This window comes from Antechinus flavipes, chromosome 6 (assembly GCF_016432865.1).
Source record: "Antechinus flavipes isolate AdamAnt ecotype Samford, QLD, Australia chromosome 6, AdamAnt_v2, whole genome shotgun sequence".
NCBI classification, from domain to species: Eukaryota; Metazoa; Chordata; class Mammalia; order Dasyuromorphia; family Dasyuridae; genus Antechinus; species Antechinus flavipes.
The window spans coordinates 180,728,393-181,016,750 of record NC_067403.1 but is presented as its reverse complement, the minus strand read 5'-3'; the positions used below and the strand labels follow the sequence as shown (position 1 = coordinate 181,016,750).

Sequence of the window (288,358 nt, the reverse complement as noted above, 5' to 3'; positions counted from 1 at the left end):
CCCTTTCAACTGAGTAATTGGGGGTTCCACTGAGGAGCTTGTCTTTCATATACTCTCCCACTCTATTTCATATATTTATCTTCATTTAGTTTGTAACCTCTTCAAGTCTACCTTTTGTCAAAGAGAATAGCCATTGTGAGTTCTTCACATGATTGAATCCCAAGTTTGGGTGCCTACCATCATCTGGTGCCTTTATCATCCACATCATTTTGGTACAAAACTGACATACATCATTTCTGCTATTTTAACAATTTGTTCTAACACTACCTTCTGCCCATTTTAAGAACTATACTCTTATTTCTATCCTTATCTTTAAAAAAAAGGATATTTTTTGGCTGTATATTATATTCATTTCTGAACAGATCTCTCCCCCAATCCTTTTAACAAAGATTTAAAAGGAAAGAAAGACAGGACAATTCAGCAAAACCAAACATTTTATCTGCATCTCAACCAACCCAACTGCATCTCAAGTATATGAAATACTTCATATCAATAGTTCCTACTTCTGTTAAACAGGGAGGGATGTACATTTTTTCAGTTTATTTATCTTAATCACTTTAATTTCATAACATTCAGTTTTACTTTATTGTAAAACTTCCTTCCTTTTTTCCTTCCTTCCTTCCTTCCTTCCTTCCTTCCTTCCTTCCTTCCTTCCTTCCTTCCTTCCTTCCTTCCTTCCTTCCTTCTTTCCTTCCTTCCTTTTATTTTTAAAGATTGCTGTAATCATGCATTTTGTTTCTCTGATTCTGCTTCCTTTTCACCAATGTTGATTCTAATTATTTGCGATCAAAAGAAGAGTTGTCATGAATATTTTGGCACAAAAATGGGACCTTTCTTTTCTCTCTTTGATTGCCTGGGGGAAAATGGGATCTTTGAAGGGAGATCTCTGGATTAAAAGAAATGAATATTTTAGTCCAGTTCTCCCCCCCTCCTCCACCTTTTTTTTTTAAAGCACAATTCCAGATTCTATTCCAGAATTTTTGAACAAAATCCCAGAATGTATTAGCATGCTGGTTTTCCTCCCAAGTATGAACATTTCCATCTTTTCTTATCTTTGCCAATTTGATGACACTTCATACTTATTTTAATAGCTATTTATTATTAGTGATTTGGAACTACATTTAATATGGCTTGTAACTCTTCTCTTGAAAACCACTTATATCCTTTGTTCAATTAGAAATTGGAGAACGACTATTTTAGTTATTTGTCATAATTTTGTATGTTTTTCAGATATCAGATCTTTATCTGTAAATATTTTATGCAGATTATTTTTTCTCAGTGGGCAGTTGTCCTTATTATGCTAGTTATATTAATTTTTAGGCAAAAACTTTTTAATTTCATGTAACCAAAATTACCTGTTTTATCTCTTGAAATCTCCTCTATCTTTTGTTTATTTAAGAATTGTTTTCTAAATATAGTTATAAAAGAGTCATATATAATGGGAAAACTGGCCAATGAAAGCCCAATCCTTAGAAGATGCTCAGACTTTCTCTTTCTACCTAACATATGAAATTTGAGTAGCCAGTTTCCAGTCATGAATGACTTAGAGGCTATGTTTTGATGAGCAGTTTTACAGATGAGAGGACTAATGAAGGAGCTGGGATTGAATTCACATACAAAGAAGCCAATATGTACTGGGATGGGATAGGGAGAGGTTGTGCTTCTTCTGATGACTGATGGAGGATGGGATGAGCAAATAGCAGAAGTCCTATATTCCACATGGCTGCCAAGTGATCATTGGTTGTATGACACTTTTATTTCTTTTGTCTCTATAGTGTTTTTTCCCCCACCTAATCTTAATCAAATGAGTATTTTGAGATGGATGTATCTTGGTGATTAGTAATCTTAGAAGATCAAAGCTATCTCTAGTTCCACCCACAACCATAGTTCTAGAACTAGAGACAGCAATAGCTGAAGTCAGTGGGGAAACATTCCTAAAGATCAGCCTACTTGATTCAGGCAAGTAAAGATTGACCAAATAGCTGAGATGCCAAAGGAGTTAGCCTAAGTGAGAAAGATAGCAATTCATCCATCAGCTATGCCACAGTTAGAAATAAAATTTGAGAAACCTTTAGAAAAGGAGAAAAGGAGTTCCAGGTCCAGGAGGAACACGTTGGCCACATAAATTCCATGTGTAGATTTTGGGTTTCAAGTTTGAATATACTTTCCCCAGGCAATGAGCATGTACTTCAAAAAAAGTTTATTTTCAGTTTGGCAGATTTAAAAAAAATATTTTTTTTGTCCTCATTATTTCTTTTTAGTAGTTATCCCTGTGTAGAAATTAATTGATTCAGCTGTTTTCTAAGGATTCAATTTCCTAGTCTAATGGGAGTCAGTTATATGAATCCTAAGGGTATGACACAAATAGCCATTTTCTTCCACAAAACTGTAATATTTTATTTAATTGTACTTTACATTTAACAAAATAACATTCAAGTTATATTATATATTTTGAGCTTATTGTGACATATGGTATAAGATGCTGGTTCAAATATATTTTTGACAAATTGCTTTAGATGCTTATCAGCAGTTGTTATAAAATAGAGCGTCCTTTTCCAAAAGTTTCTTTCCTGAGATTTATTAAATAGTAAGTTGCTGGATTTTATTCCTTATTGTTCTTGCATGTTTATTGAGCTATATTTCTATTTTTTAAAACAATATCATATCATACCAATAATTAATGCCTTACAATATAATTTGAGATCTGGAAGTTATATTACCCCTTTATTCCTGCTTGCTTTTTTTTTTTTTTTTGGCATTCTAGATATTTTTCCCTTCCAAATTAATTTTATTATTTTATCTTGTTTTACATGGCAAAAGCTTGTTAGTTTGATTATATTACCATTACATCTATTATATTAGTACAGTTCAACCATGAGTAAGACATTTGCATCCACTTATTTAATGCCTTCTTTGATTAGTGTGTTATATCATATTTATGTAAGTCTTGAATGTGTTTGGGTAAATTAACTACATTATATCTTATGTACTTAGTAGTTATTTTGACTTTCTTCATTCTGTGTTGCTCTGTAGAAATAGTGGTTTTGAAATTTTATTTTGCATCCTGCTATGTTAGTAAATTATTTCCATTCGTTTCTTTGTTGATTCCTTAGAGTTTTCTAAGTAAACTATCCAAATAGGGATATTCTTAATCTTCTCTCAATATTGATAACTTTAACCATATTTTTTATATTATTGTTCTCACTGATAATTCTTGAACTATGTCAAATAACAGTCAGGAAAAGAGGCATGTTTCCCTTTCTTCTTTATTTTTTAGGAAAACTTTTAATATTTTCCATTAAAAAATGGTAACATGTATGGAATATTATTGTTCTGTAAGAAATGACCAGCAGGATGAATACAGAGAGGACTGGTGAGACTTACATGCACTGATGCTAAGTGAAATGAGCAGAACCAGGAAATCATTATATACCTCAGCAACGATACTGGATGAGGATGTATTCTGATGGAAGTGGATTTCTTCGACAAAGAGATCTAATTCAGTTTCAATTGATCAAGGATGGGCAGAAGCAGCTACACCCAAAGAAAGCAGAAAATGAATATAAACTGCTTGCATTTTTGTTTTTCTTCCCAGGTTATTTATACCTTCTGAATCCAATTCTTCCTGTGCAACAAGAGAACTGTTCGGTTCTGCACACATATATTGTATCTAGGATATACTGTAACCTATTTAACATGTACAGGACGGCTTGCTATTTGGGGGAGGGGGTGGAGGGAGGAAAGGGAAAAATCAGAACAGAAGAGAGTGCAAGGGATAATGTTGTAAAAAATTACCCTGGCATGGGTTCTGTCAATAAAAAGTTATTTTTAAAAAATGAAAAAAATTGGTAACATGATTTTAGCTATAGCATTTTCATAATATTAAAGATTGTACCTTCTGTATGTATGCTTTAAATATTTTGGTATAACTATCATTTTTAGTTTGTCAAAGGCTTACAATTATGTAGATTTGTTTACAGTCATAACATAAATAATTAGGTTATCTATTTTCTTAATGTTGAATTATCCTTTCATCATTTATATGAATTAAAATTAATCTTAATAAAAGAAAGAAAAGCTAGGACTTTTGTCACATGTGTTCATTAAGCCCACTTTTCTCTGCTTCTACATGTGTTGCAGATAGTGGGGGAACTCTGGGTAAAGTATAAGACCCATCATCCCAGAGGGAACCTGCTGACAATGTCTGATTTGGCTCCCCATCTCCCCAAGGGCTTTCACCCTTCCTAAGAAGTCAAGGAGGGCATGACCACCTGTGTTCTACTTGAAGCAAGGGATACTTACAGTAAAGAGAGACATTTACATATCAATAGCAGGGTGCTTATAGTTAGTACTTGCACAGTGTGCTATGGTGATGTAATGGTTCTCTAGTTGGCACATGCTCAGTATGCTGTAGTGATGTAATCATACTAAGGTATTTAGGGGCTGCTAGGACTGGAAATAAATAGACTCCATCTTTGATTATCCTTGAGAAGCTCCTGCCTTCTTCACTCCTCCACTAAGAACAAGGACTTGGGCTGGTCCCTAGATCCTCCAGAGAGTTAGTCAGGATGGTATATTTTGGCAGCCCAGCATGGGGGCTATAGAAAGCATAGTATATTTTGGCAACCCAATTTTGGGGCTCTAGAAAGCACACTACATTTTAGCGCCTAAATGTGGGGCCTAGACATGAGGCTCTGGACATGAGGCCCTACACTCAGCAGCTCAACTGACCAATTGGCGAGTTCAGTGAAGAAGTCCCCTCACTGGAAATAGTGTAAGTATAAAAATAGGCAAGTGGGAAGATTAGGTAAGGACTAACCTAGTCATTTTCATTTTTCAGCTGAAATGGGGCAAATACTAAGAGCCTTTCCCACACTGAGGGAAGTATGAAGCATATGGAGATAGGTTAATAGAGAAGCAAAGTTTGTTGATAACTCAGAAGTAGATCACTGGGCTCTTAAATATATTAGAGTGCATGTCTTCTTTGCTTTCTAAGGAAGAAAAATTAGAGCCAGAGATGTGGAAAATAGTGGGAGAGCAACTAATTGAATATTATAAAGCTATGGGTCCTGATTCAATTCCTGAGGAAGCATTTCTTATGTACAATATAATACAATTGGCTTTAAAGAATCCCACAAGTTTTAAAACAAGGAAATATTTTAATGTGGATGGCCAGACAAGGAAGTATGAGGAGAAAAAGCCGGAGGAAGATGGTACTGACAATGGAGCTAGAGCTGCCAGTTGGGTCAAGTTAAGTTTACCTTAAATACCATGCAGATAAGCTTAAAGGAAATGGAGCTTTTCATTTTCACAGCTCAATTTCACTTCCCCCTACACTCAAGCATGTACCCTTAGGGAATTCCTCATCTCCTGATCCTCCTCCCTCAACTCCACCTTTGTGGGAGAGAGGAAGGGTAGTGACACTATCAGCACTGTCCATGAAGCACTTTTGCCCACTCATCCCAATGACGACATGTGTATTAATTGAAGTTAAAGTTAAAGAGGAAGGACAGGATACATCTAATTTGAGAATAGAAGCATACCCTGTAATTGAAGAGTTTAGAACCTGGACAAAACTTGTTGTGGCTTTCTGAGTATAGTGAATTCTGTAGAATACAAGCCCAATGAAATAGGCAACCTGGAGTTAATATAACAGTCATCTTTGACCAACTAGCAGGTGTAGATCCTTATGCAGACACATTAACACAAATTAATTATCCATTGGCAGGGTATGAGCAAATTGCTTCTGCAGCTATCAAAGCATGGGGCACCCTTCCAGGAAGACAAGATAAAGGGGAAGACTTCACAAAAATAGTGCAAAGTCCAAATGAATCATTTGCTGATTTTGTGGGACATCTGGAGACAGTTGTCACATAAACTATTGGTGAAAAGCCCAGAACTATTGAGCTTATATCCCAAAGAAATACTAAAGAAGGGAAAGGATCCTGTATGTGCCAAAATGTTTGTAGCAGCTCTTTTTGTAGTGACTAGAAACTGGAAAATGAATGAATGCCCATCAATTGGAGAATGGCTGGGTAAATTGCAGTATATGAATGTTATGGAATATTATTGTTCTGTAAGAAATGACCAGCAGGATGCATACAGAGAGAGTTGGAGAGACTTACATGAACTGATGCTAAGTAAAAAGAGCAGAACCACGAACTAGATTATATACTTCAACAATGATACTGTATGAGGATGTATTTTGATGGACATGGATATCTTCAACAAAGAGCTCTAACTCAGTTCCAATTGATTATTGATGGACAGAAGCAGCTACACCCAGAGAAGGAACATTGGAAATGAGTGTAAACTGTTTGCATTTTTATTTTTCTTCCCAGGTTATTTTTACCTTCTGAATCCAATTCTCCCTGTGCAACAAGAGAACTGTTTGGTTCTGCACACATATATTGTATCTAGGATATACTATAATATATTTAACATGTATAAGACTGCTTGCCATGTAGGGGAGGGAATGGAAGGAGAGAAGGACAAAGTTGGAACAGAAGAGAGTGCAAGGGATAATATTGTAAAAAATTACCCAGGTATATGTTCTGTCAATAAAAAGTCATTAAAAAACAAATTAGGAGAAATCAATTGTCCTAAGCTTTATGTAAACTTCACAATATTATTATTATAGTATTTTTTGGAAAGTTAGTATGTTAAAATTTTTTTGAATGATATTAATTTTTTCCTGTTACAATTATCCATGTTCAATCATTGTATGTGTGTGTATGTGTGTGTGTGTATGTGTGTTTCATAGCAGAGTATATTTTTGCTATGGATTTCCAAGTGTACATCTTGAAATGATAAATATTCAAATAAAAGACAGCACATTTACAAAAACAAACAAACAAAAAAGAAAATGTAGCAACAGAAATTATGATAAAACAACTTGCTAAAGAGAATGCTTGAGAATTGTAGAAGAATTGTACTAGGACCAAAAAAAGGATGCTCCTTTAGATGAAATCATAAGACGGTGCCACAGTGGACACAAATGCCTTTTATGCCCAGACTATGATGCTGGTTTTTCAAAATCTGAATATGGTAAAAAAAAATGGTCCCTCTTGGAAAGGGACTTTCAGAGACTTGTCAGTGCTTTCAATGTGGTAAACTAGGGCATCTGAAAACTCAATGTTGGCAAAAAGATAAAGTGAAAGAACAGGGTGGGAAAATAAGACCCCAAACCCCATGTCCAAAATGCAACAAGAGCTTCCACTGGGCATCAGAATGCAGAGTGACTCAGCGAAACGGGAAGAAAGGCTCAATTCCAGGGCACCAAGCAGAAAACATTTGGGGCATGATGGCAGCCGCTGTTATACCCAGAGAGTCTTTAAAAGTTCAGTACTCCAATATGATCAGTCAACTGAGAAGCAACCTGATGGGGGAAGGAGGTTGCAATTAAGGAGAATAGAGCTGTATGCTGCTGGGACTACTGAGATCCCCTGGAGAGGTGAAATCGGTCCCTGTCTGGCCTATAGATCCCTTGCCTCCAGGAACAGTAGGCTTGGCCATTTCACCTTCTGAGAGTGTTTTCAAAACAGTGTCTATCCATACACTGATTTGGGAAACCGGAGAATATGTAGCTAATATCCCACTCATTAATATAGGTAGGCAATGTGTGATCTATCATCCAGGAGAAGTAGTAGCATCAGGTCTCCTTATATAACTCCTGATAAACAATTTGATGATATTTAATATCTTTAGATAATCACCAGGTGATGTGGAGAGATCCAGAAAGTGATGAATGAAAGGGACCAGATAGGTTAATTGCTTGGGGGAGAGAGTTTGCTTGTATCTCTACAGATGGAGAAGGAATCAGATGGATGCCAACAAGCCATATTCACCTTGTCCATCAGAGAGAAAAAGAAAAAGAGAAGACCCTTGAAATGAAGGAGAAGACTTAAGAAACTTCTGGTGGTTCCATCTCTGACTACATGTGCCACTGAAAGAGTATGGCTGTTAACCCAATGTTTATAGCAATTGACTCATGAACATCAAAAATTGTTAATGGATGGTGGCAGGACTTCAAAACCTGTAGGAATCATTGGATTCCCTGACATGTGAAGTAATGGACAATAGAATACTTTTGGACTATCTCTTGACTGCTGAAGGGAGTATATGTGTGATTGTTATTTATATACCCTCCTTCTAGGACTCATGGAAATCTTTTATAATACTAGCTTGATTCATATTGTTTGTTACATTACTTCCTGCTTGTGTAATACCTCCCATTCTGATGGATTTATGTATACCTGTTACAACTAAAATAAAAGAAAGAGGGAGATATAGAGGGCCGCAGATAATGGGGGAACTCTGGATAAGGTATAAGACCTTTCAGCCCAGAGGGAGCCTGCTGACAATGTCTGATTTGGCTCCCCACTTCCCTTTGGTGCTCTCACCCTTCCTGAGAAGTCAAGGAGGGCGTAACCACCTGTGTTCTACTTAAAGAGAGGCATTTATATATAAATAGCAGGGTGCTTATAGTTAGTACTTGCTCAGTGTGATGTGATGATATAATGGTTCTCTAGTTGGCACATACTTAGTGTGCTGTAATGATGTAATCATACCAAAGTATTTAAGGTCTGAGAGGACTTGAAATAAGGACACTTCATCTTTGGCCATCAAATGAGGAATGAATACCTGAACACTGAGATTGTGTTCTCAAGACTATGCAAAAGCCAGGTAGAGCAAACACAAAGTTGCTGGAATCATTCTGGGGAATCTTCCCTTTCCCTTCCTGTTCTGCTCTCCTGGGGAAAGAAAGGGGAGAAAAAAATAAGTATGTATTTGCTGTCTACAATGTGCTAGGCATTGTGCTAAGCCCTTTACAAATCTCTTATTTGATATTCACAACAATCCTAGGGAGTTAGCCCCATTTTACAAATGAGGAGACTAAGAAGATAAGTAACTTGGCCAATGTCACATAATTAGTAAATGTCTAAGGCTCTATCCACTGAATAACCTATTTGAGGTGTTTTGTTTGTTTTTTTAGCTGCTGTTTCTTACAACTACCCTTGATCTTATTTTACTCTTATATTTCCACATAAAAACTAGAACCCAGGTCTTTCTGGATCCAAAGCTTGTCCTTCATTTATTATGTTATATTACCTTTTGCCATTGAAAAAGCATACTTACCAATTTTAAAGGTTAAATCTGGATGGAGAAGGTCAAGACATGAGATGCTATCCTCTTCATTCTCACTCACATTCTCATTTTATTGAAAATGAAGTAGCCATATGAACATTATGGAATATTATTGTTCTGTAAGGAATGACCAGCAGGATGAATACAGAGAGGACTGGCGAGACTTATATGAACTGATGCTAAGTGAAATGAGCAGAACCAGGAGATCATTATATACCTCAACAACGATACTCTTTGAGGATGTATTCTGATGGAAGGGGATCTTTTTGATAAAGAGAGCTAATTCAGTTTTAATTGATCAAGGATGGACAGAAGCAGCTACATCCAAAGAAAGAACACTGGGAAATGAATATAAACTGCTTGCATTTTTGTTTTTCTTCCCGGGTTATTTGTACCTTCTGAATCCAATTCTCCCTGTGCAACAAGAGAACTGTTCGGTTCTGCACAAATATATTGTATCTAGGATATACTGTAATCTATTCAACATGTAAAGGACTGCTTGCCATCTAGGGGAGGAGGTGAAAGGAGGGAAGGGAAAAATAGGAACAGAAGTGAGTGCAAGGGATAATGTTGTAAAAAATTACCCTGGCATAGGTTCTGTCAATAAAAAGTTATTTAAAAAAAAAATGAAGTAGCCAACTAAATGGTGACAACTTCTATAAGCCTTGTGGGCCAAAGTCTTCTTATGGTGGCTTCTACGCATACTTAGTAATATATCCCAGTGTTTTAGCTTAGCCATTGCTTTCAGGATAACTGAGGATCCCATGACATTAGGTTGGGTAAGCTTTTTATCTACAAATTCCCTAAATGCAACTAAAAATCAGCATTAGACTATGGAATATTATTGGAATATAAGAAATGATAAGCAGGATGATTTAAAAGAGGCCTGGGGAGACTTGCATGAACTGATGCTAAGTGCAATGAGCAGAACCAAGAGATCAACGTACATGGCAATAGCAAAATTATATGATGATCAGTTCTGATGGACGTGGCTCTCTTCAACAATGAGATGATTCAGACCAGTTCCAATGGTCTTATGAGCAAAAGAGCTACACAGAGAGAGGACTGTGGGGGATTGAATGTGGTTCACAACATAGCATCCTCACTCTTTTTGTTGTTGTTTGCTTGCATTTTATTTTCTTCATCATTTTCTTTTCTGGTTTCATTTGATTTTTCTTGTATAGCAAGATAATTGTATAAATATATATGCATATATTGGATTTAATATATATTTCAACTAGCCATCTAGGGGAGGAGGTAGGAGAAGGGGGGGAACTGGAGCACAAGTTTTTGCAAGGGCTAATGTTGCAGAATTATCCATGCATATGTTTTGAAAAATAAAAAGTTTTAATAAAAAATGTAATGGGGAAATACTTAAAAAAATAAAAAATTACGATAAACTTCAAAAAAAAAAAGATTCAGCTGCCAAGGCTTAAAAAAAAAAGAATCAGTATTAGAAAATAATATGTTTGGAAATCTCTGTTGTAAAATAACTGCTGTAGAGATGAAGTTGTGATATTAGTGATCTGAGATGTAACTCAGTGCACCTTATGCCATTGGAATGGAATTGCATGGAATGGTCTATGTAGAATCTTGCCTAAAGCTTCTCAAGTTATAGGCCTGGCATGTGCAGAGTCAGTCTTTTCAAAATCAAAATCAACATCAAAAGCAATAGGTGTAAAATTTGTTATTAATTAGTTGTTCTTGAATTGTTGTATTTTAGATAATGAGTTATTTGTAAGCAATAGAGTAATTTGTTTAGATTGTTATGTATTGATTATATGATTGATTGTTATGTATGATCATTGCTACTAAATCACTAAAGCATCTCTGGATAAATACATTAAAATGGATTGTGATCGAAGCTCAAAAAAGCTTCAAAATCAGAATCAACTTTAGGAATCTTGGACATTATGTATAGTCATGTTTTAATGGCAATTATGATCAAATTGCCACATGAGAATACTATGGTCAAGAGAACAGTCATGGTATTAAAATAATCCATTTATTCCAGACTTGGAACTAATCCTCAATGAAGGCAAATATTTACCACCAGGTGGTGCTAGTGAACAAGGTAGGCAGAACTGTCAATCATACTAACTAGAGGAGTCTGTCAGTGCACATGTTGGTGGAGTAAGTTATTTACTCCTCCCTTTATGGAGTTCTTAGCTCTTCCTCTTCCTTTCCTTCTTTTTATCTCTGTCTCCCTTTTTCCTTTTCCCTCTTTTTCTCCTTTCCTTCTTCCCTCCCTCTCTCTTTCTCTCTGTCTCTGTTTCTGTCTGTCTCTGTCTCCATCTCTCTTTCTCTGTCTCTATCTCTCTTTCTCTGTCTCTCTGTGTGTCTCTCTGTCTCTCTCTTTCTCTGTCTCTATCTGTGTCTCTGTCTTTTTCTCTCTGTCTCTGTCTTTCTGTTTGTCTCTCTGTCTCTCTGTCTTTGTCTCTGTCTCTGTCTGTCTTTCTTATCTCTGTCTCTCTTTCTCTGTCTCTGTCTCTATCTCTGTCTCTGTCTTTTTCTCTCTGTCTCTCTCTCTGTCTCTGTTTCTCTATGTCTGTCTCTCTTATGTCTGTCTCTCTGTCTTTGTCTCTGTCTCTGTCTGTCTTTCTTATCTCTGTCTCTCTTTCTCTGTCTCTGTCTCTATCTCTGTCTCTGTCTTTTTCTTTCTGTCTCTCTCTCTGTCTCTGTCTCTCTATGTCTGTCTCTCTGTCTTTATCTCTGTCTCTGTCTGTCTTTCTTATCTCTGTCTCTCTCAAGTACATTTTTCTCTCTATTATATATGTGGATCTGGAATTACTCCCCCCCATTATACCCTTCCCTCCTCTAGCAGCTTACAGTGACAGCTCCAACCTGAATTTATAAATTCTTCATAAATTTAGACATTCTTCTCCAAGGGTTTAATCTCTTCCTTCCAATATCTCTAAATATGCAGAATTGGCATGGATTCAATTAGCTACCTGGCATACAATTTAAAATGCTTCACAGGAAATCGCTAAATCCCTGCCCCCCCCAAAGATAACATTAGACCTATTATTACTCCTCCCATTAGACCTCCCCAAAAGATAACAGGTCTAATGCTAGCCCTTGTTCTGTGTTTTTTTTTTTTTTCCCTTCTTTACTCTTATCTGACACTGGCAAATGTTGTGTTGTTTGTCCTTTGTTCTGGAAGAGGTCCAAGGCATCAGGGAGGTGTTACCATGGCATGCAGGTGAATTGGATTTGTGTAAGGGAGAACTGTGCAAAGTCATCAGCCTCATTTTCTCCTCCAGAGCCATCTGGTTCTGGTGGCAAGTTATAGGAAGTAAATGAAGGTAAATAAAAGATAATATGACTCTTTCAGACATACGGGAGCAGGTGCTGTGTGCTATCCTTTCCTGTAGACTCACAGTGGCAGTATGGTGCCCTAACCCTTAGCTATCTCCAATTAGAAAAATTCTGCATTCAGGATAGGGGCTACAGTTATCATTATCAGTGTTCCCTTCTGCTTTTCAGTCAAAGGTCCTCTTCTTGACATAGATCATATCCTCTTCCTCAGGCCATGAGAACTAGAAGCCCCTCCAGATAAAAATTATTACCACTCTGGCTAGGTTTCTTGATGGTCTCTGGGAGACGATTAAAGGAAAAAAAAAAGAAAAATTGTTTACATTCTAAAGTGTGTGTGTGTGTGTGTGGTGTGTGTGTGTGTGTGTGTGTGTGTGTGTTTTGGGGCGTGGATAGAGGGCCTAGACCTGTAATTTTGTTGGAATAGGAAATTCCTGATGAGGAAGTACTCTAGACCCATTCAGGTCAACATTTTCTCTGCTCTTTTAATAGTCTTAGAAAATGGCCTGGAGCACAGAGAGGTTGTGACTTCTGCAAGGTCACATAGCCCATATGTCAGAGGTAGGATATGAAAACAGGTCTTCTGGGTTTTGAGCCTGGCTTTCTTTATATACTGAAGTATGCTGGCAAATGTTTAATAATTAGCTTTTTGGAAGATTTTTAAAAAAAGATTATTTATAACTAAGTTTAATCTGAATTATTTATGTTTTATAATAATAATAATTATACCTTCTTCAATGCTTTCTTAATACTAGACAATTAGTAAAAGAGTAAACTAAATTTTAATTTGTAGTTTTGCCAATTTCCAAAGAATAAATATTCACATTGAAAATTTAACAACTGACTCTCAAAAAAAGGTAACTTTAACATATGCTGATACCATGTTGCCATTTATCACTTTAATTATTTCTTTTTGTCAAGTTTCTTCTTTGCCTTCTTTATTCCCTTAATTTTTCTTTCTTGCTAAATTATTGCAGATTGATTTTCATAAGACATATCCAATAACAATCTTGAAAATAGGATACCCTTGCTAGCTTTCTAAGTGGAAAAGCCTTTTATGCATGTCTCTATTATATATAATGTTGATTCTTGCCTTTGAATAAGTATTTTTAAAAATCATAAATCTACATTTTTGAGTATTGTAATGCATACAGATCTTTTATGTATCTATTAATTTAATCATGATTTTGTATTGTTCTTATTAATATCACATTGAACTAATTTTCCCTAAATATTTCAATATATTTATATTCTTGGCTATTCTGAGCTCCAAGAATGTTCCAATTGGATCATAATGAATCATTTTAAGTATACTGTTCTGTTCTGTTAGCCAGAATTTTTTTTTTTTTTTTTTTTTTTTTTTTTACTATTTTTGCATTGATGTTGATTAAGGATACCTAGCTACAATTTTCTTTTGCTTTGCCAAACTTAAAGGTCAGAATCACATTTGCCTCATAGAAATAATTGGGTAGAATGTCATGAATCTCCATTTTTGAAAATAGTTTCTGTTATTCTTTGTTGATTAATAATATTTGCTCATGAATCTGTCTGGTTTGGTAGTTCCTTATAGAATATCTCATTAATGGCCTGTTTCACTGTTCCTCTCATTGTTGATTTATTTAGATTAACTGTTTCTCATTTTTTGATTGTTTAGGTATTTTATGTTTGTAAAAGTATTCATCTACTTCTTTTCCATTCTCAGTTTGGGAGGCATGTAGTAATATTTAAAGTCTCTAATGGTTTTTGTCTATTTCTTCTACATTTGTTGTAGTATTCCCATTTTATTTACTAATTAGGTTATTTAATTTTTCACCCTTTTCCTTTTGAGAGAATTTGCTATTTGAATATCAGAATCTGAGAACTGGAAGGGAGTTCAGAAGGCATCTAGTCCAACTCATCTATTTAAGCAGTCTTTTTTTAAAAAAAAATTACAGCTTTTGTATTATTTGGTATTTATTTATTTATCATATTGTTTTCTATTTTGTTGATTTCTTCTTTGACTTTAGCATTTTTTTTTTTTTTTGAAATTTTTGGTCTTTACTTTTAGTGCATTAGCATTTTCATTTTCTAATTTATGCAATTTCAACTACAACTCATTTTTTTCTTTTTAAATCGCTTAGTAACATAAATCATAGTTATAGATTTAGATCATTAGTTCATTATCCAGTTTACATACTATAAATTTAGATGTGTTGATATTTTTATCTTAAATAAAATCTTTGCTTCTATATTTTTTTCTTAACTCAGACATTATTAATGTTACTAGGTTATGTTAAGACTTCATATGGCCTACAGAATTTCCCTATAAATGCCTACCCCAACTTTTAGTCTCTCTAGCAACTTGAGTCTTCAGAGAATAATTTAATCCTTTCCCTCCTCAAAGTTCTAGGAATAACTCAAATGGAGTGATTCTTATAGTATTATTGGCTCAAGTCTTTATTTTAACCTGTTTGTCACAATAGCAATTGCCAATTAATATCTCCTCAATATAATAAATATCAGTTATAGTTAATATTTCTCCTATATAATAATATCTAGCATTTATGGAATCTGTTAATATTTGTAATTTACCTTGAAATAATTTTTCATTTTATCTTCACAACAGTGCTAAGAATAAGTACAATTATTATCTGTATAGGTGAGAAAACTGGACAGAGATTAAGTGACATATCCAGAATCACACAGCTAGTAAATATATGAGACAGGATTTAAATTCTTTTCTTTCTTACTCCAAGTAAAATGCTATATCCACTAAGTCATTTATCTACCTTTATCTGTGATTATCTTTATTACTAATTGACCCTGTAATTAATGCCCCAGTGTAATTTTAGCCAATGAACTTAAGTTATTAAGATAAAAGAATATGTATAGAAGAAAATAGTAGGAACAGAAATTACGGAGTACTTTCCCTGGAACACTGGGGATAGATTCTCCCCTTTACCATCTCCATCCCCAAGGAGAATGGGCCCAAATCTAAAGTAGTTCCCATGAAGCACTGGCCCTACCAATTTTGCTTCTGAATACTAAAGTTGATAGATGGGAATGTACCCTTGCTAAGTAGGTCATGCTGTCAAGCGGTTGAGTCACTGCTGGGCTAAGCCAAGAAGGTAGTTCTTTAGCACCATATAGGGGTCTACTTGGGGTATAGATGCTGGCAAATTCTGATATAGTCTTCAGATTGTGGACCTCTTGCTAGTGATTTTTCCAGATCTTTTAAACTTAGGAGATCTTTGACAGATCCATTCTGTCTTCAATATTTTGTCGCCAAGAGCAGGAAAGAATAGATATAACAAAGATTTTTTAAAAAGCATATTCTCCATGTTCTTGACCACATGTTAGCCCACATGTGAAAAGTGGGTCTCTGGAGCTACTTTTCTCTTCTCATCAAGATGCTTACAGCTGACATCAACTCAATCATCAAGAAAGGAAAATTGATTTGATCAGTTAATACAATAAATATGCAAACACTTCTAGCTTAGAAGCCAACCAAATAACAATTATTGTTTGTTTTTGCCATGAGAGGACAAAAAATGATTATAGAATATATGCATATTCATTGGTTTATTAAAAGTATTCTTTAGATAACTTGGCAAAGTCCTGGTGTTTTGCCTTTAGCATTCTGAATTGGCATAGCTGGCACCAATATAGACAATGGGCTAAGAAAAGAACATTAGTTTTGAAGTTAGGTGATCTAGATATGTTCCTCCCACTTGCCCCAGGACAATTTTTTTATTTAAAAGAAAATCCTTTCCTCGGTATTTAAAATCCTTCATGATCTGGTTCTGACTTGCCTTTCTGGATGGATTTTCCATTATTCCCTTTTTTGTACACTAAAAGCCAAGGAAACTGGTATACTTGCTTTTCCTCACATAACACTGCCTTGGAGTTCACTCATCCAATTCACAATATCACTGACTGACTGGTTCTCCAAAAGGATGGTTATTACTGCTCCTATGATTCTAGGGCATAGTCTACAAGCCCTGAGTGCAGCTAATATAACATTCTGTTTCCCTTTGTTGTAGGTATTGATGATGATGATGCAGTTGTTGATAGTTAATGAGCTCTCACCCATATGTTTCCCCTTAACCAGTCAGTTGTCTCAATTCTTTAACCCAAGGTGTTTTCTCATATGGTATATCTAGAAAAGTAGAAAGCATTTTGCCTAAATGTCAGAAACACTCTTTCCTTAGGAGCATACTCTCTCACAAACACAAAGGCCCAAGAGGGAGGAAAATAGGTATGAATTTATGATTTAATAGTTATTGGACACACATAGTAGAGTATATATATGGTTGAGATAATTTAAATACTGGGTGAGGGGGTGTCTTGATGAATTTTCTCCAAAGTCCTCAAAAGTTCAAATTTCTGGCTTATTTTCAATGAGTAGCTGTTTTCTTTCTCTTTCCAAAAAAATAGGGAAAGTATAAGATTAATCTTTTTAAAAATACTGTTAGTTATTATACTTAGTGTCACCAGAAGCTCATATCATTTGATTTTCTTAAAATATTTCTCCTGAAGTTGTTGTCACATTTTGACTAGAGAAAGGAGAAGGCTTTCCTCTCCTTTCAACAAATATTTTCTCTCTCAAAAGTCCCTTCTCTGCTTAAGCCATTCCTTTTTGTCTTAGGGTGATTAGTTTCAGTTCAGTCATCTTCACCCCTTGATACTCCCCTTATTAAGATAGAAAAAAAAGTTTTTCTTTCTAGTCTTTACCTTTTTCTTTCAACTACTCTTTTTTTTTGACCCTCCCAGATCTTTAATTTTTGCTGAAATTTCACTAAATCACAATACACTTTTTTTTGTTCTTTCTTCAAATCTTTGTCCAATTCCAGGAATGTCTTCCTCTTTGCCTAGTTCTTCTATTCAGACGGCTCAAGAACTGTCTCAAGACCTCCCCAGTTCTTAGTGCTCGCCAAATTCCTTTTTTCTTTGTATATATTTTATATTTGGTTGAGAGGCACTAGGCATGTAAATAGCCAGTCTTGTAGTGAAGAATCCCTGAACTCAAGTTTCACCTCTGACATCCTGCCTATGTGACCTTGAGCAAAATCACTAAATCTTTTGACTCTCCAAGCAGTTCTCTAGGAATCTGAGTTGTGAAGTAAGTATAGATCTTCATTGGTAGAATACATTTCACAGTCTTTCTCCCTTCCTAGGTTTAGTATTTACTTATATGTGCACATGGAGCTTCCTCCCATAGAATGTAAATACCTTGAAGTCAGGGACTTTTAAATTTTCATCTCTATAACATTACTGTTTTGCAGTGTACTGGGTACATTTTAGGTGCTTTAGAAAAGTGATTGCTTACATATTTAACATATATAGGACTACTTGCCATCTAGGGGAGGAGGTGGAGGGAGGGAGGGGAAAAATCGGAACAGAAGCGAATGCAAGGGATAATGTTGTTAAAAAAAAATTACCCTTGCATGGGTTCTGTCAATAAAAAGTTATTATAAAAAATTAATTAAAAAAAGAAAAGTGATTGCTTAATGACAAGGAATGAATGGGAATGAATTCTGACTCTACTTGTCAGTGTAACCATAGATTGGCCTCCTAACCACTCTGAGCATCAATTTCTTCAAAATGCTCATACAGGACAAAGTGCTTCAGCATCCCTTCTCCATTCTTTTTTAGAACTATAATCTGTAAGTCACAAACTCCCCCAAGTCAGGGACCAGTGGTATCTGAACTCTATATCTCCTTCAAAGGTCAGTAGCCTGCTCTGCCCAAAGCAGATACTTAATGTTTGTTGAACAGGAATTTTCTTCCAACTTCATGATTCTTCCCTATTTTCTCAGCTGAGGATGACTAAATCTCAAGTTTATTCTGAGAACCAATGTGTAGGATGGAATTTCTATGATGGGGTTAAAATGCTTTTTTCCCCTTGGCTTAAGAATAAAAAAATGCCCAAGAACATTTTTTTCTTTTTTTCTTCCCAAGTTTAATACCTTGAGTTTTTTTTTTTAATACCACAGATATTTTTAAATAGGTACTCTCCTCTAGCCTCTCCTCAATAAACCTTTCCTTGAAATAAAGAAAAGGCAAAGTAACACATCTGAATAAAGGGATTCCCTCTAATAGCCTATGCAGCATTCTGCATCCGGGGTATTTCACCCTTCTAACAAAAGGAGGGATGAATTATTTCCTCACTTCTTCTCTGGAGCCAATATTGGTCATTATAATGGGGTACATCAAATTATATTTCTATTCACAAAATCTAGCAGTTTTGACAAGAACTATCTCCTCATCTAACAAAAATTCCTCTTGCTTTTGGACACTTCAACAAAACAAATTTTCTACCTTCCTCCTTTGATACCCACTATGGTTTTACAACTTGTACATAGTCATATAAACCTCTAGGTAGCAGTATTCTTTCCTTAAAGGAATGTCACACATTGAATCTGGCACAGAATGTGGAGCCAGGAAGACCTGAGTTCAAATTGTTGCTCCAACTCATACTAGCTGTGTGACTGTGGATAAATCATTTAAACTCTATTTGCCCCTCCTCACCAAATGAGATTAAACCTGATGTCCTAGGGTACCCCCCTAGAATCTCTAAAGCAATGTTTCCTTCAAATATTACTTTCCAAATGCTTTGTATATACTTATGTTCATTTAGCTCCTCTTCCATCCTCCAGGCAGACACTAATTTTTTTTTGTCTTGCTTTTTGTTTTGTTTTATTCTGTATCCTCAGCATCCCTTGTATAGTGCTTTGCACATAGCAGGCACTTTGATATTTGCTTAGTCGAATGCAGAAGACACTAGCCTACTAGAAGATTTACTGACTGTGGAGATTTCCTCCAAGCCCTTGAACATCATGAAAATAACATCCCATGTTTCCCTGTTGATGATAATAACTAGCTAACATTTATGTAGTGCTTTAAAATTTATACAATAGGTTTATATTATGTTATCTTGTTTGATCCTTACAACAATCCTTGGAGTAATTATGATTAACCTTCCCCCTACTTCCACCCCTGCCCCCTTTACAGATGAGGAAACCGAGATTGGGAGAGATTCGATGACTTGCCTAGAATCATAATAGATAGTAAGCCTTAAGGCTGGATTTTAATTCATATTTTCCTGACTATAGCCTAGTGTTCTTTGTGTAGTAAAATTCTGTTTATAGAATTTTTTTCTGAGTACTATTGGGAAGAATCTGGTTTGCTGAAAAGCCAGATTATCTCACATTAAGTACTAGGTAAAGACAAATCAGTTGGCAGTGGTGGGATAGGGAGCTGTTCTCTCTAGTAGAAACTGTATCCCATTTGTTTCCAATTGACCTCATGTATTTTTACACCCCAGTAAGTTTCTGCATTCTTCAGAGGAAGCTACAAGATCAGCATTCCAGCTGATAGTAGGCATCCTTGCCCAAGCTGGAAAAGGACATGGGCTAATAGGAGCTGCAACTTTGAGACTATTTGGATTCAGGAACCTGAGATTACTGCTGAGACTTGCTGCTGACTAATTTGATTTCTTTTACAGACTAGCTGGGGACATACCATGACTTTGAAGTAATTGATATTCTCTCTCTCTCTCTCTCTCTCACACACACACACACACACACACACACACACACACACACACACACACACGTGATCAAATACCTCCACAGTGACCACATCAATACCATGTGATTCAAAGAAATGCCTCCATGGTCATTTTGGACATGCCTATGAAAGGAAAATGCACCAGGAAAATGAAATTGATTTTAAAATGTACTTAGGGCTACTACCAGCTAGGAAATATTTTAAGAGGAAAGGACTCAAGAAGGAAAACTGTGATAAACTTGTGCAATTTCCTTCATGATTTTTTTGTTGGATTTAAAAAAGAAGTTTGTATTACACATATGTTGTATCTAGTATATACTGTGACATATTTAACATGTATAGGACTGCTTGGCATCTGGGGGAGGGGGTGGAGGGAGGGAGGGAAAAAGTCGGAACAGAAGTGAATGCAAGGGATAATGTTGTAAATAAATTTTTTTTCAAAATAAAAAAAATATTAAAAAAAAGAAATTTGCATTTTCTTGTCAGCAAAGATAGCTGTGCATTTATTGTGGGGCAAATGTTCTGGAAATCTTGAAGGTACAGGTAAATGAATTCTGATCAGAGAGCTTGGGGATGAGTCAAAGATAAAGGATGGCCATGAGGGAGAAATGAGATCTTGCTCCAGGATCTTAGGAATTAGGACTAGAAAAGACCCTGGTGATCTCTTAATTCAAGTTCTCATTTTACATATGAGTACCCTGGGAGCCAAAGTGGGAGAGGTCTTTTGACTCCAAATTTAGGACTCTTTTCAGCAGACCATTATAAGAAAGGAAAAGATAAGGAGTGAGGAGAAGAAAGGAAGGGACTACATTATGGAGCAATGGAGATCCTTGCTTCAGGTTATTCTTCCGGTGTTTGGACATAGTGGGACATCTCTACCTCTATTTTCCCTTACAAAATCCTATACTTTACCCACAATTCCTCAACCCTCCAATCTCTTGACCCCTATATTCTCTTCTAGGCCACCTCTCTTGAACTTTGCACTATTTCTTCCCCATCCACCATCTTAACCCTTTTCTGAACTAATTTAACTCTATACTATCCTCTTCTCTTGAATTTTAAGCCCTTTTATCATGTTATCAATTACTTGCTGCTAAGCCTCAATTTTGGATTGCTCTCATTTCCTATACATGTTCTTCTCAATGAAGGTGAAGAAAATTATACAACTGTTCTGACTGGGTTCATTACATATTTGTAATATACAATGTCAAATGGGTCCTCATTGCTACTAAGCAATATTATTATACCTCCTTTTTCAGCTCATTATCCTAGTTGCCACAGCAGCTTTTACAAACTTTTCATCCCTCCTCACACCTCTCTTAGCTTCCCCTCCTCCATCCTCTCATCTGAGATTATTGCCTCATATTTTATTGAAAAAAACTGAGGTCATTTCCTATGAGCATCTTGTTCTCCCCTCTTCCTCATCTCCTAGCACTCAAATGCCTTCTGCCATTTTCTCCTCCTTCATTCCTGTCTCATGTGATCAAGTGGCTTAACGCTTTACCAAGGCTAAGCTCTGCCATCTTTCTAGTGATCCCTTTCCAACTTGTTTCCACTAACAGATTGCTCTTGCTGTCCTCCCCATTCTATTACCTTCAGTATCTCCCTGTCAACTGGTTGTTTTCTTGATGCCTACAAACATGCCCATATCTGTCATCTTGAAAAAACTTCACTTTATTCTTCCAATCTTGCTATTATCCTATATTTTTTCTGCCCTTTGTAGTTAAACTTCTTGAAAAGGCTATCTATGTTAGGTGTCTCCCCTTTTTCTCTTCTTAGCTTCTTACAATCTGGCTTTATCATTTCACTGAAACTGCTCTTTCCAAAGTTGCCAAAAATCTCTTAATTGCCTTTCTCAATCCTCATTCTCCTTGACCTTTCTGCAGCCTTCAAAATTTAAACATTCTCTCTCTGATATTCTCTTCTCTTTAGATTTCAGGACCTCTTTCTCCTTGTTCTCCTTCTACCTATCTGATTGTTCTCATTCTTTTTTGTTGGACCTTATTCCAGATCATTATCTCTAACTGTAGCTGTCCTACATTCTGTGTCCTACCCTTCTGACCTGGGCCTTTTTCTCTTCTCCATCTAATGTTCCTAATACTGTTGATCTCATCGTATCCCATGGATTTTTTTTTTTTTACCATCTCTATTCTGATTGTCAAATCTACCTGTCTTCCTCCAACCACTTTGCTGACCTCTAATCTCACAACTCTGTTGACCTTTAATCTCATCTCACATCTCTAATGGTTTTTCAGACTTCAAAATGTATGTCTACTAGACATACTAAACTGAATACCTAGTAGACAACTTAAACTCAGTATATGTAACACTTAACTCATTATCTTTCCTCCAAGCTCTCCTGTCTCTTCTCCCATCTTCCTTATTATAGTAAAGGATAGTACTATCCTTTTAGTCCCTCAGGTTCAGAACTGAGGAATCATCCTATTTTCTTCACTATCTCTCATTTCCTATATCCAAACTATTGATTTTACCTTTGCAACATTTGTTATACATGCCCCATTATCTCTTCTGACATTACCCTTACTCTCATGCAGACCTTTATCATTTCAAGTCTGCACTATTACCATCATAAACTGGAACCATTCCCAATAAAATCAGGAGTGAAACAAGGTTGCCCACTATCACCATTACTATTCAATATTGTGTTAGAAATGCTAGCTTTGGTGCATACCCTTTGATCCAGCAGTGTTACTACTGGGCTTATATCCCAAAGAGATCATAAAGAAGGGAAAGGGATCTGTATATGCATGAATGTTTGTGGCAACTCTCTTTGTAGTAGCCAGAAACTGGAAACTAAATAGATGCCCATCAACTGGAGAATGGCTAAATAAATTGTGGTATATGAATATTATGGAATATTATTGTTCGGTAAGAAATGGCCAACAGGATGATTTCAGAAAGACCTGGAGAGACTTATACAAACTGATGCTGAGTGAAATGAGCAGGGCCAGGAGATCATTATATATTTCAACAACAGTACTAGATGATGACCAATTCTGATGGACCTGGCCATCTTCAGCAATGAGATGAACCAAATCAGTTCCAATGGAGCAGTAATAAACTGAACCAGCTACACCCAGTAAAAGAACTCTGGGAGATGACTAAGAACCATTACATTGAATTCCCAATCCCTATATTTTTGCCCACCTGCATATTGGATTTCCTTCACAGGCTAATTGTACAATGTTTCAGATTCCAATTCTTTTTGTACAGCAAAATAATGGTTTGGTCATGTATACTTATTGTGTATCTAATTTATACTTCAATATATTTAACATCTACAGGTCATTCTGCCATCTGGGGGAGAGAGTGGGGGGAAGGAGGGGAAAAATTGGAACAAGAGATTTGGCAATTGTCAATGCTATAATGTTACCCATACATATAACCTGTAAATAAAAGGCTATTAAAAAAAAAGAAATGCTAACTTTGGCAATAAGAGATGAAAAAGAAATTAAAGGAATTAGAGTACGCCAAATTATTGCTCTTTGCAGACGATATGATGGTATACTTAGAGAACTCTAGAGATTCAACTAAAAAACTTCTAGAAACAATTCACAACTTTAGCAAAGTTGCAGGATACAAAATAAATCCACATAAATCATCAGCATTTTTATGTATCACTAACAAAATTCAACAGCTAGAGATACACAGAGTAATTCAATTTAAAATAACTGTCAATAGCATAAAATATTTAGGAATCTATCTGCCAAAGGAAAGTCAGGAACTAAGTGAGCAAAAGTACAAAACACTTTCCACACAAATAACTAACCAATTGGAAAAATATTAAATGCTCTTGGATAGGCTGAGTGGATATAATAAAGATGACAATATTACCTAAACTAATCTATTTATTTAGTGCTATATCAATCAGACTCCCAAGAAACTATTTTAATGACCTAGAAAAAAATAACAACAAAATTCATCTGGAAGAACAAAAGGTCAAGAATTTCAAGGGAATTAATGAAAAAAAAGCAAATGAAGGTGGTCTACCTGTACCTGATCTGAAACTCTACTATAAATCAGCAGTCACCAAAACCATTTAGTATTGGCTAAGAAATAGACTACTTGATCAGTGGAATTGGTTAGGTTTACAGGACAAAATAGTCAATAACTATAGCAATCTAGTGTTTGACAAACCCAAAGACTCCAACTTTTGGGTTAAGAATTCACTATTTGACAAAAACTGCTGGGAAAATTGGAAACTATTATGGCAGAAACTAGGCATGGACCCACACTTAACACCATACACCAAGATAAGATCAAAATGGGTTCATGATCAAGACATAAATAATTATATTGTAAATAAATTAGAAGAACATAGGATAGTTTACCTTTCAGACTTGTGTTGGAGGAAGGAATTTGTGACCAAAGAAGAAGTAGAGATCATCATTGATAACAAAATAGAAAATTTTGATTATATCAAAGTAAAAAGCTTTTGTACAAACAAAAATAATGCAGACAAGATTAGAAGGGAAGTAATGAACTGGGAAAACATTTTTACAGTTAAAAGTTCTGATAAAAGCTTCATTTCCAAAATATATATAGAATTGACTCTAATTAATAAGAAATCGAGCCATTCTCCAATTGATAAATGGTCAAAGGATATAAATAATTTTCAGATGATGAAATAGAAACTATTCTATTCATATGAAAAGGTGTTCCAAATCATTGTTGATCAAATAAATGCAAATTAAGAAAACTCTGAGATACCACTACATACCTGTCAGATTGGCTAAGATGATAGGAAAAGATAATGATGAATGTTGGAGGGGATGTGGAAAAACTGGGACACTGATGCATTGTTGGTGGAGTTGTGAATGGATCCAACCATTCTGGAGAGCAATTTGGAGCTATACTCAAAAAGTTATCAAACTATGCATACCCTTTGATTCAGAAGTGTTTCTACTGGGTTTATATCCCAAAGAGATATAAAAGAAGGGAAAGGAACCTGTATATGCAAAAATGTTTGTTGTAGCCCTTTTCATAGTGGCTAGAAACTGGAAATTGAATGGATGCCCATCAATTGGAGAATGGCTGAGTAAATTATGGTATATGAATGTTATGGAATATTATTGTTCTGTAAGAAATGACCAACAGGATGAAAACAGAGAGACTTGGAGAAACTTACATGAAGTGATGCTAAATGAAATGAGCAGAACCAGAAGATCATTATACACTTCAACAACAATACTATATGAGGATCAATTCTGATGGAAGTGGCTATTTTTGGCAATGAGAGGATCCAATTCAATTCAAATTGATGAGTGATGAATAGAACCAGCAAAAGAAAACTGGGAAATGAGTGTGGACCACAACATAGCATTCACACTCTCTCTGTTGTTGTTTGCTTGCATTTTTGTTTTTCTTCCCAGATTATTTTTACCTTTCTAAATCTGATTTTTCTTGTGTAACAAGAGAACTGTATCAAAATGTACATATATATTGTATTTAAGATATACTTTAACATGTTTAACATGTATGAGACTGCCTGCCATCTAGGGAAGGGGATGGAGGGAAGAAGGGGAAAAGTTGGAACAGAAATGTTTGCAGAGGTCAATGTTGAAAAATCACCCATGCTTATGTTCTGTCAAAAACCTATAATAATAATAATAATAATAATAAAGATCAAGTGAAATTATAGTGTAAAAGTGATAACTTTATTAAACGAGTGTAAAGGTCTTTTATTAATTCTGAAGCAAAGTAGGGAATTCAGAGTTTACCTATACATCATATTTAATATCATATTAATCATATTTATCATATTTAATAAATTGAATTTTAAAAATATAAACTGTTTTTTCTTAAACATTTTCTTAAAAAAATAAAAGTCTGCACTATTACAATAACCTTCTAGTGGGTTTGCCTGTCTCTATTCTCTCCCCACTCCAGTTCATTCTCCATTCAGCCATCAAAGTGAATTTCTAAAAGTGCAGTAACAATGTCCCCTCACCCCAATATACTCCAATGCCTCCTTATTACCTCCAGAATCAAATGCAGTATGTTTGGTTTAGAATTCAAAGCCCTTCATAATTTGACCCCTTCCTTCCTTTTCATTCTTCTTACACCTTATTCCCTATATACTTGCATACTTTTCAAGTTAGTGACATCTGGCTGTTCCAGATACTTCATCTCTTGACTTCAACCATTTTCTCTGATTGTTCCTCCATGCCTGGAATACTCTCCCTCTTCATCTTCCCCCACTGGTGTCTTTTGCTTCCTTGCTTCTTAAATTTCTTTTACAGGAAACCTTTTCCCATCCCTGTTAATTCTGGTGCTTTTCCCTCTCTTAATTATTTTGTATTCATCCTAAATATAGTTTGCTTTGTGTCTATTTGTTCTCTCCCTCATTGGATTTTGAGTTCCTTGGGTTGGGGAGTGCCTTAGGGAGTGTCCTTTTTGTTTCTTTAGCTTGTAGTATAGTGCCTGGCACATAATAGGTGCTTAATAAATATTTACTGGTTAGTTTCTTTGAAGATGAGGGTATTTACTACTAGGAAAATTTTACAGGTGAAAGGACTAAAGAATCTTGTTTGTCTAACCAGGAAGATAGGGATTTGTGAACTGTTTCCACATAGAGGTCCAAAGTGAATGTGTGCTCTCTGTTAAATAGTTCTACAATGCTTCTTGATTTCCTGGGAGAATATAATGAGAGTGATGGTTGCTGCTTCATATTTTCACCATTTGCCAATGAGAACAATATGCTTTAAGTGTTCCTTTTGTAATGGAGGAAATAAGTAGTTGTTCTATACTTAAAATATATGTGGCTGACTCCGGGAGGAGGGGGGGAAGAAAGGGAGAAAGAGGGAAGTGGAGGGTGGTGGTGCAGGGAGGGGAAGCTAATGTATTCATGGATTCCATTAAGAAGGGTCTAATTTCCAGGAAGATGGAAATGGATTCCCACATTGGACCTTATCTGGGATATTTTCTTCAGATTTGGAGGATGCAATTTAAGAAATTTATTGATAAATTGGAGAACATCAGGGAAGAGCAATCAGGAGAAAGGTGCTCATGCCCATGTTATATGAAGATTAATTACAAGTCCTGAGGATAGTTGTTGTAGAAAAAGGAAGATTGAGTGGGGATGTTATAGCTATGTTTAAATATCTAGAAGGCTGACATGTGGTGAAGAGTCTACATTTGTTCTGCTTGGCTCTAAAGAACAGAACCAGGTGGGTAGAAGTTACAACAAGGCAATTTAGGCTTGAAGTTAGGAAAAAAACTCTTAAACAATTAAGGTTGCTTGGAAGTTAAATGGACTACTTTGAGAAGTGGTGAGTTATTTAATCTTGAAGTCTAAAAAGGCTGGAAAGACCAATTGGTAGGTTATTGATGGTGGAAATTTCTTTGGGGTATTGGATCGGACTCAGGGGTGTCAAAGTCTGCTATACTGGCTCAAAAGAACCAATTGGTAATTTTTCAGGTTGAACATGTACACTTTGGTAATAGCCCATCATTCAAATAATTTCATGAATTGGTTAGATTTAGGAAAGTGATGGAGAAAATGTTAATAATGAAGATCAAACTTAAATATGTGTTTGTTCACTTGTATACTTTTTCTCTTTTGAAAATCAATTATCAAATTTTTACCAATATGCCTCTGTTTGAATGAGATGGTTGCTAAATCTACCTTTTTACTTTTTAGATTCTATGAATCTATGTCATCGACTACTTTTTGTATTGGGAACCATTCCAGAAATATTCCATCTTATTTCCATTTGAGAAGATCATACATATATGCCACCTTAATATTTATTTAAGAGAATTTCTCCAGTATAAGCTGAGGTGGAGTCAGGTATGGAGGAGAGGAGTGCAAGAAAAAGCTTGTATCCTTCTTTTGGGCGTTATATTTTGTATGTCTTCAAGAAACCCAGTTTGCATGAATTTAGGTATGAAGGAGCCTTTTTGTGGAAAGGGGAAACTTTTTGACTTATGAGTGATATACTATCTGTTGTATTTACTCATCTGTAGAGGAATATATGTGAGTTCCTTCAGGGCAGAAACTATCTTGGAATCTTTAATATCCTGATACTTCGCACATAGTAGGCATTCAATAAATTTCAGTTGAATTGAATAATAGAAAAATCACTAGTCAGAAAACTTGGGCTCAAATCTGTCTCTAATAAGGTGGTTTAATTAAATGGTCTGTGAGATCCATTCCAGCTCTGGAGTTATGTTCTAGAAAATATCCACAATTCAGCTTTATGTGTCAACTCTTATCACTGTTACGAACTTCTTTCCCTTTAGTCAAAAACTTACCGAACACATACTTGAAAGAGATAGACATGGGTGTTTAGGCAAGCATTTTTCATTGATGCCACTGCAGAGTTCTGGATAATTTTATACAGCAAGGATAACCAAAGACTCGAAGAGAAGGGGGGTGGGTGGCAACTGCAAGCCAAAGAATTGTTTCAGTGTCATTTGTGCAGTGGAGAGACAGGTTAGAGACAAATACACACCAGCCTCCCTGCAACTCCTCCCTCCTTAGGAAACTGGTGGAAATGGTAACCAGATGGAAATACTGAGCAGATAAGTAGTGGTCCCTAGGAATAAAGCACAATAAACAAATAAATGGTAATCCAAGATGCATGGTGGGGCAAAATGCCCTCATTTCTTCTAAGTAACCAGAGGGAATTGGTCTGCATTCATTTACCTACCAGAAAGAAGCCCTCCCTGAAAACTGCTAAACTGACTTTTGTGGAACTCTTTCAAGCATTTGGTTTGCTAAAATAGAGGAAGATTTAAAAAACAGAGTTCTATCTGAGAGAATTTCAGACTCAGAAATTTCTTGGAACAATGCAAAATGGAGTCAATGACCAAAGTGAGTTTGGAAGTCATCAGATTTTATTTTTCAGTGAAGTCAAAAGGCTACAGCTCAACAAAACCATACAGGTTTTCATAGAAAAACCCACTTCTTTATGAATATTGTTTCTTTTAAATCAAAACTAAACATCATCTTAGAATTTGTTTTTTGTTTTTTGTTTTTGTTTTTTTACTGATAAAAGGAAAGAATGGCCTGATACTTACTTTTTGTTAAAGATCAACCATTGGGTTAAAAGAAAGAGACTTGAGTTTCAAAGTACTTATGCTTGAGTTTGGGAATGGACAAGTCACTTCCATTCTCTGGATTTAAGTTTTCACATCTGTAAACTGAGGAGATTAGATTCAATGTTTCCTTACAACTCTAAGTCTGTCATTCTACTGTCGAGGGAGAGATATGATGACATTATGCAATTGTGCATCGTAGTGTCAAGTAATATTTATTGAGTAACTAATATATCTCTAGAGTTTATTTACCATTAACTTCATGTGGCTTTGCTAGGTCCATTGGCAGACAGCAGAGAAGAGCACAATTCCAATGATTACACATTATTTTAGGAAAAAGACAAGAGCAGGACTGGTACTATTCCTTTTCCCAGAAGACTGCAAGAAAAGACCAGAGCCTTCAGTAGATTTATTGGTTCTTAAACTTTATAGCTTTTATTCTGGCCAAATACATGCATCTAGGTATGCTCTATTTTGCTAAGATCTAGACCTGTTTAGGTTATATAGTATCTTTATATTTCAAGCTTAGCCAGATCTGAAGGTCAATGGAAGATTCCCTTTACTGGGGATGAATTAATTTTGAATCAATGAGGACTATCTTTGTTAAAACCAGGCAGCTGCCTTTTCTGACCAGTCAAAATGAGCTAAGAGGTAGAAGATGTACATACATAAAAGATGTACACTGATAATTAGAATTTGAATACTCTCCCTATCTCATTTAGGCTCACTCTTCCAATCTGCACCAACACTGGTAAGTTAAGTTCCATTGTAATGGTTGCTATGAATTTCAAGGTATTTATTTGATTGACCAGCCCCCTAAAACTTATGTGTAAGACCCCTACCTACCAGTGTACTTTTTCTTTGCAATCAGCCAGTAGACTAAATTCATTAGCAAAGGCATTAACTCAAATAGCAAAGCAAGAATAGCATTTATATAGCATTCCCTACTCCCAATATAAGGGGCAAACTCTCCCATAAGAACACTCAAAGTTCAGAAGGTGGGGAGAATGGTCATGAACTTAAAATACAATATTAGTGAGTAATATCTATAGAAAACATGTGTGGCCAAGGTAAGTCACAACTCTAAGATATCCTCATGATGTTTACTCTCACATGCAGTGTTGACTATGGAAGACATGCTCTACTGCTTAATTGGGCAGCCTTTTCTAAGAGCATAATATCTTGACTCAGGTCAATGCACTGATGACCTGGGTTATCATTAGGCTTGGCCATTACTGCACTGAGCCAGGAAGGCAGCTTTGCTTTTGGCTACTGAGTTGATGGATAATGATGAGCTGTCCTCATTTCCAATGGGGTGCAACTTCCAGAAGGGACAAGGAAAGCTACTCTGCCCCTGGGTAGCTGGTGTCGAGCTTGATCAGACTGGCAGCTCAGCCACTGGGTTTTTTTAGGGTCAAGTGGCTTTGCTGGATAGAATCTCAAAATGCTTCCTTTAGACAAAAGAAATAACAAAAAGATAAGTAAGAAGTCAAAGACTTAAATAGAATTTTCCAAAAGGTAGATATGATAGATATCTGGCAATTATTGAATGGAAATAGAAAAAATATATACTTCTTTCTCAGTTATGCATGATATCTTTGTAAACACTGACCATGTGCTGGGGCAAACCCCTCCCATAAAATACAGAAGAGTAGAAATATTAAATATATTCTTGAGTGATTCATGGTCCAATAAAATTATAATCAATAAGAGGGATTTGAAGAAAGGCTTCCAACATAAATGGAACCTAAATAACATTAAAGAATATAGAAATAATAGGTAATTTCATTAAAGAAAAGAATAATAATGAAACATAATCTTCTCTGCTCTCCTTGTTATCATATAGCACTTGTTTCTCATTCATTTTTGACAGGAATTAATTTCACAAGCTTCTAGGTATTAATTTGAAACAAATTGGGGACTACAGAACCTATTCCTATTAAAAACATTACATAGCATAAGAATAGAGTGAATGTTCTTTAAAATGATAAGCAGTATCTATTGGAAACAATCAGGGACCATTGCACATGCTCTTTTATAACCCACCAAAGAAAATTTATTGGTATTCCATAAGGTCAGGGAACCAATGCAGCATTTTAAAAAGGAAGAAAATACTCTATGTGTTCATAGGGCATGATTCATATTTCTAAAAATACATAATTTCCAAGTTTTCTTATATTTTTTCTTCCAGTAACTCGTGAATTCTAGACTATTTTGATAGTTTGAATAAATAAATACATAAAATAATCTTGAGACCAGTAAAACCCCAAACAAAACCCCAAATTAATCAATGTCCTTGATCAACTTCCTACAAAAATGGTAGGGATTTAACCAATTCATTTACTCTCTGTAGTGAAAATGAACTGTTATTTTTGAAGGTGACAAATTACAGAAATGCCTCACAAATTTCATGTATTAGCCCACAAGTTTTGTCTATGCTTGTAAAACACAGGAACCCTGGAGAATCCACCTTGAATAATAATAAACACTTCTTTGTAAGATGTGTGCTAACCTTTTCTTATTCACTCTTCCCTTAAGCAGAGAATACAAAACATGTCCAGAGTAGCATCAAAAGACAAAGACTTATGAAGCATGAAGCATGAAGATTAGGGGCTTGAATTCCAATTTGACCTTTGACACTTGTAGCTTTGTCATTGTGAATGACTCACTTTGCCTGCCTCAGTTCTTCTGTAAATTCGAGATGACAGTATACCTAAACAATGTACTTCTCAGGGTCTCTCTGAGACTCAGTTGAGATAATAAACATAAGTGCTATTATCATTATTGTGGCCTGAGACTAGATATTGGGAGACTGTGCTCTGGAAGATAGAATAATTTCAGAAAATGATGATGATCAGGTGGTATAGTGAACAGAATGATGAATTGTAGGCCTCAAGTTCAAAGGCAAACAGATGGAGCTCTTTCCAAATATGTGTTGATGATGAGGTCTTAACTTGAACCTTGGCAATCACTCTTGTGTTAAATGTCACAAGTCCTGAAAGCTTTGGGGGCAGGTAGTTATTATTATCTAATTTATATTTATTTATATAATATATATTATATCTAATATAATATATATTATATAAATATGTATTTAAATATGGAAAGATAAAGATCAGACTGGGCCAGACAAAAAATGACAACAGATCCAGGCTTCCCCATTGGTTTACAAGACCAGAACTAGACTGGTTGTCTCCCTACCTACTGGTTTTCTGGAGAGTTGATGCTTTCCCGTTTGCTTTCCCAATGCTTTCCCAAGGCTCCTAAGCACATCTGGTCCTCATTGTCACCTTTGAACAATGTCAGGATCCTCCTGGTTCTGCTGAATTTATAATGTTCTCCCATTTGAATGGTGAAGTGGGTAAATTGTTAAACTTGGAGTCTTGTATCTGGGCTTAAGTCTTAACCAAGTTGTTTAGTTATATGGTTTTGGGCCAAGTCACTTGGGCTCTCTAAGCCTCTAAGTGGCTCTTCAGTGGATAGAACACCAGTACCAGAGGCAGGAGGACTTAAATTCAAATCTAATCTCAGATACTTATAAGCTACGCAAGTCATTTAACTCTGCCTCCGTTTCCTCATCTATAAAATAGACTGAGGAAGAAAATGGCAACATTCTAGTATCTCTGTCAAGAAAAGTCCAAATAGGACCACAAAGTGTTGAGCATGCCTGAAATGACTGAACAAAAGTGAGTGATGATGACCTTTTTAAGGTCTCTTACAGCTTTAAATGTATGATCTAGGTGCTAATTAGAATTTGGAGCAGATAAGGTTTTTTTTAAAGCTTAGTCCAATGTACTTTTACACTAAAGAATGCTTATGTAGACCTTTCCCACAAACCCCAATTAAAATACAATCAACTTTTCGCCTAAACTTTAAGCAAAGGTTACTTAAAGCTCTGAAATGTTTGCTTCTTTGATAGTTGTTAATTAATTGCAGGGTCAGAAGTGGATTTTTATTTTTAACTCTGCATGGCTGATTATAAGATGTTTTTTGTCTTTTAGACCCTACCTTTTATTCTACCCATACAAAACAACAATAATAACAACAAAAGCACCTTTCACTCCTCCCCATTCGCTTTCCTGGATCTTGAAGGATCATCCCTAAGAACAAGTGACCTGATTGGCATCCTTCTTGGAAAGTGATCTTAACCTTAAAATAGAGGCTTGCTCATCATTCTCACATCTGGATTTCATTAATGTCTGGGACAGGATCAAATAGGTTCCAAAAGAAGTCAAGTAAAACTAGGCATGTTAGAGTTGAGTTAGTTAGTTTGGAAAATTGCTCTCCATGTCTTTGAGAAGCTTCTGCCATGTTTGACTTTAGGAAGGAGCTAAGTTTTGTCCTGCTTTCCTTAGTGCTATTTGCAAAATGAAAAAAAAAATGCTAACATGTTTCCATAGATACCTTATTACAGGAAGAATTGTTAGTACCCATTGTAGCATGGGGTACAGTAGAAAGATCAGTCGGAGGACCTGGATCCAAATCCCTTCTGGTTCACTATTTAATCTTTCTGGGCTTTAGCTTCTGCACCTGTCAAAAGGAAAGAGTTGAACTAGATGGCCTCTAACGCCCCCTTTTCTAACTCTAAATTTGTGATCATAGTCTTTCTGTTTAGATTTAGCGAGGAAATGAATTTGTTAGTGCTCTCAAAGGGCAAAAATGAGACTTCACTAGAATTAAATGTTTCCTGTTTGTCATTTATCATTTATCAAAAACAAACAAATAAAAATTGATCCTCCAGTGATTTGCAGAGTCAGCTTACTTTCATGGTTTTTAGATTTAGTTCTTAAATGAATAATAATGTCATATTCACATTGCAATGTTACTTTTGTCTTCATCTCCTTAACATCTAGCACACTGTCTGGCACATAGTAGAGACTTAAGTCATGTTGAATGATTGATATACCATGTAAAGGTTTATTAAGGACTTTCCTCATCTACTACTTCTGAGGTTCATGCTACAGAGTCTTATTTTCCCCATTTTATAGAACAGAGGAAATTGAGGGTCAGAGAAGCATTAGCTTGCTTTTTTAATTTAGCAAACCCAGGTATCTTTACGTCATCCCTAGCATAACACCATATTGCATTTATAACCATTTTAAGAAGTGAATTTTTATTGATGAATTTAGTTTTTATAAAAATAATCATTTTTGAGTACTAATTCCCTGTGCTCTTAGAGATTGAAGGCTCCTTTGCAACAAAGAAACTGAATAAAAATCGCCAGTTCTAAGATCTTGCCTGTCCTTCTATCACCTACCTCTATATTGGCATAAGAGAAATTGCTTCATTAACTGTTTTTTTAGGATTATTTCTCCTCCTTTGCCCTTGCCGTCCCCCCCCCCCCAAGTAACTCAGACTTTGACTAACCATTAGTGAACTTTTCATTTATTTTTGCTCTCATATGGTCATTGTGCCCATCATCCTACCCACTTCATTCTATATCAGTTCATACTAATTTTCCTAAAATTCTTGGAATTCCTTTAATTTGTCTTGGCCATTAAAAAAAATTTCCATAAGTAAAATATTCTATGAGGGGGGAAATGGAGCTTCCACTCACGTGCATAGTTAATGAATGAAGATAGGATCTGAGGATACTTTATGTAGGTGACTGCTCCTTCTCAAATATCAAACTTTCCTTATGTTTCTATAAAATCTGGTGGAACTTAGCCAAGCAGCTGTATTTCCTGAATAACATCATTTCCGGATATTCTTACAAGTAAATCCATCTATCAGTTTGAGAGGGAAAGCAAGATAGTTTTTGAATGATTGCCCAGGCACTCATTGGAGAGAGAGAGAATCCCTCAGGCCCAGTGGGTCTTGAATGTAATCATCTTTTATCCAAAGGAGGGAATTAGCAATGGAACCCTTGAGAAAGGGAGGGACCAGGAAAAAAAATTGGAAAAGATTTGGGAGCTATGTGCTATTAGAAAAACAAATATTTTTGGTGGTAAAAATCAATGAACCATTGGCAGAATTACTTATGCTAGAAAGAAGAAAAATGACAGGAAATTTCTCCTCTCGGGGCATTTAAAACCAAGGTACTAGGAAACAAAATGCATGGAAAAGCTTCCAGAAAATCATCTGGGTAAGCTCCAAGTAACTTTTTCTTCATTTTGAGGTTAAGTGTACTCCTGAGCTCTTGCTGGTATCAAACACAGCGTGATACCTGCTTCTTTGTTTTTTATTTAACTACAATATGACACTCTGTCATAAGATTTAATGTATAGAAAGAACTTTAATCAGTTATAACACTTGTTGAACAGGACACACATGAATCTGACCTTTGTACTTCTAGGTGACATATGCCTGACTAAGTTGAGGAGAATTGGCACATTGAGATTATGAGAATATCTCCTGATTGGTTGCTAATTAGGAAAAGCTGATGACTCAGTGGATATTTAAAAAGAAAATGGCTCTGTTCTTTGAATTTTCTTCCCTTTCGGTTTCAGATCATATTAAATCACTTTTCAAGAGCAGTAGGAGACAGGTGGCTTGCCTTGCCTCCCACCCCATGACCCTTATGTGGCCATGAGCACATGGATTCAAAAAGATATGTGCTGTCTTGACAAACTTAACCCAGGGTCTGGGCTTCCTTTTTTATTTTATTTTTTTCTCAATAGTATTTTATTTTCCCAAATATTTATAAAGATAATTTTTAACATTCTTTTTTTTGTTAAGACATTGTGGTCTAAAACTTTCTCCCTTCCTCCCTTACCTTCCCTCCCCCTCCAAAAAAAAAAGACAACAAACAAGCTGATATATGCTAAACACGCACAATCCTTTTAAACATATTGGACTGCCTCTTTGTAATTTATCCTTTTCTGGTCTTAAGTTAACAACTACCTATGTTGGGATGGATTTGTTCAACTTTGTGAGTTTGAGGCTCAGAGATGCTAGTTATTTTGGGATCAGAAGTAGCAGAGGGAGGAAGTTCTAGCACTTGTATACAGAAGACTAGCACCAACAAGAGGGTTCATCCAAGTGGACCCTGTTTCATTAGAATACGTGTATTAGAAGTTGTTTGGACAGGGGAAAGACAAAGTCAGATGAGGAATATTTAGTTGTGCTACAAAATATTTAATGTTCTGAGGTTTAAATATCATCCTCTTGAGATTGTGTAACTATAGTTATAAGCAAAACATTGAATCCTATTTTAAGTATATTTATGATATGTGTTATGAATCTTTTTCTGTCTTTCATAATTAATTTTGCACAGAGGAGAGAAATACATGTTCCTTACCTGGTACATTCAGTACCCTATTAAAGGAATCCCTAGATCTGAGTCACTAATGCAAAAAGAATAGTACTTATTGGAACGATGTCTATGAGAACTCTCTTCCCATTGTCATTCTGGGGGCCTCTACTCAGAGATCTCTGCACAGTGTGCTACTACTCTTATAGAGCTGTCATGGGTCAGAGAACCTATTATTTGGGCTCTATGAGTTGATCAACTGATTTGTAGAGTGTAGGAGTGAATAAGCAAAATTGGTTTTTAAGAAAAAAACTTTTTTTTTCCATTGTAGGAAGGTAGAATCAAGATGGTAAAATGAGAGAAAGCAGTACAACCACTCTCCCATTTTCTAAACAGATCTAGAAAATGTCCTAAATAGAATCCTGAAAAGGAAATCCAGAGAAAGTCACAGTGAGTCATTTAACTAGCACAGGTTGGCACAGGTTAACATAAAGGGAGGTCTGGGGATACTGGGGACAGGGAGACTGAAAATGGGGTACAGAGAACTCTAACATCCAGGAAGAGAATGTGCACCAGAGCAAGATATGGTCTCATATATGAACAGGACTGCTTCCAGATCCATACTGGGCCATTGTGATAGAGATAGGTGGAAAATGGTGGCTTGATTTCCCATTATTCAGTTCCAGGTCACAGATCCATTGGAGAGTGAGAAGAGCACCTCTGAAAGGGAATGGCATTCCATGGTAGACAGGCCCATGGATCAGGTCTGAAACTTGCAGAGTTCAGACCAGGAAAGCAGCAATCAGACTTTATCTTGGATCAGACCCAGTGGGGAGTACAAAAGCTTCCATATTCAGTCTGTCTCTGAGACCCTGGAATAACATAATACTCCAGCATATAACTTCCCTCCAGAAATGTGGCTGAGCCTGACCCTAAGCATCAAATCGTGTGTGTGTGTGTGTGTGTGTGTGTGTGTGTGAATTAAGATTAAGTGACTTGTCTGGTCCACACAGGTAGTAAATGTCTGAGGCTGGATTTGAACTCAGGGCCAGTACTCTATCCACTGCCCCACCTAGCTATCCCTAGCATCATGTTTTAAGTAGAAAGTTGGCTGGGAGAATGGGGGAAAATATTCCATCTTAATGAGTCATTATGGTAGCAGGAATACTCAAAACACAAATGTAGGAGAAGAGAATGACTCTAAAAATAAGCTCAAATTTCACTCTAATTCTATAAGAGGTAAAGAAAGAATTAAAGAAAGAGGTAAAATGCTTTTAAATGGAATAAGAGATCTTAAGGGATAAAATAGAAAAGAAGTGAGAACTATGAAACAAAGAATTGTAAAGGGAATTAATAGCTTGGTACAAGAGGTACAAAATCTACCCAAGCAACAAACTCTCTGAGAATTTGAATGAGGCAATAGAAGCCGATGTCTCCATGCATCAACAAGAGATGCAAAGTCATTAGGCTGAAAAAAATAAAAGAAATTACATCTCATGCTCAAACAACTGACCTAGAAAATAGATTAAGGAAAAAAGTATTTTAGGATCATTGGACTATCTGAATGTCATGGCTAAAAAAATACCTTGGTATTATATTTCAAGAAATTTTAAGAGAAAACTGTTCAGAACTCTTGGAACCAGAAGGCTATGTATAATGAGAAATAATTCATCTGTCACATCAAGAAAGAAGCTCTGCAATGAAAACTCCCAGAAATATTAGTCAAAATCAAAAGCTGCCATATCATACAAAAAAAAATATTGCAAGCAGTCAGAAAGAAAGACTTCAAGTATTGAGGAGCCACAGTTAGGATTACACACAATTTGGCAGCCACCAGTGTTGGAATATAATATTCTAGAAGACAAAGGACATGAGTTTACAACAGAGAATTATTTACTCAGCATATTTGAATATAATCCTATAATGCATAAAGATGAATCTTAAATGAAATAGAGGACTTTCAAGCATTCCTGATGAAAAGATCAGAGCTGCAGAGAAACTTTGAATTGCAAATACAGGATTGCAGAGAAATATAAAAAGGTAAATATAAATGAACAACCCTAGCTTTCATAAGGGCAATCTGATTAGACAACCTGGGTTATGGTATGTAATTCTGTAATATCTCTGCGATCTTTTTAAAAATGGAAAGAAGGAAGAAAAGCAAGGTGGAGGGAGGGAATTAGGGAGAACTCTCATATAATCACAGTGTACAAATAGACATCTATACAAATAAGGAGGGTGGAGAGTGCCAGCTCTTGAATTTCACTCTTATAGGAACTACTCAAAAGAAGGAAAAATATGCACACATACACACACAGTTGGGTACAGAAAAACATTCCAATATAAGAAAAGAGGTGGAAGGTAGAAATTAGAGGGAAGATAGATGGAGGGAAGCATTAGCTCTAAGTAAAACAAACTAAATGAAAAAAAAGTTTATTCCTCCCACATTATGTGGGTTAGGGGTGCAATTTCTTCCCACAATTTGGAAAATCCATGTAAATATTTTTTTGGCTCTACCTTTGCACCAAAGAAGAAATCTGACTTTTTTCTTTTATGGGTTTTTTACAGTACCTTACTGTAAAATTTGGGTTAAGTATTTGATCACAGGCTCTGTGTCATCTGCTGGTCTTCACACATTGTGTGTAGCGTCTGCAAAACTCCCCAAAATATTCCCATTTAATTTCTTATGCCGATCTGTGAAATATCAAAGCCATGATGGGGGAAGTAACATTGTGGAAGGGATAACTGTATAGTTTTTTCCTGAAGTGGCAAAGAATGGGCATCTGAGGAGGTGATCAGAAATTGGGAAATGCCTGTACAAATTGTGGTATATAAATGAGATCGAATATTATCGTACCAAACTCTTCTCAGCATAATGACCATTCATGATAATGATGAAACATGATCCCCACCCCCTGACTGAGAGGAGAAGGATTCAGTATGTCAGAAAGTTTTTTGGATATAATCAATATATTTCCAATATGGAAATTTGTTTTGTTTGAATATATATGTCAGAAAAGGCTTTTGTTTTTCTTCAGATCTCAATGATGGAGAGGAGAAGCAGGATTGGGGAAAGCAGATCTTGACCTGCAAAAACAAACAACACACATACATACATATATGTGTGTGTATACACACATACACACACATGCACATATATATGCATTATGGTTACATATATAAACATATGTATGCATATTATATATATGTGCATTGTTTGTTTTGAATAGATATGACTATATTTCCCTCTTTCTGTCTTTGTTTCTCTCTGTCCTCTCTTGTCTCTTTCTGTGTCTCTGTCTCTGTCGTTTCCCCCACCACTACTCCCATGTGTGATGTGTGTGTGTGTGTGTGTGTCTTTATGAAATCTTGGGTACTCTGATCAGCACAGTGACCAACCACAATTCTTTAGGACTCATAATAAAACATGCTGCTCATTTCCTGACAAAGAGATAGAAAATGAAGATTGAAATTTTTTTAGAAAGAGCTAATGATGAATTCCATTTTGCTTGACTATACATGCTTATAACAGGGGCTGTGTTTTTCTTGTTTCTTCATTGGGGATAGGATTAGAAAGTGAAGGGGGAAAAATTGATTTTTGTTTGAAAATAAAATAAAATTTAGTTTTTCTTTAAATTGCTGTCATCTACCATGCCTGTGTGCCTAGCCCACGATAGACATTTATTTAATTATAAATTTGGAACTGGAAAAGATTTTAAAAAGTTATCTATCATGATCCTCTCATTTTACAGATAAAGAAACTGAGGCACAGAGAAGTTAAGTGATTTCCTTATAGTTACACAGGAAGTAAGTGCCATATGTGGGATTTTAACCTAAATCTTTCTTATTTCAGGTCCATAGCAGGTGTTTGCTGATTGATTCAAGGATGGCGAGAGATTAAAAAAATAAGTGGATTTTTAGATAGGACATTCTGGGAAAAAACAGCTGTCAAAAAGCATAAATCTCTCCTTTACCTTGACTAGTAATTCTTTGATTATTCTTACTCAATTTAATGCAATAGTAAGCAAATATAGATATTTGAGGTTTGCAAAGAATTTGACAAATATCACTTTGGGAGGTAGATCGTACTAAACCCAATTTACACATACAAAACTGAGGCAGACAGAGGTGGGTTTTGTTTTGTTTGATTTAATGACTTACCAGTGGTCACACTTGGACTGGAATGAAATGCAGATCTTCTTGACTTCAGGACCAGCGCTCTCCTCACTGTGTCACTTAGAGCAAAGCTTCTTAAACCATTGGTCTTGACCCCATAAAGGGTCACATAACTGAATGTGGGGTTCATGAAAAACTTGGCAACAGTAAAAGGCATCAAATATTCCATGAAGATTTCATTCTTCATGTAAAAATAAACATTTCATTAGTATGCAAAATTGCTTTTATCTTTAAAATAATAAAATTATATATATAGCAAAAATTTTTAAAAAGAAATTTCTTATGATTTAGTATCAGTAAATGTTTGATCTATAAACCTATTTTATATACTTATATACCTGGAGTTTTGTAAAAATTCCTCAGGGAAAAAATGGGTCCTTAGTGGCAAAAAATTTAAGAAGCTCTGACTTAGAGGTCTTTTTTTTTTTTCTGGTAATAAAACCTACTAAATAGGGACTAAATTGGGGCTCAGTTTTCTTATTTATTTGAATTTATGGAATTTCCTCTCCTCAAAATTCATTGCTATGGCTTTTGATAATTCATACTTCTAGAGTGCCTTAGAAGCCTATAAAGCATTCCTCTTTCTTTCCCACCTCTTCAGCAACCTAGTGAATTAGGTAATGTAAATATTATTACCTGAATTTTACAGAGAGAGATGGAACTAGATTTCAAACTCTGGTCTTCTGGTCTTAAGTCCAGCATGCCTCCCATGGTTCTCATGGGTCAGTTCCACAACTATAGACATCACTCTTACTGTATGCCTTTTTTTTTTTTTCATGGTGAAAAATCATCAAAAGCTAAGAGAATCTATATTTTAACATCAAATCTAGTCTATCCATTACATTGTTTGATTATTTGTATTTTTATCCTCACCATCCAATACATAACATATGCTTAATACTTGCTTATTAATTGATTGCTTGGGGTACTCTTTTCACTTCCCTTTTGTTCTTGAAGAAGCAGTGTGCTGCTGAGTAGTATGCTGGTCTTGGAGATGGAAAATAGGGTCTAGATCCACCTGGGATGATTCCTTTCTCTGTGACCATTGACAAATATTTTGAGCCTCGGTTTCCTCATCTGTAAAGTGATGATAATGATGGTTATACTTCCTATCTCACAAGACAGAAATGCATAGCTTTTATTAATATTTAAGTAAAGGCTTAAAATACCAGGAAAATTGGAGTTGGGTTCATTGCTCCAAAGCTCGTTTGTTACAACAGCTTGTGTGTGAATGAGTGAATAGCTTGACTTTTACCCATTGGTCAATAAGAGAAAGCATATCTTTTCTCTGATTGTTACTATGGCTGGAAAGACTTCAGAGGTGCTCGGTGTACACAGGTGGCACCTGAGGCCCACAGAGACAAAGTGATTTATCTAGAGTCACACAGGTGATCAGTGATTAGCTGGGGTCCTAGTTCACTCCCTCCTACTCCAAATCCAGAACACTTTTCTTTACTCTTGCTTTGCTCTTTTCAGGTGATGAGATGCAAAGTCTTGCAATGCCGCCTGAAATATGGCAGGGGGAGAAAGGCCTTTTCTTTTTAAACAGATTTAAACTAATGCTTGCATTTGTCATGCACAGCTGGGGAACTGCAGAATGAGCACTGGTCCTGAAAACAAGCTCGTCCCTTTGAAGAACAGCTTCCAGCATCATCCAACTGACACTGCTCTCTCCAAAGTTCCTGACCTCTCCATGGCTAAAGCTGACGGCGTTTTTCCCAGTCCTCATTCTTCCTGACCACTCTGTAGGACTTCAAGCTGTAGGACATCCCTTTCTTCATTCCTTTTTCCTCTGTATTTTTGTAACACTGCTCTGCCAGGTTTTCCTCCTACCTCTCTGGTGACTCCTCAGTCTCCTGCTTGGATTATCTTCCATATTGTGTTCCATGATCATTGTTATTTTCTAAGGCTCTGTTTTGGGTCTTCCTCTCTTCTTTTTGCCTCTTCTTCCTTACTTACCTCCCTTCTCTTTCTGTTTCTATCTCTCCTTCCTTCCCTCCTTCTTTCTCTCTATTTTCCTGAGGCAATTGGGGTTAAATGACTTGCCCAGAGTTACACAGTTTAGGAAGTGTCAAATGAGGCCAATTTGAACTCAGGTCCTCCTGATTTCAAGGCTGGTGCTCTATCTACTACATCAGCTAGTTGCCCCTCCCTCCCTCTTCTAATTGGCCTTCAGGTATTAAATTATCATATCTATGCAAATGATTCTGTTCCTGGATCAGCTACACTTTTTTCTTTCTTTCTTTTTTTTTTTTTTTTTGAACTGTGCTAGCTTTATTTTTTTTTTAAATTGTAATAATAGCTTTTTATTTTCAAAATATATGGCAAAGAGTTTTCAACATTCACCCTGGCAAAATCTTGTGTTCCAAATTTTTCTCCTTCCTCCTAGACAGCAAGTAATCCAATATAGGTTAAACATGTGCAATTCTTCTATACGTATTTCTACATTTACATTGAACCAAATGCTCTTTTTGGGACTTTTCCATTTGATTATCCTATAGACATCTTATGCCCCATTCTCTTTCCAGAGGCAGGTAGAGAATTGGGCCTAGAATCAGGACAAATTGCATTGAAATCTAGACTCAGACACTTGCTAGTTGTGTGACCCTGGGCAAGTCACTTCACTTCTAGCTCAGTTTCCTGAAATATAAAATGAGAATAAAAATGGCAACAACCTTGCAGAGTTGTTGTGAAGGTCAAATGAGACAGTATTTGTAAAGTGCTAAGCCCGGTCGTGGCATACAGTAGGAGCTTAATAAATGCTTATTTTCTTCCTTCCACCTACTTTGATAACTTTGGCATAATTCTCAGGGTCTCACTCTTCCTCACTCTAAATATTTATTGAGTTGGCAATTGTGGAAGATTCCCTCCCCTTTGTATCTTTAGTATCTCTTTTTTTTTTTCCACTCACATATTCAAGATTCTAGTTTATGCCTTTATCACCTCTTATAGGATATTGCAATAATCTCTTAATTGGTCTCTGCAACTCCATTCTTTCTCCTCTCCATTCCATCCTCCACACAGCTGCCAAAGTGATTTCCCTAAAGCATAGTTTTGACATGGTTACATCTCTGCTCCATAGGCTTTGATGACTTCCCATTACCTCTAAAGTTATATACAAACTCTTCTGCTCAGCATTTATTTATTTTTTTAAGCTCGCTGCCTTCTGTCTCTGTATCTGTCTGTCTCTGTCTCTTTTTCTCTTTGTCTCTGTTTCTCTTTGTCTCTCTATGTCTCCATTTCTCTTTGACTTTCTCTATTTCTCTCTCTGTCTTTGTTTATCTCCCTCTCTTCTTCCTCCTTCCTCTATCACTTCCTCTCCTTCCTTTTCTCTATCTAATTCTCTCTCTCCTTCTTTCTTTCCTCTCCTCCTCCTTTTTCTTCCTCTCACTATCCCTCCTTCCCTTTCTCTGTCTTCTTGATCTCTATATATTTTTGTTTGCATCTAGTCTGTCTCTTCCTTTCTTCTTTGTCCCTCGTCTTTTCTTTCTCCTTCCTCCTTTCTTCTCTCTATTTCTCTCTGTTCTTCCTTTCCCCATTTTCTCTCTCTCCCCTATTTCTTTAATTTCCCCTCCTTCCTTCCCTCTCTCTTTCTCTTGCTCTCTCTGTTTGCCCCTGTTTCTATGTCTGTCTGTCTCTGTCTCTTCTGTCTAAGCCAAGGTAAATTTCCCTGTAATGTGTTGTGATTTGGGGTTAGTAGTGCCCTATGAACATGAAGACTGTTCTGAACACTGTTAGCCTCAAACTGGCAGGTGCCCTGGGTAGTCCTTTCATTTGGCCTGTCATGGAATGCAGTTCAGCTATTCCTGGCTCTCTTTTATGAAGCTGGATTTTATGTGGATGAAGGTTTTAAAAACTCAAAGAGTGATTGGGACATAAAAATGTCCCATTTGCCCAGTCCATGGTCCATCGTGTGTATACAGAGTGAAAATACCACAGACCTTTGGCCATGTTTCAAACCCACGCTCTGATGTTTGACTATTCAGGAGTGTGCTTGCTGATTCCTTTTGCAGGGAATAAGGTGACTTTATAGGCAATATTCCAAAGATCAAAAGAAAGAAAGGAAAATGAAACACTTCTTTGAATTTCAAATATCTCAAACCATATAGCGGTCATGGTTGCAAGATGATATACAACCTCCTGCCCAACACATTTTCTCCTCCCTCTCATAAATATATTTTAAGCTGGAGGTGAAGGGTGGGGTCTTTCCTTTCTGCTTGTGGGATTCTGTATGTCCACAGCAGTTGTAAATACAGAAAAATGCTTCTTATTCTTCCTCTTCATATTAGTTTACAATACATTATTTTGATTTAGTAAGATGAGGGATGTGGAGCAATGAGTTGTAATCCCTGTTCCATTCTTTACCAGCTGTGTGACTCTGCACAAAGACTCTCTGAGTCTCACTTTATTCCTCCACAAAATGGGAAAAATACAACTTTCATAAATTTCTTCGTAGCTTTGAATGAGTTGTTACTCTTAATACTCTACTTGAGAGCTCTGTTTATAGGATTATTGATTCAGAGACATCTTGGAGATCATGAGAAAGGCCTTAAGTGAAGAAGCAGAGAAGGAACAGAGACAGAGAGAGAGATTCAGAGACACAAACACAGACAGAGATAGAGAGACAGAAACAAACAGGATATACATACAAAGAGTTAAGAGACAAGGAAAGACAGAGATGGACAGATAGGGATAGACAAAGACAGACAGAGATACAGAAAGAGCAAGAGTGAGACAGAGAGAGGGAAGGAGTATTGAGAGGAAGAGCAAGGAGGAGGCCAGGAAAGAAGGAAGAAAGAGAGACAGAGAGAGAGGAAAGGAGAGGAAGTGAGAGAAAGGGGCAGGCAAAGAGGAAGGGAGAGTAAGACAGAGACACAAACAGACAGAAACAGAGAGAGACAAAGAGAAACATGGTCAAAAAGAGACAGAGAGACAAAAATAGATACACACAGACAAAGAAACAGAGAGAGGAGAAGGAGAGGAAGGGAGAAAGAAAGAGAAAGAGACAGAAACAGAAAGATAGAGAGAGCAAGAGAAAGAAAGCAGAGAGAGAGGGAAGAAGGAAAAGTGAGAGAAAGAGAGGGGAGGAAAGAGATAGAGAGAGACAGAGAAGTAGACAAAGAGAGGGGGAGAAAAGGAAAGAGAGAGGGAGAGAGAGAGAGACAGAGAGGCGGGGAGAAAGAGAGAGGGATGAGGGAGAGAGAGAGGGTGAGAGAAGGCAGCATATGTCAAGCAAGGCAAATTCCCACCACCATCTTGACTATCACCTTCCCTCATACTTGTATGAAAGAAGTATACAACACCCTGAACCCAAAAACCTTAAGAATATCCATGTCCTCCAAACAGGCACCAATAAGGAAAGAAATCATGGTGGAGAAAGGCCTACCTTTCCATTCCTAGGAGCCATACCTGCTTTCTAACTATCGCCAAGAGGCAGATGAGCCCAGGAGTCCAGGGATTGTCATCACCTGTCAAACCACCAGCCCTGTTTCCAATCCAGTCCTATGGAGAAAGGTCCAAACATCTCCATCAATTGCCAATCAACTGCCACTCACAGGGCAGGTAAATCAGCCTAGTGGAGGCATCAGAGGCACCCTGAGGACATTTGGGAAGATACCACAGATGCTATTTCTCCAGGCAAATCATACCCTCACTACATCTCAGACCCTACATCTAAAGCCCTCAGTGATCGTACTGGGCAGCAGCTCCAGGAGGACGTACCCTGGCATTGGCCTCAAGCCACATTTACTGAAGATCCCAAAAATAAGGTTCTTGCCACTGACCTTGGCACTGTCCAATGGTCCCAGACCAGAAACTGTTTTGATTTGACCAGCAGAAATGCCATGAAAGAAAAGACAGCACCATCAGCTTTGCTGCAGTCCCCAGGAGACTTTTCCATCTGACTTGCAGCTGAAGTCTTCCCTGTATGATGTCATGCTTCCTTGGAATGTGAGCTCCTCAAATGTATGGGCTTTCTGCCTTTTCTTTTTGTATCTCTAGTTTTAGCACAGTGCCCCTTCTCCCTCTCTACCCCCCTAGTAAATATTTATAAACTCCTTATGTTCACTCATTCAGTTCCCCCTCTCTTCTTTGGATAGGGGCAGTACAGGAACTGAATAGAGAGCATATTGCCAAGGTCATACACACAGTATATAGTAGAGCCAAGATTTGAATCCACATCCCCGACTCCCAACCTAATTCCTTTTGCTCTGCACTTACGTGTTTGCAAGAAAGGTGCTCTGGGAATCCTGATGTCTCTGGAGACATGAGCTTTTTCTAGAAATATTGTTATTCCTTTAGAACCCTCCATGTAGAGCTGGAAGTGATGTAGGAGACCATCTCATCCAACTCCCTCATTCTGCAGATAAGGAAAGTGAGATTTGAATCCAAATCTTCTGATCCAAAGTCAGTGTTCTTCCCTGTTCCTATGCTGCCTCCCCCTCCCCATACTTAGTGCCATGGCTGACTCTCCCCTTTTTGCCCAGTTTTTGCTGAGAGTGTTCCACAGAAAGTGGAAACTGGAATGGGCGGGCTCTTTCTGGGTATGCATATACAATGGTCTGAGATCCTGGATTTTGATGGATTTCAGGATTACAGTTATTTCCCCCTTTCCATCAGATCAAGAGAGCCCAGGGATTCCGACTATTTTTGTCTCCCTTTTCTATCTCTGTTCCTCCCGCAGCCCTCTATAGTTTTTGTCTTTCCCTCTTCTATTTCTGCCCATTATTTTATATATCTAATTCTCCTTTTTCCTCCCCCTTCTCTCTTTCTTCCTCTCTTCATCTTCCTCCCCCCACCCCGTCTCTCTCTTTCTTTCTCTGTCTCTCTCAGTCTTTCTCTCTCTCTGTGTCTGTGCCTGTCTCTCTGTCTCTGTCTGTCTGTCTCTCCTGTGCTCTCTTTCATGCTCTTTGTCTCTTTCTGTCTCTGTCTTTTTTAAAAATACTTTTTATTTACAAGATATATGCATGGATAATTTTTCAGCATTGACAGCTGCAAAACATTTTGTTCCAATTTTTCTCCTCCTTCCCCCACCCCCTCCCCCAGATGGCAGGTAGATCAATACATGTTAAATATGTTAAAGTATATGTTAAATACAATATATGTATACATGTCCATTCTGTCTCTGTCTTTGTCTCTGTGTGTCTCTCTCTGTCTCTGTCTCTCATTCTCTTTCTGTTTCTCTCATGCTCTCTGTTTCTCTGCTTCTGTCTCTATTTCTTTTTCTGTCTGTCTGTCTGTCTGTCTGTCTGTCTCTCTCTCTCTCTCTCTCTCTCTCTCTCTCTCTCTCTGTCTCTTCTCTCGGTGTCTCTTTGTCTCTGTCTCTGTCTCTCTCTCTCTCATAAACATATTCATGAGCTACAGCCCAGAGGGCGGCAAGCAAGGAGGGACTCAGAGACAGAGCGAGGGAGGGAGAGGAGGAAAGAGGGGAGGGAGAGGAGGGAGGGCGCTCCATGCCTGCCCGCTCAGCTGATCCCTCTTTGGCAACAGCCCCGAAGCCTAAGCCAGAGCACATCTCCCGCGGCACCCACCGGGACTGCTGCGTCTTGTTCTCAGCTCTTCCTGCTACTTGGCCCCCCGAGTGGAGCACCATGGGCACCGGGGAGTTTGTCTGCATCTCCATGACCGGAGGGGCTCCCTGGGGCTTCCGCCTGCACGGTGGCAAGGAGCAGAACCATCCTCTACAAGTGGCCAAGGTAGGCAGTGCCCTGCCCTGCGAAAGAGCAGGGAACAGGCAGGGGAGCCGTGGGAGCCGTGGCCTGGGGCGCAGAAGGAGATGCTTTCCCCGCAGCTCCTGGAGCCTTTGGAGGGTAGATTCCCAGCTCACTGTTGGGCTGGGCTGCGCTGCTCCCATCCGGAGTGCCTAGGATCGCTTGAAACGGTGGCGGGACAGGAGGCATAAACACTGATTTGTGCACAAAAGTATAACCCCACTCGAGTGTGTGTTGGGTTTCGAGCCAATTGAGAATAATGCATTGGCTCCAAGGAAAGACAGGAAAAGATTGATTGGGGTCATCTCCCATCAAGCATCTTGGGAGGGTTTAATATTCGGAGGTTCAGAAGCTCAGTTTAGCTCATTCTTGACCAGGACCAGAACCAGGACAAGGACCAGGACCAGGATCAGGACTAGGACCATCTCGGTCCTGGAAGAAGAAAATGCGAGGAAGCATTGCTGTTGGACACAAACCATTGACTGGGTGACCATGGATCTCTAGGGAGATGCCTGTAGTGGCACCCATCCTTCAGCAGTCAGCCCCAGACCAGTTTGGGGCAGGGGTATAAAGGGTTCTGAGCACAGGATGTCATAATGGTTCTTTCTTTCTTTCTTTCTTTCTTTCTTTCTTTCTTTCTTTCTTTCTTTCTTTCTTTCTTTCTTTCTTTCTTTCTTTCTTTCTTTCTTTCTTTCTTCCTTTCTTATGCTGATAGGTATTGAATACATTAGCAAATAGCCCATTTGTCCAATTACATAGGATAGAACTGCACTAAGACTTATGAGCCACCCTATGTGTAGATGAGATTAAATTATTAATGGAAAGATATTTACAGTAACCCAAAGTTCATTTATGACACTGAAAGTTTCATTTTCAGCTTTTAAAATTTGTATTTGTTTACTCCTTAGATTAGAACATAACCTTGGAGAATTTATTCATGCCCAAGTTAATGTAGCCTTCTTTTGGGATAACCAGGCTTCAGCTATACTAGGACAAAAATTATTAATTGAAAGGTATTTACAGTAACCTAAAGTTCATTTATGATACTGTTTGAAAGTTTCATTTTCAGCTTTTAAAATGTGCATTTGTTTACTCCTTAGAGTAGAATATAGCCTTGGAGAGTTTATTCATGCCCAAGTTAATGTAGCCTTCTTTTGGGATAACCAGGCTTCAGCTATACTAGGACAATAAAAACTAAATTTCTATTTGCAGGGCTTTAAAAGGGTTTAAAAAATAAAATCATTTTATTATAGAAAAGAATGGCCTTCATTATGCATTCTCATTGTCATTGAAATTATTTTTTAACAACCATCAGTATAGGATATATAGCTTTATCTAGTAGATAGCCACTATACTTGGCTATCTCCTCCTCCTTCACTTTACCTTGTAAAAATTGGCAGCAAGAAGAAAATACAGTTGAAAAGGCGGGGGAGATGGCTTTAAGAAATAATGGAGGAATTCTGCCACCTAGTGGAAATTGTAGCAGGACCTCGAGGAAAATAAAGTTTTCACATGTTTGCCCATGTACCATTGTCATATAGTAAAAAAGTTTGATCTGTATTTCAAATGTATGCATATTTATTTATTTGTAAACTGTAATTTGCTTCTATACTTATAATTATGTTTATTATATAAATATTTACATTACATAATTATGTATTCATTATGCATATAGAACAGATATTTTAAAAGGATAAAATAAAGAAAGAAAGTTTTATCCTAGAGGCCACAGAGAGTTATTTGTTGAATCAATGAGGAGTATATTGAGTTGGGGAGTAACTTCATGAGACCGATATGTGAGGAATATAACTTTATAGCTTTATGGAATATGAATGCTAAGAGAAGAGAGACTGGGAACAGGCAAAAACATGAGGAAGCAATAATATATTGGTCAGGAGGGAAGCGATAAGGCCCCATATTAGGGTGGTAACTGTATGAGTCAAGAAAGTAGAACAGATGTGAAAAATCTTAAGGATATAAATGGTAAAACTGGGTGAGGAATTAAGATTGTGGGGTCGGGATGAGTGAGGGGTCAAGAATAACTTCAAGTTTGCCAATCCTAGTGATGATAAAAATGGTGATGATCTTGAAGAGAAAAAAAAAAATGTTTGGAATAGGAGTAGGCTTAGGGGGGAAGATCATGTAATGTGATTCATGATCCAAAGTATCACTCATCCATGTTTGATTATCTCGTATGACTCATTCCATCCCACCAAAAATGAAAAATTTGAAATGGGGATGGTCTTAATCTTTGGCCACTGCCTGCCAAGGAGCTCCTGCCAAAGTCTTGAGGTGATTTGGGAAGGCAGGATATGGAGGGATTTTAGCTGTTAAATTGCTGGTACAAACAAATATGTTCATTATTGTTCAACCATTTAATTGCATTCTGTGCCATCTAGTTATATTAAAATTAGGTAGTTAACCATGTTATAACCAGTCTGAGGGGCTGAAAACTAGGGGAGATACAGAGGGGCCAGCCAAGTGCTAGCCCAGGATAGAAGGTTTGCTGGGGCAGAGGCAGGACAGTGTTGTTGGAGAAAGTTGGAAAATAATGAGTGAAGTTGGAGGTTAAAAGGTGAGGAATTGGGAATGAGTGTCACCTCTTCCCCTAAAGCTCTTGTGGCAGGGTTGGAGTGTTACCCATCTTTCTACTTTCCATCAGATTAGGTCAGTCACATCCCTGTTGGGCCATGCTACAGATGCCTCTCTGTGGTTGGAGGGCTCCACTTTGGAGACTGGACCGCGAGATTTAGAGCTGGAAATGTCTTACAGATTATTGAGTCCAATCATTCCATTTTATAAAAGAGGAAAGGAGCTCAAAGAGGTAAAAGGAATTAGCTGTAGTCACACAGGATGCTAGCTAGTGAATTCGGTCCCAGGATTTCTGACTAAAATACAGCCTTTGATCCCATAGATCATATCATCTCTATTATTTATTTTCCTTTTTTTAGTGAATAATGACACACAGTGATAAAAGATACACTGTGATCCGAGGTTAGTTACAAAAAATTGTTTTTTCAGTGCTTAGAATAAAATCAAGGGTAGGTAGTTTAGGTGCTCTACCTTGCCTTTGCCAGGTGGGGTCACTACTGACCCTTAGCTGCCAATATCCAGTGATTGGTTGGTATAAAGCCATTCTGAGGAGAGTGCACTCTTCACATAGTTGTCCAAAAATGGCACCATGCATGCTGGTTAAGTGGAACAGAGGTGGGAGAAAGCATTGTGGAGAGGGAATCCTGAGGAGAGTCTGTATGCCACTGTAGTGATATCTGGGTGCTTAGAGAAAAATGAGCAACTGATAAAACATCATCCAGGAAAGAAAAAATGCCCTTGGTCACAAACATCCAAAGCAAATGATTACTTGCTTGGGTTTTCCCGATACTTGATTCCAACCTGCAGTTACCCTATGTTACTTTAATGAGTAGATTGAAAGCTAAGGTAACTCAGGCTCTTAGATTGTTAGAAAAGAACAATATATGTCTCTTCTTACCATCTATTTTTATATTTCTAATTTATCATTCCATTCAACTTCTTAAACTTGAACACTAAACTTATTATTTTTCCAAGAAATTTTCATATTTAATTCTTTTATGAACTTATACACACATTGCTCTATAGGTAGTGGAAGACAAAAAATAGATTGCATATTAAACCACAAATCTTTATCACATATTGCTTTTTATTTTAAAAGGATATAAATTACTCATGTAATTTTAAAAACTGCTCTATATTTGCTTTTTCCTGAACTTTTTTGTTTTCTCTGTGTAATTTAAAATTTTTATTTTTTACCCACTATCTCCTTTTTTTCTCCTTCTCCTCCTCCTTCTCCTTTCTCATCTTCTTCTCCTTCCTTCTTCTTCTTCTTCTTCTCTTCTTCTTCTTCTTCTTCTTCTTTCTTCTTTCTTCTTTCTTCTTTTTTCTTCTTCTTCCTCCTCCTCCTCCTTCTTCTTTTTTCTTCTTCTTTTTTCTTCTTTCTTCTTCCTCCTCCTCCTCCTCCTTCTTCTTTTTTCTTCTTTTTTTTTTTCTTTTTCTCCTCCTCCTCCTCCTCCTCCTCCTTCTTCTTCTTTTTTCTTCTTTCTTCTTCCTCCTCCTCCTCCTTCTTCTTTTTTCTTCTTTTTTCTTTTTTTCTTCCTCCTCCTCCTCCTCCTCCTCCTCCTCCTTCTCCTCCTCCTCCTCCTCCTTCTTCTTTTTTCTTCTTCCTTCTTCTTCTTGTTCTTCTTGTTCTTCGTTCTTGTTCTTTTTCTTCTTCTTCTTCTTGTTCTTCTTCTTTTTTTCTTCTTCTTCTTCTTCTTCTTCCTTTTTCCTTCACCATCACTCTATGTCCTTGATCATAACTCCTAAGTTATGATCCTCTGACTGTGACTACATCCTCTTTAATCGGATGGATAACTAGAAAATTAGGAAGACACTTTTTACTCAAGCACCAACTTTTCTTCTATCTTGTCTAAGGGTCCAACCTGTTCTTGGGCTAGACTGCTTTGGCCATCTGGTGAAGCCTGTGCAGCCCTTCTCAGAATTATGTTTGTAAACACATAAAATAAAACACAGAGGATTATAAAGAAAGCTGATTACATTGAAACATAGTTTAAAAATATTTTTTAAAGAACAATTTAATGGATCACAGATTAAGAACCCTGGAAGGACTCATGGTAACTTTTTAGAACCAAGTCCCATTAGGTCTATACTTTACCTAAACAGAGGAAAGAGCGTATGCTACATATAGTCTTTAAGTATAAATCAGCAGTTACTTGCTATATGCTAGGCAGAGTTAGACATTGTGGGTATAAAGACAGTGAATGAAACAGTTCTTACTCAAATGGAACTTATGCTTTAACAATTACTTTAGGGGTGTGTGTGTGTGTGTGTGTGTGTGTGTGTATGTGTTGGGGTTGGGGTCCTCTGAGTTTGGAGCAGAAAGTGATCAAAGCCGTGTAAAATGTGCCAGTCTCCAGGCCATGTGAAATGTGAAATGGAGCTGGTGGTTTCTGATGAATAGCTCATTCGTTGTTGGAGAGTCAAGAAACAAGTCCCTCATTCTCCTTTTGTTCTGGAACTTCAGCAGGCTTCAAAACAGGCTAGTAGAATGGGAGACACTTGACCCAGTAAGTTCTCATTGGGAGCATCAAAAGCAAACATGGGGGTCTGAAATAACCAGTTATAGGGCTCCCTCTCCCTTCTTCTAATTTCTGGGAAGAATATCAATCTCCAGAAAAGTGAACCAGCAGAGAAATTCTTGTCTTTTACCCCTTAATCTGGGTCCCACCCATGAGCCCCTGAAGCCTCACTGTGAATTCTCTCCTGGTGACATCTCAGAGCCTAGTCCCGTGGAGATGTGCTCAGGCAAATATCCCACTCATCTGGTGGCCTCAAGGAGTTGCTGCCAAATCCCCTCTTTTGAGGATCACTCATCCCTGATATTAATATCCATAGAACTTCTCATCAGTCAGTGAGCTCAAGGTCTGTTTATGAAATCCTTTGGATTTGTTTTCAAGAGTAAACTGCAAGAGGCCCAGCCCCCCACCAGCAGACTCTGTGGCTTCTAGGGGCTGTGGTGCTATTTAGGGTCTTTTCAGGCAGTCGATCTGATGGAACATGAGACAGACATACAAACCTACGGTTGTTAAGATTCACAGGATCATAGATATAGGATCACAAATTTAGAGGTGGGCAGAACGTGGGAAGCCATTGAGTGGAGTCTGACAATAGGACTTAGCAGCTGGGATTTCTGAGAGCTTGCTAAATAAGATAAGGCTCTTCAGCTTTGGAAGCTGCTTTCAATCATTAGGTGAATTTCACCAGGCACGGTCCCAAAAATGAGACTTCATCTTGTGGGCACAGACATCCCTGTCAAGGTGGGGCAACATTTTCATTGGAAAACTCTCTTTTTAAGGACTTCTACTTGAATAGAAGAGCTTTCTTTGCACAGAATCTTAATCTTGCTCTTTACAAATGCCTGGGAATAATCTGAATCTGAAGAGTTTAGGGGTCAGTGGCAGCAAGGGGTGTGTATGTAGGCATTTTAACAGTCTAAAAAAGTTATTCACACCCTCCCCCCCCCCCAACAATGCACACACTGAAAGCAGAAAGTTTGTAACTAGTTTATTCCTCATACCTTTTTATATAGGGAATAGGATTCAAGCAGTTTCTCTCCCCCTCCACCAACCCTCCAAAGCTCCCAAGTGTTTATTCTTAAACACAAAAGATGTTTGGCCAGATGATTTTTGAGGTCTGACTCTGCTCCAGAACTATGATCCTATAATCCATCCCCTCTACTTTATAAAAAAAAGATTCTGTGATGTCTTTGTTCACATAAGATTCATCTCTTATCATATGACCATGATTAAAATCTCCTTCATAGTCAAAATCCTCCATCAGAATTGATCAAAGCAATCATTCTATTTAGCAGCATATCTGGTTAACTGAAATTGCATTGAAAAACACTTTCAAAAAGTATTTGTTGATACATTGAAAATTCCATGAAAGCAAATTAAATTTTACCTCCGCTGTATACAGCATAATATGTTAGATATAAAAAAATGAAAAGCTTCCCTCATTTATAAAATGAAAGCACAGGACATGCTCAATTGCCTCAAAGGACCCTTCCAAATGAGAATCTCAGTCCAATCCAGAGACCCTGCCCTCTAAGAGCTTACCTTCTCCTGGGTTTGGACAGATATGATCACAGACAATTATATACAAAAGAATCTCAAGAGGGAGTGGGTGCTAATAATAACTGAGGGGATCGGCATGGCTTGTTGTAGGAGGTGACACCTGAGCTATCTTTTTGGGCAGCCAGGAATTCTAAGAGGCAGAAGGGAGATTAATTATAACCATTCTTTTTAGGAGGCTCCAATAAGTCTAATCCACCATGGGGCTATGTCCTTAACATTCTGAACAACTATATTACTTCCCCAAAGTTATTTGTCCCAAAGGATTTCAATGAGTACATAGGAGACTTAGCATTATCCGCCAGCCGCCTAAGAATTTCAAATAAAGCCAGATCAGGCATCAACTAGGCCTAAGGGGCAGAAAAAAGGCGAGATGGACAATATGATTGGAGGTATTTTTAGGGAATGAGTCACCTTTCCAACCATCCAAAGGATGGCATAAACTTCAGGGTAGACATGCTTTGGGGAAAGAGATGCCTGATTGATTGATTGTGTGTGTGTGTGTGTGTGTGTGTGTGTGTGTGTACTTTATGTAGAACTTTTAAGTACTTTCTGAAAGCAGGTTTCTGTTTTAGAATCCAAACTATACCATTTCAATGTATGTATGTATGTATGATGTACACATTCACATATTCATACATAGATTTGCAAGTGTATTCTAGGATTAGTGTGACATAGTGAAAATAAATCATTAGTTCTAGAGTATCTGGGTGAATCTCAGTTTCCTCATTTCTAAAATGAAGCAGATTGGACCAGATGACCTCTGAAGTCCATCCCAGCTTGAGATCTATAATTTTATCATTCAAACCCTCTACTTAAAAAAAAAAAAAAAGATTCAAGGATGCCTTTTTTTTTTTACACCATAGTCATCTTCTGACCCATGACCACAATTAAACCCTTCCTCACAACAGACAAAGCTAGATCATCAAAACTAATCAAAGGAATGATGCTGGCAGCAGATCCTACATTCATCCTGCTCCTGGAATCTCCCCATCTATCTTTACAGAAGAAATTGTGTTTCATCATCCTTTCTCTGAGACTAAGCTGATTTATTGTGATTAATATGAATTTGGGTACTTTTCAGTGGTATTTCCATTCATATTATTGTAATCATTGTGTGTTCTTGCACCAGCATCCTTCACTCTGCTTCAGTTCACATGAACCTTTTAATATTTCTTTAATTTTTTCTAGTTATCATTTCTTAAGAAATTATAATAGTCTATCAATCCAATTATCAGGATGTGTTCCAGAAAAAAAAAATCTATTTAGAGGAAGGGGAAAGAAGAGAGAGAGGAAAGAGAGAGGAAGGAATTTATTAAGTGCTAACTATGTGTCAAACATTGTGGTAAACACAAGAGATACAAGTAGAAAATCAAGGCAGTCTAGATCTCAGGGAGCTCCCGTTTTCAATAGGGATAGGCTCCATTGAGAAGGCTTCAGGTTCAAATCAAATAGAAAACTGCAAGGTTTTTAAAAAGCAGCAGAAGCAGTAGCAAGGCAGACAAATATTCTTTTTGTTGATTTGGGATCCAGATGCATAGAACCTTCTTCACTTCTTAGGAAAGGATCAATTCTTTGGGAGGCAGAGCCCTGTCCTGCAACAATAGACTCATATGCTCTATAGTCACTTTTTCCCTCTTCCTTTTTTTATATTTTGAGTACTGTCTCCTTGGAATTAATGGCCCCAAAGCTATTCCAGGAGCTATTCTTTCCCAACAACCTTTGCTGGGAGCCTTTTATGAAAGGTCAAACTTGGCCAATACATCGAGAGGACAGCTACCAATACAGTGAAGGGCCCCAAGTTCATATAGTGGGAGGAGCAGTTGAAAGAACTAGGGGTGTTTAGCTTGGCAAAAAGAAACCTCTAAGGCAGAACATTTTCCAATTTTGAAATTATAGAATTCTAGGATTCTTTTCCACAAGCCTCCACAAATCCTCCAGAAAACATACCCAAAGTACCTCTTTCCAGATCTTTTAATATTTAGTGAATGTCAGTGCAAATAGTCAGGCTAGTTGTCTGTTATCCATTACCTCTCAGCCCATTATTTTTGGCCCATATTTTTCCTTATAGATAAATAAAAATGTATTATACATATTTCCTTTATATTTATTCAGCATATACTTATATGAGAAGTTGTATTACCATACAGTGGATAGAGAGTTCACACACAAAAACAGGCAGACCTGGGTTAAAATTCTGCCCATTGGCTGTGTGATCCTGTCACCTTTTAGAAGACCAGAAAACCCTCAAAGATTAAAGATTTCAGAGATTCTGATCTGCCTTGGTAGATGCACTTTATTCAACTAGGAGTTCTTTTTACCAATGAAATTACAGGTTCAGTTCTTATGTGCATGTCTGTCTGTCTGTCAATCTATCTATCCATCTGTCCTGTCTATTTATATTTCTATAGAGGCATAGATCAGTACAAAGATATCAACAGATTTTTCTCTTTTTATTCCCCTTTATGTCTGTCTATCTATGTACCTACTTGCCTATCAAATGCTACTTTGTATATAGATTAGAGAGATATAGGTAGATATATGAATAGAAAGAGCATTTATTAAGCTTTTATTATGTACCAGGTATTGTACCAAAAATGCTACAGCTATAAATAGAAGGAAAAAAGAAAAAGAGTCCCTGCCCTCAAGTAGCTTATATTCTAGGTGGGAAGAAAACACAAAAAAAAAGACCTGAAAAAATAATGGGGGAACTTTGGAAAGGTTCCCAAGCTGGGATCAGGGTAGAGAGGTTTCCTCGGCTGGTCCCTGTTTGAAGAGGGCATGATGGCTTACCTGGATGTTCCCTCAAATGAAAGATCGGAGAGATTCACCAAACTGAGAAAAGGAAGAACCATCCTTTGCACTTGGTAGCCACTGTGTCTCTTATAGGCACTCTTATAGAGTTCTTTAAAGAGTTAATGTTCTCCCCATTATTCTAGACTGTGACCCCTAAAGGTCTGTTTCCCTCAGTTTGGAAGGTTAGTATTTTGGCAACGCTAACAAATGGGGATTGTTACAGACAAACCTCCTCCATTGGAGATCATCAGGGGAAAATTCTGTAACGAGAATGTTTCCAGGCTCCAGGCAGGGGATCCACCTACTCCTTTCAACAAGGATTTGGAACAACAATATTCCAATGAGATGCCTGCTTTTGTATTGCTCATTGTGAATGAGTGACTTGGGAGACTGCCTGTACCCTTACCACTGGGCCAATGGTTATGGGCTCCAGGGGGCATCATGGCTGCAGAAAGCCTGGATGTTTTGTTGCCTTCTCCTTCTGAACATTCCCATTCTTGGTCCCTGAAGAATATGGCACCAGGGTGTGTGTGGGAGCTTCACCATGGAGCAAATTCTTAGCTAGCCCAAGACCAGATGTGAGAATGGCCAGAGGAGAAAGGGCAGGATCTGGGCAGAGGCTGCCATGAGTGACATATAATAATTTTTCTTCCTTTAAGGCCCCTAGAAGCCAGTTCTCCCATGTAGCGCTATATGGTTCTTCCCTTCTCATGCTCCCCAATTGAAAATATTCTCACATTCTTAAGCATTCCTAGAGCACTTTACAACTAGCCTTTCTACCTTATATTCTTGTTCCCCAGTTTACCATAAGCTCCCTCAAGCTAAGTCTTTGCATCCCCTAGCACCTAGCACAGTAGGCTAGGTCCTAGGCCCAGTATTTCATTGGCAAAGGAAACTCCCAGATGAGGAGACATGCTCTCTCCATGAATTGGCACCATCTTGAAATTTACATTCTTAGAGAGTTTTTAGAATGCTGGGAGGGGAAGTGGAATGGCCAGGCATTCAGCCAGTATGTGTCAGAGGCCAGACACAGAACCCCGATCTTGCTAACGCCAAGACCAATTCTATCCACTCTGTCGCATCCAGATTATGGAAGGTGCTTAATAAGTGCTTGTGGAGTTGAATTTTTGTATCATACTCTTCAGCACCGTGGTTAAATGATTTCCAGTCCTCTCAGTGTTGCCTTCTCCAGTAATACCCTTGGTTCTACCAAAAGAAAACTGTTTTTTTTTTTTTTTTTTTTTTTTTGCTTTTGTTTTTTAATCAAGGGGCATATGCTCTGGACTCTTTCTATTGAGATCATGAGAAGGCAGAAGAGAAAGACTCATCTTCCTGAGTTCAACTCTGCCCTCAGATACTTACTAGCCATGGATCTTGCACAAATTATTAGCCTCAAAATGTCTCAGTTTTACCATTATAAAATGGGAATAAAAATAACATCCACCTTCCAGGGTTGTTGTGTGTGTGGAGTGAGGTAATATTTATGGAGTACTTAGCTCCTAGTAGGTGATTAAGAAATGCTTGTTTCCTTCCTTGATGGTTTAAAACTAGCATATTGCTCTCTAGGAAAGCCTTCTTTACTTTTTGCTTCAATGCTAGGTTTTAATGAACAGTTATCTTAAGAGCTATTTAATCACTTATTGGTCATGTGATCATAGATATGGAAGTGCTCAGGTTTCCATTACATGTTATATAGCCTTATAGATTTAGAAATGAAGGGAACTTAGAGTTCATTTAACTCAGCCTCTGATTTTACAGAGAAGAAAACAGAGGTCCAAAGAAGTTAAATGATTACCTAAATAATTACCCAAGTACCTAAATAGCTATATAGAGCCAGAATTCAAAGTCAGGACCTCTTTGAAGCACTGAACCATATTTGTCCACCCTTACCTCATATCCAACATCAGGAGGGTAGTTCTTATGGTACATCCAGTATGGTGGGTATCCATAATGGTGGAGTCTTAGAATCCACAGGAACCTGGGTTCAAATCACAGCTTGGATCCTTCCAAGCTAAGTGACTTTGAGCAAGTCCCTTCAGCTCACTGAGCTTCAGTTTTTTCATCTGTAAAGTGGAGGCAACAATGCCAGTACTACTCACCTCATACATGATGGTGAGAGTCATATGAGACTACATATATAAATAAGGAATATATGAAAGTCAGACAGCACTTAAGTGCTTATTATGTGTCAGGCAGTGTGTTAAGCTCTGGACATATGAAGCAAGCCAAAAATAATTAGTAACAGTAATGGTCCCTTTCCTTAAGGAGCCCATATTCTTATGGAGGAAGACAACATGTAAATAACTAGGTATAGACAATGGAAGTAGAAGATAATTTTAAAAGGAAGGCTCTGGGAGATTGGGCAAGGGTAATGGAGTAAGAACTGATCAGGAAAGGCCTCCTATGGAAAGTGAGATTTAGTTAGAAATGGGAAATATTGGACTAGATAACTGAGAAGCAACATGAAACAATGGGAACAATACTTGTTTTGAACCAGTAAACATGGCTTTGAATCCTATCTCTCTCATTGCTTTAGGCAAATTCCTTAACTTGTAAGGTGAGTGAACAAATTAGGTTATCTCTTAGGTGCTTTACAACTTGAATCCTATGATTCCTAAGTCCTAAAGAAAGAATAATTTCAAATGTCTCTTTTTCCCTTGCCACCAGTTGCTATGATATGTTCTATCTTGAAAATCTTTCCATATTGGTCTATCAAGTCTATAACTCAAATGGTCTTCATGTTTTTCTTCTAGCCCTATAATACCAGAATTGGGATAGTTCTTTAAATTTTGTAAAAATTCTTTCTTATGCACTATCTCATTGCAATTTTATTACTACTCTGGGAAATGGGTTGGACAAGAATCATATCTCCACTTTACAGATAGAAAAACTGAGCAAACTCTAGTTAAAGAATTGAAATCTTTAAAAATATCTTTTCTTTGGAGCTTTCATGTCCTCACTTCCTCTAATTAGCTTAAATGGTTGGGACATAACTGATGTCAGCATCTTATCTTGGTACATTCTTCACAAAAATTCTATCCATTGTCTCCAGATGGCATGAAAATAACCCTGAGCTCTCTCTCGGAATTTGTGCTAGTCGGACACATAATCTGGCATGGCCTAATGAGATAAGAAGGCTTCAAGTCTGGGCCTGGGAACAGAGACCAGGATCCAGTTAGGTGGACACACAAGGAGCTATTATTAAAGTGGCTGTAGCCTCAACCTCAGCTTCAGCCACTGCCACTTTAACTGATGCTAAAGTACACAAGAATGGCAGCTAAGTGGCACTGTGGGTAGAGTGGAGGGAAGCCTGAGCAGAAAGCCCTGAGTTCAAATCCAGCCTCAGACACTTATTAACTGTGTCACCCTGGACAAGTCATCTAATCCTGTTTGCTTCAGTTTCCCCATTTGTCATATGAATTAGAGAAAGAAATGGCAAGCCACTCCAGTATTTTTGCCAAGAAAGCCTCAAATGGAGTCACAAAGAGTAGGATTATTCTGAACAATAACAAAATATGAAAAGGGCTGTGATTTGTGGGTGGAGCTCCCAATATTGATCAAATCTGAGAACTTGGATGATTCAGAAGACCAGAATTTGAATCTTGCCTCTTCCACTGATTGTTTCTGTGATTCTGGGAAAAAATGCTTAATCTCTCAGTGTTCTGGAAAATTTAAAGTTGTAGAGATCAGAATAAGGAGAAGACATTCACTCAGTTGGAGTGTTCCCTAAACCAATGGCATTATAGCTCTAGTCTCTTTGCTGTGCTATTCCTTAGAAGATCCTCAGAACACCAAATGTGTGGTTTTTTAAAAAGAAAAAAAAATGTTGACAAGTGCTAATAAACATCATAAGAGAGTATTATAAATGACTTTCTGAAGTAAAAAGCTCCCCAGAGAAACTCAAGGACACTGTATCTTTTGTATATATTTCAATTACAGGCTCCCTCCCAGGGGGAACATTTTTCAGAATATTATGTTTGTTACCTTCGGCATTTTCTTGGTCTGTCTTATCTCCCATTCTTTTCTTTTTACGAAAATGCAGATCTGGCCAAAGCCACAAAGGAGGAAGCTGGCTTTAAACCACTTCTGACATTTATCAGGGGCTGTCAGATTGAGAGGGAGATAGGACCATTATTCCTGCTCGGGGTCCTTTTGGGTTGGACCTTGGCCTGCTCTGCTGAGATGGAAATCAGATGTTGTTTTAGAGGGGCCTCCTCAAAGCCAAGTGGTTAAGGGAGGACAGAAAAGCTACTCCCTGAAGGATTTTCCAAGAAAGATAGTATGTCTAGGTTATGTAACCAAGTCTTGCTATTCCTCTTCACTGGCCTCTCTGGTGGCTCTCCTCCTCTATTTCTCATGATCCTTTTTTACATCCAGATCCAGAACTTAGCGGGAAATCTTCCTGGATTTGGAGGCATCAAGAGAATGGAAGTTGAATCCTAGTTTTGACCTTCAGTGACCATGGGAAAATCAATCATCCGTTTTGATGGGTAGATCATTGTGTAAGAACAGAACTGTGGACCCCTTAAAGAGCTCTCAGAGTTCGAGTCATTATTCATTTTCTCCCCATCTTAACTCACAGAAATAAACATGTACAAAATCACTGAATTTCAGAGGCACAGGAGACCCCGAAAAATATCTAAGTCTAATCCATAACAGAAAACCTGCAATGGCTAGATTTATAGACAGGAATAATAATAATGATGATAATAGCAACAGTAACTTGAATTATATAGCACTTTAAGGTTTGCAAAATACTTAATAATAGCTTATATAATGCCTGCATGTGCTAAGCTCTTTACAGATATCATCTTGCTTAGTTCTGATAATAATTGGGTACTATTATTATCCTCTTTTGCAGATGAGGAAACAGAGAAGCAGGTAGAGATTAAGTGACTTGCTCAGGGTTACACAGCCAATAAGTGTCCAAGACTGAATTTGAACCCAGAGTCTTCATTTCACTCCATCTCACGCTATGTACTATGGCACCACCTAGCTGCAGAAGTTCAAGTCCCATTGATGTTGGCTTTGTGACCCCTGGATCCCTTAATCTCTTTAAAGTCTCAGTTTCTACATCTGTGAAATTAAAAAGCAAGACTCAGCGGTCTCTAAAATTTCTTTCAGCTCTTGATCAGTGGATTGTCTGGCTGTCAGTGTACTTGCTTCAGCATCTAGGCTCTAACCCTTACAGTAGCTTTGCAGCCATGGACAAATCTCTTAACTAACTTTAGTCTTATTTTTCCCATCTGTAAAATGAGGATAGAAATACATATGACTATCTGGAAACACAGAGGGGGAGGGAGGTTGGAGGAAAGCTTGGTCCAGACTCCTGGGCTAAGTCTGTTGAGGTCTAAAGGGAGGCAGTTGGTGGTGGTAATAGATCACTTGCTTCTATGAGGAAGACACCGCAGACCCTTTAATGCACTATTTTATAATTATTTTATATCTTTCTTGCATTTCTTAAATGCTTATTATGTGCCAGCCAGACACCAAGGGTACAAAAGCACAAATGAAACCATTTCTAACTTCGAGTAGTTTACATTCTGCAGGGAATGGAGAAGGTGATGTAGTATGTATACTGAGGGAGTTAGGGCATAGAGATTGCACTTGTGATTTCATTGGGCAGGGAATTTCTGGAGATGAAAACCCCACCAATGCAGGGTGGGACCTTTCCACCCTCTTATGGTCTTAGAGAGTTTCGTAGAGTGCTAATTAAGCAAGTTACTTTTTCAGAGTAGGGAAGTGACTTACCCTAACATACTGTCATTATATGTCTCAGATAGGACTGGAACCTGTCTATGCTATAATATCTGTTTTTTTTAGATATAAGCCAATACAGTATATCTTTCATGTTAATTCCTATCCAGCTTAGAAATACAATTAACATTTCAGATAACAAAAATGCATTTTAAGAAAATTTTTAATGAAAATGCACTATAGGAAGCTTCTTCTTCTTCTTCTTCTTCTTCTTCTTCTTCTTCTTCTTCTTCTTCTTCTTCTTCTTTTAGATTTGATGGATGATTTCATTGGCATAAGAATATTCCCTACAAATATTAACCAGTATTCCTTAAAGATACCGAAATGTCAAATGGCAAATGACTTGTCCAGGATTAAACAACTAGTAACAATCTATTACAAGGCAGATCTTGAATCTCCATTTTCCTGACCTTCCAGTCTGTCTCTCTTTCTGCTATGCTATGAAATATCTCTAATACAAAATATAGATAAAATTTTTGAGCAAGACACTTTCCTCTGAGCCAGTAAATATTCTTCTTCTAGCTCAGGAAGCTTTGTCTTGGATCTTTTTCTTCTTCATTTCTTGCAGCCTGACCTTGAGAAATATAAAAGGGAATTCTTGTCTAGAATGCCCCAGGTTCCTAATGAATAGCAGTACCAATCACTGACCAACTGTTAGCATTCTAAAGCTGATTTGATGTCCTCCTTGCTGAAAGACCCATATCTGGGTTCCAAATCATTCTATTTCAGGATCAGGTTAGCTCAGGCTATCCCAAATCAGCTCCACAACTGCTTTGTTTATAGGTGTCTTAGCAGGGGAAACTCAAGTATTCCCATGTCTACTAGTATACCAGTCCACAATAACCCCTATGGATAAGGGGATTGTCATTCCCACCAAATGATGAACAGCTCTCATGGACAAGGTAGAAAAAGCCAGTCAGCCTAACAGAAGAATCAGCCTGAAAAATAGGAGGTAGCACACTACCACTGATTCCCTTTAGACCCTAACATTATTAGCCCAGGAACCTGGACCAAGACCCTGGATTGTAGCTTTCCAGCAACATCCTTCCCCCTCAACTCATCTTGTTTTCAGATATCCATCATCCAGAGAATAAGACCTTAGAGACATGTATCCTGGCAAATGCTCTTACAGGTATTTCTGTCCCTACATCCTCAGCTGCTACAGCTCCAAAAGATCCAGAAAGAAGGTTCTCACTACTGAAGCCCTTGGTATTGTCAAGTGGCTCAACATCAGAAAGAAAGATGGCTTTACCAATGGAAATAATATTATGGAAATAACCATCTGCTTTACTTATGTGCGCCAAAGACTTGGGATTTCCAATCTGACTTGCAGTTAAAACCTATATGTGTTGTGTCCCTCAGGTAGAGGGTGAAATCTCTGAAAGAAAGGACCTCTTGGCTTTTCTGTGTGTATCCCCAACACTTAGTACAGTTCTTTGTACATTGTGAGTACTTTAATAATTAAAAATATGATTTAATTCATGCATTCACTGTATTTTTCTACATGTTGTATCTCCCAACTTTCTTTAATCCCCTCCTATGTGAATTCTTTGAGGGGACAGATTATTTTGCAGGTGTATCTCTAGCACTTAGCACAGTGCCTTGTATAAACACTTAATACTTATCAGATTGAGGTTTTCTTTATCTCAGCTTCTTACTATGTTTATCATTTCGGGGGGGGTTTAAAAAGTCAAGGTCATATATCATAAGCTTTAGGAGAGTCCTTAGAAATAATTCCTCTTGCCTCTTAATTTTATGGGTGAGAAAACTGAGTTTTACAGATGAGAAGTGATCTGTGACAATGAGATGGTAACTGGCAGAACTGGGGGTTCTCTTCCCGCTTCCCCATAATGTATTTTATTGGTAACTCCAATGCTACTCTCTTTTTGGAATAATTTTGAGTTTTGCCCTACAGGAAAGAGCTAAGACTGCATGTAAGTGCTTCCTCACTTTCCCAATGGAAAGGAGGGATTTCCATACAAGTCTGAAGTCAATTTAATGTGTAAAATGTTGCATTAGGGTTTTGCCTTTCCTTAGGATTTTGTCTTTCCGAATAGTGGCAATTACCTTTCATCAGTGATGACTCAGTTGTGATACATCCCAACATCTGAAAAATGCCTGGGCCTATGGATTAGACAGAGCTAGAAAAATCATATACAAATGTCCCTTTCACCTCCCATTCAAAGGAAATAATAACATGGCCCATTAGATCATACTTCAAATGAGTGATGAAAGCTTGACTATATCAGTAAACAGAACCACTTTGGGTTTACCCCTTCCTTAATCCAGAGAGTGGGATTTGGAACTATTTGTTTTACCTCAGACTTTGAGAGTTCCTGTCAACAAGGAATGTTGATGACCAAGAAGACTTCAAGAAGTCACCCTAAATGAAATAATTTAGACCAGTGAAGCAGAGAGGCAAACATGGTGGTTGAACATGGTCCCAGTATTTGATTTTTCTCTTCACAGAAATGACCTTATAGATAAGCCTCTCCAAACTAGAAGATAAAAGAATCCGAGGTGACCCCAGTAGGAAGGCCAGGATGGAGCAGAGTCAGGATCAGTTCTTCCTCTCCTGACTTCTAACTACTTAATTCACTCCTCTTTGCCTCTTGCTCTTTCTTCCATCTTGTTTTTCTCATTTATATACCAGCTTTCCTAGTTTTAGCATCAGAGTATCATAGCTCTGGAGCTAGGGATCCCAGAGGCCAATTAGTCCAATGCTCTCATTTTACAAATGAGGAAACTTAGACTCAAGGAGAAGTGATTGCTCAATACCACAGTTTTAGGATAACTAGAAGGGATGCCAGAGGCCCGCTAGTTCATTCATTGTAGATTCTGAACAGATTTGTCCAAGATCACAGGCATCAGTGACAGTATTTAACCACAAATTCTCTGATTTCAGAATTAGAACACTTCTGTCTCAGCCTCTTTTGTTAGCTACCTTTAATGATAGCATCATAATTTTGATGTCGCTGACTTTTTCCAAGTTTTCTTCTTATCAAGTCCACAAGAGTTATGAAGTAACATTAATCCATATTTCAGAGATTCAATTCAATTCAATAAGGTACCTTTCACTGTTCTAGGCTCTAGGGATATAATGACAAATAGGGAATATTTCCTGGCTTTAAGAAACTTCCATTATGTACAAAGAAGGAAACAAAGACACTCACACATATACATGTATACTTGTGTATATATATACATATATATATATAAAACAATTTAAAGTGTTAATAATATTTATTATTATTATTATATATTATATGTTATATATTATTTATTATATATTATAATATATCATAACATAACACATTATAAATATTAATAATTAATGATCATCAAATTAATTAATTAATTAATTGAAATGATTAAAAATAAAGTAGTAGTAATAATAAATAAAAAGTAATATATGATATATATAAATAACACGATAATGTGTTAATAATGAATAGGGGAGGTAAAAAAGAAAGGAATAATATCATAGGGTACATTGTTCCTGAATCCTTTTTGAAGAAATCGATGATTCTAAGTGGTAGTAGAGGGAAAGGAGTGCATTCTGGATAAGGGAGGGAGCAACATATATAAAGCCTGAGGGTAGGAAATAGAATAATATGTAGTGATCAGCTCATATTTTGGCTGCATAAAGGGCAACAATATGAGAAGCCAGCTAATTGCATGGCAAGGCTACAGAGCTGGTTCATCCATGTCTTGGATAGACGCTGCTCATGAGTAATGGGTTGGCTCCACAGCTAGAAGAGAGAAAGTGGGCATGATTGCCTTTGGGAAATTTCACAAGGCTCGGAAGATTCCTGCTCTTCTCTCCATACATCTTTTTTACACCAGTATTGTTCTAATGGTGCTCTGTGCCTGGCAAAACATGTCCATGAAGAAGTCAAGTCGGGGCCAACCAAAGGGCAATGGAAAGGCACATAGTGGGAATAAGCAGCATGCAGCAGATTCCTAGTGAAGAAGAGTCATGAGGCAAAAGGGCCATGAAATGGACAATGCATTTCATTTCTTTTGACTTCATTTTCCTTCTTTGTAGAATGAAGTAAGCATAAGGTTCTCTTCTACCTTTAAGTCTAAACCTAATGATTGGCTTGAATTTGGCTCTGCCTCCAGGAGGGTGACCTTGGAAAAGAAATGTCTTTGTACTTGATTTCTCAAACATAAAAGAATGGGATGGCTTACATAATATCACAAATGCCTTCCAAATATTTTCCCCAATTTTTGAAAAATAAAATTTCTATAGTGAACTCAATGAACATTAACAAATAGAACACAATTCAATATATAAAGAAAAAATGGAGATTGGATAAGAATCTGTGAACTTCTGTTATATATTACTTGTTTTTTTCTCCTCCCCCACCTGCCCCTGTCTAAATAGAGTTGCTTATTTGAGGGTGGTAGTGTATAACTCAAATTTAGCATGTTAATTTCAACGTGCTCAGCTTCTCTGTATTCTCTATAAACTCCTTCCATTTTCTTCTATTCATTTTTAAAATGATACATTGACCCTCTTTTCTTTCTTTCCTTCTTTTTTAATTGTCACTATTACTATTCTCTCTTCTTCCTGCTCTCCCCCACAAAAAAAACAAAGAAAAGGAAAAGCCCTACCTTGAAATAATTAAGTGATTCTGGTTGAGCAAAGGTACACATTGTCTGTGTCTGAACATGTCTGTCTCGTCCTAGCACTGTAGTTCATTACCTCCCTGCCAAGAACTGAGATACATACTTGGTCATCACTTTCCTGGCTATTCCTTTGAAAGCTAAGTCTACTACTCTAGGTCTTATAAAGCTTCAATTTGCCATTTATTAACTATTACTTCAGCCACGAGATTCACCTGTCCATTTCTCCACTGGGAAGTAGAGTCTATTTCTTTATCAGTATAGTGGTGTGTAGATAGTCTAGGTTTGTGTGTAGAAAGGTCAATATGGTGTAGTGAAGAGGGTCCTGGATTTGGAGTCAGTATAGACAAGTTCAAATCTTCCCTTAGTATTTAAAAGCTGTGTTGATTTGGACAAGTTATTCAATCTCTTTGTACCTCTATATATTCATTTGGAGCCATAAGAAAATAATGATCCTATAAGATTAATCAGTTCCTCATTTAACATTTGGGTCCAAATGAGGGAGTTGGTCTCAACTGGTTTAGGTTCTTTTTACCTCTAAATCTATGATTGTGTGGCCCACCATCACCTCCCTACAGAGATATAGTGAGGTTTGGAAGAAGAGAGGAGATGGAGAAAAGTCAAGATGTCCAAGAAAGGCCTCTAACTTAGGCTGCTGCATGATGGAGAAGAAAGTACTTTTTACTAAGGAAGAGGAGGAAGATTCTGTCCTATTCTGAGGAAATGCTGCTGACTCTTTTTGTTCTCATTTATCATTTGTGTACCAAGTTTTAAAGAAAGCATTCAATCTGATGAATAGATTCCTACTTTAGAGGGACATCCCATTAGACTGTGAGCTTTTTTTTCCTTTTTGTTAAATCCAATATATGTATACATATTTATACAATGTCTTGCTGTACAAGAAAAATGTTGTGATCCACACTCAGTTCCCACAGTCCTCTCTCTGGGTGTAGATGGCTCTCTTCATCACAAGATCATTGTAACTGGCCTCAATTGTTGGAAAGAACCATGTCCATCAGAATTGATCATTGTATAATCTTTTTGTTGTCATGTATAATGATCAGACTATGAGCTTGTTGAAGGCAGGATCTATCTTTTTTGCCTTTCTTTGTAGTCCTAGTGCTTAGTGTTTGAGACACAGTAGGGTATAATACCTATCTATTGACTAAATGACATTGTAAATGAAGTCTCATGCCCTAAAGAGTCATGTGTTCTCAGCATGAGACCTTTCCCATTCCAGGTTCACCAGAATTTGTATTAACCACCGCTTACCATTTTTGGCATTTTATTCTGAAATGCTATTTTGCCATGAGAAATCATAAGGAAATATTGAGGCAAGATTTGGGACAAAAAGGGACATTAGAGATCCTTTCTCTTATACAGACAGAGGTAAAGTGATTTGTCCAGAGTTACACTGCCACTAAGTGCCTGAGGCAGCATTCAAACCACATCTTCCTAGGTCTAAATCCATGTTTCAACCTGTAATTTTACACTCCCTCTCAATTCCTCAAAAGAGTGTTATGAGCAACTCTGGGTTTATTTCATGAACCCCATCTGAAGCAAGCTAAGCAGAAAGGGCCCTAAACTTCCTTCTAAAGATATATTAAGCAAAGGTTAAAGTCAGAGGAAAACCTCAGGGAGAGACCTCAGACCTTAGCTCACAAGACCTGTGAGAAACTCTGAGAGAAATTCTGAGATGCTTTCTCATGGGTAGAGTCAGGGGAAGAAGCCAGAATATCAGTTGTCCCTGGACAACATAAATTCAGCACTGAAAAGGCAACAATCAAGAGGGGAGAGGGCTGGGAAGCAGCTTGACTGGAGTGTGGCCATACATAAATGCAAGTGTTTCCTGTTTGAACTGTCTATCTAATTGGTCTTGCTAGAGAGGTAGCTGCCATTGTCCTTTGATCAATCAAACCCTACCAGTTCTCAACCCCATTTAGACTCTTCTACTCCTAAGATGCTGAATGCTGCTGGAAGAAATCACACACCTATGCTGACATATGTTTATTCCAAATTCATCTTTTCTAATCTTAACTTACTCCTTACTGTTAGAGGGCAATCATTTTATTCCACGATTGATTCTTTATTATGAAGCCACCATTGGCTACTCCAAACTTTTTCTTTCCTTCAGCCCCGACCCTATCATTTAGTAAATGACCTTGCCTCTTTACTGAGAAAATTGAAGAATCTGTAGTGTGCTCCTCATCTTCCTCATTCCACATTTTGGAATTTCTCTATATCTTCTCTCATCTTCTCATTTACTTATGTTTTTAAGAAAATGAGAAAAAGGTGACTCTTCTCCTTGTCAAAGTTATCCCTTGTGCCTTTTACCCAATTCCTTCCTTCAAGAGTTCATCTTTATATCTGGCTGTTGGTTTCTCCCTGTTCATTGCATGTGTTTCTAAAGTCTGAATTCTGACTTTGATGCTCATATTGTCTTCCAGCAGGAATTTTTGACCTGTAGACTGTGAACTTTTAAAAAATCAACAATGGCATTTTATTGTAATTTATTTCCTTTATGATCCGGTGTATTTTACTTTGTTCACCTAAAGACATGATTCCTACACAAGGTGTCCATTGATCTTCTTAGGCTGGCACAGGGTTTCCATAGCACAAAAAAGGTTAAGAATCCCTGAGCCAGTAGAAAGAGAAATGAATTTGGAATTAAGGGACCTGGTCTCAAATCTCATCTCTCTCAGTTACTGCCTGTTTGACCTAAAGCCTTCATCTGCCTCAGTATATTCATCTAGAACATGAAAGGGTTGAACTAGATGATCACTTGAAGTCCCCTCTAGTTTTAAATCTATGATTACTGAATCAGCCCAAACTGATATTTTTCTCTGTCTTTCTCTGTCTCTCTTTCTCTCTGTCTCTCTGTCCCTGTCTCTGTCTTTCTGTCCCTATTTCTGTCTTTCTGTCTCTTTCTCTGTCTTTGTCTTTTTCTCTCTGTCTCTCTTCTCTCCTTTTCCTTCTCCCTTCCTTCCTCCCTCATCTCTCTCTCTTTGTCTCACTGTTTCTCTCTCTGTCTTTGTCTCTCTTTCTCTCTGTCTCTGTCTCTCTCTCTCTGCTTCTTTCTGTCTCTGTGTGTTTGTCTGTCTCTGCCTCTCTCTGTGTCTCTGTGTCTGTGTCTGTCTCTCTGGCTCTGTGTCTTCTGTCTCTGTCTTTCTCCTTCTCCTTCTCCCTCTTTCTTTTTCTCTCTTCCTCTCTCTTCTTCTACATCGATATCTCTGCTTGTCTATTCATAGAATACCCACCATGCCTAGAATACAAAGGCAACTCACTCATCTTATATGAACCTCACCTTGCTCATTTTCAAAATGGGAATAACTATAATTAAAGAATCTATTATAATAACCATCAGCAAGCCTAGACCAAGGGTTTCATTACCATTTTGGGGGTCATGGACCTCATAAATGAATCCTATAGACCCATTCTCTGAATTATGCTTTTTATGCATAAATTAAAATACACAGCATGGCAAAGGAAACTGATTATAGTGAAAAGGCAATTCTTACTTATTGAAAGTAACCTACTTAAAATCTTACAAAAATTAGTGTCGAAAATTATTTTTGCATATTACTGGAAAAATAAAATACTATTGGAATAAAATTTAAAAAGAAATCATTTTAATAAAAAGTTGATGGAATGTTGGGTGATCCCAAATACACATGGCACAAAAGTTTTATAGAGGGTATTTCTGGAATTATAGGTCCTTAGTGTCTTAGATCATCAGTATAGATCAGAGAGGGATCTCAGAAACTATCTACTTCAACCCCTTCATTTTGCAGATGAGGAAACTAAGTCTGTTCTCTGAATATGATCCCTGTGTTGGCATAGTGGAAAGAGTTCTAAATCTAGAGGCAAAAGATATAAATTCAAACCTCACCTCTATTATTGTCTGCATGACCTGAGACCAGTTTCTTCTCTGGGCCTCAGTTTCCTTATCTGTAACATAAGGAAGTTGGTATAGATTATCTTTAAAATCCCTTCTATCTCTAATCCTATGATCATTAGCTAAACTCAAATATTTTGTTAGTTTGCTCTTTCCAGGTGGGGATTTTCCAAGTCTGTTCACCTGGAATCTCTGGTTTTGTTTTTGCTGAGGGGAATGCTATGATCCTACTTCCCTTCCTGGAGGCTGCTCCAGATACAAAGTATGACAGGAATTCCTCTCCCTTTGTCTGTACCCACCATGACCTTCCTAGCTGGTGGGGTGTCTCAGTTTTGAACATCTCCTCCAAACTGTATTTTCTCTTCCTTGAGGGAGAACATGTGGGAAAAAATGAAGAAATTTAAACTGTCCATTCTGTCTGTTCTCTTATATATTTTTTTCCCCTTGAACTTGCTTCTAACCTTGGCTTTGGATTGTTTATAACTCAAATTCAAAAGGCAAGTTTTGTATGAGGCATTTCCATTGTTGCAGTGTCCATTTCCTGGACCATCTCTGGCTCAAGGATTTGCAGGCTAATTTGTGAGCTCACTGCGTGGGTGACATCCCATTTTAAGACTGTTCCATCTTTTACCCTTTCTAAGATGGACAGTTTTGAAAACCGGCAAACTCAAGCATCAGGCAAAGAGATACTTTAGGGCTTGTCATGGTTAGTTTGACCAGATGACATCTGTGAACATTTTCAAAATTGTTTCCAAGTTGAACAGATTTCATATAAGACAATTCTTTTTGAACAGTGACAAGGGTAGCTGCCCACGAGCAAAACAATTTATTTCCTGTACCATGCAGCCAACTTTTAATGATTCACAGATTGATTATATTCCCATGCCTGTCTCTCCTTTCAAAGCCTATCTCTTTCCTGACATATACCTCAGCTCCAATAGCTCACAGTGATTTCTCGACCTTGGAACTTCTAGACAACTCACCTGTCACTTAATCCATGCTCCTTTGTGTTAACTTTTCCTATTAAAATATAGGGTCAAGTAATTTAGATTCCAAATGGCTCATTGTGCAGAAGATGGAACTTAGTGCCACAGAGAGGCAAGTGACCTGTTCTAAGTCATGATGATCACAGCTCCTTCATTAGAGTTTCCAGAAGAAAGATATGAATGTCACTTCCAAGTTTGAGTTGTTAGTGACTCCAATAAAAAGGTCTGATGAGACAAGTTGAAATTTGAACCAACTGAAGGAGCAAAAACAGTCTTCAAACTCATGTACCTATTTTGTCTCTAATGAGAATAGAATGCTCAAATCCTAGGATTCTAGAGTTTGAAGGGACTAGAATGATCATCAAGATCAACCTTTGAATTATATTGTAAGCACATAATAGTTTATCCAAGACTATTTTTTCCAGAGGATAGTTCTCCAAATATTTGTTGATGATGATCACAACTCCTCTTGTCAGAGGCAAGAATGAGATCTTCTATTCCTTTATATTTCCTAAAATTAGGCTTATTATAGATATGCCATTCATATTTGGTGAACAAATTTCTCATTTTTCTCTCACCTTCTGGACATTTGAATACTTCTTAGAAGCATATAATCCTGGACCTAGAGATAGAAGAAATCTTGGAAGCCACCTACTCCTGTCCCTTCATTTTACCAGAGAGGAAACTATGGCCTAAAGAGATTAGGTGATTTGCCTAAGTCACAAAATATTGCCACCATCATTAGAAAGTTATCAATCAAGCATTCAATAAAGATTTAATAAGCACCAGGATACAAAGTGCTAAGCATAAGGATGCAAAGAAAGGGAGAAGTTGTCTTGACTAAGACAACCTGTAAGATATTGTTCATGTAAGATATATATAGAGAAAAATGGTAATTTCAGATGTCAGTTTTATTAATTGTGGTGACCCTAATAAAGTTTGCTGGGGCTAGAACCTTCGCCAAGACACAAAGTGCTAAGCATTAGGATACAAAGAAAGGGAGGAAAAAAAAATGATCCCTGTTCTTGAGCAGCAGAAGACAACATATAAGACATTATTCATGTAAGATATATGTAGAGAAAATGTCAATTTCAATTGTCAGTTTTGTTCATTGTGGTGGTCCTAATAAAAATGGTGCTGGGGCTAGAAGTTGAAACTTTGAACAAATTACAATCCTTAAATCATTTATGCATTGTATTTATCTATTCTAGATTTCTGTGGGCACAGTAAATAGAGTAACAAATCTGAAATAAAGAAGACTCCTCTTCCTGAGTTCAACTCTATTGTCAGACACTTACTAGCTATATGACTTTGGGCAAGTCACTTAACCTTGTTTCCTCACTTTCCTCATCTGTTAAATAAGCTGGAGAAGGACATGACAAACCACTCCAGTATCTTTGCCAAGAAAATGCCAAATGGGGTCACAAAAAGTTGGATATAACTGAAAAACGACTGAACACTAAACTGAAACTTGTTTCATTTACTGTAGATAACTCACTCAATAATTACTTACTGGGCATCTATTTTTTTTAAACCCCATGGGCTACAAAGATGAGGAAGACTGGGTCTTGGCCCTTAGGTATTTGGAATCCAATAGGAGATGTAAGACAGTGAGATAAGTAGCGTGAATACAAAATAGATTGTGCTAATTGCAATAAAAGAGGTTTGCATAAAGTAAATGGGGGAGAAGAGGTCAGAGGAAGGAGAAATTACTTCCAGCTGAGGGTATCCTTTGTGGAGAAGGTGGGCACTCTGGAATTTGAAGGAATAGTAGAATCTTAACATTTGATCACTGAAGACATTCACTGGTTTCTCTGGAGTTATTAAAGTGTTTTAAGCAAAGTAGTCTGTGTTAATAGAATGAACACATTCTATGTGGAGAGATATGAATGAACCTTCTTGTTAGTTCTCAGAGTCAGACCAGTAGCATGATGCTTTTTGATGTTCTCCTAAAGGTCAGCTGTAGGTCAGAGACAACAATCATCGCAGCATTTTTTCTTCTTCTTTTGTGCAACAGGCTCATCACTGCTCAAGCAGCTCTAGTGTAAACATTGGGAGTCCCTGGGATTTTCCACTGTGGCCTCTTTGTTGCCAGGATTTTCTCCATTTCATCCTTTTACCAATCTTTGTAGACCCACACATCATAAGCCAAGTGTCCTTGCCCTGTTCCTGCATCCAAAGACAAGACATTTTTCTTTTTGGTCTGCATGGAGTTTGTTTTGCAGAGAAAGTTTCTGGGAAGGTAGGCCATGATATCTCCCAGTGGTGATAATTCTTTAGACATTTTTAAAGAACCTAATATTTGAAAAGTCCTGCGATTCAGAGATGGCCCTGCATTTCTGGAACTTCGGTTCTAGAAGTAGATATAAATATCCATGATACTGAATAGAATGTGAGATGTGCCAAAGAGATAGACAAACAGAATATTCAGACCATCTCTGTGGCTAGATCTTTTCCTAAATGAAAAAAAAAGAGTAATTTTGCAGATGTTTTTAGCATTAGAAGTCCATAATTCTAATATCTAGATCATTTCTGAATTTATTTACCATAGAGAAAAGAAATAGTGTTCTAGGAAATCACTAGAATGATAAAAGAGAGTTAATAAGCTTGCAATCTGGAGGACTTGGGCTACCCTTTAACTTCCTAAAACTACACTGGAGTTTCCCATCTGGCTCCTAAAATTACTTTTCTTCTTTCTGCCTTGAGACATTTTAAGAGCATTTCCTTATTTGGAAAACAGTGAGACCTTGCTGAAATCATTTTACTTTTCCTCCAAAGGGAGCTTAGCCTGAAGTTTGCAGTTATTTGGCCATTTTTTGTCTATGGCAGCAAGTCAAAGACTGGGCATTGCATGCAATCCCTTGCCTAACTACTTTGTGATATTCTGTTTATAATCATCTTTAATCTTTGTTACAACATTCTGGAACAGTTGACATGGCAAAACCAGGTAACAGATTTCCCTTCTAAGTCACACTGCTGGCCTTAATGGGGTTCCAGAACACAGCCATATATCTTTCTAACATTCTTCCTGCTTTTCTCTTGAAATAGGCTAGTTTTGAATGAATTGTTAATAAACAGCCTCCTGTCAAAGGCCCATTAGCCATTTTTGTAGTTAAGAAAGATTAGTCTGATAGCATGTGTGTAGGAAAGATTGGCCCAGGGAGAGAGGAGAGACCAGAACACCTGTTAGTGGGCTCTTGTCAGTGATATTAAGAATCTGGCTTAGGGTGTTGGAAGAGAGAGCAGGGGATAAAACTGTGGAGATGAGTTATTAGTTTTGGTAACTAATTGGAAATGAAAGGAGAGAGAGAAAGAAGAGCCAAAGTTAGTTCCAAGGTCATAAACATGGGTGAATGGTGGCACTGTAGATAGACATAGAAATATCAGAAAGATAAATAGTTTTACTATTTTTTATTTTTCTTAAAGATAAATTCAATCTGGGGGCCATTGCGTTTGAGCTGCTTGGTTGTACTCTTTGGTGAAGATGACTTAAAGACAAGTGGAAAAAGTGTATGCCATTAAAACTCATGCAATCACAAAGTTCATTAGATTACATAATCACAAAGTGAAAAGTAACTTTACAGATCAAAATGTAAGCCTTATGAAATTCATGGCATATTGAGCTTGTTTGGGCCTCAGCTCCTTATCTGTGAAATGAAAGAGTTAGTCTAATTGATTTCTGAGGTCTAGATCTGAAATATTATGATCCTAATAGGGTTTAGGCTGGAAACACAGCTTTGTAAAATTTGGGGGCTGATCTCTTAAGATTCCGCCTAGCTCTGGATCATGATCCTAAATCTCCCTCTAGGAGGAGTACTTAACCTCTTTTGTATTGTAGACTAGTTTGGCAGTCTGGTGAAATCTATGGATATCTTTTAAAAATAATATCTTCAAATAATTAAAGAATATATTAAATTTTAAAATGAAGTTTGTGAAAATCAAGATATAATTTTTTCTGCCTTCCAATCCCCTGACCTCTCTGTAAATTCTAGGTTAAGAACCACTACTTTAGAGACATGGGCCAGATATGTGATTGCATTGCAACTCCATCAATGCAAGTTCTCCTTTTCTCTTCAATTTATAATGTTAGTGCACTTAGAGATCAATGACTTCCCAAAGTACATAGCCACTATATGTTAAAGATCCAGGATTGCATGGCCCCAAGGCCAACTTTTTATTCACTCTGCATCTTTAAATCTCCTTTTTAAAAAATCATGTTCCTGGGAACATGACATTTGTTGGTTGGTGTCTGTCCTTTGTTCTCAAAGAGGACCATGACATCAGAAAAGAGATGTCATGACTTACAAGTGAATTGGATTTAAGTGAGGGAGGGCAGTACAAAGTCACCAACCTCTCTCCTCTAGGTTTGGTGCCAAGATAAAGATTAGGATGACTGGAGATGGCTCCAGATGACATGACATTTAGAAATATTGATAGAACCATTTGACCACAAATGACGCACATTTGCCCAGCCTTTTGTGTAGAAAGCAGTCACAAAAAAATAGAGGAATGGAGAAATAAGAGGCCCAAAGAGGAGATCTACCCAAATCATTGTTTTTGTGACATTCTTGTCAGGTGGTCTTCTAACCTCAACTTGAAAACTTAACAACTTTGGCTATTATTACACAATTCTTCCTTACAGTGAGGCACAATCAACTTTTCTATAATTCCACCTTATTGATTCAAATCTTACCCCTTAGAATGAGTGTATTTTTTGTTGACAATGATCATGTATCATCTTAATCATCTTTCTCATGCTTAATATTCCTAAAGTCTTCACTTGCTTCCTCATGATATCAAGCCTGACAAAATTTGCAGATGGTTTCATCTCTTTGTACATGTTCCTTTTTACAAATGGTTCTCTCAACATGGGAGCTTAGATCTCAACTTAGAATACAATAAGACCTTGTTCTAGGTGTCAATTAAATTTTCCTGGGCCTCAGTTCTCCCAGTTATAAAATGAAAAGGATTTCTATGGACCTTTCTGTGTTAAGTCTCTGATCCAAAGAGGGACTAAGACCAATGACACACATGGTTGACATGGAAGGTTCCTTATTCTGATCTTTCTGGTACTTTACTTTGAGATTTGCTCAGTGAAAAGTGATGTAGAGATAACTTTGCTGACCTTGGAATTTGGAAATTTGAGTCCTGCAGATTTAGTGTCTGATTAGATACTTAATAGCTGTGTGATCCTGGGCAAGTCACCACTGAATGTTTCCCAGAGTCACTTTCTTCATCTTTAAAAAATGATAATCATAATATGTACCTCACAGGACTGTTAGGATGAATGAATAACATGGGTAAAGACCTTAATTATTATCAGTGATTATTATCACATCAGTGAATAGGTGGTATAGTACATAGAATACCAGGCCTAGAATAAAATCTGGATTTGAACACTTAGTAGCTGTGTAACACTCAGCAAGTTACTTAACCCTGTTTGCCTCAGTTTTCTCATCTGTAAAACAAGCTGGAGAAGGAAATATCAAAGCACTCTAGGATCTTTGCCAAGAAAATCTCAAATGGGAGTACAAAGAGTTAGACATGATTGAAAGGACTGAACAACAGCAATTATTTATCAACCATCTACTATTTGCCAGGTGTTGTGCTAGTTGTTGGGAAACAAAATGAAAAAGTCCCTGCCTAGAAGAGCTTCCATTTGATGAAGGGAAAAGACATACATATATACATACATACATATGCAAGACATATTCAAAATAAATACAAAGCAATAGTAATTTATATAGCACTTTAAGGTTTACATGGCACAGTGACCCTGTAAGGTAGATGCTTTTATTATTTGCATTTTACAGCTAAGAAAACTGAGACTGACTAAGGTTAAATGGCATGCCCAATATCATACAAGTATGATATATTCAGGGCTGGATTCAAATTCTTGTCTTCTTGATTTCAAGTTCAGTATTCTTTCCACTAAGCCAGCCATCTTCCTGAGGACAGTGAAGGGTGAAGTGATTCTTCAAATACACCAACTAGCTAGTGGTAGATAATACAAAGCTGAATAAGATACTGCCCAGCACTCAAGATAGTGTTTGCAGATGCTGCTGTTGTTATACTTTAGATTGTTATTTAAAAAGTATCCAGGATAAGAAGTCCTTGAAAATAAAGCCAGAGTTACAAGAGTCACTCATGCTTCTTTGGGGCTCAAAGATTTGCAAGACGCTTTACCCACAAGAGCAGCTAAATGGAGAAGGAGGAGCTCTGGCACCTCCATTACTAAGGCAGAAATGGGAGTTCAGCCAGCTGAACTAGTTCACCTCACATAAGTCATAGACTATTTAGTAACAGTCACCACTTAAACCCAACTCTTTAGATCCTTCAAGGTAGTATACTTTCCACTATATAAGTCTGTCTCAAAACTAAAAAAGTGGATATGGTTTTGGGGTCCCCAAAGTTTTCATGCAAGTTTAAATATTCATAGCTTAAGACTACGTAAAGATTTTAAAGATAGCTTTTTTTAATTTTTGGAAAGCCACTAGGCTTTCCAGTTTTGCTGTTCAAAGAAGTGAAACTGGAACTTTTATTGAGCAGATAGAGCAGCTAAACACATGTGCACATGAAAACACATACACACACACACACACACACACACACACACACACATCCACCACCTAATTCTTAGCTTTGGCCTCTAGGTAGCAAATATAATGGAAGGAATGATTTCAGTTTCACAATTGATGAGTTTTCTAAAATCTTCCAGAGGTATATACATTTCTTTGGTACTTTTTACTAGCTGGGGGATGTGGCAATTCAATTCAATTCAATTCAATAAACATTTATTAAGTGCTTAGTATGTCTCAGGCCCTGTGCTAAGCACAGTGGGTATATATATATATATATATATATATATATATATATAATATATGACTTCCATGAGAAAACTTGGCATAATTTGATAGTGTGATGTTAGAGGGAGCTAGTTTTTGCTTTGATTTCCTTCTTGGTTTCCTCCTTCCCTTTTTAGAGCATTTTGTTTTATATTCTCTTTATTATAATATTATCAAATTATTAAAGCATTTTAGTGACTTACACAGCTAGCAAGTATCTAAGGGGGGATTTGAACTTAAGTCTTGCTGATTACAATCCAGTATTTCTCCGCTATATTACATTGCCTTGGTTATTGCTTTCCAATTATTAAAATATAGCTTTAGCAAAGAATCCTAGAGAGTATCTGGAAGGGGGTTCTGGGAGCTAGTTGAACTCAAGGGAATGTTGTTGCATCAGAATGTGGAGACAGGCTCCCTGGTTCGTGATCGGGGAAAGTTAAGAATAACTGTAGGGAAAGCCTTGCTACACAGTTTCCTAAATTCCCTGAAGACTGGAAGCTTTTATTTTAAACACATATTTCTTTACATAGGACAACAAGTATCCAAAGTGTATCCAGATGTAGTCTGGATGTTTGTAGCAAATGAAATAAATGTACAGTGACTTCTCATTCCACATAGTGAGGGGTGGGTGAGTGTGCACGATCCTTTTATTTAAAATTTGTTCTGCTATGGGACAGTGGGACTAAACATCTCTGCTGAGATCACAGGCTGGGTGGTTCAGTGGGCCAGGCACACATTTAGTTCTCTGTTCTCTGCTTATGGAGAATGTCTTCAAATAGACATGGGGAGAGGTTTATCACTAGAAACAGGTTTATTCCCTTAAAAGGAAGTTGTTTCTTTTTCTTATGCTTCTCTGGAGAATTGGCTCCAAACTGGGAATTGTTATCCCATGACTCACATAACGAGCAGGAGGCCACAAATTGAGCTTGGAGAAGATCGTAATGACACGGACCCCAAAGAACTGACTGTGAAGAGCAGCTTCTAAAAAGGAAACACTCAAACGTGACCAATTGCCTTTTCATTTTCTTCAGTTAGAGATGAAAGTGAAAGATGATGATGGTTATTTTTTTCTGTTTTTAAAAATAGCAGCCCATCAGAGTCCAGGGCCTAGGTTTTTGCTTCGTGTACCTCATCTGGGCAGTATTCCAACAGTCCAAGGAGCAGTTGTTTGAGATAATGCTAACTTCGGCACCAAGGGGTGGGAGAGTCTATGGGTGCCTGACAAACAGCCTGCAGTAAGAGAGCTCTGAGTCTATTTTTAGCCTTTGAGAACTGGCAGGTACAACCACCATCACCAAAGTCCAGCTGAAATGCCTCTGCCAACCAGTCTCCACATCCCGTCAATTGCTATGCAGTAATGTTGCTCCTATCCACCCCCATTGTTGCACTCTCCTAGTCCCGACTCTGGTTCAAATCCTCAGTAACTCTCTTCAACTAGTTAAAGAATCTCTGAACCATTCTTTGCCAGTGTCTTGGTTTTTTTTTTTTCCTAGTTCATCTTCTATACCACTGCCAGAGCATTCTTTTGAATGCATGCTTTTGATAGTTGTGTGACCCTAGGGTCACTTAAGTTCTTGGTGCTTCACTTTCCTCATCTTTTAAAACAAAAAAAGGAGGTTGGATTTGATGGTCTTTAATGCCCTTTTCAGCTCTGAAACTGTGAACTTTTAATCATGTCGATCCTTTTCTTAACAATGCCCACTGCTATTTAAATCCAAATTTCTCCATCTGGTAATTAAAATTATTCATAGTGATTTAAGTTATGAATGCTATGAATGAAGTTATGAAAAGAAGACATTTTTCTTACATAGAATTCTGTGGTGGAAAAATTACAGAACTGATTCCTGGCACTGATGCTCACCTACTATATGATTTGGGGCAAGATACTCCATTCTCTAAGTCTTCATTTTTTCCTCTTTAAAATCAGATAATCTTTTTTTTTATTATAGCTTTTTATTTACAAGATATATGCATGGGTAATTTTTTAGCATTGACAATTGCAAAACCTTTTGTTCCAACTTTTCCCCTCCTTCCTCTCACTCCCTCCCCCAGATGGCAGGTTGACCAATACATGTTAAATATGTTAGAGTATAAGTTAAATATCATATATGAATACATGTCCATACAGTTATTTTGCTGCACAAAAAGAATCAGACTTTGAAATAGTGTACAATTAGCCTGTGAAGGAAATCAAAAATGCAGGTGGACAAAAATAGAGGGATTGGGAATTCTATGTAGTAGTTCATAGTCATCCCCAAGAGTTCTTTCCCTGGGTGTAGCTGGTTCATTTCATTACTGCTCTATTGGAACTGATTTGGTTCATCTCATTGTTGAGGAGGACCATGTCCATCAGAATTGATCATCATATAGTATTGTTGTTGAAGTTTATAATGATCTCCTGGTCCTGCTCATTTCATTCAGCATCAGTCAGTCTCTCCAGGCCTTTCTGAAATCATCGTGCTGGTCATAAAATCAGATGATCTTTAAGGTACCTTCTGTCTCTGAGATCTTTTGTATGTATTACACTTTAATATTCTCTCTCTCTTTCTCTCTCTCTCTCTAAAACATATATATATATATATACACACACACATGAACACATAATCATTATAAATAATTGTTTGATTACATTTTCCCATATAGCACCTAAGTACTTGGTCCCAAAATGACGTATATGTCTTGTCATCTGATTTTCACACTTCATAGGCCCAACTTTTATGTAATTTTCTGAAAAAGCTTCCAAGATATTGCAATGCACAGAAATAGTTCTTGGCATTGATAATCTAGGGAATCACCAGGTACATGCCTTGTCTTGGAGTGCAAGCTCATAGAATGACACAATGCCTTGGAAGAGAGGAAAGTAGCTTATTTCCAAAGGTCTGCTAAAGATGCCAACATTACTAAGCCATTACCAACATCCTTTCCAATTTTGGTGAAATCTGAAAGAAGATATTGATCAAGAACTACAGGACAAGTTTAGGATGAAATTTTCCAGATTAATTAAAAAAAAACTGCAGACAGACTTCTGGGTTTGTATCCCAAAGAGTCTATAAAAGAGGGAAAAGGACCTATATATGCAAAAATGTTTGTAGTGATTTTTTTGTGGTGGCAAGGAATTGGAAATTGAATGGATGCCCATCATTTGGAGAATGGCTGAATGAGTATGATATATGAATGGAATGGAACATTATTGTTCCATAAGAACTTATTGAGCACATGGATTTCAGAAAAGCCTGGAAATATATGAATTGATGCAGAGTGAAATGAACAGAACCAGGAGAACCTTGTACATAGTAACAGCAAGCTTATGTGCTAATCAACTATGATAGACTTAACTTCTCTCAGCAATACAGTGATCCAAAACAATTCCAATAGATTTGGGAGGGAAAAGGCTAATTACATCCCAAGAGAGAACTATGAAGACTAAATATGAATCGAAGGATACTATTTTCACCTTTTTTCTGGCTTGCTTCTTCTTTCTCATGTTTTCTTTTTCTTTTTTGTTCTAATTTTTCCTTCATAACATGACTTACATGGAAATATGTTTAAAATGATTCTATATGTATAACATATCAGATTGCTTTCTGTCTTGAGGAGTGGGAATTTAAAGAAGGGAGAGAAAATTTGGAGCTCAAAATCTTACAAAAATATACGTTGAAAACTATCTTTACATATAAATGGAAAAATAAAATACTATTGAGAAAAAAGTACAGACAAAAACACTCAAGAAAAAGAAAGTAAAAAACAAAAACAAAAACAACAAAAAAGTTACAGGCTGGTATGATTTTGCTGAACTGGAGTTAAAGGTTAGAAATTTTAATGATATGTAGATATGCAAACTGGGAAATGGCATGATGCAGGTGTTGCTAATTCTCTCTACTTGGCAACAGTACAACTCTTTTCTCACTTTTTCCTGGGTTCTTTTGACTTCCTCATTTTTTTTCATATCTATTAAATTTCTGTAGTTCATGCTTATTAGATCCTTTCTTTTATCCATTTCTTCTTTTTTGTCTAATGATAGCTTGTTTGAATAGGTTAGATTATAGATGTTGTGTTTGGACATCATGTCTTCTCTTGTTTATATTGTATCTTAAATAGGGCTGACTTTTCCCTTTGCTGAAACAAATTAGTCATCTGAAGATTCATAGACAGCTGATTCTGAATTGATTCTGACAGTAGTAACTAGCCACTTTCTATATATTAAGATGTAGTTAAGTTCTTTGGGAGAGGGGGTGGAATGTTCAGTGATTATCATATTCATTGCTTGCTCATCTTTCTGTAGAAAGTATTCATAACATATAAATACCATGGGAAAGGTTTCTATATAGTCTACAAACCATTTCTTTTTAAATTATAAATGGTATTTTTTAACTTTTGGGGGTGTGTGTGTGTGTGTGTGTGTGTGTGTGTGTGTGTGTGTGTGTAGTACCATATTCTTTCTACTTGCCTTCATATTGAAGTCATGGAATATTGAGGTATGTGGTATTTATTGATTTTTTTTGGAAAGTTTAGTCAAGTTCTTCACAGCATTATTCTACCTCATTATCCTCTACAACAGATGTTGTGCATGAGTGGAAATTATCATGATATGAAATTCTTTTTGCTTCTGTTCATACTAATCACTGCAAGTCAAGATGGTCAAAGAACACATAGCATAGTCTTTCTATTGCCTTTGGGTAGACAATAAAAATGACTAAGCAAAATATTTCATTTGCCACTCCAAAGTGAACTTTGGAACTACCATGTGAAGAAATCAAGAAAACCAATGTAAGAAATATGTTGGAATGGATTTGGATGTGGATTAATAAAAGCAAAAGCAGAGTTAATATCATCACCCTTGGATCTTCTTTCTCCTTTGTTCACTCACATTAGATGCCATCTTGTTGGTTTTAGCATCTCTGAACACTACCACCTTCTTTCTATTCACACAACTGCTATTCTAATTGAAGCCCTCAGCATCTATTAATTGAGTTTTATCCTCTATCATTTGTCACAAAATTCTTGGAATTTCTACTTTGACATTTCCACCTCGTATGTTGGAATCAACAAAGTGCAGAATTAAAATTATATGAGATCATAAATTTGAGAAATGGAGGAGACATTGGAGGAAGATGTTCAATGCTTTCATTTTATAGGTGAAGAAATCGAGACTTAGGGAAGCTAAGTTACTTGTCTAAGTGTTAGAATCAGAATTTGAACCTGGATGCTAGTGCAGGTAGGTGGCACAATGGATAGAGAATGGAATGGAGTTAGGAAGATTCAACTTTGTAAATTCAAATCTGGTCTCAAACACTTACTAGCCATGTGACTCTGGGCAAGTCACTAAATCCCATTTGTCCCAGTTTTATTACCTGTGAAATTATCTGAGTTGAAGAAAGAAATGACAAACCACTGCAGTATCTCCTCCAAGAAGACCCCCAATGAGGTCACAAAGAGTCAGACATAAGTGAAAATGACTGAACAACAACCACAAAACTCTTGATTCTAGAACTTTTTTTTTTTAGAATTCTTTCCACTCATCATGTTATTCTTTACTTTTGCCTTCTCTATTTTTCCAAAAATAAAGTTATCATTAAGACCAATTAAGAACCCACCAGTTGCTCTGCTTTAGGCAGAGAGTTCTAAAAGGCATACACAAAGAACCCCCCAATCAATAAACAAGCATATATTAAACAACTAATTTATATCAGATACTGTGCTATATGCTAGGGGGCACAAAGACAAATAATCAGATGCTTTTGTGCCATATTTGTGATCAGTTTCCCAAAGCATTCATCTATAGGATTAAATTCATATGCAAAGGATTTTGAGAGAGTAGATTTCCAAGGGTGCAAAGAAAGGCTAGACAAGATCCAAAGGTCTTGTGTTTTGCAGAGGAAATTGGTACAAGAGGGATATGGGGCTCCCAAGGAGGATGTAATAAAGACATAAAGAGAAATTATTCCAGTCTGGTTAACTAGATCAATGTGCCTGCAGAATACTATTATAGACCAACATTGATTTCAAATAAAGATGTACAGAGGATGGAAGCAAGGGAAGGTAGCTGAGGATGACTGAAAATAAGAGGATGGTCTTCTCAGAACAGGCACAGGAGTCCTAAAATTTGGAGATGGATGCTAAGAACTAATGAAAAATATTTGTTCTGTTTTTGAGCTATGTAAAAAGATAGGAACAAGATCAAAGAAGGGATAATAGTTATGGGAACACGTGAGGAGCAGCATGATCTAGAAGACAGAGAACTTAGAACCTAGAGGTCTGGTTCAAGTTCCTGATCTCAGATCAGGGTGGATCAATTAGTAATAAGAATGAACATTTATTTAACACCTTCATGTTTGTGTAGTATTTTACAAATAGTGGCTCATGTTACTACAATCCTAACAGCAAGGGTATGCTGAAGATCTGGAGAGCCAACAGTTAAATTTTCAGTGTTGAGATTTACATCTTGGAAACTGGCAAATCATAGCTTGATTTATTGTTTGTTAATTGTCTAGCCTTAAGACAGTGATGAAGAAAATACTGATAATGCAGATTTCCACTTAAAAGTATGCCATTCATATTTCTTCCTCAGACTGAGATAAACATTTACCAGCATACTCATCCCTGGGAGGTAGGTGCTCTTATAAGCCCAGTTTTACAAATGAGGAAACTAAGGCTGAGAAAGCATAAATTATTACTTTGCCTTTCTATATCTCATGTGTAAAATCAGCTGGATGTATTCAATGATCTTTCAATGTCTTTTTGACCTCAAAATCTGTGGTCCTCTGATCCTAAACAAAGCTGTTTGGAAAGAGATAGTGAGAGGAGTTTTTCCAGAAATTATCCTGACATAAAAACAAAAGGCATCACGTACAACTTTAAAATATACAAATTAAACTAGATTAGAATAGAGTAAATTCATAATCCTAATGGCTGAATGCCACCCACAATTTGTAACTTCCCAAAGCCAGTGTCAAATTAGTTTCTATGAGCAGCTTGCTTTCTCATTAGAGCCATGCTGAGAGATTGTCCCCTGGAAGTTCTCCATCTCCATGCTTGGGGAAATATGTAAAATCTTTCCTGAATCTGTAGGTTCTCAGAGTAAGGGTTTGTCCATGACAAACAAGCTTGCTCTATCTATACATGTCTCTGCACCCCGACACTGGTCTATGCCTTTGGCGAGTATCTCCAACCCACACAACAGCTCTTCCATTTTCATCTTTGACTTGATGACAGATGGAGAGAATCTGATGATTCCATTGATTATAGCTGTGTTGAGGAATTAAATTGCATGACAGTTCAAACTCCTATAGCTGAGGTCAGTGTTAACTGAAGTCTTAAAAAAAAAAAAAGGAGGCCCTTTGTTCTTACATGAGCTGAGTTCATTTTATATGACAACAATGGTGATGTCAGGCCCCTCCTAGTCCATGGCTTCCTTGAGGAGATGCTGTATATGGAAAACCTAGATAAAAGATCACAAAAATCATGGGGATTATAGATATCAGATTCAGATTGGGACATTGAGCTGAATGGGACATTGGAGGCCATCTAATTCATAGGTTTCAAACTCTCCTTGAGCCTACAAAACTCCCAGTATGTCCAGAACCAGATTAAAATAGAATTTGGGAATGTTCAACAAAATAAAAATACAGTATAATGTAGATAATGTTAATTTGTGGTTTTCTAAGCCAATGTGGCCTCAGGGATCCATCTCTATGTGATTTTGACAGCACTGCTTTAGTTCAACCCTCTTATTTTATAGTTGAGGAAACTGAGGTCCAAGGATTTTCTTTTTTTTTTTTCTATTTTAAATTTTTATTTAATAATTACTTTATATTGACAGAATGTCCAATTGACACTGAACTGGTAATAAATAGCAGATGTGAAATTCAAGTTCAGGACCTTAGATGCCAAATTCATGACTTTCTGTAGGAAGGTAACAGCTGAAAGAGCCCAAGTATGCAGAGACTTAATGAGACCTGATTGTTATAAGGGTAAAAAGTAGTCTCCCCACTACTGGGGTAGAGATAATCTCTACCTAAACCCTCTTCTCTAAATGAGATCTGCCTCTCCCACACCTCTCATGTCTAATCTGTCACCACTTCTGCCTCCAAATTTTTACTTCCAGCTGTCACTGCTTTTCCTAATTGCCCTAGATTCCACTCGAATACAGGTCTCCAATCACCACCTGCCTGGACTATTGCAGTAATCTTCTAACTGGTGTTTCTGTCTATTCTCTCATTCCTCTTATCCATCCCTTATTGTATTTTCAGACTAATCGTTGTTACGTCTTGATAGGGTCATGTCATTTCTCAAAAACTTCCAGTGGCTCCCTATGTTGATGAGTTAAGAAACATTTATTAAGTACCTACCGGGTGCAAGGCATTTTTGTACTAAGCACTAGATAGGCACCTTTGCTGCCTGGAATTTAATTCAATTCAATCTATTAAGTGTTTATTATGTATTGGTTACTGGGAAGTCCTGGATCTGTTTGGATCCAAACAATCATTTAACAGATATTTATTAAATCCCTAAAAAGTATCTGCCAAGAATATGCTAGGTGATGGGAATATAGAAAAAAAATTAAGCAACCTGCCTGCAAGAGGTTTATATTCTATGGGAAAATAAAATAATAAATGTTAAATATAGATATAAATAATATCTACTATAAATAAAATATAGATATAAATAATATAAATAAATAAAATACATAGCCTTTGGAGGATTCCGGAAGGGATCTTAAAGGACTGAATAGATCCTTGATGTTTGCAGTTAGAAACGCATGAGAATTCCAGCCATGCAGTTGATCAAAGTCATTATCATTGAGGCCTGGAGAATGGCTTATTGGAATAAAGCTAGTCTTTGTATTCAACTAGGCAGCTAGGCAGCACAATGAAGTTCAAAGTACTGAGTTCAAATCACTTCTTGGCTATATGACCCTGGACAAGTCACTTAACTTCTGTTTGCCTCAGTTTCTTCATCTATAAAATGGGGATGTTGATAATCGTACGTTCCTCCCATGGTTGTTTTGAGGATCACCTAAGATCATATTTATAAAGTGCACTATAAGTGCTGGCTATTTGGGAATCAATGCAATAGAAGACAAGTGGGTGCTGGGTCATAATTCTGAGATTATGACCTATGCAGCCAGCAAAATGATTCAGGTTCTTTTTGAAGACTTATCATATGCTTAATATTTAAGAAATATTTTAATTTAATGATTTCAGGAATGAAAACTTTAGATTCTACAAAACCAATTTTTAAATTTTTATTTTGTCATTTTGTGGATAATAGTAATTGGAGGCAGTGTGGAATGATGGACTCAGGAAGACTTGGATTTGAATCTTGCCTTTGACACATATTGACATGTGACTCAGGACAAATGAAAGGAAGGAAGGAAAGAAGGAAGGAACAAGGAAGCATTTTTGAGTCCCTACTGTGTGCCAGGCACTGTGTTAAATACTGGGGACACAACTACAAGCATAAGTAAAAACTGTCCCTACCACTGAAAATGGGAATGGATGGGAATGAAGGTACCAGTTGAAATGAAGCAAGCCTGTCGAGGCCCCAGGAGGCAGGAGGAGGGGGAGGTTCTTGTGGAGGAATAATAGATCAGGAAGATTTCATAGGGGACAATGCCCCAGGCCCTGAAGAAAGAATGAGAAAGCTGCAGAGGCCTGGTCTGAAGTCCAGGAGACCCTGGATGTGACCCTAGATGTAACCTCTTAATAATTCTCAGTGAAACTCTCTAAGATAGAGATGTTCAGTTTAGGGTCCAAGACTGGTTTTTTTTTTTTTTTAAATTATCTTTCCTGCATTCATCAGTGAGTTAGTGGAGTTCTTGGTAAGATATTTTGTTTCTTACATTTTGATAATTATATCTCAACATATTTAATTTATTTTGTGATCTTATGTATTTTATTTTATATATTTAAGAACTTTATTCTGACAAAGGGGTCAGAAATTTCACCAGATTGCTAGAGGGCCCTGTGACACAGAAAAGAAAGAATTTCTGCTTTAAGACATTAAATTTCAGAGACCTGCAATGGTAGAGAGAGTTCTGAGAATTCTCTGTATCAATGAAATTGTAGGCCTAATTCCTAGACTAATTTTTAAATGTTTTTTTGTTTGTTTTTCATTTTGTCTTCCTTTTTGAATATATCATTCCCAGCCCTCTCCCCACATTGAGTTATCCTTGGTAACAATAGATAAATATAGATAGAGAAATAAAGAGAAGACAGAGAGATAGAAATAGAGATCCATCTATTCATCCATCCATTTATCCATCCATAGGATAGATAAACCAGATGAGTCGATAGATAGCCAGCCAGCCAGATAGATAGCATATAGATAGATGATACAGACAGACACATGAATAATGAACAAAGAAATAAAAAGAATGAAAAAAGCAATAGTTTAGTTAAACTAACCAATAACATATGCATTGACACTTGTGTTACCCACTTTTTTGAAGAATGCAGAGAAGTGTTTTTCCCCTTTTTCTTCATTGGCAATAATCTTGGTCATTTCAATTATATGAGATCAGTTTCTTTTTTGTTGTTTCTATTTCCATTACCATAATCATTGTCTACCATAAAAATTTAACAGACATTTGTTAAGTGCCTACTGTGTGCTAGGTACTGTGCTAGATGCTGGGGATAAAAAGCAAAAAAAAAAAAAAAATCCAACAGTTTTTGCTCCATAAGGAGTTTACATTCTCCTGGGGAAAACAATGAATTCACAGAAAAAGATCTACAGGATAAAAACAAAGTGAGAGAATGGAACCAATAAGCAGTGATGACCAGGAGAATCTTTTAGAAGGTGCAGTTTAAGTTGGATCTGGGTTATTTCTGGGGGAAAGGACATTCCAGGCATTGAGGGTAGGTGAAGGGAGAAAGCCTGTGTAAAAGCATAGATGGGTATGAGATAACATGTCATATATGAGCATTAAGATGGTTTACCTGAAAAATTCTGTGTGTGTGTGTGTGTGTGTGAGTGAGAGAGAGAGAGAGAAAGAGAGAGAGAGAGAGAGAGAAAGAAACAGAGAAAGAGAGACAGAGAGAGACAGAAACAGAGAGATCGAGAGAAACAGAGACATACAGAAAGAGACAGAGACAGAGACAGAGAGACAGAGGCATAAAGAGACACACACAGAGTGACAGACACACAGAGAGGCTAAGAAAGATACAGTGATAGAGAGACAGAGATGGGACAGAGACTGAGAGACAGAGAGAGATCGAGACAGACTCTGTGTATAACTGTGTGTGAGAATGTGAATGTGTGTGTGACATGTGAAATGCGATCCCACCACTTAAGTCTCTAATTACGTATTAAATATACGTCATTAAGAGGTATCTTTGCTAATTTCTTAAGTGATTTCTCATTGTCTCAAATGTCCAAATAGGATTAACTTTATTGTTTTGCAACCCTTCTGAAAACTAAAATTCTGTCTCCAGCTTGATAAGTTTATTGTATTGGAATCCTCTCACATCACCTACATCATGGCTGAAGTCAACATGCCATGGGGCATTACCAAGAAATAGCATGGAAAGAGCCCAGGGCTTGGGGTCAGGAGCCTGGACTTCTCTCCCTTACTCCTTTATTTATGGCTCTGTGACCTCAGGCAAATTATTTGATCCCTGTGAGCATCCATTCCTTCAAGTATAAAATGAGGATGGTAGTATTTCCATGTCTTGCTTCAAAGGGTCACTTTGAAAATCAGATAAAGTAGAGCAGAAGACACCACCTAAGGGATACTTCTATCCACTAAGGATCCTAGCTTTGGACTTTGGTTCTGTCCTGGGTGACACTGACTCCTAATTGAAAGGAGGGAGTTAGGCTGTGTTCTCCTCATCCTAAAAATACAGTTTCTGTATCATTGCTTCAATTTTGGTGTCCTGGAGAAAATCTCTTAAATAAAATTTATAGATGCCTCATTTCTAGGGTCTCCCCCAAAAGGTCCCAACAACATTCTTTCTAGAAAAGATACTGCTGTTCAGTTTTTCATATTTTTTTATTGCTTTCTTGTTGTTTTACTAAAATTGTTCCTATCAGAGAGGGTATCATCTTACATAGTGATGAAAACCTTTGGTAACTGTGGACCAGTCACAAAATGAATATACACATGAGATGTTTTGGTTGCCCTCTTCTGTAACTTGGAAACCATGTTTAGAACAAATGATGATGAATTTAGGGCTAAGCAAAAATCATCATGGACTTGATTATCTCTATGAATACCATATTTTATATTATGTTTTTAACATTATGTGTTTTACACGGAGATAAGTGATATCAAATACTTTATCATTCTCACTATTCTTGGACTTGTTTAACATATTTGCAGTATATGAATAAGTCATGAATGGGTAACTGAGTCAAAAGTCTTAATGATAATCAACAACATAAACAGTACAGTGCCTTTTATCTAGTTTTTTCAATAAGTGCTGATTCAATAAAAATAAAATAAAAAACAAGAACTTTTTACATTCTAGGACTTTTTGGAGCATCTTATTTGTTCCTCAACCAATATATATTTTTTCTTGTGTTCATAGAGATTTTTCTAATAACCTATGAATACTGTGAATACTTTGTATGAAGTATATAAGCATATTATTGATTTGGTTTTGGAGTGATCATTGGTGTTCTCATCTTTTGGTGGTTGATTTATGGTCCCTTGTATTAAGAAAGGTGGGATCAGGTTTGCACTTGAGAGGAAAGTGGGAAGGTGCTTTGCAAGTAGATAATCCAATGTCATGTAGCATCCAAACAAATAATCAAGGATCTTTTCTGTCTGACTTGGCAGCTAGACTTGTAAACAACTTTCTGCTACTGTATTAACATGGTGCAAGCTTTTTGTTTCTTATTTGACCCAACTTTTGTTTTCCTTGTGTTCAATAATGGAAATGATAAAATGAGATAATATTTGTACATTTTGCAAAACTTAAAGCACTATTTATTTATAAATTTACAAATACCTATTTATAAATATATAATTATTATGAATTTATAAATATAAATTTATAAATCTTCACAAATTTATTTATAATTACATAAATTTATTATTACTGTTATTGTGATTACAATGATGACCAGAAATTGTCCTCATCTTCCTTTCTTAGTGATTTTCTCATTTCACATTCTCTTATTTCTTAAGCCTTTGTAGTGAAGTTTTTGAGTGATGTTGAATATTTTGTTTGCCATTTGAGCTGTTCTGACTCCTTGTATCACTTGACCTATTGATTTTTGATTTCAGTTGCTGGTTAAAGAAATCAAGAATTTTGATATGCTTTTGTTTCAGGGTTCTTTTTTGCATAGTTCCTTGTTGTTACCATTAATTGGATAATGTAGTATGTAAGTTTTCTATTGTAGTTATTAACTAGATTAGAGTCATAGAGGTCGTGGCCTTCAGGCTGCATGGGAGTCAGGAGACTTCCAATTAAGCCCCAATCAGATTTAAAATATAGGTCCTATCTGATTTTAATGTATTGATATCTTCACAAAAAGGAATGTATAAACACATTTGATTTTTTAAATTAATATGTGGCCCATAAAGATTCTTATGTACCATTTCTATATGAGTTTGATACCACTGAGCTAGTGTTTATATAATCTGCCAGTGATAGCTCTTCAGTATAGGCAGATCTCAATTAGTGAAAGTAATGAATCCTATGAAATGGTGTGTTTTTGAATTGGCACTATTCAGAGTAATAATTATAGCAAACATGATCAGTGGTTCTATTCTAATAGAAATATGCAGTGTGAAGGTGACCACTTTGTAGGGTTGGGACCTAAATACAGCTTTTTGAAATGCCTTCTGTCATGGTGGTGTTTGGCGTCTGGCCTTAGAATACTCCTTGATGGCTCCACTTTTCCTAATATGGTTATTACTATTTCAATCAACATTCATTCCCATATATGTTGCTGTGTATAAGTCTTGAAATGTTTTTACAAACTTTCTGTCCAATACTATGGGAGAATGTGTTCATGGTGATAGCAAACACCAGACTTTTTGGTATTTTAGTTGAAGCATAGCCATCTCCTTTTTGAAATGATCTGAAGTACCAGTATTTTTTGGTTATCTATTTCATTACAGGTATAATTTCTTCAAGTAGAGATTTTTTATGATCTTGAGATATTCTCCTTTTGTATCTTCAGATTTTTGTAGCTTCTTGATGCTCGATTTCATGTCTTGTTTCATCTAATTTAGGCTTAGGGATGAAGGCTTTTTTGAAAGATTAAGTTAATTTTTTTAAATGATTGCCCTGTACTAGTTGATAATGTTGTATGACTTACTGCTAAAGTTAAAATCAATTGATAGTAATATAAAGACTTTTGTGAGGGGGGATCTTTTTCCAGTTTTGTTATGATTTATTATGGAATAATGAAAATATTTATGTTTTCAGTCCATTTCATGTACACTGAGGTTTGCCTCAGTTAGTGCTCAGAGCTAATTGAGGGGTATTAAGATTTCTGATGGGTTCTTCTGGATCTTGCCTTCATGTGGTACCAGAATATGAAGGAACATCATCCACCTGGCTATTGTGGCAAGCTGATCATTGTATGATTTCAAGTAAAACCACCCATCAACCATATATGATCTCATCTCCTTCTTAGATTCATAGAAGCAATTTTAGTATGCCAGCTGGGATACTCACATAAACAGTACTATCACCAGTACCAATTTTAGGGTTCTTGACAGGTTTTCATAGCTACTGTAACAATGTGTTGGCACAGACTATCTACTGCCCACCAGGCTGGCTAGCATTCCCTGACTTTGCCATTATATGCCTTTTCTCTCCCATGCCAACATGAAATATTGGTTGGTTTTTTTAAAGGTACAGAAATGTAATAGAATGTAATTAATGGTTTATCAGTTATATTAATTTTTAGGAAAAAACAAAGAACATATGAGTCAGATTACAATTTATTGATAATAGACTATTTCATCAAAGAAAATTAGAGTTAAGAGACAATAAAACAAAACTTTTAGAATCTAGACAAAGAAATTCTTAATGTATTTTTAAAAAAAAATCTCTAAATAGTTAAATCAATAAATGATAAAAAAGGGGGGACCAATGATCTGGAAAGACAACTTAAAAAAAAACACTAGAAAAGCAACAAATTAAAAAAAAAACATCCTCAAGAAGACAAGAAGAGAAAATCTGAAAAATTTAAATTCTGAAAAAAATTGGAGAAAATTTAAAATAAAATAATTGAATTAAGAAATAAAACTCTATGCTAACTTTTAAATAATATCAAAAATAAAATGAAAAAAGATGAATAAGAAATAAAGAAAATTGTTAGAGATTATTTTTCTCAATTACATGTCAGAAGTATTACTAATTTAAATTAGATGAAATTATATGTGTATGTATATATATATATGTATGTATATGTATGCAAATATGTGTATATATGTATATGTGTGTGGACACATAAAGTACCCCAGAATAACAGAACAAGAAATAAAGAATGTAAATTATCTAGTTTTAGAAACAAACCACAAGTGAACATTTAAAGGGAAAAACAAATCAGGTAAAGTTGTTGGCAAAAAAAGAAAAATAAGAAAGGAAGCATTATTAGCAAACTCCTTTTATGAGATAAATACAGTTTGAAATGTTAAATCAGGGAGAGATAAAACAAAGAAAGAAAAATATAGGTCACTATCTCTAGTGAATACCAGTGCAAAAATATTGAATCTAACACTAGTAAAGAGGCTTTATCAATATATTTAAAAACCATGTACAAAGATTGGATTTATACTAGGAATGAAGGGTTAATATAGGTTGGTTTAGGAAAAGATGCAAGTTTCTTAATATATCTCGCTCAAACCAAGAACTAGTATAATTTGTAAGGATAAACTCTATAGACTGTTTCTTTTAGATCATAGGTATAGCAAGGATATCTGTTATCTTCATTGTTATTTGATATAATTTTAGAAATGTTAATTACAGAAATAAGATAAAGAAACTGAGGAAATTTGATTAGTCAAGGAAGAAACAAAATTATCATTCTGCAGATGATGTGATGGTTGACTTGGAAAAAAAAAGTAGCAAGATAGAAAATAAAACTATACCAATCATTTGCCTTTCTATGTATTAGGCACTAACGCTAAAAGGAAGATTTAGGATGAGTTAGAAAAAGAATTTTCCATCAAAATAACTACAATATGAACAAAATATCTGGGTGTACATCTATGAAAAGAAACCCAGCAATTATATAAAGACAATTTAATGCTATTTACATACATAAAGACAAATAAATATGGAGATTTAATTGTTCATGGTTGGGTTACATCAAAATAATAAGAACAATAGTACTTCCTAAATTAATTTATAGATTCAGTGTCATACCAATCAACCTCTTAAGAGTGTGGCTTATTATCTTCTGTCTCCTACAGCTCACTTACTTTTAAAACTAACCCTTACTTGTAACATGCTGTTTAAAATTTTTTTTATATCTTTGGTTTTTGTCATCTGTATTTCCTAATGTATCACGCCTTCTTTTTCTCTTCTATAGGGTCATCCCTTAAAACATAGTTTTTGTAAGAGAGGAAAAGCAATTAAGCAAAACTAATCTACATTTTGAAAAAAATGTGACATTATCCATTCCCCACATACATAGTCCCTTACCTTTAAAAAAAAGGGAGGGATATGCCTTCTTTTATTCTTCTTTGGGACCACATTTACTCATTATTATCTCATCCATTCCTGATTATTATTTTTTTTTCTTTTTCTGTTGTTGTAGTCATTATGTATTTTTCCTAGTTTTGCTTACTTTACTTACTCTGGATCAATTCATAAAAATCCTCCTATACTTTTCCTTATTGACCATAAACATTGTTTCCTACAGCACAGCTCCATTCCATTATATTCTACAACTTTATATACTACAACTTTAGCCATCTCTAGTAGATCAGTTTCTGTTGTGTTTCTATTTCTTGTTCCTTCCCAAGGTGTTGCTACAAATATTTAGGTCAATTTTTTTTTCTATTGGTGTCTTTTAGTTATATGAATAGGAATGGAATCTCTAGATCAAGCCATATGGATATCTTTGTCATTTTCTTAGCATGATACCAAATTGCTTTCAACAAGGTTAAATCCACTGATAGTTCTACAAAGAGTACAGTAATGTGCATATCTTTTTGCATTCTTAATATTGACTGTTCTTATCTTTTATCTTAATTTGTGGCACCTAAAGTTAAATATATATATATATTCTTTCACTTCTCTCCTTACTCTATCTCATCAGTTTCCCAGATAAACTAGCATTATTAATTTTTTTCAGGAGATTCTTCTTTCTAATCCCTACATCAAAAAAACCCAAACAAACCCAAAGCCCAGTGATCTTTATTTGAGGTATTAAATGCTACAATACAATAGATTTAACACTTTCTTATGTCATGTTGGTATTGAGTCATTCTATACTCTTTATTTGCATTTTGAGGAGGACATTTGTCACTCCTGTGACTTTGGACAAGACATCTTGGCTTTTCAGGACTTCATTTTTACTATCCAGGGAAAAAAAGTGGGGAGATGAACTAGATAGCCTCTCAGATCCACATTCAATCTATGATCTATGTATAAGAAAGGACAAATATGAGAAGTTCAGAGAATTCCCATGGGGAGATTTTTTTAATTGATGAAGAATAAAAGAAGCAAAACCAAAGACTATTATAAATGATGAGTTGAGCAATGTAAGTAACAAAGTCACTCAGAGGAAGCCAAAATCAACATAACTGCAAAACCAAAAAGGAAACCTGGAGAAAAGACAAAGTAATCCAATATACCACAGAGATACTAATACAGAATGTTGTATACATTGATTGTCAGGCTAAGCTGTTGTATCAAATTTTTTGGTTAACTTTTTTTCTTTCTTGTAAGGATTGGTTAAATTAAAGATTTAGGGGGAACAAGAATACTGATTATTTCCTGAAATAACAGTTATGGAAAAACAGAAGGCATCAACAATACTTATTAAACAAACACACAAAAAAGGACTTTGCCTAGGACCGTTCTATACAAGGGTGGAGGAAGCAGACATGTCAGACCAATGATTTATTTTTAGCTGCATAAAAATAGAAATGTTATATAAAATCTCCATCATCAGGTGAGAGGGTATGACAGCTTATTATCAACAGGAGCATGTGACTAAGCCCATCCAGCAGGGTGCTTCCTCACTAGCCCCCCAGATCCCAAAACAGCATATACCACAGTGCTTCCTATTGTTTCACCTCTTGATTCAGGGAATCTTGCCCAAGAGAGCAAGGAGCTTAGGCCCTCATTTCTGCAGCTCTCACCACCTCACCAACTCACTACTTTATTTTTAAAACTGAACAAACTGACAGCCATTTTTGTCAGAAGAACCCTGGATAGCAACAGAGCACGCAGAACAATTTTCAGGGCAGAGAGCCCAGTGAAAATGGGTTGGCTCAAATTCTGGAAATAAAAATCAAATTGGAATTGGGACCAGTTTCTTGCTTTCATGTGATCCCAGAATTTGAGAGCTAAAATCATTGATGTAGACCTGGAACAAATCCCAAAGATCAGCATATCCAGCCTATTGATTTTACAGATGGGGAAATTGAGGCCCTGAGAAAAAGGTAACTTGTCTTTGGTTACATTGACACAAAGTGGGAGAGCTGAGTTATAACTTACACCTATAAGGCCCCTTAAGAGAAAGGAAAGCTTCAAGGACTTGAGCAGCTCTCTCAACTGTGGTCTGGGGCTGAGCCAGTTTCCAAGACCAGGTCCCCTCATGCCAAATCTTGTACCAAGCTTCCTCTTGGTAGGGGTTGTCCCTTCTCCATATTGATGCATTTATGTGTATCTATGTATATAGACACATATGTGTATATATTTACATATACATATTCATATATGTGTGTGTATATATATACATATATATATGAGAAAATACTCTACAAAGCACAAAGAAAAGTTTATTATGATGTATCTTGTTGTTGTTTAGTCATTCAGCCTTGTCTGACTCTTCATAATGACGCTGTGAACTATAGCAGGCTAGAACTGCCCATGGAGTTTTCTTGGCAAAAATTTTCTCATTTCTTTCTCCAGTGGATTGAAGCAAATAGAGATTAAATGACTTGCCCCGTGTCATACAGCTAGTAAGTGTCTGAGGCCAGATTTGAGCTCAGACCCAGAATGCTATCCACTGAGCCATCCAGCTGTCTGTAAGATGTATCTACAGAGGCTTATCAATTATGAACACATCAATACAAACCAAGCCAGTAGGATCTTCCATAAGCACCATCTGTCCAAAAGTTTCAGGATCACCCAGGACTGTGCTCCTTAGTTTCATGATGTGCATTGTGTGAATGTATGCTTATGTGTGTGTATATTGTGGTTTTCTATATTTTCTTTCTCTCCAAAGCAATATAGGGAATAGTTATTAAATAAGAAAGACTTTAGATTTGGGTCATTGGACATGATCAATAACAACTGGTTCAATATGAACATCTGTCCTTCAGGCCACTTCTGTCTTCCCAAATGTACCAAAATATATGCCCTCTACAATGTGCTATTTGTTGTTATTTCTGATCAGTAGAGAGTAAGTTTCTCGAGAGCAGGGACCTTTCTGCTTTTTATCTCCATACATCCCATGCCTGGCAGTATCTAGTGATAGAGTTTAATTCATACTTGGTGAATTGAATTGAATTGAACCAATATATGTTTGAGAGAAAGATTTTGTTGAAATATGCTCTAAAGACAATGTAGGTTTAACATCATTTCTGTGTACACTGCAGATTCTTTCTCAAATATTGTTCAGAGGGAGCCCAATTTAGACAGTAGGTTCCAAATGTGAACCATTCAATTTTCTTAGGAGGAAGAAACTGAATCCCAGCATTCAATTCTATTCAAAATATATGGATGAAGCAGTCTCTATATGCCAGACTCTGAGATGGACAGTGGGGATAGTAAAATAAACTGGACAATCTCCACCCTCATGAAGCTTACGTTTTTATTTAGAGGATACAACATTTTCCCAGACACAAATTTAATACAAATTGGGGATTAAAGAAGGAATGAGAGAGATCAGACTAAATAATATTTGTAGAAGAAGAGAGATTTAATATCTATAGGGATTAGGCATCTATCAATTTAATAGCAACTAAGCCTTAAAGTAAGCTCAGGATTCAGAAAGATAAACAGGAGGTAGAGATTAGACTTTACAATACAGTGGATAGAGCTCTAGACCTTGAGTCATAAAGATTTGAATTAAAATCTGACCACCTAGTTCTGTGACCTTGGTCAAGTCACTTCACCTCTGTCTGACTCAGATTTCTTCAGCTGCGGAATGGGGATAATATTAACGCTTACAAGGTTGTTATAAGGATCAAATGAGATAATTTTTATAAAGTGCTTACTCAGTGCCTGGCACATAGTAGACACTATGTAAATGCTTATTATTTTATTTTATTTTTACAATAGCTTTTTATTTCCCCAAATATAGTTTGTAATATTCACCTTTGCAAAATCTTGTGTTCCAAATTTTTCTTCTTCCCTCCTACTTTTCCCCCTCCCCTATACAGAAAGCAACCCAATACAGATTAAGCATGTGCAATTCTTCTAAACATATTTCCATATTCATCACACTGCATAACAAAAAAATCAGATCAAAAGGGAAAAAAACATGACAGAAAAAAAAAAAACAACCCAAGCAAAACAACAACAAAAAAAGGTGATTCACATTCAGTCTCCATTGTTCTCTCTCTGGATACAGAAGGCTCGCTCCTTACATCACAAATCTCTTGGAATTGCCAGGAATTTGCTCATTGCTGAAAAGAGATAAGTTCATCAGAGTTGATCATCACATAATATTTGATTCTGCACATTTCATTTAGCATGTACATCTTTTTAGGCTTTTTTGAAATCAGTCTGCTGATAGTTTCTTATAGAACAATAATATTCCATAACATTCATATACCATAACTTATTCAGCCATTCTCCAACTGATGGGCATTCACTCAGTTTCTAGTTCCTTGACACTATAAAAAAGGCTTTTACAAACAATAAATGTTTATTCTTTTTCCCTGTTACAAGTATGGGAGATAGATTGTGTGCTCAATAATAATGAGAAGGTGTTTGTCTGAAGAAGAAAACGAGCTATCCTTTTTTTTGTTGCTGTTGTTCACCATCTTTGTTTGGGTAATACAGTCACTATTTCTAATACTTCTTTTCAAAGTATTACTTTCTCTCTGTCCAAAGCCCTGAGTTTCACTTTGCTTGGGTAGTTATTCCCTAGAACCTGCTTAAGAAAAGAAGAAAAAAAGGAGCCATTGCTTTCTCCTCTTTTCCTTACTAAAATTTCTTTCCATCATAGCACTGCTGATTCATTTGTGTTTAAGCACAAGTCAAGATTCATTTAATTTTTTCCCTACTTTTAGAAAGCTATAATAATATATGTCAATAAAACTTCTTTTGTTTAACTCAAGTCCCCAGTTGGAGACAATTCCAAAGATTAGAAACAGAATCTCTCCCATTCTCTTTCTCTGTGTGTTGAATGACCATATCCTCTCATATAGCTACTTTTACTCTACTAAGACAGACCACATAAGGAATTATAATTCTTTTTCTCTAATAATTATTAGAGAAACTATTTTCTTTTGAGAATGCATGACAAGTTTAGAAAATGAACACTCTTAAATGAGGAATGAGATAAAGATGAGCTGAGAGCCTTAGTAAGAAAAGGATCAGGGTGTGTGTGGGGGGATTCCATCCATTTCAGCATCATTGACAGTCACCACCATTTTGTATTGGCTCTAACTTTTCATAGTCTCTTCCTATGCCCCAGCCTCTAAATCATGGCAGCAGTAGTGATAATGGTCTTGGTTACTCAACCAGTGCATTGGTTTCTCATCCTCTCTTTTTATTTCTTTGGTTGTACAATCCATGCTCCTAGAAGCTCTACTATCTCCTCCAGTTGCTTGTAGACCAACCATACTTGAAGAGCTACCCATATTTTATTCCTCAGTTCTTATGAGATTACTGCTCCTCTCTTCCTTCAAGATAAGAGGAGGAAGATATTGAATTTTCAGATACAGTCAGAGCCTTGAGACTTTAGAGTAGAATACATTAAAGATTTCTATCCTTTGTCCTGCAGCCATCTATCTCCCCTACATATCATTTCCTTGGGTAAGAGGGTGCCCCATATGAACCCATTTAGTTTGGGGAATATTTTATTAGCTTTGGGTGGAAAATAGAATTTATGATAAACTATTAAATGAAATGCCTGGAGAGGTTCTTTGGAACAAAACTGTGAAGCAGTTGAAATGTCAAGCTAAGAAGTACATATTTTATTTTAGCAATTGACAATATCTTAGAATCAAAGGACTTTAACAATTCTAATATATAGAAGTAACAATGGTGGCCATATCCTCTGTCAGGTTGATAGAAAGTGACCTATTATGGTCCTATTATGGCAGGGTCTAACAACTTGGTTCCCCATAATGTTAGATGTAAAAGAGACGCTTGTAGGTCATTTAACAGTTAATAAAAGGGGATTTACTTAGCTATCACATAGAAAGGATTCCACAACCTTGGTTGGACCATTTCCTCTGGACTTCATAAAGAGGGCATGTATCTGGTCAATAGGACAGAGGGCGATGCTGCGATATCAGCTATATCTGAGGGCTTCAACTCTATGGTGATAGAACTTTTTAGGCCTTTTAGTAGCTCCAAAGCCATATCAATATAGTCAGGGGTTACTAGGAAGCCATGAAAAGGGAGGTTCAGTTAGGGCCTTTGCCTCCTGAGCCAGTCCAGTCTCTGGGAATGGTTCTGTCATCTTTCAGGACAAAACTAACCTAACATGGAGGGAGTAGGTGGGAGTAAGCAGTGAGACCACCACAAATCCATAAATTCAGAAAGAAGAACAAGTACTACATAATCTCTCAGGGTCCTTCCAACCCTCAAATTTCTGTTATTCAATTGTTGTTATTACTTTCATTAATATAATCATCATTCTTATAACAAGTAATGTGTCTAAAGTATAAAACCACTGTTGAACATATCATATATCTCAATTCACCATTTTACAAGTAACTAAAGATGAATGAATTCACAATGTGAACTCACCATTTTGATTTGAGTTGTTTTTTTTTTTTTTTTTGAAATTGTTATTGCATGAGACAGTTTTAACACTTCATCAATTTCACTCAGCACAAGGTGACGTGTCATTGGGAAATGGGTACAAAGACTTGGCTCCCGAGATGCTTTGATCTTAGTTCTGCTTGTCAGAAATGTGAGTGTTTATTAAACTAGTTCAGTCTTGCCCAGATCAAGATGTTTTCTGGTGACTGTAATTTCTGGCTGAGTCCCTTGGAGTCAAAGGACCCAAATCTGCTACTTCACAGTAATGTAGCAAGTCACATTCTTTGTAAGCCTCAGTTTATCTATCTGGGAAGTAGATGTGTGTATAATAATATTTGCAACTCTTGTCTCCTAGGGTTGTAAGGATTAATGAGATCATGTGACTTGAGACTTGTGAATCCTAGAGTGTTACATGAATGACAGTTGTCCTTTCAGTTCAGTCTTTGTCTCTGAGTCTCCAGTGCCCTGCACAGTACTTGAATAGTTGAATATAATAAATACTTATTGAATTGAATTAAGGGAATCCTGAGTTATCCTGGGTTGTCTATGCCAGCTCAGCTCACCTTCATTCCTTCTCCTTCAAATTGGAGGAGAATGCCCAATGATAAGCTTTCATTGCTACTCACTCACCCATTGTTATATCTCCCCTCTGGATCCACCAATGGCACTTTTCATCTATTCTTACCCATCCTTCCTGTTACAGCCTCTACCTTAGATCTTGTCAGGTGTCTCCCTGTAAAGCATGAAGTGGTTCAGACTATCTACTCAAGCAAGTAAATTCTTGTCCCTGGTATGTAACCTGATCACTTACCCCCCATCCCCAGCTCTTCCCACCTTTGCCTTCTCTGCCCAGCTCTTTCAGCTTATCTCATACACTGTACTCTAAGCCCTCTGGGACCTCAACAAACTTCAGTCCTCTCTCCTCTTTGAAAACTCTTTGCACTCTTCCTGCTCCCCCCTCCCCCAAGCCCGTTTTGGGTTGCTCCTTTAAGCTCACAATGCTCTCCCTTTCTCTTGGTTAATTCCTATCAGTACTTAACAATCTGCATGTTTCTTCCTCCAAAAAACTTTCCTTGATATTTTCCCCTTTCAACTTTGGTCCTCTATTTTCTACTAGTCTAATATTTCCAAGCATTTAAGTGGCCCAGGGGATAGAGTACAGGACCTGGAGTTAGGGAGATCTATATTAAAATCTGGCCTCAGACCCTTACTAGTTGTATGACTCTGAGCAAGTTATAACCTCTCTCTGACTCAGTTTCTTAATCTGTAAAATGGGGATAATAATGGAACCTACCTTCCAGGGTTGTTATGATAAAATGAGATCATATTTGTAAACTACTTTGCAGACTTTAAACTGCTATGTAAAAGCTAGCTATTGACCAGTGCACTAATCCAGATTGATAGAGGAAGTTTCCTCACCAGAAGTTCCTTACAGCAAAGAAATTATAGTTTTGGACCCAAAATTAATTCAGTAATCACATCAGTTTGTCCATTATAATAATCCCTATTGATATCTTATCCCTCTATTAGACCATCAGAATGGGATCAAGTACAAAGATAGTGTCTGGCCTCAAAGAGCTCATATTCCAATGAGAGAGGGGCTGAAATGGGAAGATGAAGGTATCTAGTTGGAGTGGAGAAGTGACAATTTAGAAAACCAAGATCAGGACTGGGAGGGAAATAAGGCAGTCTGACCTACATTCTTTCGGGAACTCTCCAATACAAGAACACTGGCCTTGTGTAGGGATATTCAAGAATAATAAGTTCCTGGGTACAAAGAGAAGTTTCCAGGATGAAACAGTAGCTGGGTAGGGTTTTGAAGACTAGAAAATGAGCAACAGGACTGACTGAGGGGAAATATTTCAATAGAAATGTATATAAACTCTGGAGTTTAAAATGCATGTGTTTATGAGCTACAAAATAGAAATTACTTTTTCATCAAGGAATCTATATTTGACATGATTCTACATACACAAAGGTATATATCCTTTATACCAAGAATAAAAATTAAGTTTTATCTTTGGTACAGTTTTTGAAAGAGAGAATCACCGGTTATTTTCTGTCTGCTGGTTATTTCTAGATTTGGATTTAACTGAGAACAATACAAATTCAGAGAGAGAAGCTATTAGTCAAGAGGCTGGTCATTTGGGCTCTGGAGAGAGCCAATTGTTAAATGTTCAGGGTGAGCAGTTTCTCTGGAAATTAGCTAATGCAACAAATCAGGGCTTGATTCACTATTGTATTGATTGTCTAGATTTAAGAAAGTGATGGAAATAATATTAATAGTGCAGATTCAACTTAAAAAAGTGTATTCCGTATATATCCCTCCTCCACACCTGAGCTAGTAATTAAGCATTTACTAGTACATTATTGCCCCACAAATCTCACTTTTTCTCCCCTTAGTGGGGAAATGTTTCAATAGACTAATATAATTATTTAACAAATAATCTCCCATGCTTCTTCTATCGCCAGAAGATATAGGTCCCCAAAGGTCTCTTACAGATCTGACATTTTGCAATTGTTGTGTGTGGTTTCCAAAAAGGCAGCACATTATAGATATTTGGTAATTCTGTATGCCTATGGCAAGGCACACTAAGTGATTCCTACCTTCTGATGAGGACCACAGAGTCCCTTTTATCATTGTTCTTGAGGGGTAAACTTAGGAGAATGTGTTTTTGATTGAAGTGATTGAACTGTTTATTCCAAACACTTGGAAAATCACTGTGGCTTTCAGTCTGACAGCTCTAGATATGGAAATTAACTCTGAAGGAACATAACATTTTATTTCCTTAACCTTCCAGTTGTGATGAAATGATCTGATCTTTCTTCCTTCTCTTCCCTCTCTTCCTTTAAGAACAACTTCTCAAAGTTCTAGTTTCCATGGGATGTAGGGATGAGAGCAGTATTGATTCTCCCCTTAGGAATATGGCTTTAAACAAAGAATGCCTTGGTATAATGAAAAGAATGCTACTCTGACACACTATAATTCTGCCTTTGACCCTTCATGGGTCACCTTGGGCAAACTACTTATGCTTCCTGGGCCTCTGTTTCCTCATCTGTAAATTGAGGGGTTGATCTAAAAGGACTCTAAAGTCCTTCCCTAAGTTTAGTGCTAGGATCCTACTTGCCTTCTGGCAAATGTTTATGGGAAATAGAAGACAGAATTAAAATTAGTCCCCTTGGAGATTAACTACATTCTGTCCTTGAGACACGTATGTTTGACTTAACAGTCTGGAAGAGGAAAAAAAAATATTCTTTGGCCTTGAAATATTTGTAGTTATGGCCCATGCAAGCTTCTTGCCCTATTTAGGAATTTTTTAAAGTGAGCTTCATCTGTTGGAAAGATAACTGTCATCAGCTGACCTTAATCTTGGCACAGAAATCTCTGGCAGGAAGGCTGACACTGGACTGACCCAGGCACGAGATGCCATCATGTCACTCCACAGGGGGCTTAGACCCCATTGTGTGTGTGTGTGTGTGTGTGTGTGTGTGTGTGTGTTAAGCTGAGTTGTTTTATTTATATTTGAGTCAACCAGAAAAAAAATTGAGAAATGATTTCAGGGTCTTTGGACTATCAGCTCCAGACTTGGAAAATGTTAATGTTAGTGAGGTGGCAGTGAGGAAGTTTAAAAGGCTTCCTACTCTCACGAGAAATCTTGAAAGTTCCTGAGTGTCAGACTGGTTAAGGCAAAGGGCAGTGGCTTCCATGATAGAATCATCGACATAGATGTAGATAGGGACCTTGGTAGCTATCTAGTCTAACCTTTTCATCTTACAGATAAGGAAACTGAAACCCAGGGTAGTTAAGTGACTTCTTAATATCATCAGGCATTTGCTGCTTAGTAATTTCAGGATGTGCCTATTGAGACACTTTGGGTTATATATCTCCATGCCCCAGAATTGCTATGCTTGAGACAATGTGGAGCTCCCCTCTCATGAATACACTGACCATTGTTATCTCTTGCTGGTATAGCCTGGTATTCACATAGCAGCACTGCTTCTTACTTCCTTCTAATTCCCTGCAGCTAATAAGCTGTGGTCTGGGAAATAAGATAAATTAGTATATTAGAATTATGTTCAAATAGGCTTGGCGTGAAACAAAGGACAGGAATGAATTGGGTATCTCTGAAGGAAGCTCTATATTATTCTTGATAAACATAGGATATATGTCAATATTCCTCCTTAGATACTTACTGCCTGTGTGATCCTGGGCAAGTTACCTAACTTCACTGTACTTCATTTTCCTCATTTGTAAAATTAGGCATGGGTGGTATTGGATTAGGTGACTAGGGAAGTGTCTTCCAAATCAAAGTCTATAGCATAATCCTATGAATATTTGATTTAGCTGGTTTTAAAACAGAATGAAGACAACTTCTGCCTTCTGTTGGCCTCTCCAGCATAGGCATGGATTTTATGCTTAATTACATAAAAAAATTGGTTTTTACATCATCATAATTTCTCCCAGTATTCTTCCCTTTCCCCTCTCCAAGTACTCTCCCAATACAAATACTATTTTAGAAGAGAAATTAAATCCGCATAATTGATTGACTTATTGAAAAAAATAAAAGTACATGTACTACTCCACAGCCATCAACCTTCCATGTCTATCAAGGCAGAGAATGGGAGCTCTCCTCCGTCCTTCTCTGAACTATGCTTGTTTTTAATCATTTGGCAACATTCCTTTCTGACTATTTTGTTGTGGTATTTTTCCTTCACATCACTGTGATCATTGTATACATTGTTTTCTTACCTCTGCTTCTTTCACTCTGCATAAGTTCATGTAGATTTTGTTCTGTATTCATCATACATGTCATTTCTTATATTTAACTACATTTTAGCTAATCAAAAAGGGTCTGCTTTACTGACTTTCTGGCTTACCAGTATATCAGTCAACAAACATTTTTTAGTGCTACAAGCTAAAACTTTATTAAATGCCTAATATATTACTAGGCATTGTGTCCAGTGTGTGTGTGTGTGTGTGTGTGTGTGTGTGTGTGTGTAATGGGGAACATAACACATGCTGGATTTGGAAAGAGCAAAACTACCTTAGTGCCCACTAAGAGAGAGATGACTCATATATGGTCTCTTGATGAAAAATTTCTAAGCAATTCTCCATGCCTCTGTTTCCTTGACTGTAAAATGAGAATAATAATTATTCTCCAAACTTCACATGAAAATTGTGGGAAAAATGTTTCACAGAAAGTTCTATATAACTGGGTACAGCTCTGACTGATTACTCCAAGCACTAGTGGATGAGATTGTCACTAGGTCGGAAACTGAGTCGAAGGGACCTCAGTGGCAGCATCTTGTCTTCCCATTTTGAAAATGAGAATTTGAGGTCCAGAGAGGGGAGAAAGCAAATTATCTAAAATCAGCATAATAATAGTAACAATTATAATAATGACGATAGCTTATATTCGTACAGCAACTTGGTGGCCAGTGGATGTGGTCTTGGAGTCAGGAAGAGATGAGTTCAAATTTGGCTTCAGATATTTATTAGTTGTATAGCTCTGTGCAAGTCACTTAGCATCTGAGTATCTCAGTTTTCTCATCTGTATGTAGGATTAATGATAGCACTTATCTCCTAGGAGATGAGGCTCAAATGAAATAACATTTGTAAAGTGTTATGGAAATTTTAGCTCTGAGTTAAGTCTTGCAAAGCTCTTTAACTATATGATTTTATTTTACCATCCCACCAACCTTGTAGTTTTATGGATGAGAACACTGAGACTGAGAGAGAGCAGATACTTATTCAGGATAATACATACAGCAGTTAGCAGATTTGAGATTTGAATTCAAGCTCTCTGATTCTATATCCTTCAGCTTCTTTAGCATTCCAAGCAGAGGCAGCTTCTCACCTGTCTTAGTGAGCAGGATTTAGAATCATTTTATGAAAGGTTATAAGGAAGCCAGCAGACGTCAAAGAGGAAGAAGGTTGGAGAGAGTGTACTGCTTCAGGCTGCCTCTGACAAAGCAGCTTCCACACTTGGGCTGCTGGGGAGAAGAAAACTTTCTAATAAGGCTGATTGTCATTATATGTCATTTAAGCATTTTTCAGTCTTTTTTTTTCTCTTTTACAAGTTGAGACATCATTGTCACAAACTTGGGAATTATTGATTTCCTCAGAGGTGCAAATATCATGATCTGATCTTCTTCAAGATCAATTTTCCTCTAACTGAAGGGCATCTTTTGGAAAGCTTTTTCAGGAATTCTCCATGAATGAATGAATTAAAAATAATTTATTTAGCACTCCCAATATGCCAAGTAGTAGAGCTACAAATACACAAATCGAGTTAATCCTTTCCTTTGAGGAGTTTATATTCTAGTAAGGGAAGATCCATACAGAATAGATGGAAAATAATCTGAGAAGGGAAAGCATTAGCAGCTGAGTGAGTCAGGAATGCCTCTTGCAAAAGGGAAGATTTGATTAGAGTCTTGAAGTAATCCAAATAAAGCACTATAAACAATTATTAGCTATTATTATCAGATGTGAACAAAGCAAATTGCTTTGTGAGGCACAAGGGATGAAGATTATTATTTACTTGGCACACAGTTGGTCTTTAAAGAATAGTGTTGACATGCTGATTGTCTAAAAGGTCAGGGGCTTTTTGTAAAAAAATTGTAACTAAGCTGGACTTTAAATCATGGATAGAAACTTAGCAAGTGGATAGAGGGATGAAGGAAGGAAGGGAGGGCATTCCAGTTATGGAGAACACTATAAACAAAGGCATGGACTTGTGAGAGTCCTCAACATCTTTGAGACAAGGGTAGAGGACAGTGATTTGGCAGGAGTAGAAAGAACATAATATGAAACATTATGGGCCAAATTCTGCGGATGCAGAATGCAGATTGCAATCTGCTATGTCAGTCAGAGAGGTTTGAACTTTGTTTGGCATATGATAGGGAGCCACTGAAGATTGTTGAACAGAAAAATGGTAGAATTATTTTTGGTTCAGCTTCTGGTTTACTTAAAAAAAAAAAGGCAGAAGAATATCCTGCTATTACAGCTGTCTGAAGATCTATCTAAACAAGTAAATATTACCATCTAGAAAGTTCAGTGTGTTAAAATAACTATGTCCAGATGCTGCAAACTTAAAAATTGTTCTGATATTGTGCTCTGTATTTTCTACAAGAAACCTAAGGAGAGTGTGAAAATGTTGATCTATACCCATCATTTGCCTTCTGGTAATATGATTCATGATAGCTTTCTTAAATGCATCAAGGCAATTTTTAGGAGTAGTGGCAGAATAAAAATAGTGGTTCTTTCCCTTCTGTGACACAGCTTTAAAAATTTGAGATCCATAAGGACATGGCAATTATTGGAGAATGAAGCATTGTTCAATTGTGGTTCAACTTTTGATTAAGGGAGAATTATTTGAATGAAGGACAATCTTAAATATTATTTCCTTAAGGTGAATCTCATTTCTGGTCTAGGCATCATGGGATGAGGGTGGGGAAGGAGAATTTCTTTAACTAGTTCTAAGCTCAAGTTTAAGCTTCAGTTTTTGTCAACTTCTATATAACCCATCCTGTGTTGGTTGTATTGTTAACCTGAATATACCTGAGACACACTCTGTGTGTGTGTGTGTGTGTGTGTGTGTGTGTGTGTGGAGAGAGAGAGAGAGAGAGAGAGAGAGAGAGAGAGAGAGAGAGAGAGAGAGAGAGAGAGAGACATAAACAAAATTCTAGTGTTCATAGGTTCAAGGTTTGTAGTCGGTCCTGACTGCTTTTCAATGATGACATCTCTTTGTCTTATGCCTTCAGCCAGGTTTGTATCTGGGAACATTAGAATTTGGCTCATGCTTAAAGTTCTTATCAAAAAAGGAGAGCCTCAGTTCATTAAGCACTAAGGGCACTAAGTAATTGACTCAAAGATGGCCTTTACTTAACCAAACCTCCTTTCCCTCCCCTAAATGCAAAAGACTCACATCAGAGACCACAAACAGATGATGTTAGATTTCTTCTAGCTCTAAAATTATCATGCCCTCAGTTGCTGGATGTCCTTCTATATAATTTTATATAAATTTCATTTTTACTTATACACATATGTTATTTCCCTCAATAGAATGTTGTCATTATTCCTTTGTTCTTGAAGAGGACCAATGACATCACAAAGGTGATGCACAGAAATGGATTTAAATGAGGCAAAACTGTGTAAAGTTATCTTCTTGAGGATCAGAATTGTTTCTTTTCTTTTTTAAAAAAAAAAATCTCTCTTTATCTTTATCACTGAAAAGAGTGACCAAACTTTGATAAATGTCCATTAAATGAATAAATCTCCTTATCCCAGTGATAAGCTAATCAAGGTCCAAAGAGGCTATAATTTCTTCTTCCTCACACATGCAGCCATAAACTAAGTGTACTCAAGACTTTTAGGTCGACTCTTTTGTTTGCATTGACCACCAACAATTTCCTCAAAAGAATAATGTGTTGGGGGGAGGGGATAGGGAGAGGGTGGTACAGTAAAACATACTCACATTCCTATTCATTGTTATATAGGGACATGTATCATTGCAAAACACTTCAAATTTTTATTTTTAAAGCTTCCCAAATGAATATCTTCCTTCTGTTCATTTTTATTTACAATCAATCAGAAAGATTAAATTACAGACATGTGAAAACTTCCTGGGATAAATTTCTCCATCAATTTTGTTTTATCTCTGGGTAAGTCTAGAGGGGCAATTGGATAAGGTCAATCAATGGGGTGTTTTGATTCACTCAGGGCATGAAGCAAAGGCTGTTGCCTTCATTTCCAGATCTACACCTTCATTTCTAGGATCTATGCCTTTATTTCCAAGGTCTATGCCTTCATTTCTAGAGTCTTTACCTTCATTTCATGGTTCTATTCTTTGCTGCCTACATTCCCATAATAACTTGTTATCTATGCCTTCATTTCTAGAGTCTCTACCTTCATTTCATGCTTCTATTCTTTGCTGCCTTCATTCCCATAATAACTTGTTTTAAAAACCCATTCGTATCAACAATCTTAAAGCAAAATTTCCTTCCCAATTGTCTAGTAATCTAATCACCTTCCCTTACATTCCCTTTAGACAGCTGAGGGAGGGAAGGCTCATTGTTCAAAACACTGCTCTTCACCCTAAATCATCTTTCATTTTCTTTTTCTCTAAAGATATCACAATGTAAGGATGAGGGCCTCCATCTCCATCCCAAAATAAATGTAATCAGAGAAGGAACAGATGAACTGACCTAATCAGCCAATGGAGTTCTCTAGAAATCAAGGAATTTTTCTATTATCTTATCATGATATGTAAAAAAAAGCCTTTAATCAATTGGAAAGGATTGATGTGTGGCAAATGCAACAATCTAGTGATTGTTGGGGTCAAATAAAACTTTTCATTGTTGTTGAGTCATTTCAGTCATGTCTGACTTTTTGTGACTTCATTTTGGGCTTTCTTAGCAAAAATTCTGGAGTGGTTTGCCATTTTCTTCTCCAGCTCTTTTTACAGGTGAAGAAACTGGGGCAAAGAGGGTGAAGTGACTTGCCCAGGATCACATACCTAATAAGTATCTAAGGCTACATTTAAACTCAGGTTTTCCTGAGTTTATCACCTACTTGCCTTGTCACACTTTTCAGTTACATATAAAAACAGAAAATCAAATAGGGAAGTAATTAATTTGTGGAGGATTCAAATTTGGGAGTTGAAGATTCCAGAATCATGAAAGGAATTTTTTCCCCTTAGGAGATGCTAGAGTTCCTCTCCCCCCCTCATTGGCCAAGTTATCAGAGAGTCTAGACCAGTAAGAGGCAATGGTTGGTCAGGAACAAAAACAGACCCATGAAGGAAGATGGGAAGGAAAAATTGAAAAATATGGAACCCTTAATACTGAAGGGTGAATACCTGGAGGAAGAAGTAGCTTCAAGGAGAATGATCCCTCAGCAAATGTCATCTATCAACTCTGATTTTCCTATAGAGGTAGAAATTATTTCCACATTTTCCCCCAAAATATCAAAGAAATTTTGAATTGTGTTCAGAATCATATGTAACTTGGAAACAAAAATGAATTTTTGAAGATCAGCAATTGACTTATTGAAAAAAGCTTCACAACTTATATGAAGAGTCAATATTTTCTTTCTTTTCTTAACCAAGGAAAAGTATTTATGGGGAAATTCCAGAACATGAGACCATGGAAGACAACCTATAGCACAAAGCCCTTTTATCTTGGTGCACCCTCATTCTTTAGGCCAACATATCCAAAGAGCCAAGTCAAATAGGCCTTTCTGTTCTAGAAACATTCATAATAGAATGTGAGTAGGCAACCTGTCTTCCTGTGCTAGAAACATAGTCCTCTGTAGATCAGAGGTAGAATAGCTGTGAGAGACATAAAACCTTTTATTTTTGAAAGGCATAAAACCTAGATGTAAAGGGAAGACAGAAAAAACAATCTTATTTTTGTCCTTAAATATTCTTGGGGTGTTTTTCTAAAATCCAGTCTCTCTTACTAAGATTTAGAATGTTGACCCCAACTATTCTGAAACAAACATAAATTTGTATTGTTTACTTATTCATTTTAGAGGTGTTTATTATGTGAATATTACATACCTAGCAACATGTTGGTGAGGGTTACAAAGAAGTCCTCATCAATGTACTTATTGTCAAAGAGTTCATAATGGTTAAGGAGGGGAGACTGGATATTTACACATGAAAAGTTAAATAATAATGTGAGAATTAGATGATGACACAAGACAATAACATAAGAAATCAGAGCGTTGGAGCTGGATCTAGTCCATCTAGTCCAATTGCTTCAGCCTTAGATTTAGGAAAGTTTAGTAGTTTGAATGAAGTCACACAAGCTAGAATGTAAGAGAAATGGGATTACAACTTCAGTTATTTGACTCCAAATCCAGCACTTTCTCCACATAATTAAGAGGCTTGAATAAGTGCCATGAGTTCAGAACTGGGAAAGATCACAGTGGGATGATATAAAGAATCCTGGGAAATTATTCTCTTTCTCTTGTAATGAATCCCCTTCTTCTTGAAGGAAGAAGGAAAAAAAAACACTTAAGTATTCAGCAATAGGTAAATATTTAATAAATTGTGTGTGTGTGTGTGTGTGTGTGTGTGTGTTATACATGTATAAATTCTAGGATAGTAGGAAAATTTGATCAAATATATAGAGGTAGGGATTCCTGTAGCTATTGGGGGACAGTGAATAAGCCTATGTTCATATAATGGAGCAGGGGAGAAGAGATTCAAAATCCAGTGTCCTTTCAACTCTAAGGCTCCTTTGTATGGACAGTTTCCCCAAATGGTCATCCTAAAATTCCTAATGTATGTCAACTCCCCATATATACTGATGAGTCAGGCCATTCCCTCAAGGCTATAGGGTTATCTCTAAGACATTAGGGAGTGATGTCTTTTCTTAGGCTAGATAGCTTGTAATCCCCCATTATTGTGCCTCTTGCCATGATTATCAGCTTATTAGAAAGATATATTTACTAAGGTGGCACTGATGACACAAAATACCCCTACCCCAAAGTCTGTAACATATTCTTTAACAAGTACTCCAGCCAGGGGAGAATGGGCTCAAGTTTAGAAATCATATGTGGTATAAGGATTAGTCATAGCTCTTGGTTTCTTTTCTCTTATTTGTGGGATACTCAGGAAGTTCACCTTAGGTATGGTCCAAAATTATTTCCTATTCTGCCTCCCACTTTAAGATTCTTTCTTACTGGCAAGCTCTCTCTCCCCTCTGCCACTAGACACTTACTGACGTCTAAAACTTTCTCAGGCCTGAATAAATTCAATATTTTATAGATGACTGCAAGGGCTTGGATAGTTCATACCCTTTTCTTTAACTCCTCCATTCTATTTTTTCACACAAGAATATTTGGATAAAGATCAAAAAGTAGAAATTCCCTCCTCTCCATAAGTACATCTATAGAGGTTTTTTTTTTGATGGGGGGAAAACCTCTTTCTGATTAGTTCGGGGTAGAGGAAGGGGGATAGTTCCCTGTTTTCCAAGATCATGAATTCAAGTTTATTCTTTTAAAAATCTGATTCACACATATTTTAATGGGTATTGTAGCTATAGTTCCGGATTTGAGATCAGCCCAATCTAAATCCTACTCCAGACCTTACCTTCCATGTGACCCTGGAACCTCTCTCAGTCTCAGATTCCTTATCTGTAAAATGAAGGTAAGACTAACATTTATTTCACAGGGTTTTTGTGAGAAGAGCCACTTGATCTATTCTGCACTAAAAAGAAAATTCTTTTGGTAGCAGCATGGAAAATGAACTAGAGCAATGAAGAAATCTAAGGCAGGAAGACCAATTAGGCACATTTCAATAATCTGTTATGAGGATTTCATGCTTTAACATTTAAGATGCTTTGCAAACCTTAGAGTACAAGGTAATTACTAGTAATAAAAATCTTTACATATTTAATAGATCTCTCTTTCTTTAGTAGTTGAGCCAAAGCTGGGTCACTCAAACGGACACACAACATTTCAAAGTTTACTGACATCTCATTTGACAGATGAGAAAACTGAGATTTATTAAATGAAGTTAAATGATTTATCATACAGCCAGATAACTTCAGGGACAGAATTCAAATTTGGGTCATCTAGCAAGCTCTCTGCTGCAGCAAATACTGAGCTAGCAGAATTTTGGGCTGCCTAGGGTCATCTTCATTCTATAAAGAAATATGAAGTTTTACTGAATATAAGTAAAAACATTGGTGCTTAAGGGCCTGATTTTATTTAAAAGATTTTGATACAGATACCATCATAGTTCAGACACACCCCTATCACTTCTCACCTAAATTATTACAATATGCTTATTTGGCCTCCTATCACCTCAGTCCCTCCTGCACGGGGTTGCCAAGGTCATTTTTTAAAGTGCTGTTCAAACAAGTGACTTTTCTAGTTGATTGATTTCAAGGGTTTCCTATTCTTGATAGAATAAGCCATAAACAAATCCCCCTGTTTATATGCTAAAGCCCGTCTTAAGTGGCCCCCAACTTCCTTTTCCAGGCTCCATAGCCATTATTCTCTCTCTTGTACTTTGTGGTCCAGCCCAACTGACTGTCTCTCTTTTCCTCATGAAGGATGTTCTATCTTCCATATTGGGGCCTTTGTACTTTTATTCCCATACATGGAAGGCTTTCCTTCCTTACTTCTGATTCACAGAGATCCTCTGTTATTTTAAGACTGCTCAAGACCACCATCTGTCTAAAGGCCTTCCTGATTCATCCACTCCCAGCCTACAATGGCTAGCATCTTCCCTCTCAAATTGCCTCGCATGTAGCTACTTTGTATATATGTATATTTTCACTTTGTATCTCTAGTGTGTTTTTAAAAGTAAATATACAGGTATTTCTTACTAGAATATAAGTTCTTTCTGAGTAGAATTTGTTTCATCTTTTGGATTTATATTATCCCTAGTGCCTAGTAGAGTACTGGCCAAGAGTGGATACTTAATAAATCCCTATGAATTGATTGATTGATTCAGCTACAATTACTTTGGGGCTGTGATACTTTAAGTAACAAAGAAACACATTAAATCTGTCTGGAGTCAGCAGCTTTCCTTGTCCATATGAGGGTAGCAGAGAGGAGGGAAGTTGATTGGCACATTATTCATCTTTGGAGCAAGCCTTGGACTCTGCTTCTTTTACTGCCCTGGCCAATCAGATTTATTGGGCTTCCAAATTGAACTTGGACATTCGCCGCCTCTTCCAAAGAATTTCCACTACAAATTTCAAATGGTTCCCCTTGGTACTCTTAGGGGAGAAGGGTGAGTCTTACTGTAATCATTCATAATGAAATAGGAGTCCTGGCTTTCCTTTTCCATATTCTTACTTACCTACAGCACACTGATAGTGGGTGGTCACTGTTGATCTCCAACATTCCCAGAGCAACAAGGTCTCTGGACTGTGTGCTCACTCCCAGGGATACTAAGCCAACTTTGAGCAAATTTCAAATTTGCAGAGTACGGAGCTGGGGCCAAGTCTTTTGCTAGGAACTGTGTGGGACAAAAAGCAGAAAGACAGGTCTTTGTTCTGCTCTTAAGGAGTTTGAAATCCTGTTAGGAAGACAAAATATAAGACCAGTTAGCCACAGAGGATGAATATCTGAAAGACTGAATTGTGGAAGAGTCCCAGATCCCCTCAGGAAAGAAAACTGAACCAGGAATGATAGGTGGGAGTTGAGAAGAAGCAGATTTATCTTGAATGTTGGGAGGAATATTTTAGCAAATGGAGATGTCCAAAAGTCAAGATAGAGTGCTTCCCCTTCCTGAAGGTCTTTAGGGACAGATTGGATGAACCCTTGCCGCTGGGTCATGGTGAGACTTCTTGGGCAGAGATGAGTTAGAGTCAATGGCCCTTTCAAGTCTGAAAGTCTGTGGTTCTATGAAAACAAGTAGGAATATCATATGAAAGCATGAGATACATTCAGTAAGGGCTTAAAGAGGCAGCAATGTTAGACTAGAGCCTGGAGGGTCTGGGTTCAAACTCTATCTCAGATCTTAACAGTTGTGTGTTCCTGGGCAGATTCCTTAGCCCCTCTGTGCCTCCGTTTCCTGAACTTTAAAATGGGGATATTGAATTAAATGGCCTAAAAGGTCTGTTTTAGCTCTAAATGTTGTCCTTTTTTTGGAGGGGGGTAGTTACTAAAGGAAGAGATCATGTAGACTAGAGTTTTTAGGGAGGCCTTCAAGGAGGAGAGAAGATTTTTATTTTTTAACTTTAGGCACATATTTGTGGGCCTTGGTTTCTTCATTTGTAAAATTAAAGAATCCTTTCCAGCTCTAAAACGTATTATCTTAAATTAATTATCTTAGAATAACTGGCCCAATAAGGAAAGGCCAGTGTGCTGTAGGGACAGGAACATTGGCCCTGAGGTCAAGTTTTCAAATTCCAGTTTGGATGTTGATCAGCTGTGTGCTCTGGGCTTATCTCACCACCCCTCTTGAATCTGAAGGTGGGGAATTCTGAGGAGAATATTTGCCTTAACTAAAGTGCTTTGTAAACCTGAGAGTGCCAGAGATGCACAAACTTTGATAAGTGAAGTTTCATTTATATCAGCCGCAAGACCGGGGATCTCAGGTGTAGTTCTGATATCTCCCTCTAGCTAGCTTCTCCAGCATTTGCTGTAGCCAACTTCTGAACTTGGGAAAGATCCCTTCACTTCTGTGCAGATAAAAAAGGGGGAAAAATGACACACATATGTGTATATGTATATATACACATGGAGAAAGACAGACAGACAGACAGAGACAGACACAAAGAGAAAGAGATGGAGACAAGAGACAGAGACAGAGTGAATAGAGTGCTGGGTATGAAATCCAGAAAATTCATCCTAAGGAGTTAAAATCTGATCTCAGACATTTACTAAATGTGTGACTCTGAGCAATTCACTTCACCCTGTTTGCTTCAGTTTGTTACTCTGTAAAATGAGCTAGAGAAGGAAATGGCAAACTATTCCAACATCAAGAAAACCTCAAATGGGGGTCAGAAAGAATCAGACATGACTAAAACTTCTGAAATATGTATGTATGTATGTATGTATGTATGTATTTGTTATTGTTGTGTTATTCACTTGTGTCTGACTCTATGTGATTATATGGATACAAGAGCGCTTTGCCATTTCCTTCTCCAGTATGTCCCATTATACAGACAAGGAACTGAGGCAAATAGGGATTATATGATTTGTCTAGGGTCACACAGCTACTAAGTGTCTGAGGTTAAATTTGAACTTGAGTCTTCTTGGGTGCCTCCCATATTTCTTCTCTTCCTCACTGGTAGCAGTAATACTACTGAGCCCTCTGACACTGATAGCCTTGATCTTGGCAAGATCTTACAAAAAAGGGTAGAGATTGGATTGGCCTGAGAATTCATCATCGGCATAAGGAACTACCAGAGAGGTAATCCATTTATACCAATGTCCTTGGCAACATTTTTTTTTCCAATTTATTGTCTTAGAAAATTATCTCGAGCATGGCGAAATTAAGTGACTTACCCAAGGTCACAGAATTTGGCACCCAAGGTGAGATTTAATTGGGGGTCTTCTTGGCTTTGAGGCTCCCTTTGTACTCATCAGACACCTAATTCATTCTTATTTCTTCAGATTAGATTCTCATTTTTCTTAGTCTCTTGCTTCTTTGGGCATTGATATCATTACTCACACTTTGGAAAGAGAAGCCAGTCCATTATCTTGACATCACCAGGCTAAGCAACTACAAGAACATCCATGGAGACGGACAAAATAAGGAGCAACGAAACTCTCCCCCAAACTGCCCAATTCTGTTTCCATGTTTGGGAATTAGGGTTATTTGAGCTTATCCAAAATCCTTTGAATGCATTCCATTGACAGGTCAGACCTTTGGAAAACAACTGGGGCTGCTCCCCTCAACTGCCATTCATTAGCAGTTACCCTTGTCTTGGAGAAGGCTAACCGGAAATGTTTAAAGTCAAGGAGGTACCTGGTGGGTACATTTAGAAAGCCCTTCAAGTGCATAAACTACAGGAAAATAACATTTTCTCAAGTTTTCCTCTTATTAATAGAAAAAAGATCATCAAGGCTGTGTATGCCTGGAAAGGAAGTAAGCCAGTCATATCGCAAGAGCCCAGAAGAACAGATGGACATCCTGAGTGCTGGACCAGGATTCATAGATTTTATCTTGTTTTTTTTTTTTAATTAAATTTTATTTTTATATCCACATCCCCCACCTCCACTTGAGAAGGCAAGAAAAACATAACCCTTGTTTCTAACAAGAACAGTCAAGCAAAATAAATTCTCAAATTCTCCCTTTCTCTGTCTCTCTATCTCTGTCTCTGTCTCTATATATACATATATATGTTTGTGTGTATAAATATCTATATGGTCTTCTCCCTTCTTCCCTCTCTCTTTTCTTCTCTATTTCTCTCTGTTTCTATCTCTTTCTCTGTCTGTCTCTATATCTCTGTCTCCCTCTCTCCATTTTTCTCTCTCTCCCTCTCCTTTTCTCTCTCCTCCCTCCCTCTCCTCCTTTCTCTTTCTGTCTTTCCCCCTTCTCTCCCTTCCTTTTTGGTCTCAATATGTTCTGAATTCATCATTTCTCTGTGAGGAGGTAAATAGTCATAGCCCATTTCATCTTGAGTTCCCTGGAATTAAGATTGATCATTGTGTTAAGATTCATAATCTTTAAAAGTCAGAAAAGAAAGTCCCCCTAACATTGGGTAATTCTTCTCTAAAAGGTTAATGTGAAGACATGGACAAAAATTATATAGGCTGAAAAGGTATGAATGGATTGCAATTAGATCAGGAGACTGCTCAATTGAATACTAGTTCTTTATTTCTTAATAATAGAGAGGGGAAAGGGAGTAGGAGAAATGATCATCTCTAAAAGCCTAATGGAAAATTGCAGTTAGATATTGATGCCAATTGGAAGGAAGAGAAGGATCTTTTCTATGCTACTCTTTTCCCCTATCTCTCCCCCCACACTCACACACACATACATACAATGTACATTTGGTCATACTATCACTCACTCATAGACATATTCCACTAAGTATCAGAATATTTCCAAGATAGCTGCCCCTCAGAAGAGCTCTCCTTTTCCTCTGCCCCACCCAGAACTTCTAGAAAAAAATTGATTTCTTCCTTCTTCTCTTCCTTCTCTTTGAAAGAGTCAGTGGTCCACTTTTTTTTTTTTCTCTTTGAGGATGCTATTGTTCAATTTGTTAGCAATACAGTGAAATGAACAAAAAACTCACTCAATTTCTACTACCTTGTTTCTTGAATTGTGTTCCATGGAGCCTTCAAGCCAAGGGATTCTAGATAGTCAAAAAGGTATAATGGTAGACAAACGTACTCAATAAATCCATGTACTTTGATATCTATATTGTGACACTTGTGTTGGCTGATATCAAGAATTATTGGTAATTGTGCCATGGACACAGATATTGAGTTGGTAAAGAGTAGCATAGAAAAGATCCTTCTCTTCCTTCCAATTGGCATCAATATCTAACTGCAATTTTCTATTGGCTTTTAGAGATGATCATTTCTCCTACTCCTTTCCCCCTCTCTATTATTAAGAAATAAAGAACTAGTATTCAATTGAGCAGTCTCCTGGTCTTCAGAAACCTTCTAGTTCAATCCTATTATTAGATGGGAAACTGAGGCCCAGGAAAGTTGTTTCTTGCCCTAACTCACATGTAATCAATATCAGAGGCAAGATTTGAGCCAGGTCATCAAACTCCCCAGTCAGTGCTCCTAGAAATCAATCACATGATAGAAAAGTTTACTTCTAGTATCAGTCACTGAAGCTGTCCAATATTCTATAACAGATAGCAAATTAATAAACATAAATTTGTCTGGACAAAGGACAGGAAGAAGAAAATCACTCTACACAGTTTTTTTTAAGCTACAACTATTTGGGGGAATATATATATATATATTATATATATATATATATATATGTGTGTGTGTGTGTGTGCATGTGCGCGTGTGCATGTGTAGAATTGATTAGAATTGGGAGTTTATAAAGACAATTCAATCCAATTCTATCCAGCAAACATTTATTAAATAGTGATTATTTGATAGACACTGTGCTGGCACTGGGGATGCAACACAAATCTACTCTTAAGGATTTTCCAATCTAATAGAGAAGTAGTACTGGAATTGTGTCTTGGGGAATGGAAGAATTGGAGAAAGATGGAGATGGGGAGGAGTCCATTCAATGCATGACGGAAAATGGAAAGGGCAGGATCAGAAATGAGAAAAGATTGGCAGTTCATTTTGCTTGAGCTGTAGAGTATATGAAGAGGGAGTATAAAGAGATATGTTTGAAAAGCAAGCTCGGAGAGCTTTGCATGCTGGAATTAGGAAACTGGCACACAGTGGGAAGACACTGAAAATTTTTGAATAGAGAATGCTCTGATTGGAAAAAGGGTTTAGGAAGATGATGTGGATGACATTGGAAGGGATGGATTATAGATCCATCAGGACTACTTAGGAGGCTACTGTAGTAATCTAGGTGAGAAAGAATTAAGGTACCAAAGGGAGGTATAGAGGGGCACATGAGTACACAAGATGTAGAGAAGATCAGATCATTGCCTCTTAGCAACTGTCAGGATGTAAGAGCATGAGGGAAAGGAAAGAGCCTGGAGTTGATTGAGATTTCAATCCTCAGAGTCCAGGAGACTATTATCATCAAAAAAAAGATAAATGTTTGGGAAGGAGGCAGATTTTGGGGAAAGTTCAAATTTTGAATATATTAAATTTGAAGTGACAGCTGGGAATCCAAAATCATGCACTGTATAGCTTTTGTCCTGGCCCTCTCCTTTTTTCCTTTTTTTTCTCTTCATTAGCTCATCCACATCACTGATTAATCACTTCTATACATATGACTCTCAAATCTCTATGCACCTCCAATATTTCAGAACTACAGTCCCATTTTTCCAGATCTCCATGTCAAAGCCATTGTTTTAAGTTCTGACAATCTTCGCTTCCTCCCCCAGTCAGCAAACTCCTGTGGTTTTCTGTTGACTCAAGGAACAAATGTACTATTTGACAGTTAAAATATTCCACAACCTGGCTCCTTCCTACTTTCCCAATCTCCTTACTATTCACCTACCTCTCCATATTCAACCTTCTAGCTCTCCTGGTCTATGTGCTGTTTCTCACATATTATATTCCATCTCCCACCTCCACGTCTTTGTACTCATTGTTGCCCATGGCAGGAATTCTGGACTGCATCACCCCTACTTTAGTTTCCCTGACTCCCTTCAAGACTCAGTTCTGTCTTCTGTAAGAGGTCTCTCCCATTCTCCCCACTTACCACACCATCCTGCTCTTGCTTTCCCTCTAAGGTGATCACTTCCAATTTACATGGCATATAATCGCTTAGCAACACATGAATTAGTTCTGACATTGTATGCAGTTTCCCAGAACAACATCTATAATGAAAGAGGGAAAGTAAATTTTCTCCCATCTTTTTGGGGACAAACCTTAATCATTACTGCCATTCAGCATTCAGTTTCAAAGTATTTTTGTGGTGATTATTCTTTCTATTTACAATACTGTCCTTGTGCACATTGTTTTTTGGTTCTGCTTTAAAAAAAACAACTTTATATCAATTCATACAGATTGTTGCATATTTTTCTCTATTCTTTGTATGGGTATTTATTATAGTGCAATAATATTGTTACAATTATGTATGATAATTTATTTAGTTATTTCCTAATCAATAGGTATCTGCTCTGTTTCTAGCTTTTTACTACTGTATAAAAAAAGCCACTGCTCTAAATATTCTGTTGCAGACAGATCTTTTCTATCTTTGGTCTCTGGGAGTTAGGCACTGATTAGCTGGAAGAATTCAAGGTCAAGGAGTATGGGTATTTTAATTATTTTCTTTGTATAATTTGAAACTGGTTTCCAAAATGGATCAACCAATTTACAACTTCACCAGTTGTCTTAATTTGTCTCTTCAAAACCCTTCTGACATTGACCATTCCCTTCTTTTGTCATCTTCACTATTTTGTGAGCTAAAAGATGAAATCTTAAGAGTTGTTTTGATTGGCATTTTTCATATTAGCGATTTGTGGCAGTCTTGTTTGTGTATAGTCTGCAATTATTCTGAGAATTGTCAATTCACATGCTTTGGTATCTAATCCTTTGAAGAATAACTATGTTGGATATTTGAGACAGTTCTTTCATATAACCTGGATGGATATCTAACCCTTATCAGAAATCTTTGATTCAAAGATTTTTTCCCCCAAATATCAATTTCCCCTTTAATTCTAGTATTACTGATTTTATTCATGAAAAAGTTTTCCAACTTTATGTAGTTAAAATTGCTTATTTTTTGTCTTTTGTGATCACTTTTATCTTTTATTTGCTTAACAATTCTTTACTAAGATATAACTGTAAAAGATGGCTGATCTGTTTTTTTTCTAATTTGTTTTTTGTGGGATGATCTTCAATATTAAGATCACAGCTCCATATTGTGATATATGGTATCAATTTCTGCCAAAATCCTTTCCAATTTCCCAGTGACTATTATGAAACAGTCAGTTCTACCCTGAGTAATTTATGTTCTTAAGTTTATAAAACATAGATTATTACTTCAATTGTTTCAAATTTTTCTTTATGCAGTCTGTTTCCCTAATATACTTTTCTGTTTTTCAACCAAATAGTTTTGAAAATTATTGCTTCATGGGATAATTTGAGGTCTAGAAATGTTATCCCCCCATTCATTACAATTTTTTCCTTATTTCCCATAAGATTCCAGACTTTTTGTTCTGCCAAATAAATTGTAAGTTTTTAATATGATTTTATGAAAAATGTCCTTGGTAGTTTGAGTAATTTAGGTACTATTATTCCATGAACGGGGCACTCCATCTCTCAGCTCTGGGCATTTTTCTCTGGATATCCATCCCCTTTCCTGGGAATGCTCTCCCACTTCAATTGCACCTGCTTCATTGGCTTCCTTTAAGTCCCAATTAAAATCCCATCATTTATAGGAAGTCTTTCCCAACCTCTCTTAATTCCAGTGTCTTTCTCTATTAATCATTTCTGCTTTATTCTCTTAACAGCTTGTTTTGTATATATTTGTTTGAAATATTAGATTGTAAGCTCATTAAAGGCAGATCTGCTTTTTTGCCTCTTTTTGTACTTAGCATGGTGTCTAGTATATGGCAGATGCTTAATAAATGTTTATTGATTGAGCTGTCTCTGAATCTTCAGACCATCAACTTGTTTGAGAAAAGGTAAAAACCAACTCTAACTTAGAAGGACAAGTAAAGATGGAACATCCAGTTACCATTACTACAATCTCAGCATTCAAATAACTCATTGCTATTAAAAAAGTAGAAATGGATAAAGAGCTACAGAAGTTTAACAATAACACCATTAGCACTATTCTTTAAAACTTTTTCTTTAATTGAAGAGAATTGATTCTAATCCATTGCATGGTCTAGTCCCTCTTTTCCATATTCCTTTGATTTTTTTTCTTTAGAGAACTTTGAGAAAAATCTGAATAATTTTCTCAGGGCCAATAGTCTGTTGTCCTATATTAATTAATTACCAGGCAATGCTTTTCCTTGATGCTTCTAATGAGTAAGCCCAATTGTCACCTTGACAGCTGGGACCAGCTGAGAGATCTTTCTGCAGGGATTCCCAAGGAATTTACTCCTCTTGAAAATGGCAAGATTATAAGCTAATAGATTTAAAGCTGGAAGAGATTTTAGGGATCATCTGGTCCAAATCCAAAATTCATTTTAAATCGGCCAAGATTAAGTTAACTCTTATCTTCCAAATCTAGGACAGAACTGCTTTGGAATAAGTAGGGAGAGTAGAATTTATCTGGAACTCTAAAAAGAATCATGAAGCTAAATATCAAATAGTTCAGTAAATCAAATCAAAAAATATATCTGATGTGTAATAGATAGATATGGGAAGGTTCCATCCTTCATCTTGGGGAGATTGGCATCCCAGTTTTGAGGAGAGGATAGTTGGGGCAGAGCAATGATTTTCATTTTCCTTTCTCTAAAGTGGCCATAGGGCCTGAAATTAAAACATGGGAAGAAGAGGGTAGTAACTAGGCCATTCACTGGGGATAGCTGATCAGAACAGTGAGGGTTAAATAGTCGGATGTGTCTAATTGCAGAGAACAGGAGAAACTTCTTGCTTGAGATAGTGGGGAAAATAATTCATTGATTCATTAAGTGATCAAAGGGGAAGGAATGATGTGTCCCTTTGCCAATAGGACCCTGAGCTCATTGGTTCTCATAGTCCCTGTGGATATGGGTACTGGAGAGGAAGCAAGTCCCTCTACACATTCTTCTTCCTCAAAATGGAGAAAGATTGTCTCTTTAGAACTCGCGGCCTTCTTTCCTGTATTTTACCTAGAATTCCCTACAGACCCATGCACTGCCTTTGGAAGTTTTCTCTTGGCAAGCTTTCATTTCTATGTATCCTGGGATTGAATGACTCATTTTACAGGTGAAAAAATGGGGACTCTCCAAGTTGCAGTGATGTGCAGAATATCATACAGGTGCTAAGTATCAAAGGCAGGATTTGAATGCAAGTTCTAGGACTCCAGATCCTTTCCATTTTAAGTCAAGTCAACAAACATCAATTAAGTGCCTACTGTGTGCCAGGCACTGTGCTAAGCATTGGGAATGCAAATAAAGGTAAAAAACAGAATTTACCCTTGAAGAACTCACTATCTAATGGAGGAGAAAACATGCAAAAACTGTGTAAAATGAGGTGCATACAATATAAATGAAAAATAATCTCAAAGGGAAAAATCATATCATTTAGGAATGATTCCTAAAGTATAAGACTGACCAAGTCGCCCTACTATTCAATCGATTCCAGTGTTTTCTTTTTATCTCCAGGATCAAATAGAAAATTTTTGGTTTGGTTTTTCAAAGCATTACAAAATCTGATTCTTTTGATTCTCTCTGTCTCTCTCAAATCACATATACACAGACAAATATACATTCACTTACATACACACACACTCTCACATTACACATATAACATATGATATATATATATATACACATATATATATATGCACCCTCTGTCTCTGTCTCTGTCTCTGTCTCTGTCTCTGTCTCTCTCTCTCTTTCTCTCTCTCTCTCTATATATATATATACATGTATATGTGTATATATATATATATATACATACACACACACACACACACACACACACATAAAATTTATGCATAGCTCCTTGTATTTGTTCCCCCTTTTTAGAGAGTGAGCTCTTAAGAATGGGGAGTGTCTTTTGCCTTCTTGTGTTTCCTCCCTCCCTCCCAGCATATAGTAGGTGCTTAGTAAATGCTAGTTGACTGATTGGTTGGAGGATGGGGAGGGGCAGGGAAGGAGGAGGTATAAGTACCCTGGAAAAATTAGAGGTTGTGGCAGATTGTAAAGATTGTAAAGGGGCTTTAAAAGCCCCACAAATGATTTCATATTTGATTCAGGAAGTGATAGGGAACCAGTGGAGCTTATTGAGAAGTAAGGTGATATGCTCAGATGTGTGTTTTAGCATAATTGCTTTAAGTGCAGAGTGGAGCATGGACTAGGATCGGGGGAGGCTTGGGATAGAGGATCAGCCTATAAAAAGATTAGATAATTAAAGAGAGCAAAGTAGAAATAACCAGGCTCCTTTGGCAACTCTCATTTCTCTTCACACTGCATTGGGAGGGACCTTTTAAGAACATCATGTACATGTGGAATCTACAGATAAACACAAGGGAAGGTCATTGAAGAAAGGTGTCAGAAGGATTAAAAGCTGGCAGGGCCTTTGGAGGCCATCTCATACTAGAGTCATAAACTTAGATCTGGCAGGAACCTAGTTCAGCCATCTTGTTTTACAATAGAGTAGAGCAAGATCCAGAGGGGCAAGTCACTTGCTCAAAGACGGATAGGATTTGATGCCAGGTCTTTTAAATCCAGATGCTACTGCCTTTCTCCATAGACCACACTGCTTTCTCTCATAAGGTCTTTACCTTCTTTGTTGCCGGACCTTGCAAGGATCACTTCATGCCAGTGGCCACTTTGACAAAGGGTTGCCAGACTAGATGAAGTGAAGAAGCACCTGGTCCTTCTTTATTCTAGGAAAATGTCTGGGCAAGTGTACAAAACCAAAGTATCTTATGAGTAAAATGGACAGGGCATTTTTTGTATTTCCTTTTCAACTGAATTAGAATGTTTTTCATTAAGACATAAAAGAAGATCTATAGCAAAGATGTGGTCAATCCAAGCATAGGAAATCACTAATAGAAATCATTGTACAAGAGCAATTTGGAACTATGCCCAGAGGGTCATCAAATTGTACTTATCCTTTGATCCAGCAGTATCTCTACTAGGTTTATATTCCAAAGAGATCATAAAAAAGGGAAAAGGACTCACATGTACAAAAATGTTTGTAGCAGCCCTTTTTGTAGTGACAAGGAAATGGAAACTGAGTGGATGTCTTTCAGCTGAGGAATGGCTGAATAAGTTATGGCATAGGAATGTTATGGAATATTATTGTTCTATAATAAATGATGAGCAGGCTGATTTGAGAAAGGCCTGGAGAGACTTACATGAACTGATGCTAACTGAAGTGAACAAAACCAAGAGAACATTGTACACAGTAACAACAAGATTATGTGATGATCAATTCTAATTCTAATGGATGTAGCTCTTTTCAACAATGAGTTGATTCAGGTCAGTTCCAATGGTCTTATGATGGAGAAAGCCATCTGCACCCATGGAGAGGAATGTGGGGACTGAATGTGGATCACAACATAGTATTTTCACCTTTTTGTTCTTGTTTACTTGCTTTCCTTTTTCTTTCTCTTTTCTTTTTCCTTTTTGATCTGATTTTTTTCTTGTGCAGTGTGATAAATATGGAAACACGTGTAGAAAAATGCATATTTAACATATATTTGATTACTTGCTGTCTAGGGGAAAGGGTGGGAAGAAGGGAGGGAGAAAAATTTGGAACACAAGGTTTTACAAGGGTGAATGTTAAAAACTATCTTTGAATATATTTTGAAAATAAAAACCTATTATTAATTTAAAAAAAGAATTCCCCTATACTTCTCTTAGTTACTTATCATATTCTATTTGCTAATGTCACAGTCTTTGATTTGAGGGAGCTTAGGATCTATGTTGTGATAAGAAAAGTATTTATGTATACATATCTATGTTTTGAGAATTTTTTTGAGACAATATTTACAATCATGTATCATGTATCACTCCAGATTCTCATTACCATCTTTGAGTACTATGGCACTCTCAATTTCTACAACAGAAAATGGGTAACTTTCTTTGTTTTTAAGATAAAATTATTTTGAATGTCAAGTGAAAAAATCCCTTCCACTATTGCAAGACAACAACAACTCTTCTGTGACTTAAAGTCTTGGGGAGTTGTCCTGGGGGGACCGAGAGGTCAATTAATAATGATGATGGTGGTGGCTAACATGTATTTTACAAATATTTTGTCTTATCCTCACAATAACCCTAGGAAGTAGGTACTATTATTATCCCAATTTTACAAATGGGGAAATTGAGGCACAAAGAGGCTAAGTAGTAATAGCTAATGTTAATGTATCACTTTTCAAATATATCATTTGATCCTCACAAACCCTGTATTATTAGTATTCTGATTTTACAGGTGAAGAAACTGAAGTTAGTTAGGAAGTGCTTAGTTCAGATTTGAACTTAAGTCTTTTTCACTTGAGTCTAGCACTTTACACATTGTGCCAGATTGTTAAGTGATTTGCCCATGATTACACAATCTGTGAGTATCTGAGACAGGTCTGGAGTCAGGTTTCCCTGACTCTAAAGGCAGCCCACATTCACTTCACTCTGATGCCCTTGAATTAGAAATAAATTCAATTGGATTCTAAATTCACCCCCATGTTGTCCAAAATGGTTTCTTTCAGAGGCCACAAATTTAAGTAGCAAGGAGATTCCTGTAAGTCAGTAAATTTGGGGAAATCGCCTCAGCCTACTTCAATACTAGCCACTGCACAACGGTATATCCAATATCAAGGGATTTCAAGATAGAATGTTAAGATCCCCCAGCACATCCTATTCACTTTATAAAGAAGAAAAATGAGACTCAGAGAGGAGAAAACCTGGCTCAATATAACTTAGTGTATGGCAGAGACAAGATTTAAATGAAGGTCTAATTCAGAGTTCAATCACTGTAGCCCAAATCTAGTATTTAGTTAGTGATTGGGAAGTGACTGGGAAGAAGGATGATTTAGTTCTGTTGAGATTAGAGCCAGAATAGGTTGTTAACTGACTCAAGACATTTCTAAATATCCTAGGATTAAAACTCTAGAACTAGAGGGGTCTTAGAACAAGGAATGTTCTAAGGGAGGGACCTAAAAACAGGGAATGTCAGAACTGGGAGGACACTTAGAACAGAGGATGTCAGATGGGGGAAAGATATTCAGAATCTTCTTTAATAGATAATCCTAATCAAAACTAAATTTTCCACCCATTTCTTCTGATTCCAGATCCAGAATACTTCACTACTTAGACCAGAGGCTTATTACATTTTTATGTCTTGGACCCTTTTGGCAGTCTGTTGGCTCCAACATGGAAACATGTTTTGGTGCCTATTTTTATAGCTGAAGCAAATGTAATATTGTTTGGGGGTAGTGAAAAATAATGATTTCTATTTCTGTCCCTTTCAAGTCATCAATACCTTCAATTCTATCCACTGTGCTTTTGGGGGCCCATGGACCCTCGGTTGAGAACTTTGTTATAGAGCTTGGTTTGTGGCATAATACAAACAAAGGTATTATTATTTAGGCTCATCTATATGGGGAACAATACCTTAGCCAGCTTAGCTATCTAGAATAGAAAGGGCTGACTACACACCTGTCAGATTGGCTAGAATGACAGGGAAAGATAATGTGGAATGTTGGAGGGGATGTGGGAAAACAGGGACACTGATACATTGTTGGTGGAATTGTGAACACATCCAGCCATTCTGGAGAGCAATTTGGAACTATGCTCAAAAAGTTATCAAACTGTGTATACCCTTTGATCCAGCAGTGTTTCTACTGGGCTTATACCCCAAAGAGATACTAAAGAAGGGAAAGGGACCTGCATGTGCCAAAATGTTTGTGGCAGCCTGTTTGTAGTAACTAGAACCTGGAAAATGAAAAGATGCCCATCAATTGGAGAATGGTTGAGTAAATTGTGGTATATGAACGTTATGGAATATTATTGTTCTGTAAGAAATGACCAGCAGGATGAATACAGAGAGGACTGGCGAGACTTACATGAACTGATGCTAAGTGAAATGAGCAGAACCAGGAGATCATTATATACTTCAACAACGATACTGTTTGAGGATGTATTCTAATGGAAGTGGATCTCTTCGATAAAGAGAGCTTTAATTGATCAAAGATGGACAGAAGCAGCTACACCCAAAGAAAGAACACTGGGAAATGAATATAAACTGCTTGTATTTTTGTTTTTCTTCCCGGGTTATTTATACCTTCTGAATTCAATTCTCCCTGTGCAACAAGAAAACTGTTCGGTTCTGCACACATATATTGTATCCAGGATATACTGTAACCTGTTCAACATGTAAAGGACTGCTTGACATCTGGGGGAGGGGGTGGAGGGAGGGAGGGGAAAAATCGGAACAGAAGTGAATGCAAGGGATAATGCTGTAAAAAATTACCCTGGCATGGGTTCTATCAATAAAAAGTTATAAAAAAATAGATTAGAAAGGGCTGCTTTGGCAGGGGATGGGCTGCTCATCCCTAGAGGTCTACAAACATAGACTATAGAACTGCTGGGTAAAGAGGGCATTCTTCTCCAGGTACATTTGATTAAATGCTTTCTGAATTCTCTTCCCAACTTTAGGTTTAAGCCCTTCTGTGTTTGATGAACAGGACTTCATGCTTCCCACATGGCTTGTTTCTGTGGCTTTTAAGAAATTGGGCTCATCCCTGAGCCTTTATTTTTAGGTAGGTAACACCTCCTAAATAAAAGGTCTCCCTACGTAACCAGGGACTGCAGTACAATGAGACCACTCAGCAAATCCCAACTATGTGTGGACATCCAGTAAGAGGAGCTGGGGATTGGGGAGATTTGTCTCTAAAGACTAGTCAAGCATTTCCTTCTTTGGCATTGGGAAAGATCACTGTGGCATTTCAGCTTGGCCTTTGACTGCTGAAAGCCTCTACACTGTGGACAAAACAAACCGGCTATGGAAACCAGGCAGAGAAAATAAAAGTGAGAGGAGCCTGGCCAGAGGCTTGCTGAGCTCTTTTTCACCTCCAGCAAACACAGCTGGGTCAGGAGAATGTTACTTATGGATCTGCAAGTCATTTTCCCAAAAAAAAAAAAAAATGAAGACCAAGGTTTAAAGTTTCAGGGTTGTTCCCTTTGACTCTAACCTCCCAGAAATGCTCTTTTCACTAGGTAGCCAGGTGATGTAGTGGATAGAATAAAGAAACCTGGGTCTGGAATAAAGAAACCTTTCATTTAAATGTTACCCAAAACATTAGCTATCTAATCCTGGCAAGTCCCTTAACTTTTGTCTAACTCAGTTTCCTCAGTTGTAAAATGGGGATAATAATAGCCAGGGCTGTTGTGAAGATCCAGTGAGATAACATTTATAAAGTGTCTGGCACATCCTATATGCTTAACAAAGACTTGTTTCCTTCCTTCTTTCTGTACCAATTTACCCTCCAGTGAGGCTGCAATAAATACCTTGCCTTAGTTTATAGGATTGTGAAGTAGGATATTCTATCTGAATCAGATGTGGTCTGCCTTTCTAGGGACTATCACTGATCATGCCATCTCCCAATCTCTACCCCACTTGGTTGGAACAAAAAAAATGTGATTTTGGTTGATAAGTTTGGGAAGGCAAATGATAATGGATAGAGCATTGGGCTTGGAGTCAGAAAGACCTGAATTTGACTCATGTAAGATTTCTGCTGTGTTACTCCAGATAATTTACTTAGTTGCTCTTTGCCTCAGTTTCTTCATCTGTAAAATTTGGGGATTGAACAGAGTGGTCTCTAAGATCCCTTCCAGCTCTAAATCTATGATCCTAAGAATAGGGAAGGGGGAGGCAGGGCAGGTTTCTATCAAAGATAGACTTTGAAGCTGTTTCCAGTTTCCTCCAAGCTCTTGGAAATGTCATAGTAATTTCAGAATTACAAAGTAACTCTGAAGCAACAGTAGGAAAAAAGAAAAAGAGAATGAATATATGTCAGTTTATGTTGGAATCCTTACAAACTGTTAAGTCATTAGAGTTGATAGAAACAATAATTATCTAATTTAGCATGGTTCAGTATGATTGATCTGATCTTACAAGGAGATGTTATGGGCCAGAACTTGAAACAAGGTACTAAGTGGAACTGATAGAAACACTGCTTGTGTTCACACCTTTAGAGAGCTCATATAAGCAAGAAGCTCTTAGGGCCAAAGAGCACTCTGGGACAGACACAGAGGCATTCTGGGACAGACACAGAGCAGTCTGGGAGATTGAGAGCCAGAAGCCCTCTCTCAGAGGCAAGACAGATTCATTCCAACTTTCATCTTGGTGCTGGCTGGAGACATTTGGAGTTGAGCTAGAGGCAAAAGACTAGCAACGAGAGCTCTCAGAACCAAGGAAAGCTGAGGCCTCTAAGAAAGCTACCCGGGCCCAAGGAAGGAGAAAATAAATGTTTGGATTTTATCAGCTGGCTGTATTTGGAGTGATTATTACTCTGAATCGAAACTAAGGCTGCTTTCAGAAAATCTCCCCAAGAAACCTGCCCTCAGAGAGAACTACCTTATATTATAAAAAAAAGAAGAGAACACCACAAATTTCTATGGGGAAGGAGGGAGGAGAGAAGAGGGATGGAGGGAAAAAAGAAGGAAAGAGGAGACAAAAAAGGAAAGAAAGGGAGAGAAGGGAGAGAAAAGGATAAAGAGGAGAAAGAAAAAAGAGATAGGAGAGAAAAGGGGAGAATGAGAACAGATAATAGAGAAGAGGAAAGGAGAAGAAAAGAGAAGAGGCCTTAATCTTATTTGGTGGCATGGACCCCACTGGTAAAGGAGGAGAAGAGAGAAGAGAGAAAGAGGGTTTGTAGGGGGTGGCAATACTATTGCCTTGATTTCTTCATGAAAATCTTTCTGTAAAAATGGCAAAACATCACAGCTTCCCACTAGAAAGAGAAATTAAGACATTTTAATTTTTATAGTATTTTATTTTCCCAAATACATGCAAAGATAGTTTTCAACATTTGTCTTTGCAAAGAAAAAAAATTGTTCCAAATTTTTCTTACTCTTTTTCTCCTTGTCCCCTCACCAAGATAGTAAGCAGGCTAACATAGGTTAAACATGTGCAACATTAAGACATTTTTAAATGCATGATTCTCCTGTGTTTACTAGCCCCTCATTCAAGGAGGTCTCACATTTAAGATAGTGTTGAAAACCCTATTTAAAAAAAAAAAAAAAAAAGACTAGATCCCCAAAGCTAGCTCAGACTTATTTTGAACACTCCTACATAGACTAGCTGAGCTTAGACTTACCTACTGGAATCTTAGGAAAGACATTGATAAACTGGAGGAAGGTGTCAGGCTTAAGAAACATTCAGCACTTAATGAGGACTGGTTAAAGGAAGTAGAAGCAGGAGACCTAACTGTCTTCCTGAATTTAAAGTTCTATTATGTGGAAGAGGCATTATAACTAATAGCTAACATGTTCATAGTGTTTTAAAATTTATGACACACTTTATATTCATCATGATGTTTGATCTCCATTACAAATCTGGAAAATAGGTGAAATTGAGGTAAGAGTAGCTAAATGACTAGTCCAGAGTCACACAACTGCTAAGGTAGGATACAGGCTCAGGTCTCCCCAATCCCAAACTCAGTACTCTGTCCTCTGGACCATCCAGCCTCCCAAGATTAGACTTCTTTCAGTTTGGCACTAGAGGTAAAGATGAGGACAAAGAGGCTTCCAAGAGGCACATTTAGGCATAGTGTAAGATGGGGACACCATCTAACAATTAGAGCCATTGCAAATTGGAAAGGGCTCTCTTGGGAAATGATGGAAAACTTTAAACAAGGTTGAGTGACTTTAAACACAGTTGTATGTTGTAGACATACATGTTCAGATGAGTTCTACCAGCTGATGTCTGAGGTTGTTTTCGACTCCAAGATTCTCGTGATTCTTATGTCTTTGTACACTGAGAAGTAAAATTTTAAAATGTGATGTTCACTATTAAGACCTACAGAATGCAGAATAGCCTTCTTTTTATTGCAAAGAAATTAGAATAGAATCAGGAATCTTGTTTGGTGACATGGGTCCTTTGGGGAAATTGGTGAAGCCTAATAGAATCCCTCTCAGAATCAAGTTTTTAACTATCTGAGATAAAAGACACAAGATTACAAAGGAAACTAGTTATTTTTGAAGTTACTAGAATATTAAAAAAGAAAGAAAAAAACAAAAAGTTCATTGACCCCAGATTAATAATTTCGGGCAGATAAATCCTTTCCAAGTCTATATCCAATGATGCTATTGTTCCAACTTCCCTAGCCTTCAGTTACCTCTTCTCAGAAAAGATGGTGTTTGGCTGGGTCATTATAATCTCTCTCTGTCTCTGTCTCTGTCTCTGTCTCTGTCTCTGTCTCTGTCTCTGTCTCTGTCTCTCTCTCTCTCTCTCTCTCTCTGTCTCTCTGTCTGTCTGTCTCTCTGTGTCTATCTCTTTGTGTTGCTCTCTGTCTGTGTCTCTCTGTGTCTCTCTCTGTATATCTTTGTGTGCCTCTGTCTCTGTCTCTCTCTCTGTCTCTGTCTGTCACTCTCTTTGTCTGTCTCTGTCTCTCTATCTCTCTGTGTCTCTCTCTTTGTATCGCTCTCTGTCTCTGTGTCTTTCTCTGTGTGTCTCTGTCTCTGTGTGTGTCTGTGTCTGTGTCTCTCTCTGTGTGTCTGTGTCTCTGTCTCTCTGTCTCTGTCTCTCTCTTTCTCTCTCTGTCTCTGTCTCTTTCTCTCTGTCTGTCTCTGTCTCTCTCTCTGTCTCTCTCCTTCCCCCTCCTTCCTCCTCCCCCCCCCCGCCCCCCAAGTTCTGGTTCTATTCTCATATAAACACAGGAATGTGTTTCTGGCGCGCTGCCTTTATTTACTGTCTCCCAGCGCTGGAGGTAATTACTAATGATCTCCAGCAATGGTCGGTCCCATGTAACACGCTTCTTTCTGACAAATCCAAATTCGCAGTGCCCAACGGCTTTGTCCGGGACTTCCGCTCCACTTGGTAAAAGTTCAGGATGGACTCTCGGGACTGCATCTGAACTTGACTTTCTACTGTGTTCTCCGCCCCCCTCCAAAAAAAAAAAAAAAGAAAGAAAGAAAAAACGCTTATCGTATAATCTAGGCTTAAAATGGAAAACGACTCGAAGTCGTGGTTGTAAGGAAATACGCTTCTCCCCAGGCGGGGATGAACTCCTCTCCTTCTCGATAAACGGCGCATTTGCCGCCCTCTGCTGCCCTCGGGGAGCATCGTGAAGGGGAGGCAGCCTTCGATGGCGAGCCGGGAATTGTTATCGCTAATTTCTTCTGGCAGGTCGAGAGTGAAAATCGGTCTGATTTGGCGCGGTGCCCGCGGTGAAATGGACAGCAGGGCCGAAATCGACTCAGCGATTGATTCCTCTCTCCATTCCACTGGGTCTTTCTTTAATACCTCTGATCCTCTTCTTATCACTCTTTTTCCTACAGCTGGTATTAACGGATACTTTGCATAGGAATGGTTGCAAAGGCTAAAAATGTCAATAATTTTTAAAAAAGAACTAAAGTGAGGAAGAGTGAAAGACTGAGAATACAGTAAGCTATAGCATCATACATTTATTAAATATCTACTGTGTGCAGAACCTTGGGCTTAGGGGAAATTAATAGCTTTATACAGAGTGTTCTAAAAGTCTTAGTACATCTTTAAGCTATTAAAAATCCCTCTTACCTGGTACATATAGACTACTATATCTGTATTTTTAAATTAAAAAATGTTAATCTCTACTAGTCTGTGTTAGTAGAGTGTTGCATCAGGTACAGAAGGGTTAAGTAATTTTCCCAATGTGAATCAGCTAACAAGTATCAGAGAATGATGAGGATTTTTCCAATTCCAAACCTAACATATTACATTCTTTCTTGTCATAGGCTAATTCCATAGTATTAAGTGAAAAGTGATCGTCTTTTAGAGAAAATACCCAAATCTATCATGTCTCAACTCTATAGAAACATAATCCTAATCTCTCAGTGATCATTTTCCAGGTATAGGGGATACTTTGTAATCCACTGTCTTCCTGTTTTTTTGAAATCCTACTTATCTTATAAAGTAGAATGAATTTAAATCAGCCATTTAAGGCTGAGGAAGTATCATATAATAGAGTGATAGTTCTGGAGTAAGAGAGCCTCTGATTTGTCTCTGAGGCTGACTAGTTATGTGACTGTAGGCAAGTCACTTCAATTCATGGATCTCATTTTTCTCATCTGTAAAAGAGAGGATTGGACTTGATTGCTTCTGAGATTTCTTTCAGTTCTATATCTGTGATCCTATGGTCTTTCCCTTATGTCTCTTGTCTAGCTAACATCTTTTCCAGAGACCTCATTTAATACTTTGTTTTGTAACTCTCCCACAGATCTATTTCCTCTTTGGGGCTATAGTTTCCTCCTCTGGGTGATGAGTGATTTGAATCTGAGGATCTCTTGGGTCCCTTCCCTTTATAGATTAGTGATCCATTCATTTGTCTACAAAAATAGGTTTTATAAAAGAGGCTATATCATGCAGCAGGCAAACATTCTCTCTGGGTACACATAAAAATTTTAAAGAAAGATTGAAACCCGAATCTGAGAAAATTTAAGAGGGGTGTGTGTGTGTGTGTGTGTGTGTGTGTGTGTGTGTGTGTGTGTGTTTGTGTGTGAAAGAGAAAGAGAGAGATAAATGAAAGAAAAAGAACAGAATGAGAAGAGAAGAGAAAGAGAAAGAAAAGAGAGAGAAGAGAGAAGAGGGAGAAGGAGAGAGAGAGAGAGAGAGAGAGAGAGAGAGAGAGAGAGAGAGAGAGAGAGAGAGAGAAGAGAGAGAGAGAAAGAAAGAGAGAGAAGAGAGAAGAGGGAGAAGGAGAGAGAGAGAGAGAGAGAGAGAGAGAGAGAGAGAGAGAGAGAGAGAGAGATTTGTTTTAGAATACTTTATGTGCTAAGGTCTTTAACATTTACATCCTTAAAGCCATCTTCTTTGTTGTGGTTCAGCCATTCAGTTGTGTTTGATTTTACATGCTCCATAGACTTTGTCCAAGGGTTTTTCTTGGCAAATATTCTAGAATGGCTTGCCTTTTCTTTCTCTAGTGTGTCTTGACTTTTCAGATGAGGAAACTGAGGCAAACAGGGGTAAGTGACTTGCCCAGGATCACACAGCTAGTAGGTGTCTGAGGCCAGACTCAAGTTCTTCTGTCTCAAGAGTTGAGGCTCTATCCACTGCCCTACCTAGCTGCACTCTATTTGAACACCAGAAAATAGATCATAGATTTAGAACTGAAATGGAGGACCTACTCCAATGTCTTCATTTAATTAAGAGGAAGGAATGACAAAGAGCTTAGTTTATTCAAACATGGAGTGGCAGAGCCACTTTTGAATCCAGGTCTTTTAGCTCCAAAGCTAGCACATTTTCCATTACTCTCCACCCTGATGCATGCTAAAAAAAAAAAAACAGTGGAAGTAGTGATGACTCTAAAATCAGGGATCTGGGTATAAGCTCAGAGCCTATCACTCACTACCTCTGCCAGTCTTGGGCAAATCATTAAATGTGCTGGGCCAAAGTTTCCTCTTCTATGAAATTAGAGGGATGGGCTCTATGATCTTCAAGGTCTGTTTCATCTTTAACTTTTTATGATTTTTCTGGAATGGCAAACTGGGCCCTGAGCCAAGGAAGCTGAGCTGTCTTTTATTCTTAGAAAAGCAGAGTTTTGGCTGTGGAATTCTGATGCTAGAATTTCATCGCTGGTATGGATCTCAGGGGTTGTGTGGGCCACTCCACAGTTGACTAATAATCCCCTTTCCACTATCCTTCCCTGAGGAGTCTTCATGCCGGCCTTTGTTCAGTAAATCTAAATCAAACTTAGGGTTCAGATTGTGGGGGAAAGAAAAATCCCAGAGGTCAGAATGAGTCTGAAGAGTCTCCCAATTCAAACCTCAATAAATAAAAGCCTTAATGACTGGATCAATAGGAAACAATTGGAAACAAAAAGAAGCCAGTCCAGAGAAACATTGAAATATTTGTTTTGGGATTCCTGTGGCCACAGGGACATTTAATACCTTATTTTCAAATCAGTTCAACAAATAGTTATTAAGCTTAGTAATAGAGGTAGATAGATAAAACTTGGTGTTTGGAGAGCTGACCTCCAAATCAGGAAGACGAGTTCAAATTCTGTCTTTGACACATAATGGCTATGTTGCCCTGGACAAGCTACTTAAACTCTCAGAGCTCATAACACTTCCTAGAACTGTAAGTACAGAACAGGTGTTGATTTTCATTTGTAGAGAGAGTTTTTCTACAAAGAGCACCTCACTGCAAGGAAATCATAGGTCTCACTCCATATATTCAGCAGTTATATATATATATATATAAACAATGTCTTCCAGGATGCTCCCAGAGCAAATATGGCACTTCTAGGCTCAAAGTATACCACAGAATATACTGTTTGGTAGATTTTGACTTGAAATCACAATGATATTAATCAAATCTTACATGGCCAATGAATGCAAGAATATTTACCTTTTTTCATAGGATCCTTTCTGTTATGAAAGGCACAGATACACTTTGACAGCTTCTCATTTCTCTGCTATTCTGACCTCTACTCATGTAGAACCTGCATCTGTCTGACACCAATTCCCCTTACAAGCATTCAAGCTCACAAGGTTTAAAACATAACAGTTTTATTTATAACTGAAGAGATTCAGAAAAGACTTATATCTAGCTTAGAGTATTTTCTTTTCCCCAAACACCAATGAAATTTTTGTGACTTACAGAACTTCACTAAGGAGGCCCCAGTGGAATAAGCCAGGAGTGTCCTTTTCAATCTTTTTCTGCTCTCTGTCAACTGCAATGGAAGTAATCACCACCCCACCCCCCCATTATTTTTTTCTTCTTATGTCTTTCCATGCTCCATGTTTCTCCAGAGATGTTGAGTGAGGTTTTTCAAATTTACCCCACTCCCGCCAGTTGCTTTTCAAGGGATCTCTAAAAGTAAATGAGAATGAAAACCTACTGCCCTTGGTGATGAGATGAAGATGGATATAATAGCATATAGTAATAATGTGCACAATAGGTAGCCAATTGGTCTGGATTCAAGTCTATCTTTGATACACATTGGCTGAGTGACCCTTGGCCACTTGGTCAAAAGTAATTAATTTTTTTTTCCCTGAGGCAATTAGGGTTAAGTGACTTGCCCAGGGCCACACACCTAAGAAGTGTTATTTGAACTCAGGTTTTCTTGACTTCAGAGCTAGTGCTTTACCTACTGTGCTACCTAGCTGCCCCAGGAAATTAGCTTTTAGTGCTTTTATATGTAAGTTGGACTAGAAAGATGATGAGATTTCTTCCAACTTTCAAATTCTGCGATACTATTTAGCATCTCTCTATAGGATTCTAAGTTATAGAGAGAGTACATTGGAGAAGACATTTTCTCTCCTTGGAATTCTCAATATCATGAAGCAACAGTTCTAGTTTCCATCCCTATTTCTATAATTGTATAAATCTGCATTTAGGGATCCTAAATTTAGCCTTAAGATGGTTTAGCCCAACCCTGCCATTTAATAGATGAGATTACTAAGGCTCAGAAAGGTTAATGAACTTGACCAAAATTGTATTTTAAGTGGCAGGGATAGCATTTGTACCCTGGTCCTTTGACCCTAAGTCTAGTGTATTTTCTGTTGCATGATAGTAGAAAGAGTGAGGTGGCATGAATGAATAATTGGGGAATATGCATGGAGAGAGCCTGCACATTGATAAGAGCAAATACAGTAGGATAGAGATAGTAACCAGTTTCTGTTCAGAGTTAAGCTAAGGGAATATTGTTCCTTCTCAGATTTGGCCAAATCTCTCAAATATCTCTCTAGGCCAAATGTCAGTATAATACTTGCCAAGTACTTCCCATTTTACTTTGAATGTTTCATGAATTTTATGGGAAATGCAACCATGAAGCCAAGATTATTTACTTAAACTTATCACAGTGTTTTTGAGCAAATGCTGTTTCATAGTCATTCTCCACCTTTTTTTTTTGTAACCATATATGGATTAGTGCAATGAGGGGAAGTTTGTAAATAACAGATCTCTATTTTCTCCTTTACCAATTAGTAGGGATTTAGGGTCAATCAATAAGAATGTACTAAACATCTACTGTGAGCCACTCTGCTAAGTTCTGGGAATACAAAAAGAGGCAAAAGACAATCTCTGTCCTCAAGAAGCTCACAATCTAATGGAGGAGACAACAAGCAAGCAAATATGATCAAACAATCAACATATAGAATAAAAGGAAATAATTTAAAGAGAAAAGGCACTAGGATTCTTATTTAATTTGTGAAGATGTTTCAAATTATTTATTTGTTTGTTTATTTATTTATTTAATTGTTTGTTTAGTTTTGGTTCCAAATTCTCTCCCTGCCTCCACTCCTCCCCCATACAGTGAGAAGGCAAGAAGTATGACACCCATTATACATATACAATCAAGAAAAACACATTTCACATAATTAGCCATTGAATGACTAATTATGAAATTAGAAAATGGGGGTAGACACATCTGGTTTACTAGGTACTCTCTGGGAAAGATAACAGTAGCATTGGGAAGAGAGAATATAATCACACTTTAATAAGGCACAAAGGTTTAGGGGTGAACAGGCCTAGAAACAGAAACAAGTGATGAAAAGGGAGAAAGATATAGAGGTTGATATTGTGGTGATGGGTTTAGGGTAGGAAAGGCAGACAGCAATGAGGAAGAGGTTGGGAAGGGGAAGAAGCACAGATAATCATCCATAAAACCATGAATTAAAATTGGGATTACTTTGGCAGCATAGATTCCAATGAAGGTAGAGGAGTAGCCTTGGGGGACAGGAAGTTGATTCATTTTATAGATTTTTTTGGGGGGAAACAACTAACTTTTATCAGTGCCACTTCGCGATTGGTTCATTAACATATGCACATCATCTCAAAATTGCCAGTAAAACTTAAAAATTAACGTCCACATCATCTCAAAATTCTTGGTGTCACTTGATGTTCTGCTGGTCTTACCACAAATGTCTGGAACTTGTCTGGAATTTACATATCATAGGACTAAATGGCCTTGACAGTAGAGCTTAGATAGCTTTTTTTAATTTTAGCACATATCACAAGATTTGATTTTTGATTATTACATGATACAGTTTGCAAATTGTGCTCCTTTAATCTTTGGAACAGTTTGTATTGACTTCTAGGTTTTGCTTTGCAATCTTAATTCCAATTGTTGTTATATTATATTTGCTATTTATAAACTTACCCTATTAACTAAAATCTGTGCGGGGTGATTGGGGGAATCAGAACAAGATACAATTTTAACACAACCATGTTTCAAACATACATACATACAAACAAAATATAAAGAAAACATGCTTTGATCTATACTCTGAATCTATCAGTTCTCTATCTGAAGGTGGAGAATATGTTATATCAAGAGTCCTTTGGAGTTATGATACATCATGGTATTGATCAGAATTACTAAATCTTTCATAGTTGATTTTCTTTACACTATTGCTGTTACTGTGCTTTTCTGATTCTGACTCGTCACATAGGTCTTTCCAGGTTTTTCTGAGACTATTCCCTTGATCTTTTCTTATAGCATAAGAATATTTCATTAGATTACTATACAACTTATTCAGCCATTTCCCAATTAATGGCCATCCCTGCAATTTCTAGTTTTTGCTACCACAAGATCTGCCACAAATATTTTTGTACTTATAGGTCCTTTTTCTTTGCTCTTCCTAGAGCACAAATCCAATAAGATCCAGCAATGGTATTAATGGGTAAAAAAATTTGCACAGTTTTGCCGCCCTTTAGACATAGTTTCAAATTGTTTTCTAGAATGGTTGGAACAGTTTACAACTCCACCAATTTTGTATTTGTGTTCCAATTTTTCCACATCCTCTCCAGCTTTTGTTATTTCCCCCATTTTGATCATCTTATCCAGTCTGATGAGTATGAGATGATATCTGAAGTTGTTTCAATTTGCATCCTTTAATGATTAGTGATTTAGAGCTTCACACACACACACACACACACACACACATAAAACCATTGATTGCTTTGATTATTCTGAAAATTGCTTGTTCAAAGCATTTGACCACTAATCAACTGGGAATGGCTTCCATTTTTGTAAATTTAACTCCTTTCTCTGTATATTTGAAAAATGAGATCTTTATTGAAGAATTTTTGCCATTCTTCCAATTTTGTATTAGTTTTGCCTGTCCAAAAACTTTCTAATTTTATCTAATCAAAATTAGCTATTTCACTTCTTGTTAATCCTTCTGTTTCTTGAGTGGTCATTAGCTCTTCCTCCATCTATAGATCTGGCAAATATTTTTGCCACATTCCCCTAATTTGCTTATGATATTACCCATTTTAAGCTTATCTTGGTAAATAGTGCAAGATCTTGGTCTATGCCTAGTCTCTGTCAAACTATTTTTTTCGTTTTCCTAGAAGTTTTAGTATAATAATGCATTCTTGCCCCACTCAATGGGGTTTATCAAACAGAAGGCTTTTGTGGTTATTTGGTTCTATATTTTTATAACTATTCTATTCCATTGATCAACTTCTCTGTTTCTTATCCAATATCAGATTATTTTGATGATTAGTGCTTTGTAACATAGTTTGAGAGTGACACTGCTAGATTCTCTTCCTTCACATTTTTGTTATCAATTCCCCTGGTATTCTTTATCTTTTGTTATTCCAGATAAATTTCCTAACTCTATTTTTCCTAACTCTGTTAAGCAATTCATTAGTGTCATGGCCCTAAATAATTAAATTACTTTAGTAGTATTGTCATATTGACTTAGTCTATCCCCCGTGAACTATTGTTATTTCTCCAATAATTTAGAGATTTTTTATTTGTATGGAGTGCTATATAATTGTGTTTGTGTAATTTCTGTTTGGTGTCTTGGTGGGTGGACTCCCAAGTATTTTATACTATATGCATTTATTTTAAATAAAATTTCATTTTCCTATTGAAAGAAGTGATCCCAGAGGCCATCTAGTTCAGCCTATAGCCGAAAAAGAAAAATCTCAAAAATATTCCCAATACGTGACCATCCAGCCTTTGTATGAAGACCATATTGATTTTGGCCTCTGTGACTGGTCCAATGGATCCCTCAGAACCTGAGAGTTCAAATAATCCCTTTAATAAAAATACACAACAACCTTCAAGCAAAAAGCAGTTTATGAAAATGAAAACAGGTTACACTCCTTTTCCTCCATCTCTAACAAGGAAAATTAAAAAAATCTTCCCTTATCTTGAAAAATAAAACTAATATCAGTTGGGTCTCTCTCTTCACATGTTTCTCTCCTATCTTTGGTTACCAAGTTCCTGGGATATGCTTCTGTTGGTTGATTCCCTTTTCTACCTCTCAATCATGATGTCAACAACTTGTAGTCCACCTTCTGAGATGGCCACTCTGATTAAATCTCTCTCCAGGAGTAACCAATATTCTTCTTTGGGGCAGTCTTTTGCTTTGTCTCCACTGATCTTTTCATCTTTTTAACTCCTTGCAACCCCTTGAATTCTTCTCTTCTCTTCTCTTCTCTTCTCTTCTCTTCTCTTCTCTTCTCTTCTCTTCTTCTTCTTCTTCTTCTTCTTCTTCTTCTTCTTCTTCTTCTTCTTCTTCTTCTTCTTCTTCTTCTTCTCTCTCTCTCTCTCTCCTCTCTCTCTCTTCTCTCTCTCTCTCTCTCTCTGTCTCTGTCTCTCTCTTTCCCTCTCTCTCTCCCCTCTTCCTTTCTCTCTCATTTTCTCTTTTTTCCATCCTCCTCCTTCTCTATTCTCTCCTCCCCCCACACCATTTCAACTGGCCTGTAAGATCCTTTCTAGCACTAAATCCTGGGTCCTAGTTGGTCACTGAACCAAAGTTTCACTTTTATCTTTTTCAGTCAAACTATCTCTTAACTCGCTGCCTTTATTATGGCTACCTGGATACAAGGAGCTATGATTTTGATAGCAAGGGAAACTCCCAGTGTAGGGATCTCTCTCACTAAGGCAGCTCCATGACTAGGTCTATGAACTCCTAAAGAAATCTTAGGGAATTATTCATTGGATTACAAGTGGTCACACAGGGATGAATTATCATGTTGGGAGCTGACTCTCCAGTCTGGTACTGTGCATTGCTCCCTGATGCTGTTGCTGATGCTATTGGAAACCAGTCCTGCATGCTCTTGTGTATCTGATCCAGCACATTTAATGTGAAGTTTAAGTTTTCTTTCTCTAAGCACTTGGGAAAGTTGCTTTTCTTTCTCTGAGCTTTGGTTTCTTCTTCTGTCCAATTAAATATTTGGATTAGAAGACTGCTAAATTTTCTTTTTGTTCTAAATTGATTATCCTATGGAGAGCTCCAGTCAAAGGAGACAAAATCAGAGGAAGATATCACTCATAGAAGCCATAGAAGCTTCAGACCACTAGAGGACAGCACAACCTCACTCTTCGATGATCTGGGAATCCTTGATCCTAAAGTAGAAGTTCCATCGGAAAAGGAAAGAATAAACCTATAAACAAGATGGAAAATAGTTCTTTAAACTCCCCACTAAGGTTGGTCCAAAAAGATTAAATGATTTTTGATCAGAGTTGAAAAGTCTACAATTTTAAAACAACACAAATTCTATCAGTCTGGGATAAGTGGGGTGTCTGGGCCAGTATCCAGTGAGTGTTTAATCCAGGAGGAGACCTAGACATCTTGTATATCCTGTGAAAACTTTTGTGGCCTGGGCCACTGAGCTACAGAATAATAGGTGACATTTGGTAGCTCCAGTGTCTTTCATATTTCCAATAGACTCAAGTGGAAATATGTTTGGAAGAATTGCACCTATTTAATTTATATTGGATTACTTCCTCTTTAAGGGGGAAAGGGGAAAAATCTGGAACACAAGATTTTGTTCAAATAATCCTTTTAATAAAAATACACAACAATCTTCAAGCAAAAAAGCACTTTTTGAAAGCAAAAACAGGTTAGGCTCCTTTTCCTCTACCTCTAACAAGTAAACACTGTCTTTGCATGTATTTTGAAAAACAAAAAGCTATTATTATTTTTAAAAAGATATTTGCAATACACTTTACAACACACTACTTCAGTGGAAACTGCTAACAAGTACACAATAGTAAGGATCACAGGCCAGACTCAAATTCAAAGCTTCCTGATGCTAGAACCAGCAACTTATTCCCTCCACCATGTTAACTTTTCAGAAGTGAAAGTAAAGACTAGGAGAGAGAAAGAGGATTGTGATGGCTGCTCTAGTGTGCCATACCCCTCAGCTGCTCTGCTGTCACGCCTCTGGGTGTAATTGGCCCTCAAAGAATCATAGATTATAGATTTAAAGCAGGCAGAGTCTTTAGAGGCCCCTTCATTTTATAAATATAAAAACCAAGGCCCAGTTTTGCTATCTGGATAGTCTTATACCTAGTAAGGATTTAAGGCTGAATTTGAACTCAGGGCTTCCTAACTCCAAATTTGATATTCTTTCTGCTACAATACATTGTCCTGTGTGGGCCATTTTACCACTACATAACTAGACTGGGATTTCTTGTGCCTTCTGGATCATTCTCCAATCTATTTGGATATAAATCTAAGTGGCCAAGAGAAAACATGGCATTTGAGAGATGAAGAATGGTAGGGCTTCAGCCATTTACCTGTCTTAAAAGAGATGGCTCCATTAGAAGAGGTAACTATTGGTTCCTTCCAAAGGAAACCAACTTCGAAATCACAGGGAGGGGGTTTATGCTGACCTTGCTTCCCTCTCCAGCAATTTACATGCACTCTTAGAGTTTCTCAAAGATGCCAGTACATTTACATTTGATTGAAATAGATTACAATTACTCTGAGGGGACTATTTTCCCCCAGATGATTAGATAATGGATGCCACTGGATCATTTCTGGGGACCAGATATAGGTTTTAGCTCTAAGGAAACCTTAAGGGCGTATCTTCTACTTTCTGTCTCTCTGCTGATCATAGTGAGGAAATAAATGGATGTAATTCAGACTAAGCAAGGCTGAGTTTTCAGGGAAAGAGGTTACTTTCATTCATGAGTAAAGGCCAGTGCCAGGTACTCAGCTCTTGAAAGCTGTGTGTCCACTGGGGCAAGTAGAAGCATTGAGATCCAGGAATTTCCATATGTGAATTTGAAATTGGAAGACCTGAGATCTTGCTCTGGCTTTTCCATTAATTTACTCTTTCATCCTGTTTAAGCTACCATCCTCAGGTTTTTTTATCTGTAAAGAGGATTGGGATAGATGGCTCTAAAGCTCAAAGGGATTGCTCTAATAGTATATGGATCTATAATCCTTTGTCTACTCTGATTAAATCTGTCTCCAGGAGTAACCAGTATTCTTCTTTGGGGCAGTCTTTTGCTTTGTCTCCACTGGTCTTTTCATCTTTTTAACTCCTTGCAATCCTTGAATTCATCTCTTCTCTTCTCTTCTCTTCTCTTCTCTTCTCTTCTCTTCTCTTCTCTTCTCTTCTCTTCTCTTCTCTTCTCTTCTCTTCTCTTCTCTTCTCTTCTTTTCTCTCTTCTCCTTTCTCTCCTCTCTCTCCTCTCCTCTCCACTCCTTTCCTCTCTTCTTCTCTCCTCTCCTTTCCTCTCCTCTCCTTTCCTCTGCTCTGCTCTCCTCTCCTCTCCTTTCCTCCCCTCTCTTCTCCTCTTCTCTTCTCTTCTCTTCTCTTCTCTTCTCTTCTCTTCTCTTCTCTTCTCTTCTCTTCTCTTCTCTTCTCTTCTCTTCTCTTCTCTTCTCTCTCTCTTTCTCTCTCTCTCTCTTTCTGTCTCTATCTCTGTCTCTCTCTCTGTCTCTGTCTCTGTCTCTCTCTCTCCGCCTCTCTCCCCTCTTCCTTTCTCTATCATTTTCTCTTTTCTCTATTCTCCTCCTTCTCTCTTATTCCTCCTTCTCTTCATCTTCTCACCTCTCCCTCTCCCTACTTCTTCCTCTTCTACTCTCTCTCTGACTCTGTCTCTCTGTCTATCTCTGTCTCTCTCTCTCTCTCCACACACCATTTAAATTGGCTTGTAAGATCCTTTCTAGCACTAAAATCCTAGATCCTAATTGGTCACTGATCCAAACTTCCACCTTTCTCTTTTTCATTCAGCCTTATCAGCCTCTTACCAACCTTGTCCAGTATCAGGAAGAACATATGGTGTGGCAGGAAGAACACAGGTACACCACCTTCCTGGGATGAAAGCGATAGACTCGATGGTTTTGGAAGCCCCTTATAACTCTGAATCAAAGAGTTTATGAACAAAAAGTCCTCTCCCTTCATTTTATAAAGGAGGAAACAGAATCAGAGAAAAGTTATTTGCCAAAGATCATGTGGATAGCTGAGCTAGGTGATGTGCCTAGGTTTTCTAACTCCAATTTTTATTTGAATATTATATGAATTTAGCTCTAAAAAGCCATACTGGTCCCCTCTGCCCCAACAGTCTTTCTTTTTTATTATTATTATTTTAAAATTAACAAACATCAACAAATATAAGCATTTCCCAATACAAAGAGGATTGCATACGATAGTCTGTCTTTTAGATAGCTTAAAAAAACCCAATATATTGATTAAATTTAACTTAGTAGTTCCAACATAACTCTGTTTTTTTCCTCAACATTATTTTATATTTCCAATTATATGTAAAGATAGTTTTCAACATTCTTGCCAAGAAAACCCCCAAAAGGGGTCACAAAGAATCAAACACTACTAGAAACAATTTAACAACAACAAAATGTAATATTTATTTCCCATTACATTGATACAGTGCAACTTATTCAAGCTTTCCCCAGTTCATGAGCAACCATTTTTGTTTTTAGTTCTTTGCTCTAACAAAAAGTGCTATTGTAATACTTTTGTGCATTTGGGTGCTTTCCCTATTTCTTTGACCTCTTTGGGGGTACAAACTGAGTAGTGGTATTGTTGAATCAAAGAATATGCACAGTTTAATGACTTTGAGGGAATAATTTCAAATTGCTTTGCAGTATGAACAGATCAATTCATAGCTCTAACAAGAGGGCATTAGTGAGTCTTTCTCATAATTTTTTTTCTTTGATAAATTTTTTTCTTTATAAAAATTGTTTTTCTTGTTTTTTTCTTTTTTATAATTTTTTTCTTTATAATTTTTTCTTTATAAATTTTTTCTTTTTTCTTTATAAAAATAATTTTAAAAAATGAAGTAAAACCTTAGCATTGTTTTATATACATTTCTCTTATTATTAAGTGATTGATAATATTTTTCATGTCATTGATAGCTTGAATTTCTTTTGAAAATTGCTTTTTAGGCTAATGCAGAAATATAATTAGATGACTATGTGTATGCATATGTATAACACACACACATAAATAACATTTCTTGGCTTTTTAATAGATAAGGGAGAAACTAGAAGAAGGGAGAGAATGTAAAACTGAAAAAAATTGAATTTTTGAAAAAGATTCATATTTTTACCATGTATCAACTGAGTAAGGCTCTTGTTCTTATACTTAAATAATAATTTCTTATATAACTGGAATTTTCAATCTTTTTTCAATTTGCTATAAATATTTTTTCACATTTAACTTTTCCCCTTCTAATTCTAACTACATTGATTTATTGGTGCAAAACCTTTTCAGTTCTATGTATTGAAAATTGTCTATATTTCTTGTTCAATCAACAATTCTTTCCCCTTTCTGAGGGGGGAAAGTATCTCTTTTTCTTCTAACCTGTTTATGATATAACATTTTAATAGAAGCTGTGGATGTATTGAAGCTTATTATGTTATATAGTATAGATTTTGGTTCTAAATCTAGTTTCTGCCAGAATGCTTTTCAATTTTTCTGGCAGATTTTTATGAAATAATGAATCCCCTACACTACTGATTGAAATTTTGGGTTTTTAAAACTAACTACTGTTCCTACTACAACTATTACTACACATACTAACATACCACTGCTATATTTTCATTTGTTTTTATACATTGCATACCCAATCTATTCCACTGATCAACCTATTTTATTTTTTTTTTAACAAATGCTAGTTTTGATGATTACTACTTTGGAATATTGTTTGAGATCTAGAGCTCCCCTTTGCTTCCCCCCAATTATTTCCTTCAAGATTCTTAACATTTTGTTCCTCCAGATGAAGTTTGTTATTATTTTGTCTACTTCTATAAAATAACTCTTTGGCAGTCTGAGTAGTATCTCATTAAATGTATACCTTAATTTAGGGAGTTTTATCATTTTTACTATAGTGAGATACCTAACCCAGAGTAATTAGTACCTCATATTATTTAGTTATCTTTATTTAATAATAATAATAATTAACATTTACATAACCCCTACTATGTGCCAAGCACTATATTAAGTGCTTTACAAATATTATCTCATCTAATGATCATGATAACCCTGGGAGGTAGGTTCTATTATTCCTATTTTATAGGTGGAAAAACTGAGGTAAAATGATTTGCCCAAGATAACACAGCTGATAATTGTTTGTGGTAGGATTTGAACTCAAATCTTCTTGACAGCAGACCCAGTGTTCTAGCCTCTGTACCACTTAGGTGCCTTATGTGGACAAAGTGTGCTTTTTGATTGTATTTGTGTAAATCCTGAGTGTGTCTTGACAGATGAACTACACACACACACACACACACACACACACACACACACACACACACTTCAAAGACTCAGTCCTAAGGGTCAGTTGGAAGTAGGAAACTCCCAGGCTTTCCTCCTCTATATCTCCTCTACTCACATGTTTCAAAAGTCTTGCCAGCATTTTGGATCTGCCCAGGCTGAGCTTCCTCGTGCTCCTGGAACGTGGACATCCTCAGCCTGTTTGCAGGATCTCACCCTCCGTCTCACCTTTCAGGAGACTGACAGCTGAGCCAATCCAACTTTCTTTAGTCAAAGAGCAAGTTCTGGCATTTTTTATACCCTCCCCAGAGGAGCAGCAGTTCAGGCCTTAATAGTGATTTTGGCTTTTCACCCTTTCCATAATTCAATGGGGAAGAGTTCATTTCCATTTTCTAGATCCTGAGACATAAAAAAGAACATAAAAAGTTGTATGTCACAAGCCACAAGCTGTGTAACAGGATCACAGATGATCATAGATTTAAAGCAGAAGGCCATTTAACCCAATCCCTTCATTTGACAGATAAGGAAACTGGGGCCCAGAGAAATTACATGACTGCCTGTGGTTAAACATCCATTGAGGCTAGAGGCAGACTTTGATCCCACATCTCCCAGATTTCTAGGCTGACATTCTTTGCTAACCACCATCACAACTGAATGCTTTGAGGTTTGCAAAGTACCTTAAATGTGTGTGTTGAATGGATTCTCTTGGCAAGCCTGTGGAGCCGATGCTGTTGTGATCCCTACTTTACAGATGAAGAAACAGAGACAGAGACATTAAATGTCCTCTCAGTTTCACTCAGTTTCAGATACATGAAGTGGAATGTGAACTCATCTCTTCTTGACTCCCAGGCTAGTGCTGTGGTCACTGATCTAGTATTTGTTGTTTAGTTGTTTTCAGTTGTGGTTGGCAAAGATACTGAGGTGATTTGCAATTTCCTTCCCCAGTTCATTTTTGCAGATGAGGAAACTGAGGCAAACAGTAATAAGTGGTTTGCTCAGAGATACACGGCCAATAAGTGTCTGAAGCGGGATTTGAATTCACAGAACTGACTTTTCCTGACTCCAGGCCCAGCTCTCTATATACTGTGGCATCACTTAGATGCCCTTGACTCGCTGCCTTCTTTTATCATGGTCTTAAAGAGTTTGAAAGGTCCTCAGAAATTATCACAAACTCTTTTTTTGAAAAAGGAGGGAACTGAGTCTCAGAGAAGTTTAAAACAACTGACAAAGTAAAATATGGAGTAAGCTTCCAGGACCAAATATAAAGCTCTGTTTGGCTTTAAAGTCCTTTATAACCTGATTCCCACTCTTACAGTTTAATCTTCTCCTTATTCTCTACCATCTGGTGACTCTGGTCTCTTAGTTAGCCTTGGCACATGACCTTGATTTCCCACTCCACTGCCTTTGCACAGGCTGTGCCCTCTGCCTGAAATACCCTCCCTCCCCATCTGTCTCCTGGATCCTCTGTCTTACTTCAAGGCACAGCTAAATCCCCACTTCCCCAATCACCCTCAGTGCTAATGCCTTCTCTGTTGATTGTGTCCCAATTACCCATATATCATGAATGCACAAAACTGTTTGCATATGGTCTCCTCCATCAGACTGTGCTCCCTCAGGATAGAAACCCAGGCTTGGTCTTTTTCTGCATCCCTAATGCTTATCACAATGTATGACATAGAGTAGATACTGAAGTAATCAGTGTTTTTTGACTGACTAAACAACAAGGATTTGAAGCCAGATCCTTGGATTTACAATCCAATCTAGTTCAACAAGCATTTATTAAACACCTACTATGTGCTGGGAAAGATATAATGCCAGATGCAGGGCATAAAAAGACAAAAACAGACAGAAAAACAAAATCCTTGCCCATAATTCTACTTGAGGAATGTGATCAAGAGATAGGCTCCTTTTCTTTCTACTATATAGGCTAATGGCATTAGCATTCAAAAGTTCTGCCAACTCTGAATTGTGGCCAGCCCAGGGCCACACAAAACTGCTGCTGGTTAATTAATTAGTCTAATTAATATGTTATTCAGTGAGTGTTCATTGATTCTAGGCCCTGCCTAATTCCATTTATTGTCTTCTGGCCCCTAAGGCTCCTAAGGATGCAGCCCTTCCTTCAGTGTCCTCAGAGTATCTCTGATCTCAGAGCTAATTCAGCTGCATACCATGCATTGTCAACTGCCTTCTTGGAGATGACAGAGTGAAATGGGATCCAAACCCCACCCCTCATTCCTTTCCCGAAGCAGCTCCTAATGAAGTCAAGAGAAGCCTGGGTGAACCATGAGCCCCTAGTTTGGTTATGTCACACATACTTTGCTTTGTGGCTGTCTCTGATCCTAATGAGGTATTCTCTGTTCCTTGAACATGCCTTAGAATCCATCATAGAGAGCCTTCTGGTTGGGGCTCTGAAATAATTGGAATTCCATGCTTTTGGAGGTTTCATAAAGTTTACAAAACACTCTCTTTACCCCACTTCTGTGAACTAGAAAGTGAAAGCATTATTATCCCTATTTTGCAGCTGAGAAAACTGAGTCACAGAGCAATTAAGTGACTTGTTCAGGGTGACACATCTAGTATCAACATGGGGATAGGTCTTCTGACTCCAGAACCAGGGCTGTTGTCCCTCTGTATTACACTGTCTCCCTCCCCATTTTGCAGATCCCTTATACAAACAAAAAACACTGGGGGTCAACAATGAATCACTTACTGTTAATGGGACTGGACCAGTCTACCTCATAGACCCAGTGAAGTCTCTTCCTATTACCCATTAGAAGGGACGCATCTGGAATGAAAGCTATCTCTGAAGGCAGGAAGACCCTGGGATTAAGTTACATCCTGTTTTTGTGACCCTGGGATATCACTTTACCACCACCACCAGTGGTGTTTACCTATGTTTTAGGTTAACTCTCAAGAACAGTATATTACAGAGTAGGTGTTCGCTTTCATTGATAGAAAGAATTTCCTCACCTGGAAGATCTCCATTCCTGATGCAGCCAATATGACCCCTGGCCTGCCCATCAAAACACCCCAGTGGCATGTTCAGAAAAGGAAAACTTAGGTGTGGATTCTTATTGGTAAATGTTCCTTTGCCTTTTAGTTTTTAATAAGAATGAATTACATGTGTCTTGGGTACTAAGCACTGGGGACACAAAGACTATATAAAGGTCAGATAGCTCCAACCTTTGTGCAAACCTCCAGATTCCAGGGAGCATGTTCCTTTCACATGAGAGGTGGGAACCTTGTTGGGTCATCCCTCTATGGGTGGGTGTCTCCTAAGTCTTTGCCCTAAACCTTCTTGTACAATCTTGTTCTTTGAGGTATGAATCAATCAGCTCAACCACCATCTCTAGGAAGATGAATACTTCCATGGATAGGCATAATCTCCACATTACTACACGCCAGTTGGATAATTCCAACTGGATGTCCTATTGACATCTTAAAACTCAATATGTATAACTTTGTCTTCTAGTAAGTCACTTAGGTCTGTTTCAGTTTCTTCAACTGTAAAATGGAAACAATAGTATTACCCATCTCCCAGGGTTGTTATGAAGATCAAATGAGATTATATTTGTGGTAGATATTTAATAAATTCTTGTTTCCTTCATATCTTCTTCATTCTTGTTTTATCCATCCTGTTACCCAGGCAGATTTACACAATCTTTGCATCATCCTTGAAACTTTTCTGTTCAAATAGTTTTTGCCACCGTTTTCCTTTTCTGTGTCTCGCTTTCTTCACTTTCACAGTCCAGTTCTTACCACCTCTCAGGTAGACTATTGTAATAGCCTCCTAATTGGACTCCCTTCCTCTTGTCCTTCTCCACTTTTCTCTCATCCTCTATGCAACAGCTTCTTCTCCTTTTTAGAGCTTGCTAAGGCTGATCCCTTCTCCATGTCCCATGTCTACCTTAGTGAGAGTCTTTGAAGGTTGAAAGAATATCCTGGAAGGATCAGATGCAAAGGAACTTGAAACTTCATATTATTGTTATGTTCCTCAAGGCTTCACTGCACAATCTGATCAAAGCCATAGAGGACTGTCATCCATTTCTGTTTCCTCTAGGGAAGTGCGTGTGTGTGTGAATGTGTGTGTGTGTGTGTGTGTGTGTGTGTGTGTGTGTGTGTGTGTACTGTGCAATACATGCTACTTCAAAACACATCTAGGACATTTATTGGGCAAATAAGTAATAATGAGATAAGGGATGATGGCTTGCCTGATCAATGATAAGTGGAGGAATGACCCAAATTCAAATGAAAACAAAATCAGTCCATATCAAACACCATCCAAGTGCAAGGATTTAGGAATACAAAGATCTAAAATAAAGCAGACAGCCTAAGCATTGTAATGTCTTTTTTATATTTATATAATATATATATAACATATATAATATAATATATATAAACATATAATAATAAACCTTATTATAAGTTTAGAGCTGGAGGCTGTATTAGAGGCCATCTGGTCCAAACTTCTCATTGTTTGGAGGAGGAGTCTAAGACCCAGAGAAGTTGTTATTGCGGTTGTTGCTGTTGTTGTTGATGTCTGACTCTTTGTGATCCTTTTTGGGATTTTCTTTGCAAAGACACTGCAGTGATTTACCATTTCCTTCTTCAACCAATTTTATAGAGGAGAAAACTGAGGCAAACAGGGTTAAATGACTTGTCTAGGGTCTGAGGACAGATCTTCCTGACTCCCAATCAGCATTCTGTGCTCTATGGTGCTGCTTAGCCGTCCCTGTGATGTTGAGACTTACCCAAAGACACAAGTAGTAAATGAAAAAAAAAAATAGAATTTGGACTCAGATAAAAGGATCATAGAGTTACAGCTGGAAAAGGTTTCATAGGACTTCTAGAGCAATGGGGTCAAACGCAGTTAGAAACTGGGAGTCATTAAACTGTACCTAAGAGTTTCTAGTGACTGAATATTGAGCCAGAAAAGCACATATTAACATTATCTATGTTCGTTGCATTTTTATATTTTTTTGTGAAATGTTTCCCAAATCCATTAAAAAAAATTTTTCCCCCACTTTCATTGTTTTGATTACTTGTGTACATTCATTTTCTTAAAAACATTTCCTTATGAATCACATTGGGAGAGAAAAATGAGAAGAAAAGGGAAAAGCCACAAAAGAAAGAAAAAAAAAAACAGGAGAAAAAAAGTGAACATAGAATTCTTGATTTATATTTAGTCACCATGGTTCTCTCTCTGGATGCAAATGGTATTTTTAATCCAAAGTTTATTGGGATTGCTTTGTATCATTGAACTACTGACAATAACCAAGTCTGATCATTGCACAATTTTGCTGTTGCTATGTACAATGTTTTCTTGGTTCTGCTTCTTTCACTCAGCATCAGTTTATGTAAATCTTTACAGGCCTCTCTAAAATTAACCTGTTCATTGTTTTTGTAGAACAGTAATATTCCATCGTTTTCATATACCTTAACTTATTCAGCCATTTCCCAATTGATGGGCATCTACCCATTTTTCAATTCTTTGCCATGATAAAAAAGAGCTGCTACAAACATTTTTTGCACATATGGGTCCTTTCTCCTCTTTTATGATTTCTTTCCCAATTCCATTTCATCATTCTTGATTCCACTGCACTCTGGAGGGCTATGTTTAGCCTCTTTTATTTAAATCAGCCTCCTTCTTTCATTGATCAGGAAATTGAGGATTAGAAAGGTCCGGTGAGTTGGCTCACACGGGGAGCATATGTCGGAAGTGATATTCGACCCCAGATCCTCTGACTCCAAAGCCAGTCACAGGCTCCAAAATGAGATGGATCCTTATTTATCTGCTAGTCCAAATTGCTCATTTTTTTTTTCCGAGAAAAAAAAATTGAAAACCGGAGAAAGGAGTTGGCTTGTCCAGAGCCCCAGAAATAATAAGTAACCAAGCTGGCTTCTACCATGATATCTGACTACCAATCAGAGATCTCATTAATCCTTACCCCAGTGCTGTGGACAATTTGCAAATAAATAAAATATGCTCTCATCACTTGACAGATGGGGAAACGAACGCAGGAATGGTACATGGCTTGAGTCAAATCCTAGTGTCAGCTGGGAAAGGGATGAGAACCGAGAAGAGACCAGAGGGTTCCGAGACTCATGGGCCTCTGTCTAGTGTCATCCAATAAAATGCCTTTTTATATCACGATACAGAATGTTCTGTCCAGGGGGCACAAGAATAAATTAAAGAATGCCCTTTGAGATCCTCAGCACTTCCCCTTAATTCTGTGACAGGAGGAAAAGTGTGCCTTTTCTTTTGATGGGTAGCCTGCTTGTGCCTTCCAATCCCAGAAGGGCAGCAGTCAGGAGAAACCATTCCCTTTCATCCCCTCACTGGGCAACAAAGAAAAATAAATTACACAAGCAAGGTCTTGCCATCTCTGCATCAGCAATCCCTATACATGAATGAACTTTGTAGCACAACTTACTAAATTGGGCTTAGAGAATTTTCTGAGATTTAGAGACTTAGCATGTGAGTGAGGATGTGGGATTTGAACTCCTACCTTCCAAATGCCAGTGCTCCATACACCACACCAAGTTGCCATCTTTCCTTCCCTTTCATGCTCTGCCCTCAAGGCCCTTCATCCCACACCAATATGCCTTGGGGGCCCCCTTTTCATACCTGTCCCCTTTCATGGTACCATTGAAAAAAGTTGTTTCTTTGCATTAAAAACCTCTCCTATGGGGCACCTAGGTGGTGCAGTGGATAGAGCACCAGTCCTGAAGTCAGGAGGACCTAAGTTCAAATCTGATCTCAGACACTAAACACTTCCTAGCTATGTGATCCTGGGCAAGTTACTTAACACCAATTGCCGCAGCAGCAGCAGCAGCAGCAAAAACAAAACAAAAAGAAACAACAAACAGAAATGTCATTGACTCAAAAAGTGAGTTCACTTATTATGGACTTAATTGTGTTTAGAAGAATTTGTGCATCTAGGTGGCCAAGTCAGAAAGACCTGAGTCAGAAAAGACATTTAACTAGCTATATGACTCTGGATGAGTTACATCATCTGTTTGCCACTGCCTTCCCAATCACAAAATGAGGGTGAAAATAACAACTTCTGCCTCCCTGAAACAAATGAGATAATATTTGTAAAGTTCTATGTATGAGATGATATTTGTAAAGTTCTATATAATTATCAGCTATGAATATTAGGCTGGCTTTTAAAGAGAGGTTCATAGTTGTAGATCTTGTGAGAATTCCAAAGTTTACCTTTTGGAATTCTCTGAGGCCTCCAGAGATAAATTAACTTGTTAAGAGTTCTATCAGTTTAATATGCATGAAGAGTTGGGATTTGAACTTGAGATCTGTGACAGCACTTGCCTTTCCACTGTGCCATGAAGCTTTACTGCCACGTTGGAAAAAGTGGTGCTTAACTCTAAGGGGTTTAGTTTCTTGGCAGGGGATGAGGGGAAATGGAAGGAAAGGAGTCTCCTATCTGGACACATTTTTTTTTTCCCTCCTGTAATTTCATCATTCTAATTCACTCTAGGTGTGGTGACTTAATTCACTGCTACAGATACACAGCTCATCTGCCATGTAGGGCTTTAAAGATTTGCCTGCAACACTGAGGGATTAATATAGCTAGTGGGAGGACAGAGCAGGTCTTGAATCCGGGTATTTTGGACAGTGATGACCAGCCCGTTAATCCATGATTGGAAGCTGCCTTTTTGTTTCTGTGTGTAGGGGTATATGCACGTACACGTACACACACACTCAGAGACACACAAACAGAAATAATCTGATTTATTACAGGAGGGCTGGATTTGGAATCAGAAAGCCTGGACTAAAACCCTAACTCAGCCCCCTGTGTGACTTGGCACAGGCTTTCAAATCTCTGCGGGGCTCAGTTTCTTCTTCTAAGAAAAGAGGGGGATTTTAACCTTTTCTTTAGTCCTAGACCCTTTTGGTAAATGGACAATGCCTATGCTCCCTTCTCAGAAAAAGATTTCTAAATACACAAAATAAAATATATAGGATGACAAAAGAAATGTTTTATTGAAGTACAGAAGTCAAAATATGATTTTAAAAATTCATAGATCCTAAGTTAAGAAATCCTGAATTAAATGAACTCTTGAGAGTCCTTCCTTAGCCCTAATTCAAGATTGCTACAATTTTTAGATTAAGAATTGTTTAATATTATGTAATATTAACATTATTAATGCCATTAATGAATAAATAATAAAATTTAACAGACAAATTTAATGAATAAAACTAATAAATATTATTAATGATGGTAAATATATTAAAATTTTATGTTAAACATTTAATACTTTTTCTTCAACATTTCTATGTTGAATATGATATAGAATGAATTATATAAAACACTATATAATTACTACTAATTCACATTTCAATAGTACTTTTTATTTGGTATATAGGACTTTGAGGTTTGAGTCTGGAGTTGAAGGATTGAGGTGTGGGTCCCACCTTTCCCACAGGTTAGTCATGAGCTGTCTCTCTGGTTCATTTCTTCCTCCAGCCAATGAGAGGGTTGGATTCATCCTCTGAAGTACTCTCCAGCTGTCAGCCTACGATCTAATCTCTCAGACCCCTTCCAGATTTGATGCTTCTGATTCCAAGTGCTATAAATTTTACAGGCACAGGGCCCCTGCCCTTAGAAAGAACTGCCCTCCCCTTTATCCCCCCTGACAACTAGGACGCCTTGATCTGCCCAGCCCGGCTTCATGTAGCATGTAGGGTGAAACACCACTCTAAAAATAGAGCGCCCTTTGGCGCGACAGGGATGGACATTAGAAACTCCTATGTCTCTCATGGAAGATTTGGAAGGGGCATCCTGAATTAGGTCTCCAAGAGCAGTTTTTCTAAGTTTCTAAAGAGAGAACATGATTGCAATGATAAACTTGTGGTGTTGTGCATTGACACTCAATTCAAAAATAAACAATGGATAGAATGTCAGGACAAGAGCCAGAAGACCTATCTTCCTGAATTCAAATGTGACCCTGGTCAAGTCAGTCACCCCATTACCTCAGTTTCCTTATCTGTCAAATAAGCTGGAGAGGGAAATGGCAAACCAATATAGTATCTTTGCCAAGAAAATCCCACCACAGCACTGTCCCCCTTACTTCATTGTAGCAATCTTGAGTCATTTCATATTGCTGTTCTTCCTCCTGATCTTTCTAGTCAAATGACCTCTGGCCTCTGAGACACTGGTCCTATATCCCTTGAATGCTCTCTTGTCTTATGTCTGGCTTGTAGTTTTCTTCTAAGCATGTCTGGGTGCCATCTTCTGCATGAACCTTCCTTCTCCCTACTTCCAGGCTCTCCAGTCAACTAGATTCTGCTTTTTACTTTGTATGTACTTGTATGTGATCTCTCCAGTAGAATGTAAGTTTCTTGAGGGCACAAACTGTTTTTCTGCAGGGAACACTTGAATCTAGGGATACAAGTACCTGCTAAAAGGCCTGGTGCCTAACTCAGGGCTTAATATAATTGCTTGTTGAATCAAATGGCCTCATAATGGACTTCTAGAGAGGGAAAGAAGAAGGACTGCATTGTATTTCTTACTGAAAGGTGGCAGTCAACTCCCTCAAACCCATTATGCTCAGGGCATGACTGAGAGATGTCACTGTATATGTTCCTTTTCCTTGGCTCTCTGAACCATCTCTTGAAATCTCAGTGAATAAGAAACTTGAAAAGTAGAAATGAAATGGAGCCTGGACATCCAAAGGGAACTATTTCCAAACTTTGGTGATAACCAGAAGCAACAGCTTACATTCAAGATTTCTTTTTTCAAAAGAAAGTGGAATTGTTGCTTGCAAAAGATGGCATGCCAGCCAAGTCCCTCCTTGGCCAAAAAATGAGGAAGATATCACACAAAAGCAATAGGGAATTAGGGGAGAAGAAGAATCAGCATTTCAGAGTTGGGAGGAAACTTCCCTTTATAAGGCATTTTGGCTAACTCATATCTAAAATAAAAAAATCCCCTCTCTGAGATTCTAGTGTGGAGCTAATGTCTTTCCTGACCATTTTTTATTGTTGATTGAAGAAAGAGTGATTTTACTCACCTCCAGCTACACTAGACTTTTTGTCTTCTTCTCTCTATGTTTTTGTTCAGATGGTTCCCCTGGAATGCTCCTTCTTTTTAACTTTTCCCTCCTGACTTTTCTGACTTCCTTCAAGATTGAGCTTTTCCCAGTCTCCTCCTTTCTCCTTCTTCTACCCCATGCTTTCCTTCTGAGACCACCTTCCATCTTCTCTGAATGTTATATGTACATAGTTAATTGCATGTTGTCTCCTTTTTAGCAAGTGGACTTACCAAAGGCAGTGACAGTACATTTACCTCTCTTTGTAGCCTCAATACTTAGCACAGTGCCTGGCATATAATAAGTGTAATAGTAAGTGTTTCTTGGCTGTTCTCCTCTGTCTTGCCCTTGCTTCCTCATCTCTGACCTTTAGAGTAAGTACTGCAGAGTCTGGAAGTTTCCCCAAAGAGAACCTAAACCGAAGAGAACTCTAGAGATTTCACTTGTGATCATTCAGTCCTGTTTCAGAGTGAATGACATTCATATCTCCTCTTCCAAGATCAGAACTGAAACTTGAGTGGATAAGCGATCTCAAGTTATCGACTCAAGTTTCAATAAGCAGAGAATACCATATTATTTAAAAACCATAATAGTGGTGCTAACAACAACAAATATTGCTTGCATTTATTTTTGCATTTTTAAAAAGCTTCACAAAGAGCAATAGTGTGGGTGAGTAGAAAAAACATCGGAGCTAGAGTCAGAGAGATCTGGATGAAAATTATATCTCTATAATTTTTATAGATTCCTAAGCAATCACTTACTGTCTCTGAGTCTCTGTTTCCTCATCTGTGGAATGAAGGGGTTGGACTCAAAGATCTCCAAAGCCTTTTTCATCTCAAAATATATGATCCTATGAACACTGTGAGGTAGTAGATAGTTCAGGAATCATTCTACCCATTTTACAAATGAGAAAAATGAGAATCTGAGCAGTTCAGTATCTAGGGGCTTGGGAGCACTTCATTTTCACCCAGGAATTGTCCTGCCCCCCCGTTCTTCCTAAATATCCCTGAATAACTTGATGTATGAACATGTAAGGGGCCCTGTTCTTGCTCTGATGCCTTAGTCTGGGCTGCAGCAGCGCCCGGGTTGTTTTTAGCTTCAGACTCATGCCAGGAAATTCTGACTACTGGGGAAAGTGTCAGAACCCCCTAGACAACGCTGGCAGCCAAGGCAAGGCTATGGCTCTGCTGGGGAGGTGAGCGGCAGCTCTAGTGGAAGCCCAGGTCTATATCTGGGAAATGGGATCAGAAGATAGACCAGTTCAGGTCACAGTGATAATCAGACACTCCTCTGAACCTCAGGTTCAGTCTTCAGTTCTTGGTTCTGATTGTGGCCACTCAACAAGGCTATAGTTATCTAAAAGAAGGGTAACGGGCATTTGTGTCTCCGGAAAATTTATGTCAAGTTACTACACATTTAAGTATCTTCTAAAAACCCCCTCTCTATATGAGATAGTGCTATGTTAGAGAGAGCACTTAACTTTGAGCTTCAAATTCCTTAAAAACTGTGTGATGTTGGACAAAGTACGCAACATCTAAGATTCTCAGTTTTCCCATCTGTAAAATGAGGGGGTTGGACTAGACATCTGTCATCTAAGGTCCTCTCGATCTATTATGAAGATAAGTGAATGGGAAACATTTATTAAGTACTTACTGTATTCTCTCAAAATGTCAGTCTTTGCTTATAGTCAAATAGAAAAATGAAGGGGAAAGAGATAGGTTATAAGTGGGGAAAGGAAAAGCAATTCTCTGAAGCAAAATGAGCTGTGTCAGGAGGGAAACATGCATTTATTAAGCACCTACTGTGTGCCAGGCATGTACTAAGTGCTTTGCAAATAGTATCTCCTTTGATCCTCACCCATACACCCATACAACACCCATAGGAGAGAAATATCTCCAGATCTTCTGACTCCAGAAATAGTGGATTTTCTGATTCCAAAGATAGCACTTTCTCAGTGTTTGACCATGGGAATAATATAATTCAGCCTATATCTGAGAAATAAGAATTTGATTGATATATGTGGGTTGGGCTGGAGAGTGGAGGGACTGAAGTCTGGCAGACCAATTGGGAAGCTATGAGAGCCATCTAAAAGGAAGGGTATGAGGGCCTGATTTTGGGTGCCATTTTGTGAGTGGAGAGAAGATTCTGTGACAGGTAGACTTGGCATTTGACTGCCCACAGAAGGCGCCTGGTGGAGATTAGTCAAGGGATATGCTGGCATCCTCAGTGCATACTGGTGCCCAATACATACCTGCTGATAGATTGATTGCCTTGGGTAACAGGGACATAGCAGCTGCAGAAAATGAAAGGATGGCCTTGGGATCAAAAAAGCCAGTCAGCAGGCACCTTACAGGTCACCTCATCCAAAGAATCCCAGGGAGGAGAAGGTTTTTGCCAAGGGATTTGTCACACTGGGGAAGAGAGTTTTTATTGGGCTAACCAATGATAAGTCTGTTTCTGAAGGGGACAAGGTTCTGCTGTGCAGAATTTCTTTATTAGGTGTTAGACCACCAACAATAATTATAGCTACCATTTTTCTGGCACTTTATATATACCCATTTATACAGTTATCTTGCTGCACAAGAAAAATCGCATCAAGAAGGAGAAAAAAAACCTGAGAAAGAAAACAAAATGCAAGCAAACATCAACAGAGAGAGTGAAAATGCTATGCTGTAGTCCACACACAGTTCCCACAGTCCTCTCTCTGGATGTAGATGGCTCTTTTCATCACAAGATCATTGGAACTAGTTTGAATCATCTCATTACTGAAAAGAGCCACGTCCTTCAGAAATGATTATTATATAGTCTTGTTGTTGCCTTGTATAATGATCTCCTGGTCCTGCTCATTTCACTCAGCATCAGTTCATGTAAGTCTCTCCAGGCCTCTCTGTATTCATCCTGCTGGTCATTTCTTACAGAACAATAATATTCCATAACATTCATATACCACAATTTACCCAACCATTCTCCAATTGATGGGCATCCACTCAGTTTCTAGTTTCTGGGCACAACAAAAAGGGCTGCCACAAACATTTTTGCACATGTGGGTCCCTTTCCCTCCTTTAAGATCTCTTTGGGATATAAACCCAGTAGAAACACTGCTGGATTAAAAGGTATGCACAGTTTGATAACTTTTTGAGCATAGTTCCAAATTGCTCTCCAGAATGGTTGGATCCATTCATAGTTATATCAACAATGTATCAGTGTCCCAGTTTTCCCACATCTCCTCTGTAATGTAAAGATAATGACATTTGTACATTACAATGACAAATCATTGAACTTTTCCATATTCTGGGTAAATTTCTAAAACTATTAGCTATAAAGAAAAATGCTGCCCTGCATAGAGAGAACTTTTCCTCATATAGGAGTCCCTTGTTCCCATGAAATCCCAGATCTCATTCTAATCCCTATTATATGAACATCTGGCTTGATTTTAGAAGCTGTCTTACAGTCCCCACTCTCCATGTTCTTATTTGCTTGCTGATGCCTTTACAAACCTTAACAAGGAGCAATACTTTAGTGATAATCTTAATATGATGAAATACTTATTAAAGTATAAGCAGCCAATTATTAATAAATGCAAAGGACTTTTGTCCAGAACAAGACAGTGACAGAGTCAGAAATGGACTTTCAGGAGATCATTTGGGCAAAATGAATTTTTAAGTGTCACAGAGATTAAAGGCCTGAACTAGGGTAGTAGTCATATTAGTAGAGAGAAGGGGATAATTATTGAGAGATATTCTGGAAGCAGAATTGATGAATGAGTGAATATGATGGAGTTATTGAGATTAGAAGGTAACTGAGAAACTCTTGGTGCCCTCAGTAGGTATGGGGAAATTCAGATATGGAGGGATATGGACATAATGAATTTGCATTTGGACATGTTGATTCTGAGACATCTACAGATATTTTCTAGGTGATTGGTGATGTGAGATTAGAGCTTGAGAAAGAGGCCATGGCTGAATGAAGAGATCTTCATAGTAATGACGATCATTGAGAAGGTACAGAAAGTGGGGGCAGAAAGTAGACCAGTTTGATTGACGCATCATATGGAATGGCATCATGAAAATTGATTGGAGAGAGAGGTGATATCAAGGATATATGTTAGTGGAGTGGGGGACATTTAGTGGAGGGGGAATGAATTCTAAGAAAGAGAACTTCTGTAAAAGTGTTTAAAATAAATCTTCCCAATAAATCATTGTGCAAGGTGAGGTTACATAACCCTATATTGTATTAATATTGTTAGTTTTACTGGAAGTAGAGGCAATTAAATCTGGAGCTGCTGCTGCTGACTAATTCTATGCCCAATACCTCAGAACATCTTTTCCTCTGATATTATTGGACTTAATTTTTTAGGGGAATTGGTATTAACTTTTACATCAGCTCTAAATTCTATGATCTCACAATCCATTTTAGGCCATTGGCTGACAAGGAGCTCCTTTTCCTCTAGGGAATGAAAATGGCTTCTTTGTGTGATCCAATTGGATCTTTGGGCCATTTGAGTGTTTCCTGAACTGTCCAGATGGTGAGAAATGTAGCCAAAAATATATCCCATGGTTGTATGAAATGTTGATATCACTGAGAACAAGAGCAGATCTTCCTAGACACAACACAACCTATAAACACCCTTATTACTCAGGGCGGTTCCTCTCCCATTCCAGTCTGGGAGCTGGGCATGTGGCCCGTGTAAATATCTAGCAAAGGATATGTATCCTGCACTTGCAGGGAATAGCACGGGGAGCTTTAAATAAGAAGGTTCTACATTGACAGCCTTGAATTTTGGACTATGGAGTCCACTGGAAATGAGAGTTCGGCCATACCAGTAGAATGTAGCTTGTTGGGGAATGGAGGGAAATTTGTATTAAAGAGACTGGCATAATGTAAATAGCCTATGGTAATTGAAAATCACAAATATGTGATTATTTATTGATTGAAGAAAGGCTTTTAAAAATGCTACTAGTACAAGTCAACCAACATTTATTAAGTGCCAGGCCGTGTGCTAAATGCTGGGGGATACAAAGAAAGGTAAAAACCAATTCCTGCCCTTAGGAAATATATGTACTAATGGAGAAGAAAACATGAAAACTGCAAACAAACAAAATAAATGCAGAATAAATTGGGAATAATCTCAGGGAAGGCATTAGCATTTGGAGGAATTAGGAAAAGCTTTAATAAAAGTTAGGGTGGGATTGATATGTAGGTTTTCCTGAAGCAAACTCCAGTACTCTAACATGCCATGCTTTCTTTTTATTATGTACAAAAAGGGTTTACTGATTTTCATTCGACTTAGTCCTAGAGAAACAAAATAAAGTCACAGATGAAAGTTAAAAAAAAAAGAAGATAATCAGCTCTCAAAGCATGCAGTTTAATGGGAAGAGAACATGAAAACTGCTACATACAAGCAAAGAGCTACACACAGCATAGAGATTAATTCCAGAGAGAATACTCTAACATTAAAAAGAGCTGGAAATGGCTTCTCTGTTATTTATTTCCTATTTTGCATGGTTTGAATGGTTTGCATGATGTCTCTCACAGTAGATTGTAAGCTTTCTTAGGGCAGGGACTGTCTTGGGCCTTTCTTTGTATCCCCATTGCTTAGCACAGTGCCTGGCCCAGTAAGCACTTATAAAAGTTGATGACTAATTGGTGAAGTAAGCCAGAGAAGTTAGGTGATGTTTCAGGCAAGAATAAAATGCTCAGTTCCTCTCCTTATCTGTGTGAAAAATATAGCATGTTCTGAGGTAACAACATCTCAGTGGTTCTCAGACTCCCATGACCTTTTCAGTATGCTTCCATGCTGGTGAATATAAAGGCTACCTGGCCTTGGAGACCAGTTTTGGTGTTTATTATCCCATAGAAAAAGAAACCAATGGGGAGGCCTTCTCACTGAGTGCTGTTATCATGTGGTCAGTCTGGCCTAACTCCTTGACAATGGATTCATTCTTTCACTATCTCTGACAACTGAACACCATAGTGGCTACTCTGCCTTGTGGGTAACCTTGATATGTAGGTGGGCTTCTGTCCATTTCTGTTTCCACAGTGACATAGTTAGGTCCAGTCTGTCCCCTCGTGGCAATTGTGGCAGTGATTGGGTTGTGGTATACCCAGTTTCTGTAACTTCACTGTATTAATTTCTGGCAGCTCCCCAGTCTTTCCCCTCAGTGCCTGGATAGACAGTCTCTAAATATCCTCTAATGTTCTCTTCAATACAGAATTTCTCTAATTCTGGGACTCAAATCCAGCTCTAACTTTAGGATTCTTTCTTCCACGGTCTACCCCCTTTATAGGAAGGTGGCTAAATCTAGAACCAGCATCTCATCCACTCAAAAAAGACAAAGTATTTGTTTTACCCACTGCAAGTGGAATGAAGTGGCAACTATAGTTTACCTGGTCATACACTTATGGGAAAGAGCCTGTCAACACAAAGACATTTGAGAAACACAAAATGAGGTTAGGGACAGGGATTCAAATGCCTTTCCCATGAACCAATGGAGCTATTTGAATAAATAAGGGTGACTCTTTCAGGTTCTATAATTACAATTCTTGGTTGTTCTCCCTACATGGGTGGAGAGTCAGCTGTTCGTTGTGGTAATATGTATTCATCGGTTGTATATGGGCATACACATAGACACTCACCTCCAGGAGCTGGCCACACTGATGCCCTCTCCCCATTAGACATGAGGATGGCATCTGACCCTTCTGGAAAGCCCCTCCTAGATTTGGAGGCTTTGCACCTTCTGTCTTTTACTCACTGGGTCATTAGGAATATTCTATCATAGTTTCTTTGTTGAAACTTCTTACACTGAAGGGTACTTGCCAGAATCCAGGGTCTCTGAGGAGTAGTGAACATGTCAGCACATCTTGACAACATTCTTTTGCTGAGATGCATCCATTAAATCAGAGAGAGTCCTGAGCCCTGAATGGATATATATTATATGACTCACACCTCATTCACTTCTGGGTCATACTCTTAGCTTGATACTAACTGACATTTGGGTTTGCAGACTATTATGTGTATGCATGTATGTGTATTCTATATGGTAGAAATAGATATACTGTATATGTTCTATTAGTATAGTATTACATTTATGTATAATATAAATGTATCTCTATTATATATAATACCTAATATTATATATACTATATATAGTATATATTGTATATACTAGCTATAATATAGTATTATACATGGTGGAGATAGATGTATTATATTTTATAATGTATATGCCATATAAACACATGTACAATGTATTTTATATTAGTATAGAATTAAGCTAATATGTAATACATGTATCTATTCTTTATTTTACATATATACAGATTTTTATATAGATATGCATGAATAAATATGGAATTGGAATTATTTTCATACAATTAGTATCTGAAGCAGGATTTGAACTCATTAGCATTAACATCATGAATTCTGCCTCTATCCGGCTAAATCTGGGAATTTGGGAATTTGGCTTACATCTTGAATATTTCAGCCAATTTACCTCCCAGTTGCCTAGGGTAACACAGTAAGAACTTGGAACATCAACATATCAATTACAAAACATATGTTGTATATAAGATTTGGACCTGAGTCTAATAGTACAGAACAAACTCCTAACACCAGTGGAGAAGTCCCTGCAGTGAGAGGACATAGAGTTGATGAAGCATCCTTCTGGGAGAGTGTTAATATCATAATGAAGTAATTGGAGTGATTGTGGAGCATGTATAGACTTTCTGTAACTGGATCTCATCTGCTAATGCATCATTGAGAGGAATCTTTTTCTCTTGGATGCTTAATTAGAGCTGGAGAGATAGAAAAAAGACTTTCAGATTCAGCTTATTTTCTTTGTCTCAGTGCTCTTAGGGAATTTCAGTACGTTATTCAGTTATAGTATTTTTTGAGAGACTGCCTTAAGGGAAAGTCTATGGGCCTTTTCCCATATGAGGCCAAGCAACCCTGGGAAATCGGTCTTATATCTTGGCCAGTATCCTTTCCATCTTAGATGAAAGGATGTGAGACCCTTATAGTGAGTTTCAAAAGGTCAGAAGGACACCTCAATGTCCTAGCATTTCATTGATACCCTGAGACACAACGGTAACTTAAAATCTTGACCCAGGTCAATGGTAATTGAAACAAAGAAAACTCCAAATTCCAAACTCAAACTATGATTGAGTGTGAACTTGGTGAGACCAGTGTTATATAGCTAAGAGTAGATCCCTGAGATCTTTGCAAGGTGTTTGTATGTTTATTCTTACTGAATCTTTGAAGCAACTATCTCTTTGTAAAAGGTAATTGGTATTAAGTGATTAAATAAACTGGGACACTACTTATTTATGCCTACCAGTGATAGACATAGGGCTGATAAAGGTTTAAGCCTATAGCAACTGAGCCTATAGTAACACCTAAATACTCCTTCACAGTGAAATAGAGTATGACAAACTTCTTAAAAAATCCCTAATTCACACAGGTTCTTTGAAATTAGTGGAAGAGAATTTCTATCTTCTCTGGATCAACATTTACTTAATGAGACACTACATCATCTCCATACTTGACCAAGGTTTGACAAAACTGGTATTTGTCTATGGTCCACTTAACAACAGCTTCCTTTCATGAATTTCTTCTCATTTTGTTCTAGGCTTTTTCTAAAAGATAACAAGATTAACCACCTTCAATTGGCTCTACACTTCTATATAGGTTATATCGCAAACTTCTCCATAACTTCTTAAAAATTTTGAAAAGTGGCTGGTGCTTCTGAGATAACTTGAGGGATACACTCGAACTGGTAAACGCCTACTGAGCAGCAGAAGACTGTCTTTTTTTGTCTTCTCTCAAAAGAATCACTAGTAAATCTAAAACTGAGAACTCCTGAGTGCTTAGTAAGCAATCCAAGGCATCTTGAATTCTTGGTAGGATGTACTTGTCTACTTTAGTCCTTTTGATTAGACCAGTAATCTACATTCATCTTGATCTTCCTGGTCTGTATGTGTGTGTGTGTGTGTGTGTGTGTGTGTGTGTGTGTGTGTGTGTGTTTGTCTCTGTTTGTCTCTGTGGTCTCTCCTTCTCTCTCTGTCTCAGTCTCTGTACACAGAGTGTATAATGAATATAGATTGTTGAACTCAATGGCAATAATGGTGATAGATACTTTTCAGAAGATTTTGAAGATCTTTTATCACACTTAGAGGAATCAGCTGAGACTACTTAACAAAAGGTCTAGAGTGCATTCTGTGCATTGTTCCTCAGAGATATCACATATCTCACTAAAGTCTTAACCTCAGATTTATAGTTGGATTGTGCTACAATACACCATGTACTTTATGAAACATGGCATTCTGTCAACATCTGGAACTGCTTCTGATAGCTCAGATGGTGTTTTCCTTCCAGGTCAGTTCTTATAATCTGCTTCCAGATACGCCTTTATATTAAATGTAGATTTAATCCTATACCATATCTTTTTTATCTTCTATGAGAGGCCAGGTAACTAGGCTCCAAAGTATTTTTTGAAATTTACATCTTCTGGAAGGGTCAATTTTTTCAGATTAACTTACAGAAAACATACAAAGATTCCCTTCCCCCCTCCATTTTGCTTTGTCTTTTGAATATCCCTGAAGGATCATCATTTGAAAATGCTATCACTATCTTTTAGTTTCTAAAGTCACTTGCTGACTTTATCTAGGAATCTTCTGTGTAACTCTCTCTGTATAATGAGAAACACTAGACCTGACAGAGGCAATGACTGTATTCATTGTGCCACAGGTAATTAGTAAATCTAAAACTGAGAACTCCTGAGTGCTTAGTAAGCAATCCAAGGCATCTTGAATTCTTGGTAGGATGTACTTGTCTACTTTAGTCCTTTTGATTAGACCAGTAATCTACATTCATCTTGATCTTCCTGGTCTGTATGTGTGTGTGTGTTTGTCTCTGTTTGTCTCTGTGGTCTCTCCTCTCTCTGTCTCAGTCTCTGTACACAGAGTGTATAATGAATATAGATTGTTGAACTCAATGGCAATAATGGTGATAGATACTTTTCAGAAGATTTTGAAGATCTTTTATCACACTTAGAGGGATCAGCTGAGACTACTTAACAAAAGGTCTAGAGTGCATTCTGTGCATTGTTCCTCAGAGATATCACATGTCTCACTAAAGTCTTAACCTCAGATTTATAGTTGGATTGTGCTACAATACACTATGTACTTTATGAAACATGGCATTCTGTCAACATCTGGAACTGCTTCTGATAGCTCAGATGGTGTTTTCCTTCCAGGTCAGTTCTTATAATCTGCTTCCAGATATGCCCTTATATTAAATGTAGATTTAATCCTATACCATATCTTTTTTATCTTCTATGAGAGGCCAGGTAACTAGGCTCCAAAGTATTTTTTGAAATTTACATCTTCTGGAAGGGTCAATTTTTTCAGATTAACTTACAGAAAACATACAAAGATTCCCTTCCCCCCTCCATTTTGCTTTGTCTTTTGAATATCCCTGAAGGATCATCATTTGAAAATGCTATCACTATCTTTTAGTTTCTAAAGTCACTTGCTGACTTTATCTAGGAATCTTCTGTGTAACTCTCTCTGTATAATGAGAAACACTAGACCTGACAGAGGCAATGACTGTATTCATTGTGCCACAGGTAATTTGTAATTTTTTTTTTCTTAGAAACTGCATCATGTGTCTTTTCTTGGGTTTTGCTAGTCCATATATGAGTCGAGATCTTAGTTTTAGTCAGCAATGAATCTTCCTCTGCAAATTCTTCTTTGCAAATTCCACTCTTTCTCTCATGTGTTACTACTGTGTCTAACTTTGTAGAGCTGATTCTATCCTCTTACACAGATAAATCATCTCTTTCTACTTTTGGAAACCTAGCTGTGATTTTTCTCACAGCTGAGCTGGCCCTTTAGTATGTGTAGGAGGCCTAGTTTCTCTCTTACTCAGAAGTGGTCTGTCAGTTCAGATATTCTTTTTACCCTCCTCAGTGTCAAGTTCTCTTTTGCCTATAGCCTCTACTCCCTTAACCAATTCTACCTTTTTCAAAAGGGAATGTGTAAATCAGTTTCATTTTCAGTTTTATTTTATTTTTCTTAGCTTTTATAAATCAGTTTACAATTATTATTTCCTGCTGTTCAAGTACTGGGCATTTTCATATGAGTTTGGGTAAAATACTGGGTGAATATTCCATATCTGATTTTACTCTGAATTGCCTCATAATGTAATAAGTCTTTAACATTTGTTTCCTGTATATTTATAATGTTTTCACTTTTCTAGGTCTATTCCTAAAACTGGGAAAACTTCATTCTTTCTATTTCATAAATATAACATGTATTCAACATATCAAGATCCATTTTTAAAAGGGACAATATACAATATATGTATAGGTGGATATATATGCATGTATAATAAATCAACATATCTAAATTAATCATTAAACATACACGTTATTGTTCTTAATTGTCAACATTGTTCAACACTTTGCATTTAGATTACATATGAGAAATAACTGTGTGTTGTCTTACAATTACGTATAATACAAGGTGTTTGGTCCAATGTTACTAATGGTAGATCACACGACCTCAGCCTGCCACTTGATTTATTGCTATATATTTAATTTATTAACCCCAAGTTTTCTTGTGATCTAGGGGAATGTCAGATTTCTTCCTTGCTTATAAATTTATAATCTTTTCTCATTAGCTATCATTGTAAAGCACTTAGCACAGTGCCTGACACATAGTAAGCACTATATAAATATTAGCTCTTAGTGGTACTATTAACAAATTAGTTCAAGCTACCAATTCAATTGCTTAAATTTTAATTATTCAGTGAACTAGAAAACCTATTTTCTCTCTAGTAATTAGTCATTTAACTGTATTAAAAATTACAAAACATATTATATAAATGGCTAAAAAGGAGCAATAAGAAAAAATTTATATATGTAATGATTTATAATATTTTTCTAGGCTTGGTATCATCACCAGTCATCCCAAATAGTCAAAACACTAGTAGCTGACTCCTCTTCATATATTAGGAAACTGTATTCTCAAACATTCAATCCACTTCGGGCAATGCTTAAATTCTCTTTGGCATCTTCTTAATATTTCATCTCAGGATAAATCCTTTATCTCTGTACCACCTCTTCAGCAAATCACTGGAAAGAGTCTTTTAGCTTTACTCTTTATAGATTTCTCATTATAAATTTCTATCCATGGGATTTCCTTAAATGTGGCAATAAGATATTCTCAAAAGTAAGTCCTCTCTCTTTACCAAAAAAAAAAAAAATGGAGATAGCTAATGGAACAGCCAAATTTAGCGGAAACATCTCTTGGGCTAATTTGACTAGAATATTGATAGAGCAGATCAAGGGGAGTATGGTAAAATCTAGAAAATCTAAAAAAAATCTAGAAAAATAAACTGAAACAGATGGTGAGAGACCTTAAATGTCAAACTGAGAAATCTGCATTAAAGATTGCTTATTAATTGATCATCTCATAGTTGTCAATAATCTTCCAAGAAGTAAACACCCATTTTCATCATTAGACATGAATAGTCTCTGTAATGCAGTAGCTAAAATCTCCCCACAGGGATTGATGTCTCCCCAACTTTATCCTCAAATGTTCTGCTTAGGAATGAAAAATGATCCCCCGGGAATGAACAGTTTTCTTTCATTTCTTTCAATTTCTTTTCTTTCTTTAATTTCTTTCAATAAGCTGTGGTTCCAGGGCATGCCTTTTGAAAAGGACTTTAAACTCAAAAAATGATTTTAATGCACAAGGATTAGTCACTGCAAGGAAAGACCATCCTTAGTAGAATTTCCTTTGAATAAATGGCCACCAGAAGCAGATCTGGAAAAGGGGAAGGAAGGAGAAGCACATCTGGGGACACAGTTATGGGAAAACTGAAACAAAACTGTGGTCCAGAAGAGTTCCCTCTTCTAAAGGCTTCCGCCTTTAAGGAAACAAAGAAGTGCTTAATAAGCAATAAGAAATGGACAGGGTTGTATCTAAATGAGGTAGTCCTTCTCCCATGTTTACTTCCATGAACCCATCCATTCTAAGTCAGGTTGGCTAGCTGGGTGGCCTAATGTGACAATAAAGAGCCAGAAGTCCCAGCTTATAAAAGGGCATCTAGCAGAGGTTTAGAAGTAGAATGAAGGAAAGCTGTGGGAAGCCAGCCTGTAGACATCCAAGGAACCTTCCTTTGCTGTTACTAGTAGAGGAGGTAATTCTTTGGATTTCAAGCCAAGGGACTTCGTTCAACCTCCTCATTTTATGAAAGAGTAAAATAAAGCCAAAGGCTTTGAAATGATTTGCCTACTGTCACATAGATATTAAGCTGTAAAGACAGAAATTAAACATAGATCTTCTGATTTCAGGACAATTGCTCTTGAATTGCTCATTTCAAGAATTGGAATTCACCCTGATTCCAAGTATAGGCCTGAGACAAATTCTTTTCTGTTATCTAAGCAGACTTTACTTTGTCTCAAATCTTATAACACACCCTTAGCTTGGACTTGTGATGCTTTTGACTTCTGTTGGATTTTTGTTTGTTTGTTTGGTTGGTTGGTTTTTTTGGAACAACAATTGGGGATAAGTGACTTGCCTAAGGTCACACAGCTAATAAATACTAAGTGTCTGAGGCTGGATTTGAACCCAGGTCTTGTGCTCTATTCACTGTGCCAACTACCTGCCCCATGATAATTTCTACTTCTGAAGCAGTATCACCTGGGGTAAATCTTCATGTCCCTATTCCTCCTTTTCACTCTGTGCAGGGCAGCCCCAACTAAGGAATTCTTCTTGGGAAACTTCCCTCCTACCCACCTCAAGTTATGATGCTCTGGCTAGTTTCCTATTGCATTATTGTTAAATGGCTGAGCCTCCAGATAGTAGGCTGCTCCTAATACCAGGTAGTTTCCTTCATGGTACCCAGTGATAGATGCTGTCCTGCATGGGAGAGGGAAATGATCCCTCCTGCTTACATGCCAGGACCACATTTGGAAACTTGACCTCATCTTTTCCTGGGCTGCCAGGATCTGACTTTCATCAGAACTTGGGTGGGGGAAGGGAGAATGAGGAAGCAAAGATGAAGAAATAGACAAAAGTAGAACAGTGTAATCACTTTACTAGTAACAGTCTCCAAGAACAGAAAGATCTAAGCTTGATTCCAACCAGGTTACTTCCTAACTGTGGGAACTTGTCTCTGGGCCTCAGCTTCCATTAGTCTGATGAAGGACGTGGACTCTGGGTCCCTTCTAGGTCTAGAGCTAAGAATTCTAACATACTCAGTTTTCATTGATTCTTTTTCTCTCCTAAGTCACAAGATTAGAGATTTAGAGATGAAATTGACCTTATAGGACAATGAATCCAACTCTTCTTTTTTTCATATGAAGGAACTAAGGAAGAGAGGCCAAATGATGTGCTCAAGGTCACACAGCTAAGGTGAGATTTGAACCCAAATTGTCTCGCCTCTAAACACAGTATCCTATCCAGTACACCCACCACACCATGATCTTGCTTCCCACTTCAGCCTGGACAAATTTATAAACTCACAAATCCTAAAATCATTCCCTGTCACACAAGTTTAACTTCGGAGGTCTAGAATTTGAAGCTGGGAGTATTAAGGTTAAATTTTGTTCCAAATTTGAAGGACTCAAATTTCAATCCAGTACTTCCTGAGGGAAGGGGGGAGTAGCAAATGGAGCTCTTTGGTTTTCCCCAACTCCTTGATTTATTCTTGCTTTGGTTATCCCTCTTTCCTCCCTCCATATAGGGAAAAGGAAGGGAACAAGGACCTAAAATGTGCCAGACATTGTGCTAAGCACATTACTAAAATCATTTCTCTTGATCTTATAACAACCCTGGGAAGGAGGTGCTATTAAGATTTCTATTTTTTACTTGAGGACACTGAAGTAGCCAGACTTTCCAAAAGTCATATAGCTAGTGAATGTGTGAAGCTAGATTTGAACTCAGGTCTTCTTCACTCCAAGCCTATTTCTTTATCCATTCACTCTCTCGAGAGAAGGAAAAGGTGATGAGGATAAGCAGAGTAAATGGGAGGCGAAGGAGAATGTATGGCTTTTCTATAATAAAACCTTCCACATATATTTACACATACTTATACATACATATACATATATACATGTTCAGTCATTTTCCATGCATGTTGATCTCTCTGTGACTCAATTTGGGATTCTCTTGTCATTGATGCTTTCCATTTCTCTCTCTAATTCTTTTTATAAATCAGGAAACTGAGGCAAACAGGATTAAGTGTCTTGCCCAGGGTCACATAGCCAGTAAATGTCTGAGACCAAATTTGAACCCAGGAAGATGTGTCTTCCTGATTCAAGACCCATTCCTCTATTACACAGTGAACCACCTAGCTTAATTAATATGTACATATGTAGAAATAAATAAATATTAGCACCCCCCCCCCATTTTTCTTCATGTTTCCTCCTTGCAGCTGACATAAAATCAAATTAGCAAACATTCATTAAATGCTTAGTTTGTTCCAGTATTGTACTAAATGCTGGGGGTACAAATATAGGCAGAAACAAAGACAGACCCTCCCCTCAGGATGCTTACATTCTAATGGGGAAAGACAAAATGTAAAAGGGAGTCAGGGAGGGACAATGAACTGAACCTATGTGGGGGCACAGTACATAAAGACAGGAATGGAACCAAGAAAAGAATGAAGAGATGGCTGATGGGGTGCTTTCTTTAAAATGGAGGTTCTGGGAAGAACTAACCCATCATTAGAAGGAGAAACAGGGGTAGAGTATATTGTCAGTATGAACAAAATCTGGGCTCTCTAGACAGATGAATTATCTGTCCTGGATCAATGAATGAGTAAAACAAAAAAGCATTCATGAAGTGCTTACTGTATGCAAAATATTAAGAACTGAGAATAAATAGTAAAGAGAGTCCCTCACTCTCAAAAAGCTTCCATTCTAATGACAACTCATATAGGAGACCTCAGCTGCAACTCAAATGGATAAAGGATAGCACCAAGGCAGATGATGATACTTACTACCAGGTCACAGTGTTAAAACTGGAACTCCAGAGTGGTGCAATGACATGCATAGGGTCACACAGTAATAAAGAATAAGCTACAACTGGAGTTCAGATCCTCTGTCTCCAAAGCCAATATTCTTTCCACTAGATCTGACTTTCTCCCCACTAAAAGGCCCCCAAGTAGAATTCTAGCTCAATATTATATTTCCAGAAGCCTTCCAGAGCATTTTGTACTCAGATACTGAATCCAAATAATCTTTATTCTGCTATTTGTTCATGGAGCAGAAACTAGTCATATTAGACGGGGACCTAGAAATTGGTGTTGCCAATGAGTAGAAGAGAGGGATTCACAGCAAATTATTTGGGGCTATGGTTTCCCATCAAACAGAGACAATCTTCCCTCAGTAGTTCTTCTAATAGATAATTGGGCATCTGCCCCAGGATCTAGAGGGTAATTTGTACTTTTTTTTTTCAATTAGGAGTAGGAACTCTCTGAGTGGCTAAGTATACTGGGAATTGGGTAGCCATGATTCCACCTGGCCTTTCCCTATTACTAAGATGCTCTAAAATTAGTGTCAAATTCCTTTCATGTAAAGAAATATATGTGAAGGCTCCTAAGAACAAGCAGAATAGTATAAAGGATCCAATTCAAAGACAGATCTTGATTTGAATTCTGATTCTTCTACTTAATGCTTGAGATTTAGCTAGGAAAAGTCAATTTGTCTCCGGGAAAGTCAATTTCTTTATAGGTAAAGTGGATCATTTGGACTAAGAGATTTTTGCTTTCTTTTCTAGCACTAAATCTATCATTTGGTGACCAAATAGTTGCCATACAATGTTTTGAGACAAGGGAATTTAACAACCAACTCTTTCTGAAGAAAAAAAAAATCTATATGTGACAAATCTTGAGCTCTAATCTGTAATCCTGACATTTTCTCCATAACTTTCTTAAGTTTAGAAAACCAACAAGACAATAAATCAAGTCCTGATTTATAGCATTTCATGATTTCAGAGATATAAATGCTCATATTTTAAATTTAACAATCAGCTCACCTGAGTGAGTTAGAGCTAAGCTCCTGCTTTAAGATTTGCTAATTACTTTACAGACATGATCTTATTTGACCTGCAAAGTAGCCTGGCAACTTTATTGTTGTTGTTTTTCTTCTTATCTGGATCTGTGATTTCATGAAGTAGAAATAAATGAATACTTTTTAATTGATTACAGGGAAGCTCTCAGAAATTTCTTGTAACAGTGAAGAATTGGAAATGCATATTTAAGCTCATAGGACCATAGATTCAAATCTTGAAGGAGTGTTAAAGGATATCTAGTCTAATTATTTTACTTTACAATTGAGGAAACTGAGTTCCAGAGAGATTGTGATTTGCCCAAGATTGCACGATTAGTAAATGGCTAGGCTAGGATTTGAATGTAGGTTTTCTGTATACATGTCCCACTGTACCAAGATGCTTCTGGCATTTAGAATATTAGAGAGCTGGGTGAATCACTGAGAGGAAAAGCAATTTGCCTAGAGTCACACAACTAGGAGGTATCGTAGACAAGGCTTACATTCATGACTTTCTAATTTCAAGGTCAACTCTTTATCTGCTATGTATGTTGCTTCTTGATACATTGATTATTTTCCCCATTTTTCTCCTTAAAGGGAAAATGACTTGCATAAAGGTCACATAATCTTTGCATGTTGAAGATGGAATTTAACCCAAATCTGACTTTAGTTTCAAAACTCTAGGCATTGAACCATGCTGCCTTTGCAAAATTGTGTGGCCCCCAAATTGTCTTAGATAGCCATAAATCAGATGGGAACATTCAGTAAATATTCTATTACATCCCACAAGGTGATCATATTGCACAGAGAACCATTGCTTCACCAATGGTTCAGCTGGTGGTGACGTAAATGTATCATTTTGTATCCAAGACAAAGATAGGATGACCATTGACCATTTGCTACCTGGAGACAAATTGAGAGGTCATCTCTTTGGTGGGTGACTTCCTTCAGAATCTCTCACCTGTCTGTTTCATTGGCTTAGAATCTTCCATATTACTTTTCATTATTTTAATAAGTGCCCTGAATCTAAGGATAAATTATTATATTGATATAAGAATTCTTCATCTTTTTGTATCACAGAGTCCTTTAACAGTCAAGAAAAGTCTACCAAGTCCTTCTCAGAATCATGTTTTATATATAAAAAATAAAATAATAAGGATTCCCAAAAAGATCAGGGGTGAAACAAGGTTACTCATTATCACCATTACTATTTAATATTGTATTAGAAATGTAGCTTTAATAATAAGAGAAGAAAAAGAAATGAAAGGTATTAGAGTAGGTGATGAGGAAACAAAATTATTATTCCCTGCAGATGATTTGATGATATACTTAGAAAATCTTAGAGAATTAATTAAAAAAAAAAAACAAAATAGTCAGGATTACAATAGGAATCAATTATATTGAAATGGTTATATATTTTTTAAAAATCCCTCAAGTACACAGATCCCAGATTAAGAACCTCTTCTCTAATGATTGACATATTACATCTAAAAAAAAATTTCATTTTATAACCTATTGCAGCACAGCATACCACAAGGATAGGAAACCTTTCCAACAACAATCAGTTGCTTGCTCTTTAAGCCAATAACTAGAATGTGTTACAGATTCTTAACTATATCACTTTTTAAATTTCCTTTTTAGTTTTCAAAATATTATTAATTTGTATTGTAGTGTGAGGTCAGCTTAAAAAAAAAATCCCACAGTTGAAGATCCCAGAAAGGTTTACCAGAAAATAAAGAAAGAAGAATAAACATTTATTAATTACCTATTAGGTGTGAAACACTGTGTAAATACTTTAAGAAATGTTATCTCATTTGACACTAGATTGGCAGAAATCCTAGATTTTAATGCTATTTCACACTAGCTATGTGATCTTCAGCAAATCCTATAACCTTCCTAAACTTCAGTTTTCCCATCTGTAAAATGGGGATAGCAGTACTTAGGACTGATTACTCAAGTAATTAGTAAGCTTAAATCTGGCCTCATCCACTAGTTGTGTGATCCTGGACACGTCACTTAATTCTAATTGCCTTAGTTTCTTCATCCATCAAATGAGCTGGAAAAAGAAAGCAAACTTCACCAAGAAAATCCCAAATGAGGTAACAAAGAGTCAAACACTATTTAAATGATTGAATAACATCAACAAAAACATCTGTTCAGCAACTCCTGTGTATAAGACACTGTGCCAAGTGCTGGAGAAAAAGACAAAAATAGTCTCAAGGAATTTACATTATTTCAGGGAAGATAATAAGTGTATTTGTAAGGAAGTGCAAAATGTCTCCTAGTAGAATACAAGTCAATTGGAAATACTACAGGCTGGGGGAGGGGGGATCAAGGCAAGCCCCTCCTTCTGCAGGAATTGCCTTCAAAACTGAGCTTTGAAGGGAGAGAAGAGTGATTCTAGGAGAAAGAGGGAAAGAAGGAAGGCATTTCACATACAGGGAATAGTCAGTGCACAGGCCTAGAGATGAAATATTGACTTTCTTATGTGAAGAGTGGCAAGTAAGCCAGTTTGGCTAGGGACTAGACAACATGAAGGGAAGTAATGTATAATAAGAAACTTGGAGAGATCTGTTGGAGCCAGACTGGGAAGGGCTTTCAATGCCTAACAGAGGCTTTTGAATTTGATACTTGAGTCACCAGAGAGCCACTGAAACTTTGCTTTAAGAATATAAATTTGGAAGCCTTATGAAGGAAGGACTAAATGGGTATAGGGAAATCTGGAGGCAAGAAAGTCACTTAAGAGGCACAATTTAGTGCAGAAATGATGTACTCCTGAACTGATAGTGGTGGATATGAGAGTGGAGAAGAGGGGACATCCGTGGAGGTAGAAAAGAATTTGGTAATATTTTAATGAGATTTGGTGAGAGGGTTGAGTAAAAGTGAGGGCTCAAGGGTTCTATTGGAATTGTGAGCCTGGGTTCCTGGCAAATTGGTGGTACTCTAGACAAACAGAACACTTGGGAAGAGGAAAGAACTTTGGGGAAAAGATAAATCTTGTTTTGGACATATTGAGTTTAGGATGCCTGCTACACATCTAACTGGGAAAAAAACAGTAGATAGTCAATGATTTAGGGGTAGAATTTGTGAGAAAGAATGTGGTAGGTTGTATAAACATGGGAGTCATCTGCATAGAAATGTGAAATAATTTATAAGAACTGAGATCACCAAGCTAGAAAGTATAGGGAGAGAAGAGGCCAGTCCAGAGGACATTCCTGGATAATTAAGAAAGGCTGAGTAGGAATGGTAAAAATAAGTAGGAGGAGAACCAAAAGCTTAAGGAAAATTCAGAAAGCTGGAAGTACCTAGGAGATGGCCCCAATGTCCAGTGCTTCAGAGAAGTCAAAAAGAGTGACAGTTAAGGAAAGGGCAACAGAGCTGGCAATTAGGAGACTGTTGAGGCCTTCTGAGAAGACCATTGCAATTGAATGGTGAGGTCATAAGTCAAACTGCAAAGCGCTGAGGAGAGAATGAGCAGAGAGCAAAGAAAGGCTATGAGTGAAAACTGGACTTTTGACTGCAAATGACTTAAAGAATGATTAAGACAAGAGGAGATGAGTTTTATTTGTTTATTTTTAGGATGGGATTCTTCTGGGCATGTTTGGAGGAAGGAAGGAAGGAGCCAAGAGACAGGTTTAGAGAATTTAAATCTGGAAGTGACACTAATGAATATCTGGTTTAATCTCATTGTTTAAAAATGTTGATAATAACTGACTTTCAATTAGTACTTTCAAGTTTATGTACTTGATCATTTGAGCATCACAAGAGTTCTGTGAATTAAGTGCTATTATCATCCCCTGTTAGCCAATAAAAGTACTAAAGTTTAATAGAGATTCAGTGACTTATCTATGATTACCTAGTTAACAAATGGAAAAGCTCTTCCTAATTCCATGTTCATCAATGTATATCATGCAGATGAGGAAACTAAAGCCCAACTGGGGAAACAATCTGCCCTAGATCACATAGGTAATGAGTAATAGATGCATCTAAGCCTAGGTCCTCCACATTCGAATGTGCATCACCCAATCACTGTGCTTTTCCTACCAGACCACACTTTCTCCCTATTAGCATTGACAAAAAGTCTTTTGTAAGCAGAATTATCACTTGAAAGCTAATGTCTGGCACATCACCTTACAGTTGATAGTATCAGTAAGCACCAGTAGGCATGGCATTAGGGAGAGAAGAGACAGATGGAAGACATTTTCCTTAGACTTGTTCAACAATCTTGTCAATGACTAATTTTCTGTCTTCGTTATCAACTGAATGCTCCATTATGGGGAGAGGTCATAGATGCTCAGAGTCATGCCAGAATCCCTGCAATGGTATCTCCAACAAGCAGTCACTTTTCAATGGAAACATATCTAGGGAGGGAGAGTCCAACACATTCAAGGTGCATCCATTTCTTCTTTTGGATAGCTTTCATTATTAGAACATTTTTCCAAAGTGGATCCTAAATTTGCTGATCTACAGTTCTTTCCATTGCTCTGAGGCCTGTCCTGTGGGGCTGAGCTGGATCAGTCTAATTCTGTATCCACATACAATTTCAAATGCTTGAACAGAGTTGTTAGATCTTCCCAAGTCTTCTCTTTAGGATAAACAGTTACTTCAACAATCCAGTTCCTTCATGTATTGTGCATTCAGCCTGTCCCCATCCTGATCACTCTTCTCTGGACATTTGCCAGTAGAACAAAATGGTGCCCAGAACTGAACATAATATCTAATGAATAGGATACTTGACTGGGAGTCAGGGAGGACTGGATATTTATTTGTTGTGTGATTCTGGGCATTTGATTTTCATGTGACTTAAGTTTCCTTATTTGCAAAATGGGGCAGGTGCATCACCCAATCAGCCCTAGGAGTCTTTCCAGTTCTATATCTATAAATTTATGATTTATATACATAACATTTTTAATTGTACCATTTATCTCATTGAGAATTGCCCTGAACATCTTCTGACTTCAAATAATATTCCAAGGTTTGTCATCTTCATCATGATTCTCATCATTACTGTTTTCCTTATAAGAGTCCATTTTTTTAAAATTTTAATTTAATTTTATTTAATAATAAACTTTATATTGACAGAATCCATGCCAGGGTAATTTTTTACAACATTATCCCTTGCACTCACTTATGTTTCAATTTTTCCCCTCCCTCCCTCCACCCCCTCCCCAAGATGGCAAGCAGTCCTATATATGTTAGATATGTTGCAATATATCCTAGATACAATACATATTTGCAGAAGCGAACAGTTCTCCTGTTGCACAGGGAGAATTGGATTCAGAAGGTAAAAATAACTCGGGAAGAAAATCAAAAATGCAAATAGTTCACATTCGTTTCCCAGTGTTCCTTCTTTGGGTGTAGCTGTTTCTGTCCATCATTTATCCATTGAAACTCAGGTCTCTTTGTCATAGAAATCCACTTCCATCAGAATACATCCTCATACAATATCGTTGTCAAAGTGTATAATGATCTCCTGGTTCTGCTCATTTCACTTAGCATCAGTTCATGTAAGTCTCGCCAAGCCTCTTTGTATTCATCCTGCTGGTCATTCCTTACAGAGCAATAATATTCCATAACATTCATATACCACAATTTACCCAGCCATTCTCCAATTGATGGGCATCCATTCGTTTTCCAGTTTCTAGCCACTACAAACAGAGCTGCTACAAACATTTTGGCACATACAGGTCCCTTTCCCTTTTTTAGTATCTCTTTGGGGTATAACCCCAATAGAAACACTGCTGGATCAAAGGGTATGCACATTTTGATAACTTTTTGGGCCTAATTCCAGATTGTTCTCCAGAATGATTGGGTTCATTCACAACTCCACCAAGAATGCATCAGTGTCCCAGTTTTCCCATATCCCCTCCAACATTCATCATTATTTTTTCCTGTCATCTTAGCCAATCTGACAGGTGTGTAGTGATATCTCAGAGCTGTCTTAATTTGCATTTCTCTGATCAATAGTGATTTGGAACACTCTTTCATATGAGTGGTAATAGTTTCAATTTCACCATCTGAAAATTCTCTATTCATATTCTTTGACCATTTATCAATTGGAGAATGGCTTGGTTTCTTATAAATTAGGGTCAGTTCTATAAGAGTCCATTCTGAGAAAGCTGGAGGCACAGGACTGTCTAAAATTGAATTTCATCTCTCCTGCTTAATTTCTAGTTGATCAAAAGAGTCTCATTCACCCAAATACAAACCAAAATAAAAAACAACTCTGAAATCCTAGAATTATAAGCAAGAAAGAAAAGACAGATTATTCACATTGCCTAACAAGTGAAAAATACTTTGACTTCTTGTATGCCAAGCCTGGAGTCAGGAAGATCTGAATTCAAATCCAACCTCACACACTAATTATATGATTCTGGGTAAGTCATTTAACCCTGATTGTCTCAATTTCTTTATCTGTAAAATGAGCTGGAGAAAGAAATGGCAAGCCAGTATCTTTGCCAAGAAAACCCCAAATAGGGACACAAATTGTCAGACACAGCCAAAACATCTGGACAACAAATCTCTTACCTATTAAATGGAAAGATTGGACTAGAAGACATTGCATGTCCTTTCCAACTCCAATAACCTTTGTAGCATCTCCCTGCTGTTGATCATCTCCAATTTAGCCTCTCTACATCTTGTTTGCACACAGTTGCTTTTATGTTATCTCCCCCATTAAAGTGTGCAGACATAGAGAAAGAAAAAAGGCAAATCTTTCCCCAAAGACACATTGCAAGTGACACTTGAAGAATGTTATTAAAAATGAATATTTGTTTCATACACAACCCCCTCTCTTTTTTCCTCATGTTCAATTCTGGGACTAGTTTAGTACTCATCTACAGTGTCTCTGCAAGATAAATATATTGATGGGCCAGTTCAATGGATTTTCAGTCTATTTGTACAGCTCAGTCTATACCATATCTAGTCTTTATCCATTTGGTTTTACCCTCTTGGAGGATTAGACTTAAATCTTTAGGGAATTATAGTCTTACTTTAGGAATCATGGAATTTTTTCATGCTGTGAATGAATGAATGAAAATATTAATGAGGCACTTATGATGCTTCAGGAAAAGTACTAAGTCTGGCTATACACGTTAAACAAGGTAACTTCTGACCTCCAGGAATATACATTCTCATGAAGGGAAACAAAGGATCACATAAATAGGGAAGGGCTAGCCAGGAAAGAATGTTGATCCGGACAGCCAGTAGGATGAGTTGATCCACAAGGAAGTCAGTTGTCTCACCCTTTCTAGAAATAGTAGTAATGTTGACTTAAATATTATGCTCAGAATAAGAGAGATTTGGGTGTGTTTCACAAATGGTGACAGGAAAGATTGTAGGATGGACCAGGTGGATAGTGGGATAGAATGTGAAGTATGGCATAATCTGGGATCAAGTTGATCCAGTTGGTTAGGTGAGTTAGCACTCATTCATTAATTGAAACAATATAGTTGCTGGGTAGGGATTCCAAAGTTGAGTGGATTAACTGATCCAAGACGGGGGGTTGTAATTTTAGGAGGTATAGTATGAAGATGCCTCTTCAGGTTGTAAGAAATATTGGTTGGTAGTTGACAAGACGGCTTTGGTGAATGAGTGTATAGAATGTGAAATGCTCAAAGTGACATGGGCACACTGTTATCTGCAAACTGGAGCACTGTGGAACTACATTATCTGTTGAAAATGAAAATCTTTTATCCATTTGGATCTTAAATACAAAGTCTTCTACAACAGGAGACAAATAACTTTTGCCAGAAGACATGTCTCTGTTTTATGCCTTGCTTGATATTAATAACAAGACAATCATCAATGTTATTGATATGGTATCTTTTAAGGAATCTCATTATTTTAATATATCTATGAGAGATATATTATTCTAGTATATCCTTTAAAACTATGCATTGCTCTACTGAATAAACTTTTTTTTTACAGTTAACAAAAAATAAACACAATGAGTTTCTCTGTTCAGTGAATTGTATAGATGTGATTGCATGATATTTAACAAAACTTGTCTATTCTCTTTTCATATTTTGATCAAAGAAGTTCTTAATATTGTATGGGTTGTTATAATGAAGATTTTGTTTAGCTTAGTCTGGTCAAGTTGCTCTTTCCATCTGTCTTTAAGTGCCCAAATATGGTAGCTTCATCAGCATTCATGAAAAAAAAAACTTGTTATATAAATATCAATAAATATAAATATTAAATACCCTCTTTATCATCCCTACTTTTGTAAATATCTTCAATCTCTCTCTGCCTACTTGCTCATTTCTCTGGCTCTAGGATTATAAACAATACTTTTATCTCTCCAATCTGAAAAAACTTCATGTGATCCATCCATCTCCCCAATCACTCTATATCTTTCCTGCCTTTTGTGACCAAATCATCAGTGATATGGGGCTTCTGCTTCTTCTCTTACTCTCTTCTTAACTTTCTTCTGACCTCATTATCCAACCAAAACTGCTCTCTCCATATTTAACAATGATCTCTTAATTTGCAAAAATCTTTTCTCAATCTTCATCTTTCTTGATTTCTATGTAGCCTTTGAAGCTATTGGTTATTTTTCACTTTGAGAAGAATTTCTCTAGTTTTTCTCTAGGTTTTCAGAACATCACTCCTTCTTCATTCTTCTCCTATTTATTTGACTTTTTCTCAAGCTTTTGCTGGGTCTTCATGCAGGTCCATACTTATTAACTATGAGTATCCCATGCAACTGTCCTGAGCTCTGTTCTCTCTTTATGCAATTTGTCTTAGTGATTTCATAAATTCCCTTGAATTAAATGAGCACTTCCATGCTGATGATTCTTAAATCTTCTTATCAAGCCCTAACATTTTTACTGGCCTCTCTAATTCCAATTGCCTTTTCAATACATTGAATTGGATCTTTAACTCGACATATCTGAAGACGAACTCATAATGTTTTCTTCTAAGCCCACCCCATCTTCCAACTGAGTTCAAATCTTTCTGTTCCAGACTCCAAACTCTTGAAGGTATTCTGTGGGATCCCATGACTTAGCTTTCTCTCCTCTTCACTTCTTCTCACTCCTCACCAAGATATCACCAGTTGCTTTCTTGCAAGATCCACCTTCCAATTAATATACTCAGGGACAAAGATCAGACAACTTTCTCAGAAAGACTGTACCCAAAGATGGAATGTTCTCAACACTTCTTCCCAGCCTCCTCATACCTTCTGCATAGACTCAGCTATTTTTGTTCATAGTAAAAATATTCCTAAGTATGGCTCCATCTAAGTTTCTCACTGGAAATTTTTTTTCTTACATGGAGACAAATGGGTTCATAAGTATATCAATCAGATATTAATATCTACCAGAGGCTGGTTATTAGTGATGCTCCCCAATGGTTCCATTGCTTTGTGAGGATCAACACAGGATCCAGACCTCAGAAGCTCTACAGGCTGGTTATAAGGCTTTTTCATGGCCCAGGTATCCATGGAATTGACTCTGAGGATTCACATCCAGAAGACTTTCACCTTATATCCTGACTAGGAATCTAGGTGCTCATTCAATGGCTTTTTCTTCTTTAAACTCACTCTACAACACCAATTGTCCATTCTGCATGTACCAATTACAGGACTATAGCTTCACAGCTGAATGATGTCTTAGGGGTCATTAAGTCCAACCCCCTAATTTTATAGATGAGAAGATTAAGACACAGAGTTTCACTGACTTGCCCAGGGTCACTGAGCCAGTAAGTATGTGAGAAATTTGAACCCGAGTTCTCCTGATTCCAAGTCCAGTGATTTGTCCATATTGCCTCCCTGAACCAAGTTTTTTATTCTCCTTTACTTACTTGGACCATTCCCTTCTTCACTTCCTCAGCCTCAACTCCTCCATCCCCTGACACACCCATATTTGCTTTCCTTACATTTCCATTATAATTCTTCTGCTGTGCTTAACATCCCAATGCCCTTCTAGAACCTGGCAAAATCATTAATGATGGTGGATAGTGGTTTGAATATGGAATCTGGCCTTCCTGTGGTTTGTCTGCCTTCCCTAAGGATTTTGAATCTTGGCTGAATTACTGTAATTTTCCAAATCATCACTGTGTCTTTGGCCCTGTGGTGATGAGCCTCTCTGAATTCAGATCGGTTTTAGGAAAGCAGAAACACAGTCACCAATCCATTATCAAGCTTTGTTGTTGTAAGGCACTTTTCAGTTGTGTCCAAGTCTTCATGTCCCCATGTAGGGTTTTTTTTTAGCAAAGATACTGGAGTAATTTTGTCATTTTCTTCTCCAGTTCATTTTACAATTAAGGAAACTGAGACAAACAGAGTTAACTGATTTGCCCAGATTAACACAGTAAATGCCTGGGGCCAGCTCTGAACTCAAGATGAGTCTTCCTGATTCCAGGCTCCAGTGCTCTATCCCGGTAGTTTCTTTATTTTCAAGCTAATTCCACCCAAAATCTTGATAACTTTTTAGAACCTCCATTCAAGAAAAGGGCAGAATTCAAAATTTTATCTCAGACTCTTGTCATCTATGTGGTCTGGGGAAGTCATTTAGAATCTGTCCACCTCTGTGTCTTGGCCTTTAAATGAGGCAGCAGGAGAGATGAGTTCTGAGGAACATTTTATCCCTACACCTAGTATCCTTTGATCACAATGAGACATTGGAGGAGGCCTTCTATAGAGATTTCATCTTTTGCATCACCAGATACTATGATAGGGCTAACAATACCTGCTCTAAAGTACAGTAGAGTCAAGTAAATCAGGAGAGTCAAAGTAAGGCTGTGCTTACTTGTTGCAAACACATGCTAAGTGACCTTATTAATTCAGCTGAGAACATCTTTCACAAAAAAATTTTTGTTGTCTACATGTCAAGCAATAAATCCAGATGTTTGGGGCCAATAATATCATACCATCCATCCCATGCTGTTCTAGAAAATGTCTGATAGGTCTTTAAATATGGGGCTAGAGCTATCAGTCCCTGATAGCTCAATGAGAATTTGTGGAACAGATTTAAGAGGTGAAGGGTAGGCCAAGTATTTTTGCTTGCTAATCAAGAAGGTTCTGGGATGTGACTTTTCCTGTATCCTTAGGCTACTTATCATCATGGAAGATATTCTTATAGATTCATGCTTGTCCTTTCTTCCATATCAGGACTACCAGTATTTCTCAGAGTACTGTGGTGCAAGAATATACATAGCTTCCTCTAAACAGCCCTGGATCATCCAAATGTCAGATATGGCAAGAACACAAGAGCATGAGAAATGTCATACTGGGTCAGACTCATGTGTGGTTGTCCTCCATGATGTCAGCCTCAAAAATTCAGCAGACATATTTCTGAATCCCTAAATCCCTTTGATTGCCCAATGGAAATTTCTGCTTCATTCCATTGGTTTGTATTTATCTGAATTCTCCTTGAATCTTTTTGTAGTTTCAACCCATGATACTCATGAAAACATGAATTTAATTATGGAAGAGATCTTAGGTGGCATCACAGTCAATCAATTTATTTTAAAATGAAGAAAGGGAGCCTTAAAGGGGTGAAAAGATTTGCCTAGAGAACTACTAATAGAAAGAGGTAGAGTCAGGATTTGAACCAAGACCTCTCATTCCAAAGCCAATTGGAGATGATCAACTCTATAATTTGACTTTCCATTAATAAAGCAATACTGTCAGTCATTGTCTTAAAGTTACCTCTTTGAAATACCAAAGGATCACCCTTGTTCTATTATTCCAGCACTAAATACCTGGTCCCATGTTCTCTCCATACTGTTCATGATTTTTTTAACTTAGCAGTTAAGAGGATGATGAAACTAGTTTTTCCTAGGTTCTATCAGTGATGAGATTTGAACTTGCAGACTCTTGTCACCACTCTACTTGCAATGCTACCACTCAATAATACTCTTAAATTTGAAATAAAAAGGAGAACAGGATAAGGACCAAGGCAAGGGCTCCACAAGCCCCTTAGATGGACACAAAGGAGAACTTGATATAGGCCTGTTTTTGTTACTAGAGCTTCCTTCAATAAACTAGACCTGTAGGAATTGTCCTGCCAAGTCACTCAGGGCACGTCTGAATTAAAAACAAGGGAGAAATTGCAGGGCTCTGGTGGGACAGAGCCAAGCTGGTGGCTAGGGAGAGTCAGCTGCTGACATGACTGCACAGATTAGGATCCGGCTTGCTCTTGTGGGATATAGGTTTTTTTTTAAGTTTGCTAAACGTGTTGGGATATTAACTTGCATGGGACCAGAGGCCTTTTGGGGTGAGGAGCTGAGTGACAAGTACACCTGTTGCCTCCTTCGCCCAAAGTGTGTGTGTGTGTGTGTGTGTGTGTGTGTGTGTGTGTGTATGTGTACCCGCGTGCATGGCCCTCTTTGGGGAAACACCTTGGGACTTGAGGACAGCCAGCATACCATGGAAACAAGGAATCCTATTGCACATGAACAAAGAATCCTTCACCTACCTCACATGACCTTGTAATTCTTCCGAAGTCACAAAGAAATCTTGTTCCCGAGGGAAAATAGACACAATTTTTGGAAGCAGAAAGAGCAGTGGGTTTGCAGTCAGAAAACCACACTCTCACCACTTACTTCTTGTGCAATCTTGGATATGTCACTTTTCTCTAGACTCCAGTTAATTCAATTGTAAAATGATAGAATTGGACTAGATAATCTCTAAGGTTATCCCAATCCATGATCTCTGATTTGGATCTATAAGAACATTTGGCCTAGTTAAAGAGAGAATCTAAAAATGTTTTAAAGCAGGATTTGGATGGGATACATAGCAACAGAAGTGAGAAGGGACTTAGAAATTAATACTCCCCACCCTTAATCCATTTTACAGATGAGAAAACTGACCCATAGTGGTGGCTACTTTCTCAAAGTCACTTACCAAATTGAGGGTAGACTAGAATTTTTCACCATGCCATGTCACACCACTAGATTTTATCTACATATTTGTCATCTTTTATTCAGTCAACATTTATAGGTTGACTATTGCATAAAAAACACTAGAAGAAAGAATTCATATATTGGGAATAGACCTGTGTAGTATTTTTATTTGTCTTTGGCATTTTAACTTTTTTTAAGAGTTGGAAATATATTGCCGCAAAAGTTATCCCAGATATTTTCTTCCCTGTCCTTCCATTATCATCATTTTCACTTTTTTCCATTATAACATGCTGAAAATCTGGAAGTTTTCAGTGGTGTAACAAGGGACATCATAGCAATCCTTGAAAGGCATTGGAATTTTAGGTAATCATTGCTAGCAGGATGAAGTAGTTACATGAAGCTCATTGCATCCAAAGGCCAAGAAATCTCATGTCACTCATTCGTATGTAGAAAAAGACTGCCCATCTGGAATTATGCCCAAAAAATTATCAAATTGTGCATACCCTTTGATCCAGCAGTGTTTCTATTGGGCTTATATCCCAAAGAAATACTAAAGAAGGGAAAGGGACCTGTATGTGCCAAAATGTTTGTAGCAGCCCTATTTGTAGTGGCTAGAAACTGGAAAATGAATGGATACCCATCAATTGGAGAATGGCTGGGTAAATTGTGGTATATAAATGTTATGGAATATTATTGTTCTGTAAGAAATGACCAGCAGGATGAATACAGAGAGGACTGGCGAGACTTACATGAACTGATGCTAAGTGAAATGAGCAGAACCAGGAGATCATTATACACTTTGACAACGATATTGTATGAGGACATATTTTGATGGAAGTGGATTTCTTTGACAAAGAGACCTAACTGAGTTTCAATTGATAAATGACGGACAAAAGCAGCTACACCCAAAGAAAGAACACTGGGAAACGAATGTGAACTATCTGCATTTTTGTTTTTCTTCCCGGGTTATTTATACCTTCTGAATCCGATTCTCCCTATGCAACAAGAGAACTGTTCGGTTCTGCAAACATATATTGTATCTAGGATATACTGCAACATATCCAACATATAAAGGACTGCTTGCCATCTAGGGGAGGGGGTGGAGGGAAGGAGGGGGAAAAAATCGGAACAAAAACGAGTGCAAGGGATAATGTTGTAAAAAAAAAAAAATTACCCTGGCATGGATTCTGTCAATATAAAGTAATTATTAAATAAAAATTAAAAAAAAGAAAAAAAGAAAAAAGAAAAAGACTGCCCATATGAATGAATGAGAAAGCAATAATTAAACACTTAATCTGTACTAAGTACTGTACTATGCAATGGGATATAACAAAACCAAAAATATCCCCTACCCACAAGGAACTTATATTCTAATAAGGAGAGAAAATATCTGTAGGGAAGTAGTAGTTCCGGAGGGAATACTTTGGTCCTGAGAGTTTCAGAAAGGGTGAGTAGGACTAAAAGGAGTGCATACTGACACACTCTTTGTAATCCCAATGTTTAGAGTATGTTCATGTTTGTTTTATGAGTTGTTGTCTAAATCTAGGTAAAGATTTTCCAGACAAGTCTTGAGACATTATCCCATTAGTAATTCAGCTGAATGGAGTCCTGTGGTTAAGCATGAAATAACATGTCAGATGGTTAGAAATATGACAAGTCCTATTGTCAATGCATGGTAGTCTTGGAGTCAGCACTATCTTTTGACTCTGATCTAATAGCTGATGAGATGCTATGTTGAAAGCTTAGTTAAAGGTTTCTGACAACAAAATTATTAAATGTAGAATCATCCAATCAATCAATAAACATTTCATAAGCACCTATTATGTTCTAGATGCTATACTAGATGATGGAAAGGAAAACTTCAATGAATAAAATAATTCCTCTCAAAGAGTTTACATCCTAATTGGGGGATGGAGGGAGCAATAAATGCCTACATATGTACACATAAAATATTTATATACATAACATATATATATATATACAAACTTATTTATATTTAGGTGTAAATAGATACTTATATATGTACACATATACATATATATGTATACAAAATCAAAAAACAAAGAAAAAAGGAGCTGCTAGATGGTATAAGTAAGACACCACTCCTGGAATCAGGAGGACCTAGTTCAAATTTAACTGCAGATCCTTAATATTTAATAGCTGTGTAACCCTGCTCAAGTCATTTAATTCTAATTGCATTACAAAAAAAGTATTAAAAAAACAAACAATAAATCCAAGGTAGTTTGTGTTTTGTATATGTTGAGTTTGATACATAACCAGAATATTCAGGTTGAAATGTCCAACAGATAGCTGCTGAGGAGGGACTAAATCTCAGGGAAGAGGCTGGGATTGTGTGTGTGTGTGTGTGTGTGTGTGTGTGTGTGTGTGTGTGTGAAAGCCATCTACATAGAGATGATCATTAAATCCATGGGATTACTAAAAGAGAGAATGTAGTGAGAGAGGAGCAGAGTAGCCAGGAGAGAGTTTTGGGGAATACCCACAGTTAACAGGGACAGATAATGTGACTAGGGCAATTTCATAGAGGGACACACATGTAGCTCAGGCACATAACCAGGTACAGTGAAGGTTTAACTTATACCTCTGATCCTAGAGAGCTATTGCCCTTTTCAGGATGCCATCACATCTTTCCCACCAGTCTCATAGTCTCTATTGTATATTTCTTGGCTAGGACATGTTACCACTGTCAAATACTGTTCTGGTATGTGATCTCCAGGTTAGGGCTTAGCTGAGTCTTTTTTGTTTGTTTGTTTGTTTGTTTAACAATTCAAAGGAAGAACAAGGGCTACTATTTTCATTCAACTAACAAAATCATTCTCCCTTTTTTATAGCTCTTTATAGCTTTCTAGGGATTAGTAAGAAATCTCTCCTGCATTCTCTTTGCTTATTCCCTCAGAGTTTTGACTACAGATCCCTTTGGTCTCCATAGCAGAAGGGGCTCTGCCTCAAATGGTTAACAGCCTTTTTTATTTATTGTTGTTCAGTTATTTTGACCCTTCACCACACATTTGGTGTCTTTTGGCAAAGACACTGGATTGGTTTGACATTTTCTTCTCTGGCTCATTTTATAGATGAGGAAATTGAGGCAAACAGGATTAAGTGACTTGCCCAGAGAGTAAATATCTAGGGTCAGATTTGAACTCAGTTTTTCCTGATGCCCGATCCAGTGCTCTATCCACTGTATCACATAGCTGCCTTCAGGTTGAATCTTTTCTTTTGATTCCTCCTACTAGTCCAAGCACTTGCATTCTTCTAGTACAGGACTCACCCCAGCTTATGGTAACCATTCCATATACTCCTAATTTTAATCTCTGAAGTCTGGATGATAAGTTGATAAGTCCTGAAAAGACTATGTGCTTGATAACTCTTAAATATCTCTGAGAGCTCCACAATTGCGAGAATTCCACAATTTTGAATTCTAAGTTCCCCTTCTTCTCTGACATAGATGACTTTATGGGGGAAAGGTGGAGAGACAAACTAAACCCAGGGATCACATTTATAGTCTGTGCTACCTATTTAATTATATCCCTAGCCTTTTGAATGCAAGTGTGGCCAATAAAGGTTAAAAAACAATTTGTAGCTTCACTTTAGAGCCAAGAATTTTTTCCTCTCTACCTTGAAATCCTTCAGGAAAGAGTTAGCCTGTACTTTCTGTGACAGAGACATCTTAAAGAAGAGTATGTTGTAGCTTCCATACTTCAGAAAGTGGACCATGGGGAAAATCTAATAATTAATCATTGCTGCTTATTACTATGCTCCAACCAGGGAACTATCCATCTTACAGTATCCTGAAATTCAAGATCACCTACATCAAATAACATGATGAATGGTTGTACCAGGTTCTGAGCTTGTTTCTAGTCTGAGAAAAATCACTTAAACTTTCCATGGCCTGGAATTTCTCATTCTTAAAAGTTGAAAACAATTTGTTAATTTGCTTAAAACCTCAGTAATGTACACAGAGGGAACAATGGCTCTGAAGTCAGAGGACTTGGGTTCAAATTTTGCATTCTTTGGATACTTTGGACACTGTTCTTTGGACCAGTTTCTTAATTTCTGAATCCCAGTTTCTTCATCTGTGAAATAAAGTGAATTAGACAAGATGACCCTTGAGGTCCATTTCAGCTCTAAATCTAGGGTCCTATCATCTTCATTTTATAATCAGTAAATGGGCACAGGGTAGGTCCTAGGAATCTACTAGAGTGTAAATAAGAAATGACAGGGGGAAATAATATAAAGGAGTGACCAAAAATAGAATAAAAGTGGGACCATCATGTAGTAAATGCAAAAAATTAACAAATGGATATCTTGCATATCTCATTAATATCCATGCAATGTCATCAGAATGAAAGGAAAGCTTCCTGTCCATTGAATGGAGTCCCTTTGATGATTATATAGCTCATATATGAAGAAGAGGAGACAGGAAGGAAGACAAGAATGTGCAGGATGAATTGCAAACTCCATTTTTGCAGGGAATGCCTACGTGAATGAGTTCACATGACTTTTGGCATGAATGACTCTTGAGAAATTATTAGGGAATACCCAATTCAACAGGCAGCTATGCCCTTTGCATCCAAAGACTTTTTACCCAGAGTCCTCAATTTCCTTTGGCCTTATTTCAGAGAAAACAACAATCTCTTCTTTTCTCCAGGGGAACTATGTGACATTTAGCCCATTTGGCTGAATTTTGCTTATGCTTTTATGAGATTCAAAAAAGGCTTTCTAATTATCTCCCATTCTCTCACAATATTGATAAAAAGGTCTACTGATGGAATTCAAAGAGCTTCATGAAATGTCTTCTATGTTAAAAATAAACCAATAACAGGGAAAGAAAAGTATACAGGGAAACATTCTTGTGAGTTTCAGGGAAATCTCAATTTCTCTGTGTGTCTCTTTCTCTCTGTGTCTCTCTGTGTCTCTGTCTGTCTGTTGTTTGCTCACTTACTCTCTCTGATTTTTTTTTCCTGAAAGTGCTTAGAGGTTTACATTCTTGAGAAAGAAACATCAGCAGAGAATACATACCACTCCATATTTGTCAATGTTCCCCTCCAGCAGAACAACACTGGAGGCTGCTAGCATGATTTTCATACCCTTATTATGACAGTATTATCTCTACTTGTGGAAACACATTCAACTCTAGGTATTCCAAAGTGCCAGACCAAAGGAATGAACTATAGCTCCTTTGGAAAATCAAGTCTCTAAATTCCTTTTAGTTATAGATATATTTTTTTCTGGGACTCTTAGAAATGGTTGATCTAATTGTCACTTTTCTTCTAAGAGGAAAATCATACAATGGGGGAGAAACACCAAAAATTTTAGTTCAGTGGTTAGATCTGATGAAGGTTAGACCCTTTGACCAGAGTGCAGCATAAAAATGGGCCACTTGGCACAAATTAAACTAATAACCTTGGACACACAGCTACAGACTTTCAATCCACAGTATCCTTGATGAAAATAGCTTTGCAAAACAATGACAAATTTAAATACAGGTTGTGGAAAGCCTTCTCCTTTCTTGCTTATTCACATATAGGATCCATGCTTGAATTTAGCGGTTGAGGAGTGGGGAAGGGAGAAGAAAATGGCTAGATCTGAAGGAACAGGATATAATCTGCTTCTTGTTTAAGAGGGTCTAAAATGATTTTACTGGTTTTCAGTAGTGTTGCCTTAAAGACTTTTCTCTAATCTAGGTAAAGCTTAAGGTATATTGTTTGAGTTTTTGTTTGGTTTTCTTTTTTAAAAAACCATTCATAAGATTGCAGATTTAGTCCTGAAAGAGATATCAGAGATCATCTAAGTCCAATTCTCTTCTTTAAGAGATGAGGCTCAGGGAAATAAAGTGACTTGTTCAAAGTCACACAGTGTCAGAGATCAAACCAAAGGGTTCTTGCCACTTTACCAACTCAATCTAAAATTTATTTAAGCACATACTATGTGATAGGTGCTTTGTTAAGTGCTAGGGATGTAAAGAAAGAAAGGAAAACAATCCCAGACATTAAGAAGTGTTTATTCTGCTGAGGTCAGGCAGCATGTAAGCAGATAAATATATGCATGATAATCTGAGAAAGGGAGAGTCATAATAATTATTTAGAGGATGAGGAGACCTTAGATATCATCTAGTTTATCTCTTTAATTTCACAGATGAGGAAACTGAGGCCCAGAGAGGTAATTTACCAATGAATTAATCAATCTATTAACTGACGACATACCCTAAGTGGTGATTCTGTTCCAGGTACTATGCTAAACACTGGAGATATCAGTACAAATGCTAGGAGTATGAAAAAATTAGATTTATACAGCTATTGTCAAAACAGGATGAAGGAAGGGGTGAAGTATCTTGTTAAGATATCTCCAACTATTCACAGAGTGACTCAAGGAACTGACCAAACAACAAAGATTAAACAAAAGTTTAAAGCAGCCCAAACCTGCTCTTGTCAATGTCTGGACATAAGCCTTTTAACATATGGAATAGGTGAATAAAGAGAATTATAAATCCGACCTAATTGTAATTTACACTGTATAGCTGAATTATAACTAATTTTGACTACAAATCTGACCAATCTGAATTGTGAAGGGAGGGGTAAGGAACTGAATTAATAATCTAAAGCGTGTTCCTAATTCTGTATTTGGTGTGTCCTCCTTGGAAGTACACCAGCTTCTCAAGAGAATAGAATAAAGCATTCTTTTTTCACTCTAAAAGAGTGTTGGTTGTAACACTACTCCTGGACTAGCTTGCAGTGGGGGAAGCAGTGGGCAGAGGCAGCCCATTCCTGGGCTCACTACCCAGTCCTGCTAAATTTTATGGAGTCTTTTGATAACACAAAGAATGAATTAGAATTTGGATCCAGGTCCCGATTCTTAATCCTGTGTTCTTGGTATATAAATATTGAGTGACTTCTATGTGCAAGACTGAAAAAAAAATTCTATTCTATTTTTAATCAAATCTGTTCTTCACCAGAATCCTAGGAAATCAGTAGTGTGGGTATTATCTCATTTTACAGACTTTATTATTATTGAACCTCTGAGAGGTTCCTTGACTTGCTTACAACCAGATAGCTAAGAAAGAGCAAAACCATTAGCCAGACCCAAGTTCTGTGCCTCTCCATGTTTCAGACTTCTTTCCTGAAATGTAGTCCAATTCAATCTAATGAGCAATTACTAAAGATGTACTGTTAGGAGGCAGTCAGGTGGTGCTTCATTGGATAGGTTACTTTGCCTAGAGTCAGAAAGATATGAATCCAGATCCAATCTCAGACACATTTATGATCCTGGGCTAGTCACTTAACTTGCTTCATTTCTTCATCTGTAAAATGGAGATAATTACTGCACCCATCTAGATCCTTTCTATTTCCAAGTCTAACACTCAATTCTACCTATTTCGTAGTGGCTAGAATGCTGGACTTGGAGAAAAGAAGATCTGAATTCTAATCCTACCTCAGACTGTTATCAACTGTGTGACTGTGGGCAAATCATTCAACCTTTCTCAGCCTTGGTTTCCTTCTCTGTAATATAGGGAATATATTAGTATCTAACTCAGAGAGTTATTACAAATTTAAAATAAGGTAACATGTAAAACACTTTGCAAACCTTAAAATGTCATTGAAATTAAGTCCCACACATTGAGGTGTGAATTGGTAAAATTCCGGATTATATATTCAACAATTCTCCAGACCCTCGTGGAAAAGGTTTCCTTGTTCTTAAGGATAAATAACATAAGAATTAATTCAGACAAAAAGGAATGATTTTCTCTATGTTGTTTATGCAGCTAAACTTCATTCTCGATATTTAGCCTGGATGAATTCCTGTATTCACATGACAGGACACCATAAAGTGAAAGAACTGGATAATTAAGTCAAGAACTTCAATCAAAAATCCAGTCATTCAGAGGTTTTGATGTCTTCAGAGAAATAGTTTTGAAAATCTTCATCTCTGTTCAACATCACTTTCACAAAAATCGGATTGGTTGATTCCTACTATCCTAAGACATCCAGCTTGTCTTTTTTATAAATTGAACTTGGAAGAGACCATGGGATTGTTCAATCACAAAAGATTAAACTGAGATTTTTCGAAATAATAAAGCATATTCAATCACATTTTTCTCACTAAAAATATTATTGTTAATAATATAAATATTAATTGCCTCGTCTCCTGCCTATTTGGCCACTGACCCCCATTCTGACTGGAACTTCTTGTCCTTCTACCCCACTTTATATTAGCCTCGGCCAACTCACTTTCCAAAGATGGTTATTATTCTCCTTTCTGTGTTTTTTTCCTTTACTTTTTTTTTTTAATTATTATTCTGGATCAAGAAGATAGCAGGTAGTGGGATGGAGCCCAAAGCATGTATGGTCTGAGATCACCAAGAGGTCCCCGAGAATTTTTCAAGGTAGTCATGATGTCCACTATTTTCACCATCACCATGGCTACTATTTTATAGTACTTACTGTGTGTCAAGCACTATGCTAAATGTTTTACAAATATTATCTTATTTGATCCTCACAACAATTCTGGAAGATATATGCTGTTATTATTATTATTTTATATACAAAGAAACTGAGGCAAACATGTTGAGTAACTTGCACAGTATCACACAGCTAATAAGTGTTTGGGATTGGATTTCAACTCAAATCTTCCCGACTCCAGAACCATATCCTATATTTTATATATCCACATGACATATAATATAAGGAGAGGTTTTGTTTCTAATGTGATAAATATTGATAGCTATAACCCACACAAACAAAATCTAGTTGGAGGGTCTTTAAGAATTTTTAAGAGCACAAAGGGAATTTGAGAACTGCCATTCTCACAAATTTAAAAGCATAAATAATATGTATTTTCAATAATAAAAAAGCATTTTGGAGGGGTAGTTAAAATTACCCCTTAACAACTCTGGTATAGCCTTTCTTGTATTTTCCCCACTCTCTCCCCTTAATTATGTCAATAAATACTGAGTAGAAACATATAGATTGTTTTGAAACACACATACACACACACGCACACACACACACACACACACACACACACACACAAATCCATGAAAATAAAAAATGTAGTTAGTAAACTAACAATTATTTTAAAATATTTTTCTTTCATTTTTATTTTATCTTAAAATTATTATACCACATGTTTTCTAATTTACATAATCATTAAATAATAGGACATACATAATTTTATATAAATATATATAAATTGGGGGTGTGTTCAAACATTTTAATAATAGTATCATGACTAAAAAAAAGTTCTCTTTTTGAATAGCTGACTAATAAAAGTTAAACAAAGGTCTGATATGGCCCGAGAACATGTATCCAGATTGTGAAAGAGCACCTCCCAAGCTGCCCTAGATTTATCAACCTGATGGCTATTATCCAATTTGAATGAATCACTTAGGAACAAACAATTTGGCCAGAATGAGGCTAGAAAACAATCCTAAATCTTAGACACAAAATTGGTGTTTTCATTTCCATAGCCAATCAGAGGTAAAAATTTTAGAAGAGAAAGGTAGATTTTGGAAGTGAACAGCTGGCTAAAGAGATATCTGGAATATTTGGCCTTTTGGGACCATAGCTTAAAATATAGCAATGATGACTCTTGCACAGTGATTGGATGCACTTGTAAAAGTTAACAAAAGTAATACAAAGCCAAGAATCTTACAAATCTCTACAAAAGTTCTTAAGCTAAAAAGGACAATAGGGCCTAGATACATCAGGAAAGATACTCAACAATTCTCAGCAGATAAAATTTAATCAAAGAAAGACCAACAAAACCCACAGCATTAAAACATTTATGGGTAACAAACAAAGGGAACTGGAGACCCAAATGCAAAGAGGCACATTTTAAAACACTGGAGTCAGCAGAGGTTTGATCTCATGTTTGGAAAATGCCTTTGGGAGAGTATACCTATTTTAAAAGGAAGACATTAGATAAAGGTGGCAAAGAGTCATATATATTAAGATTATATGAAAGGAGTTAAAAACATTTTGATAAAATTCAACAGAAGGAAAAACAGAAGCTTTATAGAACCATGCTAATAACCACTAGGGCTAAGGAATCAGTGAGGAGTTAAGCAAAGACCCCAAACTGACAAAGAAGACATAGTAATGAGTCTAGGGCTGAGAATAGGGGTCAGTGGCCAAAAAGGCAGAAGAGGAAGCAGTTAATATTTGTATTATTGACAATATTTTAGTGAGAAGAATGTAATTGAATATGTTTAATTATTTTGAAAAATCTCAGTTTAACTTTTTGTGAGTTATCTGTGAGAACCTCAGTTATCCAGCAAATACTGGAACTCTCTCTGATGAAAACAGAACAGATGATCATTTGTTGCATAGCCAAGATAAAAAAGATGATGACAACTTAAGGATGTAGTCCTGATTCCCTGACAAAGAGGAATTTACTACTGATGTAGAAACACTAAGAGCCTTGTGTGAAGCAACTGTTTAATCCTTGAATTTATGATAGAGAAAAGAAAGTGAGACATTATCTATCCTGTACCCTGATTATAAGAGAGAAAGTTTCAAAGGATTAAGGAAAGAATGGTGTGAGCTCTTGGCCTGACATGTATAATTAGTTAAGGAAGGATCAGATGTTTCTGATGATGGACTTCAGAAGGCATAAAAAGTAACAGTTTTAGTAAAGAGAAAAGGCACAAAAGAAATAGTTTTAATAAAGAGAAAGAGTGCAGATGTAAAGAGACAATGTGGATATACAGGAAATGCCTGGGTAATTTTTTACATTATCCCTTACACTCACTTCTGTTCCAACTTTTTCCTTCCCTCCCTCCACCCCCTCCCCTAGATGGCAGGCAGTCTTATATATATTAAATATGTTACAGTATATCCTAGATACAATATATGTTTGCAGAACCGAACAGTTCTCTTGTTGCACAGGGAGAATTGGATTCAGAAGGTAAAATAACCTGGGAAGAAAACCAAAAATGCAAACAGTTTACACTTATTTCCCAGTGTTCCTTCTCTGGGTGTAGCTGCTTTTGTCCATCATTGATCAATTGGAACTGAATTAGATCTTCTCTTTGTCAAAGAAATCCACTTCCATCAGAATACATCCTCATACAATATTGTTGTTCAAGTATAAAATGATCTCCTGGTTTTACTCATTTCACTCAGCATCAGTTCATGTAAGTTTCGCCAAACCTCTCTGTATTCATCCTGCTGCCCATTTCTTACAGAACAATAATATTCCATAACATTCATATATCACAATTTACCTAATCATTCTCCAATTGATGGGCATTCATTCATTTTCCAGTTTCTAGCCACTACAAAAAGGGGCTGCCACAAACATTTTGGCACATACAGGTCCCTTTCCCTTCTTTAGTATTTCTTTAGGATATAAGTCCAGTAGTAGCACTGCTGGATCAAAGGGTAGGCAGTTTGATAACTTTTGGGGCATAATTCCAGATTACTCTCCAGAATGGTTGGATTTATTCACAACTTCACCAATAATGCATCAGTGTCCCAGTTTTCCCGCATCCCCTCCAACATTCATCATTATTTTTTCCTGTCATCTTAGCCAATCTGACAGATGTGTAGTGGTATCTCAGAGTTGTATTAATTTGCATTTCTCTGATCAATAATGATTTGGACCACTCTTTCATATGAGTAGTAATAGTTTCAATTTCATCATCTGAAAATTGTCTGTTCAGGATATACAGGAAATGAAATAAGGATTTACAAAGACATGTTTGGAACTTGAGTATGTAACAAAGTTTGAACATCAAATTGTGACAGTCATTCACAAGAAGGACCAGATAGATGTATTACATCTGGGAATGAACTCAGTCTAATGAGGAATGCCAAGGACCACAGAAGACTTTTCTTTAACTATACCAAGGGAAAAAGAGCAGTCAGAGAAATTGCTTGTATGGCCTGGGGTGAATGAGATAAAGATACTGTACAAAGAAAAGAAAACAGAATAATCATCTCTTAAGTCCCATCTAAGGCTGAAGGAGAAGGTTCTTTGGACTGGAAAGGGTCAAACAATTTTGTTTAAAATTGATAGCCATGATACAAGAAGGATGTGGTAAGGGAGCTCCTAGTTCCTGTTGGTTTGAGTCTCAAGTAGCTTCCAAAACTATGTAGCAGAATAATGATGGCCAGCAATTTATATGTATTGGACAGTCGCAAAATACTCTGTGTACATTATCTGAATTTGAACAGAGTTCATACCTTCATCACTTCTCACTTGGATAAATGCAATAATCTTCTTTTCATGGAAGTCTCAAGGGTTCAATTATCTCACTTCAGTCTACCCTTACCCAAATTGCTAAAGTCAACTTTCTGAAGCATATCTTTATGTCACCTGCCTGCTCAGTGAGTTCCAGTGGCTTCTTGTTTCCCTCAAGATCAAATATAAAAACTTTGTCAGACATTTAAAAATTCTTCCTGATTTGTCCCTCCCTATCTTTCCAGTCTTCTTACACTTTGCTTCTTTCCCAATGCTCTATGATCCAACTATACAGACCTACTGGCTAGTCATTGGACGAGCACTCCATCTTTTATTTCCCTGCCTTGCTCCTGCAATGTTTTCTCCCCTTCAGCTTTTGTCTCTTAGCTTTCTAGATTTCCTTGAGACTTGGCACAAGCTTTGCCTTATGTAGGAGACCTTTCTCAATTCCTCACTGTCAGTACTCTCAAATTGCGTTCCATCTGCCCTTTATGTATCATATCTATATTGTTGTTTGTTTCTCATTAGAATGTAAGCTATTTGGGGTAGCTAGGTGGTGCAGTGGATAGAGCACCAGCCCTGAAGTTAGGAGGACCTAAGTTTAAATTTGGCCTCAGACACTTAACACTTCCTGGCTGTGTGACCCTGGGCAAGTCACTTAACCCCAATTACCTCAGAAAAAAAAAAAAAGAATGTAAGTTACTTGAGAGCCAGAGGCATTTTTTGCCTTTCTTTATATACCAGCACTTAGCACAGTGCCTGTTATATAATGCTTGTTAAATGCTCATTAATCACCTGACTCTTTCTACTCTTCTACATTGTTGAATAAACACATAGCCCCTCTTCCTATAGAAAGATAGCATTTTAAAAATTATTAGATTGTAAATATTCTCTTCCTTTTTTTTAAAACCCCTTAGATTCGTGGCAAGAGCAAAGCCTCAAGGTCTGGTTTACAAGAAGGGGATGAAGTGGTCTCTATCAATGGCACCCCATGTGCAGATCTCACCTACTCAGAAGTCATCAAACTTATGGAAAGCATCACTGATTCTCTCCAAATACTTATCAAAAGGTAAGGGCAGGCTTTGATTTTTGCCAATACTCAAATGAATAACAGATCATTTATGAGCTGGGGTGGGTTAGGGTGATTTGGAACTAAAGAAGCATGCAGTCAGTCCAATAAAAAACATTGTAAATGGGAGAGCTCACCTATTTCCAGATAGTTCATATTACTTCACATGGCATTTCATCAAAACTGACCAACTCTCTGGTCTTCTACTTTGTCTCTCCATGTCTTCACACAAACTTTGTCCCATATCTGGGAAACGTTTCTCTCTACCCCATACCTCTTTAAAGTCTCTATTTCCTCCAACCTCTTGTCAAGAAGCACTTCCTCCTTGAAGGCCTTTCCTGATTTTCTCTCTCCACCTGGTTTTATGTCAGATAACATTTTGTAAACTTTAGAATGCTTTAGAAATGCTATTTACTCTTGTTATTGTTCATTGACATGTGTCTAGTACATCTTATGTCCCGTTAGTCTGGGGTTCTTAGTATTTTTGTGTGTCATGGAGCCATTTTTGGCTTCTGATTGAATCATTTTAAATCACTTAAAAAATAGTTGAAGGAAATGCTGTATTTTCTTCTCCAGGACATCATCTTTTGTCAGAATTCTCCACTATCTGTTCCCTTGGGTAATCTTGCATGGCTCATAGTTTTATTGAAGTATACGTGACAAGGCAGTGATGCAGGAGGGCAATGGATAGAATTAGATTGAAATTGATGGAATATTCTGGTTAATTGAAAAGCTCTATCTTCTTTGGTTTTCATCTCCTTCACTCTAGTGTCTGATAACAAAGTTGTCCTACTTTACACCAAGGCCAAGGCCTCATAGTTTATTTTTGATTCCATCCATTCTTTTCTTCTAATTTTCAACCTCTCCCTACGAGGTTTTCTATCATTTTCAAATGTGCCCATATTTCCCATCTAGAAAAACTTTTACTAGATGTTCCCTTCCTCTCAATCAATCTTGTATCTCTCCTCCCTTACTCAGGCAAACTCCTTGGAAAACCTATTGACCTTGGTCACCTCCAATCCTCTCTTGCCACACATTTCTCAACCTTTTCCAATCAGTCTTCTGCTCTAATCTCTCACCTCAAACTGCTCTCTCTAAAGTTACCAATGATTCCTTAGTTGCTCAATCTAACCAGCTTTTCAGTCTTCATTCTTCTCAAACTCTGTCTTTAATCCTATTTTTCTAACACTTCTGTCCCGTCTTCCCATCTATCCGACTGCCTTATGGTAAGTTCCTTTACATCATCCATATCACATCCTCTAATTGTGGGAGTGCTCCACAGCTCCATTCTGATCTCTCTTCTCTCTCTACACAATGGACATCATCCATTCCCATAAATTTAATGTTTATTTCCATGCAGATGAATTACAGTTCCCTCTCCCCAGTTCTCCCAAGCTTTAGTCCAGACTGGTGACTGACCCTTTCATTGTAATTACCACTTAGACACATGTCTTTTTTTTTCATTTAAAATATTTTATTGATGTGTTTTGTTTTTACATTACAAAAATTTGCAGAACATATTCACTCCCTGGGAGATTTCTTCTAACAAAATAAAACAAAAAAGTAGGCAGCAGATGGCGCTGCAGTAGATAAAGTGCTGATTCTAGAGTAAAGAAGTCTCCTCTGCCTAAGTTCAAATCTGACCTTAGACACTTACTAACTTTTTGACCCTGGGCAAGCCCCTTAACCCCATTTGCCCCAGTTTCCTCATCTTTAAAATGAGCTGGAGGAGGAAATGACAACCCTCTTCAGTATCATTTTCAAGAAAACCCCAAATGAGATCATGAAGAGTAGGACAGGAATGAAATGAGTAAACAATAAAAACAAAAATAAAGCTAATACCACAATGACTTCATTTGAAAGTAAATATGATATCCCACATTATTAGCACCCCTCCATCTCTCTATTAAAAAAAAAAACAAACCTAACAGAAATGTATTTTTTTCTCCCTTCAATTCCCCCCAGGAAAAAAAAAAAGGAAAAGAAAAATAAATTTCTTTAAAAAAATATGCAAAGTCAAGCAAAATGAATTTATTCAGGATATCCAGGATATGTCTCAAACTGAACATATTTAAAATAGAACTTTTTATCTTCTCACTTAAATTCTTCCTTCTTATAAATTTCCCTATTTGTTTTTTGTTTGTTTGTTTGTTCTGTTGTTGGTAAATTCTAAAAAGAATTTTCTTTCCACTTCATGTCTTTTTCCTTTTTTAATTCACTGCTACCAAAATGATTTTCCTTAAATACAGACCTAACCATGTCACTCCCTAAGTCAATAAACTCCTTGTTGCTTTTCTGTCATTTCAGTCATATTGAATGCTTTGTGATCCCATTTGGGATTTTTTTTTTTTTGCAAAGATACTGGGGTGATTTGCCATTTTCTTCCCAGGTCCATCTGACAGATAAAGAAACTGAGGCAAATAGGGTTAACTGACTTACCCCGGATCAAAAAGTTAGTAAGTATCTGAGGTCAGATTTGAATTTAGAAAGAGGAGTCTTCCTGACTCCAAGCCCAATACTCTATTTATCTGGCTGCTAATAGGAAATGTAAGTAATGTTAAAACAAGAGATATCTATCATAATATTTAAAAAAAATTTTTAAAAGGTCTTGGCTATCAACCTCTCTTTTCAGCCAAATTGTATATTACTCCACTTTTCACTGTTGAAGGCAAACAATACTCTCTCTCTTTTTCATTGCACTGGTTGTTTTCCATTCCTAGAAGGCCTTCCCTGCTTGCCTCTACTTTATAGAGGCCTTCTTCTCCTGCAAGATACATCTTAAGACCTATCTTCTGCATAAAGCCTATCCTGTTTTCACAACTGCCAGCCCCTCTCCCCACAACTTAATGTCTAACTACTTTGTATTTGTTCTTATATACTTATATATGTGTATGTTGTCTTCCCCTTGCCTAGACAGCACTCAAAACCATAAGCTTCAAGAGAACAGGGATTAGGTTGGTTTGTTTATTTTGAGGGAGGGGTTGTTTTTGGTTTCTGTCTTTATTCTTCAGTACTATAAACCCAAGGTTTATAGAGATAGCTAGGCAGTAGGCCCTGTAGATAAGAGATAAAGAAGACCTGAATTCAAATGCAGCCTTAGACACTTAATAGCTGTATTATTTGGGGCAGGTAACTTCACTGCTGCCTACTTCCATTTCCCATCTGTAAAATGTGTATACTAATTGTACCAACTTTTAGGGTTGCTGTGAGAATAACACATAAAGTACTTTGAAAACTTTAAAGCACTATATACAAGATAGCCATATATGTATATAAATACATAGTAGGTACTTAATAAATGATCAGTGACTGAAATTTCAAATGAACAAAAGATTAGCCTGAAAAATCTTTGTTCCCACTTTCCTTGAAAAGCTTTCTCAATTCATTTGTCTACTTCCTGAGTAAATACAGCCTGCTCAAGATCACTTTCCTGGTCTTGGAGAAGCCCCAGCCTTGCAGAGTACACAATATTACAAATGTCAAAGCTGTTGGTCATTGGGAAAGATCCCTTGTGACTCCCAGAACTTATGCTGAAAGTCATGTGTTTTCATTTATTTGTTTGTCCAGTGAATTATTTACTGCAGCTATTTGCAGGAAGAGAAGAGGGAATGATATGGGTCATTGGACTCTTTTTACTGAGAAGAAATTGCAGCAAGGACAACAGCAACACAATCCTTTTCATGCAAGGTTCACTGGGATGAGACATTTAAAGCCTTAGAAGTGGCTCCAACCACTTCTTTTTACAAGTAAGGAGACTGAGGACCAGAAAGGTTGGGCTACTTGCCCAGTCACATAGGTGTCTGAGGCCTGTAGGATTTACACTGTGCTCTTCTGACTCCAAGTCCAATCTCCTATCCACTAAGGCATGCTGCCTCTCTTGATTTTTTTAAAATTTGTAGTCCACTTAATCTTTGTTTACCCAACCGGTTTCTGGGTAGTTGGACTCATGTTCCTTGAGATTTTCCTATCCTTTTGAGGGATACATTGTTATCTTTATTTTTCCTTCAAAATGGCAGCTTGAATAACACCAGTGGTATTTTCATCTAATCAGAATAAAGCTGAAGAATTTAGGGATCTTAAGGCTGGGGCCACGACCCTGCTTAACTGGACTTTTTGTCTTATGCTGACCAGCTTGTAATCAGTTGTGCATTGTGACTAAAATCTATAGGAATGCAAACACCACACTGTCATCTAAATTGATGACATTCATCCCTCTAGAGATAGCATAAAAAGGGCTCTGTTCAGAGCGTTTAGTCACAACTTATCCAATCATTTTGTTTTGAATCATGTCATTACTTCTTAACTTTTTTAAATAAGTTTTTGTTGATATTTTCTGGCTTTTTTTTTTCCTTATCATATCACTCTACCTGCCAGAAATTCATCCTATATAACAAATAGCATTTTCTAGAAAAAAAAAGAAAGGTCAGTGCAACTGATTAATATATTAGGAAAAGTCTAAGATTGTGTATAACATATAATTCTAGAGGAGCCCTCACCTCCACAAATGTCTGATTTGGGAGTGATTTTCTATATCTCTTCATTCAAATTCTGCTGGATCTTTATACTTTTTTATATTCATTTTTGATGTTTTGGTGTCATTGATTTTTCATTTACATTGCTGTAGTTATTGTGTATATTTTTTTCTTGGCTCTACCTGGGACAGTATGCATTAATTCATATAGATCTTCTAGTGCTTCTCTGTATTCCATCATACACATTGCTTCTTCTTCTTCTTCTTCTTCTTCTTCTTCTTCTTCTTCTTCTTCCTCTTCTTCTTTTTCTTTTTCTTTTTTTTTTTTGAGGCAATTGAGGTTAGTGACTTGCCCAGGGTCACACAGCTAGGAAGTATTAAATGTCTGAATCTGGATTTGAACTCAGATCCTTCTGACTTCAGGGCCAGCATTCTATCCACTGTGTCATCTAGCTGCCCTCACATTGCTTCTTATAACGGAAGTATTCTATTACATTCATGTATCATAATTCATTTAGCCATTCCCCAAATGATGGAGATCTTACTTCGTTTTCAATTCTTAGCTATCATGAAAAGTGATGCTATAAATATTTTGGAATATGTGGGAGCTTTCTTCTTATTGATGGCTTCTTTGAGGTATAAGCTCAGTAATGGAGTATCAGGTTGAAAGGGTATGGACATTTAATCACTTTATTTGCAGAATTCCAAGTTTCTTTCTAAAATAGTTGTATCATCTCATTGCTTCACCAACAATGCAGTAGTATGCTTTTTGTTGTTTGATTAATTTGCCTTGTCTGACTTTTTGTGACTCCATTTGGGATTTTCTTAGAAAAGATACTAGAGTAGTTTGCCATTTCCTTCTCCAGTTCGTTCTGTAGATGAGAAAACTGAGGCAATAGGATTTGCCCATAGTAAAGTAGGTGAAAAGTCTGAGATTGGATTTGAGCTCAAGTTCTCTTGACTAGCGGCCCAGTGTTCTATCCACCATGCTATGTAGCTTTCTTGTTATGGTGCCTCTCTTTCCACAATTCTTCCAACACTAACTGTTGCTTTTTTGGTCAATTTTTCTTTCTAATTTGAAAAGTGTGAGGTGAAACCTTAAGATTGTTTTGATTTGAATTTCTCTTGTTATAATTAGTTAGAAACATTCTTTAATGTGGTTGTGAATACTTTGCAATTCTTTTTTGTTTCTTTTTTTATTTTTTTCAATAATATTTTATTTTTCCAAATACATATAAAGATAGTTTTCAACATTTTTTTTTGTGGAAATATGTTTAGAAAAATTACACTTTTTGATTACTTGCTGTCTAAGTGAAGGGAGAGAAGGGAAGGGAGAGAGGAAAATTTGGAACACAAGTTTTTATAAGGGTGAATGTTGAAAACTATCATTGCATGTATTCTGAAAAATAAAAAAGTTATTATTTTTTTAAAAATCATTTTTGAAAAACTTTGTATTCTAAATTTTTTGTCCTCCCTTTCTTATTTTCCTCCCACCCAAGACACCAATCAATTTGATATGGGTTAAACATCTGCAATTCTTTTAAACATATTTCCATATTTGTCATGTTGTACAAGAAAAATCATCCCCAAAGGGAAGAAAAACCATAAGAAAGGAAAAATAAACAAAAAGGTGAAAACATCATTCTTCAATCTACATTCAGTTTCCATCTCATGCCAAGTCTACTGGAATTGCCATGAATCACCACATTGCCAAGAAGAGCCAAGTCCATCACAGTTGGTTATCATATGATGTTGTTACTGTGTATAATGTTCTCCTAGCTTTGCTCACTTCACTCTACATCAGTTCACATAGGTCTTTCCAAGCTTTTCTGAAAACATCCTGCTCTTCATTGCTTACAGAACAATAATATTGCACTACCTTTATACATTATAACTTATCTTGACATTCCCTAACTGATGGGTATCCACTCAATTTCTAGCTCCTTCCCACTACAAAAAAAGGACTGCTACAAACATTTTTGCACATGTGGTTTCTTTTCCTTTCTTGTTATCTCTTTGGGATACAGATCCAGGAAAGAAACTGCTGGATCAAATGGTACACACAATTTTGTAGCCCTTCGGGCATAGTTCCAAATTGCTCTCCAGAATGGTTAAATCTTTTCACAACTCCACCAACAATGTATTAGTGTTCCAGTTTTCCCACATCTCCTACAATGTCTATCATTATTTTTTTCCTTTCATCTTAGTTAGCAATTCTTCTTTTAAGAAGAATTTGTTCATATTCTTTGAATTGGTATGTATTGGAGAATGGCTATTAGTCATATACATACATGCACATATATTTGTATATATGCAAATGATTACATATATAGTTGGTATTTCTTAGATACGAAATTCTTCTAGGACAAATCTGATGCAAAGATTTTCTTTCCATTCTTTTTTCTATTCTACATCCATGTGGCACTGTCATGGAAGACTTGTTGTGTGGACCAAATTGGCTATATGCACTGATTGCATTTATAACCACAAAGGGACTGTGATCTGTAGTGGTAGAAGGAGGAATAAAATTGAGGATCCTAGAAACAAAAAAAAGAAAGGAACTCCCTCTGAGACCAGAAGTCTTAGGTTTAAATCCTACCTCTTACAACTAAATGGTTCAGTTGCAGTGGACAGAACATCACTGAGTTAAAATCTGGCCTCAGACACTTACTTAGTGACCCCAGGAAAGTCACTTAACTCTTTTTGCCTCAGTTTCATCATCTATAAAATGAATTGAGGAAGGAAATGGCAAACCACTCCAGTATCTTTGCCAAAACAATACTGGAGTGGTTTGCCATTTCCCTTTTTTTGTTTTGTTTGTTTGTTGCCAAAACAAACAAACAAAATACAAGAACAATAAAACAACCACCACCAAAATGGGGTCATAAAGAGTTGGAGATGACTGAAATGATTGAACACTAACACCAAAGTTGCTTATGTTCCCTGGATTTCGATTTCCTCAATTGTAAAAGATAGCTCTAACATCCTTTCCAGCTCCAATCTCTGAACCTCAGTTTCCTCATCTATAAAGTGAGGGGAATTGGACTAGATAGCCTTTGAGTTTCCTTTCTAGTTCTCCACATACTGTGATGCTTTCTAGCTTGGTGGTACTTGCCAAAGATGATGCCTTTGAGAATCCAGATTTATATCCATACTATAAAGAGGCATCAAAGAAGGATTTTCTTTTTCTTTTTTGCTGAGGCAATTGGGGTTAAGTGACTTGCCCAGGTTCACACACCTAGGTGGTATTAAGTGTCTGAGGTTGGATTTGAACTCAGATCTTTCTGATTTCAGGACTGGTGCTCTATCCACTGTGCCATCTAGCTGCCCCTAGAGAAGGATTTTCATCAATATTCTATTTAAACTTGGCTCATATATTCAAATACTTGAATTTTCTCAAGTGAAGTGAATGCCTGAGGGCTAGTAGAGACTTAGTAAGGATGTTATTGCCTGTAATTTTGTTTGTTTTGCCTGTAATGTCTACTTGAAATTACCAGGGCTAAGACTTTCAGGGCCATCTTTGGGTACTTTTTTCTCCTCAAGAAGAGAAGCTCTCTCTACTTGTTTCTCTCCTTTTTAGGCTATTGGAGGGGTAATTCCTTCACTGGTTTAGTGAGTTAAATTCTTTCGCAACTCACTTGTAATTTGGGACGCCCGTTTCTGGGTCTTGTTTTGATCACAATGGATTCTTAATCCTAAAAGTTTTAGGCTGACTTTCATATTCCAGTTAGTGAAAGGTTGTAATAATAATCTCCAAATGGATACCAGTGAACAGCTTAATGATTCTTATATTATTTTTAATTTTTCATTTGTTATTCTTAATACTGTTTACTGCTTTTTAAAAATTTATTTTTATCCATTAATTGGATAAGGTTATATCCAAGGATCTTAAATCAAAATAAAGCTAAAATTAATCATGTTTTATGAAACCAAATAGTTCTCTTTCCCTCATGCCCATGATATTTCTCAACAGAGGATAAGGACTAGACTTAGAATTTCATTAGAATAGGATTATTCTTGATAAATGGCCACCTTCAATCAATGCCAGTCAGCACCTTCTGTGCAAATCAGAATTGGAAAGAATTAGATAGAGAACTGTGAGTTGAAGTGACTTGGCCAGGGTTACACAATCCAAATATGTCTAAAGTAGGTCTTGAACTCAGATCTTTCTGGCTCCATGGTTAGCAACTGTATCAAACTGACTCACACTAGAAGATGTCTCTTTTCCCCCAATTACCCACATAAGGATTCAAAAATTGTCAATGTGTCAATAAATCTTTAAATATATTTGTAAGTTAGCAATCGGACCTAAAAGCATGAAACATTATAGAGCTGATTTTTTGTGGTGATGGAAGTGAAAATAACCTTCTAAGGGATATGAATTTCTCTTCTCTCACTATCTCTATGATTTTAAAAAAAATCTTGACTTTTTATGCATATATTCTATACTCTTAGCCACAGCTACCAGTAAAGGCTAACATTTCTCTGGCTTGTCCCCAAATGGAAATGTTTATGAATTCAAGCTACTATATCCGTATGTACTCAGTGGAGGACTCTCATAACTTAGAGAGATGCAATCCAGAACCATCCTGAACCTGGCTAAATTACAAACCTCCTGACTTGACAGTAGCCTCCAGTAGAATATAATTAATGCAGCACATTGTCTCAAAGAAATCCAGTTTGATGTAATGAGCTGTAACCAGAGATATTAAGGTGATATTAAGAAGTCTTCATTTCTCTTTCTAATTTTACTCTTATTCTTTCTCAGTATAGCCTTTGGCCTACCTTTATGGACCTAACATGCTGCTTTTAAAATAGTATTGCCAAGTACGCATCATAGATCTTATACAAAGAAAAATGGTGGATATTTGGCATGCCAGAGACTACAATTCAATTCAATGGACATTTATTTTTGGATAAAATTTTATTTTCTCCTAGTTACATGTAAAAACAATTTTAAAAAGTGGAGTTCCACATTTTCTCCTTCCCTCCTGCAGCTCTGTCTTCCATAAAATAATAAACAATTTGATAGGTTATGCATGTTCAATTATGCAAAACATCATATTTGTCATGTTGTTAAAAAAAGACAAGACCAAAAGAGGGAAAAACATGAAAAAATGTAAAAATGTATTCTTCAATCCACATTCAGACTCTATCAGTTCTTTCTCTGGAGGTGGATGACATTTTTCATCTTGAATCCTTTGGGATTGTCTTGGATAATTGGATTGCTGAGAAGAGGTAAATCATTCATAGTTTATCACCACACTGTATATCTGTTACTATATTCTCCTGTTTCTGTTCAATTCTCTTTGCATCAGTTCCTATAAGTCTCTCCAGGTTTTTCTGAAATAAGCCTGCCCATCATTTTTTACAGCACAGTAATATTTCATTATATTTATATACAACAACTTTTCAGCCATTCCCCATTTGATGGACAGCTCCTCAATGTCCAGCTCTTTGTCACCACACACATACACACAAAACTGTTATAAAAATTTTTGTACAAATGGATCCTTTCCTTCTAACACCTTCCCCTTTTAAACTCTTTGATATACAGATGTAGTGATGGTATTCCTGGATCAAAGGGCATGCATAGTGTTATAGTTTTTTGGACATAATTCCAAATTGCTCTCCATGATGATGAAATCAGTTTACAACTCTTATCCCATATACAACGTAATATCCCAATTTTCCCACATTTCCTCAAACATTTATTATTTACCTTTTTCTGTCATGTTAACCAATTTGTTAGGTAAACCATGATACCACAGAGTTGTTTTATTTATTTATTTATTTTTGCAATAGGTATTGATTAAGTATTTTTTAAATAATGGGTTTGTGTGAAGAAGGAATCCTATCCATCACTCTGTAGAGTGAAGATTCTTAACTTGGAATCCATGAACTTGTCTTTGAAAACATGTACACAATCATATTTTGATGTAATTGATTTTCTTTGTAATCCTATACAAATTTTTATGCAATTAAAAACTTTTCTGAAAAGGAGTCCACAGATCTTATCAAATTGCCAGTTAATTGGTCCATAATACACAAAAAGATTGAGATCTCCTATTTCATTGAGAAGCAGTCAGCATTGCAGATAGAGAGCTGGTCTCAAAGCCAGAAAGACCTGGGTTCAAATTCCTACTGTGACATATGCTGTGACACATGTCACTAGAGGCAAGTCATGCTATTTCTCAGGGTTGAGGCAATTCTCTACAGCTATGAATGACAGAAGATGCCAGGCTATTTTGCTAGTTCATTTATTTATTTATTTTTTTTAAATAACTTTTTATTGATAGAACCCATACCAGGATAATTTTTTACAGCATTATCCCTTGCACTCACTTCTGTTCCGATTTTTCCCTTCCCTCTCTCCACCCCCTCCCCCAGATAGCAAGCAGTCCTTTACATGTTGAATAGGTTACAGTATATCCTAGATACGATATATGTGTGCAGAACCAAACAGTTTTCTTGTTGTACAGGGAGAATTGAATTCAGAAGGTATAAATAACCCGGGAAGAAAAACAAACATGCAAGCAGTTTATATTCATTTCCCAGTGTTCTTTCTTTGGGTGTAGCTGCTTCTGTCCATCCTTGATCAATTGAAACTAAATTAGCTCTTTTTATCGAAGAGATCCACTTCCATCAGAATACATCCTCAAACAGTATCATTGTTGAGGTATATAATGATCTCCTGGTTCTGCTCATTTCACTTTTTTCTAGTTTATTTAATAACTCTCTGCCTCAGTTTCCTCAAGTATAAAATAGGGATAATAATACTTGTGAAGGTCAAAAGGTTCATAAAAGTTCATAAAGCATACAAAAATAATAGCTAACATTTATATAACACTGTTATTACTCTCCCAATATTCGGAGAAATTCACTTCAATACTCCTTTGTATGACTGAGATAGGAAAGGAGCAAAAAAGAAATTCATTAGCAACTGAAAAATCCAAATTCATATAGTTGCTTTTTTTTTTTTTTACAATTAGAACTTGAGAAAGTTTTTGTTTGTTTGTTTTAAACAACTTTTAACCTACACTTCCTTATGTAATAAGAACAAAAGGTATAGAATCCAAAAAGAATGAGAGGGACAGAGGCAAAAAGCTGGAGTAAGAAACTTGGCCCTTTGACCACGAGCTATTCAAATGGCTTTTCTTCTAGAGAATCCCCAAAGAGAAGATGTGATCAAAAATGTAAATGAGCTGGTCAACCCACTTCAGTGGGAGAGGCAACCAAATTCCAATCATAAATATCTCCATGATCTCACAAATCAAGCAGTGTGGAAAAGGGTATTTATTCCCAAGACCAAATATTCCCTGTGGTCAGAGATATTGCTTTCAATTTCATTTCATCCAAAAAGGTTATTAGATCCCTTTTATCTGGGAGCTCTTGGCCCAGTCTGGGAAGAGCTGAGTTTTGTTTATGTGACATCAAACATCTGGATGGAAACTGAAAAACTCTGTTAACCCCTCATCCAGATGGGCTAGTGGTTTCTTGCCAAGTTTGTGGATCTAAGAGATGGTTCTGACATCCTTTCCCCAGCTCTTGGAGACAAATTCAAGATGGATACTGGAAATCAAAGTGTTAAGGAGAGTTTCTCTTTTGCTTTAGGGCCAACTTCTTAGAAAAGGGATCATAAGATCATCAATCATATAGTGGAAGGAATCTTAGAGGTCCTTGTGTTCAACCCACTCACTTTACAGATGAAGAAACTGAGTTTAGAGAGCTTAAATGACTTACCTAGGATCACACTGATAGTAAGAGTCTGAGGTAGTATTTGTGCTCAAGTTGTCCACTACAGCATGCTACCTCTCAAGGGGGTGGAGGGGAAAGGGACATACCACCAACCTCATTCCTCCCAGTCACTGCTGTAAACATTTAGGCAGAAACAGACTGACCTTGTACTACATTTGTCAGCCCTCATAAAAGTGTCAGAAATTCTTTGGCTAGCCCCTCAAACAAACACCCATGAATTTAACTGTCTGGAATTATCTTTTATGTGCAGACCATCAAGTGGAATAAATGAGACCTATATCCCTGAGACTGAAAACAAAGATCATGACCACCTTGTACATGAGGACCATGTGGAGAGTACCAGTCTACATATTTGGCCCCACTGCACCCAAGCCCAGAGGGCATCTCCTGGCCAGAAAGATGAAAGCAACCCTGATTTTTCAGGAGAAACCAAGCCAAGCTCTCAAATAGTTTCGCACCCCCTGAGAAGACCCTGGGCTGAGCCAATAGCCTTGGGGGAGACAGAAGAAGGCAGGCTGGGAGCTGTAGTGGAATTGCAATTGTCCCTCTCACCTGACAGACACAAGGACCCTGGGGCTTTGGTGGGGACTGTTCCGGGAGGAGCTGAAAACCATCCCTCCCCTGACCCTTACCCTAACCAGTTGCAGGGAGGGCTTGGCCACGGAACGTCTGCCTTCTCTGATGAGAAAGAGGATTCCGGTCAGAGGCCCAGAGACAAGCTACTTCAGCTCTCTAGTGGCAGAGAGTTACAAGGCACCCAGGGGAGAGAGGCGGGAGCCCCTCATCTCTCCAGAGCTGAAGTCATCATCAGTTACTCCTACGACAGAGAGAAGGCAGAAGGGTCCAACTGGGCAGGAAGAAAGGGGTGTGGTGATTTTCAAGTGGAAGGAGGGCGGGCTGAAGCACCTCCTTCTGTGGTCTCCTTTCCGATCTCCTCGGAAGGCATTGAGCAGGGAGAAGATCAGCAGATCTCAGAAAGGGATCACCGACGGCCCCACAAGCACCGAGCTCGGCACGCCCGTAAGTACCTCCTGCACCCTGCTCTGCCCTTCCTTCACAAGGGGCTACTACACCTGGCTCATCATTTCAGTACCTCTCCTTTCCCTCTCCACTCCATTTCTGTTTTTCAGGAGGATTTCTCCCGAACTGTCAACATTTTCTCTTTGCTCTTTGGCGATCCTTTTCACTCTCCCTGTAGGCAGGCACCAAGGGCCAACAGTGTCAGCCCCTTGGAACAGAGATGAGACTCAGTTAGCAGAGTGGAAAGTATCTTGCTTGCTTGCTTCTCTGTTCCCTTACCAGAGAGAAGGATTATCCACTTGGGTTTTGTTTTCATTCCAAAAATGAACTGTCACTGTTAAGACAGCCCAGAAACATATTTGAAATCGCCAAATTGAGTTTAAGTGCTCAAAGTCACTAATTCTACTGCTGTTGCTATTGCTGAGGTATCTTTCGGAGTCAGGCTATAATAAGGACATTAAAAAGAAGCTTCAGATTTAAAGGAGAGAGAAAGAAACAGAGAGAGTGAAGCAGAAAGAGTGAAACATAGAAAAAGTGAGGAAGGAGAGAGAGAGAGAGAGAGAGAGAGAGAGAGAGAGAGACAGACAGACAGACAGACAGACAGACACAGAGAGAGAGACAGAGAGAGACAGAGAGACAGAGACAGAGATACACAGAGAAAGAGACACAGAAAGAGAGAAACACAGAGAAAGAAAGTTTGCAGCTTGATGATGCTTGCAGAAGTCTGTTTGATGGACACCAGCATGTGGGATACTTGATCCCAGCAGCTCAGTGATTCTGCATGAGACTGCACAGTGCCCTGGCTGGTTGGTCTACTCCCTTGACACAGAGGTCAGACTTTCAGCCCAGGAGGTAGGGGTGCTCAATGGGGAATATGATGACATCTCAGGCTGGATAGTGGAAGAAAGGGGGTTCTCAGGAAGGAGGGTAGAGAAGGCAAGACAAATTTCAGTGCTTTCCCTGTGAAAGGGGGCTGGGGCAGAGATGGTCCATGACTATTCTTGAGACTTCCTTTGTGGATTCTGTCAAGAATCTTGATTAGAGATTTGAGGGCTGTCTTCAAAGGGTCTGGAATCAGGGATGGTGGTAGCAACAGTACCCAATTCTAATGCCTTCCATGGCATATTTTTAGCAGAGCCACCTGTGTCCTCAGTGGCATGTGGAGCCGGCTGTGGCTTGTGCTGTAAGCGTCTATATGTAATCAGCCCATTTATAATGCATTAAAGGGGCGTCAGAGAGAAGAGTTCGCATGCTTTAAATTTTGGCACCCAAGAACGTAACAACTGGGCAACTAGGGCTCCAGTTTCCACAAGACCGGAGACAGGAATCCTGCATGAGCTCAGCCTTCCCAGCTTCTCTCTCCCTTCATAAAATGGGAACACTGGAGAATCTCAGCAACTTGATTTTGTAAAATCATTGTGTCATAATGACAGAATTATTTCTGGTAAGCTCTTAGGTCTGTCTGGCATGTTCCTTCTATTCCTGGTGAGAACTAAGTACAATTTTACTTTGACTTTTCAAAAGTAATACATCTTTGGTGGAAATTTTAAATCATTTTAATTTCTTTCTAGTTTATGAAAAATACTTATTAGACCCCTAAAAAAGAATTAAATAAATGAGGTAAGAAATCAAACTGTTGCTAAATCATTTTGTCAATATCAGTAATTGATATCTAACAAAAGAAACTTTGAGAAAAGTAGCTTAGATTTTCAAAACGTTGAAATATAGAAGAGCTATATCCCAATAGAATTTTAAAATCACAATCACTTGTATGCCTTATAAAAATTCTTATAACTAAAATTTACTTTCGATAGAGTTGAAGGAGTAATTGAAATATAAGCTAAAATTTATGTAGATAAATGACATTAATTTTTGTATCAGGAGGCATCTTGATATTGTGGATAGAACAGATAGAGAGATGGCCTCTGAGTCAGAAAAATCTGGATTCAAGTGCTTCCTTTAATACATTTTTGGTCTGAGACCCAGAGTAAGTTGCATAAGAAACTTAACTATACATTCAGTGCTTTGTGCTACCATCCCAGACTTTTAATTTGCAGAGATGCTGAACTGCCCCCATAGCCAGAATCAGTGAAAGTCTAAAATTTGCAAATTAATTAACCAATTACTGATTGTTAGATTGATCTGTAACCATCTGGGGCCAAACTTTCTTAAACAAATTGACGTTCTCTGCTTTAAGGATGCTGAGTTAGTAGTTGCCTTAGTGACTTTGGAACTAGTTACAACAAAAATGAAATTCTAGCTCCTAGATTTGGAAGTAGAAAAGAATGGAGATTTATATGCTCAGATATTTTGAAACTGGCAAAGACTTTAGATCTTGTTTAATACAGAAGTTCTTAATCTGGGATCTTTAAACTTGTTTGTTTGTTTGTAATGCTTTGATTACTGTATTTCAATAGAATTTGTAATATCATTTTATGCATTTAAAAACATTATTCTGAGAAGGGATCCATAGGCTTCATCTGATGGCCAAAGGGGTCTGTGGCATTGAACAGGTGGACAATCCTTGATTGAATCTATTTTGCTATTAAGAAAGTAGAGGTAGATTTTAAAGTGTCTTGCTTAAAGTTACACAGGTAAGAAATAGCCAATCTGGGATTTGAAATCAGGTCTTGTAGATCAGGGCTCTTTCTATGAGTTAGGTGAGGGCAATTTTGATACTGAAATCTGCTTTAAAATCTTCATTTGAAAGACATTTAGGAAGTGTAGTGTGAGGAAATTTAAATATTTGTGTGTGAAAGTGTGGTACTAGCAACAGGAAGATATGGATTGAAATCCTGTCTTTGATTTTAGGAGCTTTGGGAAATCACTTAACTCCGCTATCCCCTCCCAGATTGAAAATTGGCACAATATCACCATATCTACCTCATGAGGGGATTGTGAAGTTCAAAGAAAATAATTTATGTCAGTTATTATTACGGTTTACAAATAGGTCAAGCAGAGTCATAGATTTGGCATCTGAAGTCCTGGGTTCAAATCCTGTCATTGACTATTTATGTTAACTTACATCAGGCTATTATTTTCTCTGGCCTTTTTTTCCCCTCATTTATTTGAGAGTGGAAGGACTAAATAGCTTTTAAGGTTCTCTTGGTCACAAATCTGTGATACCTCTGTGAGGAAGGATCTAAGATTTCCACACGCTAGCTGAGACAGATTGCAACCAGTCTATAATTCATAAAATAACCACAATAATAGCAGTTATACATGACTTTTTAAGGTTTGCAGAACCCTTTATATATGTTAATTCCTTTGAGTCTGACTTTTTATGACCCCTTTGTTTGTTTTCTTGGCAGAGATATTGGAATGGTTCACCATTTCCTTCTCTAGCTCTTTTTACAGATGAGGAAACTGAGGCAAACAGGTTAGGTGACTTGTCCAAGGTCATGTAACTAATATGTATCTCAAGTAAGATTTGAACTGATGAAGATGAGTCTCCTTATCTCCAAGTCTGGCCCTCTATCCACTATACTATCTAGCTATCCCCATGCTTTATGTACCATATAAACAATAACAAGTGATGTTTCTTCATTATTTGATTTGATCTAGTACTTTTATCTGCAGCTCTTAGTATCATGCCTGGCTAACAAAATCTTTAAGACTGGTGCTACTCATTATGGCTATTTTACAGATGGAAATTGAAATTTAGATAAGATAAAAGGACTTACACTTGGGGGGACACAGCCAGTGTCTGAGACTGGACTAAAATCATTCAGTACACAATCAATACTTAAGTCTTCTTGACACCAAGATCAGCACTATGTATCACCTCTGCCAGACTTATGATGCTTTTATGAGGAAGGATCTGAGATTTCAGCACTCTGCTGTCACGAGTCTATAAGTTATTAAATAACAGCAATAATAATAGTTAGCATTTATAAATCACCTTAAAGTTTGTAAAGCCAACTCTCATTCTTTGTAAAATATACATCTAAATTGATTAATGAATCCCAACATTTAATGTCTTTGTTGCTCCTAAACTTGAGATTACTTCTTTTTAAAATTATTTTTGTTTTTAACTTAATAATTATCAACGATATAAATATTTCAATCAAATATAATGCTTTGGCTACTTATACTAGGTATCCCAAAACACTTAGTGAGATTATTTATATTTGTATTGGAGTAAAGTGAGAATAGTGTAGTTACCATTCAGAATATTTGAGGCTTGTTGAAATGAAAATATTCAGAACTGATTTTATCTTGAAGCACAAAACAGGATGAAATCTATATAGTCAGTCTGCACTGAAGAGAAATGACTGTTTTATCAATTATTTAATATTACTTTTAGTTTTGTTATTTTAAAAATAAATATATAATGCTAAATATGACTGTGTTTACTTAAATGCAGTAGAATCAGTTACATGGAAAAGATTGAATCTTCACTGAGGGTTGCCTTGAGAGGAGAAGATATAGCTATTTTTAGGTTTTCTGTTTCCCGTAGGTCTATCTAGATTGACTAAAGTAAAAGAAACTAACCAAATGTTTCATTTGCATCCATTTCTGTTTACATCTGCAGAATTGTCTCTTCCCAAATAATAGGATTAGGGAACCAGGATTATACTAAATTGCTCACCCCAATACTTGTCATATTAATCAGTAATTAATCAGTAAGTAGTTAGACCATCTCTTTCCTTTATTAGCTATTGTTAATGTTCAGGAATTGTATTGTGGTACTTGTGTTGATTAGGTCACTGTTATAAAATGAATTTTCTTTGATTTCCTCTAATATTGTGATCAAGTATTTTCTTTTTCTTTTTTTCTCTAGTAAATTTATTTGAATAAATATTAATTTATTATATTTATATCTATGTTTTAATCTTAATAAATTTAATCAATCAATCAATAAATTTAAGTAAAATTTGAAACTAAGTAATAAAGATTAATTTGCTTTATGAATGATGTTGGAGAGAAAAATTAGAACAAAAGGGAAAACCAGGGGAGAGAGAAAACAACAGGAAAAAAAAAAGAAGTGACAATAGCATGTGTTGATTTACATTTAATCTCCTTAGTTCTTTCGGGATGGCGTTTTCTACCAAGTCTATTGGAATCACTCTCTTGAATCATTGAACTGCTGAGAAGAACCAAGTCTTTCACAGTTGATGTAATCAAGTATTTTCAATAAAATCATGTTGCAAGTTGCATTGATGTATCACCCAATAGATACATTTAAGGTGGTGGTGGGGGGAGAATTGTACACGAAACCAGCAACTGTTGTTATATAGTTTCTTTTGTTATAGTTCTATGAAATTTAACAAGGCAGTAAGTAGCAAGATTGTAAGTAACAAGATTGCCCTGTTTGTTTCCTTATGAACTTTTTGTTTCCTTCTCTGCATTTTTCCCCCGTTTTGTTGCTGCTCTTTTCTTTTTCCTTTTTTGTGTCCATATTAGTACTGGCCGACTTGCCTCCTCTGGCACAAGGCTTTCTTTTTGTAACAAATACGTAACCAAGCCAGACTCCCGATCTTTTACCTTTCTCGCGGTCCAGGTGGAGCTTTCCGAGGGAAGAGCTGCATTGTCTTGTAACTGAGAAGAAGCCCTCGCCTCCAGGGTCTCACTGCAGATTTCGTTCCTTTGACCTCGGGCATTTCCATAACGTTCTCTGTTCTTCTCTTCCAGGGTTCAGGAGGAGCGAAAGCTTGTCCGAGAAACAGGTGAAAGAAGCCAAGTCCAAGTGTAAGAGCATTGCCCTCCTCCTTACAAATGCCCTCAACCCCAACTCCAAGGGGGTTTTGATGTTTAAGAAACGCCGCCGGAGGGCGAAGAAGTATACCTTGGTCAGTTACGGCACCGGAGAGCTTCAGCGGGAAGCAGACACCGAAGAAGAAAGCGAAAAAGACGGGGTTGTGGAAGTCAAATTCACGAGCGAGTCGGAGGTGGATGAAGAGATCGTCTCGGACGCTGACGACGAAGAAGCCCCGGTGTGGACCCCGGCCTGGAACTCTGGCCTGGTAGACGCTGAGAAGAAGCTGAAAAGTGGAGACAAGATGCAGATGCTGCCAGACAGCTCGGGGAAGGGCGTCCTCATGTTTGCCAAGAGGAGGGAGAGGATGGACCAGATCACAGCTCAGCAAGAGGAGGTGAAGGCAGAGGGAGTGGCCCGCCGGGAGTTCGAGGATGGCCAAGCAGATGGGCTGAGAACAGTCACTTCCTACCAGACGAGAGAAGAAGAAAGCGTGAGGATGCAGAGCAACTTGTGTAAAAGCTACCTTGAAGGAGGCCACATAGCTCAACAAAATGGTTTCAGTGGAGCCCCGGAGCTGCCAGAGGCTCACAGATTGACCGCCTCCAACAGGACGGCTAAGCCCTTCCCAGGATCGGTAAACCAGACGGCCGTGCCATTTTCCCCAACCAGAAACCTAGCAAGTCCTCTATATGACTTTCCTGCTCCACCCCCTTACTCGGCCGTCACCCCTCCTCCGGAAATATTGTCCAGAGGGGCGACCAGCCCTTTAGCTGCCCCGGCCCAACCACCTCCATGGCCCCAGCCAGCCCCGTGGGCCCAGCAGGCTTTCTACGAGCCAACCGAACAGATCGCTTCCCGGGATGAGAGAATTGCCGTTCCAGCCAAGAGAACGGGCATATTGCAGGAGGCCAGGCGGAGGGGCACCTCGAAGCCCATGTTTACCTTCAAAGAGACGCCCAAGGTCAGCCCTAACCCTGAACTGTTGTCACTTGTGCAAAATGCAGAGGGCAAGAAAGGCACCGGGGCCGGGTTTGAGTCGGGACCCGAAGAAGACTACCTCAGCCTTGGAGCAGAGGCTTGCAATTTCATGCAAGGCCACTCTTCGAAGCAGAAGACCCCACCTCCCGTGGCTCCTAAACCCTCGGCCAAACCCTCTCCTTCTCAGCCAGTCACTCCCATCTCTCCAGTCTGGTCTCCATCGACTGCAGCTCCTAGCCAACCTCCTGCGTTCCCTGTCTCAAACCAGGCCCAGGGAATCAACGCATCTGCCATTAAAATAGCTCGACCTGCTTCGACCACTTACCAGCCCCCAAGCACTCCGAATGTGGCGGGTCCCTTCAAAGGACCCCAAGCAGCGGTGGCCAGTGTCAACTACGCACCCAAGGCTACACCTGCAGGAAACGCTACGCCAGTCTCTGGGACGGGACCATCCAGCGAATTGCCACAAATGAGCGGTAAAGGGGCCCAGCTCTTTGCCAAGAGGCAGTCTCGGATGGAGAAGTACGTGGTAGACTCAGAAAAAGTACAGGCTCACATGGCGCGGGCTCAGTCTCCGACTCCATCTTTACCAGCTTCTTGGAAATATTCCTCCAATGTTCGAGCCCCTCCACCTGTCGCTTACAATCCAATCCACTCTCCAGCCTACCCTCCAGCTGCAATCAAGCAACAGTCTGGAGCTTCAGCGGCCTCCAAACCAACCAAGAAAAAGGGGAAGAAGCCTCTCAATGCTTTAGATGTCATGAAACACCAACCCTATCAGCTCAATGCGTCTCTCTTTACTTTCCAACCTCCAGATGCCAAGGACGGCCCTGTCCCAAAGCCACTGGCCAAGCACAGTCCAGTCCCAGTCTTGAAGCCGGCTTCTCCTTCCTCACAGCCAGTCAATGCTAGCTCACCCACCACCTTCCGAGCTTCCTCCGTGTGCTCTGTGCCAGCCTACAGTTCTCAACCTACCTTCCATTCGGAGGCTGCTGCCACACCAGTTAGCCCGTCCCCGGTGCCCATAGGCCTACCCACCTCTCCCAAGCCCGATTCCGCTCCCGCAACTTACTTCGTGGCTCCGAGGCCCAAGTTTTCAGCCAAGAAAAGCGGTGTCACAGTTCAGGTGTGGAAACCATCATGTGGAAACCATATCGCGGAAGAGTAATTGCCAAGCGGCCAATTGGCTCGCAAGGGTTCGTTTGCAGTGTGCTGGGGTGCTCCATGTGTCCTGCAGAGTCCTTAGTGTATTTAATCACACCAGATGGGCCAGCTCACAGCTGGGTCCAAAGTGTTTACCAATTTTAAATGAGTCAAAGATGGACACAGCATTGATCTGAGGCACATTTTTCCTTTTATACACCTCAAATCCATGACAGCCCCAATAGACAGAAGCCATTCTGCTAAGTAAGCAGGACTCATAGATTTTATGCTTTAGTCCAAAGAAAGTGTGTGATATCTTATTAAGAATTAGGACATGGCCTTTCTTTAACATGATGACTCTGCCCTCACAGGGGATGGGTTTGGATACAAGGAAAACCTAACATGCTTTAAAAAAAAAAAAAGGGAGAAAAAAAGGGCTTTACTTCTGATGCTGTAGTAAGGGAATGATGAATCCCTATACACAAGCAGCTCTGATTTCATTTGGGCCCCTCAGTCACCTGGTTGTCATAGGTCATACCATAGCATATTATATAGACCTGGAGACAACTTGGGTTCAAATCATGCCTCTGGCACCTTCTTGCCTGGGCAAGTCACTTAAACTCTCTGGGCTTCAATTTCCTTATCTAAAAAAATGAAGGGGGTTGGACTAGGTCAACCTTTCCAATTTTAAATTTGTGATCCTATGATCCTCTGAATGTGAGGAGTTTACCTGAAATGTAGTTGCCAAGTTTCTCTTACTACAGCAAGAAGTGCTAAAAGTAGCTTCCTATTATAACAAATTAGTATCAAGAGCCCAGCTTTGTGTTTCTTAAACTCTGGAAGAGTGTGATTCTTATCACTGTCAGCTCTCTCTAAACTTCAATCAGAAGCTCTGTCTGCTCTGCCCTGCCTTGCCCTGCCCTGCCTTCCTCAGGGCTCTGGCTGCTGGGCTACTCAGACATTTGACAGAGAGAGAAAGTAGAGGGAGAAAGGCCAGAAATCAGGGCTCTTGAGGAAGTTCAAGGTCAAGTGTGAAAGAGAAATTCACAAACCCACCAGAGATTGCTTTTTCTTTTCCCCCTCTTTTTGTCTTCTTTTGCTTACACGGTGTACTCTACCAGTGCTACTGGCTATGGGCACATCCATGTATTATATTAAGGCAGGGAACAGAAGACAGGGATGGATCTGTGCAAAGAGATTGCACAGATCTAATTCTATTTGGGGGGAGGGGGAGGTGGGGGGAGGAGTCTGGTCATTGTCAGTGGGAACCAAAGATAGCAGGAGTGAGGTTGGAGAGGTGCTGTACACACGAAGGATCCCTGTATCCATAGGTATGAATGTGTTTGGAGGCCACACAAGGAGAGGATGCAATGAGCACAGCCATTTCTGGGCAACTACTAGACTCCTTTTCTTTTCTGATCATTGGCTTCCTCTACTGTTTTCTCCTGTTGTACTCTTGCACAGCCTCTCTTTTATTCCTCTTGGACGGACCAGAAGGAGCCAGGCAAGTTGACCACTTCAGTCCAGGGTTGGTCACATGCTATGCCATCCTCCCTCTGACCTGGAAGTAGTGAATGGATTGTTAACACACCGAAGACCTTTCTTATACCTACTGTAAGCCCCTAAATTCTCTGGCCAGCAACAGACAATCCAGAGTAAAAATGGAAATCAGTTGACATTAAAGCAGAAAATTATAAACTGCTTCTGAAAACTCAAGAGAAAACTCAGCAATTCTGCCCCGGAGAATCTAGAGACCTCACCAGAAACTTGCCTGGTCCCATTCTATTTCTTTAGCACTCTCTGATTCTTTGTCCTTTCCCCTCCAGTCACAGGCAACTGACTGCATTTTTCACTTGACCACTACAAAGATTCCTTCCTTCTTTACTCATTTACTAGAGATACCTTGCTCATTTTGCTTTCCTTTGCATGAACTTCTCTGTCCTTGGTCCCTACTGTGGTGTTTTCCTTCCAGCTTGAGAAGGCTGCTCTTCCATTTTGCTCACTTCCTTGCCTTTTTATCTAGAGGCAAAATGAATACTACCACTGCTATCCTGAGAATGAGAACGTAACCAATAAACCGGACATCTGAATTTGCTACAAGACAATGGGTCTGATTCTTCAGCCTTTTCTCTGGCAGATTATGCCTATTGCTTTTTATGAAGCATTGGAGGAATAGCCACAGGATGGAGGCCCCATCCCACAACCCATCTTTTTTTTTTTTTTTTTTTTTTTTAGTAAGTCAGTGATGGAGAAACAGATTAAACTCACACTCTCTCTGAAGATTCCCTAGAAAAGTAAGTCCTTTGATGGTTGAGTTCTGGAGATAGTTCAGAAAGAAAAGTCTCCTTGAAGTCAGCTGATCAGTGAGTCAGTGCTGTTGACTGAGATTTAGCAGGAATGGGACCCAACCTTGTCCTTTAACCACAATTTCAAAAGGAAGGAGCAAATAACTTGGGGATGGCTAAGAGCAATATCTCAAGACCAAGTCCTTGGAGAGCAGTTGATCAAATGTATGTGGATCTCCTGCTAATTAAGGGCCATCAGTACTTTAGGGCTGAGTTGTGTGTAAGAAGAAGGAGGCTGTCTATGGAGTCATATAGAGAGGAAAGACTTAACAGAGCCATGATATGGAGCTAATGATGGCAGGTTGTTAATCACTCTGCCTTTGGGTCCAAATCACCATAACCAGGGTATTCTTCCCAAGGGTCATGGAATCCCATACCTTTGAGGCACCTTGAGGGACCATTTGGTCCAATCTCTTCATTTTAGAGAAGAGGAAACTCCTCTACACTATATGCTATTTCTCTACTAAATTAAATCAGCTTATAATCAGTGATATAAATGAAGCTTAGAAATATTAGTGGAAAAAGAAACAATTCTATTTTCCTGATAGAGTATAGATAACTCTATCATAAGATCCAGCCTCAGATCTCTTCAATTGACACACTGAGTTAATAGAGACCCCTACCATCTAGTTTAATTTCCACATAGTCTTTGTAAATCTAAGGGAGTTATTCCATTTCTCTAGATCTTATTTTGCCCATCAGTAAAATGGGGCTAGTATTTGTGGGAGACACAGGAATTTGATTCTCAGAAGGCCTTTCCAGGCTTCAGTTTCTGGGATTCTGGACCAAAAGCCACTATCATTTTTTGTTATTTAAAAAGTTTTGAAATTGGTAACTAGTCTACTTAGCCCTGGCCGCCTTCTTCCAAAAGGCTGACTCTTTAAGATAGCTGAGTTTAGGGACAGCTAGGTGGCACAGTGGATGGAGTACCAGCCCTGAAGTCAGGAAAACCTGAGTTCAAATCTGATCTTAACACTTCCTAGCTGTGTGACCCTGAGCAAGTCCCTTAAGCCCAACTGCCTCAGCAAAAACAAACCAACAACAACAAAAATAAATAAATATGTATATATATATACATATATAACTGAGTTTGGCTTCAGGACCTGGAAAGGCTGTCATTTAGATTGGAGTCACCAGGACAGCAAATGGTCAATATTTAAAGGGGGTTGTTGAATTTATTAGGGTATATTTTCTTTTTTTTTTCTCCAAGAGGTAAAGTGCTAGGAGTATTTTGCTGCTGAAAGAATGCCAAGAACTCTAATGAGGTCTCACTTTCCCAGGGTGGCATCAAAAAGTGACCGAAGGCCATTTGGTGGAGATTGGCTTAGTTAACCCTTGACCTTCCAGCCAAAGACTCTTTGTTCTTCTTTCTGGTTTAGCCACTCACTAGAGAAGCTGACAGATTCTGATTCTGCTGTAAATTTCCCTGAATTTCCCTCTTACTTTCAGGTGTTCCCAACCAACATGAGAGGAAAAGAAATGATAAAACAGTGAGGTTGTTTCTGGAAAGGCCAAATACTACTAGAGAAAATATGGAATGCCCTCCTCCTTCCTCTCCTTTCCAAGGCCTCTCAATGTCTTTTTGTCATCAATTAAACATTTTTTGAGATCATAAGAGGACAAGTAATATTGCATAGTGGATAGAGAAGGGCCAAGAAGCCCTGGGTTCAGATTTCACCTCTAACACATAGTGGTTGTTGACTTTGGGCAACTTACCTCTAAATCACCCTTTATAAAACTATAAATTACATTAAGGTGCTTATTTACATTGGTAGAGGGACTTTCTTCATTTAGGAGTTCCTTATGCTAATTAAGGCACATTTTCCATCCCTCTCCCTGCGTTCAAAAAGTAACTGAGCTACTATGTCTTAAGGATTAATTTTTCATAAAATACTCCCTGCCTTTTTATCCTCTGCCCATGGAAAAGAGCCTGAAAAAAAAAGGCTTTGAGGGGTTTTTATTAGTGGGGAGGAGTAAAAAGAGGAGGAAAATTATCCAGTATTTTGCCTTGCAAGGAGTAAAGGGAGCAAAAAGATTTCCCAACATTTTGCCACTGTTGTGTACTAGTATTACAGACTTAGATCTTCGAGGGATTTTAGGGGTTATCTAGATCAGACCCTCAAGTTTCTAATTGAGGAGATAAAGTTCAAGGAAGTTAAAAGAAAGCCAAGGTGCTTTCTTTTAGACAGGATATGACAAGAATGAAATTCAAATCCACACCTTCCAAACATAAATGCAGCAGACTCCTATTCACTCAATTCCGTTGGCTCCAGGTGGGGAAGAAGCCAGTTCTATAAACTTCCTGCCCACCACAGTTGGGTGATTGCCATGATACAGGCTTAGGGAGTTTCTGAGATGCCTGGAGAGTGGTCAGGGTCTTTAAGGATATTAGGTGGCACTAACTCTTGTCCCTCAACCTGAGGAAAATCTACAATTTCCAAGTCTCCCTAATTTAGCGGATTCTTAACCCACATAATAGACATCATGCACTCCTCTGGCAGCCTGGGAAAGCTTATTCTCAGAATCATGTTTTTAAATGCATGAAATAAAACACAAAACACAGGGGATTGCAAAAGAAATGCAGTAAGGTTGAAATGCAATTATGTTTTTTTTTTTTAAGTGCACAGATCCTAGGTTAAAAACTCTTGATTTAGAGCACAATAGTAAAAAGTCCAAATGTCCTCTGGAGTAGACCAATTCAGCTTTTCATCTCATCAACTATGTACAAAATGATCCTTAAAAAAGTCCTTGTGTTTCCCTGGCATCTGCTCACAGACCATGTTTTGACCCTCTAGAGAAATCCGAGACTTTAAAAAGACTTGGAGCCAGCTGAATGCAGAGAAATAGAAGTAAATGCCATCTCTAGCTGCCGTTTTTCTGATTCCTGAAGCTGTACACAGCTTTATGCGTCACTATAATCATTCTATTAGGAAGGTTTATAAAGAAACATACAAATATTATGTTATTTAAGCCAGTGAGATAGGTAAATAGACAAGTGTCATAACCCCCATTTTATAGATGAGTAAATGGAAGTTGAGCGAGGTAATCTGCCTGAGATCATAGAACTAATAAATGTCCAACCCTAGACACCACCTCTTTCCTTTTGAAGCCAAATCGATACCATCAGCACTGCTATTCCCAGCCATGTAAATTTCAATATGCTGTTTCTCTCCCTATCAATGCCACTGGTTGAGTAAGCTATCAATCATAATGGGGTTGGCTAGCTCCATTTCTCATTGGATGGCATGCCAACTCCTTGATTAACCTGATCAGATATTTATATTGATGAATTTGAAGTCACAGTCCCTTTCTCATCTCTACTCCTGAATCCCACACAAAAGAAATCTAAGGACAGCAGGCTTAGTATTCCATAGTGTCCTGGAACAATAAGGTAAAGAGTTAAAAGGGAAAATCAAGCCCATAAAATCATAACAACCTAGATTTCGAGCTCTAAAGCACTTTTGAGATCATCTAGTCCTAACCTCTCATTCTACAGAGGAGTAAACCAGAGGGCACACTGAACTTTAGTCACCTGCCCAAAGTCACATAGCTAATAAGTGTCTGGTGCAGGCTTTCAACTCAGTTCTCCCTAACTGCAAATCCAGCATGCTGTCTTAGTAGATAACATTACCTTGCTTCCCCAGTTTGGAACTAGCCCCATTTTTCATTTTAGATAAAAGGAAATGGGAGATTAGAAAGGAAAAATAAATGATTTATCTATAATCACATGAGGATTAAGTGGCAAAGATTGATGGGAACCTTATTGTGTTCTACCATTATAGTTTTTATTTGGGGGAAGGGGAATAGGTGAGGAAGGGAAAACCAGAGACTTACATAGGTATGTTAGAACAGGAACCATGAAGATGAGGTTGAATTTTCTCAAAGATACGTGCTACAGCAAAGCTTGTTAAACTGCGAGTCACAACCCCATTTGGATCGTGTAATTGAATGTAGAGTTCATGAAATTATGATTTATTAGCAGTAAGGGTTTGATTCACATACCTATTTTATATAACTGCAAACTTGTGGTCACTTAAAAATTTCTTGGGTGAATGGGATAGCAAGAAGCCCTGTACTAGAGCACCATCAGTAACTGCCCAGTCCTTTCACTTAGATGTAGACTCACACACAGGTGGGGAAGGAAGTTTTCCACCTTCCAGCCTCAGATTTCAAAAGAACTGTTTTACCAGGGAAGATAGATCTTCAAACAGCATTGTACCAAAGTTTTACTTGATAGATCACTACCCAGAATTTCCACTCCCAATCCCCTGAATCCTTCTTTATGAAATTTTCAGCAAGAAGAATATTGATTTTAGAGCTGGGGGCATGGAATTCAAATCTTGCCTCAGATGCCACTGATTTTTGTTACTCTGGACATCATGTTTTTTTTTTTTTTTTTCCTGGTCTCAACTTTCTGATCTGTAAAATGAGATTAGATAATACCTGTAATCCTTTCCAACTCTAGTTTTATCTTCTTATGATTCAAAGAGTAGATATGTTTGTGGAAACTACTGTTTTAACAACAACAGAGTAATATCATCTATATAGTCCTTTAAGGTTTGCAAAGCACTTTACAAATATCATCTCACTATCCTCATATCAATTTTAGGAGGGTGGAGCTATTATTACACCCATTTTGTCGATGAGGAAACTAAGGCCAAGAGGAATTAAGTTACTTGCCCAGTTATCTAGCCGCTGTCTGAGGTTGGATTTGGCTTTAGCTTTCCTTGATGTAATGTACAGCATAGGTGATACATTATGCCGCCTAGATGCCTTTAATGTATCCATCTATTTAATAATAGATTTCTGGGTAACAAAAAGATTATGTGGTTTCAGGTTTAAGAAATTCCAGGTGAATGAGGGAACATTTTGATCCTAGAAATAGAAAATACAAAAAAAAAAAAAAAAGCAAGAAGCTTCAGATAGCTTTTAGAAAGTAAAGGTTTAGGACAGCTAGGTAGTACAGTAGATAGAGACCTGGCCCTAGAGTCAGGAGGACCTGAATTTAAATCTAGTCTCAGATACTTACTAGCTGTCCAAAGAAAGGAAAGAGAGAGGGAAGGAAGGATTAAAAAAAAAAAAAAAGGAAAGGTTTCTCTTATGGGTCAGGTGACAACTCTTCACTATGACCTAGACCATTACCCAATGTTCATCAGTACTGTAAAAATCTGGGGATATTGAAAATGGCAGCTATATTTACTCCCATAAGCACCACATGGCCCCAATGTTGACCTAATAATTTAGATTGGATGAAAGCAGGGTCAGCCATCCAAATAGCCAGTGAAATAATAGGGAAGTTGTGGGGTATGCAGTAAGAAGAACATTGAATGCCAAATCAGAAAATTTAGGTTGGGCTCAAACTGCCACTTTGAATATATCACATCAACTTTTCTGAATCTTCAAAGAGAAGGGATTTGATATGGATAGTCTCACAAGTTCTTCTAAACTTGAATCTTCAGGAGTCCCTGATGCTGAGGTCTCTTGACTCAATCTTGGAGTTTTTGCCAATCTTTCTGTCCAAAAAAACAGATATCCACATTAGCTGACCCATCAAGAAGCTATCTCAACCTTTCTATAAAGGAAAATAAAGGCAGACATGGTATAGAAGATTCAGCCACCATCCATCTCTCTCTCTCTCTCTTTATCTCTCTGTCTCTCTCTCTCTCTCTCTCTCTCTCTCTCTCTCTCTCTCTCTGTCTCTCTCTCTCTCTCTGTATGTGTGTATATCTGTTTCTGTCTCTCTCTATATATAGACATATATACATAGGTAGAAATAGAGATGCATAGAGATAGAGATATAAATATATTGATCTATATGTCTCTCTATCTATATAATCAGATATATAAGGAACAAAGGGCCATCTCTCCAAAAACATTGTCTGGTCTCTTTTACAATTGTCGAGATACAATTAAGAAGAGAGCTTGTGTGGATTTCTCTTTTTTCCCCCTTTCTGGTCTATGGTAATGTTATATACAATAAAGCTTCTCAAGCTATGGGTTGCAACTCCATATAGGGTCACCAACACAAAGCAGCAGCCCATCTGCTGGATGGATACATTAGACACATCTAGGTAGCACAGTGGTGGCACAGGGATAAAAGCACTGTATGTTGAGTCAAAGATAGCTAAAGCCAAATAAAAACCTTATAATTTTAGAGATTTCCCCAGGAACTGAGAGAGTAGGGAATTGCCCAGCTCACACAGCCAGAAGTCATCAGAGCTGGTGCTTGAGATTTTCTTTCCTGATGACTACTTACAAAATTCTGTGGCCCTACTGGATTCTCCATATGGATATAGAGGCTCTTTGAGGATTCACTCATTTTGAAGGTTAAATAGAGCAGAAACTTTGAGAGGGGTTGTTTCAGGGTCCCTGACAGAATGAGAGAATCTTCTCATCTACCTGGATGGCAAAGTCAATCTTGTTGAATAGGGAGCTGGCCTTGAAGTCCTGCCTTTGACCTCTACTGGTTGGGTGACTTTGGGCTAATTACTTAACTTCTCAGTGTTGTAATTCTCTACAATTGTCAATTACAGGAAAGTCAGCAATCAGCATTAGTGGAGGGAGTTTGCTCATTAGGAGTTCTCCATCCGCTAAAGTGAAATCACAGGAAGTTCAAATTAATACCATCAAACAGCAATAATGATAATGATGAAAACAAAATTCTGATGATGGTAGCACATACCTAACAGAAATAATTAAAGCCATTTGGGAAAAAGTGCAAGGCAGCTGGCATTGCGTCTGCTGTGAATGTTGTCTTGAAGATAGTTTCAGAGAATGTCTAAAGTAGAGATTCTTAATTGGGGAGTCTGTTTATGGATTGATTTTGGAGGGGGGGGTTGAACTGGAATGGGGGAATGACACTTTTTTCACTAATCTCTACTTGAAATCGAACACTTCCTTCAATTATGAAGATATGCAACAAAGCATTATTCTGAGAAGGAACCCATAAGTTTCATTGAACTTCCAAAAGGGCCCATGATATAAAAAAAAACTTTAAAATTTCTGCTCTAGAAAATAAGCTTACACAATAAACACTTTAATTCAATTACAAAAAGCAGTTATTTAGCCTTCCTGTACAAATATACAGAATATTAAGTGGAAAAGAATAATATCAGGATAAGGACCTATCCTGACACTTTCTGTCTAAACTCCAAATAAGATGAAAATATGCTGATTAACAGTAAAAATGATAATATTCTAGTAAATGATGTAACCATTATCTCATTGATTTAAATAGTCCTTCTAAGGATATGCATCATAATCCACCCATGCTTACCCATTTAAAAAAATTAATAGCATCAATACTTTAAGCATCAGTGATTCCCTAAGTTTGGCTATTTTTTCCCATTGACATAGAATATAAATTTTCTTTACAATTTAGTAGAAAGTCTTTGAGAATCTGTGTGGCTAAAACCTCTGATCATCTATTGGTAAGTTTCTCATATTTGGTTGAATTAGTCCCAGGGTGCAGTGAATAGAAATCATGGCTCTTTTTCAAGCTTGCAAAATTGCTTGATTTCCTGAACCCTCTGAGGTAGACAGTTAAGTACCCACAAGTGTCCCAGGTCAGTCCTACCAGATCTGGCCAGACCAGCTTCTGCAGAGAATAGCAAACAGAGAGATGTCCTCATCCTCCTTGCTCATTGTCATTGTGGGCCAGAGGCTCGGTGCTCCCTTTGAAGTCATCTGTTCCTTGGATCAGTTGCTAAATGAAAGCTGTGAAGAGTCAGCCTGCACTAAGCTGGTAGCTGCCTTTGGGACAAGGGTTGACAGATGGTTCTCAGATGGCTCAAAGGTCTGGTTCCAGACAGCACATATGACTTCAGATGTTTCTCAAGCCCAGGGATTTTCTGTTTGTGTTGGTGACAGAGGAAGGACAAGGGAGATGCTGAGATTTATGAAATCCTGTTAAGCTCAAAGTGGAGATTGACCCTACCCTGGAAATCATAGGATCGTGTAATCCAACTTCTTGATTTTACAGATGGGGAAACAAAGACCCATACATGGGAAGAACCTTGATCATAGTAATATGCTAGTAGGGATGAAGGGAAGCTCAAATATACTCTCCTTTAATTGAAATCAGCTCTCCTTTCACAACTCTATGTGGTCTCCTCAGTGTAGGCTGACTTCCTAAAGGCAGTAGTTTCCAAACTTTCTGAAGCAATGCACCATTTTCCTCACTATGTCCTACTCAGTGTGCTTTATTTTTTCATCAAAGCTTATTTTGCAAAAATTAATTGATTTTCTCTCTTTCCTTATCTCCCTCTCCCACAACTGAAAAAAACTATGAGAGAATCTCATCTAAGAAATAATTTCATCCAATTATAAAATGTAGTCTCCTAATAAATTTGCATAGTCAAGTAAGGAAAATTCTGATACTGACCATATCTAATGATGCCCGCTTTGGTTCAAAAAAAAAAACTGTGGCCCTTCCTCTTGCTGATTAGTTATGTCCAACTCTTTGTGACCCCATGGACCATAGTACACCAACACTGTCCTTGGGGTTTTCTTGGCAAGGATACTGGAGTGGTTTGCATTTCCTTCTCCAGTGGATTAAGGCAAATAGAGGTTAGGTGATCTGCCCAGGTTCACAAAGCTAGAAAATATCTGAAGATTCATGATGCAGTGGATAGAACACTGGGCTTAGAATCAGGAAGTCATCTTTATTTCCTTAAATTTAGCCTCAGACACTAATTGTGTCTAGAGTGTCATCACACTAGTTGTGTGATCCTGGGCAAGTGATCCTGAGCCTGTATGGCTCAGTTCATTATTTGTACAATGAAGTGGAGAAAGAAATGGCAAACCATTCTACTATCTTTACCAAGACAATCCCAAATGAGATCAGGAAGAGTCAGACATGACTGAAAAACAACTGAACATCTTTCTGACTTGGCCCAGAACTCTACTCACTGAGTTACTTAGCTGCCTCCAAATCCTGGGCCCTTCCTCTATTTTAATAAATATATATGATATAATAATCTTAATATATGTATAATTTCTTTAGCTCATCTTTGATTCATATAAAATTGAGAATTCATGACTTTTTATAGCCTATAGTAACACTGAAAGTAACTAGTTAAATAATACAAATAAAGAGTTTTGCTCCACTTCTTCTCATAGCATCATAGATTTAGAGCTGGGAAGGTCCTTAATGACCATCTTGTCTAACTCTTGTGTTTTTCTCATGAGGAGGTAGTGACTTACAGCCAGTAAGCAACACATGTAGAGTTTGAACAAATGTCCAATGACTTCAATTCCAATTCCTCTTTTCATTCACAGCTGCCCCCAAAAGTAAACAGGGAAACAAAAGGCAAATGGACAATCTTCCATCCTTTTAAGACTATTGGGACTGTAAATATCTAAAGCCAGGCTGAGGGGAAATGGCTTGGAGCTGTCACCTCACCATTAAAAAAGCCTTCCTTCTCTTGTGAGCCTCCCTCATCTCTGGAGAGGGCATGGGGTCTGGTCCTGGAGACTTCTGTGGAGTAGTGTCATCTCTCTGATCTCTAGACATTCCACGTAGCTCCCCTGTCTTCACAAGGTGGCCAGAGCTCTCTTTAATCTTCCCTGCTACTGCATGGCATGGCTAGTGGGGGAGATATCCCTGATGCTCTAAATCCCCTCCATTTGGCATGAAGACTTGAATCTACCTGCTGTGGCAAGACTTTTCCCACCAAGAGGGAAAGTCGTATGCTTGCTTCTGCTATTTCTTACCATTTGAAAATAATTAACTTGTTGACATGTATTTGAACTTGTTTTTCTTTTAAAAGTGGGTGTATTGCTGAGACATAGACTTGAAAGCACCAGTTATTTGGGCCATTGCTTTACACTATTCTTAAAAGGATCTCTTCCATCACCTCTCCCCTCCCTGTGCCCCATAATTCACAGAATTCTATCTTAAGTTACTATTCCCACTATATATGGGAGAGATAGTGCATCATAATGAATGGAGCCTGGATAGACCTGGATTTAAGTCCCATCCCTGACACACAGTAGCTATGTTGTCCTAGATAAGCTACTTAACCCTCTGTGTCCTTGGTAACTTGTTAACATTGCACCCATAAAGTCACTTCTCAAGAGAAAGGTGGCAAAAAGGAATCCCTTCATCCCTATTCCTAAAGTCAGTCAATCAGTCAGTCAACAAACAACTATGCTAAGTATTAGGGGTTCAAAGATCAAGGAGTTCCCATTGTAAAGAAGAAAGCATGGAATTAATGACATACATCAAAGAGTAGATGGGCAGGATTATCATAGAGGGGAAGGTATTAGAGGGGGAGGAATAAGAAAAGATTTCCTGCAGGAAGTCATGAGGGAAGCTCAGGCTGGATTGCCTTTTGCCTAACCAATAATTCTTTCTGATGACCACAGACATGTTCCCCCTCCATCACACTTTTAAGACTCAATCAGGATAGGTTCTCATTTCTTTTGTTGCGTTGTTCAGTTCTTTCAGTTATGTTGAACTCTTTCAATTCCCTTTGGGATTTTCTTAGCAAAAATACTGGGGTACTTTGTCATCCATTTTCCAAATGCTCTATACACTATGCCACTTAACTGCCTTTAAAAAAAAAGTTAAAAACCTTGGTCCTAATCTTTTTCTCCCCACACCTTCTCTCTTGATAATCCCATTATTTTTTCAGGTCTTCACTTATCTTTTTCTTGTTTTTCAGTTGTGTCTAACTCTTCTTGAGCCAATTTGAGATTTTCTTGGCAAAAATAGTAGAATAGTTTGCCATTTCCTTCTCCAGATCATTTTTTCAGATGAGGAAACAAGCAAACAGGATTAAGTGACTTGTGTAGGGAGACATAGCTAGTGTCTCTTGAACTCAGAAAGATGAGATTTCCTGACTCCATGCCTAGTACTTCATCCAATGAACTTCCTAGAGCACTTCAAAGTTATAAACATAATAACCTTATTTTGTAGATGAGGAAAACTGATACTGAGACAGGTTAAATGACCTATGCAGGATCACACAGCTAGTGAATTTCTGAGGTAGGATTTGAACACAGGTTTTCCAGAGGGCAATTCACTGACAAATGATAGGGTAGTTTGATGTAGGTAAAAGATCAATGGACCTGTAACTAGGAAGACCTGATATAGATCCTGCTTCAGACCTTGTTAGCTGTGTAACCTTGAGCAAATCACTTAATTTTTCTGAGCCTTTTCCTTATTTGTAAAATGAGTGGCCCAGACTCTGTCATGCCTTCTAGCTCTCAATCTATGATGCTGATCCTATGACTCCCTGAACACTATGAGCCAATAGTAGCTTCAATAGGCCAATATGATCACAGAAAGTATTTGTAGAGACAGTCTAAACAGAATATGTGAGGTCATAGCTCATTTTTACTTGCTCTCTGCTGGTCAAACAACAAATCAAGCATTCTATCCATTTCTTGATACCACATCTCAGAAAGGATACTAATAAGTAGACAGACCATCACCTGAGGGATAGTGACTAGGATACCAAAGAGCCTTGACATCTTGTCATAAAAAGCTCAGCTGAAGGAATGGGAAGCTTTGAATCCAGAGGGCAGAACAATGAAAAATGGCCAGGAGCTGCAAGAGAGGAAGATTTGGTCTTGATAGAAGGATAAAATTTTCCCAAATTAAGCTTTCCTAAAGAGGAATGGATTACCTCAAGAGCAGGAGAGGCTCCCTCTCACCTAAGGTCTTTCAGCAAAGGTTCAATGACCAAGTGGATGTGTTTAGGTGCTAGGCAAATAACATATTCCATGAGAACCCTGGAAAAGTTGAGATTCTGGATGCAATTGGTTGTCTATCAGGTAATGCTACCCCTTCTTCCCATATTAACATTCGGTGCTGAAATGCTTTAGGATTTTGCGTTATTAGATATTTTATTAAGTCCTTTATCACTTCACTTTCCTGATTACCGCCTTATGTTCCTTCTGAGTCCTGTATTTGAAATCAAATTTTCCATTCATTTTTAGTCTTTTCATCATAAATGTTTGAAAATCCTCTATTTCATTGAATATTTACATTTTACTCTGAAGGATTTAAACTCAGTTTTTCTGGGTAGGTGATTCTTGGTTGCTTTCCTAGCTCCATTGTTCTCCAGAATATCATACTCCAAGCTTTCGACCTTTAGTATAAAAGCTGCTAAATCTTGTATTAGTCTGACTGTGACTCCACTATACTTGAATTATTTCTTTCTGGATGCTTGCAATATTTTCTCCTTGACCTGGGAGTTCTGCAATTTGGATATAATATTCCTGATAGTTTTCATTCGGGGTTCTGTTTTAGTAGGTGATTGGCAAATTCTTCAGTTCCTATTTTACCCTCTGGTTCTAGAATATCAGGACAGTGTTTCTTGATAATTTCTTGAAAAATGATGTCCAAGCTCCTTTTTTGATCATGATTTTCTATTTTTTGATTTTGCTTTATTGTATCTTGATTTTTCATAAATTCATTACTTTCTATTAGGTCAATTCTAATTTTTAAGGAATTATTTTCCTCAATTAACTTTTATATCTCCTTTCCCAATTGGCCAAATTTTTAAAAGGCATTCTTCTCCTTACTAGCTTTTTGTATTTCCTTTTGCAGCATTCTTAGTTCTTTCCCTAATTTTCCTTCTATCTCTCTTACTTGATTTTCAAAATCCCTTTTGAGTTTTTCCATGGCCTGAGCCTAATTCTTATTTTTTCTTGGAGGCTTTGAATGTAGGAGCTTTGACTGTGTTATCTTCTTAGTGTGTGTTTTGATCTTTCTTGTCCCCATAATAACTTTCTATGGTCAGAAGCATTTTTTGTTGTCTGCTCATTTTCCAAGCCTATTACTCAACTTTTAACTCTTTGTTAAAATGGGGCTCTATTTCCAGGGTGGAAGGTGCACTGTCTCAAGCTTCAGATATTTTGTACAAATATTTTGTTTTCAGATATCCTTCTAAGATCTCTTTTCTGCCCTGTAATTGTTAGGAGTGTCCCACCTCACTGTGGCTATAAGATCTACTGGGTGAAAATAAGAATCCTTCTTTGCTGACATCAGGGCTAGGACTAGTGTGAGTCTGCACTGGCAGTGCATGCCTGACTCCCACTTCCCTAGCACAGCCCTTCTGCACTGACTTTCTAAATCCTCTTCGGGGGCTGAGAAGTTCAGAAGCCACCAATACTACTACTGATTCAGAGATCTTGCCTTGTTGATACTGGCATCAAAGCTAGGACCAAAGCCAGGGTTGTTCTGGCATAGCCTGCATTGGGACTACATGCTGGACTCCCAGCTTAGTATTATAGACCTTTTCTGCTGACCTTCTAAGTTGCCTTTGGTTGGAAAATATTCTCTGTCTTTTGGGGCATTCTGATGTTCTAGAATTTGTTTAGAGTCATTGTTTAAAGGAATTTGGAGCAGTTTGGGGGAGAGATGGGGCAAGTTCTTGCCTTGACTCCGCCATCTTGATTCTGTCTCTGTATTATTAGATATCAATTAGATATCAATTCCATGTCATGGCTAGTGTTATTCATCTAGAGCTAAATGGAACCTAGATATCATTGAGCCTTCCCCCCTCCACCCCTAGGGGCTGCTGGTAAATGTTTAACAACCAGTCCTAGAAGGTATACTTTTCAGTTTAATCTGCATTATTAACATTTTCTCCATCACTTCCTTAAGTCTTTTGTTTTTGTTCAATCCTGTATGAGTCTTTGTGACTCCATTTGTGGTTTTCTTGGCAAAGATATTGGAGTAGCTTTCCACTTCTTTCTCCATTTTGCAGATGAGAAATTGAGGTCTTGCTCAGGGTGACATAGCTAGTAATGGTCTGAAGCCAGATTTGAACTCAGGAACAAGAGTTTTTCTGACTCTAGGCCTGATGCTCTCTCCACTGTGCCACCTAGCTGCCCCCTCCTTAAGTCTAGGAATCAAGAAAAAAAATCAACCAAACCTTTATTTGTAGCATTTTGCCAATTTACAATTGACTCTCATGAGGTTTCAAAACACTGCTAAGCTCTTACTATCCTACCAAAAATGAGTGTGGGGCAATGGAAGAGAGCCCAGAAAGTGGAGTTTGCCCTCTCTTCTGATTCTTATTACCTGTGAAATGTTGGTCAAGTTACTTTATTTTTTTTTTTTTTGGATGTCTCATTTTCCTCCTTTATAAAATGAAGGAATGTAATGGTTGGCTTCTGAGATCCCTTCCAATTCTAACCCTAGAGTAAACTGAGGCTCAGAAGAAGGAAAGGGATTGGCCAAGGAGGTAAAATGTGTGGAGCTTTTTTTGAACTCTTTCTTTGATCTTTAAATGTTTCCTCTTACCCTTTAGATCATTAAGAGATGAGAGAAGTTTCCTTGTTTTTAGCCAAGCTGTGTCTTCATAACATCTTAAACCCATAAGCCCATTAGTCAGCTTTGGTCCTGTGTAAGACTGTATCTAGCTTGGCAGGCCAGCTCATCCAGACTCAGCCAGTTTTATCAATTTTACTTGTTTCCAAATGATCTTGGCTGTTAAGATTTCTTTCTGCTCTGAATCTGTGCTCCTATGGGCCCATGATTCCTCCCCAGCTTGCCCTGGCTGGGGGAAGGAATGATTTTTGGTCCAAGCCTCTGCAGAATGGCCAGAAGATGGCAGCAAATACCCTTTACACAATAACATCCCCATTGCAATCCTCAAACTGATTGAAATGGAGTGTTTGGACTTCAGAGGTTTTATTTGTAAGAACTCCTGATTAAAGAAAATCTTGAGAGGTCAGCAAGAATACACTGAAAGTACATGGAAAATATTCTAGGAGAATAATTAGTTCTCTTCAGAGACATTACAAGAGGAAAGCTTCATCAGTTGTAGACTAGTGACTTCTGTCAGTAAATTCTTACCTGGAAAATAACAGTGACCCTTTGAGGTTTCCATGGTACTTCCTCACCACAATCTGTGATGGAGAAACTGAGGCTCAAAAAGCTCAAAAGCTACTTGAATTCATAAGTATCAGAAATGAGATAATAGCACAGGTCTCTTGAGTCCAATATGGGAAATAGAGAAATGACCTCTAAGCTAAAAATACTTGGGTTCAAGTCTGACACGTACTAGCTGAGTGGTCTTGGGGAAATTACAGACCTCTTAGTGCTGTAAATATCTTCCTAAGACTTTTAATTGAGGGAAGATACCTCAGTTGAGAGAATTTCCTCATATATGAGGTCTGACCTTAGCTTAAAAAGTTCAAGGTCTCCCATTTCATAAAGGTAATCTCCAATTATCCTGATCTATATCTGACTACTAGAGCCAGATGGCTTTGGAGGAGAAAGTGAAGCAGGTGACTTTGCACGGCCCTCTCTCATTTAAGTCCAATCTCTTATATGTTATAGCATCACTTCCCTAATATCATGGGTCTCTTTGAGAACAAAAGATAAACAATAAATCCCAAGGCTAGGCCCTCTCTTTCCCACTCCATGTTATTAGAACACTTTCCTCTACCTTGTGCTTCCTTGAGTCTAGCCTAAACTCTTTCTGCTATAATCAAAATCCATCGAAATTCAAAAGGTAAACTCGCTGATCCTGGAATTAGATCAGAAAGATACAATTTTATTCAGTTCAACAAGTGTAAAAGGATCAGCCTTGGAGGGGTCAGCATTGGTGAAATACCCAGTATCATGTCTTGTCTTTGCTGGGCTCCTAAGATCAAGATGGTCAATCTCTCAGGGCCTCCAAATGATTCTCTAAGTTTGTTAAGTTACAGAAGAGCTCTTAGTTTACACTGGTGGAGAGTTTTCTCTATAAGATTTCTTATACAAGTCAATTATACAAATTACAAGTCAATCCCCTCCCCATCATATACATATATATGCAAATACATACACATGCCCACATATATCTTTATATATTTATCTATCTACTTCTCTTCTTTTCTATCTATGTATTTATGTCTACTTCTCTATGTCTATCTAAGTACTTATCTATCTGTTTATCTACTTATTTCTCTCTGCTAGCTCTTAGAATTTCTAAGGAAATGACTCTTCACAGCAAAAGTCCACATAAGATCATTTGAAGAGGAAGAGAACAGTAACAAGTGGGAAGATCAGGAAAGGCTTTAATGAAGGAAGCTGAACCTCAACATCAGATAGGATTCTAAGAGACAGCAATGAGGAGAGATCTGAATTCTTGTCTTGGGGTGGACTTTTGCAAAGGCATGGAGGTAGATGTTGGATATTTCACTCTGCCATTTACTGTGTGACTTTGAATAACTTATTTAACCTCTCTGGCCCTCAGATTTTTATTTCATTTAGTGTGAGTTTCTTAAGGACAGGGACTGTTCCCCCCCCCCCCCAGTATTACTTTGTATCCCCAGTCCTTAGCCTAGTGCCTGGCACATAGTAAGCACTTAATAAATGTTTATTGACTTAGAAATAATTAAAAATTCTATATTTGTATTACTCCACTCTTGATGCCCCATTAAGAGATAGGGATTACGGGTATCATTATACCCATTTTATAGGTAAGAAAAAAGAATAGTTTGTTCATGACCCCATAGATTGAAATATCAGAGGCTGGTTTTGAACAAAGATTTATTCTGGTTCTAAATCTAATACCTTTTCAGTAGAAAGCTAAATTAGACTAAGCTGAGTTTTTGTTAAACAGGAATAGCCTCCAAGAAGGAAAGAAAAAAGGAAACAAACATTTATTGAGCACCTACTATATGCCAGGCATTGTACTATGCACTTTGCAAATATTCCATTTTTACAATAATTTTTAGAAATAGATCCCATTATAATCTTTATTTTACAGTTGAAGAAATTGAGACAGAGTTTAAATGGCTTGCCCACAATCACACAACTAGTAAGTGAAATTGAATTTGAACTCAGGTCTTCCTGATTCCGGGCTCAGTGCTCTATCCACTCACTGAACCACTGAGTTGCCTCAAAATTGCAGTTACCTCTACAATGAACAGTACTTTGGACAATTCGCTTTTATCTTTTTGGGTCTCAGTTTCCCTCTGAAGAAATTGGACCAGATGAAAGTCTAAGGTCCCAAATTGTTCTAAATCTATGATCCTATCATGCCGACTACAGTGGAATTTTTTTATTATGAATCATTATTCTTGAGAAGACACCATAGAAGGATTTGGAGTATTTAGGCACCTCCAGAAAAATTGGTTTTTGGTCTAAGTTAAATAGAAGATGGATTGAGGGCTATACCCCTCTGGGCCTCACTTATTTCAGCGCTGCACTTTTGATTAAGATGTTGATGTTACTTGGATAATGTAGTGTTTGGTTCATCTCTCTTCTACAAGGCTACAAATAACAAAAAAAAAGATACTCCCCAGATTGTGTTTTGTGCAAAGTTCTTACACAGAACAGTCCAGAACTCCCATAAAAAAAAGTTTCCCATATCTGGAATAGCTAATAGTAAAGGAATGAGATGTAAGGTAAGACACCCTCCCCTAATATAGAATGTCCCCATGGAAACAGCTGCAACAACAGTACTGTAACCTCCTCTACCTAAAGCTAAAATGCTTGATCTCTTAATGAGAAAATATGATAGGAAGGACAAGAGATTCAGCATCTCTCACTATACGCAGCTGCTTGACAACCAATCATAACATCTGAGAATTAGAAGGAGTCTTAGCTCCCATCCAGGGAATGATTAGTCTTGTCAACACCATCCCTGTTAAGTGATTACTGAATTTCTAAAGAGGCAACCTGGTGCAGAAGACACAGTATCTCATTAGGAGTTAGGTTGGAATCTGGACTCAATCTATAATGCCCCATGACCTTGGTTAAGTGACTTCACTCCTCTAAAGCTCATTTCTTCAATTGTTAAATGAGGGGTTGGATTAGATAACAATCCACTTGAAGAAATATTCATGGATCCCATGCCTTTTGTGGGACACTTTGGTGGTTAGGAAGTTTTTTGGTTTGTTTGTTTGTGTTTTGCCTCTTTATTCTCATTTCTTCTCTTCTGAGAAGAAAAATACTCCAACTGGATGGAGAATATAGAACTCACATACAAAAAGTAGTTTACCAGGAATAGGACCCAAGATAAATGAGGAGCTAGTGAGAGAATGCCAGTAACTCTCACTGAGCTCTTGTCACCAGGCTTGGATGGACTCCATCCCAGGGTGCTGAAGTCATTTGCAGATGAGATCATCGAGCTACTGTTGTCAGAGATCTGGGAAACTCTAAGCAGATTCAATGTCATTTTAATTTGGAGGATTTTGTCATTTCCCACCAATTATAAAATTATTAGAGTAACCAGTCAATGGTCAGTCCCTTTCTGAAGGTGTGTTGTTCTTAGTTCTAGAAGAGAAATGTCAGTTACACTTTTTAGCCTGGAAAAGAGAGTACTCTGAAGTCTTCAGGTATTGTCTTTAAGCTGACATCTGGAAGCCAAATTAGGTTTTTTCTCCCTGACTCCAGAAAGAAAAACTAGGAGCAAAGTGAAGTAGAAATAGGTTGGGAGATGCAAGCTAAACATGCTAAAAATTCAAGCTATCACATACACATATATTTGTATATTTATGTGTGTATATTAAATATGTACATATACAAATCATGTATACATATGCACACATATATAAACATGTACAAACACACACACATATACACACACATCCCATCAGTTATAGCTGTCCCAAAGTGGAATGGGGCATCTTCATTGAAAGCTGCATGACCCTTTTCTTGTTAATGTTGTAGAGAGAATTCTGACCTCAGCATGGGAGACCTCTGATGTCCCTCAGAATTCTGAGATTCTAGAATTCTCTCCTTCTAGAACTCTGCCTTTCCAGAATATTTATCTACTGACCCAGGGTTGCCTCCTCAGAACAAACAGAACCACTTTGTGATAGCCTTTCATCACAATAGAGTTATTTCCCCCTTAATCTTGGTGTTTTTGTTTCCATATTAAACATTACCAGTCTCATCTTGGATGGCAAGAACTGAACAATGCAACATTCCACATACATACTGATCAAATTTTGTTGTGGTTGTTCAATTGTTTTTTGATCATGACCCACTTGAGATTTTCTTGGCAAAGATATTAGAGTAGTTTGCCATTTTCTTCTCTAGCTCATTTTCTACATGAGAAAGAAAAAGTTTTATGTGATTTACCCAGGGTCTCATAGGTAGTAAGTTTCTGAGGCTGATTTGGCCTCAAGTCTTCCTGACTCCATGTTCAGTGCTCTAGCCACTGTTCCACCTAGTCACCTGTCCTGACCAAATGCCTACCTCCAAATGTAAATTACAGAATGAGGAAAATTTGAATGGCCAGAAAGACATTTTTGGTATTGCTTTCTTGAGCTCTGATTACTTTATTTTTAAAACTGAAAAGCTCTTTTACTCCATATTTTTCCTAGTTCCTTCTCAAAAGTCTCATGAAAAAATAGTCACAGATTTGAGGGGAAGCAATGGATGAAGCAAAAGTTTGGGGGGAATATCCATGAAAATGCTGTCGTTTAGTGGAGAAGGAACAAATGTAGTCTGCTATAGAACTTTGCTGAAAAAATAGACTAGTCATATGGGAACCAGTGTGGTAGGACTGAAAAATCACTGCAGTTGGAGACTAAAGCCCTAGATCTGAAATCTAGATATCCCATATACCACCTTGGCCACCTCCCATAACCTCTCTGAATCTCACTTTTCTCATCCCTCAATTGAGCAGGTAGAATAAGGTGATTTCTCATGTCCCTTCCAACTCTAGATCCTCTGAGCTCATGAAACATGACAGTCATTTCCTGTGACCAGTTCTCTATGGTCAAGCATGTCTCAAGGTCAGGAAATGACTCCAAGGAGCTTAGCCCTCTGGGAGAAGTAAATAGCATGACAGGAGGCTCCAGCCATGGGGAAACCTTCACATTGTTTCCTGGAATTGGACAAGTGATACGTTTAAGGGGATTTGGAAGCCAAGGCTGAGCTCATCACACTTTAGTAATGACTGGCTTTAAATATAGAGAGACTCAGTGTTCCCCCTATGGCATTCCAACACCACAGGTCATCTACCAGCTGTGGCTGCCCCTCAAGCCAAGCTCCTTGCTTTTTTTCCACAAGCTCAGGGATAGCTCATTAAGGGATAGGTCATTTTCTTCTTATTTCTGGAAAAGAATATGAAGTATGCATATTTTTCCACTATATAAGTATGTATAGGCAACACTCGCGAAGACAAAATGAATCAATAGATGGCAACAATACTATTTTGCAATGATTTGAAATCTCTGAAAAAAATTTTATCATGCTAATTAGAACTTAGATAAAGTGTTGACAATTATTTCATTTGAAGGTGACATAATAATTCAATCCAAGCATGTTAAGTCTCCCATTAAAGTGTAAATTTGTTGAGGTCAGGGATTATCTCATTTCTTGTAAATACAAGGTAGTACCAGTATTTCCAATAGTTGTAAATACAAGGAAACATAAATGTTTCCAATGCTTAACATCTTGCCTGACACATTTTGCTATTGTTGTTATTCTGTCCTTTCAGTTGCATCTAACTCTCTATAACCCCTTTCGGGTATTTCTTAAAAAATAATGCTATTTCCTTCTCCGTATCATTTTACAGATGAGGAAACTGAGGAAAAACAGGATTAAGTAACTTGTCCAGGGTCGCATGACTAGTAAGCATTTGAGGCCAGATTTGAAGTCAGCTAGATAAATCTTCCTAACTCCCGAGCTGACACTCTACCCACTGTGCCATCTATTTACTTTCTGGTACATAGCATCATTCATTGAATTCAATATAACAAATACTTAATAAGCATCTTTTATATTCAAAACAAAGACAAAAATATTAATTATTTAAAGCTAACATTTAGCTTTAAAGTTTTCAAAGTGCTTTACTATGAAAATACTAATAATAGCTAAAATGTATAACATGCTTTAAGGTTTCCAAAGCACTTTACATATATTATCTCGTGATCCTCACAATAAGATTGTGAGGTTGGTACTATTGTTATACCCAGTTTATAGATAAGCAAACTGAGGCTGAGAGAGGTTCACTGACTTTCCCAAAGCCACAGGTCTATTAATTAAATGATTCCTTTTGTCCGTTGATCTCTCCTTTGAATACCTACCTGCCTCAGAAATGAAGTGGCCCCTTCCCTCAAAAAATTCACATTGCTAAGACATGACATGAATGCAAATAAGAGCCATACAACAAATCTGAAGGAAAAGAGAAAGAACATCAATCACTGAGGTGGGGGAAGAGGGAGAATCAGGGAAAGCTTCATGGTGGAAGTAACAGCTGAGATGACCCATGAAGGATTCCTAGAGGTGGAGAGACTGGAATTGAGGAGAGAATATGTTCCAAATAGTCCATACAAGCATGGAGATGGGAATGGAGAATTACATAGGAATAATGAGTTAGAGGTTTGGCTACAGCAGGGACTGAGTGTCGGGGTTCATTCTGAAAAAAAAGCCAGAGACAGATTGGCATTAGATTGAAAGATTTTAAATACCCATCTGAGGAATTTGATTTCTATTCCTAAGCAACAAGGAGATGCTAAAGATTTTTGATCAGTGAAGTATATGGTAGATGATTTGGGAAACTATATAGGGAATGAATTGGAAAATGGAGAGTCTGAAAATAGGGAGGATAGTTAGGAGGCTACCATAATAGACCAGGGTAGAGATGGTGAGATCTAGGGCTAGACAGGCAGTCCTGGATGAGGACACAAGGGGACGGATGCAAGAAATATTGTGGAAGTGAAATCAGTAAAAAACTGGCAATTGGATGAATATGGGGTAGGGGTGAAGATGAAAGACAGGAAATTTAAAAATGACACAGAATTTGAGTCTGGGTGACTAGAAATGTCATAGTCCCTGCAGCCAAAATGGAAGAGCATAGAGGAGGATAGTGTTTATGGAAGAAGATGATAACTTTTGCTTTGGGCATAATAGAGATGGAAGCCTCAAGATGATATGTCCAGCTGTCAGTTGGTGTTATGAAACTAAAGCTAAAGATAGAGGCTGGGGCTAGATAGCTAGACTAAGGAGTCATCTGCCTGGAGATAATAATTGAACCTATGGAAATTAATGAGATTGCAAGGAATGAGTACAGAAACAGAAGTAGGTCTAAGACAGGGACTTGAGAGATAACCATGATTAGGGGCAGAAGAAGGATCACAGAAAGATGAAATTAAGGAATGTTAAGATACATATGAAAGAACCAGAAGAGAGACTTTTCACAAAAGTTAAAGGAGGAGAAAATACCCAGGATCACGGCATAATAAACAATGTCAAAATTTGCAGAGAAGATGAAGAAGATGAAGATGGAAAAGGGGCTCTTGGCTATATCAGTAGTAATATTATTTGCTATCCTTGGATGAATGGGCTTTAGTTGAGTAGAGGGAACAGAAGTCAAAGAACAAGAGATTGAGAATTGGGTGGAAGATGAGGAAGTAAATAAAACAATATGACTTTGGCCATAAAAGGGAGGAGATGAATCTGAGGAGGTGGTAGAATCAACTGAAGATTTCTTGAGGATGAAATCTGGGGGAGCCCAGAACATGTCTGCGGGCAGCAAGGAAGGAACCAGGAGATAAGGGAAGTTTCTCTGTGTCCTGAAATATTATCTGTCTCTGACAATATTGAAATACTAATATTAACATATAACTCTTGGAGATTTAAATAAACTTTTGTGGCCTAAAATAAACTGAGAAAAATATGTGGAGTGGAAATAATGATAGACTTGGATCCCTCTTGGCTGAAAGACACTATTATATGGTTCTCTATGCAAAACCTAAAACAGAAGCTTTATTTGTCTCCAGTCCTTTGGACCACATCTGGATTCTAAGTGTAATATTTAATATCATTGGACATTTCCAGATACAGAGACCAGCCAGAATCTTAGGACATATGCCTTGGACCTCAGAGGCCATGGAGTCCAACCTGCTCATTTTTACACATGAGAAAACTGAGAACCAGAGATGTGAAATGACTTGTCCAAAATCACACAGACAGTAAATGGTAGAACTAGAATTTGAGCCCAAGTTTTCTGACTTCAGATACTAAGTGTATTCTATGGTATCACACTGCTTCTGCAACAGAAGCAAATATATAATGTGAAGACTGGGGGGAACTCCTTAGAATCAAAGAAATATGAAAAAGAAAAGATAGGAGTTTTTTTTTTTTTCTCATCAAATCATGGATTTAGAGCTCTATGGATCATAGTAACTAGGTAGTTCTTTTCCAAGCTCTCCCATTTGGTTTGCAAGGACCATAACCAGTCACCCAGAATCAGATTCTGCCAGTCATTTTTAACTGTCCTCTGTCTCTCACTCTTCCCCTCCATATTCAATTAATTGTCAATTCTTATAGATTTCATCTTCACAATATTTCTTGAATCCATCCTCTTGTCTCCTCACTTAAAACTAACCAACTCTAGCCCTCATTATCTCCACCCTGAACTATTGTAGTAGTTTCCTAACTGTTCTCCCTACTTTCAGGTTTTTCTTTTACAATTCATCCCTCATACGATTTCCCAAATAATTTGCCTTGGTCAACCAATCCACAGCCAGATTAAGTTTGACCATGCCACTGTTCTTATCAAAAATCTTCAGTGGCTCCCTGATGTCCTCAGATAAGGAAACTGAGAACTGAGTTAAATGACTTACCTTAAGTTACATGAACAATGAGTGAGTGGTAGGACCAGGATTCAAACCCAAATTGACTCTAAACTCTGAATTCTATGCCACTGCCACCCCATGCTTTCTTCATTCTGTAAAATCTCTTTGCTTTGTTTTATTCATTATAGAAGCAGCTGACTGTAGGTCTCAGAGTCAGGAAGACTTAGGTTCAAATTCCACTCCCAGAAATCATTTATTGAGTGACTGCAGATATCTCTGAGTCTTTTTTCCCTTTATTTATAAAATAAGGGTGATGGTTGCCATTTCATTCAGTTGCTAATAGCATCAACCACAAAACAGTTTGTTACCCTTCATGTGTTTTCTAAATGTTGGTTATTATTATTGTTCTATATCAGAAATATTACTGATGAGTTGTTTATTTGGAGGTTGAGTTTTTTGGGATGTAAGCCTAGACTTTTATTGGTGAAGGGACTCTGAGAGTGAAAGCTTTTTTGATTGATTCTGTGACTTTCAGTCTTCAGTATCTACCCTATATCAGATACCATGCAAAGTTCTCAACAAATTTAATTTCATTTGCTCTTTATGATAACCCAAAAAGATAGCTACTACTGTTATTATCATTCCCATTTTACAAATGAAGAAACTGAAGCAGAGAGAAGTTAAGTAACTTGCCCAGGGTCATACAGCTAGTAAATTTCTGAGATTGAATTTGAATTCCCAGTTTCCACTCCCAGCCCAGCTCTCTATGCACAATGGAGTTTCTTGGCTGGCTCTGTGCATAATCACTTCAGGATTGTCAGAAGAAGAAGTGAAATCAATATGATCGTTATTAAAAGTATTGGGTCCAAATTAAGTTGGTTTTTTTTTTTTAAGTACAGGGGAAGCTAGAGGTGCTCCTAGTGTATGCATTTAGAACCACAAAAAATCTTGGAGTTCATTGAGTCTGATGCTTTTATTTTATATGTGATTCAAACCCAAATCCTCTGACTCCTGACCCATTTTTTTTTGTGTGTATTCCAGTGAAAGTGCTTTGTAAATATAAGGTTATACCAGTGTAAAGTGATGTTGTGATAGTGATTGCTAATTTTGGTTTGGATGTGCTGTGAACAAATCTGTGCTCTTTTCAAAACCTATTCTTGAAGAGTAAAGTCTTTGGTCTTTCAGGACACAGATTCTCTAATTGTTTGACTCCAGTGTGATTACTCCTCACAATAGTTCTTGATCCAGAATTCCAAGCTCTGGTGCTGTCTTTGGGGAAACTCTTACCTTTGCCAATAAGGAAATTAAGAGGCTAAAGAAAGAAACAAGCAGGGACATGAAAGAAAATGAGAACAATTGAATAAGACTTCAGGAACTATAAAAGAAAACCAATCAATCAACAAGTATTTAAAATCCTTAGAAAGGTGAGCAGAAAAAGGACTCAAGCAGAGTTCAACTAAGCATTTTTATCATTTTTTCCATTTTGTATGATTATCTCTTTTAGATATTATTTTTATTTTTCATTTTATTTTTTAATTAGTGGAGATTTCCCCCCTCTTTCCTATCTTCCTTGCTCCTATCCCCAACAATTTAAAAGAAAAAAGAAAAAACAAAACTTTTTATTAAAATATGCATAGAAAAGGAAATTCCTACAGTAGTCATGTCAATTCTGCATCTTGATCATAATCCCTAGATCTGGAAGTAAATAGCATGAATCATCATAGACCCTTTGAAATTACAACTGATCATTGTCGTCATCAAAATTTCTAAGTCCTACAAAATTCAAAGGTTTTCATTTTTATAATATTGTTTATTGCTGAAATTATTTTTTCAATTCTGCTCACTTTGTTCTGCATTAGCTCAAATAAGTCTTTCCAGATTCCTTTGAAAGCTTTCCTTTTGTAATTTCTTAATATCCAATATTACATTGCATCCATATGCTACAATTTATCCAGCCTTTCCCCAATTGATGTTCACCCTCTTAGTTTCTGTGCTACCACTAACAGAACTGCTATCGATATTTTGTACATATGGCCTTTTTCTTCTTTTTTTGATCTCTTTGGCGCATAGGCCTGGTAGTTTATTAGGGCAAAGTTATAAACAATTCAGTAACTTTCATCATTGGTATGATATGATCACATTGCATAGGTAGCAAGTGGCAGAGATGGGATTTGAATTCAGGTCCTCTGACTTCAAACTCAAAGCTGGTTCCTTTTTCGAAAACATATTTTTATTTAATTAAATATATTCCAATTACATGTAAAATTTTAAATTTTAAAAAACATTTCTTTCCCTCCTCTCACCTTACTTCTTAAGAAAGTAAGCACTTTTATAACAATTATATATGTGACATCATACAAAACTTCCATGATAGCCATATTGCAAAAGAAAAAAGGAAAAAAAAAAAAAACAGAAAGCAAAATAGCATGCTTTAGTCTTCATTCACAGTTTATCAGTTCTATCTCTGGAGGTAGATCTTTGGAATTATGGATCATTCTAATCAGAGTAGCTAAACCTTTCACAATTGGTCATTGTTGTAATATTGATGTTACTGTGCACAATGTTTTGTTTCTAGTTCTTTTCGCTTTGCATCCATTCATATACATCTTCCTAGATTTTTCTGAAACCATACTGCTCATCATTTCTTATAACACAATAGTATTCCATCACAATCAAAGACCACAACTAGTTCAGCCTTTCCCCAATTGATGGGTACCCTTCCTTTTTTAAAAAAAAATAATTCTTTGCCACCACAAAAAGAATTGCTACAAATATTTTTGTACATATAAGTTGTTTTTCCTTTCTTTGATCTCTTTAGGAAACAGACCCAGTAGTGGTATTGGTGGATTAAAGTATATACACAGTTTTACAATCTATTAGGCATGGTTTCTAATTGTTGTCCAGAATGATTAGAGTACTTTACAACTCCACCAACTGTGCATTAGTGTCCCAGATTTTCCTCATCCCTTCCAGAATTTATTATCTTTCCTTTCCTGTCACATTAGCCTATCTGATAGTTATGAGGTGATACCTCAGACTTGTTTTAATTTGTATTTCTTTAATCATTTGTTATTAGAGCATTTTTAAAATGTGACTATTGATGTTCTTTTTAAGAGATATGCCATTTAACTTCCCCAGGGTGTGTGGGGGGAACAGGCAATGACATATAGATGTGAATAGGAATAGTTTTGGAAGAAAGTCTTGAAACTGCCCTTCCTCCTTCAATGCTGTTTTTAATGAGACAGTGAACAGAGATGATGTGCTGGTATAAATACTGAAATGGGCCTGAAGGATAAGGAAATCTAAAGTCACAGCACCAGGATTGGAGTACTGAGGAGTGGCTACCATGTATATTGGGGGTAGGATTAACTATTAGCCCCTCATCTATGGGGTGCCCTTCTCACTGATTATTTTTGACAACAGTTGATGTTGTCTAGTTTATTAATAATTTTTCTATTTCTAGGATGGCGGACAATCCTTACCACATTTTGGAAGACCTGTTGCAACCACCACATCTCCCAGTTCTTTGATGTTCCAACCTTCCTATATTAATCCTAGCAAACCAGCCGGTGAGCCTGCTAAAGTCAACAAGAGACTCACACCTTGGGAAGCAGCTGCTAAGTCACCCTTTGGCCTTGTGGATGATGCCTTTGGCCCCAGAAACATCCAGGAATCCATCATGGCCAATGTAGTCTCTGCTGCCCATAGGAAAAGCTTTCCAGAGCCATTTGAGGACTGGAAACCAAGAATTTCCTATGCACCCCAGGCTCAGAAAACAAACCTGGGTCCACTCTACAGGAGGGAGAATGGCATCATCCCCAATCTGCCAAAAAACACCAGGGCAATATCTTATGCCAACAGCCAGTATGATGCCCCATTGCCATATTTCACCTACTATGGGAAGCCCTCTAGGACTGGGTTTGAAAGAATGACCATGGAGACCAAGTCTGAGTATGGCCTCTCCTTCAGTGATGGGAACTACAATCCACATCCAAGAGGATGGAAGCGTGAGACCTGAGAATTCTCCAGGTTACAGAGTAAAGAAATCCTCCCATTCTGTGCTTACCACATCTATCTTTTCTAATAGCTTACTACATCTACCACTTCTAATTGCTAAATCATGGAACAAATCAAGAGACATTTGCTTGTTTCAACCAATTCTGTAGGACGTGAAAATATTTTATTCTCCACAAAAGAAATAGATTTGGACTCATATGGCTCTGAGAATCTTCTTTATGAGAAATTTGTTTATTTTTTTGGTCTTACTCTTCCCTACCACTCACTCAAGAAAGGGATGGAGGAAAAGAGATACCATTTGTAAGAAGAAAATGCAATTGTCTGATTTGTTTCTGGAGTCCTCAGTCTAATTTTCTTTATGTCACCAATACATTTCCCAGCAGGGCTAGCAATTCATCTCTGTGAGAATTGAAAAGGACTGTGTTCAGGCGCCATATGTTGGAATATATGGGAGCTGTTGGAATACACAGGAGCTACCTGACAGTGGCTGCTAGAGATCCAACCCAGACCTACAGAACGGATCTCCTCTTGTGAGAGGATGCTACAAGGAGACCGAGAAGCATTTGCTATTTTCTGATCTCTCTGACTGAAAGACCGTTGCATTGTCTGACCTCTCTCCTCTTCCCTCTGCTGCCAATTTATCTCATTCCCAGTCTGCAACACCTGTGTCAGCAAAGGCTGCCTTGCAACTCCTTCAGATGTTATGATCCACAGTTGTGGAGGCTCTCGGAGAATTGATTTGTCCCTTAATAGGACTGGGTCTTCCATCTGACCTTTGTTCTACCATGAGTTAAGAAAGGAAGGAATATTCTGGTACTTCTAGATCTGTTATTGGAGATCCACAACAAGGAATCTAATTTGGGAGAGGCTTTCAAAAGCAATACATCAGTGTAGTTTGTACATGAAGGAATTCCCTGGGGATGATTTGTAAAAAATATTTTGATAGATTAATATTTAATTAAATTAAATTTTCTTTAAAAAACTGGTAGAAGTTACAGACAGTCTGTGAAAGAGACTATTGAAATGAACATTTTTGGATAAGGTCACTAAGAATGCCAGAAGAATGCCAGAATTATTTTTGAAATCAATAGAATAATATACCTGAAGTAGGGAAAGATTTGCAAATTGTATAATTTCTAATTAATTTATATTTAACCTTCTAAGAATGAAATAGGTATAAGGATAGGGACTGACTACATTGATATAAAGGGCTTCTCAGGGAGTCAATTCCCTTTACCAAGTAAGTTGGAAATTTATTTGCAATTAATAGTTTTAGAGAGCTGCCTGAGGCAATGAAAGGTTGTGATTTGTGGAGGATCACACAGTCTACATCTGACAGAGAGTAGATTGGAACTCAAGACTTCTCATCACCCAAGCTGACTCTAGCCATTACCCCATGCTGCGTCTAAAGAATGAAAGCAACTCTAGCAAAATAAATATGGTGGGTTATTCATGTCTTTTATTCATGATATAGATATGTTTCAATCTCAAGGTTAATGAGGCCATGAATGTCATGACATGCTTTCTTCTCTTTATCCAAAAGAATTATGAAATGGAGGTTTTTTGTTATGTGCTATAGGGTGTGAGTGCTGATGTGATGGAGAGGAAAAGATCCTAGGGGAGTTGTCATGTATTTTAACAGGGCTAGGAAAATAGCCAATTATAACTATTGTCACTGTCCGTGGTAGCTAGTCACTGAGATGTAGAGAAAGTTGTTGGCCAACAAATCAACCAGCACAAATCAATCAACTAACTCCTAACAGCTAATAACTTGGATAAATTGATAGATGGTAGACAGGTAGATGATAGATAAATAGATAGATGGTAGAAAGATTATAGACTGATAACTAATAGACACAGATAATAGATGATAAATAGAAAGACAACTAGCTAGATGGATAGACTGATGGAACATTTATTAAGTGCTTACTCTGCACAAGACACTACATGAAGTACTAGGGATGCAAATCAAAGAGAACAAGATAGGCTGGGCTTGCAAGGACAGGATACAGGATCAGAAATTTTGAGAATGAAGGAATCTTAGAGGTAATTTAATCTGAACACTTATTTTTCACAGGCATAAAGTGAGGTCTAGAGAAGCACAGTAACTTATTTTCTTAAGGCCAAAAAGTCAGTGGAAGGAAAAGATTTGTTCCAGGATCCCTGACTCCCAATGCATTCATTGACTTTTTTTTTTTACTACACCAAGAAACTGAAGCTCTAGTTCATAAATTATAAAGTAATCAATGTGACTCTGGAATTAGTCATTAAATGTGAGAGATGAATGGCATCATTGGGAGAGATCCTTAAAGAAGAATGACAGAGCTCAGAATCCCTGATGAGATCCCGGGTGTCAGTTTGAGTAGCAGAAAACAAGGTCCAAATCTGACTCAGTGTCTCAGTTTGAATTTTTTAACTGTGAATTTAAAAAACACTCAGATGATAAGAAATTAAGGGTTTTTATTTGGTATACATAAGTGCTTAGGAAGCTAAGCCACTGTAGTGAACTTTTCTTCTAAGAAATGTCATTTTCACTGGTCTCTTTCACTGAATGTAAGTTTTAAAGGGAAAAGGAAAAGCCAATCCTAATGTTTGCCTTGCAGAAATGTAACATTGGCAACATCTTTGCTATCATCACCCAAAAATACAGGGATCAAATGGGGATGATGGTGAGTGTTGTTTTTAAAGAGATGTTAATTGCTGAGAAGAAAGAAGATATAGCACAAATTCTACCAAATACAGAAACACGCATAATAATGGGGAATTCTTGAGAAATTCTTGGCATGGTGACTGCCAGCTCCATTTGTCAGCCCTTCTCCCACTGGCAACCCTTCTCTGGACTCATCATGACTATCACAATATCATTCAGCTGTTCACTGACTCAGTTTGGTGTGAGGATATTAAGAGTTCAGCCAAAAAGACTTTGCTCCCCAACCTGCATGCTTTGCTTAGCTACTAAATAAATGCTACCACTTTTGTCCTTTAATCACTGATAGTAGTTATAGTAGCCATGACTATTCCTGTGGTATGCTAGAGAAAGACACAACCATTTACAATATCAAGTTTCATTTTTTTCAGTTTCCAGAATGAAATAGATTCACTCACTGCCTCAAAAGTCCCATTATTGATGTTTTAAAAATTCAATTTAACAAGCCTTTTAAAAAGTGTCTACCATGGACAAGTCTTGAGGCCAGGTATTGAGTATACAAGAGAATAAATAAAATAATCACCATCTTCCAACATCTTATATTCTATGGGGGGAAATTACATATATATAGATTAGATCAGGAAATGCAAGGTCAAGACAAAGAAAAATAAAGTTATTTCAAAAGTAACAGAGTCCTGATAACTGAAAGAATCAGAAAAGGATTCAGGTGAGAAGTCAAAGGATTGTGCTTTGAAGGCTATTGAGGTTTCCAAGAGGTAGAAGTGAGAAGTGAATGAATTCCAGATGTTTACTTCCTTTTAACACTATCCTCCATCCAAAGCCTTCTTTGCTATAAAGAAAAAAAAATAATCAGAGTCTGATTGTATATCGCATATTCTCCACCATTTTATTGGAGGGAGAGAGCACATTTTACTTTTAAGTATCATTACAGAATTCTGCTCTCTTTGTCAAACTTAGTTTAACATCATTAATAATAATTATCTGATTATCAGTCTTCAAACTTTAAGAAAAAAGCAATACTTGAGAAGCAAAGAATTCCATCTTTACCAGAGAGAATGGACACACTCATTGGATTTCTGTTAAAAGAAGACTTTAGGGGCATCTAGGTACTACAGTGGATAGAGCACCAGCCCTGAAGTCAGGAGGACCTGAGTTCAAATCTGACCTCAGACACTTAACAGGTCCTACCTGTGTGACTCTGGGCAAGTCACTTAAGCCCAATTGCCTCAGGGGGAAAAAAAGCAAAAAATAAAAATGAATTTTCTATCATTGATAGAAAGTCATATATACTTGACAGAGATGACTCCAAAATGGAAAATGGCTCAAGTAAACAGCTCTGGATCCTCTTGAGATCTAAAGATCTATTTGGTGAGCAAGAAATTCACTCTACCTAATTGTTCCATTAGAATTATTAAATTAAAGCTTGAGAAATGGAAGAGGTAAATACTGAAACTCCCTGATTTGAGGGAGGGAAAAATTGAAGTTCAGAGTGGGAACCTAACTTTTGACCTGGAAGGGGGATCATTTACTACAAACTCCTTTTACATAGGAAGTTGAGGTTCACCTGGAGAAAAGAAATGATTTAACAAGGTCATCCAGAGAGTAAATAGTGGAGCTGGGATTTGAACTATTGTTTTCAGAATCGAGTCTAGTACTCTTTCTACTTCCACAAGTTGAAGAATGATCTTAGGAAAGAAGTGGAAACTGACATACTGAACCAATATACTTTCCCTGGGACCTATGGCTTCGTAAGGACAGTGTCCTCTTGTGGTAGGACTAGCTTCTTCCAGGTCCTCCCCAGAGCTAGAGAAAAATGCAGCTTCCTAGAAGCAAGGCAGGTACTCATTCAGAAGCATTGTGTTTTAATTCTAGAGATGCTATTCTTCCATCTTCAACTTAACACCAAACTGAATCCCATGTGGCTATCTGGGAAGTCTATTGAATTATTACATGTTTAACTTTTTCTTTCCTTGTGTGTTTTATGAATGTACAAATCTATTCGTAGGTTCACAGATTATAAGCTGGAAAAAGCCGGCAAGGTCATCTAGTGCAACCTCCTCATTTTATAAGTGAAGAAACTGAATCAGAGGGAAGGAATGGGACTTGGCCAACATCCTCTGGCTGTCAGCAGCAGAGCTGAGATTTGAATCCCCATTTGAATCCCCTTTCTCTGAAAATAAATTCCGCACTCTTTCTAATCCACACAACTTTATTCCTTAGAAGCATCTTTTAGTTATATCCACAAAGCACGTTTTAGCTTTCAGAAGAGCATGCACCTACACTTCCCCCCTCCAAAGGTATAGATATATATGGCCTGAACAAATACCAACTTGCCCACAGATAGATTGCATGAAATGGGATCAGGTGGCTGCAGATTCAGCTCTAATTAAAGCAAAGGAAATTATGCAAAGGCTTGCTTGTTGTGAGGGCTCACTGCTCAGGTTTAGTTTCTGAACAATGTTCATCACTGGTTTCCATTGTAAGAGATTCCTTACCATCTAAATGTCTGAATCTTAGCTAAATCTAATTGTGATTTCCACTTACGTTGATTTATCACCAATGACTGGGTTTGAAAGGTGCATGTCAATGATGAAAGTTGCATTAATAAAAATTATCTTACCAAAATTAAATAAAAGACTTGTTTTTCCTTATCTAAGATCATAGTGTTTAAGGTTGAATGGGACTTTAGAGGGGTAGCTAAGTGCCACTGCAATGGATAGAACTTGGGATTGGAGTCAAGAAGATTCCTCTTCCTGAGTTCAAATGTGGCTCAGCAATTTACTAGCTGTGCAATCCCGAATAAGTCACTTCATCCTGTTTGCCTCAGTTTCCTCATCTAGAAAATGATCTGGAGAAGGAAATGATAAACTACTCCACTATCTTTGCCAAGAAAATCCCAAACTCAAGAAGAGTCATGTATGATTGTACTGAACAACAGCAACAGAAGGGCCATCTACTCTACTCCTGTCTTTTACAAATGAAGAAATAGAAACCCAGAGAAAAGTAATATGACCAAAATCATAAAACTAAAAAAGTAGCTATCTTGGATTTAAACTTAGATCATCTGTCTGAATCTAGAATCAGAGCACTGGCAACTACAATCCAAATGTCATATTTGCCATCTAATTTGGTCCTAAAAAAAATCAATATGAATTTTCTAGCCCTTCCAAAGCCCTTTCTATTTACTCCATTCCCACTTTCCATGATGTCAAATTCCAGGAATATTTAAATAACTTCATTTCAGACAGCAACCTTTTGCACTGCAATATTTACCCCAAAGTTTTGCTGAATTATATCATATTTATGAATATAAAAAGGAAGCTGAGCATCTCACACTGAGTAGTAATTTTTTTTTTCTTCTTTTTCAACAAAATGGGAGGTGGAGACTGAAACATCTATCCATACTATCTTTGCCACCTTCATTCCACTATCACTTGGAGGATTGCCATTACCCTTAAATTGTGAGATATTGTTGTTGTTGTTCGGTTGTTTTCAGTCATGTTTGATTCTTTGTGACCCCCTTTGGTTTTTTTTTTTTAAGCAGAGATACTGGAATGGTGTGCCTTCCATCTGTAACTCATTTTACGGATAAGGAGACTATGGGAAAAGGGGTAAAGACCCAGAGTCATACAGCCTATTAATGAATGGGGCCAATTTTGAACTCAGGAAGCTGCATCTTCCTGACTCCAGGTCTGGCACTTTACCTACTGGATTACTAACTGTCTATATATTATGAAATCCTTGAGAGAAAAGATTGTTTTTTTTATTTATAATACTTGAGTTGATCTTCTATGAAAGTTTGGGATTTTATGAAGAAGTGAGGAGGCAGGGCAGACTTTGCAGAGAAGGACTTTCATGTATAGAGGAAAACAGGCAGTCCAGTTTGGCTAAACTGCACTGTTTGTGAAGGAAAGTAGGGTCTTATGGGGGACCTTAAATACCAAATGTAGGAACAGTTCATATGTTTTCCTAGATATAAGAGGAAGTCAATGAATCTGTTTGGTAGAAAGTGGGGGATTCTGTTTTCTAAAACATGAACCATACTAAGAAACATCAATCTGACAATTTTGTAGAGTATAGATTGGAAAGGGAAGAAATTGGAGTAAGTGGGTCCAATTAAGAGAATGCTGTGATAGTCTAGACAAGAGATGGTGAGGGGTATATGGAGAGAAGAGGACCTAAGACAAAGCCTTGTGATATACCCATTTCTTCTACACTTTCTTTCTTGGTGACCATATCAGCTCCCATGGATTCAATTATCCCTTCTTCCAGATAACTCCCATATCTATTTATCCAGCACTTGTCTCTCCTGTGAACTATAGTCCTATATCTCCAGTTGCCTATTGGACACCTCTAATTGAATGTTCTTCAGAAATTATTGAGATTCAACAAAGCCAAAACAAGATTCATTTCCTGTACCCAAACCATTCCTACTTTCTAATTTCCATGTTTATGATGAGGTCACCATCACCCCTCCAACCACAAAGATTTACAACCTGAACTATACTCATCTCTTTCCCTCATCGCTCATATCTATGTTTGTGACATATAGGTAAAACAAGTTTAGTTATCATTGGATAACAAAGGAGACAGAAAAAAGTGGTCAGATATATAGAAAGCTAGTGAGGAGAGAGCAGCAGCATGGGAATCCATAGAGAAGAAAGTGTTTAAGAGAAAGGAGTAATTAATAAGATCCCAAGCTGTAGGAAGATCAATAAGGTCAAAAACTAAGTCAAAGCCATGGGAATTGGTAATCAATTGATTGTTGATATCTTGTCTAGAACAGTTTCAAATGAGTGATGGGTTTGAATACCAGACTTCAAGAGACTGGTAGAATAGGATGAAATGTAGAAGGGAGTCATGGAATTTGACTATAAAAGAGAGAGGTGACATCTGGGGCTTAACTCTCTTTAATCTCATCTCCATTTTTCTCAGCTAGCCACAAGGTGCAAAAAAAAAAGTCTCAGCCCTTCTTTTAGAAGTCAGACTTCCCCAGGATTAAACTTGCCCAAAGCTAAATTTCTATATGAGGAAGGGTGCTCCCCCTGGATGACATGTTGTATCTCCAGTTCATAGTCCCATCTCAGGTTTTAAAATTGGTCTGTCGAATTATATTGCTGTGGGCACTTCTGGAAGATTTAGCATCAATATCATTCATATGCTGAGGCCATTTTTAAGGTATGCTGAAACAGGTTCAGCTAAGTATATTTTTTTTTCCCCTGAACTGAGTAATGTCCTTTGTTGCAATAGAAAAATATGACATATCCTAAGTCTTACAAGGCTCTATGGAACCTTACATTAATCCCTTATCTGTCAGCATTAGCTTCATTTTGAGAGTCAGGGATTATACTTTTTCCTGTTGGCCCACATTTCAGAAATGCCAGAACTTCTTGTTGGGCAGGTAATAAAAGTCAAAGGATGAGAGATTAAAGCTGGAAGGTACCTGGGAGGTCATGTGGACCAATGTTTTCATTTTATAAATGAGGAAACTAGGATCAGGAGATGTTAAATGACTAGCCCTTGGAGTCACATAGCCAGTACATGTCTGAGAGGGCATTGAAACACAGTTCTTCCCACCTCTTACTGAGTCTGTCATTTTATTCACAATTAGTAGAGTTTTGAAGAGAAGTAAACTTAAACCCTCAAAATTAACTTAACTGCATTTTTATGTATCAAAATATGTTTCTATCCATAGGTTCCAAAAATCTTGACCAACAGGCTCTTCCCTTTTCTCTAGGTAAACTAGGAAGCCTGTTGAGGATGAACTAGTGCCAGGCCCACAGAATGTCTGGAAATGGCACTTACTATAGGACCCAAACAGGAAAAAGAGAATTTATTTTGTGATATTGTGGACCTAGGCTAGTCCACCTCCAAACCAACTTTCAGCTTTTGGGGGTTCTTTGGTTAAATATCTCCAAAAACAAAAGATGAGTCAAGCACATGTGGCATTAGAATATCTCAAGGCTAGGACTTAAGTCATCCATCCAAATGGAGTAAAGCTAGGCTAGGAATATACCACCACTACCAGTATCACCATCATCATATCATTGTTGATATTTTAATTCATTCATGTAAATTCATTCACTTCATTTAAATCCATTAATTCACTTATTTCAGTGAAGTAATTTTATCTAGTCAGGGATTCCATCCCCTTCTTTTATGGATTTAGCTGTAATTACTTTATGCCACATATCTAATTCCTTTATTTTGAGGGGGAAGGGAAACATCAGAAAATTGAACTGACCTGAAGAAAGTGGCCAATCCACCACTTATTAGACATCTACTTAGTCCACTGGACAACAAAGTCCCTGCCTTTAAAGGGTTTGCATTCTGCTAAGATTGCAAGCTTTGAACATCCTTAAGTACTAGATAAATGTGAGTCTTTAATACAATTAGGGTGATGATGATAGAAATGATGACAGTGATAATGATGATGATGTATAGTCCCTTTATTTTAAAGAGAAGGAAGCTGAAATGCAGACAGGTTAATCCTTTGTCCATGATCACTCAACTATTAGAAGTGAGAAGTAAGAATGGAAGTCAGGTCTATCCTGACTCTAAAGTTGATCCCCTATCTATGACACCATGCTGCCCCTCATAAATTTATAAATTTAAAAATTCATGCAAATGTGTGTTATTATCTAGTCCAACCCTTTTACTTTATTAATGAGGAAAATGAGTGCCAGTGACTGACTTGCCCAGAACCTCACAGTGGCAACAATAGCTTTGGAAGCCAGCTTTCATGACTTCCAGGCCAATGTACATAATTTCATTGTTATTTAGAAATCCAGATAGTTTGTCCAACCAAAGACTCCTTAATTTGCTTAAGTAAATAAGTCTTCAAAAAGAGAAGAATACAAGATGTCATGGTTGGATGAAAGTCCTAACATACACAAAAGTTGATAGTCTGATTCCTTGGGCTCTGAAGAAACACTGGAGCATAAAACTCATCCAACTTTAGCCTGGAGAAGAGAACAGCATTCATGTATTTATAGAACTCTCCTAGGGAAGGAGGGATGAGACTTTTTCTGCTTGGTCCCTGGGAGCAGAAATATAAGCAATGGGTGGAAATGGAAGAGGTAGATATTGGCTTGATGTCAGGAAAAATCCCTATCAATTAGAGCTTTCAAAAAAATGGAATGGACTTGCCTGAAAGGTAATGATAAGAACAGCGGAAGTTTGTAGAGCACTTTGAGATTTGCAAGCACTTTATATACCTGATCACATTTGTTCCTCACAACAACCCTCTGAGGTAGATACTTCTTTATTAATAATTATTACTGTCTCCATTTTACAAATTAAGCAACTGAGGTTCAGCAAGGTTCAGTGACTTGTAACTATCACTGGCAGTTGTCAAACATAGAACTGACTCTGAAGCTGGTATTGTTTCTACTTTTCAAAGGAGAGACTTTCCTTCTTGGAAGTTCCCTCTCCCCAAAAAAAAATCCGAGAGAAAAGAATGGAAGGAGAAGGATTAAGCATATCTACAAAAGGCATAAAATATCTGGGAGTTAATCTGTGATAGCACACTTAATTTCTGTATAATGAAAAGTACAAAAAGGCCCGTAACAACTAGAATATAACTTAAATAACTGAAGATTAATTCAGTGCTCATAACTGGGCTTATACTAATAATGGTATGAACAATGGAACTAGATTTTTAAAAAAATTATTTGGTGGAACAAAAGATCTGCAGTGTTCAAGAAAACAATGAGAAAAAAATAGAAATGAAGGAGGATTGAACAGTTTTGAGGTTTTCTTTCCTTTTCTCTTTTTTTTTTCTTTTTCTATTTGAAAACAGAAAAAAAAAACAGACATCTAACAGGTACTGTGTCTAAAATGCTGGACCTCAAGTTGAGGAGATCTGAATTGAAATCCTGCTGCCTCTAGGCAGGTCATTTTCTGTTTCAGCCTAATTTTTTTTCTATCTGTAAAAGGAGGATAATAATACTGTCTACTTCACATAGCTAGTGTAAATTTCAAATGAGAATATATGTAAAGCCCTTTACAAACCTCAAAATAATGTAGAATGATATTATTATTAATTTTTAAATGAGAACTCATTTATTTCTCTCAACCTCCTTGATAGATAATACAAATATCATTTTACAGATAAAGAAACAAGGTATAGGGTATTTAAGCACTTTTCCCTGAGTGTGTACACTCAGCCATGTTTAAGTAAGAACTGGAACCATGTTTAAACCATCCTTCTTCTGAACCTAAAGTAAATATATAGTCCATCTTTAATTTTTTCAAGGGTAACATTCTTAGAAAGTGGGAAAAAAATTAATGATTTGAATGTTGGCACATTGAACCTATGGGAAATAGGAGACTAGGTTACTATAACCACAAAAAACTATAATCTTTCATTAGAGATTGCTGAAAATACACATTAATTATAAGCACTTTTCCTAACATAGTAACCATGAAATAACTTATAAAATGCAGTACGCAAAATAAAATTGGTAACATGCAAAACATTTTTTCTCACTAGTAATTTCTTAGAATTTTGTGACCTTTTGTGTTAACATTTCAACTACAACAAAAACAAAATATTAATTTCAGGCAATATTCAGTTGTCATAAAACATAAAATCTATAATGCTATAAAAATATCAAACAAAATTCTTAAAACTAAAACATGCTTTAAATAGAATCTTATCTTCTACCATGTCAGATGGCAGCGTACTGCTAAACACTATACTGCTATATATCTTGCTACTTTGTCTGTCCTCTGAAACCAAAGGAGAATTTCTGGGACTTTAGTCTCTGCTGTTAGAAGATGCCACAACCAGTGAAGTCTCAACATTACCTCTGATACTGTTCTTCTGAGCTTGCAGATGAGTGATAGAGATCATGAAGGATGCACCAGCTTGAAATAATTCATCAGAGACATTCATTTCATGTGTAGGGGTCTCTGATTATGAGAATTTAGCAGAGGTAAGTTGACATTTAACCTTGAGATTGTAATTGATGACAGGATCAGCAAACAATGCAAATATGCAAATTTTTTTCAATATATTAGGATCTTTTTATGACAGTAGGCCAATGAAATCTCTAGGAGAATCCCAGTCATTTTATAAACTTGAGCCCATCATAAGTCTCCTGTTTTTCTCTATTATATATAGTTGCAAGCATGTGGCTGCCAATATGAAAGTATAAATGAGGGTACTAATAAAATCACATGAATGCTTGAAGTCAGGAAAATCAAACACAGGAATATTGAGGACTGACTGAATTTCCCACTATGCCACACTCCTTTATGATTTTGATTTATTTTATTCCCAAACCCAGATTCTTTTTGTTTTCCTTTTTCCTTTTTGATGTTTTACTATTTCATTCAGCTGGAAATGCCTTCTTTCCATATGCTATCCATCTAACTCCCTTAGTCAGAATGTCTATAAATGTCTATAACATGCATTGTTTCCATGAAGATTAACTAGACAGGAAGAATGAAATTAGGAAAATAATTTCAAACATCTCTCTGAAAACTTTGCCTTTTTTTGTCCTCCATATCCAATTTTTTAGTCAAAAGAAAGGCATGAGGTAAAGATGTAATCATATATAGCTTAAATACAAATATATTAGATAGGGCCTGTGTGAATGCTATTATTATTTTTAAAATTTATTTATATGGGATGGAAAGGAGAAGGAAAGGTACAGGTAGAAATTTAAGAGATGTAAAAGAAAACAATAGCAATAAAATTATTTTAAGAAATGGAGAACTGTAGCATGTCTAAACTTTAAATTATACTATAAGTTGGTAATTGTTAAAACCTTTTTGGTACTGTCTAAAAAATAGAAAAGTAAATACATGGGGCAGCTTGCTTAGGGAAGAATCAGAATCAAAAGGGCTTGTTAACCCAATGTCCTATCGACTGAAGAATATAAACACCAAATCGAACTGCTAAAAAAAAGATAGAACAGTATGGCAGAAATTAGATTTAGACCAAAATCCTATAAAATACAACACAAAAATCATCACTATACAAGTAATATTCAAAATGGATATTGAATTCAAAGTGGAAAATGAATATTAAAGGGCATACCATAAGATAATTAGAGGAGAATCAGATTAGATGCTTTTCCCCTTCTGTAGCTAGGGAAGAATTCTTGATTATACAAGATTGGGGTTGATTACAAAGTAATTTAATAATTTTGATTAGATGAAATTATAAAAAATTTGTATTAAGAAAGTTAATTCACACTAGGATAAGAAAGGAAGTTGTTTATTAAGCAGGGGAAAATGTTTTAAATCAAATATCTTTAATAAGGAAGATATACATATTCATTCCATAATTGGCACAGTGGATAGAGGTCTGGGCCTGGAGTCAGGGAGATGTATCTTTGTGGGTTTAAATTTGGCCCCAGATATTTACTAGTTGGGTAACTCTGGGCAAGTACCTTATCTCTGTTTGCCTCAGATTTCTCATCTTCAAAATGAGCTGAAGGAGGAAATGGCCAACCACTCTTTATCAAGAAAACACCAAATGAGGTCATGAAGAATCAGGCATGACTGAAATGATAACCTATATAGATATAGATATGTGTGTATTTTAACACACACATGCACATGTGTTTATATGTACACATGACTATAATGAATATTATATAAATTTTATATGTAATATATATGACCATCATATATATTATGTGTATATATAATATATTTGACTGGGGTGTGTGTGGGTGTGGGCATGGATTTGGTTATGTGTTGGTTCTATTTTCATTGGTTGTGCTGAATCACTTTTTTCATTTTCTTAAATTCTTTGTTGCAAAGTATAAATACTTGCTAATGAGATGGGAAGGCAAATGCAAAACCAATCACATGATGAGATGTTAAATAATAGAAGACATACAAAATAATATTTTTGAAAGGATGCTCTTGTTAAAAAAAATGCTGTTACTCAGATACATGAATTCACTGATTGTCACACCAAGAACAGCAAAGAAGAAAGGATCATCAGTTATGCTTATAGGTTGAGTATCAGATTTTCCTCCTAAAGCAGAAAATCCAGTTATCTTACAATTGATCCAGCATCATTGATAAAAGTGGTTTAAAAAAAAGAAAAGAGAAGAAAAAAAAAACCCAGGAAATCAATATGCTTGCAGTCATCCCCCCAAACTAGGTCTTTTCCTATCTCAATAACCACACAAGGTGCTGGGAATTACTCAACTTGGAAATTTCCCACATTATCTATCAGAAACTCAGCCAAGTTGGACTGGATCCCTTATTTAAAGCTGTTAACAGCAAAAATTGTCTCTAGTTGGGAAAAAAAAATCAAAGCTTCTGGGAAATTTTAGTCAAAATTGAAAATAGCAGAAGGCCATGCTGATACTGGCCCTGAATGGTTTTTTCCAAAAGAAGCATGCAAACTTGTCAACAAAAGACATCTGTAGGGAAAGTGATGCATCAGTGCAATGGATTCTTTTTCTAGTAGTGATAATGCTACTGAGCCCACCTGGGCTGTGGTTAGTTGCCATTCCCTTTTCCACTAAAGGAATGCTAATTTGCAATTTGGATTACATTCAGTTTTGGAGATGTCTGACTCTAATGATGAGTCCTGGGTTCCTTGTTTTCATAATTATTATGCCATCCCTGCTCCAATTCCCTTAGGACGATTTTATTTTTTGGTTCACATCCCCCCAAAGGAGGAAGAAGCAAACCAAAACCAAAACCAAATGCTCAATGTACAATATAAATCATATATGGGACAAGTAATATATTTCTACATGCATATACATACAAATGCTAAAAGCACTAAATATTCATAATCATGCATTAACAGAATATGATTTGGCAACAACTTGTAAATCCTGTTGGGGTTTGTGGGGAGAATGATACATAAAGCAGTTTGTGAGATTGTTGGTTAGATATTTTACATTTTACTTTGGTTTTTCACTCTAATTGTACCTGCTCCAAACTTGGTACTCAGCTGCTTCTGAAGTCAACTGCTTCTGTATCCATAGCAATCAACCCTTGAACTGAGAATCTCTAGTTATTTTGCCTGAATCTGAATATGCCTTTCTTAAGAACCATCACCAGTTATCTTCTCAGGAAAGGAGAGAAAGTGGAAAAAGTTTGGAAAGAAAAATAAGCTTGCCTAATTGACTCCATATCTACTGTGGATAATGGCAGAAGAATGGGGAAAATAAATGTTACCCATTCTTCCTTCCATCTCTTTGCAGTAGTCTGGAGATTGTCTTTTTGGCACCAGAAAGAGTAGAAACCAAGACAGAGGTGAAGGATTGGGCTGCTCCCTTTAGCACTTCTAGTGAGTCATCATTAAAGAGGCTTCTTTTCACCTCACAATAAAAGTCCCTTATTATGAAGTAATTGAGTCACCAATGGTTGGAAGAAACCATTCTTTATTCCCAAAGCTTTCATTTGATCACTCAGAACCAGGAATGACAATTATGAACATACTCCCAGGAAGAAAAAAGAAATTATCCTCACCCTATTTGTTTTCTGGTCACAAGGCAGAAAACTGGGAGTTATAGTTTAAAGTGGCAACAGGCCCAATTCTTGTTCTTGTGTGGGTGAGTCAACATTTCTGTGTTGCTAGAGCTATACTCTGAGAGTCAAATCCCAGAGGTATGTGCATAATAGATGCACTGAAAGAGGGAGTACCTATGGAAGGTTGGGAGTCATTGCAGATCTATCATTGGTTAGACCACTCTCGGGGCTAGAATTTGAATATGGTATAGGACATAGAGGATGTTTAGGGACTCACAAATATGCTCTTCTGACAGTCATACCAGCCACTGGCCTTTGGGAAAGGAAAGTGCTTTTAAACACTTTAGACTGCAAAAATACCAGCTAAGAGGGAATTCTGGGAAGATGGTAGAGTAGGTCAGTAAATTTCAAGCTCTCTAGATTTTCCCTACAAACAGAACAAATTTGCACTTCAGGTTGACAAAAGACTGTTGAAACACAGAAAAGACTTGGGACAATACAGGGGTCCTCCTGGGACAACCCAAAAAGATCCAAAGAAAAACCCCAAGCTGGGATTAACTCATGTGAGTGCAAGTACCTCGGGGCTAGCTCTACAGGAACATCAAGTGGGACCCTTTGGGGCTAGATGGATTTGACTGGAGCCTCAGGGGAACCATTGGAACTTTCACCTCTGGACTTTGTGTGAAGTTGGGGGGTCTGAATCTGGGCAGACTGAAGGAACCTTAGCTGATTAGGAACACCAGGCCTAGCTGTTCAAGAAGGACCCAGCACTTGTGAGTGCAGAAGCAATGACAAGCAGGAAAGCTGCTGACTATAGACACTTGCAGGAGGTAGGAGTTCTTGATTTGGGGATCCAGGTCAGAAGGGAGAGCTTAAGTGAAGTTAGAGGTACCATTCCACCAAACTGAGGATTAAAGGTACTTAAACTAATATTTCTCATTTTTAAAAAATAAGCCATCAAAGAAAAAAGAACTCTATATAAACTTACCATGGGAACAGTAGGACTGGGTTCATCTTCAGAGGATGACATTGAAGTAAAAAAAGTTTCTATCCCAAAGAATACTATTAAATGGCTCCCTGTCCAGAGAGAATTTATAGAACTCAAAAAAGAGTTTAAAAATCGAATGAGAGACATTGGAAAAAAAATAAACTAAAAAAAAAATAAAATGAAAACCACCCAAGAAAAACAATATTATGAAAAAAAGTTAACCATGACTTTTACAGAGTCTTAAAGAAGAAAATAATTCTTTGAAAACTATAATTGAGCAAGGGGAAGCTATAAGAGATCAAGAAACAACAAAGCAGAATATAAAGAATGGGAAAAAACAGAACAGAATATGAAATATCTTATAAGAAAAACAGATCTGGAGAATAGATCAAGAAGAGAAAATATAAAAATAACTGGAGTACCCGAAAACTGTGACCAAATAAGAACTTGACACACTAATGCAATAAATAATTCTAGAAGGAAAAATTGTCCTGCAGTGATAGAATATGAGGGGAAAGTAGAAACAGAAAAAAATCCATACATCACCACCTTAAAGAGATCCTTTGTGAAAATGCACAGGAATATTATTGCCAAATTTTGAAACCCCCACATCAAAGAGAAAATTTTCCAAGAAACAAGAAAAAGAATAATTCATATATGCTGGAGATTCAATTAGAATTGTACAAATCTTATCAGCAGCCCCAACAAAAGATCACAGGACCTAGAATCATATATACCAGCAATCTAAAGAACCAGGTCTGTGACCAAAAATATCATATTCAGCAAAGTTATCCATAATCTTCTTTTTTTTTATTTCTTAGAGAGAAGAGATATCCCTTCCCAACTTCTTTTGAAAATTTATTTATTATAGCTTTTTATTTACAAAACATATGCATGGATAATTTTTCAACACTGACCCTTGCAAAACCATCTGTTCCAAACTTTCCCCTCCTTCCCCCATTCCCTCCCCTAGATGGCAGGTAGTCCAATACATGTTAAATACGTTAAAGTATATGTTAAATCCAATGTATTTATACATATCCATACAATTGCCTTGCTGCACAAGAAAAATCAGATCAAAAAAGAAAAAAAAACTGAGAAGGAAAACAAAAATGCAAGCAAACAACAACAGAAAGAATGAAAATGATATGTTGTGGGTCCACACTCTTCCCACAGTCCTCTTCCTGGATGTAGATGGCTCTCTTCATTATTGAACAATTGGAACTGATCTGAATCAACTCATTGTTGAAGCTGAAGGTCCATCAGAATTGATCATCAGATAGTCTTGTTGTTGCCATGTATAATGATCTCCTGGTTCTGTTCATTTCACTTAGCTTCAGTCCCATTCAAGTCTCTACAAGCCTCTCTGAAATCATCCTGTTGGTCATTTCTTACAGAACAATAATATTCCATAACATTCATATACCATAATTTATTCAACCATCTCCAATTGATGGGCATCCACTCAGTTTCCAGTTTCAAGCCACTACAAACAGGGCTGCCACAAACATTTTTGCACATATGGGTCCCTTTCCCTCCTTTAAGATCTCTTTGGGATATAAGCCCAGTTGTAATACTGCTGGGTCAAAGGGTATATTCAGTTTGATAATTTTTTGAGCATAGTTCCAAATTGCTCTCCAGAATGTTTGGATTCATTCACAGTTCCACCAACAATGTGTCAGTGTCTCAGTTTTTCCACGTCCCCTCCAACATTCAGCATTATCTTTTCCTGTCATCTTAACCAATCTGAGAGGTATGTAGTAGTATCTCAGAGTTGTCTTAATTTGCATTTCTCTGATCAATAATGATTTGAAATACCTTTTCATATGACTGGAAATAGTTTCAATTTCTTCATCTGAAAATTGTTCATATCCTTTGACCATTTATTAATTGAAGAATGGCTTGATTTCTTATAGAGTCAATTCTCTATATATTTTGGAAATGAGGTCTTTATCAGAACCTTTGAATGTAAAAATATTTTCCCAGTTTATTGCTTTCCTAATAATCTTGTCCGCATTAGTTTTGTTTATACAAAAACTTTTTAATTTAATATAATCAAAATTATCTATTTTGTGATCAATAATGATCTCTAGTTCTTCTTTGGTCACAAATTCCTTCCTCCTCCACAGGTCTGAGAGGTAAACTATCCTATGTTCTTCTAATTTATTTATTATATCATTCTTTATGCCTAGATCATGAACCCATTTTGACCTTATCTTGGTATATGATACTGTATTATCTATAATATTCAATGAAAAAAATGGAAATTCAGCAAACATGCAAATTTTCATAGAAAATTTAATATATAAGAACTTATATATATATGAATAGGATAAGGTGGGGGATAGAAGAAAGTATAGATTTATGGCAGTGTGATAAGGAAGGTGTATAAATTAATGAGCAAGGAATAAAGATAAGTTGGGATACAGAATGGTGTTTAGATTAATGAGAGTGGAATAAAGAGGGAAGGAAAGGGAGGGAGAAGATAAGGGAGGGATCCATGGCGGCAGGGAGGTTAAGTAATAATAAGGGAAGTTAAGGAGCAGAATTAAATAGAAGAGTTATAAGAGATATACAGAAATACTATTACAAGGATTTGTAGCAGAATTTACTAGGGAAAAAAAGTAGGACTAGTAATCATTGATCTTAAACAAAGCAAACTTAAAGATTCAAGCAAGAGAGAAAACTATGTCAGGCATATTATTTTAGATGCATGTTTACATATGGGTAAATGCATATGTGATATAAATGGTGACCCCTTTAATCTTGGGGGGAAGGATAGGAAAGGAACCTTTGGGGGGAGGGTGCGCCTGATTCTCAAACCCTCCCAGCCTCTGGGAGGAGTCACACCTATTCATGAGAGTAACTCCCAGGTAATCTCATTCAATTGGAAATCTCAGCCAAACTGCTCTGCAGCTCAGGACCTGGACAAAACCTTTAAAATTGAAGGCCTGTCAATCCACCTTTGCTAATTCCTAACAGGAGTTTACCCGCTAAGAAAGCTGTTTTCTTAGTATAAATAAATCCCTTCTTACCACAAACCTCTGGCTTGTATTTGTTGGGGCTTGTGAATTCTTTCACAAAGCCTGCCCCTGGTCAAAGGGAATCCCATGGCTTTTAGAGGATCTCTCAACCCTCAATTCTCACACCTCACTGTGTGGTTCAGAAATGGGTGGTTTTCATTTTATTTTTTTTTTAGTTTATTTTTTTTTCCAATGTCTCTCATTCGATTTTTAAACTCTTTTTTGAGTTCTTCTATAAATTCTCTCTGGACAGGGAGCCATTTAATAGTATTCTTTGGGATAGAAACTTTTTTTACTTCAATGTCAAAAAAGCTAGAGAGATCTCTAGAAGCAAAGTTTATTATACATTCTCCAGAGAATTGGGCATCCCATCCGTCAGCAAACAATCAAAGGGAGGAAGCACCTTCCTGGGCAGGGTCAATACTTTTAATCTCTAACACAAATACCCCCCTCCCACCACTGATCCTCATCCTCATTGGCTGAGGCTCTTACATTCTCAACTCAGGAACTACCCAAGAAATTGAACTTGACCAATAAGTACATAGTTGCCCTTATTTGACTGAAATAGGGAGACACTGATGTCATAGAAGGATAATAGGAAGGGGACTTACCTATGCCCTAGACTCAATCTTCAAAGTCCTTTAGGTCTACTCAAACTCTGAAGTAGGTGAAACCTTACTCGAGTTTCACAACTGTCTTGAAAGATCTCATCTCGTTCATCATCATTTGCATATATATGTATATGACTATATGGGAGTATGTATGCTTGTAGGTCTATGTATGTGTGTATATAAATATATGTATGTGTGTAGATTTGTGGATGGGTGTGAATGTATACATGTATATGTGTATATCTATATGTGTGTATATATTGATACATACATATATATGTGTGTTGGTATGGATGTGTGTATGTGAGCATGCATGTGTGCTTAACTGTAGCCCACTTGGGAAAGGTGAAAAAAGAATAAAGTAAAAAGTGCTCATTAAAAAATAAAATAATCTGCAAGGAAGCAAAGATGGTCTGCTGTGCACATGACAATCTTTTATTTTAATTTTTAATTTTCTTTTCTGTCTTTCTTTTTTCTATTCTGTTTTTTTCTTATTTTATATTTAGTTCAATAATTTAAAAATTTTACATTAAAAAATATTAAAATAAAAAAGTAGCAGCTGAGTAAGATCCTTGTGTTCAAATACCAACCCAGATTCTTACTCCTCAACAAAGCCTGTGCAAATCATGCAGATTTCTGAGTCTTGCCTTCTTGTTCTGTAAAATGGAGTTAATAGTATTTACACTAACCTATCTTGCAGGAATGTTGTCAGGGAATTACTCTACTATCTTCAAAGAAGTCAGTCAACAAACATTAAGTGCCTACTATGTGCAAGACACTGTACTAAATTCTATCATCATTATCATCAATTAACATTTATATGACATGTTCCCGGCCTTCAAAGGAACTTAAATTCTCCTGGAATTTATCCTTCAAAGTGATCTTAGAAATCACCTTATCTAAATCCTCTCTTGTATAGAGAAGGAAACTGAGGTCCAGTATTTGTTAGCATAACTCCTGCCACCATAATTCCACACTGACTTCCTCTTTCCAATTCTGTAGGCAGACTTACTTATAGACTTACATGCTGATGAATTAATCTACGGACTGTATCTTTCTAGGGAAGGATTTTGTGTGAATCTCTAACATCTCACAGAAAACCAGAGTCAAATAGGAATACATAGATTATTTAGTCCAATTCCTCATTTTACAGAAGAAACTGAGTTCTATGTGAGGGACCACAGTGATGTGGTTTAGCTAGCTCCTAGGGAGGATGTAGCAATAACCCTAAGGCCACCTGGCCTGGGGAGTGTGGAGTTCCACCAACATAGCTAGCTGTCAGATAACAATCTGTAGGTCGGTAATTATAATTACAAAGTTTCTGAGACAATAATGAGGTGCATACCAGACCACTCCTCAATTCCTCCTCCAAGCCATAAAATTAGCATATCCGTGACTTGAAGCACCTGATCTCTCTGTCTTTTCCTAGAAATTTATTATTTTTGCTTCTTCTTCTTCTTTTTTTTTTTTTTTTTTTTTTTTTTGCTCACTTCTTTTGGAATCTAGACCTCTTTAATTAATATTACAATTACAAAAAAAAAAAAAAAAAACTTTGCCTTGACTTGGAGATGGGTCCTGAAAATTCTTTTGAAACACCTTGTAGTACTGATGTGGAACCCCAACTTTTAAGGGTCTCCTTTAAACCTCAACAATAGGAATTTGATTTGGAGCTGGAAGGCAGAAAAGAGGTCACCTTGTTCAGTCCTCTCATTCTGAAACAGAAGCACAAAGCTGTGACTTGTCCATAATTTCACTGGTTTTAGTCAGTGATAGCCACACATCAAATCAAGGTCCCTTGACCCTAAAGCCTAAAGACCTTCTACCCTATGCACTCTCAGTTTCCCCAGAATCACCCAGCTAGCAAATAGCAGACCAGGGATTCTAATTCATTATTTGTGCCCTCCGTCTTACTAGGCAGCAGCTCATAGCCTTGCCAAAATGACCTTGTCCCTTCTCCCAGCTCTGCTTCCTTTGTGGTTTATACATGTCATTATGAGCCTTAGAGCAGCCTTTTCAAGGGCAATAGGAAGTACAGTACTATTATTACTATTCCCATTCAGCAAATGAGGAAATGGGGCCTCTGAGAAGTATACTTATTAGCTTACAGTTCCGGAGTGACTCAGAGCATCTTGCCCTATAATCTGATGCCTTAGTCTGGTGTCCCCCAAAGGAATTTGGGCATAGGAAGTTACTAGAATTGAAAAATATTGACAGAATCCATAACTCCAAAGTTGAAAGAGATTCTAGTGGTGGATGACATCAGAAATATTCAATCACCACTATGCAGGAGAGAGTGGGAGTTTGGAGGATGAAATGATTGGCTTCTACTTTCAGTCTTGCTGCATATATATATATATATATATATATATATATATATATATAGCCATAGACAGGCGTTCTTGGTCTCTAGGTTTCAGTTTTCTACTCTGTACACTTTGACAGCTAGATTGATGATTGCCAAGGTGCACAGGGGCCCACTGGAATTGATACAGAAGAACCAATTTTTAAATTTCCAGAGTGTGTATTTACACCTTAGAAATCAGCAACTGCTACAAAATACAGTTTGATTATTGTTCCATTGATCATCCAGATTTAAGTGATGAAGAAAATGTTAGTGACACAGTTTAAATTTAAAATGTGCCATATATATGAATATTATTGAATCACAATATGTATTTAACAACCAGCTCTCTGAAATATATACAGAAATATATTTCAGAGAGCTGGTTGTTAAAAATTTACCAGTATGTCCCTGCTATGGTCCCTTCTTAACTTCAGATCGTATGATACCAGTCTATTTGTGATCTAATTTAGTGCCTAGGTTTTAGATTCAGCTCATAGTGGAATTGTAGGAAAGTAGTGATTGATTAAAAAGGTAAAGGAACCCAAATCTCTTACAATCACTACAGTAATTTTTTTAACTTCCCTTTCCATCTTCAATTTCTTATATCATTATCATGATCCCCACTATCCTTTCTCCTTCTTTTCCTCCTCCTCCTCCTCCTGCTCCTTTTCCTCCTTCTCCTTCCAAAGAAATATCCCATATAAAAATATTTTTTAAGAAAAAAAAAATAGCTCCAGTGATAGATATATCCCATCTCTACGAAGGGGTTGGATTGGGGGTTTCTTCTCAAATTTTTTCATTTGAATCATGCTTGATTTTTTATAATTTGGTTAGGAAGAGAGGGAAAGAGACAAGGATGGGAAAGAAAGAAGGGAAAGGGAGGCAGATAAGGAGTGAAGAAAAAGTGGAAGGAAAAATGGAGGAGTGAGGGAATAAGTAAAAAAAAGAAGAAGGAAGGGAGGGGGAAGAAAAGAAGGGAGAAAATGAGGGAGATAAGAACAGAAAACAAGATGAAGCAAGAAAGAATGGAAGAAAAGAAAGAGAGAACAAAGAAGGAAAGAAAAAAGAAAGGAAAGAAGGAGGGAATAAAGAATGGAGGGAAGAAAGAAAGAAGGAGAGAAAGAAGGGAGAAGAAGAGAGAGGGAAAAGTAAAGTATATTACTTAAAATTTTTTTAAAAAGTCAAAATTCAAGTTTATTGAATTGGGGGAAAAGTGGGGATGTACATCCTAAACAAGGGTAAATACAAAATGGATTCGATCACCCCAGAATAATTTCTGGAACTGGGGGTGGCACTGCCTACTCAGAAGCAGGAAAGGCCTTTTGTAGTAATGGGTTGAGCTGAACCTTGGAAAGAACTCCAGAGTCCCAGCAGCCTGAAAGCAAAGAGTCAGGGCATTCCTGACTCCTGCACAAAGGCATGGTAGGAGATGGAACGTCCTGTGGGGAGGGCAGTAGGGCGGCCAGTTTGGCTGGCACCAGCGTGGGTGAGGCAAGTTAACAGAATCCAGTCTGGAAAGAAAGGCTGGAGTCACACTGCTTCAAACAGAGGAGTTTGTATCATACTCAGCAACAGGAAATCATGGGGGAGGAGGAGGGTAGAAAGTGAGGGCCTGCTGCTGAAAACTGACAGAGCGACATAGGATGCTGGAATCAATTTGACTTTAAATGAAGCTCGCAGAGGGAAAACTGGAGTTTTTCTCCTTTGTTCTCTCTCTCAGAAGAGTCAGGGAATGCTGATTGTCCATTACAAGAATGAGTTGATACCTGGGAAGGATCAGGATATGAAAAATGGGGGAGGAAAATGGGATAGTCTGCTGGAGAGGACCAGACTTCTCTGGAGTTCAATCCTGATCCTCAAATAAGATCACAGGGGCCCTGTGATATGAGGTACAGAGAACATTCTTCTTCTCACTGTCCAGCTTATTGAACTTACATAGGACCCTGGGTAATGAACTGATGCTTTTGACTTCTGGCACCAATCTTCAGGCAAATAAATAGCCACTTCTATTCACATGTATAGGTTTGGCAGGCAGGTCCCTCTGATTTCTCTGTCTAGGATGACCAACCAGAAGCAAAGTAGACAGCTTCTCTCTTGGGAAAATGTCTCCATCATAATAATCACTGACTATTCTGAGGCCAATTGACTAGTCATTGGAGTAAGTGGAGAACCTTAAGTTGAGTCTCAAAAGTATGAAGGACACATTGATTGGCCACCTCTTCTCGTAAATTAGTCATGGCCAGGAGAGGATCAAAAATAGAAGTAGAAGAAATAAGCCTGATGAACCACCAGGTAATTTCCCATGATTTCTTCCTTGTCCCTTACCACAAGGTACTCTGTGATACAGATGGAAGCTGGAAACATAAGTTCACCTGGGATAACATAGCCTAGGGATGATCCAGTAGCTGATAACCCCATCTTAATCATGGTCTACTCATTTGTAACACACTCAGGGTGCAGCCAGGAGTAGTAGCACAGCAATAAGAGAAGGTATGACTTAGACCAATATCAACACCTGTGAACCCTTCCACATACCATAAATACTGAAGGGCACATGCTTTTCATGCCCAAGGTTTCTGCCTCAATACCCACCCTTGCCTTGGGGCCACATTGAGTGCTTGGTCCAGATTGGTCCCCCAGTGTCTATATGGTTTTAAGTCAAGTTCCTTCCTGTTTCTGAGCTTCAGCTTCCTCCTTAGTTTATGAAAAGAATTTCTAACATGTCCTTCAGCCCTAAATCTAATATCAAAAAGTACCTATTCTATTCAATCACTGTATCTCAAATAAAAGTTTTTTTCTTCCCCCACCACTGCTATTCATTCACATCTTCCATCCTCTTACTCCACTAAATGCTCCTTTGGAAATGTTTCCCTTCCCTCCAAAGATCCAAAGTGCTAATAAATAGATCTACTTGTATGGCCTGAGGCCTGGAAACTTATAGGTAGTCACAGGGAAGTTAGCATGGCAGCATTTACAATTGGAAGGGACCTTAGAAATCATTGAAACCAATATTTCTATTTCATAGGTGAGGAAACTGAGACCCAGAGAGACTAAGCCACTAATCCAAAGTCATATTGCTATCAAAAGGGACAATGAGTGTTAAAATTCAGACCATAGAGGATAAGGACTAGACTTGTGATATCCCTGGTATAGGGCAGTGTATTCTCAAATGTTTTTGGCCTCAGGATCAGCCCTTTATATGCTAAAAAAATTAGTGGGGATCCCAAAGCGGGCTTTTTAAAATATGTGGCTTATATCAAAGGTGTATCATATATACATACATATATATATATATATATATATATATATATATATATATATATATATATATATATACACACACATAAAAATTCAGCTTATAAGAGTTCATTATTAAATTTTCACTATGAACATGTAAACCTTGAAAACTGGTAGATGCTACAAATTAAGGCTTGATTTATTGTTTTGTTGATTGTCTAGATTTTAAAAAGTGATGCTTAATTCAAGACAAATCCAATAGACTTGGGATGGAAAATGTCATCTGTATTCAAAGAGATAACTATGGAGACTATATGTGGATCAAGGCATATTGTTTTCATCTTTTTTTGGTTGGTTTGTTTGCTTGCTTTTTCTTCCTCATGTTTTTTTTTTCCCCCTTTCATCTGATTTTTCTTATACCAACATGACACGTATGGAAATATGTTTAAAAGGAATATACATGTTTAACCTATATCAGATTGTTTGCTGTCTTGAGGAGAGAGGTCAGGGAGGGAGAGAAAAATCTAGAACACAAAATCTTACAAAAATGAATACTGGAAACTATCTTTATGTATATTTGGAAAAATAAAGTACAATTGGGAACCTCCAGGAACCTGTGGACCACACTTTGAGAACTGCTGGTACAGACAACTCCAGGGTGAAAAAATTCCTCTTCCCAATGTAAGTTTGTATCTTCTCTGAAACATAATCTTGTAAATTTGCCTTGAGCACTGAAAAGTTAAATCAGTTGCCTAGGATCAGATAGCCAGAATGTGTCAGATACAGAATCTGAATCTAGAACTTCCTGGACTCATTCATATTAAAAGCTAAAAGAAGCTTCAGTGTTTGTCTAGTCTGTTTCATTGTATAGATGAGGAAACTGGTCCAGAAAGGAAGTAAACTGTCCAAGATCTCCCCAAGCCACAGAGCCAAGATCAAGACCCACAAACTCTAACTGCACACATAGCCTACTTCCTAGTATGAATGGTTAAGGCTGGGCCTCTTTGTGTCTCGGTGAGAGTAGTAATAGTATCAGCTAAGCCATCAGGAGACGCCCTAATGAATGGATCTCCAAAGGATTTCCAGGAGAAATAAATGTTCACTCTAAACAAGGAAGAACCTTTCAGAACATGTGAGAAACCCTTGAGTAAGACATTTTATTTTCAAATCCAGATTCAGATTTACTGAGTATGGGAACCTAGGCAAATCTCTTAATTGCAATTGCCTCCAGAAAATATTATTTTATTAAAAAGCTTCAGATCTAGGGCTCCTTCATTTTGTTGTACAATCACACTTCCCCTTCCACAAGGACTGAGAGAGGAAGGGGAAATGTGATCATACAACAAAATGAAGGAGCCCTAGATCTGAACCTTCCTCTCTGTTGTACGATCACATTTCCCCTTCCTCTCTCAGTCCTTGTGGAAGGGGAAGGGGAAGTGTGATCGTACAACAAAATGAAGGAGCCCTGGATCTGAATTCAGAAAACTTGGGTCCATATTCACACTAATGCCCTGAGTGATCTTGGATAAGTATCTTTCCCACTCTAACCCTTGATATGCCATTCCACAAAATGAGTAGACTGCTCCAGATGACTTAAGCATCTCTTCTAACTTCAGATACCTGACATGGGTATGTGGTTTGACACAGCCTCATGGCCCTGGCTTCAAGAGACTAAGCCAGACAGAGTAGGAGTGGGAAAATACCACACCCTTCCACCCGTTCTCCAAGACTCAAGCTCTGTATGCTTCAAGGGGATGTTGTGCAAACGCTTGAAACTGGCTCCACTCTCCGTTTGCCACCCACAGTCACTAACAATAGACATCAACCTTTCTAAGTGTGGGAGGACCAAACAATTTACAGAGAAGCAGAGGTATGTATGCACAAATAGAAATCTCAGGTTTTCATGATAGCCCAACTCTTTCCCCACCCTGAGGCAATTAGGGTCAAGTGACTTGCCCAAGGTCACATACTAGGAAGTGTTAATTGTCTGAGATCAGATTTGAACTCAGGTCCTCCTGATTTCAGCACTGGAGCTCTATCCACTGTGCCACTTAGGTGTCCCATAGCCCAACTCTTGATACAGTTTTGATGGAATAGTAGAAAATACTCCATTGACCAAATCAAGGCCATGATCATTCTAAACATGGATGTCCAGGGAGCAGTAGGAAGAAGGGAAAAGAAAGTGATGGAAAAAAGAGAAAGAGGTTTTACGACAAATGCAATGGATGAAATTTAGGAATACAACTTTTCTCTGTGGCATTTATAACCTTCCCAAGTGGGAGATGTTGAATATCAGTAAAGAGTCCAGTCACCCATTTGAGTCCTCTTCTAGATTTGTACCTTTAACAGCCTAACCAAAGAGCAGAATTAGAGCAATAGAGAATCCCATAGTAGGAAAGGACCTCAAGATCTATATGGTCTAAACCATACCTGAGCAGGAAAATCCTAACACATGGTGAGCTCGTCTACTTGCCAACTTATAGGGAAGTGAATTCACTACCTTCCAAGGCAATCTACTGAAGTTTGGGACAGCTCTGATTATTAAAAAGCTTTTCTTGATGTCAAGGCAAGATCTTTCTTGTGTGTTGAGCTACATGTATTCTCTAAAGATGTGACCTTTCTATTTATTTTCCCTATTCACTTGCATGTCTCTATGTGCCCTCCTAGAACTGATGGTGCAGAAATGTGTGAAAAAGTAGATTCCATATGTGCAGAAGGCAGTGTTTCTTGTCACTTAATTTCAATGCTATTTAATCAAATGTATTTTATTCTAATGTGTTCTTTTTGATTGACTTAGTAAAAAATAAACATACCACTATGTTTTTAAAAGGGGTGTGATCTACATCCATGAGGTACCTTATACCTAGATTGACATTGAAGGGGACTCATTTATGAGAATCTCCTATAAGCTAAACTCACCAAGTTCTTATGTAGCTCTGTTTGAGTTTTGTGGGGGGGTGGGTGGGTTCTGTGCTTTCGTCAATTAGCTGTTATTAAAGGGGATATTTGTAAATATCTTCCCTGGACTAAACTTTCCATTCCTTTAACTGATCCTTGTATGACATTGTTTTGGGTTATGTTCGGTCTTCTAATTTCATTTATTTAGGGAACTATGGGTTTTAAGACTACTTATACTGAAACAGTTGGGCAACTTTTCAGCAAATACAATCTTAGAACATAACCTACGAGACTGCTAAGTTAAGGGATTTGGCTTTGGTCACACTATGACAGCTGTCTGTGTCTGAATTGAGTCAGACAGCTAATATGTGGCAGGGGTAGGTCTAGAATCATGATCATCCTAGCTCAGCCTTCTGTCTTTTACATTAGGCTTCCTCTCAAAACACTCAGAGCTTATTCATACTCTGAAGTTTAAATTTTCAAGTATAAGTAACATCTTTTCCTTTCTATTTAGTATGAAGCAGTTACATGTTACGACAGAGGAGAAAAGGGAGGAATGAAGGAAGGATTATTACTAAAAACTCTGGAATTTCCTGTTCCTTGTTGCATTAAAGTATAACAGTCCTGCTTTGTAGGGCACAGGACAAGGCTATAATTTGTTTTGACTGCCCCTGTTAAATATATAACAAATTCTATGTCACTGACCTTTTTGGTAAAGTTGCTTCCCTTCTAATATCTGAATCGGTCTTTAATGATAGATGGGTTGTTATAATTCTTGAAGACAAAATCATTTGTTCCTTTTTAGGAAAATAGCAAAAGGAACAATTGAATGAACAAAGAAATAGTTTAAAATATATATCTGTTTTTTAATTTTATCTGCTCTCTGGAGAAACACCATAATTTACTAAATTTTGCAAGTCTCCCCAAGGATTCAAAGAGGAAGAGACTTTGGATAATCCTATCATATAATCAAATGGTTTTCTTTCTTTCTTTTTTTAAATTATAGCTTTTTATGTACAAGATATATGCATGGGTAATTTTTCAACACTGATAATTGCAAAGCCTTTTGTTCCAATTTTCCCTTTCCTTCCCCCCACCCCTTTCCCAGATGGCAGGTTGACCAATATATGTTAAATATGTAAAAGTATATGTTAAATACAATATATGTACATATATATATATACATATACATACATACATATATATATATATCCATATAGTTATTTTGCTGTACAAGAAGAATCGGACTTTGAAATAATGTATAATTAATCTGTGAAGGAAATCAAAAATGCAGGCAGACAAAAATAGAGGGATTGGAAATGCTATGTAGCGTTCACACTCATTTCCCAGAGTCTTTCACTGGATGTATCTGGTTCTATTCATTATTGAACAAATGGAGCTGATTTGGTTCATCTCATTGTTGAAGAGAGCCATGTCCATCAGAATTTATCATCATATAGTATTGTTGTTGAAGGGTATAATGATCTCCTATTCCTGCTCATTTCACTCAGCATCAGTTCATGTAAGTCTCTCCAGGTCTTTCTGAAATCATCCTGCTGGTCATTTCTTACAGAACAATAATATTTCATAATATTCATATACCACAATTTACCCAGCCATTCTCCAATTGATGGGCAGCCACTCAGTTTCTACTTTCTTGCCACTACAAAGAGGGCTGCCACAAACATTCTTGCACACACAAGTCCCTTTCCCTTCTTTAAGATCTCTTTGGGATATAAGCCCAGTAGTAATACTCCTGGGTCAAAAGGTATGCATAGTTTGATAACTTTTTGAGCATAGTTCCAAATTGCTCAATTTGGATGGTTGGATTCATTCACAGTTCCACTAACAATGTGTCAGTATCCCAGTTTTCCCACATCCCCTCCAACATTCAGCATTTTCTTTTCCTGTTATCCTAGCTAATCTGACAGGTGTGTAGTGGTATCTCAGAGTTATCTTAATTTGCATTTCTCTGATTAATAATGACTTGGAGCATCTTTTCATATGGCTAGAAATAGTTTCAATTTCTTCATCTGAAAATTGTTCATATCCTTTGACCATTTATCAATTGGAGAATGGCTTGATTTCTTATAAATTAGAGTCATTCTCTACATATTTTGGAAATGAGGTCTTTATCAGAACCTTTGACTGTAAAAATGTTTTCCCACTTTATTGCTTCCCTTCTAATCTTGTCTGCATTAGTTTTGTTTGGACAAAAGCTTTTCAATTTGATATAATCAAAATTTTCTATTTTGTGCTCAATAATGATCTCTAGTTCATCTTTGGTCACAAATTCCTCCCTCCTCCACAGGTCTGAGAGGTAAACTACCCTATGTTCTTTTAATTTATTTATAATCTCATTCTTTATGCCTAGATCATGAACCCATTTTGACCTTATCTTGGTGTACGGTGTTAAGTGTGGGTCAATGCCTAGTTTCTGCCATACTAATTTCCAATTTTCCCAGCAGTTTTTGTCAAACAGTGAATTCTTATCCCCAAAGCTGGGGTCTTTGGGTTTGTCAAACACTAGATTGTTGAAGTTATTGACTATTTTGTCCTTTGAACCTAACCTATTCCACTGATCAAGTAGTCTATTTCTTAACCAAAACCAAATGGTTTTGGTAACTGCTGCTTTATAATATAATTTTAGATCTGGTACAGCTAGGCCACCTTCATTTGAGTTTTTTTCATTAGTTCCCTTGAGAGTTTTGGCTTTTTGTTCTTCCAGATGAATTCTGTGGTTATTTTTTCTAGGTCTTTAAAACAGTTTTTTGGGGGGTCTGATTGGTATAGCACTAAATAAATATATTAGTTTAGGTAGTATTGTCATCTTTATCATATTTGCTCACCCTAACCAAGAAAACTTAATATTTTTCCAATTGGTTAGATCTGACTTAATTTGTGTGGAAAGTTTTTTGTAGTTGTGCTTATATAGTTCCTGACTTTGCCTCAGCAGATAGATTCCCAAATATTATACTATACTCTAACTGTTGGATTTTGTTAGTGGTATAGGAGAATACTGATGACTTATGTGGGTTTATTCTGCAACTTTGCTAAAGGTGTGAATTATTTCTCATAGCTTTTTAATAGAATCTCTGGGGTTCTCTAAGGATACCATCATATCATTGGCAAAGAGTGATAATTTGGTTTCCTCATTTCCTACTCTAATTCCTTTAATCTCTTTCTCAACTCTTATTGCCAAAACTAGTATTTCTAAGACAATATTGAATAGTAATGGTGATAGTGGGCAACCTTGTTTCACTCCTGATCTTATTGGGAATGGTTTCAGTTTAGCCCCATTACATATGATGTTTACTGATGGTTTTAAATAGATGCTACTGATTATTTTAAGGAAAAGTCCATTTATTCTTATACTCTCAAATGTTTTTAATAGGAATGGATGTTGGATTTCATCAAATGCTTTTTCTTCATCTATTGAGATGATCATATGGTTTTTGTTAATTTGGTTATTAATATGGTCAATTATACTAATAGTTTTCCTAATATTGAACCAATCCTGCATTCCTGGTAGAAATCCTACTTGGTCATGGTGTATTATTCTGGGGATGATTTTCTGCAGTCTTATTGCTAATATTTTATTTAAGATTTTAACATCAATATTCATTAGGGAGATTGGTCTATAATTTACTTTCTCTGTTTTCAACCTACCTCATTTAGGTATCAATACCATGTCTATGTCATAAAAGGAGTTTGGTAGGACTCCTTCAATCCCTATTTTTTCAAATAGTTTATATAACATTGGAGTTAATTGTTCTTTAAATGTTTGGTAGAATTCACATGTAAATCCATCTGGTCCTGGGGATTTTTTCTTAGGGAGTTGATTGATAGTTTGTTCTATTTCTTTTTCTGAGATGGGACTGTTTAGGATATTTACTTCTTCCTCTGTTAGTTTGGGCAAGCTATATTTTTGGAGGTATTTTTCTATTTCATTTAAGTTGTCGAATTTATTGGCATAAAGTTGGGCAAAGTAACTCCTAATTATTGCTCTAATTTCCTCTTCGTTACTGGTGAGTTCTCCCTTTTCATTTTTAAGACTAACAATTTGATTTTCCTCTTTCCTTTTTCTAATCAGATTTACCAAAGGTTCATCTATTTTATTGGTTTTTTCATAAAACCAATTCTTAGTTTTATTTATTAATTCAATATTATTTTTTACTTTCAATTTTATTAATTTATCCTTTTAATTTTAGAATTTCAAATTTAGTATTTGATTGGGGGGGGTTTAATTTGGTCTTTTTCTAGCTTTAAGTTGCAAGGCCAATTCATTGATCTTCTCTTTCTCTATTTTATTCAAGTAAGCTTCTAAAGATATAAAATTTCTCCTTATTATCACTTTGGCTGCATCCCCCAAATTTTGGTATGATGTCTCATTGTTATCATTTTCTTGGGTGAAATTATTAATTGTGTCTATGATTTTTGTTTCACCCAATCATTCTTTAGGATGAGATTATTTAATTTCCAATTACTTTTTGGTCTATTTACCCCTAGCTTTTTGCTGAATGTAGTTTTTATTGCATCATGATCTGAAAAGAATGCATTTACTATTTCTGCCTTTCTGCATTTACTTTTCAGGTCTTTATGTCTTAATATATGGTCTATTTTTTGTATAGGTTCCATGAATTGCTGAGAAGAAAGTGTACTTCTTTCTATCTCCATTCAGTTTTCTCCAAAAATCTATCATACCTAACTTTTCTAATATTCTATTTACCTCCTTAACTTCTTTCTTATTTGTTTTGTGGTTTGATTTGTCTAATTCTGAGAGTGCAAGGTTGAGATCTCCCACTATTATAGTTTTGTTATCTATTTCTTCTTGCAACTCTCTTAACTTCTTCTTTAGGAAGTTAGATGTTATTAACACTTGATACGTATATGTTTAGTATTGATATTGCTTCATCATCTATGCTACTCTTTAGCAAGATATAGTTTCCTTCCTTATCTCTTTTAATTAGATCAATTTTTGCTTTTGCTTGATCTGAGATAAGGATGACTACTCCTACTTTTTTGACTTCACCTGAAGCATAATAGATTTTGCTCCAGCCTTTTATCTTTACTTTGCATGTATCTCCCTGCTTTAAATGTGTTTCCTGTAAACAACATATTGTAGGGTTCTGGCTTTTGATCCAGTCTTCTATCTATCTCTGCTTTATAGGAAAGTTCATCCTATTCACATTTATGGTTAAAATTACTAATTTTACTAATTACTAATGGCAGGTATTTCCTGCCATCTTATTAGACCCCAATTATGCTTTTCTTTTTCTTTCCCCTATTACCCTTCTCCCCAGTATTAAACCAGTATGCACCACTTGCCTCACTCAGCTCTCCCTCTTTAGAATCCCTCCTACCCCCTTTCTTATACCTTTCCTGTGATGACCATGTATTTAAAATCAGCTGGAGTCAGGAATTCAGGTTAAGAGAAAATTTTTCAATCTTTATTCTCAGTAGAGGTGAGGGGGGATTGTGACAGCAATATGGGCAAGAAGGATTGCAATAGCAATATGGGCAGCTGTGAAAGGAAGGCAGCTAGCAGATGGGGATTGGAGGTGAAGGGCCATCATGATAGCTGTGACAAGATGCCAGCCAGCAATCTCTCTTTCCGCTTCCCTTGCCACTCCCTTGCCTCCACCCACCACAAACGTCAATTCCTATACAACACATCAGGACTTGCACAAAGAATGGGCAGGGGTCATTCTTTCTCCAAGCATATATATTAATAGATTGGTCCAATTACTATTTAGCCTCACGTGCTTGGGACCTCAGTGCATCAACTCAAGCCTCAGCCCATTATACTTTCCCTTATTACTCTTTTCCTTTTCCCTTTTCCTCTTCCACT

The 288,358-nt window shown here is 37.3% G+C and overlaps 1 protein-coding gene across 2 annotated transcripts; it reads left to right on the top strand.

Moving 5' to 3' along the window:
* Window positions 1-48,018: 48,018 nt before the first annotated feature.
* On the top strand, window positions 48,019-259,585 carry SYNPO2 (synaptopodin 2). 2 transcript variants are annotated; one of them, XM_051966039.1, is made up of 5 exons: window positions 48,019-48,138; window positions 203,211-203,362; window positions 215,842-216,611; window positions 222,246-224,416; window positions 253,729-259,585. In XM_051966039.1, exons 1-5 carry the CDS (start codon window positions 48,034-48,036, stop codon window positions 254,281-254,283), a joined length of 3,753 nt encoding a protein of 1,250 aa, XP_051821999.1. In that variant the 5' UTR covers window positions 48,019-48,033; the 3' UTR covers window positions 254,284-259,585. The 2 variants fall into 2 exon arrangements, with proteins under 2 accessions (XP_051821999.1, XP_051822000.1); XM_051966040.1 differs by lacking the exons at window positions 48,019-48,138; window positions 203,211-203,362; window positions 215,842-216,611 and adding an exon at window positions 217,930-218,055.
* Window positions 259,586-288,358: the final 28,773 nt, after the last annotated feature.

Bases quoted from the DNA above. Each gene is read 5' to 3' on its own strand.
- SYNPO2 (XM_051966039.1), top strand. From the start codon at position 48,034: ATGGGCACCGGGGAGTTTGTCTGCATCTCCATGACCGGAGGGGCTCCC. The intron at 203,363-215,841 runs GTAAGGGCAGGC...TTTTATGTGCAG, and splicing joins CTCCAAATACTTATCAAAAG to ACCATCAAGTGGAATAAATG. The intron at 216,612-222,245 runs GTAAGTACCTCC...CTTCTCTTCCAG, and splicing joins GCACCGAGCTCGGCACGCCC to GGTTCAGGAGGAGCGAAAGC.